We start from the raw sequence: 288,358 nt of genomic DNA, 5'->3' as shown, positions 1-288,358 counted from the left end.
CGAACATCCAGTCACTCACTTTTCTTCAAAAGGGACCAGTAGACTCAGAGAGCCCTACGTGGAGGGGCCTTTTCCTTAAGGGCTCACTTTCTGGGAGTGAAGGAGGCATCCCACACTTGGCAGGTTGTCTTCAGGAGCTAGAAGAAAAGTGGAGTCTGATGGCGGGAAGATTCTGGCTCCTGGAGGAGAGGGAGGCAGGGCGGGTGGTCCTGGCTCAGATGCTCTCTGCTGGCATTCACCCCCCTGCCTCCAGGATCTGCTCTCCTGCCCAGTCTTGCTGCCCCCAGAGGCTTGGCCTGTGAGGAAGCCCCAAACCCAGCTTTTGTCTGAACCTCAGCCGTACTAATGGAGAAGGAAATGGCAACCCACTTCAGTGTTCTTGCCTGGAGAATCCCATGGACAGAGGAACCTGGTGGGCTACAGTCCATGGGAGTCGCACAGAGTCAGATACAACTGAAGCGACTTCCCACGCACGCGCCCGCACAGCTGTGCTAAATGCGTAAGGGGTCCTGGGCAGCTGACCGGGTGCTGGTCGTTCCACATGTGGCTGAGGTGTGGGTGACTCTGGGAGGCTGTGCAGGAGCAAGGCCCACAGGCCTGAGTGTTGTCTCCAGGCCTCCGGCAGGTGGGGCGCAGTTCTGGGGCCAGGACACACAGCACGGTGGGGACAGCCTGTCCCCTCCGTCACCCTCCCTTCCCTGTCCTCCCGCCTGTCGTCTCAGTCCCAGCTGGCCCACCTTTAATCATCCTCAGCTCCCCTCATCAATCAGTTCGGCGGACGTGGCTTGAAGTTCCTACTATGTGCCTGAACGTCCAAAAGGGACAAGACTGAGACCCTGGCTATTACCGTCTGCTTGATCTGGCATTCATCAGCCTCTGAATTCTGCCTGTTCTCTGCTGCTTTGCCCTCTGGGTTCGCTACCTTCTGAGACCTTCCCTCTCAGCCTCTGCCCTGGATTCCCTTCTTCTTGTCCTGAAAGAGCAGAGGGAACTGAGTCCCCTCCTTGCTGCTCCATCCATGTGCCGAGGGGAAGACAAGGGAGAAGGGAGAAGTGTCCCGAGCTCCCGGCTCAAAGTCAGACCCGCGTTGCTCTCTCTCCTCTTCCCACAGAGCCCACCTCCGGCTCCTGTCCCCACTGATGCTGTGCTATTCTGCGCCTGGGCTACTCCCCCCTGCCACTTTCTTGGTCCAAGCCCAGAAATGCCTTGTAGTGTGTGGTACGCTTCACTCCCTCTTTGGGGGACATCTGCCAGCCAGCACAGTGGTGATGACAATTTCCAGATGATTTTCCAGGAGCAGAGAAATCTTCTGGGGGAGGAGAGAGTGGCATGGGCCAAACGCTGAGTGGGCTGAACGTTGTGGTTCCGGAGAGGCCCAGGGAGGTGGAGTTCAGTGAGGCTCCAAGTTTTCTTTTTCCCCTTTAGATTCTGCCTAAAGCAAAAGTCACTAATTGCTTTCTATTTTCCTGGCACCAAGGAGGCTCTCTTGATTCTGACTCCCCTCCAGGAACTGAGGTCTGGGGAAAGCGGGGTTTCAGAGCAATATGTGCGGGGGGGTGGGATTTGCCTCTAAGCTCATTCCCTCAGCTCTGCGAGGCCTGAGAACTGCTACAGCCAAGTCTTAGGCTGGTATCAGTCAAGAGGACTGGACGGGTTAGGCAGAGGATGACACAAACCGTCACCTGCATCTCCCTTTTTTCTCAGGCTGCCCCGGCCCACTCCTGCAAAGGGCACTTTGATTTTCAGTCAAACAAACCAGGAAGTGATGGTGAGGTTGCTTTTGAGGCTTCAGAATGGGTTCAGAGGAAAGACTAGGTTCTCTCTCTTTTTTAAAAAAGTTTTTTTTTTTTTTTTTTTTAATGTTGACCATTTGTAAAGTCTTGATTGAATTTGTTACAGTATTGCTTCTGTGTTTTTTTTTTTTTTTATGTTTTGTTTTGGTTTTTTAACTGGCTGCAAAGCGTGTGGGATCTGGGGCCTCCCAGGTGGGTGCACTTGGTAAAGAGTCTGCCTGCTAAGGCAGGAGATGCAAGAGTCTCGGGTTCGATTCCTAGGTCGGGAAGGTTCCCTGGAGGAGGAAATGGCAACCCACTCCAGTATTCTTGCCTGGAAGATTCTGTGGACAGAGGAGCCTGGAGGGCTACAGTCAGTGGAGTTGCAAAGAGTTGGACGTGACTGAGCACACACATGTGGGATCTTAGTTCCCCAACCAGGGAGTGAACTCACACCCACTGCCCTGGAAGGTGAAGTCTCAACCACTGGCCTTCCAGCCAAGTCCCTAGATTCTCTTCTGATTCAAAAAGATTCCAAGCAATGCTTCCTAGGAATTTCCTTAGAAAGAATTGTTCGTGTGTCTTCACTTGCTGATTCTTGAGAGTGGTCCTGACTCCTCAAGTCTTGTTCTCGTTGTTTGGCTGTTTCTCAGTGACTCGTGTGTTGAACTGCCCCAGCCTTCCTGGGTTTACGTGTTGGCTTACTCCTCATCTTCATGAGTGTCTTTTCTCAGGGACAGGGGAGCCTTCCTCCCAGCCCTTTCTGGCAGCGTGCCTCTCCCGTTTCAGGGAAAGGTATCTCTCTCAGATGAAAGCTGCCCTCATCCACTGCTGTCTTGGGGAAAATGTAAGCCTTATTCAGAATGGAGTGAATGACTGTGTGCTTGGTATATTCTCAGTCTCAGAGGTAGCCAGACTTTAGTAGGTGATAGAGATCCAGGCTACACACTAACCGCAGGTGAAGACTTGATGTCTTCCCAGGAATGGATATTTGCTCTTATCTCTGTTTTAATAATATCTTGGTCTTGTCTCTTGGTGTTCTCATTTGTCCTTTGTGTGGATATGTGAACCATTAACTATGATCTCCTTGAGGACAAGTACAGAATGTTATCCTTTTTGAATCTTCAGTCTGTATGCCACAAAGACTCTGCTGAGTAAACCTTCATTTAGAGAATGAGGGCAAAATTTAGCCACAGCAATGAATGTCTAATGGTAGATTCCAGCGGGGGCCATGGCAGGACACCTTGGCTGTTTGGATGAGATATCTTTATGTGTGTCAAAACATGTCCCCTAGACGTCTGTCTGTGTCACTTTCGAGGAAGTCTGTGCTTGTTCTGGAATCCTCTCTTGAATTTCCTACCCTCTGACTTCTTTCTCATAGGAAAGGGTTTTGGAGACATGCCTTTGGAGAATTTTTGGAGTGATGGATGTAAAACTTTTAGATTGCAATCTTTATACATTTCAAGCCTGGATTTACAGGTTCTGAGAAAACAATCAAACCACGAACTGAAATCATTATTAACAGATCAGAAGCCTCTAACCCCCCTGGACCCTGCTACCCAAATATACAAGGATAATAAATATTTTTCTCTTTCTGGTTTTCTTGCTTGCTTTTCTAAGCACAAGGCACAGCCTTTTCACGGATGAGCCTCGGTGTGGCTGCCTCTTGAATGAACAGTGGGCTGGGTTGGGCGAGGGGGTTGTTCAGAGCAGAGCAGAGCAGACAATTCCAACCTGGCTTTCCTCTGTGGGTCTCCTAAGAAAGGCATTTTCTTTCCTCTGCAAACGGTGCTGCTGTTTGTTTGGAGAAGGAGAGCTGGGTCTGGAATTAGGGGTGTCATGTGGGTTGCACGTGTGGCTGGAGCTACCTGAAATCTGTAAGCTAATCACTCCCATACGCCCGGGGGACTGCAGTCCCCAGAGCACCAGCAGCACAAACCCTTCCCCTACTTCTCTTTGGGGGGGTGGATTTAAAGGGCAAGAGAGAATGCAAGTGTGCATACATAGACGTACGGTGTCTAAGAACTTGGGTTTCTCTTGCAGTGATATTTGGACCCAACATCCTACTTTCTGCCCAAACAAAGGCACTTGAAAAACAGAATCTCCCATCTCCACCTTTGCCCCTAATTTCAAACTGTGATTTCTCTGGAGGAAGAAGGAGAGATAGAGGACAAGGAGCAACAGGAGGAGGCGAGAAACCTGAGCTTTGGGGAAACGTAGGCCCTGGCTCCTGGGTGGGGTGGGTGGAGTTAATTCCAGCAGGTATTTATTTAGTTAGTAAATGTCAAAGTGCCCCAGCTTTTTGCTTCCCCGGGTGAAACTTATTGCTAGGTGGGCAGGGCGATACAGTCAAGGGTCAGCGGATGGACACTCTCTTCCAGCCAGTGGGAGGCCACACCAAGTAGGAAATATGGGGACCCCAATGGGGGCAGGCCAAGTGTGTTTGGGGCCTGTATAGTCCCTGCTCAGTCCATGACAAGTATCCACTTCCATCCTCACTGGGATTTCTTTCACTCTGCACCCCCAAACCAGCAACTCCGTGGACTCACCTAGCCCAGCTTCGCAGGTTCCTCCAGAAGCCCATTCACACACGAGGAATCACTAACTGTGTACAGGAATCCTGGGGGTACACGCCTTACCCTCTCTGTCTCTGTTTCTCCCAGGTGTACACACACGTACACACACACACACACACGCACGCATTATTCTGAAGCAAATGGTCTTGTGCCTTCTCAACTATTACGGAAAAATAACTTCATCACTAATGAATATTCTTTGCCGCTGCTTCCTGCTTCTGCTTTTGAAGTGCCCCTTAAATCCACTCATCAGCTCTATTCCCTGGACATCTCTGGGAGGCTGGGAGGGGGAGAAATTACCCTCTCTGCTTTTTCACGGGCAGAAACAGAAGCCCCACAAAAAGCCTGTGCCTTGCTCAAGGCCGCATGGTTAATGGGAGAGGCAGATCGCGGGATCCCGTGTTGCCAGCTCCCCGTGTGCCTCCCCGGCATGCCGGGCACACGCAGAACCCCACACACTGCTGTCTCCACGGAACTGTAGCTCCAAGGCCGGCAGGCAGGCTGGCCCAGGCGGCCCGCTCCCCCACGCTCTCACTGTTCTCTGGGAGCTCTCCCAGGGCCCTGGCTCTCTTCTTGGGTCACGCGAAGAACTGGGCGTCCACTCTTTTGGGAAGCATGTCTCTGCTCTTATCTTCTCCCTTGTCCCCTAATCAGAGTTTGGCAGCCTTTGTCTCCAAGGAGCAGAGGACACAGTGTGACTTGAGCCAGGCACCTCTGATGTGCCTTTCCTCCTCTTTGTCTCCTTTGCATGAGAACATCTCTGGGTTGGCAGAAGCGGTGCCTTGGCTGACTTTATTTCACAGCCGTCCTTTTTACTCTGATGTGTGTTGGGGTTTCTTTCTTCTCTGGGTTGGGTGGCGGCCGTTTTACACCCTGATTCAGGCTTGTCCAGGTTTTCAAAATCATTTTATTCCACTGAGCAGACGCGGGGGTCACCGTCCCTCTCATCCTAGAACAGTCCTCATCGTTCTGGAGGAGCAGGACCCATGTCATTGTCCTGTCCCCTTTCTTTTCATTTTGCTCCATTGGGTCATTTTTTTTTTTTTTTTTTTTTTTGGCCATATGGCATGTAGACTCTTAGTTCTACTACCGAGGCTCAAACCTATGTCTCCTGCAGTGGAAACAGGGAGTCCTGAACACTGGATCGCCAGGGAGTTGCCTCCATTAGGTCATTTATTAATAAGAGATGTTACAGAGCCCTTCACCATGTGCTTGGCAATCTGTTAAGGGCAGATTGGATAAATCACCCATATCGCCCCAAGAAAACCTTTGTCGGTGTTTCTTCCTTCTCCCATTTAATAGGTGAGAAAGCTGAGGCTGAGAGTTAATTCACTTGTCCAGACTTTTACAGCTCTAAGGGTCAAGTGGTAAAAACCCACAGAAACAGCAACAGTAAAACAAGAAAAAACGAAACAAAACAAAACACCAACCCTGGGATGCTTACTATGTAAAAACCATTTATGGTGACTTCCCTGGTAGTCCAGTGGCTGAGACTCTCTGCTCCCAATGCAGGTGGCCTGGGTTCCATCCCTGGTCAGGGAATTGGATCTTACAGCTGAGACTCGATCAGCCAAAATAAATAATAAAAATAAATAAATTTTCTCAAAAACTCATTTACTGCAAAGACCAGCTGAGCTATACCATCGTCACCTCTGTTCTCCAGTGGGGGACATTGTACCCAGTGTCTTGTTTCTTTTTAGACTTGCCTTATTTCCTTTAGGCTCTGTGTTTGCTAGGCAATCCAGATTTGGGAATGAAGGTTCTGAAGCAAGGCTGTCGGAGGAGGAGAATGGTTTGGAGCGAAAAGGGGCTGCTGGGATTTCTGCTTGTCAGTGTCTTTTCTTGCGTTTTGCATAAAACATGGCCGATTCGATAACCTGCTGGTCTATCTCACTTCCCGCTGGTACTCTCTGTCTGCGGAGAACTCATCTTTTGGGGAGGAATCAAGATTAGAATTCTCTGGTTCAAACTTTGTCTGTATGCGAACACGTTTCACTTGTGCAGCAGACACTGGTGGTTAAGACTCGGTCGTGTACAACCTGTGGGGAAAAGGTTGTGATGCTGGTTTGAGGAAAGAGGAAGCTGATGCTTGCTTTCAGAAGGGTGGGCTGGACAGATGCTTCGGAGACTTGGAGCAGAGATTCCCTGAGCATCTTGTTTTCCTTTCCACTGTCTTCTAGCTAGTCTCCTGAGCAGCCAGATTAGAAACCAACTGGGCTCAGCCTTCATTTCTGGCAATTTATCATTGTTGTTCAGTCACTAAGCCGTGTCTGACTCTTTGCGGCCCCATGGACTGCAGCACGACAGGCTCCTCTGTCCTCCACTATCTCCCAGGGTTTGCTCAAATTCGTGTTCATTGACTCGGTGATGCTATCTAACCAATTATAGGCAACTATTTCTGTATAATTGGTTGGGAAAAAATGAGAAGGTGGGGAAAAGTGATTGCACAGGACTGTCTCCAGAGAGGGTACAGAACGGGTGCAGAAGACTTCAAGAGAAGGACAAAGCTCAGTTAGTTTAGTTGCACATTTTTTGCGATGTTTCCTGAGCTCAGATCATTCTCAGGGGAGCCAGGGAATCTAGTGGGGACAAGAACAATGACAAACTCAAATGTTATGACTCCTGTCTCCAGGAGGCATCCAGTATGTCCTAACAGCGACACAAAGCCCTTTAAAAAATCAGTGCATGTTCATTCCAGAAACACTTCCCGAGTGTCTAAAGAGAGGTCTAGCTCAGTGCCACACAGCTTCCCAAATGGACCCACTCAAGGGCAACTTCAAGTCTTCACCCATCGTGGAGGCTGTGCCGATTTCTCAGCTGACGCCCTTGCCTGTCCAGTTTTTCGCAAAGAAATGCCACTTTGGGGACCTGATTTTTTTTTTAAAGCAACACATCTGTGCCACATACTTGGACACTGCCCCATCTGCCTTCCCAGCCTGGGTCGGACACTCGTCAGTCTTTTTCTAAGTCTGTGGCCACGAAGGTTTCCATGGATGGTATAAAGTGCTTTGTGTATTGGAAACTGTGAATCAAAAGGTAGAGGAATCAAAAAAAAAAAAAAAAAAGAGGAGAGAGAGAAAGAAAGAAAAGCTAACCCTCAAGCTCACCCAAATCCTAAACCTCAGAGTCTTGGAAGAAGGAACCAGTGGTATAAAACATAAAACAGTCCCAGACTGCAAACAGACCGTCAGCAGGGAGCCCTTTCTGAAGAGACCGGAGGTGCTGCCACTGTGGAGGCTTGGCATCCGCACCGAGGCGTGGAGAGCCTTTTTCTAAGTTTCTGAAAGCAAGGCACCTTCTTCCTACCTGCCCCCCACCGCCCCCCACAACACCCTCAAACCCCACTGCCTCCCAGGAGGCTGGTCCTCTTCCCTGGGGTGTCCTGACTGATCCTCCCCCACCAAGATCTGAGGCCAGCCGCCCCTTGGTGGCACTCACCTCTCCTGCCAGCTCTTACCTGGGACGGCAGGAGCCCTCGCTTGCCGATGCCCACCATTGCTGAAAGAAGGTATTGTTATTTTCTCCACACTGTCCAGGTTAGGAACAAAGGCAGACCCTGGATCTTCTTTGAGCAGGAGAGAATGGAATTAGCATTCCTGTAAAATGGCCTGTTATTATAGCAGATTTCTGCTAACAATTACCTGGCAGTATAGAAAGAGATCTGACTCCTTTAGGCTCCTGGTGGGTTTTCCCTTCTCTCTCTCTCTCTCTCTTTTTTCCCCCTGTGAAGCCTTAAAAAAGAAAAAAAAGTGTAGACTTTGACAGGCCCAGTGTATTTCTGTCCATGACATCGAGGGAGATCTTACTGGACAAGTCATTATTTCATATGGATGTGCGTGCGTGTCTGTGAGTCCGTGTGTCCGTGTCTGTGAGTCCGTGTGTCCGTGTACGTGCGTTCTTTGATAAAACAAAATGGGGGTAATTTCTTTCCTTTTGTGATCACGTTTTCTCTTCTTGAGAACTGAATTGTAGGAAAAAATGTACGGAGTTGCTGAATTTTAGAAAACAGAGAGAATGGTAGGGATGGTTTGCTTTCACAAATGCATTCAGTTTTTTTTTTTTTTTAATCTGATTTGAGCAAATGCCTTGAAGGTAATCAGCGCTCAACAGATATTTGTTGAAAAGAATTGCACCTGCTCTGCTTGATGTGTTTTCGTGAAAGGAGTCCCGAGCGTGCGCTGAAACTACTGAGGGAGGAGTAAAAATTTTATTGATGATTTGTGAAATAGGAGAGTTCTGAAGGCTCAGAGGCGACGGAGCCTAACCAGGTGGTCAGTGCCGGCGGTACCCCTCAAGACTAATTCTGGGGCTTCCCTGGTGGTGCGGTGGTTAGGACTTCGCCTTCCAATGTGGGGTGTGCAGGCTCAACCTCTGGTCAGGGAGCTAGGATCCCACATGCGTTGCAGCCAAAAACCCAAAAAACATTAAAAAACAACCCAAATTTTTGCCAACACAATGCAACCCCCGTATAGCTCTCAGTAAATAGTCCTGGATCCAAGACCACTGTGAACACTGGGTTTCTGTGAATACGTGGTGTGACCTTCTGAGAAACACTTTGCTTCTCGAGGAGGCTGCTTTCTCGTGTTAAATGAGAACTTGTCTGAGTTTCCATAGGTATTTTTTCTTTTTTAATTTGTTTTTAATTGGAGGAAATTTCCTTCACCGTGTTGTGCTGGTTTCTGCCGTACAACAATGCAAGTCAGCCGTAGTTATACACCTGTCCCGTCCCTCTCCAGTCTCCAGCATCTCACCCTCCAGGTCATCTCAGCGCACCGAGCTGAGCTCCCCGTGTTAAAGAGCGACTTCTCAGCAGCTGTCTATTTACACATGGGAGGAAGCTGCTTCCACTTGAGTTTACTAGGGATTTTGACCTCTGAGGTAAGAGCTGGGTTTAAAAAGCTGATCCAAACCAAACAGCTGGCATTATTAGCATTGTTATTCCATTAGATCTGTTTGCGTGATAGAGGAGCCGGGGGTGGAATTGGTGGGTGATCTAAATGCCCCAGCCTAGCGAGAGGTAAGATGCTCTGTACATATCTCTTGTAACCCAACAGACCTCCAGAGCTCAGTGGACAACTAAACAGAAAATTCCCCGAATACCAGGAGATTGGGTTGTTTGGGGATGGATGGAAGCTCCCTTGAGACTTAAGCCTTATGGTAGCCTTTTCAGAGGCAGTGTGTGTGTGTATAGAGAGAGGTCAAGTCCATACAAGACTCTTTGTAATATGAGCTTCATCCCAGATGATCAGAATCTCTTTTGATGAGGATGGGCTTGATTGCACAGAGAGGGTTGTGTTTGTTTCTTTCAAACCAAACCAGAGGGTCAGCCTCCCCCTTCACCTCCTTGTTCCCACCTTCCTGACTCCCTCGGCCTGCCCCACACACCGATTTTCATTTTCAACACTTAGCGCCTGACTTAGTGATCTAACTTCACTGACTCAGAAAACCGGAAAGGTCAGTCTGACTAACACCTCACCCAGCGTCCCGGGATTAGCATCCAAGACAAACAGATCCGAGATGGGCTGCAGGCTCCCAAGAGACATTCCCACGTGTGAGAAAGCCCGGGAGAAACGGATGGCGTTTCTCAAGCTCGTTGACGTCACTCGAGTTCACCATCCAGGGCTTTACCTTCTCGAGCCTGGAGGGGGTTGGGATCCTAGCAGAAGGACTGTGCTGGTGCGTTTAAACAACAACACGAAAAGAGCGGGCGGGAGAAGAGTTCTTTCTGCAAATCAAAGGAGAAACCAAACAAAACGGAGGAAGTCCAAGAAAAATATAACGCTATTGTTTTGGGGGCATAAGAGGCTGGCTCCGAGGTTTCATTGAGTAATCGAAGTCACACCCTTTCTCTGTGGGACCGAAGGAATGTTGGCTGCTTCTCTGGAGACAGGTGGGAGGTGGGTAGACAGGTCTATGGAGATGAGACGTTCTCAGAGCCAGCCTCTCTGAACATCCCCATGGCCTTGTCGCTGGGAAGCTGGGGACCCAGAGAAGCTGGAATGTGGTGCTGAATTGCAGCCAGGGGGAAGAGACCATGAGTAAGGGGTGGGGAGTGGGGAGCAGAAAAAGGGCTCCAAGAAAACTGGGAAGCAAGGACGGAGATGGCCTGGCTCTTGTTTTCTTTTTTTGGTCCTCATCTGAACAGGGGCTCCTGTGTCCTCAAGAGCCCCTTGGCTCCCTCTCACGAGACCGTAGGGCGGCAACCCAGGCAGGGGTGGCGTGTCTGGGTCTGGGGTGCGACGGGAAGCAGGAAGCACCAGTCATTTCACAAGAAGGCTTGACGGTGGGGAGCGAGCCAGCAAACGCTGGCAGACCCCCAAGGTGGGGTCGGAAAGTCTGGCCCGGCCTGCAGAACATTTGGCTCCGCGTCGTTCTGTGGGTAGGTTAGAAAACACGGCAGTCCGCAAGGCTGCCCCGCCAGCCCACCTGAAACCATCGCCTCCTCTCGCCCAGCCTTGACTGCGTCTCTGCGATGACATGTCAGCTGCTGGCAGTGAGTGTCTGTGGCCCCAGGAAGGTCGACTGTGACCAGATGTCTTGGCGTGGGCGTCCCTTCCCAATGCAAGTCCTGAAACAGAGCTCCCATGAATGCGTGCAGGCTCCCGAGAGACGCTGCCACCTCGCGTCATCCCTCCTCCCCACCGCCCTCACTCCTTCCCCTTCTCTTTAGATCCTTGCAGGAGTCCTGTGGGTGCACATGTACCTCTGGAGTTGCTTGTGATTCTGCTTTTGGAGCATTTTACTGTCGGGTCGGTTAGTGGACCTTTTCGTTCTGAATGCGTCCATCTGTCCTGTGGCTCTTGGTCTCTCTCGTGGGCTGGATATCTCTTATCCAAACTCTAACTTATCTTCTTCAACTATGAATGGCAAAGACTCAAAAGATGATTCCTGCCCCCACCCTTCGCCCCCACCTTTTATTTTTCTTTGGATGTGAAATGTATCAGATTCATCAGCAGTGTCCTGTCTGGGTATATCTGAAACTGCTTCTCGTTCAGAAAGACAGTGTCATTAGGGTGCTTCCAGTTGTTTACAAAACGCTTGTTCTGCGAGGATTTGTTTCAGTTCTCGAGTCTCTGGACTTGTGCAAATGGGCATGATTCCTTATCTAATCCACAGCAGTACTCTTTAAAAAAAGCTTTTCATTTTGTATTGGGGTATAGCTGATTAACAACGTCATGATAGCTTCACGTGAACAGTGAAGGGACTCAGCCATACACATACATGTATCCGTTCTCCCCCGAACTCCCTGCCCTACCAGGCTGCCCCGTAACATTGAGCAGAGTCCCCTGAGCTGAACAGTAGGTCCTTGTTGGGTCTCCATTTTAAATAGTTGTCGTTGTTGTTCAGTCGCCCAGTGGTGTCTGGCTCTTTGCAACCCCGTGGACTGCAGCACGCCAGGCTTCCCTGTCCTTCACCATCTCCTGGAGCTTGCTCAAACTCATGTCCACTGAGTCGGTGATGCCATCCAACCATCTCGCCCTCTGTCCTCTGTGTATGTCCATCCAAAACTCCCTAACCAGCCTTCCCTACATCCTCGCACCTGCACACACACTCATATGCTTGCTCTCTAAGTCTGTGAGTCTGTCTCTGTTCTGTAAGTTCACTGTATCATTTTTTTTAGATCCCACCTATGAGGGATGCCATACTTCTCCGTCTCTTGCACAGCAGTACTCCTGACTCAGAAATCATAAATTTTTTCTCTTTCTCTTTTTCTGTTTGATCAACATACTCTGTGATTTTTTTAAGAGATTTTTTTTTTATATGGACCATTTTTTAAGCCTTTATTGAATTTGTTATGCTATTGCTTCTGTTTTGTGTTTTGATTTATTGGCCATGAGGCATGTTGGAATCTTAGCTCCTCCACCAGGGATGGAACTCTCACCCTCTGCATTGGAAGGCCAAGTCTTAACCACTGGACTGCCAGGGAAGTCCCAGCTCCATGATTTTAGAAAAGCTATATCACATCTCTGGGCTTCAGTTGTATCTCTCACTCATAGGTGGTTCTTCATCAAAAGTTAGCATCCACTCACTCTTTTCTTGCTTTTCCCAAGGCCAGAAGACTGACCTTAGTGATCTCTGGCATGCTCCTTCTCGGGGGAGTTGGGTTAGGGTTGTGTTCAAAGATGCTTAGAAGGAGGAGAAGGGTTGGGAACTGTCCAGAGCTTTTTTTTTTGGCCTGAAAGATGGCAGTCCATTAATCCATGCTTAAGGCATCCGGTATCTCACCCTAGAAACAGAGAAGTGCTGATCATCCCTGGGGCAAGAGCCCCAGAACTCTTAGGGTTTCAAATTTATATGGCAGCCACCACAGAAAATATCGCTGGGCTGAACAGATGAGGGATGAGCCGGTCTGGAAATATTTCCACGATGTAAATAGTCATGTTTACAGAAGGGCTTATGGACAGAGTTTAGACTTGATAGATTTCCATCATTAAAAAAAAAAAAAAAAAGACGATCCAGCCAACGAAAGATACGCCTTCCCCAGCGCTGGAGCCTGAGTTCTGTGTTTCTGATACGGCGCACCATCACCTAACTGCGACGTCTGAACAGCCTCCAGTTCTGATCACAACTGCACTACCCAGTTTTCTGAATTTAACATCCAAGCACTCAGAGCACTTCTGCGCAGAGAGATCTGTGCCTCTAGACAGAAAACAGCTCTCCGAGGAGCCCTCCGTTTGGGGGTGGCATCCTTGGTGTTCAGGCTCTAGTAATGGCCTTAGCTCTTTAAAGAATGGAATATAGGACTCTAGAGGCTTCCCAGGTGGCTCAGGGGTAAAGAATCCGCCTTCCAATGCAGAGGATCTGAGTTCGATCCCTGGGTCAGGAAGATCTCCTGGAGAAAGAAATGGCAACTCCCTCCAGTATTCTTGTCTGGGAAGTCCTAAGGATAGAGAAGCCTGGGGTCCATGGAGCCTACAGTCCATGGGGTCAAAAAAGAGTCAGATGTAAGTGAGCAACTAAATAACCACAATAAATAGGAATCCAGGGCAGTGAGAAGCACTTGTTGTTGGCAATGTTCTCAGCTATAACTGGATACTGATCGAAGACACTTTCTAAAAATATGACTACTTCTAATACAAATCCTTGAATTATTCATTGAAAAGCCACCATGAGTAAAGACACCAGACTGCATACGCCATGCTCATGATGGCTTGTTGTACACGAGCACCCAGAGGTGGAGGACCTGCGTGTCCAGCCTCGTTCTCTACCACGGGAGGAACACTAGGGCTCCTCTCCTCATGAGGCCACTGTGAGGATCTGAGCTGGCGGATGTCACTTGGGGAAGTTCTCTGTGTCTAATAAATGCTTGGCATAGCTTAATTGGGCAAGCTCTCTGCGCATCATAAATTGAAGGTGAGCTGATGTTCAGAGCAACAAAATAACACATCTGAGGAAACTCCTGAGGGTCCCTTGGACAGCAAGGAGATCAAACCAGTCAATCCTAAAGGAATTCAACCCTGAATATTCATTGGAAGGACTGATGCTGAAGCTGAAGCTCCAATACTTTGGCCACCTGATGTGAAGAACTGACTCTTTGGAAAAGACCCTGATGCTGGGAAAGATTGAAGGCAGGAGAAGGGGATGACAGAGGATGAGATGGTTGGATGGCATCACCGACTTGATGGGCATGAATTGGAGCAAACTCAAGGAAATAGTGATGGACAGGGAAGCCTGGCGTGCTGTAATCCATGGGGGTGTAAAGAGTCAGACATGACTAAGTGACTGAACAAGGACACCAGCTTCACAGAGCTGCTAAGAGGAAGTGTTGCGATCCAAACCCAGACCTGTGTGTAACCTGGGTTCTTCTCCTTTCTGAAAGAGGATGGCCAGAAGCCCTGGGGGACAACTTGAACAGCCACGGAGCACTGCTTTCCCATGTCATAGGCTTCCCGTAACAAGTCTCTTGAAAAAAGTGGCTTGGAGAAAAGAATAGGAATACAAGAGCCACATAGGAGAAGGGTCATAATTTAAAAACACTCCTCAGGGGTTGTTACTGGGAGACTCTTTCAAATTTTCTGGATATTTGAAATGTTCATAATGTAGTTTCCTGGTGGCTCAGACAATAAAAAATCCACTTGCAATGCAGGAGACCTGGCTCTGAGCCCCGGGTCAGGAAGATCTCCTGGAGAAGGAAATGGCAACCTGATGCGGTATTCTTGCCTGGAGAATCCCATGGACAGAGGAGCCTGGTGGGCTCCAGTCCAGGGGGCCGCAAAGAGTCAGACACGACTGAGCGACCGACGCTGGCACTAATGGAACACAGGGAAGAAATAGGGCGCAGTGGGAGCGAGGTGCGGCTCACGCAGAAGGCACGGGAAGCCCGAAAGTCAGCATTGTCGAGCAGCAAGAAGGACCAGCAGGGGCCTGGAGCCCTGAGCCTCTTTTCTGGGGACTCAGCTCCTGAGAGTCACTCGGTGTGACTTAGAAGACATCTGCCCAAGGTGGAAGATAGGTTCTAAGGAATAAAAAAAACCTCTTTTCCCAGAACCTTGCTGCTCTCCACATTACGTAATACAGAGTTATGTGCCTGCTGTGAGGTTGGCAGGAACCTGAACGTGATATGTTGATAACACACGGAGTCTTGCGTGCAAGCTCTGTTTACATCCTGGACCCTCCCTCTCAGTCTGGAGCAAGTAACTGGCTGCACCGCCTCTGTCAGAGCAGGGGAGAGCCGGTATTTTACGGACGTTCATGTTTATTTTGCTGTCTAACTACATTGGCCATTGTGGGTTTGGGTAAAGCAGGGCCCTATAAAGAGATGGAGAAAGCATCCTTTGATAGAGTGCGTTCCCATATGTATCTTCCTTGTCAGATGAAATCCTTATCCATGGAGGAGGACCCACCCATGGTCAGGAAGGAGACTGGAACTCTCTCTTTTTTTAAATTTTTAATTTTGTGTTGGAGTACAGCCGATAAACAATGCTGTGATTGTTTCAGATGACCAGCAAAGGAACCCAGCCATGCACACACATGTATACATTCTCCCCCAAACTCCCCTCCCACCCAGGCTGCCACATAACATTGAGCAGAGTTCCCTGCGCTTTACAGTAGGTCCTTACTGGTTCTCCATTTTAAATATAGCCGAGTGTACATGTCCATCCCAAACTCCCGAACTGTCCCTTCCCCTCCATCTTCCCTCTACCGGCAGCCGTAAGTTGGTTCTTGAACTCTCAGAGTCTGCTTCTGTTTTGTACATAAGTTCCTTTGTATCATTTCTTCTTAGAGTCCACATATAAGGGATATCTTTTGAGGCTTTGTCTCACTGCCTAAAGTATTTTTATTTTTTATGCCAATGCTCATTTAAATATTTAACTGAGTTTTATGCCCCTAAGTTGTCATCAGAGAACGGGGAACTGGAACTCTGTCCTTGAAGGAATAGCAGAAAGATGCCTTCTGATCTCCCATTTTCAGGCCATCACACCTGAGTGGGAAAAGAGAGCAGGCCTTCTCAAGAAGCCTCAACCATCCCAGCCCAGAGGGAGCGCGGAGCCTCAGGTCACGGCAGGTCCCCGCAAGGCAGACACATGTCTGCAAAACAAGCAGCAGGAGGAAGATGCTCAGTCTGCAGAGACACCTCAGGGTTGCGACAGGCTTGGAAGGGGTGATGGGAGCCAGGGCTGCGAGGCAGACCTGCCTGGGAAGAGCCTGGTGCCCTTGGCTCACCGCATGGGATGCTGCGTGCCTAGCAAGGAGGGACTGACTGGCTGAGATAATTGTCCCGTGTTTATACTTGAAAAGGGATACTACACTTCCAGGATAATTCCCTCCAGCCTCCTCTTGGGCTAAGATTTCCAACTGGTCTCGAATCTTGAAGAGAAATCAAGGGCTGATTACCTGGCTGACTGGGCTGCAATCACACCTTTCAATACTAATTATCTGCTCCTTGAGTTCAATGACACTGAGCGTCCAGGCTCTGGCTGGGGCCGGCCTTGCTTAGTGGTTTGCATCACTGGCTTAAGACAATGATTTGAACGGACAAAGTACCCGAACGATGCCTTGATAAGCAGGAAATGAATGCTTGTTTGCAAATAAGATTGGGAAATGCGATCGGCTTCTTGTTCTGCATCTGTCTTTGGGTAACTAGCCTGATAATACCCAAGTTGAAATAATACGTTAGTAGACACCAAGAAAGAGAGCGTTTTTAAAAGACCTTCCCCCACAACTTTCTGTATCTGAAGCCGAGACAGAAGTAAAAGGAATGCTGTTTTATGTGCTTTGTGTCCATCTAAAGTTTTTCTAGCTTCAGAGTTTCTTTGTGGGGCTTCAGGGAAATGGGTAACCCTTCGATGTGAAACTGTTTCAGGTTTTGATTTATGCATAGTCGTGTCTTTTCCTGGCCACTTCCTCCAGGAAGTGGCCTTTTTCTCTGAATTGAATAGGTTACTTCAACATCAGGACTCTTTAGTGTGATATGAACAGCTTTGGCGTAGGATCATTTGAGGGTTATATTACTTAGAGAGTGAAATGTATTACAAGTGTCTGGAAGCTCATAGAGGTTTGGAATGTGGGTTGGATGAAGGGAGAGGGCTTAGGGCCGGTTATCCATTGGAACTGCCTGCATCTGTGTCCATTTTAATGTATCCTTTCTTGTGCAGGAGTACTGGGGACAGAGGGTCATTGTTCACGGTCTTTTATCTTTGGGGAACGTTACTTTCAATTCTTGACCCCTTGATCGTAAGTGAGAGAAGGCTAGTAGTGGTGAGAACAGAACTGGGTTCTCCTAAAAATGCTGACACCTTAATCCTTAGTACCCCGAAATCTGACCTTATTTGGAAAGAGGGTCATTGAGATGTAATTTGTTAAGACAAGGTCATGATGAAGAGGTTGGGCCTGAGATCCTATGGGATCGGAATCCTTTTTAAAAAGGACAATCTGCACACACGTGGAAGTAAGATCCGGGGGGGCACCGTGAGAAGATGGAGGGTTGGGTCCGTGAGTCTGTCACCCAGGGAACACCGGAGGCTGCAGAAGCAGGGAGAGAGACGAAGACTAGCAGGGCCTTTCACATTGCATTCAGAGGGGCCATGGCCCTCCTGAGACCGTGAACTTGGACTTTTAGCCTCTGGAACTATGAGATGGTACGTTTCTGTTGTTTTAATCCACCCAGTTTGTGGCACTTCGTTTAGGCAGCCCAAGGAAACTGATGCACCCAGCTTCTACAGATCCAGATACTTGGACAGAAATAGCAGCGTCAGCTTCCCCAAGGCAAAGAACAAAGAACGTTCTTTGATTTTCCAACTTGGGAAGTGGGAGGTTCTTGGTCTGGGATGACTGGTGTCTCAGGAGTGCCTGGTGTATCTTGGGGATGTTTGAGTTTCAGGGAACTGAGACAACTCAAAGCCAGCCTCAGGCCACGTTGCTAACAGGGGTCAGGATATAGTTGTGATAGCCGTATGGAAGGATGGACTTCCACTCCGAATCTCTCCTTCACCCTTGTGACTCCCTTCACCCTGGAAGCACAGCCAAGAGAAAAACATTCAGCATCGGGGCTCACTTTACAGTCAAGGATGGTTAACGACACAGAGGGTTTTAATGGCTTTTTTTTTTTTCACCTACTAGACCAATTGTACTGCCCTTTGAAATAGAGTAGAGTGTTCCCTTCAGCCCTCCTGCCCTGCAGCTGCCCCCAAGGTAACTGTGATGTAGGACGAAGTGGAGACTGTCTAGGCAGAAAAGAGTGAGTGTATTTTACCTTCGTTTCTTGGTTACTATCCTGAGAATCACTAGATCCATAAGGCACTCTTGTGTTCCTTTTATAGATGAATCATTTAATTTATTTCTTTATTTTGGCTGTGCTGGGTCTTCATCATTGCAAAGGCTTTTCTCTCGCTGAGGTGAGCAGGGGTTCCTCTCTAGCTGGGATTTGCCGGTTTCTCGTTGTGGTGGCTTCTCTTGTCATGGGACACAGGCTCCAGAGCACAGGCTCGATAATTGGGCCCACAGGTTTAGTTGCTCCAGGGTGTGGGGATCTTCCCGGAACAGGGATCGAACCTACGTCTCCTGCCTTGGCAGGAGGATTCTTTCCCACTGAGCCCTGATGTGTTTCTTAGTTTATTTAGCTTCTACGCTGTGATGGGAAGGACAACCAGGGAGATCTCTCTTCCCTGGGACCTTGCTTTTTTTTTTTTTTTTTTTTGCCATCTCAGTGTTTAAAACTATTGAACCACAGAACTTGAAGGACCCTCAGAGATCAACATTAAAGCTTCCTTTAAAAAAAAAAAAAACAAAACTTGAGAAGCTGAGTTCCAAAGAGGGAGTCAACTTGCCCACCGTGCTCATGCCTTAAAGCGGACTTCAGATCCTTACATGCTGACCCTTTCTCTCTGATTCACACCGTGTCGCTTTGCTGTTGTTGTTTAGCTGCTAAGTCACGTCCGACTCTTTTGTGACCCCATGGGCTACAGCCCACCAGGCTCCCCTGTCCATGGTATTGCTCAGGCAAGAATCCTAGAGTGGGTAGCCATTCCCTTCTCCAGGGGATCTTCTTGACCCGGAGATGGAACCCATGACTCCTGCATCGGCAGGCGGTTTGTGACCACTGGGCCACCAGGGAAGCCCACACTTTGTCTCTATTCCTCCCTTCTTTCTGGAAGGTTCAAGGCTTGCCTTGTGATTTGACAAGTCCTCAGTATCCCCGCTTCTGCGACCCTCCATGGTCTCTCCACCAGGTCACACAAGGTTATTCTCTTTCCCTGTACAGCCCACCCTCCCTTGCTGGACTACTTTGATTGGTGGGGAAAGAAGCACCAATCTCTCCTGGACACCTGCTCTTTGCCGTGGATCCTGCTGCATGCCTCCCCTGTGTTAGCAAGTGGGGGGGGACTGTGGCCGTCATGCCCCAGATTTCACAGGAGCTGTTAAACAGGAGAGCTTGAATCCACCGTTCTCTGGGGAGGTTCCTCCTTTGGCTGGAGAAAGGGGACCACGCCCGTGGGACGGTGCTTGGGTGCAGCTCTCACCAGCAGAGGGAGAGTGAAAATGGTGCCTTCCTGCTACATTTCCACTCTGCAACATTCTTCCAGCTCAACTGTTTGTTCTTTCAAGTCAACAAGGGCACTTTGATTCAATAGGAGTGATGCCTGCTATCTGTAAGTGAGGTGACTTATTTTTTTCCTGCTCTGAATCTTCCCAACATAAATAGAAGGCTCTATGGTCATGGAGCACACAGACTCCTCCGTGCACGCTCGTAGGTCTAGCATCATAGTCAAAGCAAATCAACAAATATTTGGTGGGTACCCACGATGCCCAAGGTGAAAGGCGTGATGTGTGAGCTCCTCTATTTGAGTTGGTTCCTAGCCTCGAGAGGGATGACTCAGGAGCCACTTAGCAAGTCAACATGCCCAAAATAAGGACGTTCTATGAGGAAAGGAGCCATTTGCCACACCACGGTTCACCTCCAAGCTTTTCCTGTCACGTCTCTCCATTCCTAGCCTGGTCCTGTTGCCATGGCCACAGCCACATCCTGCTCACTCAGCTTGGTGCCATGGCTGGGGTTTTGCCCCACCTCCTCCTAAAACAGCCCGAATGATGTAGTGGAAAGACTGGGCACCTGGGCTCCTCACTCCCTCACCCTCCTCTGCTACAGGGACCAGGTGGGGAAAATATCACATGTACCTCAGGTGCTGCGTTTGTAAACGAGGGGTTCCCCCAAAGGAGATGAAAACAGGACATGGAAAGGACATGTACAGCCTTATTCAAAGTGGCCAAGACAGGAAGCCAGTCTCAGAGCCTGTCACCCATCAAGGCAATAACTGAACAGGTGAAGAAGAAGTGTGATTATACTTCTCTGGTGGCTCAGATGGTAAAGAACCTGCCTACAGTGCGGGAGACCCAGGTTCAATCCCTGGGTCGGGAAGATCCCCTGGAGAAGGGAATGGTACCCATATGTTAGTGTGTACAATGTATGAGCCTCCCTAGTAGCTGAGCTTCAGTCTCGTAGCTCAGTAAGTAAAGAGTCTGCCTGCAATGCAGGAGACCTGGGTTTGCTTCCTGGGTTGGGAAGATCCCCTGGAGAAGGATACGGCAACCCACTCCAGTATTCTTGCCTGGAGAATCCCATGGACAGAGGAACCTGGCGGGATACAGTCTATGGTGTTGCAAGAGTCGGTCACGACTGAGCAACTAAGTGCACACACACACACACACTGGAATATCATTCAGCCACGAGAAAGAAGAAAACCCTGGCATTTGCGGCCTCATGGTTGGACCTCAAGGACATTATGCTAAGTGAGATAAGCCAGGCAGAGAAGGACCCATCCTGTTTGATATCACTTACATGTTAAATCTAAAGAGGCCAAACTGAAACATATACATTACCATATGCAAAACAGATAGCCAGTGGGAATTTGCTGTATGATGCGGGGAGCTCAAATTATGTGCTCTGTGACAACCTAGACGGGTGGGATGGGGCGGGAGGTGGGAGGGAGGTTTAAGACGGAGGGGACATATATATACATACCTGTGACTGATTCGTGTTGACATATGGCAGAAACCAACACAATCTTGTAAAGCAGTTATCATCCAATCAAAACTAAATAATTTTGAAAAATAACAAAGAAGCCAAATTTGTAAACACAGAGTAAAGGGGTGGTTTACCAAGGCCTGGGAGGTGGGGTGACAGGAGAGATGGTTTTTAAGGTTACAGATTTGTAACTAGCAGGTAAATTAAGTCCTGGAGATGTGATGCAGGGCATAGTGAGCGTAGATGACAACATTGTGTTGTAAGCATCAGACTGGCTTCAGACTAGATCTTAATTATTCTCAACATCAAAAAGAAATGATAATTATGTGCCGTGACAGAAGTGCTGTGGCTACAAGGGCAGTCCTGTTACAATATAAGTGTATCAGATTCACAAGTAAATGTAACAGATCAGCATGTTCTGCCTCTTAAATTTATACAATGTTATAGTCAGATACATTTCACTTAAAAAACACTTGCATGCACATGCGTACACAGCAGCTCCTTTCACAGAACAAAGACATCTAGAGGTCCTCTTGTAGTTTTACCTTCAGGACACATGATAAGATACAGAATGGATTACATGTAACCAGGGCTGGATTTTATAAGAAAAAATAATTAGCTGACAAACGAGGGCAGTGATACAAAAGTGTCTTTTTTGCAATAATAAATAAATACAGTAGAAAGTTTTCTGTGAGACCCTATTAAACAGCTTCACACACACAGCTGGGAATCAACAATGAGTTTATTGTTCCTAGTAGATAAAAATTAAACTTGCGTAAAGGTTGGGCTAAGTGGTCCTGTACTACAGACTGTGTTGCCTTGAATATAACAGTACAATTTTTCATTTACTCTGCTCCAGGCTAACATGAGCAAAATCTATTTGAAAGTATCTTGTTCGTAAACATTTGTCAGATTCAGTTTTTTTTCTTTTTGTATTAAAATTCAACTATGGATGTATATGAAACTAAATGAAGATAATTTTTCTCCCCCCAAAAGCACCCTGGTAATAAGGGGATTCTATTTAATAATAAACTTCTTCCAGTTCTAGAACTTTATAATTGCTCTGTGCCAATCTCTATTGCATCACTGTCTTCAAGACTTTAACCAAAACTCTTTTCTTTTCACTTTTTCCTAATGAATTCTAGATCGAAACATTTATCTAAAATTATTTCATTATACTATTTTATGCTTTTTTCATAGTCTCCTAGAACAGTTTAATAAGTATATATTTTGTGTTCTGAGCAAGACTATTAGCTCTCGAGTGTAGAATTGCATTATTCATTTATTTATAATCTCAGGCACTTGACAAATTTGTATCATATAAATAGAACTTTTTCCCTATATAATTATTTTATTGATGTATAGTTGATTTACATTGCTGTTAATTCCTGTTATTCGGAAAAGTTGATTTGGCTATACATATGTATACATTCTTTTTTAAATATTGTTTTTCATTTGGCTTGTCACAGGATTTTTTTTTTAAGAGAGGAGAATTGCTTTACAATGTTGTGTTATTTTCGCTGTACAATAACATGAATCAGCTGTAAGTACACATGTATTATTGTAAATTCCATGTATTAGCTCATCACTGATAATATCACTTCATCCAGACCATTACGTTAGGATATTTTTATAAACACGCTCTGTACTTACACAGGCAGAGAAGGTTTTCAAGCTGATGTGGGGGAAAATGTTATACAACTGGTATAGTGCCCAACGGATGGAAGACACACCAGAGAACTGGTCATTTCTTTGTTTGTTTGTTTGCCATTAAAATCATTAGTTCCCTTGACCTTTTGGGCTACATATCTTTCTGCCACTGATATTTATCATTCACATGAGCTCAGTGGAAGATAAAATGGCCCTCAGGAGCGGAGATTCTGGGTTCTGGTGGCTGTTATTGATTTCTGTCTTGAACTCATTAAGCCTGGACAAAGCAAGGACATTTATTATGATTTAAACAGATATTGACTGAGTCCTCATCGGACCCCAGGTACTGCGCTGACCCGGCTGAGAGCAACTCCCCAGGGCCTTCACGTTTGAACAGGGAGAAAGAGCAAATAAGGAGTATTAGAGATTGGGACAAATATCTGAAGAACGCAAACGAGTGCCCGAGATAGAGAATAACTGAGGTGGGGGTGGGGGACGCCCTTCACTGCACAGGATAGCCGGGGAAGGGCTGTTTGAGAAGACGCAGTTTAAGCTGATGCCTGCAGCCTTAGAGATGCCGATCCTGAGAACAGGGGGCTGCAGGAGGAGCCTACCAGGCCAGGACAGGCGTCCACTCAAAGGCCCTGGGGTGGGGAAGACTCGGGTGAGCTGGAGGAACCGAAAGAATGCTGAGGAGCTAGCAGATGTGGTGGGGAGAGGAGGTCGCCTTTGCGGGCCCACCCTGCTGAAAAGTGGGGAACCCAAGTCTGCGCCCTGCTTCACGGGGCACGTCTCAGTGAGGAAGCCGGAATGGATCACCTGTCAGGACTGGGAGACCTGGGCTTGGCCGACAGGATGTGGAGCGTGTGTGTTTTCTGTTTGTTCTTGAAGTTTGCTTCCCTGCAAATACATGCCTAGCTGCCTTGCCCCTCTCATGGGGAAGCCAAGGCCAGCACTCCATCGCTCATGAGCGATCCTGAACAAACAAACCCTGATCCTCCATGCAAGCCTCGTGCCAGCCTGTCAGGCCCGCGCTGGCCATGCAGCCTGGAGCTCAGGAACAATCTGGTCCTGAGGAAGGGAGGGAAGAAAAACAATTTTGAATTCCAGGCGCCGAGGGCCTCTGACAGACGGCCGTTGTCAGGGGCAGGAAAGCGAAACCGTGGCAAGGAGCTCGGTGGCGCCGCCGGGAAGGGCGGAGGATGTTGAGTTTAGGGGCTGCTGCCCAGGGGCGTGTGGCCACGAGGATGGGATGGGGAACAGTTTACTCCTGGGAGCTTGGGCAGCTCGCCTTAAAGGACTCCACTTGCTCACTTCACATCATGAGAAGAGGGGCTTCCCTGGAGATCCAGTGGTTAAGACTCCAAGTTTCCACTGCAGGGGGTGCAGTTTGATCCCTGGTTGGGGAACTGAGATCCCAGGTGCTGAACAGTGTGGCCAAAAGATTTAAAAAAATTAAAATGAAGTTATGAAAAGAGTGATACCTGTCCTGCCTCCCTGGGGTTGGATGTAGGAATGAGGGCAGCTTTAGGAAAAGGCAACATAACTTGTTGGAAAAGCCCCTGATGCTGGGAAAGATTGAGGGCAGGAGGAGAAGGGGACGACAGGATGAGATGGCTGGATGGCATCACCAACTCGATGGACATGAGTTTGAGCACGCTCCGGGAGTTGGTGATGGGCAGGGAGCCCTGGCATGCTGCTGCAGCCCGCGGAGTCACAGAGTCAGACACGACTGAGCAACTGAACAACAGCTTTTTGGAACTGCAAAAGGCGGCTGCCTCCCTCCTTAGTTATACAGTCGGCTGGACCCTCCAGAATGCCCTCTGTTGAGTCTGCTCACATCTCTCCCTGCTCTTCCCTGAGGTCAGTCTTACCAGCTCCTCTTTGTCTGGTCCACTCGAAAGATTTCAGGTCCGGGTGGAGGCGGAAAGAGAGGTGTGCTTTTCACATTCTCTGATTCAGTTGTCCATTTCACCCAGGTCATTAACTACAAATTTCTAGCGGCTCAGTTGTGAAGACTCACTAGTCAGAATAAGCGGTCCTAGGTCACGGCTGTGCCAGGGAGTGGAGCCAGAAAATTCCTTCCTTGCTGCTTCATAGGGTCAGGTCTTCAGAAGGTGAATGACTGTTGTGTGCAGGGTGGTCCTTCTTCCCCTGCACAGAGCTTGGGAAACTTCACAGCTCCAGTTCGAGCTGGCCTGTCAGAAGTCAGAGCAAACACTGGTGGCCAGGGACTTAACTGTCTCACACCCTTTCCATGAGGGTCCGAGTTCACTGCCAGCTGTGTATCTGGGACATCTAGAATCTGAGTGTGACTATTTTGACGTCCCTGTTTGAGGGGACAGTTCATGATGACCCACCACCACCTTCTGGCCAAAGGAAGAGGAACAGTGAACAATGTTAGTCACTCAGTCGTGTCCAACTCTTTGCGACCCCAGGGACTGCAGCCCACCAGGCTCCTTCATCCATGGAATTCTCCAGGCAAGAAGACTGGAGTGGGTTGCCATTCTCTTCTCCAGGGGATTTTCCCAACCCAGGGATAGAACCCTGGGCTCCTGCATTGCAAGTGGATTCTTTAGCATATGAGCCACCAGGGAAGCCCCCAAAATGAAGAGGAGGAAGGAATAAAAATGGCAGAATATGTTGTGTTGCTTTTAATTTCATTAACTGGTTTCACAGTCCCAGCGGCATATTTGAAAGCTGGTCACTAAAAGATGGGGTCTTCCCTGGTGGCTCAGTCGGTAAAGAATCTGCCTGTGATGCAAGAGACCAGGGTTCAGTTCCTGAGCTGGGAAGATCCCCTGGAGAAGTGAATGGCAACCCTTTGCTGTATTCTTGCCTGGAGAATTCCAAGGACAGAGGAGTCTGGCTGGCTACAGTCCATAGGGTCACAAAGAGTCGGACATGACTGAAGCAACTAACATTCAGTTTCACTAAAAGATAGATCATAATTACAGATTTCTCTTTCATTTTCTCAGTTTGAATTTATTTCAAGATCTAAATCTTACCTGTGGTAAAAGTTATGGTTAACTTAGGATAAGAGGAAGGCAGTGTGGTTAAGCAAAACTATGAAGTTGCAGTTTTGTACCAACAAACTTACTCCATAACTCTGAGCTCCAATTCTCTTACAAACACAATGGAGAAATAATTGAAAATGTGGAGGCATTGTGAATATCATGGATGATATCCTTACATCAAAGTCTTAAAAACCAGCCATCTGTTTGGAAGGACATGAGGGCAGACAGACATTTTTATTCTTGATGTTTCAGCCTTCTTTGTCCTTCCCTTGGATAGTTGTATCATTATTAAAATTTATGAAAACACTTGGAGGTTATGCGTGAGGTTCTGTGTCCAGCTATGGGAGAGCCCCAGTGGTTACCCCCAGGAAGGGGGATGAATTGCAAGAAAGAGATAATCTGTCTTCCATCATGGTGGCTGCCTGAATCTTAGTAGATCCAGAACCGTGAGGCATATCCACTCTCCTAGAGAACTGTACTTAGGAGACTAGTCTTTTCTTAGTTTGTCTAATAGTCATACTTCCTGAAAGAAAGGATTTGAATGGGCTCATATGCCATCATCCTACTTAGATAATCGCTTGGGGCAGAAGTGGGAGACAGTGTCCTCCAGAGACATTCAGACTTCACACCCAGGCCCTGTGTGGCTGCCCTTGACTTACCGACCATTCCCTGGCATGATCAGATGTGGTTAGAGAGGTGGGCTGGTGTACCCACACAGCATGGCAGGGCCTACATCATATCGTGGCGGGCAGCTGGGACATCTGATGACCAGGGCTCCTCCTGAAATCACCCCCATATGGCTCTCATCTTGTCCTCCATCTTGGAGTGCCAGTCAATGGCATGCCATCTGCCAGTGCATTTGCTCTCATGGTAACATGTGATCCTTACAGGTATCTCTAAAAGACCTTTCTTTGAGTAGCAAATGCAATACCGTTCATAAAATAGATGGCTAGTGGGGAACTGCTGTATAACACAGAGCTCAGCTCGGTGCTCTGTGATGACCCAGAGGGGTGTGATGGGGGGACTGGGAAGCAGGTTCAAGAGGGAGCGGATATGTGTATACGGCTGACTGGAGAAGGAAATGGCAACCCACTCTGCTTTTCTTGCCTGGAAAATCCCATGGATGGAGGAGCCTGGCAGGCTACAGTCCATGGGGTTACAGAGTCGGACACGACTGAGTCACTTCACTATATGGCTGATTCGCGTTGTTGTACAGCAGAAACCAACACAACAGCAACTACAAAGTAACTATAACAGCAACAGTAAAGCAACTATACTCCACCTAAAAAATTAAAAAAGAAAAGACTTCTCTTTGCCAAATGTGTGTGGGCAAGCCTGTAGATACACCAGGTAGAAGCCCGTGGGAACTCAGGGAAGTATGGAGATTAGCTTGAGAACCACTGGTCTCATCATCACTGGGAACTTTGTCCAGCGACCTCAGGGAACCTCTGCATTTGCTAAAACGTGAATCTTGGTTGTATGGATTTTGTTCTTCTCCTGAATGGCATTTCCTTTGAGGGTTATACATGTTCTGTAAGCATCATAATGAAAGTGAAAGTTGCTCAATTGTGTTCAACTCTATGACTCCATGGACTATGCAGTCCATGGAATTCTCCAGGCCAGAATACTGGAGTGGGTATCCTTTCCCTCCTCCAGGGGATCTTCCCAACCCAGGGATCGAACCCAGGTCTTCCTCACTGCAGGCAGATTCTTTACCAGCTGACCCACAAGGGAAACCCAGGAATACTGGAGGGGGTAGCCTATCCCTTCTCTAGTGGATCTTCCCAATCCAGGAATCCAACTAAGGTCTCCTGCATTGCAGGCCAGATTCTTTACCAACTGAGCTATCAGGAAAGCCCATCATAAAGCATCATAATACCACGAGACAAACTGCATCTAACAGGCTTCTCACACTAGTTTTGTTTCTTGCTTGTCCATTTCTTGCAGATCCAGGACTAAGAAGAGGTGCACGGCTGACTCCTGACAATGACCCCTCCTTAACATTCCATGTCCCTGGTGCTCCACAGCCTTGCCCAAGCTCTGGCTCTAAATGACACTTTTTTTTTATTAATTTTTCAGATAACAAAATAAACATTGATTAGTCCCTGTTGAGTGTTCCCTCTGTGTAGGAAGTATAACTTACATGGACTTGCTTATTTTTCCCTGCACAAAACCCTATGAAGTATCATCATTCCTGTTTTACATACAAGGAAACCAAAAACATGAAGATGCTAAAATAAATATCCCAAGATGACTCATCTAGGAAATGCCAAATCCAGGAGGTGGACCTGCCGGGTGTGATCTGATTCTCAACTATTGGTGTCTACATTTCAAATGGATACTTCTTCAAAGGCAATTCTGTCCATGTGACTCATAGAAAAGTTCACGGCTGGTTTTCCTACCAGCTAAATCAGAGACTCTCAAGCTTCAGCCTAATCATAGCCCATGGAATCTGAAACTAGGAGTCAGCAAAGGTCAAGAATTTTCAGGGTAGCTGTCCAACAAGAGAATTTCAAATATCAAGCTCCAAGACTGCTCATTCTCAGAATGGCCTTTTCTAAAATGTACTTAATTAAAAAGTTATTTGCGTGCTGGCCGTGCTGGGTCTTGGTTGCCGTGAGGACTTTGTCTAGTTGTGGTGTCCGTTGCGGTCCACAGGCTTCTCTTCGCAGTTCCTGCTGTTGCAAAGCATGGGCTCTAGAGAACAGACTTCAGTGGTCGTGGCACATGGGCTCAGTTGCCTTAGGGCATGTGGGATCTTCCTGGACCAGGTATTGAACCTGTGCTCTCTGCATTAGCAGGTGGACTGTTAACCACTGGACTACCAGGGAAACCCTCAGCAAGGTCTGTTAAGTGACTCATCCATTGATCGATTCATTCAACAGGTATTTATCCAGCCCCTTGTATCTCTTGTGTGCTGAATATTGTTCTAGATGTGGAAAACAGAGTTATGATTAAATTAATCAATGAGTCAGTGCTCACAGAGCGTACATTCTAGCAGGGGAGATATGTTTCATAAAGAAACATATATATATAAAGAAATATATATATATATATATATATAATTGATATGGTGCCAGAAATTAAAATCTAGATCTAGAAGGTGTGCTGTGTTATGTGGTGTGTGTGTGTGCTAAGTCCCTTCAGTCATATCTGACTCTTTGCAACCCCATGGACTGTAGCCCGCCAGGCTCCTCTGTTGATGGGATTCTCCGGGCAAGAATACTGGAGTGGGTTGCCATGCCCCTTTCCAGGGCATCTTCCTGACCCAGGGGTGGAACCTGTGTCTCCTGTGACTCCTTCATTGCAAGCAGATTATTTGCTGCTGAGCCACCAGGGAATCCCAGTGTTGGGTGGTCGAGGGTGTCATGTCGAGAGGGTGACCAGGGGTTCTCTCTCTGAGGAAGTGGCATTTGAGCAGGAGCTTGAGTGACGTGAAGGAGAGAGACAGATACACGCCTCACATGGTAGAAGTGCTGAAGTCATTCTGTAAAATAAATTCTTCCTACTGCACCTTTGACTTCACATGAAAACACAGACGTTCCATAGGGTCAACGATGGACTGACGAAAACGTCACTCACCAAGCAAGGCTGGTGAGCTATTTTAATCTCCTTGCCTAGCAACAGGGTTGGGTTGATGGTTCATAAAACGGTTGGCTCCATGGACATCATTTTCTGACTGGGGATTTGGGGTCTGCTGAGTGATTCCCCGCTTGTTCTTCTGAACTGAATTAGAATTGGGCAGGCTCCGTTTCGTGGTTTTGTTCTGCAGTCTCTGGTGAGCCAGAACATCAGCCAGTTTTCATTGGTGTTGATTCACTCGAAGGAAAAAGTTGTGGCAGAAACTGCCTGATGTGTGTGAAATGAAACCGTTCTGGGTTGATCGCAGCAGGCTCTGTTTCCATTTGTCTCTCCCAGAGGCCGTGGTTTCAGGTCTCTGATCTTGAACATCACAGGAGACAGTAATGCTTGGCTGGGTGAGGACAGAAGCTGCAAAGACAATCTTAAATGTAATTTATTGGGCAGTAGAATCGGTTAGGCAAAGCCTGGCCTCTTCCTCCGTGAATATCTTGAGTGGGATGACTGCATTTGCTTGCAGACAGAGACTGACTTGGGCAGTATCTTTTGACATCTTCTGGCCTGGGACTAGGAGGAAGTTGATATCAAAAATGTGATCTGTGCTCTACATTTGTGTGTCTATTTCTGCTTTGCAAATAGGATCACCTATATAATTTTTCTGGACTTCCCTGGTGGCTCAGACAGTAAAGAATCTGCCTGCAATGTGGGAAACCTGGGTTCAGTCCTTGGGTTGGGAAGATCCCCTGGAGGAGGGAGTGGATACCCACTCCAGTCTTCTTGCTGGAGAATCCCATGGACGGAGGAGCCTGGCGGGCTACAGTCCGTGGGGACAGAGTCGGCAGGGCTGAGCAACTAATCCTTTCACTTTCTTTGTATCATTTTTCTAGATTCCACATAGATACATTAACTTATGACACTTTTTCCCTACTCTCTAGGCCCATCTGCTTCTCTACAAATGAGCCAGTTTCATTCCTTTTTTATGGCTGAGTAATATTCCACTGTATATATGTACCAGGGCATCCCTGGTGGCTTAGCAGTAAAGAATCCTCCTGTCAATGTAGGAGGTGTGGGTTCAATCCCTGAGTTGGGGAGGTTCCCTGGAGAAGGAAATGACAACTCACTCCAGTATTCTCACCTGGAAAAACGCTATGAACAGAGGAGCCTGGCAGGCTACAGTCCATGAGGTCACAAAAGAGTCAGTGACGACTTAATGACTAAACCACAGCAACATACATGTACCACAAGGGGGGACAGAGCAGTGGGGGGATCTGGGAGATGGGACTGACACATAGACACTACTGATGCTGTGTATAAAATAGGTGGCTGATGAGAGCTTGCCATACAGCACAGGGAGCTCCACTCAGTGCTCTGGGGTGACCTGAATGGGAAGGAGAGCCAAAAGGGAGGGGTATCTGTATAGGTGCGGCTGATTCATTTTGCTGTACAGTAGACACTAATGTGACATTGTAAAGAAATTATAAACAAACATGACCTGGGCAAGCGTGACTGAATGAAGGTAGAGATTCCCAGGACGTCTTTGGTCGGAGGTAATATTTTAACTGTTCAGAGCCAGATTTTGAATTTTGGCAAAAACATGTTTCACATCTCAAAACGTCTCTTCCTGCTCTCCCCTGATTGTTGCTAGTTGAAAACTCTCAGCACCTCAGCTCTGCTTACCCCTCCCTTGATTTCCCACCCTCCTTGACAACCGCAAACTGCCAAGAGGGCTATGCCCGGAATAGACAATTCGTAGGAAGGTGGACGAAAGCAGGGAAAGACAGAATGGAAGGAAGAAAGAAGAAACCCCCCATCCATCCGGTTCTGGTCTTAGGTCCTATTCCACGGGACGTGCATGGAGCAGGCGTTAGAAGAGTGCAGTTCACATCTCGACCCTCTGCTGAAAGCACTGTGTGACCTCAGACAAGTGTCTGAGCCTCTCTGAGCTTTGGGTTTTTCTCATCTGCAGAGGAAAATGTGAGGATTCATTTCAGTGGAATAACTTTAGCCAAACGACACTGTTAAACTACTTAGTAAACTGCGTAACACATAATAAGCAGGCAGCTTGAGAGCTATTTCATCATGACTGGACTGAGACATGGAGACCCCCAGTGTCAGGGGCGTCTTCAGTGGGAGGTGCTGCCTGGGGGTAAAACTGCAGCTATGAATCTCAGGTCCATACAGTCTTTGTCTTTCCATAGCTAAGAGGTTTGAACATCTCCAAAGCTTCTTATAATACAAGAACTTCATAGAGGTTCAGCAGCCAGCAAAGCCACCAGAAGATGTGATGGTTAGTTCTACGTGTGGGCTTGGTGAAGCTGCAGCGTCTGGCTGTTTAATCAGACGCTCATCTAAATATTGCTGAGGAAGTATCGTGTAGGTGTGTTTAACATTCACGAACTGTTGGCTTTAAGTAAAGGAGATTACCTCAGTAATGTGGGTGGATCTCATTCAGGTTGTCAAAGGGGACTTCGGAGCGAAAACTGTCTCCCAGAAAAGAAGAAAAGTCTGTTTCTAGAATGCAGAATTCATCCACACCTGAGCTTCTGGTTTGCTGCCCTGCCCTATGGATTCTGGGCTTTCTAGTCCTCGTAATTACATGAGCTAATCCCTGAAACAAATTTCTTCATACATATATGAAGTGCTCAGTTGTGTCCAACTCTTTGTGTCTCCATGTACTGTAGCCCGCCAGGCTCCTCTGTCCATGGAATTCTCCACACCAGAATACGGGAGTGGGCTGCCACTTCCTACTCCAATATATATCAGTAAATGTATACAAATACATATTTCTGTATATGTATTTGGGCTTCCCTTGTGGCTCAGCTGGTAAAGAACCACCTGCAGTGTGTGAGACCTGGGTTTGATCCCTGCATTGGGAAGGTCCCCTGGAGAAGGGAAAGGCTACCCACTCCAGGATTCTGGCCTGGAGAACTCCATGGATTGTATGTCCATAGGGTCACAAAGAGTCAGACACAACTGAATGACTTTATATATGTATGTATGTATATGCTAAGTCACTTCAGTCATGTCCAACTCTTTGTGACCCTGTGGATTGTAGCCTGCCAGGCTCCTCTGTCCATGGGATCTTCCAGGCAAGAATACTGGAGTGGGCTGCCATTTCCTACTCCAGAGGATCTTCCTGACCTAGGGATGGAACCCACATCTCTTATGGCTCATACACACACATATATGTATATACACACATATATGTATATGAAGTAAGGTGAAATTGCTCAGTCATGTCTGACTCTTTGTGACCCCATGGACTGTATCCTACCAGGCTCCTCCATCCATGGGATTTAGAAATCAGTCCATGGAATTCTCCAGGCCAGAATACTGGAGTGGATAGTCCTTCCCTTCTCCAAGGGATCTTCCCAAGCGAGGGATCAAACCCAGGTCTCCTGCATTACAGGCAGATTCTTTACCAGCTGAGACACAAGAGAAGCCCATATGTATGCATAATTATGAAATTACATATCTTTAAAATTATGTATTTATATATAATGTTGTTGTTCAGTCATGTCTGACTCTTTGTGACCCCATGGACTGTATAGCCTGCCAAGCTCCTCTGTCCATGCGATTCTCCAGGCAAGAATACTGGAGTGGTTGCCTTCAGGAAACTAAGATCATGGCATCTGGGCCCATCACTTCATGCGAAATAGAATGGGGAAACAGTGGAAACAGTGTCAGACTTTATTTTTTTGGGCTGCAAAATCACTGCAGATGGTGACTGCAGCCATGAAATTAAAAGACGCTTACTCCTTGGAAGGAAAGTTATGACCAACCTAGATAGCATATTGAAAAGCAGAGACATTACTTTGTCAACAAAGGTCCATCTAGCCAAGGCTATGGTTTTTCCAGTAGTCATGTATGGATGTGAGAGTTGGACTATAAAGAAAGCTGAACACTGAAGAATTGATGCTTTTGAACTGTGGTGCTGGAGAAGACTCTTTGAGAGTCCCTTGGACTGCAAGAAGATCCAACCAGTCCATCCTAAAGGAGATAAGTCCTGGGTGTTCATTGGAAGGACTGATGTTGAAGCTGAAACTCCAATACTTTGGCCACCTCATGCAAAGAGATGACTCATTGGAAAAGACTCTGATGCTGGGGGGGATTGGGGTCAGGAGGAGAAGGGGATGACGAGGATGAGATGTCTGGATGGCATCACGGACTTGATAGACATGGGTTTGGGTAGACTCCGGGAGTTGGTGATGGACAGGGAGGCCTGGCATGCTGCGATTCATGGGGTCGCAAAGAGTCGGACACAACTGAGCAACCAACTGAACTGATATATATGTATAATATACATTAAGTATGTATGCTGCTAAGTAGCTTCAGTTGTGTCCAACTCTGTGTGATCCCAGAGACGGCAGCCCACCAGCCTCCCCTGTCCCTGGGATTCTCCAGGCAAGAACACTGGAGTGGGTTGCCATTTCCTTCTCCAAAGTATCTAGAAATATATAAACATAAATAAGGAATATAATATATAGTGCATATAATAAATATATAATACATATAATAATAAATATATATTTAAATATATATATTTACAACACATATTTACACATTATATATTAATTATATATTAATCTATAATAAATATGGATTTTATATACATAAATACATACACATGTATATATAATGTCCTATTTCTTCTGTTTCTCTGGAACACTGACTGACATAAAAACCCGTGACTTCAACACCTATGTAGACAATTTTTAGCAGGACTGTTTTTTTGGCTAGTCTATTATAGGAATCCAGACGTGAGTTCCTAATGAAAACAACCAGAAGGGAGGAAGGCAGGAGCTTCTGGCTTGGTGGGGACCGGTGTGGGGAAGGATTTCCTAATCTTAACCTGAAAAGGGAATTTCAGGGAAGGATGGACACGTCCCAAGCCCCAGCCCGGTATTCCATCCCCGAGAGGTTCCGCAGAAGTAAACAGTCCGGGTGGGGCGTGCAGCGGCACCGCTCAAATCGCTGCGCGAACCGGGCTTTTCCCCCGTGCTCGGTCATGGTGGTTTGTTTAAAATTAGTCCTTGTTTGGCCTGTGGGGAAGAGGGAATTGCAGAGTCTGGGTTTAACCGAGCCTTCGCATTTCAGGTTCCGGGGCCGGATTGCTGGGCTATTTTAAAAGTGGAGAGACCACGCGCCCAGGACTGCCCGGTGACCGGACCTCCATCCTCACGACTGGCACTGGCTGGAAGCCTCAAGGGGGTGGGAGGTCGTCGCCTGGTCCGATCTTCCATCCTAAATAGAGCTCCCTGCCTCCCACGCTGAGGTGTCTCCAAGCTTCTGGGAGAGTTGTCCCTTTCAGGAATGAAGTGTCATCAGCTGTCCCACTGCAGAACAAAGCTGCCACCTGCCATGAACACACACTGTCGTTTTATTTCATCTTTAAGGGGAAACTCACACCTCCTCAAGCAGGTCACCTTGGAGCAAGCTGCTGGATGGATAAGTTTGGAGGAAGGAAGGTTGAGATACTAACTGCATGCGTGTGTGCTCAGTCGAGTCAGACGCTTTCATGACCCCCATGGACTGTGTAGCCCACCAGGCTTCTCTGTCCATGGAATTTTCCAAAGAAAAATATTGGAACGAGTTGCCATTTCCTTCTTCAGGGGATCTTCCTGACCCAGGGATGGAACCTGCATCTCTTGTATCTCCTGCTTTGACAGGCAGATTCTTTACCACTGAGCTATGTGGTATGAAGTTATAATAAACGATTTCCACACACCTGTCATATAGATAATAGATTTCTGTTCCAAACATAGATAACTATGTCATCTGTGATTCAGTTATTAAAGTTTCTATGGTTTGTGTTCAAATGGATTTGAGCAATGAAAGAAATATTGTGTCTAGGCATCTGTTCGTTACCACAATGGCTCGGTAGCCAATTCCTGCTGTATCTTCCCAGTAGGACCCCAATTTGGTTGAAGTTTAGGGAAACCATGTGTCAGAGAGGATGGACCAAGAGGATGGTAAGGGAGACAACTTCGTGGATCTTAACCAGTCATGAGATTCTTAAATTTCCCTATGCTAGGGATTGACTTAGAGGCGTGCATTCTAAACTTGGCATATGAAAGGTTGACGGCAATCTGCTGCAGGTTCTGGGAAAATGCTGTACGAAAAGATTCATCAAAAGATTCATTCTTTTTGCTTCAACGGTTGTCGTGTAAGTCTTGACCAAATAAGTAAATAAATAATAAAAAATATTGTTTTTTAAAGTAATGCCTGAAGCTGCTATCAGTTGCAATTATTAGGGAAAGCCAAAACACTCTGAAAGAGACTAGTTATTGAGTGGCTGACTTAACCCCTTCTGGAGACACCCTGCCCCATTACCTTCTGATGTGCCCTTACCATCTAAACTGCTCTTAATGAGGAGTTTTGTTCCTTGAAGCCAAAACGAATCCAATGATACACAGTGCCCTATTAAGTAAGAAGGAAAATAAACATGGGTGAGATTTAGTCGTTGTATCTTTGTTTTGGTCACCGGTGAAAGGTAAAGTAGTGGACAGAACACTTTGCACTTTTTGTGTGTTAGTCGCTCATTCGTGGCTGACGCTTTGTGACCCCATGGACTGCAGCCCACCAGGCTCATCTGTCCATGACATTTTTCCAGACAAGGATCCTGGAGTGGGCTGCCATTTCCTTCTCCAGGGCATCTTCCTGACCCAGGGATCGAACCTGGGTGTCCTGCCCTGTAGGCAGATTCTTTACCAACTGAGCTACAAGGGAAACCCGATTTTAAAAAACTGTATTTATTTTTGGTTTCCCTGGGGCTTCCTGGCTGTGCGACACTTTCTCCCGTGGCGGCCAGTGGGCGCTGCGCTCTAGTTGCGGGCACAAGCTTCTCTCGTGGTGGCTCCTCTCGCTGCAGCTCACAGGCTCCAGAGCACAGGCTCAGTAGCTGTGGCGCATGGGCTTAGCTGGTCATGTGCAGTCTTCCCAGACCAGGGATGGAACCTGTGTCTCCTGTCCTGGCCGGTGGATTCTTAACCACGGAACTACCAGAGAAGTCCCGATGGCACTTTTTGTAGCTCTAGCAGCCCTCACCTAAGAAGAAAACAATTTGGAAAGTATGTGTACAGTCACGTGTGTGCCCACGTGTGTGTGCCACACAAACACGCCCCTTTCTTGAGGTTCGTATACTGGAGTTTCCAGGCATTGATTGTTTTACCATGTTTTATAAATAAAAATTAATGAAGGATCCCGGGTAGCCCAGAGCTAGGATTTGTATAGCTCTTTGCTCTGATAGTTAGTTTGTAAAGTGAAGTGTCTACTAATACTAACTAATTAATATTTAGTTAGTTAGTAAAGCGTCTGCCTGCAATGCAGGAGACCTGGGTTCAATCCCTGGGTCAGGAAGATTCCCCTGGAGAAGGAAATGGCAACCCACTCTGGTACCCTTGCCTGGAAAATCCAATGGACAGAGGAGCCTGGTACGCTATGCAGTCCATGGGGTTGAAAAGAGTCAGACAAAAACTGAGTGACTACAAAATTTTGCTATGTGTGAGGGCTTCACAGGTGGCACAGTGGTAAGAATCTGCCTGCCAATGCAGGAGACGCAAGAGATGTGGGTTCGATCCCTGGGTCAGGAAGATCCCTTGGAGGAGGAAATGACAAGAAAAGGCAGTATTCTTGCCTGGGAAATCCGATGGACAGAGGAGCCTAGCAGGCTACAGTCCATGAGGTCGCAAAGAGCTGGACACAATAGAGCACGCATGTGCACACACACACTGCTGTGTGTAAGGGGGGGATGCGTAAGTAGACAGGGGAGGAAGGCCAGGGGCATTGGGACCAACTAGGGTAAAAATGACCTGGGGACAGCAAGGCTCATCCTTATTGGGGCTCCCCTCTAGCTGCATCACCTCCCCAGCTCAGGTGTCACCTTTGCTAAGCGTGCTTTACAGATAGAAAATTCCAGGCGTGGAGAAGTCAGAACCTGCTCACAGGAACGGAATGGTCCCAGTTCCTAACGTGCCCAGAGACTTCACTAATGCACGTTACCTCTGGTTCACCCCCTCTTCTGCACGGGGAAATGCACACACGCCCAGCCCTCTGGAGATATCTGGCCTCTTTATGAGCTTGAGTAGGAAAGAGGTCAAGTCTGCTGCATCTGCTCCGCTTGAAACCATGAGCTGGTCACAAGAAAAATGGTTTTCATTTCAACTAGCCCGGCCAACTGGACGGCTCGGGCCGTAAGAGCCGAATGGAAAGAACTGCATTTGGAAGAGATTAACTTACTTTTGTGGTTTAGTGAGGGGGTCACAGGGGTCCCTCTCAGGACCGTGCCAACACTGGAGCAGCCACTGGCGGAGGTCCTAACTGCATGTGACGGATCTGCACGTCCTGGTTCCGGGTTGCTACAGGAACACACTTCCTGACGATTTCCCCCGATTTCAAACCCTGCCCTGACCATCCAGCCATGAAAGCCCGGAGTCCCCATGCTGTCTGCAGAAGGCACCAGTGAAAGCATCCACAGGTCATCGCAGACATTCCCGGTCCAGCTCTCACTGAGTGATTCCTCAAGGGCAAGGATGTGCTGAAAAATAGTGTCCAGAAGGGACCCAGGGGGTTCAGGTGCCACTGCGGCCTTGGCGTTGGCATTGCTCTTTTCTAAAAATTCTAGTATTTGCTTATTTGTTTATTTTCGGCTGTGCCGAGTCGTTGTTGCTGTGCGAGCTTCTCTCTCGTGGCAGTGAGTGGGGGCCACCCTCGGGGGCTCGTGGGCTTCGCTGGTTGTGGCCCCTGGGCCCTAGAGCACAGGCTCAGTAGCTGTGGCAGGCAGACTCAGTGGCTCCACGGCACGTGCGATCATCCCAGACCAGGAATCGAACTCGTGTCTCCTGCGTGGGTGTGCACACTGTCGCTTCAATTATGTCCTTCTCTGCAACCCTGTGGACTGTAGCCCATCAGGCTCCTCTGTCCACGGGGATTCTCCAGGCAAGAGCACTGGAGTGGGTTGCCATGCCTTCCTCCAGGGGATCTTCCTGACCCAGGGATCGAACCCGAATCTCTGATGTCTCCTGCATTGGCAAGGGGATTCTTTACCACTAGACCACCGGGGAGGCCCTGGGGTTGGCATTTCTATTGAGCAGCAATACCAGAGAGTTAGGAACCATCACAAACAAAGCCCCTGTCAATGGACTAGGGACCAGAAAATAAGAAGCTTGTGATGGAGACTAGTCTATCGGAGAGGAGACAGCAAAATCAAGCGCCTCCTACTTTCTACGGCTCACGTTCTGCTTCTCCCCTGGGGGGCCCCTTGGGGGGCCCCTGGGGTGGCCACAGTCCATAGTGATGACGTTCCCTCTTTCTTGGGGGAGCTGGGGGGTCTGAGGAGCCTTTTTACATCTTTCTTCAAAACCAAGACAGCCTGAAAAGTGTCAAACGTATCACTATTTTTTAAAGTAAATTTTTCTCAGAAGGAAAATTTAAAATACATGAATAATAAACAACAAGGCCCTCCTGTAGAGCACGGGGAACTATGTTCAGTATCTTGTGATAAACCATAACGGAAAAGTATATGAAAAATAATACATATGTATATACATGTATATAAAACGGAGTCATTTTGTGGCACAGAAGAAATCAGCTGCTGCTGCTACTAAGTCGCTTTAGTCGTGTCCGACTCTGCACGATCCCATAGACGGCAGCCCACCAGGCTCCCCCGTCCCTGGGATTCTCCAGGCAAGAACACTGGAGTGGATTGCCATTTCCTTCTCCAATGCATGAAAGTGAAAAGTGAAAGTGAAGTCGCTTGGTCGTGTCCGACTCAGCGACCCCATGGACTGCTCCTCCGTCCATGGGATTTTCCAGGCAAGAGTACTGGAGTGGGTTGCCATTGCCTTCTCCAAAGAAATCAGCAGAACCTTGTAAATCAACTGTACTTCAATAAAATTGACACATATACACCGTTGATGCTATGTATGAAATAATTAACGAGAACATGCCGTATGGCACATGGAGCTCCACTCAGTGCACTGTGGGGGCCCGAATGGGAAGGGAACCCCAAAGGCAGGAGACGTATGCATATGTGCGGCCGATTCATTTTGCTATACAGTAGAAGTTAACGCAACATTGTAATGTAATAAAAATTAATAAAAATATATATGAATAACACGATTTGGTTGAGTCTCCGAAAATAATTCGTAGAAAACTAAAATATCACCATCTAATAGCTCATGTGACCAACAGGCTTGTGTCCTTGGGCCTCCAGCTTCCTGTTTCCACCCCATCTGGTCTGGGGCTTCTTCACTCCTTGGAGACGAGTTCGCCTAAGTGTCCTGCTCTGATTAAAGTTCCATGTGACAGGCATTTTTTTGTTTCAAATATATATATTCCTCGGCATCTGTCGTCTGAGGACAGGATTAGGGTTTTGAGGCAAAAACATGTTTTTTGCCTATTGATCCAGCATTTGTAACTAACATATTTTTATTTTGAATTCTCACTTTCACTGCTGTCTGGATCACTCTCCAAATAAATTTGTCCCCTTCTTCTGAGTATTTTCTGTCTTGAGTCTAAAGGAATTTGGATCAAGTGTTGCAATAAAGTCCCATTCCCCTGTGACAATATTCCACGGGACACCAATACCCTGTAAACTGGTATTTCACGTTTCACCTAATAATACACCTCCCAGGACTTGCATTCTCAGGGAAGCACTTTGGGAAATGCTGAAGTGATGCAATATTCTGGGAAACACAGAGGCAGCATTGCCTTGGAATATTGGAGAAGGTTTCCAAGAGAAGGTGACCTTTTATCTGGATCCTGAAGTTAGAACTCAGCTAGGAACTCAGCTAGAGAAAGAGGCTAAAGGCACACTGCTCTGGACTGAGCTAAAATACGGACAACTCAAAGGACTTGGCGTGTTTGGGGAGCTTTGGAATGTGCATCAGGGAGGGGATCTGTGAGTGAGAGGTGGAGCAGAGAGGAGGAACGTTTGGAACCAGAGCTTGACCTGTCTTTAATACTGTGTTGACTTCTTTGGTGTGTCCCTTCAGGTCACTTTCCCCCCTTGTCCTCCATGTTCTTGGGAGGATATCAGTGGATTCCTTCGCCCCCTGGGTTCTGGTTGGATTCACCCCATGGAGAGACTTGGTAGGAGACTGGGAAAAGGGAAGAGAGGGAAGTCCGAGTTTTTGCTCCACTGACCCCCTCCATGAGAAAGGAGGGGTACCCATCTTGGGATGGACGTTTTTCCCAGTGGAAAGTCAGGGGCCCTCTAAATCTGGTCAACTCAAAGTGTCCTTTAAAGATCAGGTGGCTGCTGCTTCTCCTCATCATTTGGGGTCTAGAAATTCAAACCCTGGGTTTCTGCACTGTCTCCGGTGAGTCTCCTATAACCACACCTTTGTAAATGTTGCTGTGTAGACAAAGCCTTCTAAAATTGTTCTTTTTCAAATGTGTCATCTACTTCCTGCCAATGCAGGAGACGAAGTTTCTATCTCTGGGTTGGGAAGACTCCCTGGAGAAGGAAATGACAACTCACTCCAGTATTCTTGCCTGGAGAATCCCATGGACAGAGGAGCCTGGTTGGATACAGTCAGTCCATGGGGTCACAAAGAGTCAGACACGACTGAGAGACTAAACAACAAAAACAACTTCCTCTTGTGCATAAATATGATGCTAATGACTTAGCATATAGCGTAGACAAAAGAGAACAATGGGAATTTTTAGTCAGGTTATGGTTTACGTTAACAAGGAATCATTAATCATCCCAGAGTCAGATCCCGTTTATCTTGTTAAGAAAGAAGCATGTATATCATATATCACAACTTTGTTTTCTAACTATTTGGATAACTGCATTTCAATATAATTTATTTTCTATAACAGTGTATATTTCAAGCTATGCCTTTAAACATACACTTCTTAGAAAAAAGTCTTCAATAACTTTCCAAGAGTTCACGGTACACACATTGTTAAGAACCTCTGCTCATTCATAGACATTCATTCAAGAAAATTTAGCAATGGGTAGGTCTCAGGGACATCTCTTTCTAGAAAAAAAAATTCCCAGTTATTAGAAAGACTGAATAGTTTCTGTATGTGGAGCTTCTGGACTGAAGTTCTTTAGTTCAATGTGCCAGAGAAGGCGATGGCACCCCACTCCAATACTCTTGTCTGGAAAATCCCATGGATGGAGGAGCCTGGTAGGCTGCAGTCCATGGGGTCGCTAAGAGTTGGGCACGACTAAGTGGCTTCACTTTCACTTTTCACTTTCAAGCATTGGAGAAGGAAATGGCAACCCACTCCAGTATTCTTTCCTGGAGAATCCCAGGGACAGAGGAGCCTGGTGGGCTGCCATCTATGGGGTTGCACAGAGTCGGACGCAACTGAAGCGACTTAGCAGCAGCAGCAGCAGCAGTTCAATGTGCTGACTATATCTAACTTATCTTAAATATTTGATCTAATTCTAACTTTTTCTCTAATTCTTTGTGTGTTTCCTGAAAGTATTTCCTATTTACTGTTTGTTTCTCAAATGTTAAGAGAGAAATTTGTCATTGGTGACCTAATGTGAATTTGCATTAGGTAAACTTAGAAGAGGCTTCACAGGTGGCACAGTGGTAAGGAACCTGCCTGCCAATGCAGTAGATGCAGGAGACATGGGTTCCATCCCTGGGTCAGGAAGATCCCCTGGAGGAGGAAATGGCAACCCACTCCAGTACTCTTGCCTGGGAATCCCATGGAAAGACAAGCCTGGCGGGCTACAGTCCATGGGGTTGCAGAGAGTTGGACACCACTGAGTGACTGAGCAGGCACAAACTTAGAAGAAGTAACCCACAACTCGGTGTCTCAGTTCTGAAACATCCAATGAGAAGCTGCCAACTTCTTCATGGTTGTTTATTTTGGTCCCAGTACACTGTCCATGCTCTGGTTGAATATCTTGCCAAATTCCCTCCAATTTATTGCAAAACCAGTTGGCATAACAATGAGGAAATATGGCTGGGCCAATTTTTGGGCAATTGATGGGACCGCCTCTTTCCCCCACTCTCACTTCCCACTAATCCCTCAAGTTTCTTCCAGATCTCACCATTCTTGACAGGAATGGAACACCGTGGCATGACTGTAAGTGGGGAATAAATACAGTCTTCATCCTGCTCAGCCACCCCCTTCTGCTTCCTATCTTGCCGCAAAACCCACGTCCTCCAATTTCTGCTCCTCTCAGTACACAGAAGGGTCAACGTGGCATTGCAACATCCAGAATGCGTCTCGTTTTGGAAACAGGTGATTGTTATCTTCCCAATAAAGGAAGAGGGGATTTCACCCTCTTTCCATCAAGGGGAGTCTTTCACAAAGCAGGGAACCTGGATGACTTGCTGTGTGGCTGATGGAGGTGGGAGGAGTTGTCTTGCAGAGCCTACTGAGGTCAGAACTAGGAAGTGTCTTCAAAGCCTGTCGCCATGCAAAGCCTCCGTGCAGATTTCCATCGTTTTGTAAGACGATGATGCCTTTCTAACAGACACTGAAGCTCTTTCATATAGACTCCCTGTACGTCTCATTACATTTCTAGGACAAAGCAAGGAGCTGAGATTTTTGCTTCCATTTCTGGGCTTCCCTGGTGGCTCAGTCGGTAAAGAATCCACCTGCAATGCAGGAGATGCAGGTTTGATCCCTGAATTGGGATCCCCTGGAGAAGGACATGGCAACCTACTCCAGTATTCTTCCCTGAAGAATCCCATGGACAGAGGAGTCTTGTGGGCCACAGCCCACAGGACAGCCAAGAGTCAGATATGCTTGGAGCAACTTGGCATGCACACACCTTAGCATCATGTGGGCTTCCTAGCTGGCACAGTGGTAAAGAATCTGCCTGCCAATGCAGGAGTCGCCAAAGACAAGGGTTAGATCTCTGGTTCAGGAAGAGCCCCTGGAGTAGGAAATGGCAGCCCACTCCCATATTCTTGCCTGGAAAATTTCATGGACAGAGGAGCCTGCTGGGCTATAGTCCATGGGGTCGCAGAGAGTCAGAGATGACTGAGTGACTCAGCACACACACACACACCTTAGCATCATAAATGATGTATAGGGGTTTTAGAGCTGAGAAACAATAGCTTACTACCTCACCCAGGTATGTAGGGCATGTTCAGATTACCAGAGGGTGCCCCAGTCACCTGAAGGGACGTTTGGTATCAGGAAGTGGCTGATTTTATGTGAAGTCTTCAGGTCAGGCAGACATTGGAGTCACTGGGACTTCAGATTTCCTAGGCCCTCTCTTGTTTGTACAGTTCTGTTGCCTGGGGCAGAGAGAGCAGAGGTGGTGTGGGAAGGAGATTGCAGCACCCAGAGCCGTGGGCGGTGGTTCCCGTGCCCCTTGTCCAGCCATGCGGGTACCAGAGACTGGATAGCAGCTGGGCTAACCTGCAGCTGGGAATGAGCTGGGGAGATCTATGGTTTATCCAGGAGTCATGTAGGGATGTGAGAGTTGGACCATAAAGAAGGCTGAGCCCTGAAGCATCGATGCTTTCAAACCGTGGTGCTAGAGAAAGTCCCTTGGACTTCAAGGAGATCCACCCAGTCCATCCTAAAGGAAATCAACTCTGAATGTTCATCGGAAGGACAGATGCTGAAGCTGAAACTCCAATACTTTGGCCACCTGATGGGAAGAGCCTGCTCATTGGAAAAGACCCTGATGCTGGGAAAGATTGAGGGCAGGAGAAAAACGGGCAACAGAGGATGAGATGGTTGGGTGGCATCATCTACTCAGTGGACATGAGTCTGTGCAAACTCTGGGAGATTGTAAAGGGCAGGGAAGCCTGGAGCACTGCAGTTCACAAGGTCACAAAGAGTCCGACAGGACTGAGCAACTGAACGTAACATAATGTAAAACGGACAGAATGTCTGAAGGACCGCTCCAGTATCAGTAGAACCATCTCCGTATTGGTCTAGAGAAATGCTCACACCCACTTATGGCTCCGGTTTCTGAACTGTAAGGATAGAGAGGCTTTTAATAATATAAATCTACAGATGTGTGTGCTCGTCAGATGATTAGGGAGTGTCTACTCTATGCTACCCACCATGTAGGGTCTGAGGATACAAAGATGAACCCGGTAAAGAAGAATCTGCCTCCAGGGGACTCAGGTATTAATAAGTGGGTGCTGTAGAACATTAGAACCACTGTAAAAAAACATTTCTGACAGACTGGAAGCAAAGTTGAGGGACTGGTAACTTAACGAGGATGCATCAGGGACACGCATCTCTAAGTGCTGATATAAGGAGGGGACCTCCGTGGGTATCAAGGGGGCGGGGGCGGGGAGAGGAAGCAACATGACCACAAGCCCAGAGGGATAAAGCAGCCTGGTGCACATGAGAAATCGGGAAGCAGAGCAGAGAAGCTTAGGGTCTTCATCAGAGCAGAAGTTTCAGCCTCCTTCTCTGCCATACGTCCTACTTAGGAAGCAGCCTGACTGACTCGGGTTTCCCCCTCTCTTTCTTCCTCTGCCCTCTTCTGTTCTCCTCTGATAACAGCAGTCATCATCACAATCCCGGACAGCAACCAAAGGAAGAGGCAAACACAGATTTCAACGCCGTGGGGAGAGTCAGTTCTTGGTTAATTGAGAGCAGACAGCTCCATGAATAGTTCCAGTTTACTTATGAAGGGCAGGACCCAGGATCCTGGGCATCGGCCCCTTTTTCAAGGACCAGTTCCTATTTCCTCGTGGGTTTCCAAGGCAGAGAGGGCCTGTGGGGACTGCTGGTGTCGTTGTCACATGTGAGAGAGAGGGAGGGACCCACAGCATCTCGACAGGAGAGGCAGAACGTGAGACGTGGGTCCTCCAAGGGACCTGGCGGCTGGAGTCCGCTGTTTCCAGGAAATGGTCCTGTGATCCAGGCCACAGGAGCAGCCTTCTCCCAGCCCCCACCTCCCCAGAACCTCTGCTTTCCACCCGACCAACCTTGACCCCCGGCGTGCAAACACTGGTCAGTGTGGGAAAGGCCTAGGGCATCGATCGCTTCCTCCTCGTCACCCCACTGCCCGGTGTCCGCGCTCCCCGAATGGGCCCTGCTTGTTTGGTTGGAGGAGGTCAGAGCCCTGGTGAAGAATGAGAGGAATTCAGCAGTGATGGCAGCGGGGGGCCGTGTGGGAAGGGGGAAGGTCCGGAAAGCGGGGAGGCTGGATCGGCTCACAGACCACCAACCCGTCACCTCGCCTGTGCCCCCAGTCTGTCTGGGGCGTTTAGAGTGGCAGAAGGCTTGTCATCCTAAGTGCTTGGTGTTTCAAAAAACGATCTATGGAGTATGCGTTTTTTTCCCAAAGAGAAAATATTTTTAAAAATATTTTTGAGAGTATTGCTGTTGTACCTCAGGAGCTAGAACCAATGAAGCAGGGTTGACTGTAATTAGAGGCTCCTGTTTGCTCTGGTACTTTTCCCTTGTATCTCTGTGAACCCCATCAGTCCATCTGAAGCTGTGAAGAGCCCACTGAACCCTAGGCTGGACTCCAGTCCTCATGTGCTTTTACATAGTTCGTGACTGTCTCCAACTTGCTATTGCAAGTCAACTATGCTTCAGTTAAAAAAAAAATAAAAGGAAAGAAAAAAGGCCCTGAAGAGTACAAATGATGGAGGGGAGCGCAGACAGACTACGGGCAGCAGGGCTGAAAATGACACACTTTCATGGTCTCTCCTTGGATGGCCCCTGGGTTTGGTGTGTATATAAAGCAAGTACGTGCTCAGATTCTTTTCCCTTATAGGTTGTCACGCGATACTGAGTGGAGTTCCCTGTGCTATACCTTAGGTCCTTGGTGGTAGTCTATTTTCTACAAAGTCGTGTGCACATGTTAATCCCAACCTCCTAATGTATCCCTCCCCCTTGCTCTCTTTTCTTCTGGACACTTCTCCCCCTCCTCTGAGCAGTATGCTGGCTAATCTAGATCCTTACCTCTATGGGAGAACACAATCAAACTGGTTATTTCGTGGTCGAATGTCAGCACCTCACCCTGCTCTCACTAGCAGCTCTGTTAGCCTTTGGAAATGGAATTCTTGAAGACAAAATACACCTTAGTACACTTCTCCAATAGGGGAGCCCTATAGGTGTGATGTCAGAGGCAAGAAAGTATTTTTGGCTATGGACCTCTTTCATTTCTCTTCAAATTGTTGTGTATATGCAGTCACCTACTCTAAACAGCTGGGCTTCCCTGGTGGCTCAGCAAGAAAGAATCTGCCTGCAATGCAGAAGAGGTGGGTTCGATCCTTGGGTAGGGAAGATCCCGGGGAGAAGAAGGAAATGGCAACCCACTCCAGTATTCTTGCCTGGGAAATCCCATGGACAGAGGAGCTTGGAGGGCTACAGTCCATGGGGTCGCAAAGAGTTGTACGACTGAGCACCTAAACAACAGTAACAACTCTTGAAAGTGAAAGTCGCTCAGTCGTGTCCGACTCTTTGCGACCCCATGGACTATACAGTCCATGGAATTCTCCAGGCCAGAACACTGGAGTGGGTTGCCTTTCCCTTCTCCAAGGAATATTCCCAACCCAGGGATCAAACCCAGGTCTCCCACATTGCAGGCGGATTCTTTACCATCTGAGCCACAGGGGAAGCCCAAGAATACTGGAGTGGGTAGCCTATCCCTTCTGCAACAGATCTTCCTGACCCAGGAATCGAACCGGAGTCTGCTGCATTGCAGGTAGACTCTTTATCAACTGAGCTATCAGAAAAGCCCACAACAACTACAACAACTCGTAATACCTACTTTATTGATGCTTATGTTCTGAGCAAATTATTACATAAACTTCCTTGAAAACACACCAGGATATTTAACAGAATGGAGTCCTCAAGATGACATCACATTGGTCTAACTCTAAACCCTTGAATATCTTGGAAAGGACATCTCCTTTGGACTGACTTGAAATGTCCATGATGTAAAGCTGCTAAGCTGAAAACCAGTTGAGTTTCCTGGGATTAAATATGATTTGCCTTCCTGAGGTCTTATTAGCAATCTCCCAGCCCTCTTTGGTACAGAATCTCAGGCTATAGATGAGGTGAATTGCTTTCTGGCTTTGAGCCCAGCAGAAGGGAGGAAGGTAGCACCTTTCTGATTAGGGGATGAAAAGTCTAATGAGGTCCAGGAGCCTGTCTCCCCTCCCCCGACCACAATCTGTTTCATCACACAATGAACCACAACCTGTTTTCATCTCCCCAGACCTCCCCCCATCTTTTATGATTCATTTTAGACAAAGAAAACCACCCTTCAAAAGCTCTGCTCCGGCAGTTTTCCCTGCCTATCACGTGTTAAGATGTGGTACATATACACAGTGAAACATTTCTCAGTCATTAAAAAGAACGGATCTGAGTCAGTTCTAGTGAGATGGATGAACCCAGTGTCCGATACACAGAGTGAAGTAAGCCAGAAAGAGAAAAACAAATCCTGTATATTAACACATATATATGGACTCTAGAAAGGTGGTACCCATTTGCAGGGAAGGAATGGAGATGCGGACGTAGAGAATGGACTTGCGGACACAGTTGGGGAGGGAGAGGGTGGGACGAATGGAGAGAGTCGCATCAGTATATACACAGGACCGTGTGTGAAATGGAGAAGTGCTGAGAAGCTGCCGTGTGGCACAGGGAGCTTAGCTCCTTTCTCCGTGATGACCTTGAAGGGTGGGATGGGGGAGGGGCGGGAGACTCAAGGGGGAGGGGATATATGTTTAATTACGGCTGATTTGATTTGTTGTATGGCAGAAACCAACACAACATTGTAAAAATTAAAAAGACAAACAAAATCAACCCTACCTAAAAAATGTTAATAAGATTTTCTTTCTTAGGATTGTCATGTTGGGACACTGGTTAATAGAACATATGGTTAGTGAAAACTTACCATTTTTTTTTATTTGGGAGTAACACAAATATGGTTCTAATAGTTTCCTAAGACACCCCCAAAGTATTTTCAGCATCAGTAAAGACTGTGAGCAGGTCACACACTTTTCAGACTAAAAACACATTGAATATCTAATTGCTGGTGTTGGAGTTACACTGCTTGCTTGCTGTGAGAACACGGAGAGTATGTTTCCGGGACTGACAGCAGCAGAGCAGTTACTGATGTATTGTAGGTGCTTTCCAATTGTCTGTGATTTGTCCTTGTGAAAGAAATGCGGCCACTTGAATTCCTTTGGTGATGGTACTTTAGCAGAGGAGTAATACATGTCAGAGTTTTGCACAAAAAGCACACGGTATGGGCGTTGCCGGTGGCTCAGTGGTAAAGACTCTGCCAGCCGATGCAGGAGACACGGGCTGGATCCCCGACCCGGGAAGATCACAAGCTGAGGAGCAGCTAAGCCTCATGACAACCGCTGAGCCTCTGCTCTGGAGCCCGGGAGTCGCGACTACGGAGGCTGCGCGCTGCAACTGCGGAGCCCAGACAGCTACCGAAGCCCATGTCCCAGAGCCCCAGCTCCGCAAGGAGAGAAGCCGCTGCCACGAGAAGCCCACGCCCCAACGACTAGAGTGCAGCCCCTGCACACCGCGACTGGAGAAAGCCTGTGTGCAGCAAGGAAGACCGCACACAGCCTAAAGTAAATAAACAAGTACATAAAATTATTAAGGGCTTCCCTGGTAGCTCAGTTGGTAAGGAATCCGCCTGCAGTGCAGGAGACCCTGGTTCAATTCCTGGGTCGGGAAGATTTGCTGGAGAAGGGATAGGCTACCCACTCCAGCATTCTTGGGCTTCACTTGTGGCTCAGTAACTCAGTTGGTAAGGAATCCGCCTGCAGTGCAGGAGAAGTGAAGTGAAGTGAAGTCACTCAGTCGTGTCCGACTCTTTGTGACTCCATGGACTGTAGCCTACCAGGCTCCTCAGTCTGTGGGATTTTCCAGGCAAGAGTACTGGAGTGGGTTGCCATTTCCTGGTTCAATTCCTGGGTCGGGAAGATTGGGTGGAGAAGGGATAGGCTACCCACTCCAGCATTCTTGGGCTTCTCTTGTGGCTCAGTTGGTAAAGAATCTGCCCACAATGTGAGAGACCTGGGTTCGATCCCTGGGTTGGGATGATCCCCTAGAGAAGGGAAAGGCTACCCCGTCCAGTATTCTGGCCTGGAGAGTTCCATGGACTGTATATCTGTGAGGTCATAAAAATAAATAAATAAATACATTGAACTATTTTTAAAGTATATGGCAAATAAGCTGTTTCCATATAATATTTTGTCTAATAGTTAAAGTAATTATGCTCATTATAAAAATCGGGGGAAACTTTGGAAGTGTGAAGAAGAAAATAAATATCACTCATGATCTCACTGCCTGTTTATAACACTGGTAACTTTTAGATATACCCATGGATACATGAGTATGTATGTCACATACATACGTGTAAACAAGGACAAGAGAAGAGCTTTGGTAATTTTATTGCATACGATTCTGTTTACTTCTATGAACATCATGCTCTGAGCACTGTCTCCTGTCAGTACAGAATTTTTTATAAACAGTTTGAAGGGTTTGGTGGTAAAGCACTTCGTGGGCACAGAATAATGTTTCTCTCAGGATTATACAAGAAGGCTGTTTTCAATTTTTCGCTATTATAAACAAGCTACAATGACCATCCTTGTCCCAAGCCTGTAGAATTTGTGAGGATGAAAAGGGATGATCCATGTAAAGTTTCAAATATAAGAGTGATAAACATTCAAAACGTTATCCTTTCCAACCCTCTGGTTTCACCTACTTTTCTCCTTCTCTAATTTTAATGCATTTTCCCCCTAAGCAGTGACGTTCAATTTTCTTGGGCTTCAAAATCACTGCGGATGATGACTGCAGTCATGAAATTAAAAGACACGTGCTCCTTGGAAGAAAAACTGTGACAAACGTCCTGCGCGTACTTGCTAACTTGCTTCGGTTATGTCTGACTCTTTGCAACCCTATGGACTGTAACCCAACAGACTCCTCTGCCCGTGGGATTTCCCAGGCAAGAATACTGGGGTGGGTTGCCATGCCCTCTTCCAGGGGATCTTCCTGACCCAGGGACTGAACCCACATCTTCTGTGACTCTTGCATTGCAGGTTGATTCTTTACCATTTAGCCATTAGGGGAGCCCAATATTCATGTATGCACACGTATATCTGAAAGTCAACAATATTCTAAATGGCTAATAGGTTCATGAGTGATATTTATTTTCTTCTTCACACTTTCCAAGGTTTCCCCCAATTTTTATAATGAGCCTAATTACTTTATCAGGTAGTCAAAATATTTCATGGAAATAGTTTATTTACAATATGCTTTTCATGCATATCTCTGAACACCTATTCTTCCCCATTATAATACTGTCATCAGCGGGATTCAGCAGTTCACGCAGAGATTTTTTGCTCAGCTATCCCACCCTCGTAAGCCAATCTCCTTGAGTCTGTGCGGTGTTCCAGATCTAGATGTGACTTTCCATTCATCTTTGCAGCTTTGGCCACCTCCCTGCCCAAAGCTCTGGCCCTGGGGCCGAGTCCCTCCGTCTCTTTTCGCCCCACCATTGCCAGCTCTGGCCCTGGGGCCGAGTCCCTCCGTCTCTTTCCAGCCTACCATTGCCAGCCTCCTTCCTGCATCTTCAGCTGGTGCTGCTGAGTTCTTAGACTGCTCATGGCCAAGCCAGGACAAAACAACAGCCTCTGGCGTCCTTCTGGCCAGTTTGTAGCTACAAGGAGGAGCAGCAGCCGCTGGTGGAAAACATGTCAAATAGCCCTGGCTCCTATGGGAATCACAGAGGTAAGCGTTCTCACCCCTTTTAGCCACCTTTCACATTTGATTGATTTTTTTTCGATTGGTTGTTTGCCTGACCTGATCAGAGAGTTTGGCCAGTTTCTGTTGACACTTTATTTCACTTTGGGTAAAGTTTAAACATGACTTATCACAACTCTGACACATCTGGAAGGCCATGTTTTGCCCTCCTCCTGTTTTTCTACCTCTTTCAGTTATGAGAATGTACGGCAAAAAAAAAAAAAAGAAAGAAAGCATTATATATATGTAGATATTACTTTGCATCTATTTGCAGAAAGGTCTTAGACATTCCAGGTTGTATTCACAGCTAGGTAATCCTTTTTTTTTGCTCAACAGCTAAAACTTTCATATTTATTTCATTTCCCACAGGTGAAAAACCATCCTTTTCTTGGTGAAGCACCACTGTGGGATTGCAAAGTCCCAGGACCAAGACTTTTTTAACTTTTTATTTTGTATCGGGGTATAGCCGATTCACAAACAATACTGTGATCATTTCAGGTGAATAGTGAAGGGACTCAGCCATACATGTACCTGTATCCACTCTCCCCCAAACTCCCCTCCCATTCCGACTGCCTCATAACATTGAGCAGAGTTCCCTGTGCAGTACAGGAGGTCCTTGTTGGTTATCCATTTTAAATATAGCAGTGTGTACATGTCCAAGACTTTTATGTGTCTCTTTCCAGTGAAGTGGCTGAAGGTCTGAAGCTGAAGCTGCAAACGCCATAGCATCCTTGACTCTCAAGTCCAGGTTGATAAAGATCCGAAAGGCCCTCTGGGTCAGCCTTCTGCGTCATGTGGCAGTTCCTGCCACAGACCTTTGTGTGGGAGTCACAGGTCTCTGTACCTGTCTAGCAGAGCCCACTGGGGGCTTAGTCTCTAATTAAAACACCTCTCTCACACTAAATCGGAGAAGGTGATGGCATCCCACTCCAGTACTCTTGCTTGGAAAATCCCATGGATGGAGGAGCCTGGTGGGCTGCAGTCCATGGGGTCGCTAGGAGTCGGACACAACTGAGCGACTTCACTTTTACTTTTCACTTTCCTGCGTTGGAGAAGGAAATGGCAACGCACTCCAGTGTTCTTGCCTGGAGAATCCCAGGGATGGTGGAGCCTGGTGGGCTGCCGACTATGGGGTCACACAGAGTCGGACACGACTGAAGTGACTTAGCAGCAGCAGCTCACACTAAATGGGATATTATCTCCAGTTTCTTTTTCTTGCTACTTGTTCAGCCAGGTATGCTGCCAGGCTCATGGGATGTCAAGTCGAGTAAATTTCAGGATTTGTTCTTTTTTATTGTTTAACATTTAGTGTGCATAGTATTAGTTGCTCAGTCGTGTTCGACTCTTTGTGACCCCATGGACTGTAGCCCGCCAGGCCCCTCTGTCCATGGACTTCTCAGGCAAGAACAGTGGATTGGGCTGCCATTTCCTTCTCCAGGAGAACTTCCCAACCCAGGAATCAAACCCAGGTCTCCTGCATTGCAGGCAGATTCTTTACCATCTGAGCCACCAAGGAAGGCCCCCCCCCCCGCCCCAATAAATAAAGAAATAAATGTTTTTTAAAATATTTTTTTAATTGGAGTAAAATTGCTTTACAACTCTGTGTTACTTCTGCGGTATAACACCGTGAAACAGCTATATGTATGCCTATATCCCCTCCCTTCCTCCTACCTACCCCTCCCCCATCCCATCCCCTCCGCCGATCCCCCCCAGGTCGTCACAGAGCACTGAGCTGAGCTCCCCGTGTTACACAGCAGCCTCCCGCCAGCCATTTATTTTCCACATGGTGATGTATATGTCAGTGCCATTCTCTCAGTGCGCCCCGCTCTCTCGGGATCTGTCTTTAGAGCGCTGAGCGGAGCAAGGGCAATGGTACAGAGCATGATGCACAACATTCCCGGGGGACGCAGGTGGACGAGGGCTCAGAGCTGCTCAGGAAGGTGAGGCAAGGCCGTGCAGGTGATGTGACCTCAGCAGAGAGCCTGGAGCGGGGTCAGACTCCATCAGGCGGAGGAAGTGGCGGGGCACATTACGCGTAGGACGGAAACAATCTTCCCAGACCAGAGGCGTCCGCGGCAAAACACGCCGGACACGGAGCAGGTTGAAGAGGGCCGGGTGGCTCTGGGAAGGTGGGCTGGAGCAAGGTCGACGCGGACCTTGGGCGCTGTGCCGATGGGCTTGGAATTTAGGCCACGGAGAAGAGCAGCCATTCAAGTGAGGAATGTATGGGCATTTCAGCATCACAGAAGCAGGATAACCGGCAATCTGGGGCTGAGTCCACACTGAATTCAGGAAACACTTGGAGGCACGGGAACCACATTCAAAATCTGGTAGTAATCTACAATCATCTTGTGATAATCTACCATGGAAAAGAATCTGAAAAGAATACATATATCTTCTTCATACATATAATATATAACATATAAAATATTATATAACGGAATCCCTTGGCTCTACACCTGAAACTAACCTAACTTGGTGACTCAACTAGGCTTCAGTAAAAATAAGTACAGAAAAAAAAAAAAAAAGACATATTTGGAGACAGGATCACAGAGCAGAGTGCCTGCTGTACACGGAAGGGGCTGAGGACAAGGCTCCGCAGTCTGTGGCGCCCGAGAGCATCCTTCCCCCGCTTCTGCAGGAGCCCCTCCTCTCTGGTGCTCACTCAGCTCATCACGCACCACAGGTGCTCCAGCGCCTTCACCGTCCTCATCGGCTCCTTAAAGACACAGTGGTTTGCAGGGGCCCCTGATTTTTTAAATTTTACATTTTATTTCTTGATTGGCCAGGCTGGGTCTCTGTTGCTGCACGGAGTTTTTCCTCTAGTCGCGGCGAGCAGCGGCTGCCCTCCGGTCTCCGGGGCTTCTCACTGCCGCGGCTTCTCTTGTTGCCAAGCGTGGGCTCTAGACTGCAGGCTCAGGAGTTGTGGTGCATGGGCTTAGCTGCCCCTCTGCATGTGGGATCTTCCTGGACCGGGAACTGAAGCCGTGTTTCCACTGGCAAGTGGATTCTTCACCACCGAACTACTTAGGAAGCCCTGGTGAAGTGCCTGGTGAAGAGCTCAGTCGTATCTGACTCTTTCTGACCCCTTGGACTGTACCCCACCAGGCTCCTCTGTCCATGGGATTCTCCGGGCTCTAGAATACTGGAGTGGGTTGCCATGCCCTTCTCCAGGGGATCTTCCCAACCCAGGGACCAAACCTGGGTCTCCCATATTGCAGGCAGATTCTTTACCATCTGAGCCACCAGGAAAGCCCCAGGAAACCCTGGGACCCCTCTTAAATGTGGTCCCCAGAGTCAGAAAGATGCAATGAAAGATACACAACCAGCAGAGGCTATAGTCTCCTGTTACATAAACAGGAAATTTCTTCTCCTTTCAATATCGCATCTTTTCCCTCCCTCTCTCCTGCTCAGGGAGAACCTTCCTCCCTAAATCTCTGTCTGTTCATTAACACAATCTGTTAAACAGAGCACACATTCGTTTAAAGGAAAAGTGGATAAAGTGATTTTTGAACATTCATTTGTCTGCTCAGTAAAAATTTATAACCTCCCAGGCATCATAAGCATTATAATTAAACACTGGGTACCAGACTCGCTGCTGGATCCATGGGGTATAGTGATGGGTAAAGTCTGGGGTTTGCCTTTAAACCTGTCTAAATACCTACACATATATATATATATATATATATATATATATATATAAAATATAACTATATCTAAGTATCCAAATACGTGTGTGCATGCTCAGTTCCTCAGTCGTGTCCTGTTCTCTGTGACCACGTGGACTATAGCCTGCCAGGCTCCTCTGTTTATGGAATTTTCCAGGTAAGAATACTGGAGCAGGTTGCCATTTCCTCCTCAAGGGGATCTTCTCGACCCAGGAATTGAACCCGAGTCTCTTGCAGTCCTGCACTGGCAGGACGATTCTTTACCACTGTGCCACCTGGGACGTCCCCACCTAAATATATAAAAATATTTCAAAATATATAAAAATGTCTAGAACAAGTGTTCACTAACTAGAACTTATAGTTTAGAAGGCAAAGAACGCAGCCACCCTTTCATCTGTGTTGTGATGGTAACACGTGACATGCACTGACTGGATAGTTTCTCTGTGCAGGTACCTTCTAAGCGCTTGGCACAAATTAACTCACTTGGTCCTCATGATCACACTGTGAGGTGGAGACTGAGGCACAGCTGCTGAAGGTCACACAACTAAGAAGAAGAGGGAGCTAGCATTCAGACACAAGTATTTTTGTCTCCTGGGCCTGCACCCTTGACCCACGTGTTGTGGTGGTTGTTCAGTCACTAGCCGTGTCCAGCTCTTTTCGACCTCATGGACTGTAGCATGCCAGGGTCCCCTGTCCTCCATTATCTCCCAGAATTTGCTCAGTTTCATGTCCACTGAGCCAGTGACACCATCCAACCATCTCATCCTCTGCTTCCCCCTTGTCCTCCTGCCCTCAATCTTTCCCAGCATCAGGGTCTTTTTCCAAAGAGTCGGCTCTTTGCATCAGGTGGCCAAAGTATTGGAGCTTCAGCTTCAGTGTCAGTCCTTCCAATGAATATTCAGGACTGATTTCTTTAGGATGGACTGGTTGGATCTCCTTGCAGTCCAAGGGACTCTCAAGAGTCTTCTCCAGCACCACAATTTGAGAGCATCAGTTCTTCGGCTCTCAGGCTTCTTTATGGTCCAACTCTCACATCTGTACGTGACTATAGGAAAAACCATACCTTTGACTATACAAATTTGTGTTGTGATATCTTGCAAATTACTAAAATAAAAGGCAGGGAGAGAGAGAGAAATGTGGTGAGAGAGAAAGTCCAGAGTCCTGTGCCTGGCTGGCAAAGGTGGCCTGTCCGGATCCCTTTGTGAATGAGTCATCCCTGGCGTGGCTTTCTCTCGGGCACACTTCCGGGTGCAGGGGCGGGAGGCGGGCACAGCTGCCTGAACTTACAGTGGGAGGGCTCACACCCAGCTGGACCCTGGTGTGAAAGTAATCGTGCTCTAGGCGTTTTGCTTTTAGCACGTGACAATAAAAAAAAAAAAATCGATGGATTATAATTATAGGACCTTGAAGTTGAGCACTGCCCAGACTGTAATGAAAATTCATTTATGGTATGACGACCACAGGTTAACAGCTTATCTCTCCCCAAACAGCATGGCGGTTTATCATGTTGCTGTTCAGTGCCTCTTATGGAAGGGACCAGATCACGTGCTTAGGTTGCCACAGTGATTAATAGCCTGGTTTTATAATAAGGGAAAATCAATTTCATTGACTCCTTGTGTTGGCTTAATGAGGTTAGATCAGCAAACACTGAGCTTGGGAAACAGTTGTTGGTCAACAGCCTCCGAGTGCTGACAGAGACTCTCGAAGGGTTGAACTCGGAGTGAAAACTCAGCACTTTGCCTGCAGGTGTGTGGGAAGAACCCAAGGTTTGGTCTGGGAACTGGCTTTCAAGAGGGTTTGGCAACTGGCTTTCAAGAGGGCAAGAGCTCTCGGAGACTTCCCGGGAGGTCCAGTGGTTAAGACTCCATGCTTTCAATGCGGGGAGCGAGGGTTGGATCCCTGGTTGGTGAACTAAGATCCCACATGCCACACAGCACGGCCAAAGAAAAAGCAGGCAAGAGTTCTAAAATGCAGCTGAACTTGCAGAGAGCTTTTGCACCTTAGCGGAGCAGGGAAAAATAAATGAAACAAAACAAAAACACAATTTAAAAAAAGAGTCTTTTAAAGCTGGTAGTCCCTGTCATTTCCCCATGCAGTGCTGGCTTTAAATTTTAGGAGAAGAGGGTGGGCAGCAATGCACAGAAGGGAGTGGATGACGGAACACCATAGTGACCTTCCCGAGGAAAGCATCTTGCTTCCTTCCGACTGACATGGGTTGGGGTGTGGGGAGTTGCTCTGTCACAGTGGGAGTGACTCCCTGCCTTCTGCACTCTGAGATATTGCAAGAGCCTGCTGCATTGCCTGAGCTGGGTTCATGGCCAGGGGAGAGCATTAAAAGTTCCCTCTGCCCTTGTACCCTGGTTTAACTCTGACTGAGAAGATCCCTCTGAATATCTCTCAGGCATTGGGCTTCCCTGGTGGCCTGGTGGTAAAGAATCCACCTGCCAATGCAGGAGATGCGCGTTCGATCCCTGGTCCGGGAAGATCCCCTGGAGAAGGGAATGGCAACCCACTCCAGTATTCTTGCCTGGAGAACCATGAAGCCTGGTGGGCTACAGTCCATGGAGTCACAAAGTCTGAAATGACTTAGCGACTGAACAACAACGATTTGCCAATGGGGACAGACCATCCGGAACTCCCTCTCCTTTGGGTGAAGCCTCCTGCCTGAGTGCCCCATGAAGCTGTTTCACCTGCCTCCCTGGATGTGCACAATTAATGAGCATACCATGCTCTAGAGACTACAGTAACCACCTGGGCCGAGGTGCTGAGGCAGAGAAAAGCGGCGTTGGAGAGAAGCTGCGGGTGATGTCCGCTTCTTGCTTTCTCTATTTCAGAGCCAATCGTGCCTGGCCTTTTGGAATGCAGCTGTCATCCCTAAGGAAAAAATTACGGCTGAGAACTGTGAAGGCTTTCTGTCCTGGGGCGTCCATTCTGTGTTTTGTTTCGTGTTTCTAACTTTGTCCTTTGGGTTAAAAACACGTTGTCTTAACACCAACAACACCCAAAGGTTTTAGTTCTCACTTCAGAAGATAGACATTTCTTGGCCTCTAAGCAGAAGGGGGACTACAGAGATAAGGAAGCGCTTTATAACAGGGGTCACAATGCCCTGCTGGCTGCACTCTATCAGTCAGGGCTGTCAGGATACGGTGACGAACAACCCTCAGGTATTTTTTAATCTTTTAGTGTAAAACAGAAACACTAGCTGATTCACTTCATTGTACAGCAGAAACTAACATTGTATAGCAATTATGAGTGGAAAAAAGTGAAAGTGAAGTCGCTCAGTCGTGTCCGACTCTTTGCAAACCCATAGACTGTAGCCTACCAGGCTCCTCTGTCCATGGGATTTTCCAGGCAATAGTACTGGAGTGGGTTGCCATTTCCTTCTCCAGGGGATCTTCCCAACCCAGGGCTCGAACCTGGGTCTCCCACATTGTAGACAGACACTTTACTGTCTGATCCACCAGGGAAGTTATACTCTAGCTATATAGAGTAATTTATAATAATTTTTTTCTATTAGAGTATAATATAGCAATTATACTCTAATATAAAAAAAAGAACAAGCTGAGTTTCAGGAAATCAAAAAACACTGATACAGAAGCTCCCGTGAAACAAATATTTATCATATTATTATAAAGCTAACATCCTTCTAACCAGCACTCAAGTTAGGAAATGGAGCTCAGACAGATATCCCGGAAGTCCCTTCCTACGTCCTGACCTCCTTCTCTCTGCAAAGTAGCCATCTTCTTTGCTTTCATAGGAATAAACCCCAAACTTCAATGAATTAAAATAATGAACATTGATTTCTTATTCATTAGTTGGTCAGTCAGGTCAGTTCAGTCACTCAGCTGCGTCTGACTCTTTGCGACCCCATGGACTGCAGCACGCCAGACTTCCCTGTCCATCACCAATTCCTGGAGTTTACTCAAACTCATGTCCATAGAGTCGGTGATGCCACCCAACCATCTCATCCTGTGTCGTCCCCTTCTCCTCCCACCTTCAACTTTCCCAGCATCAGGATCTTTTCCAATGAGTCAGTTCTTTGCATCAGGTGGCCAAAGTATTGGAGCTTCAGCATCAGTCCTTCCAATGAATATTCAAGGTTGATTTCCTTTAGGAATTATTGGTTTGATTACCTTGCAGTCCAAGGGACTCTCAAGAGTTTTCTCCAACACGGGAATTCAAAAGCATCAATTCTTGGGCACTCAGCTGCATGGCCCAACTCTCACATCCACACATGACTACTGGAAATCCATAGCTTTGACTACACAGACCTTTATCAGCTAAGTGATGTCTATCACTGTCACTAGAAGCTGCTCCCTCGTCTTTGTACGTTTATTCTGGGACCCAGACTGACAGAACTTTCTGGAACGTTACCATGAGGGGGGCAGAGGATACAGTGCATTCAGGGGAGAGGCACATGGGCTCAGTCTGAGCCCTGTTATCTTTTTCCATAACTCACTGACCAGTGCTGGTCAGGAGGCCCTATCCAACCTGAGCCCAGGAAATGTAATCCCACCTTGCGCCCAGAAGGGGCGCTGGGGAAGGAGCAGGACTATTTGGCAAACGCCACTGGACTCGGGGTCATTTGCTAGTTCTCCCAGGGGCTAGCCGTGTGTTTCGGGGGAGCAGCTTTTTAAATTGTTGCTCATTTATCAAATGAGGGACATTTGTAAGGTTCTTGTGAGGATGAAATGAAGTAATGCTTTGAAGTCTTAAGACAGTGCCTGGCAAACATAAGCTTAACTTGGGAGCTTATTATGAAACCTGTTTAAACATCCCATGGACAGAGGAGCCTGGCGGGCTGCCGTCCACGGGGTCGCAAAAGAGTTGGACACGACTTAGCGACTAAACAACACTTCAGATAAGACGTTCAAGATCGAGAAAGGCTCCCTCCAGGCTCTGTCTGAGGCGGGGCGGGGGTAAGGACCGTAGGACCTTGGTGGCTCAGGTTTCTCTAACCCTGTGTGTGAACACGGAGGAACGGAGCCATGGACCGACTCTGGAAGCACCTTGGAGTCTGTCTGTCTTCTGCTTCGTGACCTGTTTGAGGCGGGGATGGAGGTATACCGAGGCAGAATGGAGAGACGAGACACCTCCATCTCTAGGTTCCTCTGGGGTTTCTCTTTTGTTGTTATTGCTTCAGGATGTTGATCTTTCCCCCCACTCTTTTTTTTTTTTGGATGACAAGCAAGTGATTCATGTTCAGGGGAGGGGGCCCATCCCCGCCTTCACTGACGGCAAAACTGTCAAAAAGCCCATCCCTGTAAACACTAAACCGGCAGAGCAGACCAAGCCTCCATATGGAAAATCAAAGTGAGTTATCTGGCAGGGAGTCGCAAAGGTGGTTTGAATCAGAGGCAGAGACAGCCGTGGATATTGGGGTGGGGGCTCGGGGCGGGGGGCTGTCTGCACCCTCGTGCCAAGATGGCTGGGAACCTGGGCCAGTGAATTTCCACTCGCTGGGGAAGGCAGGCCCCGTCTGCCCTGGAAGCCAGATCACGGCAGGTCTCTGGTTTAGATTCGGCTCATCGGAGGGTCCTCCGAGCTAATTGGGGGTGGGGGAAAGCCAGGCTGTGTTTTCTTTCCTGCTTAATAACAACAAGGGGAATTGCGCACAGCTCTGGACTTTATTAGCGGGGGAATTTGACATTGTTTTGTTGGACAGAGGCTCGTCCAGGGAGCTAATCTCTCACACCTGTTTGGCCTTGTTGAGGCTCCAAGGGGCCCTGGCCTGCTAGCTGTTGGTTACCGCGGAGACAGACAGGAGGGAAGGAATGGAGGGGAGCAAGGATAGGGATTTCCCTCCTCAGTCCTAATTCTAGCAGTCTAGTGCTGAGGAGGGCACATATGCCAGCCACAGAGTTAGTAGGTGGGATGTTTGCATTTGGATTAGATCCGCCCAGCAGGACCCTTTCCCTAAATACTTACTGAGCACCTACACAAGGGGCAAGGCTCTGTCCTGTGCTAGCGGTCAGGCAGGCAGGCAGAGCGCCTGCCCTCTGGGAATTTACATATGGGTCATCACAATGGCACCCCACTCCAATACTCTTGCCTGGCAACTCCCATGGATGGAGGATCCTGGTGGGCTGCAGTCAGTCCATGGGGTAGTGAAGAGTCAGGCATGACTGAGCAACTTCACTTTCACTTTTCACTTTCATGCATTGGAGGAGGAAATGGCAACCCACTCCAGTGTTCTTGCCTGGAGAATCCCAGCCTGGTGGGCTGCCGTCTATGGGGTTGCAGAGCCGGACACGACTGAAGCGACTTAGCAGCAGCAGCAGCACCATCGCATGAGCCTGGTGGGCTACAGTCCATGGGGGTCGCAGAGAGTCGGACATGACTGAGCCCAAGGAGCAGCCTCCCAAGAAAGGCTTCCCTGGTGGCTCAGATGGTAAAGAACTTGCCTGCAATACAGGAGATGCGGGTTCGATCCCTGGGTCGGGAAGATGCCCTGGAGATGGGAATGGATACCCACGCCAGTATTCTTGCCTGGAGAATCCCATGGACAGGGGAGCCTGGTGGGCTACAGTCCATCGAGTTGCAAGAGTAGGACTTGACTGAGTGACTAAACAACCACCACCTCCCAGGAAAAAACTGGCCCAGCTCTCGTGGTTCTGGAAAAGGCACTTAGAGGTAGAAGGGGTGCCTCTGAGCATCCCTGCGGACTCCCTGCCTGTTTCTCTTTCACTGGAGCAGCCGCTAACATCAGAGGCTGTTCCCTAAGCCTGGAGTCCCTAGGCCTTTATCCTTGGGGGACAACTCTAGCCTTGCTAGCGGTCCTAAAATAATGGTCAACGGGACCTTTAGGAATTCTTCAGAGGATACATGTGGGCATAGATTCCTGCAGGAGAATGGCAAGTCCTTCACTGTGGGACTTGCCAAAGGAATGGGATGAACAGAGGGCAAACCCAGGGACTTTTGGTTGCCTGTCACACACGTTCTGGTCTTCCCTGCTGGCTTAGAAGTAAAGAATCCACCTGCCAATGCAGGAGACACAGGAGATGCTGGTTCAATCCCTGGGTCGGGAAGATTCCCCTGGAGGAGGGCATGGCAACCCACTCCAGTATTCTTGCCTAGGGAATCCCATGGATGGAGGAGCCTAGCAGGCTACAGTCCACGGGGACACAGGGTCAGACATGACTGAAGTGACTGAGCATACACACACATTCCCCCTTGTTTTTTTTTTGCTTTAAAAATTGTTTATAAGCTTTTACTTGCAAATAGGGTTATATAAATAAGAACAATAATTGATAATCACTAATTCTTTTAAGAATCACTGAGTTTTTTGTTGAGTAAATAAAGCATTAGGACATTTTCTACAATGGAGGGTCAGGGTTTCTTTCCAATTTATAGGCAGAGGCTTGTCGCTTACGTTACATTCTTCTTCCAAATATGTTAATCACCCCCAACTATGCAGGTGTTATTATTACAATCCCCCTTCTCATTTCAAGGGTGCTGGCAAAGGAGCCCGTTAATGCCGGCTGACTGGTCCAGAGGGTAGTAAACAGATGCTGACTCTCAGGGATAGCGGAAGGAGGTGTCCACACAGTGATCAGTCTCTTGACTCGAAGTGACTGGATCTGAATCTCAGCAGGGCCAGCTGAGTGGAGCACCAGACCAACTGCAAGATGAAAATGGGAGGCCCAGACCCACAGGGGACACAAAACCTCCATTCTAAGATATGATTCACGGCTGGATTGGTGTGTGCAGGAGGGGCCCCTCCTTCCCCCTAGATGGGATGGCTACGGCTCTCTTCTCTGGAGGAGCCCAGGGTGTTCACCTGACCCTGCTCCTCCGTGTGCTTGTGCCACGTGTGTCTGCAGGACCAGAGGGCTGCCCCCGGGGATGGGCAGTGGTCAGGGGCAGGGCTGGCAAACGGGAGGACATGCAGGTCCGGAGCAACAGCGGTGGACCCATCCCAGGGGGCAGGGGCAGGGGCAGGAGGCAGGAAGAGGCTGGACCACACAGAGAAGTGGCCCCAAGCCCCTGGGAAATGCTCCATCCGACCTAACTTAAAAAACACCCATTCAAAGGCAAAATTACCAAGCATTTTAAGACAGCCTCTGCAGTGCACTAAACCCCAAGCAGCGGCCCTTGGGGTCCCCTTAGGTGACTGAGCGGGTTGTATGCCTGGGAAGCCAGCGCTGACTGTTCGCTCTATCACTTCCAAGCAGTAAAAGCTTGAGAATGTTACTTGGCCTCTTGAAGCAAGAATCTCTTCATCACCAAAGTCATGATTGATGAGAGAACTTATCTCAGAGGGAGGTTGTGAAACATTAAAAATGATAATACATTTGAAGGGCTCAGAGCAGTGTGTGGCACGTAACCAGCACTCTTAGCCATTATTACGATTACAGATCCACCTGCTTGCTGTCCTATAGTATGATGTATGGTTGCCGTTTTGTTTTTTCCACCTATTTATAGTTCTACTGAAAGGTCCTTAGTCTTTCATTTGTGATTTTGTTGCCAGTGGCAACAAGATTTCATGGTATTTGATTTCAAGATATTTAGCCAAGCTTCAGGAGACCTCCTGGCTTCCCTGGTGGCTCAATGGTAAAGAATCTGCCTGCAATGCAGGAGACCTGAAGATCCCCTGGAGAAGAAAACAGCTACCCACCCAGTATCCTTGCTTGGAAAATCCCATGGATAGAGGAGCCTGGTGGGCTACAGTCCATGGGGTCACAAAGAGTTGGACACGACTGAGTTGCACTTCACTTTCAGGAGACCTACAGGGAAGATGCCGGAACCCTCTGTCCCTGACCCCACACTCCCTGATACACACACACATACACACAGCACTCACACATAGACAGAGAGTAACAGACATACACACAACACATCCCTGCTGCTGCTGCTGCTAAGTCGCTTCAGTCGTGTCCGACTCTTAGCGACCCCATGGACTGTAGCCCACCAGGCTCCTCCATCCATGGGATTTTCCAGGCAAGAGGTGGGGTGCCATTGCCTTCTCTGCAACACATCCCTAGATACACACAAGTACACACACCACCCTCAGTAACATTAATTGTTAGGGTGGAGTTTTTCAAAAAGCTCTTTGAGGAAACTAGGATGATGGTTTCAGAGTCTCTGTGAGCAGACAGCTGTTCTAACCATAAGTGGCATGCTATCCCTATAGAAGCTTGCTTTTGGGTTGGAATTATATTTTTCTATTTCAGACAGGTTTTTGCTTGAAAATAAAAAATAAAGGGTTCTGCAATTTAAAAAAAAAAAAAAAAGTGAAAACCAGAGCTCTGATGCTTGGTGCTGTAGGACCTGGACTCTGCAGCCACCTGTTTCCTGGGCCGGGTGGATTCTCCGGTCAGAGGTTGCTGACCCTGGGAAGCGGCGGCCGCTCTACGTGGGCTGACGGGCAGATCCAAAGCTGGACTCTGAGATCTCAGTTTCTTGTCTGAGGAGATGCAGAAACGAGGTGTGGCTGAGTCGACAACAGGATTTCCAGATTCCTAAGTGCCTTCCTTTCCCGCTTCACTGCCTGGCTGCTGACACTCACCTTCAAGAGGGACATAGCTTTGCGGCGGAGCTGCTCCAAAGTGGCTGAGGAACTCTGAGCTGGGCATCAGAAGACCTGTGTTCTTAGGGTCACATCTTAGCCACTCACGGTTGCGTGACATATGTGAACTACATATACCTTCCGAGCCTTGACATGCTCCTCCGCTAGGTGGGCGCCCTCTGTATCGCCTTTTTCACAAAGCCCTTATGAGGCTCCCATGACCCGTCTGTGCCAAAGTCCTTGTGGAAACCATAAAACACTCCCAAGAGGTCTGACAATGCTAAGAGTGGGCTCTTGCGCCCTTTGTCCTCAACGAGCCTTGCTCTTGGTGGCCCCAGTGAAAGCATAGGGTAGCTAGCAATAACTCGTACTGTATCATTTTTCTAGCAATAGTTTTCTTTCACTTTTTTTCCATCTGCCTCCATTAAACCAAAGTTAACAGATATGTATGCAGACTTACACATATTCACTTAAATTGATTCATTATCATCCCATATGTCATAAAAGCTTCCCTAATGGGTCAGAGGTAGAGAATCAGCCTGCAATGCAGGAGACATGGGTTTGATCCCTGGGTCTGGAAGATCCCCTGGAGTAGGAAGTGGCAACTCTCTCCAGTATTCTGTCCTGTCCTATGGACAGAGGATCCTTGTGGGCTATAGCCTGTAGGGCCACAAAGAGTCATACGTGAACACACATCATTTAAATTACCCCCTTACATGGAGTTATGCTATTGGATAGTAATGTACTGGTTATTTAAGCACCAGCTCTCTGAAGAAAATATATTCATGTTTATAAATACGTATGTTGATTATAATTCTTATTCATATAAAGGAGGTACAGCATACAATTTGCAAATACTTATAAAATATGAAATACCCTTCATCGTAAATTCCACATAACTAATTGACTCTTGAAAAACATTTCACTAAGTTCTCTTTTGCAGTTGGCAAAGGAGTATAATTCCAATAGGAACACTGGTCGATATTTTAATTTTTATTAAGGAATAAGTTGAAAGAAGATATATGTTGGAAGCTCACTTCTTAGTCAATAATGTGATTACTTCATGGGCTCAGAAGATGGTTTTTTGAGAAGAACATATCCTTGGTACATATTTGTTGGCTACTCACAAAGGAATAACTAAAGGTGTGATATATTTTTACATTTGATATGCATTATTAACCTTTCTTTCATTACTTTTAAGTCTATACAATCACAAAACTGATGTGTAGTATTTTTAGATTTCCATGGTGTTCAAGGTCCTACCATGGCTAACTCAGCTAAAAATGTGATATCGCTGAACACAGAGTCAGAGATAGGTGTGTAGCCATCAGCCACTGGACAGCACTTCCACCATATGAACATGCTGTTGTTCAGTGGCTAAATCATGTCTGATGCTTTGCGACCCCATGGACTGTAGCCCACCAGATTCCTCTGTCCATGGGATTTTCCAGGGAATACTGCAGTGGGTTGTCATTTCCTTCTCCAGGGGATCTTCCCAACCCAGGGATCAAACCTATGTCTCCTGCTTTGGTGGATTGATTCTTTACCACTGAGCCACCAGGGAAACTCCTATATGGATACGAGAGATATAGATAACCTCAAGGATATAGACAAAGGAGAAACATGGCCAAGTAGTAAGGAAGTGGTGACCTTATTCACTTTTGTTTTTGATAGAACTTATTTAATTGTAAGTTTGTAGAATTTGACTTTTAATAGCAGCTATGTTTAACAAGGGCTTCCCTGATAGCTCCATTGGTAAAGAATAAAGAATCTGCCTGCAATGCGGGAGACCCTGGTTCAATTCCTGGGTCAGGAAGATCCCCTGGAGAAGGGATAGGCTACCCACTCCAGTATTCTTGGGCTTCCCTTGTGGCTCAGCTGTTAAAGAATCTGCCTGTAATGTGGGACACCTGGGTTGGGAAGATCCCCGGGAGAAAGGAAATAACAACCCACTCCAGTATTCCCTGGAAAATCCCATGGCCTGGAGAATTCCATGGACTGTATGGTTAATGGGGTCGCAAAGAGCTGGACACGACTGAGTGACTTTCAATTTCATGTGCAACAACCGACTTATGGGACTCACACGGATTGAGCAGTTGGTCCCCACGAGCGGGTGTCGCTGGCTCCTGCACGTGACTGCGCGCTTTTCTCTTCCTTGTGAGTCTGGAATTTTTCAGCGTTCCAAAAGCATGACTTAAATGTACTAGTGCTAGGGATTCAGATGTACGGTCCTGTTCTCACGGAGTTTACATCTTCTTGAAAAAGCAAATACACAGAGGAGTGATTTAGAGCCATTTTCCAAGTGTGTACTTCTAAAAATTCTAATTATTTTTTTATTTATATTGGGGAATAGTTAATTTACAATGTCGTGTTAGTGTAGAGCAAAGTGGTTCAGATATACATATACATGACTACAAGGAGATTGAACCAGTCAATCCCAAAGGAAATCAACCCTGGATATTCACTGGAAGGACTGATGCTGAAGCTGAAGCTCCAGTACTTTGGCCACCTGATGTGAAGAACTGACTCATTGGAAAAGACCCTGATGCTGGGAAAGATTGAAGGCAGGAGGAGAAGGGGACGACAGAGGATGAGATGGTTGGATGGCATCACTGACTCGAGGGACGTGAGTTTGACCAAACTCAGGGAGATAGTGAAGGACAGGGAAACCTGGAGTGCTGCAGTGCATGGGGTCGCAGAGTCAGACCCCATGACTGAACAAGAAAATTCTTTTTCCATGTAGGTTATTACAGAATACTGAGTAGAGGTCCCTGTGCTATATAGTAGGTCCTTGTTGATTATCTACCTCATATGCATCTGTTAATTCCAAACTCCCTTCCCCTTTGGTAACCATAAATTTGTTTTCTTTATGAGTCTGTTTCTGTTTTGTAAATAAGTTCATTTGTATCATCTTTTTAGATTCAACATGTAAATGGTATCTTCTGTCTGATTTACTTCACTTAGTGTGATCATCTCTAGGTCCACCCATGTTACTGCAAATGACATGATTTCATTCTTTTTTATGGGCAATGATTTTTTTGAATTACAGATAGAAAAACCCTGTTTGATGTGTTTATTTATCCCACTATTTTCCAGTCATGTTGTAGGCTTGGCTTTTTCTCTTTGGTCTCCAGGCTTCTGGCTAAAAATTTATTCTCTCAAAGGAGAACTTTGGGTAAGGCCCTGGAGCTAACAACCATGAGGCACTGTCTTTAAGTTGGCCTTTGAAGTCTGACTATTCCAAGCAGGGCACCGTCCCATTTAGAGGAGGGGTCCTCTGAACACCTTGTGATTTGTTTTTAAACTGCACTAACCCCCTTCCTTTTTATCCTCAGAACGTATCCGGAAGACTTGCACCCTCTTCCATGGGCAAGTGCAAATTCTGGATCCCAACCGGAAATAAACATAGGGAGAAAAATTACACACACAAAAAATTACTTCCCCTTCATTTAGAATAGAACAGGGATCATGTTGAGAGGGCTTCGTCATTTTGTGGATCCCCTTCGAATCAGGGACTTTCCAAGACACAGTGGCACCTCCGCTTGTGTAAGGAGCCGAGCACTCTGGTCATTTTGCTCAGGGATGAAGGCACATACACTCATGCGCACACTCACACATGCCGAGAGACAGGCTCTCATCACACAGGAGAAGAGGCGTTTCATCCAAAAGAGGGGGCAGTGAGTCCTCTGTCATCATTGGTAATAACTCCTGAAATGGCTTGGAAAACTTTCATTACGCCAGGGCTTTATTTTCAGCCCCTGTTATCTTTTGAAGTCCTGGAGGGAGGGGGAGGGGGTCACCCTGCCGCCCGGGGCTTTTTCTAAAGAGCCTTTGTCTCTCGGCCCAGGTATTAAGTTGGTGGCGCAATCTTCCTAGGTATATTCGGTTCGTTTTTCTGCCCCCCCCCCCCCCCCCCCACGCCCCCAGCAACACCGTGCCAGGGCTGAATGTGAGCCTGTGTTCTCTGGGTCCACCGTCCCGGGTCCCACACGGGGGACTGGAAGAGAATGGGCCACAGGAATGCACCCAGAACAGAGCCAAATTGTTCAAGCCGCAGAAGAAAGAAAAAACGGATGGGGGTGGGGGTGGGGGGGGGTTGTTGGCTGGAAGAAGAAGAAAAGCTTTTCTTGTCGGTTCCATTTCTGCGGAGATATTGGAGGATAACACAGCTATTTGGGGGGGGGCACACCAGGGGAGCAAAAAAAGAAAAAAAAAACCCCGAGAGAGCCGAGGTTTATCGGCACAGTGGCCCTTACAGAAAGGTGACATTTGAGAGAACAATTGCTAGGTTGTTTGGGCACATTTGCTGTATGAATGAAGCTTAAGAAACGCTGTCTTTGGATCGCTGCGAATAGTCATCTTCATCATTGCTGTGAGCTCTCTCTCTCTCTTTCTCAGTTCCCTTATGAAATAAGGGCACACAGGTAATAAACAAAGCACTATAAAAGATCAGATCGAGGTATTCTGTGGGCTCATTCAATGTCGGGAGCGGGCGTTCGGCACACCGACGCTGGGGCTTGCGGCTCGGACCTGAGGAGGAGAAGCAGGCCTAGGCGGGACCCCCGGCTCCCTCTCCACGACCAGGCTGCATTCATCGGGGTCGTGTCCTGGGTCAGCTAGACCGAGGGACAGGGCAGAGCATGGCCGAGTTAGATCCCCTTGGATTTTGCTCCTTCTGAGTCTGGACGTTGAACCTAATGTTTTTGGTCAATCCTCTTGGCAGATCTAGGTGAGTAGCTGCCTGGGTTGAAGCGCTGTGTCAGCCGCACGGGACTTGTTTTCCCTCTCCTCAGACAGACCATTAGGTGGTGATTCTTATTTCTATTCCTTTGGCCACGGTCTAGATACTGGTGGTGACCGCAGCCTCACAGCAGCGCCCTGTCTGGCTGGCTGTTATGGGAGAGGCAGGCCAAACCCTGCGAAGGAATTGCCTTGATGTGTATGAACGAGCGGGGTGGGCTCGTTGGATTTGGGGAGATAATGAGCAATGGCTGTGTGCACGTAACAGGGTTCTCCTCCTGGCAAGGAAGCTTTCTTGCCTTGGGTCCCTGCTGGGCCTCTGCCTCCTACCATCGCCTCGTCTGTAACCCTCCCTTGCTCTGAATTTACAAGATTCACCAGAAGTGAACAAGGGAGCCCTCGGCCCTGTCTGGTTTCAAAGAGACGTAGCTCAGGCACGCGTGAGCAGCAGGCACCAGCTGTGGATCTGGTTTCTGCCCGTGAGTGGTACTCAGGGAGCATCCTTTCTGGAAAGTCCACCCACATGCAGATGCTGGTGCCCTGGGCCCCTGTAGACCGGACCTTCCGGTGGACAAACAGCTCCGTGCCTCATCGGAGCCGGGCTGTGCTTTGCTCTGCTGTTTGTTCTCCTTCTCCTGGGCCATCCTCACCGTTCCTGGGAACCTGATCTAGTAATAAAGCAGAATGAAATGATACCAGTTCTGCGGAGTATCAGGTTTGGATGAGTTTGTGCCTGTGTTTGTGGGTGGACAGGCCCCACTGAATGTGATGGACATGCTTCGGATACTCCCTTTACGAGGCCTCGAAAATGCCCATCCTGCTTATGGTCAGTGTAATAACTGAGGTGCTTGGTTCTAGGCATCCTAAGGAGAAAATTGTTTTAGCAGCTGTATCTTCCCATCTGTCTTGTCGTCAGTGAATAATTCTCAAGAGTAGTGTGTATACATTCTATACGATTAGGCTCTTTTATGTTTATGCCTTTAGCCTCAGGATTTTAGGTACTTTCCAAATGACCCGTTTATTATTATTAATTATTTTTAACCTCCATTTTGCGAAGCCAATTCAGCTAGAATTTCAGTTGCATTCCAATTTTACAAAAAAGGCTTTCTGGAGTTTAACTAAAACATTAGACTTCCCATATGGGAAAGACTCTGTGTGTGTGTGTGTGTGTGTGTGTGTGTTAGCACACACTACGAAAGTTACGAAGTTACATGCGAACAGTGGTATACTGCTTGTTCTGTCCGGATGTGTGCATGTAGATAACATGCAATATAAAATAATCATTGTGACTTGGTCGTTTACATCCAGACTCTATTTCTTTCAACAGAAGCTTGTCTGATAGCCTGCAGCATGAGAAATGAGGCTGAAGCCTGTAAAGACGTGGATTCGTAGGAACGGGGTTATAGTTAACACTTTGTAAATGTATTTCATAGACATGTGCAAAGTTAACATCCGTAGGTTTCCTCAGCAATGAACCATAGATGCTTGAGAGCTCTCTCAATTTGCCATCACATAGAAAATGTCCTTTTTTTTTTGCTCCGCATTGAGAGTTTCTTTCCCAGGCCTGTGTTTTCCAGACAGTAATGATTCCTCTGGAAACAAGAGGATTTTTAACATGGCTGCTCTAAGAGAAACCTGCCTAATATGGTAGGGAATCAGTAACATTTGAAGAATAAAGGAATGATTGAATTGTTTCCTGAACTGTAGGTAATGGTCACCTCTATATTTATTTACACACGGAGGCACTCTTTTGGGTAGAATATTCACAGAGTTATTGGACTAGCAGTCTGGACTCAACGGGCAAATTCTTTCAATGTCTCATTTATCAGTAACTTAAATGTAGTTAATCAGTCAATTGGCATTAGGTAATGCAGGAGACCACCTGCAATGCAGGAGATTCAGGTTCGATCACTGGGTCGGGAAGATCCCCTGGAGCAGGGTATGGCAACCCACTCCAGTATTCCTGTCTGGAAAATCCCATGGACAGAGGAACCTGATGGGCTACAGTCCATGCTGCTGCTGCTAAGTCGCTTCAGTCATATCTGACTCTGTGCAACCCCATAGGCAGCAGCCCACCGGGCTCCTCTGTCCCTGGGATTCTCCAGGCAAGAGTACTGGAGTGGGCTGCCATTTCCTTCTCCAGCTACAGTCCATGGGGTCGCATTAGGCGGACATGACTGAGCAATTAAACCACCGCCACGTACGTATCACAAATCTTTCTATCCTTCAAACTTTCTTTGTATGTCTCTCCTAATCATCTATGCAATCAATACATATTGAGGGGGATAAAATTAAAGGCTTCATTTTCTCTGTGATTACAGGTTTGAAATATGTCTGCAGTATAAGGATGCGGGTACCAAGTTTGGGAACAATTTAATTTCCCTCCTGAAACATATCCCTAACTCTTGAAAGGAGACTGGATGGGCCAGCAGAGTGATAGCACAGTGGTCAATGGTTGTTATTCACATAAGGTGCAAGGGGGAGTGGGATTTCCCGGTGGTCCAGTGGTTAAGACTTCACACTTCCACTGCAGGGGCCATGGGTTTGATCCCTGGTCAGGGAACTAAGATCCCACGTGCTGTAGCCAGTAGCCGAAAAAAAAAAAGTTGCAGGGGGAGATAGCACACTACTGACCACCAGCCACGAGCTGAGCTGTGATCTACAGCAGTGATGCAGTAAGCATATTGCCCAAATTGGGCAAATCAATTGCCAGCGACGTCTGGCTCCAGACATCTGCCTCTAACAGACTTACGGGGGCGTGGGGACCCAGGGCTCAGACACATGCATTGTTCACTGTTTACTTCCTCTGCTTATTAGCCTTGTGGGTGAGGGCAGCATTAAGCACTGGCCCAGTCGCCTTCTAGAACAACGTGGCAAAATGCAGAACACACTATCTTGTGTTTGGGGCTTTAAGAGCCTCTGAGGCGACCTGGCGCTGGGGAGAATTTGAGAGCAGAATGGCTTATAACCATCGCTCTTGGCTAATAATTGTGCTAATCTTTTTGAGGGAGGTTTTGTGTGCATGCATCTTCCCCCTTTCCTCAATCCCCGAGTCAGAGAACAATAGAGGAACTGTGCTTCTGCACTATTCCATGAGATAGGTCAGGGGACAGGGTGCAGAAGGTCTGCGGTGAATGACCCGCCAGGCGTTTGCCCGGAGCCATCTCGAAGGAACCTGAGACTCGGGCAATAGGCTTTGGCCAAACCAAAGGGAAAGAGTTCAGCAGCTGAGCCTTTTGAACAGCAGCTGTTTTGGGGGTCAGCAGATCCCATGCCCTTATGGGGAGACCTCAGAAGCAAGTGCAAGGCTTGCTGGAAGAGAGGAGAGGGTGTGTGTGTGTGTGTGTAAGGGGGGATGGCAAACATGCTTACCCTTAATGTCAAGTTGTCAGCTCTATGAGTTAAAATAATCTACAAGGCTAATTCTTCAACAAGGACATGCCCTCTGATGTAGCAAATGTTATTTAAATATTGTGATGAGAGTACTCCTAATAATTTAGAAAGTAAGTGCTAAGTAAATACTCATGCCTAGAGTTCAGAACAACAAGCCAAGGGTTATGAGACCCAAGGGCAGGTAAATCTCCCAGAACATCTTTCACAGTGTGCGGGAATGTCCCGTCTTCTCCCCGAAACTGGGCACATGGTCCCATCAAACATCTTGCATTTGCCACTTGTTTTGTGAATTTCCACAGGATGGCTGGGCATTGCGGAAGCAGGCTGCCCACGTATCAGCTGGGAGAAGCATGGAGGTTTGCTTTAAATTAATCTGTATTGGAGTATAGCTGCTTTACAACATTGAGTTACTTTCTGCTGTACAGCAAAATGAATCAACCATTTCTTGTTGTCACTATTTAGTTGCTAAGTTGTATCTGTTTGTGACTCCATGGACTGCAGCGTGCCAGGCTTCCCAGTTCTTCACAGCCGTACAAGTTCACATGACATGGTCTGCCCTGGTAGCTCAGACAGTAAAGAATCTGCCTGCATTGCAGGAGACCTGGGTTCGATCCCTGGCTTGGGATGAGCCCCTGGAAGAGGAAATGGCAACCCACTCCAGGACTCTTGCCTAGAGAATCCCATGGACAGAGGAGTCTGGTGGGCTTGGGCTACCTCCCCGCTCAGGTTACCACGGAATATTGGGTGGAGTTCCCTGCCCTGTACAGGATGTCCTCACTAGCTATCTATCTTACACATAGTGTCAACAGTGTGCATGGGTCAATCCCAAGTGCAGAGGATTTTAGTGCTCCTCTGCCTGTCTGCCCTGGGTTTCCCAGTTACCCACTTTCGGGGGTGTTTTCGTCTCTCCCCGCCTGCTCCCTGTTCAGCAGCTGCTGGGTTTAGGACCGAGGAAGCTGGCGTGGCTGGTGGGGAGAGGACGTTGCTAGTGTAACCTGGCAGGGCTGCACACTGCTGGCGCTGAAGCGCAGTGAAAACGAGAGGCGGTGGGGAAGTTTCCACGGCGGCGGCAGGACGAGGTAACCTAGCTGGTGGCTTCGACGCGGGATGCCTTTGGGGAGCTGCTTGATCTGAAATCAGACTGAGAGCCGGGCAAGGACACAGTTTCTCCTCTCTCAGACCCCGGGAGTTCTCCAGCCTACCTTTTCCGGCTCCCCACGAGCATTTCCAAATTGAAAAAAAAAAAGTGTGGAAAAATACAGTGAAAGCGACAGCACCTTCCCAGTTTCCGATGGTTCTGACTTTGCGATCAGCCCCCGGGAGCCAGCTTAGTGTGTCACCGTGAAGGATTGGCCGTCTCCCTGCCTCTCCTGCTGGGGGTCCTGGCTCCTGGCCCCCGGCCGGCTCGGTGACCGGCTAATCCTGTGTCCTCTCTCTCCCCAGCTTGCGACTCTGCCTGAAGGGCTTGGTTTCTTTTCCTGGAGTCAGGTTTGAATTCACTTCATTGTCACCTCCCAATTGATTTTTTTGCTAAGCAGTGGCTGAAACAGAAGGGTGATGGGTCAGGGCAGGAAGGGAGGACCCGAGTCAGCTCTCCTGTGGTCTGGAGTGCCCTGCAGAAGTCTGACGGTTTAGTACATTTCTCTGGCTTAAGGGTCAAAGCACAGAAAGGCTTGTTGTGGAACTGGGATGATACAGGGTCGAGGCTGCTGGGCAACAGGTGGAGAGAGACTCTCATGAGTGCGTCACGTCAGCAGAGTCGGTCTCTGGGGCATCCAGCCCCCTCTCTGGGCATTTTCTCTGTTTCCCGTCCCTCCTTGGGTACCATGTACCTTCATCACGTCACCTGGGTGCTCAGAGTCTCCTTGGGCAAAACCATGCATTCAGACCATTATCAAAGGCTTTCTTTCTCTTTGCATATTCCCAGTACCATTGTCCTTGAAGCCTTGTACTTTGGGGCCATCCGCTTCTTAATATGAAAAATTAATCCAAGTTAATTACTTCTTTGGGAGCTGATCTGCTGCATTATGGAATCTGATTTGCTGCTGCTGCTGCTGCTAAGTCACTTCAGTCGTGTCCGACTCTGTGCGACCCCATAGATGGCAGCCCACCAGGCTCCTCCGTCCCTGGGATTCTCCAGGCAAGAACACTGGAGTGGGTTGCCATTTCCTTCTCCAATGCGTGAAAGTGAAAAGTGAAAGTGAAGTCGCTCAGTCGTGTCTGACCCTCAGCAACCCCATGGACTGCAGCCTACCAGGCTCCTCCGTCCATGGGATTTTCCAGGCAAGAGTACTGGAATGGGGTGCCATTGCCTTCTCCGAATCTGATTTGATGGGTTACTAAAAAAAAAAAAAAAAAAAAGGGCAACTCAAAACTAATGCATCTTTTAGAAACAACTTGGATTAAAAATCCTGTTTTATTTTTGTAAAATGTCAATTGTAGTATTTTTAAATGGTAGTAAATTTATAATTTTTAATTTAAAATATTAAACTGTATATAAATATTGTGTAACAAGCTAAATGGGAAAAGATATGGAAAAGAATAGTACATGTATAATTGAATCACTTTGCTGTACACCTGAACCTCTCACAACATTGTTATCGACCATATTCCAATATAGAAAAAAAAGATTTTTAAAAAAAGTGCACACAGTGAAATCTTTCCCTCCAATAACTTGGATCCTTCTTAGTTACAGAGGTAGTGGAAACTATCAGTTTGGGGCCCACTGTTCCATGGGCATGGAAGCCATTAGATCGCACTGGCCAAGAAGTTTGTTGGATTTTTCCTATACATTGGATGGAGAAACCCGAATGAACTTTTTGGCCAGTCCAATGTGCTCTCTACCCTCTTTACATTTTTGTGTGTTTTATTTTAGAAACTTTAAACGGGGTTTGTGAAGCTATCACAGGGCCCCTCCATAGGCCACCACACATTTTCTCTTTTGTTAACTTCAAATTCCTGGAGCACGTTCATCACTGCTAAGGAAGCAACATCAACACATGGTTAATAACCAAAACCCACAGCTTGTCAGACTCGACTGGTTTCACCCCACTGTCCTCTCTGTTCCCGGATCTCACCCAGGATACCACCTCGTCTTTAACTGTTGTATCTCCTCAGCTTCCTCTCGCCTGTGATAGTTTCTCAGACTTACCTTCTTTTGATGACTTTGACAGCTTGGAAGAAGTCAAATATTTTATAGAATGTCCCTCATTTTGAGTTGGGTTAATATTTTTGTCATGGCTTGCCCGGGTTATGGAGAAGGCAATGGCAACCCACTCCAGTACTCTTGCCTAGAGAATCCCATGGATGGAGGAGCCTGGTAGGCTGCAGTCCATGGGGTCGCTAAGAGTCAGACACGACTGAGCAACTTCACTTTCCCTTTCCACTTTCATGCATTGGAGAAGGAAATGGCAACCCACTCCAGTGTTCTTGCCTGGAGAATCTCATGGATGGAGAAGCCTGGTAGGCTGCAGTCCATGGGGTCGCACAGAGTCGGACACGACTGAAGTGATTTGGCAGCAGCAGCCCGGGTTATAGGTTTTCGGGAGGACGACCAAAGAGATGAAGTCTGTTCTCATCATCATATCACAGGGATATACTATCCCCAAGACTGACCACTGATGGTGTGAATTTGCAGTGCTTGCCAGGTCTTGACCCTGTAAAATGACTCCTCTCCCTTCTGTACTATGACTCTTTGGAAGAATGGCACTGAATTCAACCCATACTACACGGGTACCTCCTTGAAGCCCCTCTAATTTTTAACACTATGGAATGATATTTTACAGGCTTTCTTGTGCCTTATCCTTTTTAAAAAACATATTTTAGAGAGTTCTATATCAGTATTGAAAGTGTCCACATTCTTTATTAATTTGCATTTATTCTATCAATGTATTAATAACATATCAGGTGGCTCAGGGGTAAAGAATTTGCCTGCAATACAGGAGATGCAGGAGACTTGAGTTCGACCCCTGGGTCAGGAAGATCCCCTGGAGTAGGAAACTCTAGCAACTCCAGTATTTTTGCTTGGAAAATCACATGGACAGAGGAGCCTGGCAAGCTACGGTCCATGGGGTCACAAAGAGTCAGACACAAAGACTGAACACCCACACACATTAATAGCATAACAGATTTAATTAATGCCCTTGTGATGGGCATTTAGGTCACTTTAATATTTTGGTCTCATAACAATGCTGGAATAAATAACCTGGTTCATGTTCAAATATTCCTGCAGGATAAAATCCTGAAAATTGAATCACTACTTAAAGAGAATGTGATTTGTAATTTTTCATGCTGTTGCCAAATTACCTTCCAAAGATAGTGAACCAATTTATGCTCTTCTGGGGGGAGCCTGGTGGGCTGCAATGTATGGGGTCGCAGAGTTGGACACAACTGAAGCGACTTAGCAGCAGCAGCAGCAGGAAGATATAATCAAAATGATTCACTGGAGGGAATTTCAAGTTGGTGGAGGAAATATTTTTAAGTTGGTGAAGCATTCAATGTTTCTGCAAATCTTAAATCATAGCAAAACAGGGGAATAAAATGTTTAGAAATCCAATTATTTCAATGCAACCTGGTCTGTGAGAAAATTTAATGAGTCTAGAGCTCAGCCTGGGGCTTCCTCCATGGTTAGCGGTAAAGAATCTGCCTGCAGTGCAGGAGATGCATGTTCAATTCCTGGGTTGGGAAGATTCCCTGGAAGAAAACTGCATTGACAGAGGAGCCTGGTGGGCTAGTCCCTAAGGTCACAAAGAGTCAGACACGACTGAAGCAACTGAGCACACACAAGCACACGATAATAATAATAGTGATAACAATAGCTAACATTCACTGAGTACTTTCCATGAGCCTAGAATAGAGTTAGTACTTTACCCGTACTGTTTCCTGGTAACAACTAAGGCAGGCAGCTATCATTTTTCACGTTTAGAAGGCAAGAACATCGAGGAAACGGCGGTTAAGTTACTTGCCTGAGATTGCATGGCTCATGATAAGCCATGCACACATACCCTAGTGATTATGCCTGTCAGTACCATGTTCTGTGGCAGAATAGTGCGTGGAATGGCAACATTAGGTTTTGCAGGAAGAACCTGGCAGAAACTGTCTCTGTCCTCGAGGGTTTTTATTCTGGTTGAGGCAGCAACACCTGGATGGCCGTAGGGTTGCTGCTAAAACACAGGACACCCAGTCACATTTGAGTTCCAGATAAACACCAGTCTTTCTAGTGTAATTATCTCTCAAATGTTGCATGAGACATATTTATAACAAAACCTATCCTTTGTTTATATAAAACTCAAATTTAGCTGGTTATATTTCCAATAAAAATGATTTAAAAAAATATAATTCTGTGCAAACATGTCAGGGGACATTATCCTAAAACACGTATTTGTTACTGATCCGAAATTCAAATTTAACTGGATATCTTGCATTTTTTATTTGCGAAATCTGGCAACTTTATATGTAAAGCACTTAGAAAATACTATGCTGACGCACCATATACTCTGCACTCTTCCTTATCCTCACCCCCAGATTCCCTTCTCCCCATCTCTGTGCTCTTTATCTACATTCTTCCTGTTAGAGTTCCTCTCCACCTCACAAACTCCATCCATGATCCACAGCCTTACGACACAGCAGTCAAGTTCTAGAGCTATGGCCCGGCGTATGCAATAGTCAATATGGAGGCAATTTTTTCTTTCTGCTTGGGGTGCCCAGCCCTGGGGAGTGTTCTGCAGCTCCTCAAGCCTCCACTCTCCTCCAGGAACACCCTTGTCTCTGCCTGACTGCTCTGTCCAACCCCCTACCCCATCCCAAGGTCCCCATCCGGCCCAGTGGCGCGCATGGCTTTGCATCTGTCAGGTCACTGCACGTTCATTAATATTCACCAAAGTGTGGGCTGGGGGCAAAGGCAACCCGGCAGCAAAGGCTCATTCTTTATCCTGTCTCTGAGATAGGCTTTCACGGGCATCGCGGCGAGCTGGTGGGGTGGGGTGGGCGGGTGCTCCCGGCCCACTGGTTAACAGTCACTGCCTGTGTATTCTCCAGGATGGGGGCGTTCCGCCGGCTATTTTAAGGCCAGACTGGTGAATGTTGGGTTCCCCTTCGTTTACCTAGGCTCTCAGTATTTTCCCTGGCATGCTCCGTAGTGGTCACAGAATGTGGGAAACCAGGCAAGGGAAAAAATTAACGCTCTGTGATGATGCCCCTGGTCGCTGCTGCTAAGTTCCATGGAAAAGGCAGGGGTTGGGGGAGCAGGGGGCACCCTATCTGTGTCTATGGGTGTCCCCGAAAGCTTTCAGCTATCTTGGCACCTACTCAACTCTAGATATGGTGGAAAAAGAAAACTGGCTGCAAACGCTGTCCGAGGACCGCCTGGCAGCCCAGTCTCCACCCTCTCCGCGGAGTGCCTTCACCCGCACTGAATGCCCCTTTATCGGCGAGCGATACTGAACTTTTCAAAAATACTGTGTAGGTCCTTGTGTCCCAGATGCCTGTGGCATGCAGGCTCTGCTTCCTTTCAAGGGTGTTGGCTGAAAAACCCACCCAGAAACCTGAGAAAAACTTCTCCACTTGGCATCTCGAGAGGCTGACACCAACCGCCTGTTTCTTAGCCCACTGGCCACAAGCTACCTAGTGGACAGTTATTATAAGGAAAGGAAGCAACTTCAGGACCGGGAATTCTGCCATGGGCAAAGCACAGTTATTTAAAAGCCCCACAGGGAGCATTCCCCTCCATCACTTAGATGCAAATGGTGAAGTTTTAGTTCATCACCTTCTATGGGCTGGAGACTGGCTCTGCAAGAACGTGCCTCTTGTCCTTCTGCAGGTTTGGCCCTCTTGGTTAGCACTGTTTCAATCGAGCCGATAGCGGAGGTTGAATCTGAGTGTAGGTCTGAAGCTGGTATGTGCCTGGGTCCAGCGTTTGTCCATGCTGTCTACGCACCAGCCGTGGGACCCATCACAGGGCGTGCACCGTGTCCTTCGAGTGTGACAGTGACGCCACGTGGTGGGCATCACTGGGCCAGATTCGCAGATGTCAGGTTAAGGGCCAGCTTGACAGATCAGCCTAGAATGCCCCTTGGGCTGCAGCTCTCCTTACACTGAATCTCAGGAAGAGAAGTAGGTTTCTCTCCAGTACTCGTCCACCCACTCGCATGCCTGTTTCACTCTTCCTGATCACACCTGAAGTTGAGAGGTCCACTAGAAGATTTTTCAGTCATTTATCACATATTTGTAACTGAGTTCTGTTCAGATGAGAGTGATGTATTCTCACTGCTCTTTCATCAAATATGGTCACGGAGGCCACACCCCAGAACTGGTGTCTTTCTGTCCCTACCTGGATGGGCTCTGTGGACTGGAGGACCACTTGTGTCTTTAACTGGTCAGAAAACAGAATGTTAAATGAGGCTCTGGTTGACTCACATTGGACTTCAGGATGTCACAAGCAACCTGCCTGCACGTGTGCGTGCTCAGTGGCTTCAGTCGTGTCCGACTCTTTACGGCCCCGTGGACTGTAGCCCACCAGGCTCCAGCCCACCTTCAGAATAGCCTTATGAGACATATACTATTATTGTCCCCATTTTCCAGATCAGAATGTTTAAGCTTAACGTAACTAGCAAATTGTTGTCACCTTTGAACTCAGATTTTTCCTTTTTTTAGGGCAAATATAGAGTTTTATCCATCATTTTTTTTGCAACCAAGCACTTCATCTTATATTAAGATTTAAATACCACTTACCGAGTTCTGGTGCTGTTGGACGCATATTTAACTATTAAATATTAATAAGTGTTAAGATATTTCTAGAACCAGAGTAAATGAGATCATTTTGGTGGTTAATAGTTACTGCCACAAAACACTCTGCCTTGTTTATTACAATGAAGGCTAAAAACTGGAGACATTATCCTACAGAAAGTTTGTAACAGCTTACATTCCTATGAATCACGGTTGTGTCTCACAGAGAATGAGACACAGATTTCTTGAGATCGATATGGTTCTATAATAACTGTAGAAAATTTAGGTTTGTTCAATAGCTGGAAATTTGTTATTTCAAATGTCAGCATGAAAGCTGTTCAGCTGAAGCTGGTCCCACCCCGATTCTGGGATGAGTCTGGCTCACAGCTGGTGACTGGGGTAGGGGAAGAAGATGTTATATAATGTCTACAAAAGTAACGGAAAGTTGACTTAAGTGCTACGATAACCAACGGTTAAGATAGAGAATGAGAATCTACAGCGATTTAAGAATATATTTTCTAAGCATCATATCCAGACTTCCCCTTACATCCTCTGTTCTTTATTCCTGAACCTGACAGTGGTGTGGCAGGGGATGTGGAGAAAACAGAGGTTCCACAGCCATGCTTAGAGAGAGGAAAATCAGACGTTTCTTTTCAATCATTTCTCTGTACCTAGCTTGGGTGTTCGGACTACTTTTTATTTCCTCTGCTCTTTTTTCTTTCCTCTTCTCCATTCGTTCAACCTTGGAAAAAGAAGTCCAATTTTCCCATCTTGAGCCATAAATATTTTGATAAGGAGCTTGTGCTGTGCTTAGTCATTTAGTCATGTCCGACTCTTGGTGACCCCACAGTCTGTGCCCCGCCAGGCTCCTCTGTACATGGGGATTCTCCAGGTAAGAATACTGGAGAGGATTGCCATTTTTCTCCTTCAGGGGATATTTCTGACCCAGGGGTTGAACCTGCATCTCCTGTGTGTCTCCTGCATTGCAGGCAGATTTTTTACTCGCTTCCTTATCCCCTATCCCGCCTCCAAACCAAAATAACATCAACTACATCGGCATGTGGCCCCTAGGAGGTCTGGCCAAACAGCAAGAGGCAGGCACAAGACCCAGCTTCCTCTTCAAGAGCTGGGTTTTAATTCTTGATTGTATCACGAGCACACGGAGCAACACAGAGCTCCCCAGTGCCGGGAGAGAAAGTTGTTAGGACTGAGGGGAGTGGAAGCTCTCCTGAGGTGTATGGGGAGGAGGTAATGGTTTTCACTGAATTCCTTTTTATATTTTATTTAGATTAAGTTCTGCTCAGCAGGGTGATTTCTTAATTAGAGCTGCCCAGTCAGGCAGACCTCCAGCTCAGACCCCTGTGTTGCCGTCTAAGGTTTCATGAGGGACCTTATTTCCTGAGTTCTAATATTTGAATAGTATGCAGTGGATTTCAATGGGAGGAAAAGACATGTAATTTAATCATCTTTATTAGATTTTGCTCACGGATTGGGAGAGGGGAAGGAAAGAGGAGGGACATGTGTCCTCTCTTTGTTAACTTTTTTCTTCTACTCTTCCTTTCTTCCAGTGGTTGAAGGAAGAGCAGACTCCACGGCCGTTTCTTTGTCCTTCATTTTTCAAACAAAGAAGCTAAAGGAGAACCTCAGGCCCCCCCCAAAAATCGCGTTCCTTGCAGGACTTTTCAAGACTTGGTGGACAGATTTATGTAAACAAATCACTGTTCCTCCTTTGGTAACCTCGATCCTGAGAGTGAACACGGGTCTCTCATCGATTTTTGCTCTTTCCATCACTGTAGAAGTTTCAGACTGTGCTCAGCAAGACATCACAGAATTACTCAGCCATAAAGAGAGGGAAATCATGCCACTTGCAGCGACAGGGATGGGCCTAGAGATTGTCATGCTGAATGAAGCGAGTCAGGTGGAGCAAGACAAATGCTGTATGAGATCTCTTGTATATGGAATCTCAAAAAGTGGTGCAGACAACTTGTCTACAAAATGAAGAGTCACAGATAGGAGACAAGCTTATGATTACCAAAGGGAAAGGGAGAGGCAGGGATACCCTGGGAGATTGGGACTGACATATACACACTAGTATATATAAAATAGAGAATCAACAGGAGTCTACTGCAGCACGTGGAACACTACTCAGCGCTCTGTGTTGACCTCAATGGAAAGGAAAGCCAAAAGAGGGGGCATGTATGTATATGCACAGCTGAGTCACTCTGTTGCACCTGCACTGCTGGCAGGTTCTTTACCACCTGAGCCACCAGGGGAGCCCTAAAAGTAACAGAACATTGTAAATCAACTATTACAACAATGCAAATTAATTTTAAAAACAGACCTTATGAGATGGAGGAAGATTAAAGAAAGAAACGATCCATAGTGTATTCTCTTACCTGCCCTAAACTGGCATCATTTTGGGCACCATCCAGGGAGGAAAACCAGTCTATAGAAAGAAAGAAAGATGATCTGAAGCGGATTTAAGGAAGAGAGGTCTGGGTCTGTGGGGCTGCTGTCCTCAGGATAAGACAGGACAACTGACCAGGAACAGACGAGAGCAAGTAGGCAGCATGAGCTCTTTTTAGAGGAAATGAATCTACTGGCATTTTCAAAGAAAGACAGAATTCAGCACAGCATGTCCAAAAGAAAAAGAAAAAAACAATGTGTCCACCAGTCTCCCAAATGTCCAGCTAAATGCAAAGAAATGCACATCTTTCTTGTTTTGGGGATTCCCACTCTGATGGGCACATCCGATGAGAATTTGAGTACTTTCACTTATACTCTCTTTTCCCCAATCCACCCACAGGCACGTGTGTGTACACACACTCACGCACGCACACACACACACACACACTCTGCAGCCCACAGCTCCCCCTCATACTCCTATCCTGTTGATCTTTCTTCACTTAAAAATTATCAACGAAGAATTTATTCATTTGGGAGAATTCCAGGCACTACATTTACGTTTAGTTCCGAAGAAATGGGATCCAGACTTTGCAAACTGCGCTGTTTTGCAGATAAAACACCAAGGCAGGCCGTCGTTATCCGCAGATTCCGCCCTTTCTTTTCCCTCCTGCCTCTTTGTCTCTAAGCGATTTTAAGCTTGCTTGGAAAGTCTTATAACAGAGGCTGAACTTTTTTTTTTCACCACATCTATTTCAGGAGGATTTTTAGTTAAGGATAATGAATTTATCTCTAAACAGATGGAAGAGTTTTACCAAAGCCAGAAAAGACACTTTGGCTAATATCCCCTATAGGCTGATCTTAATCCTCTCATTGTTCAGAATGCTTGGTCTCTGAGAGTCTTATTTCGGTGCCAAATGTCTTTATTAAATCATTATATTAACATATGAAAAAAAATTCCATGACAATGTGCTTCCCTGTGTGATCAAAAGTTATCCACAGCTCTGCTGATGGCCTATTTATTCTGAAATCCAAAAAGGTAAAATTCTGGTGGAGCCCAATGTTTGGCCAAGTTTCTCAAAATTCACTGTAATATGGCTGGAGGGTTACTAGGTCCTAGCCAGGAAAAGGTCTAAATTTAATCAAGTTAGTAGTCCCCAACACAAAGAAAATGAAAAATGGGCCTTCCATTCACCCACAGAAATGAATTCTTGGCCACAGTGTCCTGTGGTTTGACCTGTAGAGACACAATGAGTATGTCATATCCATTTTGATTAAAAAAAAAAAAACCCAAGTGGCAAATTCAAAGACAAATTGCCCTAGTGAATCCAGGGGTGTGGAATGGGGTTTGCAAAGTCAAGAGATAAAAAGAAGTATAAAAAGGAAAAGAAGAAGAAAAAAAAAGAGAGAAAGAAAAAACTCAAGAGAAGCACTTTGGTGTATTCGGATATTGGATTTTGAAAGTAAACTAAAAATAACAGTAAGATTTTTGAATGCAAAATTAATGTATGTTCATTGTTGGGGGGAAAAATCACTCAACTCTACCACTGGATGGAAATTTGTGTATTTGTTGTGGATTCCTAGACCTGATTTCTGCCTTCAGGCAGAAGTGAGCTTGAAAGAGTGGAGCCTCAGAACAGCGGTGCCCAAACTCCGGGATCTAATGCCTGCTGATCTGAGGCGGAGCAGATGTAGTAGTAGTAGACATAAAGTGCACAATGTGCTTGATCATTCCGAAACCAGCCCCCCATCCCTACCCTGCCCATGGAAAAACTGTCTTCCCTGAATCCGATCCCCGGTGGCCAAAAGGTTAAGGACTGCTGGTCTAGAGTCACAGGGCTTTACGGGCACCGTGCATGCTCAGTTGCTTCAGTCTTGTCTGACTCTTCGTGACCCCATGGACTGTAGCCCACCAGGCTCTTCTGTCCATGGGGATTCTCCAGGCAAGAATACTGGAGTGGGTTGATATGCCCTCCTCCAGGGAATCCTGCTGACCAAGGGACTGAACCTGCATCTCTTATGTCTCCTACATTGGCAGGTAGGTTCTTTACCACTAGTGCCACCGAGGAAGCTCCTTATGGGCACTAAAATAGAACCTCAAGAAGAGACCAAACTCCGAAGGTTCAAGGACTATGGCCTGTCAGGTGCAACTGGAGGGCTGGGTGGACCAAGCAAAGGCAGTTGTCAGCAGGGTCCAGAGGAAGCAGTGGACACAGCGGGACGTGCGTGACTGGAGACCTTGGGTAGCAACGTGACGCAGCAGAAGAGGTGGGAGGAGTGTGGCCCAGGCCAGAGAGTGAAGGGGGTGGGCAACGAAGAGCCTGACCCTGGAGATGCGTGTCGAGTCTTTAAACCTTTCAAAGATGGTTAACCTTAATGACCTTTCTTGCTTCTTCCACATGCCTTAGTAGCTCATATTATTCTGAACTATCTGCCATGTTAAAAATAAATGTTTCAGAGGGCTTCCCTGGTGGCTTAGTGGTAAAGAATCCACCTGCCAATGCAGGAGACACAGGTTTGACCCCTAGTCCGAGAAGATCCCACATGTCTCAGAGCAACTGAGCGCCACGACTACCGAGCCTGCGCTTTGGAGCCCAGGAGCTGCCACTGCTGAGCCCGCGGGCCCTAGAGCCTGTGCCCAGCACTGAGAGAAGCCACGGCAGTGAGAAGCCCGTGCACCACAACCAGGGCAGCCCCGGCTCTCTGAAGCCAGAGAAAGGTCCTGAAGAGCAACGAAGACCAAGTGCAGCCAAAAATAAGTGAATAAATAAATAAATAACGTTATAAATAAATAAATTTATGTTTGGGAAGTAAGGGTGATTTTCCTCTTTTCACTTTAATTGCAACTGTAACGTACTCATGATCTGGCACCCCATGAGGTCTGGCTGAGGGACCCATGCTGATTTAGTGACTGCAACTATGCTGTTGTCCAGTCGCCCAGTCGTGTCTGACTCTTTGCGACCCCACGGACTGCAGCACGCCAGGCTCCCCTGTCCTTCACCATCTCCCGGAGTTTGCTTAAACTCAAGTCCACTGAATCAGTGATACCATCCAACCATTTGGTCCTCTGTTGTCCCCTTCTCCTCCCAATCTTTCCCAGCATCAGGGTCTTTTCCAGTGAATCGGCTCTTCACATCAGGTGGTCAAGGTACTGGAGTTTGAGCCTCTGCATCAGTCCCTCCAGTGAGCAGACTGCAGCGATGCCCGCTCTATGTGGGACATGCCCTTGCAGTTGCTTTTCTCCAGCAGAAGTAGTGGTTATGTTGGACGTCTATATGCTCTTGCCCCAGACCCCTTAGGACACATATCGGCGAGATGACAGGCCAGGATTAGAGGTGTGACTCTGGAATTAACTTGCAAAGAGGGGGCTGATTCCAGGAAAATCATAAGCATTGGAAGCTTGTGCTCTAGTCAAAGTCCCCAACCCCTGCAGGTGTGTACCCGCCTCCCCGCCAGAACAAGTCTTCCAATAAAAAAGTGAAAGGGAAGCAACAAACCTTCTCTGCATACCAGGGCTTTTGCTCCAGGGTGTGTCCCACCAGCCACAAGCTGCAGGTAGAGGGGTGCAGGTCGTCTGAGACTCCAGGACGATCACCAGCCTTTGCTTTTCGTCTGCAAAGAGGAAACAAGCTGTGTCACCCAGTGCAGGCAAAACTGGAAAGTTTAAAAAACAAAAAACTGGCCATTCGAAAAGTTGGTGTTAAAAAAACCTCTAGAAACTCCCCTGGTGTTCCAGTGTCAGAGACTCCATGCTCCCAGTGCAGGGGCTCAGGTTCCATCCGTAGTCAGGGAACTAGATCCCACATGCCGCAACTAAAGAACATGTGTGCTGCAACAGCGACTCAGCACAGCCAAAAAGAAACCTGCAGAAGCCCAACATTTGGGGTTTAGGTTGTCTGACCCCAGGGCAAGACAGACTATACACGAAAAACAAACCAATTCTAAATTAGTTTTAAAATATGCACTAAGAAGCCCTTTCCCCACAGTGCACAGGGATATTATTTATCCACAGAAAGAAGAATAAGCGACCTGCTATCTTTAAAGCCACCAGCTCGCTTCCAGATGCAAAAATGAATCCAGGGATGCGACTGCTTGAGTCTGTGCGTTTGTGGGTGAGGGTGACCCACAGTGAAGGGAGGAGACCTCATAGCTTACAGAGCCCCAAGCCCGGCTTCCTGAGACATGGAGCCGCAGGAGGCTGGGGGCTGGGGCAGGAAGAGGAGGAAGTGAGGACGCGGGGATGCCTGGGAGGGCTCGGGCCGGTAACCAAGTCCTTCGCTGGGGGCAGGTGGAAGTCTCCAGGGTCATTATCGGGCAAACTGCGATGGCGTGGAAGGAGAGAGGCTTCCGGAAGCCTCCCGTTCTCCCTCCTGCCTGCTCCCCTCCTTCTCCTAGCAGTTGATTGCAAGGAGCAGCGGAAGGAAGGATGTATCAAACCCAAAGAAGAAAGGACCCCTGCCACTCACCCCCACCGACACCGACCCTGAAAGCAGCGGCGCTTTGCGAGCTGCCAGGGCAGCAGGCAAATATGATTCCGCAAGGGCTGTTTTCTTTAGCACCAAGAGCCCAGTGCGAAGGGCCAGCTTCCATATCAAAGGCAAAGGGATCACGACTGTGCAATTCACATCAGGTCCTGGACTGGGGCTGGGGGTGTGGTCCAAGCCCCAAGATTTATGTCAAACACCAGCTGAGTTTCTAGACCTTCTGTGGCTATTCTTCTGAGCAAATATGCAAATTCAAATACAGTCTGGCTCCATCAATACAATCCTACAGTCCATACAGGGCAGGGCAGAGCAATGGGAAGGTGGGATGCCCTTCCCCCGCAGGTTATCTTCTAGATCTTGAAAGCTCATTTTTGCTTTATTCTACTAGTTTTCTACTTGCATAGATTCCCCCTAGGGGAGAGGTAGGTCCTTTTTTTTTTATCATTTCCAAGTTTTAATAGAGTTTTTTTTTTATCATTTCAAAGTTTTAATAGTTTTAACTCAAGTCAACTTGAGTTGTTTTATGTTAGGTACATATATATTAACATAATCATTCTATATATGATTATACATATTCATGTGGGCTTCCCAGGTGGTGGTAGTAGTAAAGAACTTGCCTGCCAATGCCGGAGACTGGGGAGATCCATCCCTGGGTCAGGAAGATCCCCTGGAGAAGGAGATGGCAACCCACTCCAGCATTCTTGCCTGGAGAATCCCACAGACAAGAGGAGCATGGTGGGTTACAGTCCGTGGGGTCAAGGGGAGTCAGACAGGATTGAAGCAACTTAGCACAACACATTCATTTCTATTTTCTCTCCAGTTTTTCTTTAGAAAATAAGCAGAGGCTGGCCTCTCTCGCCCATCAGAGACGTCGCTGATGTTGGGCATTGTACGACTACTTGCAGGTGAAGCTGTTCATATCATCCAGAGCATCATTGTGAGCCTGATATGGAAATTTTACATGTTTAATTGCCTTAAAAAATTTGAAAGGTGGGTCTTAACTAGCATTGAAATGAATTTCACTCCCCAAGGGGAGAATGTGGCGAGGCCTGGGAGGAAATTCCGGGAGCCAGCTGGGCCTCCAAATTTGCATATAATAAGGGGCACCTGGCAATGCAGTGATTGCCTGCTTTTCCTTTCTAGCCCCTTTAACTAAGTAAACCTTAAAAGGCAGGGAAGGCTCTAGATTTCTGAATTTTCAGGTGGAACAAGAGAAGCCCAGGTTGAGGGAAGCGATTCACCCTCAGTAACTTAGGAAAGGAACGTCTCTGGGTGAGGAACACTCTATCTACTTCTGTCTGTTCTTGAGAATTGCCTGGGAAGGGACTGTGAGAGAAGGTGCTGGCACTGGTCATTTCTATGTCTTGTCCTCTTCTCTGCTGATAATATTATCTCCAGACTCCAGTTCTCACAGAGATGAAATCAAGCTTTTTATCACCCTTCTAGCACCTTCCCTATTTTCTGGATCTGCATGAAGCTGTTACTGTTGCTGCTTTCCCTTTTCTTTACATTTTCTGCAAAAAGAGTTAGGAGCTTTTAAGAACGGATGGCCACCAGGAAGGGGTACAGAAAAGACAAAGGGGCCTTGCTTGGGCGGGGCATCTCATTGCTTTGTAGGTTTGTTACCTGCTTTTTCGAGTCAGGCCCCAATGAGGGCCCTCCTGCCTGGTGTCCATGGAGCCAGTAGAGACTGTGTTCAGATCAGAAGCGATGGAAAGCTTTATCTCTATCAACAAGAACAGAGAGGTTGAAACTTCAGCTTGCTTTCACCAGCTCGGCGGTGCGTGGTGCAGCTTTCTTTCACCAGCTCGGCGGTGCGTGGTGCTGTTTACAGGGCTCCTGACCCTGGGGTAAGGGGTTCTCGTGAGTTCTCCTGGGAAGGGCCGCAATTCTCGCGGGAAGGGCCGCAATTCTCGCGGGAAGGGCCGCAATTCTCGCGGGAAGGGCCGGAGTTCTCGCGTGGCCAGTTCCCGCGTCTCTGCTCTCGGTCCGCCGCCATCTTGACTTGGACTTTCACTCAGCCACTTGTGCTAGAAAGTTCTGGGCTTGAGGCTTTTCCATGCCGCTCCCTGTAAGTCAGTGGAAGTAGACTAAGAACAAAAGAGAAGGCAAGAAAAACAACAACAACAAAAAAGGTAAGGTTTTGTTTTTTATCACCCAGATACTCTTTTTATTTCCTGGGAATTGTTAATGGGCTTTGTGGCGACAGTTCTCTTTGCTCCTCTTTTGTGCGGAGGACGGGTCTGGCGAGGGGAGGCTGTTGAGGTGGAGGGCTATGGTCCATATGGTCCTGAAGAGGTTGACAAGACTCAAGTGACTTGGCACAGTTGTCTGCATTTTGCTGTCTTTAATGTCTTTTAACTTTTCATTATCCGTACAAGTTTCCTGGGAAAGGCCTACCCTTTTCCCACTCACTCATTCGACAAACGTGTATTCAGCACATGCTCGGAGCGGAATAAGGCTAAACACTGTCTTGAAAATGTGTGTTTCTGTAAATGTCACTTCCCCATCCCTCAAGGCCCCGCCCAGCTTTTGAGAGAGCACTTCTTCGAGAAAGGATGAGCGAGGTCTAGATCCACTCTAAGCAAGCTGTCTCTTGAATCTACACTGCTGAGCTGGAGAGTGGATGGGCCTCCTCTGAAACCCCAGGGCCGCAAACTCTTCTGAAGGAGATAGAGGGTGAATTCTGAAACGGACAGTAAAAACAGCTTCTAGAGACAGCTCATTGCGGTTCGCAGAAAGCTTTCCTGTACTTTAACCAAATGAGAGGGAACTTGGGGATTTCGAGCTTAGAGCCATCACCCTTCCTCGTTGGCCCCCGAGGTTAGTTCTGAGGATACAGATGCTCAAGGCCAGGTCCCTTGATTCCTCAGGAGCACTACCATGATTGTGGACAGCTCGGCACATGGATTGTTTCCCCTGAAAAGTTAGCAGTTGCTCTCAATTGTAATATATGGGCCCCACCTCCCCAAATGATCAGGCCACATAAAGGCAGCGTTGATATCTTGCTCACCTGCTCAGTTTTCCTAGTCAGCTGTTCCCCAGGAGGCGCTAGTGGTAAACAACAACAAAAACGAACTGCCTGCCAGTGCAGGAGACTTAAGAGTCGCAGGTTCAATCCCTGGGTCAGGAAGACCCCTGGAGAAGGAAATGGCAACCCACTCCAGTATTCTTGCCTGGAGAATCCCATGGACAGAGGAGCCTGGTGGGCTATGGTCCATATGGTCATGAAGAGTTTGACAAAACTGAAGTGACTTTGCACAGTTGGCTGCTCACCAAGTATGGTCCTTTATTCACAAAACAAAACCTAAAGCATCGAAAAAGTAAAAAAAAAAAAAAAAAAAAATTCAGAAGAGGGTGGTTTTAGAGATCCAGTCTGCTTTTAGGTTTTGGGGTTGTGGATATTTCTCTGGGTGTTTTCTTGGACCCACAATAAGCATTAAACAAAAGAAAACACCCAAACTAGACCCGTCCTTCAGTTCTGACCCTTGGGCTCTTTATCAGCAGAACTCATGGGATCCAAAGTTATGGGACTCAGGACCGAGCTAATCTTTAAGGGACAAATTGTGGCACATTCTCCTTTTTAAGGGCTGTTTCAAATCTAAATATCTTTGTCAGTGATTTATGGTCTTCTGTGATTGTTTATTTAGTTTCCTACATCTTGGGGGAAAAAAAAAAGCTTTTAGGGTCAACCTGCAGTGAACAGAGGCTGGACATCTCTCCAGTGTCAGCCCAGCCTTTGGTTTCTGCCTCGACCCAAGAGTAAGGACCAGGAAAGGGGCATGTCCCAGGGTAGCAGGTCACCATCCGGAAATGCTACCCCCTCCCTTACAAGGAGGGTTTTTTTTTTGGGGGGGGGGGTGGGTGGGTGGTAAAGAAGAATCAGCAAACCAGGCTGATTCAAACAGAATATCATTCTTCATGTTCAAGCATTTTGGGTTTGAGAAAACCCTGAACACTTTGAGCCCTGGGCACTTTTTCCATTAATTTTTTAAACTGATGTATATGTCAAGGGAAATTTAATACGTAGGTTTCTGATTCATTTACACTTAACTCATCAAAATATTGTTCTGTAAGAGGCATTCGGTGTCCAAGAAATCTTAAGAGCCTTTTTATAAGCTTTTAAAGTTCTTTTTAAACGTTAAGAAACAGAAGTTGCAGTCTCCCCAAAGTAAACAGGAGTGAATCCCTGGTGGTGGGGGAGGGATGGAGGGAGGGGGCGGGGGGTGGACAGTGGGCGCCAAGACACACTGACCTCAGCCCCCAGACACCAACACAGAGTCCAGTATTTTCCAGCCCACTCCTGCTGCTCAATGCCTCACCCACTATCGGGGAACAATCGGTGGGCCTACCTTTTAGAATTCTGAAGGCAAAGACAAGCTGTTTCAGGGGCCCTGCTGTTGGCAGAGAAATCTCCCAAGTGTTCTCTAGAGAAGCAGGATATAGACTCCAAAATTTTACTTCCAGGCAAGACCCTTTTTTCCCCCCTTCAAAGAAAGTGCTCATAATGTATCCTTTCATTTATAATTTTATGAAGGTCTCAATTGAACATGTAAAGAAAGTGGAAAAATTCTAAGTTGCCATGGATGTTTGGCATTTTTCCCACTCTACTAAAATCTACTTTCTCCCCCAAGCAAAATGGTTTCAGAGACTCCAATAAAAAAGTGGGGAGGAGGACAGCGAAGCTGTCTGGAGTCAGAGTCTTCACGAAATACGGTTGTTCTTTAATTGTCGGAGTGTGAGCTACTTAGGTTTTCGCCTTCTTTTGCCTGGCTTCCCTTGTTATTAATAAAAGGAGTCTGTCTTGCATTTCAGAATGCCTGTGACTTCTGAAAACAGGCACTCGCACATTTTATCTCATTTTACCAATTAATATGCAAAGCAGTAGATGTCCCAGAATCTAGCATTTCTTGATTAGGTTTGTTTGTTGTATGTTTTTGTATTTCTAAAAAGAGGAGGAAACTTGGCAGTAAAGGATGTCATCAGTGATAAAAAACAGTTTGCTCTGTTTTTGGATTTTTAAAAATCCATAGTCTTGAGCAAATGCATAAATATTCAGAAAAGGAGGCAAGGAAAAATATTAGACAGCAGTTCTCAGATTTATTTATTAAGCTTTTTCCTTGGTGTAAGTTTCAAGTAATTTATATTAGCAATATGATTTTCTCCTCCTCGTTTTAAACAGATTCAGGCCTTCCTTCTAAAAACTGATATTTTACTCAGACTGAAATATATTTTCTATTGTTATCTTACATTTCAGGTTCAGAGACCAAGATTTTTTTTATACACTGTAGAAATTGGTGATAATACATCAGGTCAAGGGACTCCCTGGGGGTCCAATGATTAAGACTTCACCTTCCAGTGTAGGGGGTGCAGGTTTGATCCCTGCTTGGGGAGCTAAGATACAAGATACAGAACAAGAAGGGAAGTTGGAGGCTAAGGTGGGCAGGACTCTTGTCACAAAGTTCAGGGGGAATGTTTCGTGAGTTCTGTGCCTCACCTGTGGGTCCAAAGCCAGCGTAGATGCTGCATGCTCATCCTTTGCAAGGACCTTTCCAACAGAGTTTCTTGAGACACATATTTTTGTAACCTGGTCAAATGTTGCTGCCCTGCCGGCTTATTCGGTAAGGAATGCGACACTTCTGTGGTGTCTGGTATAGATACAGAGATTTTCGAGGCACTGAATTTAGAAATCCTACCAGGAGTCCCAAAAGGAAGGTGAGAAACGTCCTTCTGAAAAACAGAGTAGACTTCTGGGTACTTTAAGATACTCATCTTTCACTTATTACTTAAATTTTTTTTTAAGTAAAATGCTGTAAAATTTCAAACAGCATTATTATCATGTTTCCAACTATGAGAAATGAACATGAAAATGTTAGTTGCTCAGTCGTGTCCGACTCTGTGTGATGCCATGGACTGCAACCCGCCAGGCTCTTCTGTCCCTGGGATTCTTCAGGCAAGAATACTGAAGTGAGTAGCCATTCCCTTCTCCAGGGGATCTTCCCGAGCCAGGGATCCAACCTGGGTCTCCTGCATTGCAGGTGAATTCTTTACTGTCTAAGCCACCAGGGAAGCCATTCCACTGTTACATTATTTGTATTCTTTTAATTTTTCTCCTTTTGATAAAAAACTAATACAACATATCTTTATAACTGCTTTTTTTCAAAGAACTCTGAATGTTTAATTTTACAGCACTTTCCAAAGCATAGGTGCCTCTTACTATCCCAAAATGTCAGTATTTTTTTCTCCAGTATTGCTTCTGTGCTACTTAAATTATCAGCTGGCAAAGGAAATTCTTGTCCAGGGAGGGTAAGGCTCTACTTCTTTTCAGTAAATTTCTAATTTTTTTTATTTCTTGAAATTTCTGTAGAAACGGCTGATGTGAATACGTGGACATGTATTGAATAGTTTCTTTCTGGTAGGTTTATGATTGTTCTGTTTGATTGTGACAATTGCCCCATTTTGTGACTGAGAAAATTGTGTCTTAAGGAAGTCACCTGATAGAGATTTTTCTTCTTTGACTGCACTATATGTGGCACACAGGATCTTAGTTCCCCAACCAGGGATCGAACAAGAAGAAGCAGGGGACACGGCCCTGCAGTGGAAACACAGGGTCTAAACCACTGGACCACCAGGGAACTCCCATGATGCTGGTACTGATTAGATGAATCAAAACGACTGCTTCAGTGCCAGGTTACTTGAGAACGTTTTCTGGACAGTTTCCTTGTGGTGATGTTTGTGTTGATGACCCAGCATCACAACAGGGACCTCTGAGTGGAGAACATGTGGCAGAGCTGGTCACATTTCTTTGACGTAATTTTTTTTTTAAGTTCCTAGGAATAATTCTTATACTCAGAAGCATATTTGCTCATCTGAGTTATATGTGACTGTTTCTAGTTTTTCTTGTTTCTAGTTTCTAGTCTGTTTATAACCCATTTAATGAATACTGACTAGTGGCTGGATAAGGCTAAAAATAGAAAGATTATACACCCAAATGCTTGGCTTTGGTTGTATCATCTAGTAGGGGAATTATAGAGGGAAACAGTTAGAAAACCATGTCAGAAGGTCAAATGCAGGTATTTTGCAAAACACTTAGCTTTATCTGATGACTTTCAACTTGGCCATGACGTCCTGTTTAGGAAACTAGTATCCTGCTTTACTAAGAGTACAGAAGTGCCTTCATAACTTGTACAAACACCCCAGAATTAACATCGTTTCTGCTCTGTATACCTCACCTCAGGTAGATCTTTGGATTTGTCATAAAACATCAGATTAGTCTGATGCAAACTATGATTCCTATTTCTGGAAGTAGGCAAATGATGCCAAAAGCCATGCTTCATTTTCAGTTCCCTATACTCTTAGTCATGAGGAAAGGAGAGAGGCAATTTCTAATTAATCTCTAATTGTAAAAGCTTTATTTGAACATTAAATAAATACCTTTCGTTCCACTTAGATCTATAGTCCTAAACATCTTAGAGCAGTGATAGAAGCCCCTTCCCCAAACTGCCTTTTTCTTTATGGACCATTAAATGCACAGAAAACACTAATTAAACGATCATTAGCTTGAGGACGAATAATTATAGATTTACATGTTGCCTTTTATGTTCAAATAGCTGCGTAGGCATCAGCTAATTAATCTATGAATGAAGAATACTTCCAGTATTACTCTGTAATTAAGACAATCTCAGGGGGACAAGAGGATTGCCAACGGGGGAGTAAAACAGTTCTGCAAGCCTCTGTAGCGTTTGTTTTTTCATTGGTCAGGTAGAATGGCCAGACCTGAGTTCAACTGCCAACTCATCACTCTCATTTACAAATAAACTCATTTTTGAAAGGCCAAAGTTTTATAACTGACGACGAACTGGAAATAAAAACAAACGAATAACGATAAGTATTGCCTTTAATCTGAACCTTTTGAGTTACTTTTAAAATTTTTATTCCCCATGAACAGTGAACTTGAGTCTGTTTCATGAGATGTGGTAGACTTCGTTTTTTCTTCACTAGCGTAGTCTTTTGTGGAAGCTATTGCAATGTGTGTGCATGTGTGTGCCTGTGTGTGTGTGTATATGGTTAGGTGGTAGAAATTAATACTTTTTTCAGGACTTTCTTTTCTGATTGTTAAGGATTTGGTCCTAAATATAAATTGAGAAACTGACAAACAGAATTTTGCAAGTGCTTTGGGAAGCCAATGCTTGTAATCCAAAAAAGTATTTTGTTCATTTATTGGATGTTGGAAATCTCTTTGGAGTAATGATGGATACAATAAAGTGAAAGATGTCTTTATAAACTCATGGCCAAATTGTAACAGAATGAGGATCATTAGTTGAAACAAGAGGTTGTCCTCAGTGTTTTCATCTGTATGTAGGGTTGGAGGTTATGCTGTATTGAAATGTTCAACTCCTGTGACCAAATGACCATGTACTTTCCCTGAAATAGTTTTCTCAGCTTCATAGAATAGACATAATAATAAGTGAATTCAAGTTTCTGGATTTGATTGGTTTCAAATGAGCTTGTGTTGAATGCTAACTTTTCTCCAATTCAGTAACTAGCTTGTATATGAAAATTAAACATTTGGGGAAGTTTTCTCTGTTAATTTTGGAACTTGTAGCTCAGCATTTATTTGTATTAATTTATCTTCCCAGCCCTATCCCCCAACCCTTCACCTACTTGCAGTAAATTAAAGTGATGATGTGCTTTTAAATTACAGTTTTGTAACTGGGTGTCTTTGGGAGTAGTAACTTAATTTTCTCACTATGAACATGCAGTTTCCAACCTGTCAAGACAAGCATAGAAGTACCAAGCCACACAGGCATTCTGATACGAAATTTGGAAAGTTGAGGTTGTTAGAAGAACTAGAAAGCACAGATTGCACTCAGTTTGGACAAAGATAAACAGAAAACATGCTTTTTTATGAAATCAGAGATTAAATAAGTTGATGGAATCAAGCCTAGACATTCGCATAAGCCAGAGTGGAAAATTATAGACTAAAATACATCTGATATCAAAGAGAGTGACTCTCTCCAAAAGCCTTCACTTTTTATTGGAACCAAGTATTTTTTTTTTAAGCTCAGCAGCTCCTAGGATTTTAAAAAGAAAAATAAAATCCTGCAAACATTGTGGCTTTTATCCAACACTTTGTGATTTTTTCAAATGACCAGATTTGAAACTTGAATCACCTCACACCTAGGGATTTTTTTATGTGTGTTTTAATTTGCGAGGCATATCCACAGACAAAATGACTCATGAAAAACAGAATCAGCCTAATCTCTCAGTTGGCCCTATTCCTCCATCAAATCGAGAAAGTCAGTTTTGCCTTGGGATTTCAGAGTGTCCCCAAGTAGCCTTTAAATTTATGCAGTGTTCATCTCACAGCTATGATCACTGGTTTCTTTTGAAATGCACTTAAGCTCTTGCTTAAGTAAATTCATTCATGAACAATTATTTGGGAAATTGGAAAATCCTTTTCTATGTGAAACCTTTTTTCCTGGGCCGCCTCCTAACTTGAGATGATGACTCTTGGTTCACACAGCCTGCAGATCCTACTCTGCGAGCTTGTTTTATAGAGGCAGGAGAGCCGGTGGTAATGTAACCTTGAAATACACTTGGCAAGTGTGTAAGAGCTAAGATAATGCCTTTGGAGGGTTACTCGTGGCCACTGAAATGATAATCCACAGAAAGTCCCTGCAGGCTGAGCTCTCCTTCGTGGGGAAACAGATGGATTCTAGTGCACATTTTTTCTTAGGAAATCAAGTCTTGATTCTCTTGGAGCTGGTAATGCTAATGTCACTGTTCTTTTCCTCAGAGGTAGAATGAACTTGGTTAAGAAACAAAAGTCTATTCATTAACAATTCAGACTGTGCCCTAAATATCGTGGAAGCCTAATAACAGAAGAAGAATAACAGCATCAACAGTTGAGAAACACAGTCTAGGAGAATTTTGTGCTGTGCTCAGTCGCATCCGACTCTTTGGGACTGCATGGACTGTAGCCCACCAAGCTCCTCTGTCCATGGGATTCTCCAGGCAGGATTACTGCAGTGGGTTGCCATTTCCTTCTCCAGGGGATCTTCCTGATCCAGGGATCGAACCCACATCTCCTTTGGCAGGCAGGTTCTTGACCACTGAGCCACCAGGGAAGCCCTCTAGTAAGGGGAGCAGTAGCTATAGACAAAGATACTGACAAGCTCTGCTGATGTGCTATAGCTTTGTCCCACAGGAAGAGGCTCGTTCTAACTACTGTCTTATAACAGTTTAAGGATCCCAACTAGACTAGTTAGCTGGTCTAGCAGCGACCTTGGGAATCCTCAGACTTGAGTTCCCTCACCTGCCAAATCGGGTGGGTAGGGTCCTCGCCTTGTGTCAGCTGCCCAGCTGTGTGTCTTGCCTAGGCTCCTTCCCGTTGTAGTTGTGAAGACCTCGGGCGTTGGATAGCGCCTCATTCCTGCACACCAGCACAGTTGCCGCCCTGTTCGCGGGAAGCGAATCAGACAGTGTGTGCCACATAAAGGACACGGTGCCCGGTGCCCCAAAGGCTTATTTTACCAATAGACTGGAAGGGATTGAACTTCTACTGTTTTTCTCCCATACATTTTTGGATGTGTTTTTGTAAAATGAGGGAAAGAACAACTTTCCGTAACCAGCCATCAGATTTGGTCAGAGTCTCCCTGGGGACCTTGAGGAACCTGTGTCCACACTGCAGGATGGAATTTGGGGTACAGAACAGTGATATCAATGAGGGCGTTTTGTCAGTTTTGTTTCCTCTGTGCTGTGATGATGGAGTTTTCATCTCAGTTCAAGTGTTGTTTCCAGGGACATTTTCAGCCCTAAGCCTCTTGTGTCCCCAAATTTTCAACTTTATACCTTTCCTTTTCATCACAGCAGCCAGCACATGCTCAGCACTTTCCATGTCACGAATGACCATTAAGCCCTTTTACATCTATTAACTCACTGAGCCTAACAGCAGCTCAAGAAATAGCAACAGGAGCACCTGGACACACCTCTCCTGAAGCAACAAAATACAAAGAAACTGTATGGGACTAAAAATAACTGCGTGCATGCACAGTTGGGACAAATTCTGGAAAAAGGATATAAAGAGAACAAAAAAACACAAATGCCACTTTAGAGAAACCTGGAGCAAAAACAGAGTACCACACTTGCCTCCTGCACACAGCACCACCTAAGGGGGTGGGTAAACCACTGAAGCCACCCGTACCCTCACCCCATATAAGGAACCAGTTCTCCCCACTTTGGGGAGCAGGCAAGGGAACCTGTTACTTGTTCTCCCTTCCCCTGCTGCTGCAGGGACCCTGATAAATAAAGCCTTGCCTGAAAGAAAAAGTAGCGACTGTCCTTTCCCATTTCACATGTGAAGACGCACAGAAGTGGAGCAATGGAGAAACTAACCCGGAGTTTGAAAGTTAGTTGGGTGGAGCTGTGATCCCAATCAGAGTGACTCTCCTCCTTCCATTCTTCTCTCCTCACCTGTAAAGCGGGCTGATAGTAACTGCTCACCTAACTTGCGGGGAAGTGGACAGAATCTGATGAGTTGGGACGTGTTGAAAACACATCAGCTTCCAGGACTTCCCTGGTGGTGTGGTGGCTAAGACTCCATGCTCCCAATGCAGTGGTGTAGGTTTGATCTCTGGTTGGGGAACTAAGATCCTACATGGCGAGTGGCATGGCCAAAAAATAAAAATGATAAAATAATTTTTAAAAATGCGTCTGTTTCCAAATATTAGATAAATGTGCCTTCATCGTTCTTTCATCACTTTTATTTGCTCACCTGTGCTGCACACTCTGAAACTGTAAACATTTTGAGAGGTAACAGGACTACCCTGATTAAGTAGGTCCCCTCTGTAATCAAGGACACGAAGCCGTATTTCCCTGGAGTCATCCCCTTGGGGATGAAATGTAGAGCAGAGAATTGTCCCGACTCCTCAGGTCAGTGCTGAGTCTGCCTCTACCCCACCCCTCGCCAAATAGCATTGTTTCTGTGAGACACAAAACACAAAACAAGGTCGCGGGCATCACTGTCTCTCAGGACAAAAGCAAAGTGAGTCGCTTTGAAGATGGGAAACATGATAAAATTTAGGTGAGGATCAAGTTACCATTTTGCTGCCTCTAACTGCAAGCTAATTAGAATTCAGGCTTGTTTCGAAGAAGCTGAACAAACAACGATGTCCTTAAAAGGAGCACAGCATTTGAGCTTGGAGTTGCTTTGGATGAGAAGGCTCAGCAGAGGTGGTGTGGAGCACACAGTGCAAATTATTCACGATTCCCTGGTCCCTGTTTAGCACACACACAGACACACACACTCGCTCTGATTAATGGAGGGTATATATGCACAGTGACATCACCTTTGGAGCTCAGAGCGTTAGGAGCCTCACCAGGTGTGGCTAATTTATGTTCAGGTGTGGACAGAATGGTCATTAACGACAGAGCCAGGTTCGGTCTCCTACCTAAACTCAACACCTCTGCTGCCCCGCCCCTGGCAGCATGCCACGCCTGCAGAGCCTGCCTTTTCCTTGTTGGGCATGCAAGCCTTTCACTCGTCAGAGGCCCAGAGTACTTTGGAAGCTTCAGATGTGTCAGTATCAGTCAACTAATGGAAGCCATGTGTTTGCAGAATGGGAAAGAAAAAACCTGGCATCTTAAGGATCTAGACATGTCTCACTGTAAATGGGTCTAAAGCAGAGACTTTTTTGAGGCCTTTTCTCGGTAGATCTTTGGCCACCCTGCTGTTTAACAATTGATAATGCTATTCAAATAACCCTGCTCCAAAACAGGAATGGCCCTTTCTCCAAGGGCCAAGGAAGCAGCCGAGATTTATTGAGCACCAGTTTTATTGTTCAGTCGCTAAGTTGTGTCTGACTCTCTGCAATTCCATGGATTGCAGTACTCCAGGCTTCCCTGTCCTTCACTATATTGAGTTTGCTCAAACTCATATCCATTGGGGTTGGTGATGCCATCCAACAGTGTCATCTTCTGTTATCCCCCTCTCCTGCCTTCAATCTTTCCCAGCATCGTAGTCTTTTCCATTGAGTCAGTTCTTTGCATCAGGTGACCAAGGTATTGGAGCTTCAGCTTCAGCCTCAGTCCTTCCAATGAATATTCAATGATTTCCTTTAGGATCGACTGATCTGATTTCCATGCTGTCCAGGTAATCTCTGATCATCATTATAGTAAGAAATTGCAGTGCGTATTAGGTCCTGTGCAATTTCTTACTATAATGATGATCACACAGATTACATCTGCTGTTACGAATTTAGTGCATATACCTAATAAGAGCTCTGTCTTCACTGATTTATTTAATCCTGACCCTAGGTGGGGAGGTAGGTGTTATCATCTTCATTTATGGAAAGGAAACACTTTCTCAGGAGAATTGAATAGCATTTCTGCTGGTGGAGAAGAAGTGAAGGGGAAGAATCAGTACAATTTTTATATGCTCCCTCATGGGACAGCAGATTGGAAAGATGGAGGTGATCTCCCCTGGTGGTCGCGAGTTTGATCCCTGGTCTGGGAAGATCCCACATGCCCGGGGCAGCTATGTCTGCGCCCCGCAGCTACTGAAGCCCTCTCGCCCTAGAGCCCATGCTCCACAATAGGCCCCTGCAGTGAGAAAGCCACACACTCGAGGAAGCCCTCTCGCAGCAATGAAGACCCAGCACAGCCAGAAACAACTAAATATATACAGAAATAAAATTTTTCAAAGAAATTATGATTCTAATTTTATAGCTCAGAGAGCTGAGATTTAGAGAATTGGATTGAATTTTCCAAGGACATGTGGCTGGTTAACTGACAGTGGAGGGATCTTAGCATGACATTTAAAATAGTCTGGTTGGTCTTCTGTGCTTTACCACAGGGCAGTTTCTGTGATGAGGAGGATTTGATGTCCTGATAGACAGATGAGACACACATTTCATGAACCCCTGTAACAGCATAGACATAAAGAGAAGTAAGGGCTTCCTGGGTGGTGTAGAGGTAAAGAACTGCCTGCCAATGCAGGAGATTCAGGAGATGTGGATTTGATACCTGCGTCGGGAAGACCCCCCAGAGAAGGAAATGGCAACCCACTCCAGTATTTTTACCTGGATAAGTCCAAGGACAGAGGAGCCTGGCAGGCTGTACAGTCCATGGGGTCACGAAGAGTTGATTGCAAATGAGCACAAACACGCGACGAAAGGGAAGCAGTTTGGAAAGAATTCAGGTATTTCATGGAAATGTCAAATTATCCAAGCAGTCATTAGGGAAACAATCAGAAATCTTTTGGACTTACTATTATTTTACATTTTGTTTTGTATCTTTAGTCAAAAAACAATGTCAGAATTTCAGTGGCTGAAAATAACAGAGGCGTATGGTTTATTTGTACTACACAGTCATCATGGGTCAGCCAGCAGGAACAGGGGTGCCTGGAGTGGAGCTGGGGGGATTCTGGACCACTTTGTCTTCACTCAGGGATACAGGCATAAGGCAGGAAGCAGGGCTACTGTCCATTGGCTCTTAAAATTTATCTTCTGCTTGAAGGTCTTTCTCCTTTGCTCTCCTGCCATTGGCCAAAGCAAGTCTCATGACAGCAAGGAGGTAAACATAGGCAATTCCACCATGTGTATGGAAGGAGAAAACCCAGGGTACCAGGAAACAAGTAGCTTGGCAATCACAGTTTTATAGACAGAGAGAGAGGGATGTGGAAGACAGTAATCTTTTCAGGGATTGGGAACCCCGGAAGTCTTAATCCTTCCCAGAAGGGAAGGAGTAAAGGCCGGTAGCTCCTTGCTCAATTTGGATAAATACAATAGTAAAATTCCACAATCCCCTTTTCTTTCTCTGGGATTCCCCCCCCCCCTTTTTTAAAAATAATTTTGTTGTTGAAGTATAGATGATATACAATGTTAATTTCTTCTGCACAGCAAAGTGATTCAGTTATACTTTTTTTTTTTTTTTTTTGCTTACTCAGTGGTGTCCGACTCTTTGCGACCCCATGGACTGTAGGCCGCCAGGCTCTTCTGTCCATGGGGATTCTCCAGGCAAGAATACTGGAGTGGGTAGCCTTTCCCTTCACCAGGGGATCTTCCCAACCCAGGGATCGAACCCAAGTCTCCCGCATTTGCGAACAGATTCTTTATACCACCTGAGCCAAGGGAAGCCCAAGAATCCACATTTATATAATCAGTTTTACTATAGATACTCTTTTTCATATTGTTTTCTGTTACAGTTTATCAGTATAAATTGTATATTTATAGTATATGAATATATTGTACAGTATTGCCACAGAATACTGAATGTAGTTCCTATGCCCTACAGTAGGGCCTTCTTGTTTATCCATTCTGTATCTTATGTGGGTTGCTATTTCCTTCTCCAGAGGATCTTCCCGACCCAGGGATCAAACCCGGGTCTCCCACATTGTAGGCAGATTCTTTCCCGCTTGAGCCACCAGGGATGCCCAGATATTAAAGCCTACATCTGCCATGCCCAGCCTCCCCTGTGTGCTTCTGCTTTTCTCAGTCCTGGCTGATGAGACTCTTCCTTCTCTCTGGAGGGGCCGGACTGATGACTCTTCCAGCGATCATCTCCAAGCCGCTTTCTTGGGCAGTTTCGTAAGCTGCTTGACATCTGAACTGTCTCCATGTCTGAATGGAGCTAAATGGTCTTACATATGGCAGCAGGCAAGGCCTGCTGCTTTGCAGGGAGATTACCCTGGTGCTTGGCTTCCCTTTACTGAATCTCTTTCCCAGCCCTTCCTGTTGACCATCTCTTTCACATGAGTGTCTGATTTCTGAACAGTGAGATGAAGGTGACCACCTTGGGGACCAAGGGGTTCGAGCACATCCACTTAAAAAGGCAGGTGAACCTTGGGAGTCGTCTATGGGAGTCATCTAGCCTGTGGAACTTGCTTCATATAAATAATTTTAAAAGCAAATTGCCTTCCCGAGGAGCAGCCCCCACGCCCCCGGAAGTCCACCTAGCGCAGTCATCCCGCAGTGCAGTCTGGCTCCCGGGACCTAAGGCCCCTCTGTCCCTTTGCTCCACATCACTGGCTCTTAGCAGCTTCATCCTATTTGGAGATGAAAGGCTGTGTCTGAAAGGTCAGTTCTGATGATGCTGGCTGTTTAATAAAGTCACCTGAATTGCTCACGTCTTTATTGCAGTCATCTGAACGCCTGGTTTAGTTCTGATACACAGGTCCCAAAGGAGTAACTTTGACATTTCTTCAAAAATTGGTTGCAAACTGAGCTGCTTTCAAAAGTAAGGTCTCATTTAAAAAAAACACTTCCTTCTTTTTCTTTTGTGGTTCATTAGCATCTTCTAAAAAAATTTTTTTTTCTCCCTCTTTCTATCGGGAACTAGAGGTATTTCACCCTGGCTTGCCAAATGATTTCTATCTCAGTAGAAAAAAGGACTCACTATTTCCTGAAAATCTACCAGCGCTACCCTCCCCGCTCCTCTTTTTTTTTTTTTAATACGTTTGTGCTGGGAATCAAAGTCAAGTAACTTGATAACGAGTTAATGGAAACAAATTAATTCTGTGTGCATTTAAGAGAGAGACAGCTTGGCCTCACAAAGTTATCTTATATACTTCTCCAGACTTGACACTCTCTGGGTGTAACACTGTTAGAAAGTTTAGGTATTTAGGGGAAATAAACAAGGGTACACGCTTTTCCCACTGGAGTAAGGTGATTATGTACGTGTAAATTATTCAGATAATTTTAGGGGAGTGGGTGGGAGAAATGACATGCCAACACATCTGGCTAATTGCATCTAAATTATCATTTTGACCCTCCTGTTCTGTGGACAATTTGCATTAAGTCCTAGGATACAGAAGAGGAATTTTAAAGAGCGTTTGTGTGACAGCTGCAAAAACAGGATTTTAATCATCCTAGTCTCTCCTCTGGGATGGGATTGTGTGTGGCAGTTGGAGAGGCGTCCTGACCTTCACCTCCCCCTCCCCTGTGCTAAGCCCCTGTGCTCCCAAGGACAGAGCACACTCACTAGATAACCTTTCTGGACTTGGAGGAAGACTCCCAGTTTGAGTAAATATGCATCTCAAAACTGGCAGGTTTCTGAACTCTTGTGGAGCCACTGGAAAATGTTACTCCCAAAGTGACTTGGAAGAAAGTCGTTCAGGGTCCAAGAGGCTACGCCCTGTGTTTCCAGTCGTGTCAGGTCTGACACAGGAAGGTGGTGGTAATGCACCGGCACTGATGGCCGGCCGGCGGGTGACGGGGAATGGGCTGGAGGTCTCAGCCTGCCAGTGGCGTTGCTTAGGGTGTGCTCTTACTCTTGCTTTCCAGAGAAGATCAGATCAGAACACAGAGCGGACGAGAGGGTAATAAATGGTGCCATCCCCATAGCCTTGGGTGACTTCCTCTTGTTGACTAGCTTCACAAGAGCCACACACAATGCTGTGAGTCACAGGCACTTTTCTTGTTTCCCAGTGCATATAACAGCGATGTTGACACTACTTTTTTTGTTCTTTTGTTGTTGTTTGGCCGCTAAGTTATGTCCAACTCTTTTGTGAACCCACGTACTATAGCCCGCCAGGCTCTGGAGTGGGCTGCCATTACCTGCTCTGGACAAAAATAAATATTAAGATATCTTTTTTTTTTTTTCCTGCTCCTCTCTCTCCATTAGCAGCTCGTTCTTTCTTTCTTTTTTATAAAAAATCAGTTCTAATTGTGATAACCACACAATTCACTTGCTTTACGTGTACAATTCAGTGATTTGGGTTGTGTTTGCAGAATTGTGTGACTATCACTGCTGGCATAGAGCTTTTGTTTTTGTCTTGTTTTTGTTACTTGGAGTATGGGGTTTTAGTTCCCCGGCCAGGAATCGAACCCATGCCCCTGCATTAGAAGCACAGAGTCTTCTGCTGGAGTGCCAGCAGCTCTTCCTAATCAACAGAGTGGATGATGTTTCAAAACGACAGTGTAGGGGGAAGTTGGAGATGTATCTGAATCTACTCCTCTTTATCAAGACTCTTCTTTCTTTTCCCTATAAAAATCTCCAATGAGGATATATACTTTTTTCCTTCATCAGTTTAAGAATTTGTCTTAAGCTCAGCTAGAGATTTAAGGCTCTCATAGACTGAGATGCAGTTCTTAAGCTAAAGCTTCATTATTTACAGAAATGCTCAAGTTGGACGTTTCACATCCATTTTATTTGAAGGATGTTTTCCAGATCATTTTGCTTCTTTAGGGATCTCATTCCAAAAAGTGTAGGGAGGGGCATTCCACTTTACAGTCTCAGCCAAGACGTTGCATAAACCTTTACACCCACCTCTTTTTAGGGTTCCCTCCATGCACTTGATTGCTTTTAGCCGGGAGGTTCATAAGCAGCTCCAGCTGAAACCACCCGAGTCTCTGAATCTCCCTCCAGCTCTGGAAGTTTTGATGAGGTGACTTGGAAAAGGGATGGGTCTGTGGCTGAGTTCTGAAACCCAGCAGACTGCAGGAGTTATTTGCCTCAGGATTCTGGGGTTTGAGGTGTTTGGCTGTTGGTCTAGAAATGACAGAAAGGGAGAAATCTGGTAGACCAAAGTGAGGATGCTGGCAATGCCAGTGGCATTCAGATGGGTGGGGAGGGGTGAGGGCCAACCTCCAAATAACGCTCTTTTCAAGCTCCTGGGCCTTTGCATCCTGAGCCTCCAGATTCCACTCTCAGCGTGCATGCTGAGTCATTCCGTTTTCTTCCTAGGGCTTTTCAGTTGGCCTTCCAGGATAACAAGTTGATATTATCTGCTAAAGGCAAACTCAGGCTTGTTAGTGCCAGGGCTATTCAGTGTTGAGAAAGTGGCCACGAGATCTTGGGAAAAGTGCAATAGAGAATTATTGAAGCATCGATGTAGGTTATCTATACCAAATCCTCCTCTTCCCAAGTATCTGGATACCTTTGGTTAATTTTTTTTTTTTTTTGGTTTCAGTTATCCATGAATCAGATGAGCAGAACTGTATTTTGATGATGTTACTTGAACTGCAAATGATCCAGGTAAATGCCTATATTAATTCTCTTTACATGTACGAACACAACATACTTTCTCATGGTCTGTTAATAGTAAATGTGTTCCTTTTAAATTTTAGCCAGTTTTCATAATAAAGTAGGGAAGCAGGGAAAGGATACAGGAAACTTAGGATAAGACATTAGAAACCTTGAACTCAACTTTCCTGTCAGCTATATGATCTTAGGACAGGAAACCCCCTACATACAATTGAGTTCCATTCTGAGAGCATGTTTGTGAGTCCAGTTTGTTCAAAAGTCCAACACAGTTGGCCTAGGTACCCAACTAACACAATTGGCTACATAGGACTGTACTGTAATAGGTTTGTAATACTTTTCACACAAATAATATATATTAAAAATCATATATATATAAAATAAAAATAATATATATATAAAAAAACTGGAGCCTATTATACAGAGTGAAGTAAGCCAGAAAGAAAAACACCAATACAGTATACTAACGCATATATATGGAATTTAGAAAGATGGTAACAATAACCCTGTGTACGAGACAGCAAAAGAGACACTGATGTATAGAACAGTCTTATGGACTCTGTGGGAGAGGGAGAGGGTGGGAAGATTTGGGAGAATGGCATTGAGACATGTGGAATATCATGTGTGAAATGAGTTGCCAGTCCGGGTTCGATGCACGATACTGGATGCTTGGGGCTGGTGCACTGGGACGACCCAGAGGGATGGAATGGGGAGGGAGGAGGGAGGAGGGTTCAGGATGGGGAACACATGTATACCTGTGGCGGATTCATTTTGATATTTGGCAAATCTAATACAGTTATGTTAAGTTTAAAAATAAAATAAAGTTAAAAAAAAATAAAGAGAAAAAAAAAAAGAAAAAAAAAAAATCAAACACAGAAGGTGAACGTTTTCAGTCTTATAGTACAGTAGGACAGCTGGCATATGCCAGGGCTGGCATCAAGTGAACAGCCAGAAAGGGGAGGAGGAAGGGAAGCTGGGAGATGGTAGAGCTGAAGGATCATCAGCAACAGGAGTCGGAGGGCAAGGTGTGATGTCACGCACGCACCGTGTGGCTTTGCTGTTGGCACAGGTTCCGGTTCCCGGATGGATTCAATACTGTCTACCCACTTGCTTCCAGACACCCTGGGCTTGAAATAAAGATAAACTGAGCCCCTCGGTGCTCTGTATGATACCGTACAGTGAAGTACACACAAGCACAGGCACTCGTGGAGGATGGACGCACGTGACGACGCACACGAGACGTGAGAACCAACTCACGCAGCTGGACGTGCAGACGCACGTTGGCGTCTTTGAAAGTTTGAAAGTGCGTCTGTAGGGGACTTACTGTAAAGCTGTTGAACTTCTCTGAGCATCAGAGATCTTCAGTTAGAAATGGACTAAGATGCTGTGGCCAAATATGTAGAAACACCAATGAGGGGGGCACCACCGATTTCTGTTGCCTCCATGTCACGCTTGCTTGCTTCTCTTTTTGGCATTACAGAAGAGTTAACCATACTCTAGCCAGGATATTGAGGTGAGAAGCAATAGTTTCTTTTTTTTTTAAATTGAAGTATAGTTGGTTTCCAGTACTGTGTTAGCTTCAGTAGAGTTGCTGCTAAGTCACTTCAGTCGTGTCCGACTGTGCGACCCCATAGACAACAGCCCACCAGGGTCAGTAGAGTTACTTAAAAGCAATTTGGAAAAACATGTAAAGTCAGAGATGGGATTTACGGGTGCCCTTCCTAGTGTTTGCTGTCGTTGAGTTGCTCAGTTGTGTCTGACTCTTGCGGCCCCGTGGACTGTAGCCCGCCAGGCTCCTCTGTCCATGGGATTTCCCAGGTAAGAATACCTGAGTGGGTTGCCATTTCCTTCTCCAATACTACCTAGAGTTATACTTTTCTCCTCCAACACTCAGTCCCTTCTCAGGCTTTCCTGGAGCTCACTTGAGACTTCTTCATTCGGATTAATAAAGTTTTTTCTCAAGAATCTTTGGCAGTTACCTGAATTAGTTTCCTAATTCTGCCAAAATGGGCTTGCCTGGTGGATCAGACGGTAAAGAATCCGCCTGTGATGTGGGAAACCCGGGTTCTATCTCTGGGTCTAGAAGATCCCCTGGTGAAGGGCATGGCAACCCCCTTCAGTATTCTTGGTTGAAGAATTCCATGGACAGAGGAGCCTGGCAGGCTATATCCATTGAATTGCAAAGAGATGGGTACAACTGAGTGATTAATACTTTCAACACACTTTCTGCCATAAAAAAATGACCATAAATTTAGTGGTTTAAGGCAACACAAATTTCTTATCTCATAGTTCCTATAGGTTAAAATTCAACACAAGTCTCACCAGGCTGAATCCAAGGTGTGGGCAGGGCTGCGTTCCTTCCCTGAGGCTGTGCGGAAGAAGCCCTTTCAGGTTCAAGCGGCCAGTCTAATTCAGCTCCTTGGAGTTGTGGGACAGAGACCCCCATCTCCTCACTGGTGGTCAGCACAGGGCCATTGGTATTCCTTGGTTCATGGTTCCTGTCCTCCTTCCTCCAAGCCAGCAACAGTGAGACAGGTCAGAGTTCAAGTTCTGACCTCTCCTTTGGTCTCCTTGGTGGGACTTACTTCTTCCACTTCATCCTTTCTGTTTGACTGGTCCCCCTTATCTTTCAGGGCTCATGTGATTACACTGGGCCCATCTAAATAATGGGCTTCTCAGGTGGTACTGGAGAAGGCAATGGCCACCCACTCCAGTGTTCTTGCCTGGAGAATCCCAGGGATGGGGTAGCCTGATGGGCTGCCATCTCTGGGGTCGCACAGAGTCAGACATGACTGAAGTGACTTAGCAGCAGCAGCAGGTGGTACTAAGAGTCGGACAAGACTGAGTGACTTCGCTTTCACTTTTCACTTTCATGCGTTGGAGAAGGAAATGGCAACCCACTCCAGTGTTCTTGCCTGGAGAATCCCAGGGATGGGGGAGCCTGGTGGGCTGCCGTCTATGGGGTCGCACAGAGTCAGACACGACTGAGGCGACTTAGCAGCAGCAGCAGGTGGTACTAGTGGTACCTACCTGCCAGCAGAGCAGATGCAAGGACTAAGGTTCAATCCCTAGGTGGGGAAGATCCCTGGAAAAGGAAATGGCAACCCACTCCAGTATTCTTGCCAGCTAGTCTGTGGGGTCACAAAGAGTTGTACAGGACTGAGCGACTGAGTACACAGCACTTAGGGATAATCCAGCCTCTTTTCCCTATATTAAGTTCAGCTGATAGCAGCCTTACTTTTCTCTTCAAAGACATTTCATGGTAGTACCTAAACTAGGGTTTGATTGAATAACTAAGGTATAGAGATCATGTGGGTGGGAAGAAAGCTTCTTTAGAATTTCTGCCTAAGAAACTGTCCTGTGTGTTAAGTCACTTTAGTCATGTCTGACTCTTTGCGACCCCATGGACTATAGCTTGCCAGTTCCTCTGTCCATGGGATTCTCCAGGCAAGAATACTAGAGTGGGTTGCAGGGCCCTTCTCCAGGGGATCTTCCCGACCCAGGGATTGAACCTGAGTCTCTTATATCTCCTGCATTGGCAGGTGGATTCTTCATCACAAGCACCACTTGGGAACCCAAGAAACTGTCCCATAGGATGACATAAAGCTATTATCAGTCATAGCACCCACTCCAGTATTCTTGTCTGGAAAATCCAATGGACAGAGGAGCCTGATGGGCTACAGTCCATAGGGTCACAAAGAGACAGACATGTCTGAAAAAACTGTCCTATAGGATGATACAAAGCTATTATCAGTCAACAACAGCTTTATGGAATTAGTCAAAAGGGTGGATTTCTAGTGTCACTGCCAGCTGAAAGGGAGTCGAATGCTTTTTAATGCTAAATGGACATTATGCAAATTACTTCTGCATTTGAGATCAAGGATTAGAATTTTTTCGCAGAAAGCATATGAGGGCAGCAGAAATCTCAGCTCAGTGGTGTAGACAAAGAGTCGCCTGTTGGAAAAATACATTAAATGAGAGAGATCACCTAGGGGGAAAATAATGTACTTAATGCTGTTCTGATATGTTTGAGGTTGAGAGGTATCTACTGACTTATAAATACAGTGTCATAGAAATATACACTGCCTTCCATTGAAGCATTGCTTTGAAAATAAATGTATTTATTTATTTATATATTCAAAAAATTTTGAATATATATTAAAAAAATCTTGCAGATTTGCATGAGCCAAATATGGGAGAAATTCTCCTTTTTATTCTCCCTAGATCTTTAAATTGAGTCCAATTACTGCTTAAATCTAGCACATAAAATACATTCTTTATAGCACTATATATAGTTTTATAAGCTTCCCTGGTAGCTCAGTGGTAAAAAATACCACTGCCAATGCAGGAGACACGGGTTCAATCCCTGAGTTGGAAAGATCTCCTGGAAAAGGAAATGACAACCCATTCCAGTATTCTTACCTGGAAAAATCCCATGGACAGAGGAGCCTAGTGGGCCACAGTCCGTGGGGTAGCAGAGTCACATAAGATTTAGTGAGTAAACAACAACATAGTTTTATAGGCATGTAATGTTTAAGTATAATATATTGTTTCAAAATATCTTCAAAAGATAAGAATTCATTGCCTTCTTTGGTGACATAACACATTCTACATACGTATTTCTGTTTGTTTTTATATGGAGATATGGATTGATACAGATACAGATAGATAAGATTAAATGTAGAAATTGATAGAAATATGCTATATTATCGTTAACAAGCCATAAACCCAAGACTTTGCATCCTCAAACAAAAGCAAATGCAATATTGCATAAGAAAAAAGGACTATTATAGGTTTTGTATTCACCCAGATTCCATTATTACACGACTCTTTCTTTTTGTAATCCTTCTTGGTGTTGAGGTAGATTTCATTCAAATATTCAGACCAAATTGTTCCCCAGTTGCACATCCTTTTCAGGGCAGTGGGAAATGTACTCCTTTCACATGTTCATTTTTGTGGTCATTAAGGTTTCCTGTCCACTGTCTTTCTTTGAATTCCCTTTGGGCTACTTTTGGCCTGGGTTTGCAGGAGTGACTGGAAGACAGTCTTGCTTTTGATAAAAGGCATATCATTTCATCAGGTCTCACATGTTCACAGAGCCTGGCCTACCCATAGTACCTGGGGTTTTCAAATCATACATTAGTCCAGGTCAACTTGACTATTGTCCAGTGTTCAGTCCTTGACTGGAAGTAACAGGACTAAGGAAGAAAAGAAATCACATCCTGTCAATAAGCGCTGCAAATATTTAGTGTGGCAAGCTCCGTGTTTTCTTTCTTATGAAAAGCTGATTAATATTCAGTGGTTGAAGGTTAATACCCCATTCATTTTATTCACTTTACATCCTGCACACAGCAGTGACTGTTCCAATTTCAACTCCTAATTCATACAAATCTGGTTCCAATCAGGAGATTAGTAACTTACTGCCTAAGCAGAAACAAATCACACAATTGCTAAGCTTATCTTTCTACCCATGCACAGACACATACATGTGCTTGAAACAGACTCATTCATGGACAGAGGCAAATGCATATATACCAGCAAAGTCCAGTCGATGTGGACGTACTTAGAAAGTTTTATTTGCTTACACAAGCATATGATAGGCATAGAAGAAACTGACACCAAGAAAGCATCATCTAAATATATTCACATGTGCAGAGGTCTTTAACCTGAAGTTTTCTATATTACAAGTATTTCTATATTGAATCATATTTTAGAGATACTAGAATGCATCATCATTTAAAAATTTCTATACTGCGTTCTTTTGTAGAATGTGGTATTATTTGGGCGTTGTCTACCATATCTCGGTCTCCTTTTCTACTGGTTGATTTTTATGTTTGAGAGGTTGTCGTGAAGTTGACACCATGTGTTTAAGAAGGTGAAACTGTAGCAGGATGAACTTGAGAGTAGTAATCATAAAGATTTTTCTGATCATGGGAGTAGAGCTTCGAAACAGGTCACCAGAGAGGGAGGGGATTTGCATTTCCTGAAGATCTTTTGAAATTGTATCTCGTTTGTCTGGAAATGATTAAGGACGGTCCTGCAGGGGTCTGTTTTAGGCTCCTTGCAGCTTTAGTGAGTCTGTGACGTGGGGAGATCCATCTGTGGTCACTCTGTAGGAGAGAGAAGTTTATGTGGACATCTGCATTCCGGACAGGAAGGAGGAGAGGGGAAGGACATTGCATTTGCATTTTCCAGATGATGGCACGCAGTGGTGGAACTGAAGATTTAAGCATCACGGGGATTGGCCATCTGATGGTGGGCATAATGGAGGCTCAAGTTTTTTTACTTCTGTTTATTTCTGCTCAGTATGACATAACAGTTATGCTGCTGAAAGTTGATACATTGGGAGTAAGAAGAACTTTCAATACCATAAGTACTTATTTGGGAGCCTCGATTTTGGTTGTGATTTTTATTTTCTTTTTTTACCAGAAGGATATTGGCCAGAGCCTTGAAAAGATAGGAGTCAGTGAGATGATATTTCAGCTTATTTGAAGACCTAGAATCCATCTGTCACCCAGAAAGATCTATGAATTTATCTTTCTTTCCTTTCCTCTTTGACACTTACATTAGGGGAAAAAGCTAAGTACAGAATTTGGGGCCAAAAAACAACTGCTCCCACAAGGAAAGGGCTTCCCTGGTAGTTCAGCAGTAAAGAATCCGCCTGCCAATGTAGGAGACTTGTGTTGGATCCCTGCGGCAGGAAGATACCCTGGAAAAGGGAATGGCAACCCACTCCAGTATTCTTGGCTGGGGAATCCCATGGACAGAGGAGCCTGGCAGGCTACAATCCGTGGGGTTGCAAAAGAGTCGGACACAAGTTAGCAACTAAACAAGGACAACCACAAGCAAATAAACAATCCTGTCTTAGAGTCACGTCTCTTCCTCTTACTCAGCTTCATGGTCTTGGTCTCTCTTCATTTAGGCTGAAGATGAAATAATAGAATAGGCGAAGATGACAGTTGGTACCTTACAGGTCTTCATGGTGGCAATTGGTCAGGGGTTTGTTATGACGACTATGTGATTTCTGTTTGTGAAAATATCTGGAAATCTATACATTGATAAACAGATTACACATCATTATTATTTATTGGTGCAGTTGTATTTCACATGGTCTGAATGTTTTTCTTTGCCTGTGTCTACTTATCTGCCAGACTCGAGCTCCAGTCAGCTACCGGCTGTATTCTCTGAACTTTTCAGCAAAGTTGTGCACATTTTCTAGCTTGCTGCTGAAGGCCTGTGTCGGCAATATTCTGAGAAGCTGGAGGAGTTTCTATCAGCAAGAACCGCATTTCTAACAAAAGTTTTAACTTCCCTGTCAAGACACTTGAGGATACAAAGGCCTTGATCTCAGATGAATATCCCTGAAAACTACATTTCATTCATGGATGCTAGCTCAGGCTCATCTGGGGAAGAACTGGAAATCTTCACTGGGACTTTTCTAACCACTTTCTGACCTGTATGGTTTCTTGTAAATTGTGGTGAAGTGCATACACTTGACATAAAATTTGTCATCTTGGGACTTCCCTGGTAGTCCAGTGGGTAAGACTTCAAGCTCCCAGTGCAGTGAGTGTGGGTTCAATCCCTGGGTGAGAACTAGATCCCACATGCCACAAGTTAAAGTTTTCATGCCCCAACTTGAGTGTTGCAACTGAATAAAGAAAGGTCCTGAATCCTACACTGAAGATTGAAGATCCTGCGTGCTGCAACTAGGACCTGCTGCAGCAAATAAATAAGTATTTTTTTTTTAATTTACCATCTTAGCCATTTTAAAATGTGTGGTTTTTAAATGTGCAGCCATCACCCCCATCCAACTCCAGAACTCTTTTCATCTTGCAAAACTGCAGCCTTTTCCCCAATGAACAGTAATAACTATTCATCCCCCTCCACCCCAAGACCCTGGCAACACCATTCTACCACCCTTCTCTCTGAATTTGACCATAGTGAGGGACATCCTGTGAGTGGAATCGTACATGTTCGTCCTTTGGTGACTGGTGTATTGCACATAACATCATGGCTTCCCGGTGGCTCAGTGGTAAAGAACCTGCCTGCCAGTGCTGGAGACTTAAGAGACACAGGTTCCATCCCTGGGTCAGGAATTCCCCCTGGAGAAGGAAATGGCAACCCACTCCAGTATCCTTGCCTGGGAAATTCCATGGACAGAGGAACCTGGTGGGCTACAGTCCATGGGGTCTCAATGAGTCAGACACGATCTAGTGACTAAAGAACGACAACAAGCACATCCTCAAGGCTCATCCGTGCGGCATGTGCCCCCCCACCCCTTTTTGCGTGAGGCTCAAGTGGTAGTGATGACCCGCGGGGGTATTTGGGGGCAGGTGCCAAGATCCCCCTGTTTGGAATCTCTGTGATGTCACTGGACACTGACAGGGCATGATAGCAACGTTAGCCTCCGTCCTAACTGGTGATGATAAACCACGATCAGCAGCTGCAGACTTTCGGGGGTTCTGAAGAGAATTCTAGGACAGAAGGACGGCAGGCAGAGAAGCACATGCCCTCCACGAACTGGAAGTGAAGGAGGCAGCCCCTTCACCTGGACTGGAAGGCTGGGTGTGCTGGGGTTTCTCCTTGCAGAGGGGGAGTTCCATTTTCGTGCTTTCTTTTAATTTCACAGATGGCATCAGGAGGGACTCTGGCTGGTGGAAATACTATGTTCTCTTCCTGCCTTCAGTTAACTATACAAACTTGTAAAAAAACAAAAAAAAAACACACAAAAAAAAACACCCAAAAAACTCAAGCTCCAGCACGGCTCCACACAGGGTGTCTAGCCAAAATGCAAAGTGTTACCACAGCACACAAGCAGACAGTGTTTTTCAAGTGCGGGAACAGAGTGAGGTGCCTTTCAGCACCTTTTCCAGCACTTCTTTAAAAATGATTTAAATTGGAGGCAGTAGCATCGAATGCTGAGCATCTGACACTCAGACAAGACTTAATGAATCATGCACTTTAACAGCATCACTCCTCTGCAGCCACTTCACTTGGCGTCCGTGGTGGTGGTTCCCCCCACCCCCCACCAAAACATTTGTTCTGCAGACCGTTTGCTTGTCGGAGTCTGCTGGGCAGCTCTCAGTTCGTGGCAAGAACTGGCCTGGGGGAGGCTGCCGAGCCCAGTTCCTCCTGCGTCCAGTCTCTCTGGATCTGAATTTCAGAGCAAAAGGACAACAGTGTTCCTTAGGAACCAGACTCAGAACCAGCGTTGGTGTCTCCCCAGTTCGAAATCTCTTGCAAAAAATATAAGCTACACAATCCAGTGTTCATCTTAACCCTACAACATACAGCATTGTTGTTTAACTGACTTGAATTGAAACAACAAAAATGTGAGTGATTTTGTGGGTAGGAACATTCCAGTACTGGGAAAAAGATACCCGTTCTGCATCTTCGAGTTAGAGCAAGTCATTATCTTCATTGTCAGAAATGAAACCTCTGCTGGTGGAGTCTGGCAGCATTGCTCACAGCTTGTCTGGCAGTTGTTAAGGACACAGGCCGAGTGGAGAGGGTCTGCGGGACTTCCCCAAGGACCTCGCCTCAGTGTCTCACCCACCTTCCAGAGGGTCTCTGTCCACTGCAGCGCCCTTGGCAGGCAGAGTGGAGGGGCAGTTCCCTCTGCGGCTGCAACGTATGTAAACAATTTCATCTTTCAATCCAATCTTTAATGAAATGTTTAATACAAACCTGCTGTTAACATGATGTACATGAATTTACTGGCAGGCAAAGCTGGGATTTACATCACTCTGAAAATCAGATGTTCTTTGTATCAGGAAAAACCTTTAAAGATGGAAAGGTTTTCCTTCTGAATGGCAGGTGCATCCTTAAAGTGCACACACCCTGTGCACCGTTGGGGGTCAGCCTCTCTCAGATGCCAGATTCCAGTGTGTGATCATTTCTTTGCAGGCTGCTCCATGGAACAGGAGTTAGATTCTAAACCAGTGGCCAGCACAGTAAAGTCTGTGGGCCAAACTGGGCCCACTGTCTTTGTTTCTTTTAATGGCTATAGTGCAGGGCTATAACTGATATGGGCTTCCCTGGTAGCTCAGGGGGTAAAGAATCCGCCTGCAATGCACGAGACCCTGGTTCAATTCCTGGGTGGGAAAGATCCCCTGGAAAAGGGCTAGGCTACCCACTTCAGTATTCTTGGGCTTCCCTGGTGGCTCAGACAGTAAAGAATCCACCTGTAATGCGGGAGACCTGGGTTCGATCCCTGGGTTGGGAAGATGCCCTGGAGAAGGGAACATGTATCTGCTCCAGTGTTCTTGCCTGGAAACTTCCATGGACAGAGGAACCTGGCAGGCTGTAGTTTATGGGATTGCAAAAAGCTGGACGTGACTGAGCGACTTCCACTTATAACTGATATATGAAAAAAAAAATAGCACATTTTTCAGCTCATTTTCCTGAGCTTTGCTTTATACTTCTTCACTGATATTTCGTTTTTTTACAAATTGTAGAACTACAGCAGACTTCCCTGATGGTCTAGTGGTTAAGAGTCCATGCATCCCGTGCAGAGGGTGCAGGTTCAGTCCCTGGTCAGCAAACTAAGATCTTGCATGCCTCATGGTGTGGCCAGAAAAAAATAAAAGCCACCTTGTAAAAAATAGGCCTTATATATTTTTTAAAAAAGAATATCTGTAGATACCCCAAGTGAAGCAAGTCTATTGGTGCCATTTTTTCCAACAGCATTTGCTTCCTTCATGTCTCTGGGTATCCCATTTTGTTAATTCTTATGATATTGCAAACACACCACCAGCAAAGACAACTCCCTTGAAGGCTCAGATAATGGTTAGCATGTTTTAACAATAAAGTATCTTTTAAGGAAGGCATATGTATTAGTTTTATAAATACAATGTGATTGCACACTTAATATAAGGCTACAGTATATGGTAAAGAATCCACCTGCCAATGCAGGAAATGCAGGTTCTATCCCTCAGTTGGGAAGATCCCCTGGAGAAGGGAATGTACCCCACTCCAGTATTCTTGCCAGGAGAATCCCATGGACAGAGGAGCCTGGTGGGCTACAGTTCATGGGATTGCAAAGGAGTCGGACACAACTTAGTCACTAAACAACAATAAAACAGCAAAAAATGTAGTGTTAAAATCTTTTTTATATCCATTGGGAAAAACAAAAAAAATGCCTATGACTCATTATTTTGGAATTTTCCTTACTGCAGTGTCCTGGAGCCAAACTTGCAGTGTCTTTAAGGTCTGCCTGTGTACAGTAAGAAGTGTTTGGACATTCACCACTATCAAGGTAACAGATACATGAATCCCTTCCAAATATTTCCTTGTGTCCCCCCACCTTTTTTGGGGGGGGGGTGTTGTTGCTGTTTTTGGTGTTTTGTTTTTGTGTTCATATTTTGACAGTAAGAACAACTAATGAGTTCTGTCCTTTTAATAGATATTTAAACAAAGTGGTTCAATTGATACAGAATTTTGGATATACAAAATAAATATGTTATAGAGATCTTTTGTACGACAGACAGTCTTTAGGTAACAATATCCTATTTTCCACAGCTGGCTTTTTGTTTTGCTTTTGGTAAGGCCCACAAGCTAAGAATGATTTTTACATTTTATGTGGTTGAAAAGAAAAATGATATTTTATGACGTGAAAATTATAGAATTAAAATTACAATTGCTGTGAATAAAGGTTTATTGGAACACAGTCACCAGTGCACATTCATTTATGTGCCGTCTGTGGCTGCTTTTGTGATCGAATAGGAGAGCTGAATAGTTATGATTGATTAAGACTCACAGAGCCTAAAATATTTACTCTTTGGCTCTTTACAGAAAAGCCTTGGCTTACCTTGCCCTAGAAAGTTCATAAGCAACGATAATGCTGATTATAATGATGATGATAATGGTGACTAGGGATTGCTGATGGCTTCTTTGCAACAGGTATATATGCATATTGACTGCCTTTTTATTAATAGCATGTGGCCTGTAGTATATTAATTTTCACTTAAAATTATATTTGCTAAGCATTTATGGGATTGTCACCCATGTGGACTCTGTCTGCTCCTCTAAATTTGAACTTTTTACATGTCAATGATTACCTGGAAGGATTATTTTTTTTAATCTTTCAGATTTTATTATATCCCCAGATGTTCAATGTTTTATAAATTAGGTAAACACGTCACAAAACTGGTCAATCATCAGTATTATTAGGGAAACCTACAAGGTGTCCTGGGTTAACGAAGCAGGGTCTGGGAATGGGGATGGAACCCAGAACGCCTGCTTGTTGGTTTTCATTTTTAAATTCTACGGGCGAAGCCAAGACTCAGCCTGACTTGGGAACAACTGGCCAAGATAATTATTTTTATACTTTTCAAAGGGATATTATTATAGATATTACCTGACTTGGAACTCTTTGACAATGAAACAATGAGTTCCCTATTTTAATCTTTTATCTTCGAGCCCCGCCCCCCACCAAAGTCCCCCATCTCCACTGTTGTCATGGTAACAGGACTTTGTACCCAGGGAAATGCCCAAACCTAGTTGCTTGACTGAGTAGACGGCACAGTTCCTGATAACACGTATTGACTTCCTTCTGCTCCTTAGGAAAGAATTTCCCTATGAAAATAAAATTGCAGCCACAGAGCATTGAATTCTTATTTTTTTTAAAATTGGAGTGTAGTTGCTTTACATTCTTGTGTTAGTTTCTGCTGTACAGCAGAGTGAATCAGCCACACATACACACATATTGCCTCTTCCTTGGAATTTCTTCCCGGTTAGGTCACCACAGACCACTGAGTAGAGTCCCTGTGCTATACAGTCAGTTCTTATTAGTTATCTATTTTTTATGAACGTTGAATTCTTACATGAAACCATTTAGAGCAGTCTGGGGCTGGCCCCAGTTAAAGCAAGCATTTTGTTTCTGGCCAAATTTTCACAAAAGAGTGAGATTGACCTTCATTGGAACCGAAAATTTCCACCTGGCTTAAATGTAACCTCCCAGATAGATGAGGAGACGTTATCAGCAGATTTAATGTCTGTACTTTTATGTTGGTGTTCTAATTCTTTTTTCCTTCGAGCTTTTAGGATTAATTTCCCTAGTTTATAGGCTGAATGGAAATGTCTCAAGGTCCCTTCGGCTCCTTTGGATGAAATAATTAGCTGCACATGCTATCCAACAGCCTCTATACCTGGGCCCCTTGTTAGTTTCAAATCTCAATTTAATTTCCAGGAGAAATAGTTCAGGGTTTCCTCAGACTTAGCAATTGAATCTGACCAACTGCAGGGGGTCTCATACTCAGACTGCCTTTTTCCTGGCCCCCAGTCCACCTCTCACCCCACGCCCCCCAGTCTGATCTCTGTAAGATTCAACTTTGCTCCCTCTGTGTTTGTAAATGGGACAGACCAGAAATTGTTTCCTGAAAACCAAGGCTTTCATTTGTTCTCTTCCTAATTTGCTCCCGGAGTTTGATTTAAAACAAGTAAACCCAATTTGAGGATTATAACCCTGGAAGAGCATCTCAGAAAGCTCTCGTATGTACGTGTAAAACATCTGAAACTAAAATTGCATCGTAGGTCAGCTGTTGCTGTTGTTCAGTCGCTAAGCTGTCTCTGACTCTGTGACTCCATGGACTGCAGCGTGCCAGGCTCCCCTGCCCCTCCACCGTCTCCTGGAGTTTGCTCAAATTCATGTCCATTGAGTCAGTAGTGCTCTTCCCCATCTCACCCTCTGTCGCCCTCCTCTCCTCCTGCCCTCAGTCTTTCCCAGCATCAGGGTCCTTTCCAGTGAGTCAGCTCTTCGCATCAGGTGGCCAGAGTGTTGGAGCTTCAGCTTCAGCATCAGTCCTTCCAATGAATATTCAGGGTTGATTTCCTTTAGGAGTGGCTGGTTTGATCTTGCAGTCCAAGGGACCCTCAAGAGCCTTCTCCAACACCACAATTTGAAAATCAACTATACTTAAAGTTATAATTAACTTGAAAAACAAATGTAGTGTATAGATTATACAATAAAATTTTTTAGTACAACAATTAAAAACTGAAAAAATCAGCTTATTTTGAAGAATACATCTTTATGCCATACATACTAAAATATTATGTAGGCATATAATCTGTTAAACATGTGATATTTTACATTAGTTTCCTAATTTAAAGTGTCCAAAATTCACTGCACTCCATAAATTTTTATCAGACTTGCGTGAGTAGTCTACATTTATTTATTTATTTGGGGCTTCCCTCGTGCCTCAGCAGTAAAGGATCTGCCTGAAGAAATGATGTCTTTCAAACGGATGGCTAACACACACATGAAAAGATGCTCAGTATCACTCATTATTAGAGAAATGCAAATCAGAAATACAATGAGATATCATCTCATACCTGTCAGAATGGCCATCATCAAAATGTCTACAAACAATAAATTCTGGAAAGGGTGTGGAGAAAAGGGAACCCTCTTACACTGTTGGTGGGAATGTAAATTGATACAGCCACTATGGAAGATGGTATGGAGGTTTCCTTAAAAAACTAGGAATAAAACCACCATATGACACAGAAATCCCACTCCTAGGCATATACCCTGAGGAAAGCAAAATTGAGAAATACATACGTACCACAGTGTTCATTGCAGTGCTGTTTACAATAGCGAGAACATGGAAGCAGCCTAGGTGTCCGTTGACAGATGAATGGATAAAGAAGTTGTGGTACCTGTATACACAATGGAATATTACTCAGCCACAAAAAGGAATGCACTTGAGTCAGTTCTAATGAGGTGAATGAATCTAGAGTCTATTATACAGAGTGAAGTAAGTCAGAGAAAGAAAAATATCATATACTAACACATATATACGGAATCTAGAAAGATGGTACTGAAGAATTTATTTGCAGGGCAGCAGTGGAGAAATGGACATAGAGAACAGACTTATGGACATGGGGAGAGGGGACAAGAGGGTGAGATGTATGGAGGGAGTAACGTGGAAATTTACATCACCATATAGTAAAATACACAGCCAATGGGAATTAGCTGTATGTCTCAGGGAACTCAAACAGGGGCTCTGTATCAACCTAGCAGGATGGGATTGGGAGGGAGATGGGAGGGAGGTTCAAGACGGAGGGGACATATGTATACCTATGGCTGATTTGTGTTAAAGTTTGACAGAAAACAACGAAATTCTGTAAAGCAACTATCCTTCAATTAAAAAATAAATAAAATTTAAAAAATGATGTCTTTGAGCCCTCATCTCCCACATTTAATCCAGCAGCAGCAGGACTGTATAAAGTTAGTGTTAAAACAGTCCCTATGCCTAAGGCATGGGCTTCCCTGGTGGCTCAGATGGTGAAGAATCCACCTGCAATGCAGAAGACCTGTGTTCAGTCCTTGGATTGGGAAGATCCCCTGGGGGAGGAAATGGCAACCCACTCTTGTATTCTTGCCTGGGAAATCCTATGGACAGAGGAGCCTGACATGCTGCAGTCCATGGGGTCACAAAGAGTTGGACACAGCTTAGCGACTAAATAACGACAGAATCATGTGTTGGTCTTGTTCTTCTATTGCTTGTTTCACAACTAACTTTCCAGCTTACTTTAGATTATATTAGCTGAGAATAAATGATCCTGATTTTTAAAATGCAATTATTTTCCAGGAAGGTCGGCAGGGTGATTATTTCTCACTATCAGGCTTATTTTTGAACTGGAGCTTGGCTTTTTGCATGTGAGAGTGCCGTCTGGATGCTCCAGAATCTTGAACCTACTCTTGGCCCACTGATGAAATGGCTTTAGGATTAAAGCCTGTTCTTGCCTAATAACCTGTGGGTTATGTTGCAGACTGGGGCATGTTAACTTGGTGGAATATCCCCAAATAAACAAAATATTTCAGGGGTGATATCACACCTGGTTTTCAATTCACATGGCAACCCAGATTCTTTTCCCTACAGATATTATTCCCCAGTGTCTTTCTTCATCTCAGTCTCCTGCAATCCTGAATCAGTGATCACCTTAGAAATGGAAAAAAAAAAAATAACAAAGAGTTGTGTTGGGGTCTCTTTGGGTTCAGGAAAAAGAAAGTTATGACACAGCTATCTTAATAAGAAAGCTTTATAAAGTCATGTAATAAAATGTCCTGTGATAGAGAAACGCAGGTTTGATCATTGTTCTGCCCAGGGATGGTCTTCAAGGGTTTGGGTTCTTTCTGACTGCTTTGTCACCACCCTTACTTTATTATCTTTGTTGCATCTGAAAGATGGCTGTGATAGTGTCAGGGGTCACAGATGGATATATCACCAGGCTGCAGAAAGGGCTGACCTTTGCAGAATGGTGGCAAGTAAGTCTTTCCCTGAAGCCCTTCCCTTTGTAGACTTCTCTTCCATCTTGTTGGTAAAAGCTGGGGTGTGTGCTTTGTGTGCCTGTTCAGTTGCTCAGTTGTCTGAGTCTTTGTAACCCCATAGACTGCATTCCACCAGGCTCCTCTGTCCGTGGGATTTCCCAGGCAAGAATACTGGAGTGGGTTGCCTTTTCCTCCTGCAGGGGATTTTCCTGACCCAAGGATCAAACCCAAGTCTCCTGAGGCTCCTGCATTGGCAGGTGGATTCTTTACCCCTGAAAGAACTGGGTCGCATGTCCTTTTTCAAAGCAATCACTCTTACAGAGAAAAAGGATTACCATGACCGAGTAGGAATGATCAGTATTCATCCCCTTTGAGTCACAGGTTGGAGGAATGACCAGTTGAATCACTTAGGGCTGTGAATGGGTGGGTTTGTGGGTAAGAGAATGAGGACAGTACTTGTCCTGCAAATCACTGAGCCACATGAGGGGCTTATAGAATGTTTCTTTGTGATAAGGCATGAACAGTTCTGCTAAGAGATGACAAAGTCTCTTTGGCTTTTTGAAGTCAGTTGATCCTTCCTGACATACTCAAGATCATGTGTTCAGAAGAGTGAAATTCCATATTATTTGATTGCCTTGGTCTCTCTCTTAGAAGACTATGACGTTGGTTCCTTGGGTCGTGTTACAGGAGGTGACGTTGGATTCTTGCTCTCTAGTCATTGCCAGAGCCTATTGTGGCAAGTCAGCTTTCTTTCATGTTTTTTCTGGATGTCTATGCTAACCCAAGGGACTTCCCTGGTGGTTCAGTGGTAAAGAATTCGCCTACCAGTATAGGAGACTAGTTTCAATCCCTGGGTCAGGAAGATCCCCTGGAGGAGGAAATGGCAACCTACTCCAGTATTCTTGCCTGGAGAATCCCATGGACAGAGGAGCCTGGTGGGGGTCCCAAAGAGTCGAACATGACCTAGGACTACACAGCAACAGCAACACTAACATGAACAACAGTAGCAGTAGTATGTAAGACCTGCTTTTAAGACTTGAGTTTGATTTGATGCCAAATACATCAAAAGAGAAAGGAAAAAACTTAGAATTAGGGGAAACAAAGATAATCAGAAGTTCAGACCTCATATTGAGTTGTTTTTATTGGCTGGCATAAGACATGGATTATTTTCCTCTTCATGGAACAAAACATGATACCACATTTCTTTACAATTAAATTAAGGCTCAAGAACAACAAAGACATAGCAGTTCCTGTGATGTGTTGGAAAGATATTGTCTGTGCTCCACTTGAGCAGAGGGTAGAATGCTCTGCTTTGGTGCTTTATGAAATGCCAGGTTTTCAGGGCAAATCCTATCAAGGGGTTTTAGTTCCTGCCTGACATTTTACTTTCTTCTCTGCCAGCTGCCCCTTCAAGGAGATGCCTCGGGATTGTTCAGACTGGGGTCAGACTTGATTTAGAAATTACAACTCCCAAATTGGGGAAATGTGTTCATTGATTCATTCTCTCATCTGTTTATCCATCTGGTATCCATCAGATCTGTAAGAAACTTACTATTGTTGTTGTTCAGTCGCTAAGTTGATTTCCTTTAGGACTGACTGTTTTGATCTCCTTGCTCTCCAAGGGACTCTCAAGAGTTTTCTCCAGCACCACAATTTGAAAGCATCAGTTCCTCAGTGCTCAGCCTTCTTTATGGTCTAACTCTTGGATCCGTACATGACGACTGGAAAACCATAGCTTTGACTAGAGGGACCTTTGTCAGCAAAGTGATGTCTCTGTTTTTTAAAACGTGGAAATAATGACAGATTTTATTTTCCTGGGCTCCAAAATCACTCTGGATGGTGACTGCAGCCACGAAATTAAAAGATGCTTGCACCTTGGAAGAAGAGCTATGACAAACCTGGACAGCATATTAAGAAAGACCCTTATTATAATTGTCTGCTTACTTGTCATTTCCCTCCACTAGTCTGTAGGCATCTGGTGAAACTGGTTCCTAGGTATATCTTCAATGCCTGATGTATTTACTGAGTGAACAGTAAACATTTATTCAGTGCTTGAACTCTCAGAGAGCTTTTAGTCTAGGAAAGAAGATAAGATGGAAACTTAAAGAGAATATGTCGAATGGGTATTGGGGACAGCGGGAGATGTTGCCACAAGAGTTTTTTTTTTGAATTTCAAATTTCAATCTTCTATTTCTCCATTTTTTAAAAAAAAGTAGTTCTTGAATTTTCAATTTATTCTTTTTCTTTTGCTATAGCTATTTTCTGTTTTTTTCTGGGACTTTCCTGGTGGTCCAGTGGTTAAGACTTTGTAGTTCCCCTGCAGGGGCCCACCTTGGCTCCCTGGTCTCAGAGCTAAGATCCCACAGCCATGTAGCACGCCCTGCCCCCCCCACCTGAAAAAAGACTGTATTTTCCTTTAAATTCTTGAACAGATATTTCATATCTCTTTGCAAGTTCTTGTCTGCTGTTTCCAGCATCTGAGTCATCTTGGGATCTTTGCTATTGTTTGCTTTTATTTCTTTTTCTTGATTTTGGGTCATGTTTTTCTACTTTTGCTTATCATATTTCATAATCATCTGATGAATATTATAGATAATACATTGTAAGGAGCCTAGATTATATTGTCTTTCTTTAAAGCATGTTAGGTTGTATTCTGGCAGGCAAATACGATACTAAAGGTTCTCCTTGATCCTGTTGGAGCTTGGATTTAGGCTTTCATAGGGCAGTCTAGAGTAGTCCTTACTCTGCTGCTGCTAAAGTCGCTGCAGTCGTGTCTGACTCTGTGCGACCCCATAGAAGGCAGCCCACCAGGCTCCCCCGTCCCTGGGATTCTCCAGGCAAGAATACTGGAGTGGGTTGCCATTTCCTTCTCCAGTGCATAAAGTGAAAAGTCCAAGTGAAGTCGCTCAGTTGTGTCCGACTCTTAGCGACCCCATGGACTGCAGCCTACCAGGCTCCTCCGTCCACGGGATTTTCCAGGCAAGAGTACTGGAGTGGGGTGCCATTGCCTTCTCCGCTGCAGAGGTTTGCAGTTTTCCTGGAAAGTCAGATGATACCTATTTTAGGCACATGATTTATAGTGTCTCTGTTGCAACTATTCAACTCTGTTGTTGTAGCAAGAAAGTAGCCATAAAAATGTGTAACAAATCAACATGACTGTGTTTCAATAAAATTTTCTTTACAAAAATATACGTTCTGGGGGTGGGGAGGTGCTTCCCAGGTGGCAAAGTGGTAAAGAATCCACCTGCCAATGCAGGAGACGAAAGAGACAAGGGTTAGATCCGTGGGTTGGAAAGATCCCCTGGAGGAGGAAATGGCAACGCACTCCAGTTTCCCTGCTTGGGAAATCCCATGGACAGAGAAGCTTGATGGGCTACAGTCATGGGGTTGCAAAGAGTCAGACACGACTTAGCACACACAGAGATGAACATACACAATCAGGAGACTTCCCTGGGGGAGTCCAGTGGTTAAAATTCTGCCCTTCCACTGCAGTGGGGTGTGGGTTAAAATACCTGGTTGGGGAACTAAGATCTTGCATGCCACTCCACGTGGCTAAATAAATAAATTTAAAAAGGGACTTTCCTGGTGGTCCAGTGGCTACGACTCCATGCTCCCAAAGCTAAGGGTCAGGGTTTGATCCCTGGTTGGGAAGCTAGATCCCCATGCCACAACTAAGTCCCAGTACAGCCAAATAAATTAATTTTAAAAAAAAATTATATATATATATATAAATAAAATCAGTCCATGGGCCATAGCTTGTTGATCCTTCTCTAGATCACAGGCCTTCTCAGGAACAAACCCAGTGGTGTCTAGCTGCATGCCTGAGATGGGATAAAAATCCAGTGTCTCCACATACTATGTGACCTCTAGAGTCTCCATTCTCACCCCTAAAGCAGTTTCTCTGTAGAAGGCCTCTTGGAGTGTCATCACTCATCACACACGTCAGCAGCCAGCCCTTGGCTCAGGTCTTGCAGAGAGCCCTGCACAGACCTCTCACACTGTAAGGAGCAGGACCCCATGGGGCGCTGGGGTGGGGACAGGCCTTCCCCCATATCCTCTGCTTTAGCTCCTCTCTGAAGTATCTAGATAATAGCATTTGATGCACATTTCTTGAGTTTGGCAGATGTAAAAAATCCCTTCCTCTTCGACGAGAAAATGTTGACTACTTGATGACCATGAACGTCTGGCCCCACGCTTCCTGGAGCCTCAGGACTGGTGGGCGGAACCCCTGTGACACCCCCTGTTCCCTCGTCAGCCGATCAGAGGACTGTGCACAAGGTGATCACACACCCTGCGACCCCCCCAAGCCTGCCCCCGCATCCCTCACCTGGTTATTAAAAGTGCTTTGCCAAACTGTTCTGAGAGTTCAAGGCTTTTTAGAGTATCAGCCACCTCATCTCCTTGCATGGCCCTGTTTCTCTGCGTCAGACTCCCGTGGTTCCCTTTCTCTGTTCCAAACTCCTCACGGTTCAGTTCGCTTGGCCTCACTGTACGTCGAATGCATGAACTTCTGTTAACAACACCACCCCTCATTCCCTGCAGACCCTTGTACCCCCACCTTTCCCAGTTCCCTGCCTGGGATTGGGCCTTGTGTTAGGTTTGCTAATGTCTGATCCCTGCCTCCTCAGTTCAGCAGGATGGTCATACTCTCTGGGTTCTACCTGCCTGTGCCGTGGTTGGGAAAGGTTCTCTGGCAGAAAGTGCATTGGAGCATCTCCAGTACTAGCTTCTCCATCAGGGCTTGAGGCAGAAGTCGCCTCTCATTTTTGAAAAGCAAGAAGTGCATGAATGGCTGTGTTGTGTAAGGAACTAGAAAAAGGCATCCCATTCAAATGTTATTTCATGATAGTGAATGTGAGGAAGGCTCAGATCCAGTGGGGCTTGGGTGTGGCCCCCTCTATCACATTCTGCAGTGATTACTGGAGCCCTCTGCACATTACCAGCCTCAAACAGATGCTCTTCTGGGAGTTGTCATCTTTTCAGCATTCAATAATGGCTCCTCATCAGAAGCCACATGTCAACAAGAAATTCCAGAGGATTAGAGTTGATTAAAACTCACCACAAAAATGTGCTTCCATGGGGATTCTCCAGGCAAGAGTACTAGAGTGAGTTGCCATTCCCTTCTACAGGGGATCTTCCTGACCCAAGGATCGAACCTGGGTCTCCTGCACTGCAGGCAGATTCTTTACCATTTGAGCCACCAGGGAAGTGAAATATCCTATAAAGCAGGCGTTCCCAACCTTCAGAATTATTGAACAATAAATGTAATGCACTTGAATCATCTTGAACCACCCCCTCCCCGCCTCCCCCCCACCCCACACCCTTGTCCATGGAAAAATTGTCCAAGAAACCTGTCCATAGTGCCAAAAAGGTTGGGGACTGCTGCAAATATAGGCAAGATTAAATGTGGTGCACCTTGGTGTGTCCAGACAAGTTGGAAAATGCTTGAGCTAGGCCTTTGCTGCTTAGGGTCCACTTGTATGTAACACAGTAAGTCCAGGCATGTGTAATGGGCAATTTTAGGCAAATCAGAGCAGCTGTTGACAGCCACTGGGTGGTGGCGGGAGGGTGTGTGCTTTATGCTTGATGTTAATAAGCAAGAGATGGTAGGAAAAGAGGTTGGCCTGGCCCCGCAGGACCCAGTGATGAAATATCTTCCAGAACATAATAGGGAGTTCACATCTTATTCCTAGAAAATGAGAAGCCATTGGAGAACTGGGAAGGGAAGTGATCAAACTTAGGTTCTAGAGCAATCTGGGGGCTAAATTGGCTTCCATGGTGGCTCAATGGTAGAGAATCTGCCTGCCAATGCAGGAGATTTAGGTTTGATCCCTGAGTTGGAAAGATCCCCTGGAGAAGGAAATGGCAACGCACTCTGGTATTCTTGCCTAGGAAATCTTATGGAGAGAGGAACCAGTTGGTCCATGGGGCTGCAAAGAGTCAGACATGACTTTGTGACTAAACAAGACCGACCACAAGGGGGTAAACGGGAAAGATCCCCTTGGGGAGGGGGATTCAGTCAGAGGGTAATGGTTTCGAACAAAGACAAACCCTCTACCCCATCAGTGACCTGGAAGCAGTGAGGAGGGGCCAGGCCTGAGAAATATTTCAGAAGGTAATTTACTTTTCTTTGGCAGGAGGGATTTTAATCTCTTAAAATGAGATTAAGAAGGAGGGAAGGTTCTAGGTGATCCTGTCTGGTCTGAGTAATTAGGTGAAAGGCAGTGATGTTTGCAAGGAAGAAAAAAAGATGAAAAGACCGGGTCTTGGGGTGACGACTCACGGTGTCAGTTATTCAGCAAGCGTTCAGAGAGTTCCCACTATGTGTCGGATGCTGTTTCCGGGAAGTCATGACTGAGACAGGCAGAGTTCCTGCTCACGTGGTGAACGTGATGAAAAATGTAAAGAAGGAATAAGAAGTTTCAATATTAAAGACCAAAATGAAGGATCCAGGGAGTGATAGAGAATGAAAGTGAGAAAGAAGGAACATTCTAGGTCAGAGAAGTCCTCTTAGAGGACACGCCATTTGAGCTGAGATGTGTATGGTTATCAGCTCTTCTGTGCTCGGTCGCTTGTATGTGCTGTGCTTAGTCCCGTCAGTTGTGTCTGACTCTGTGTGACCCTATGGACTGTAGCCCGCCAGACTCCTCTGTCTATGGAATTTCCCAGGCAAAAATACTGGAGTGGGCTGCCCTTTCCCTCTCCAGGGGATCTACCTGATCAGGGATCAAACCCGCGTCTCCCTCCTGCATCTCCTGCATTGGCAGATGGATTCTTTACCACTAGCACCACCTGGGAAGCCCTTATCAGGTCTTAGATGTGCAGAAATTAGAGAAGTATCTAGAAAGAGTGCACTGCAGGTGAGAAGCTCTTGTTGCTGAAGTCAGCAGCAGAAAGGCCCACGTGGCCTGGAGTGTGAAGAGCAGTGGAGGAAAGCAGACCTATCGCAGCACGGCTGGGGAGGGTAGAGAGCTGGGTGTTTTTCAGACAGCAGACTTTCCCTTAATATGTACATCATGGAGCCCTCATTTCTCTTGTTCTGAAGCAGCTTTCATTTTGGCTGTAAAGATAATGATTCAGAGATGCTTGTCAGACAGCTAAATGGAGATGTGTACCAGACGGTCAGGTGTGGTCCTGGAACTCTGCAGAGAAACAAGACTGGAAAAGTAGATTTGAGAGTTTAAAAAAAGGCAGTGAGGGGTTGAAGTATCATTCTTAGTTGCAGCATAACCAACCAGGAGCCTTTTTTTACACCTGGCTTGCTCTACACATTTCAAAACAGTATCATCTGTAGGTCCTCTAATTTTCTTTTCTAGTGTGGTGTGGCGTGCATACTCATTTGTGTCTGACTTTTTGTGACCTTATGGACTGGAGCCCACCAGGCTTCTCCATCCATGGGATTCTCCAGGCAAGAGTACTGGAGTGGGTTGCCATTCCCTTCTCCAGGGGATCTTCCCAACCCAGGGATCGAACCAGCATCTCTTATGTCTCCTGATTGGCAGGTGGGTTCTTTACCACTATTGCCACCTGGGAAGTATCTGTGTTGTCTTTTTAAGACTTTAGTCAAGTTGATAAACTTCTGTAAAGCCGTCTTTTATTTATCTTCAATGTCTCATCTCTCTGGAGTACTAGTTAATTTGCATCATTATAGAAATCTCCTTTATTGTGTAAAAATTATCAGAATAGCCCCAAATCAGATATTTTGGATTTTGGAATTATAAAAAATGGAAGATTATTAAAAAAAGTTCTATTCAGGGTTATCTCTTCATGTCTTTCTGCCAGTGTGGCGATGATTTACTGTAAGCTGAAATGGCAAAGCCGATCTATGAGTCCACTCACTTGGGAGGACCTGGAAGGCTGGCTGGTTCCTTCCTCAACCCTCTGATTGATTTTTTTTCTGCAGTTCATTCCATGCTTCTCATCCATTAAATTGATGTAACATACCAAATTAAATCAAGCTTTTCCTTGTTTTCAAACTTGCTTAGAATTCTACAACAGTGATATTTTGGTTTCCATGCGCTTTTGTGAAGACTGGATATCAAGAAAAAGTAAATAGAGACAGGAGAATCTCAACAAATAAACACTGTTAACTGGGTTTCCCTGGTGGCTCAGAGGGTAACGAATCTGGCTGCAGTGTGGGAGACCTGGGTTCAATCTCTGAGTTGGGGAGATCCCCTGGAGGCAGGCATGGCAACCCACTCCAGTATTCCTGCCTGGGAACTCCCATGGACAGAGGAGCCTTGTGGGATACAGTTCATGGAGTTGCAGAGAATCGGACACGACTAAGCGACTAAGCACACAGCACTGGAAGAGGATGTTTATTTAAAGAGAGTATTTCACACAGGGCTATGGACTGGAGAGACGGAGTCCTCAATCTTACAGTGACAAGTGAGAGAATTAATGGAAGCATCATGCCATTGGGGCGGCAGGTTCGGGCTGATGGCAGAAGAGCATCTCTAGGGTCCTTTGTGGCTATCCACAGCATCTTGCTGCAAGGAGCAGGCTGAGAGAGCAGTCTGTAGGAAACCCCGAGTTTCCCACTGGGAGCTCTGTTATGATTGGTCCTGGCCCTTCGGCAAATTCCAGTGGCCTCCCTGGGTCCCCAAGTTTAAGAACAGCATTCCTGTATGAACTCGAACTGCCTGGGGCTGTGACACACCCTTTGGCCGAGGTCTTCAACAGTTTCAGTATGGAAAGGTGGTGGCTCATCCCCAGAACGTTGGCCGGGCCGGCGGCGGGTGTGCGGTGCTGTGATAAGACAGTTCCCTGCAACTTTGAAAAGTGAGAGTGCGGGCTTCCACGTGGCTCCGTGGTAAAGAATCCGTCTGCCAATGCAGGAGAAACAGGTTCGATCCCTGGTTTGGGAAGATCCGACATGCCTCAGAGCAACTAACCCCGTGCACCCAAACTACTGAGCCTGCACTCTAGAGCCCGGGAGCCAAGACCACAGAGCCCACGTGCCCTCGAGCCCGAGCTCTGCAACAAGAGCAGCCCCTGCTCACCACAGCCAGAGAAGGCCTGTGCAGCAACAAAGACCCAGCACAGCCAAAAGTAAATACATTTTTAAAATTATTTGAAAAAAACAATAAAAACCGAGAGTGGGCTTGGAGAGGGAGGAAGGTAGCCTTAGCTTTTGTGGAGACAGAAGACAGAGGAATTACTAATGTACCGTGGGGAAAATGTTAGACAAAATCTGGCTTTGTGCACAATAGGTTATCAGCATGTGTTATTTATGATATGAGGATCTGAACATGGGTGGGAATTACTCTGCCAGTCCAAGACCACTTTTCCCTCTAAAACCCATGCCTTAGCTGATAGATTCAGTGTAGCTGTGTCTGTATAGAAATGCCTTCCCTTAGCACACGATGTTGTCGGTCATGGGGGCTCCACCTGTAAAACCAGCTGGTGGAAAGTTCAGGGAGGACTCCTTAGTGACTCCTGGACAATAGAGGTGTCCAGTAGAAAAGCCATATTAGATCAATGAAAGCTGGCACCTTTAAATGACTTCTGTGAAGGATAGGGAAATAGATGGGGAAACAGTGGAAACAGTGTCAGACTTTATTTTTTTGGGCTCCAAAATCACTGCAGATGGTGATTGCAGCCATGAAATTAAAAGACACTTACTCCTTGGAAGGAAAGTTATGACCAACCTAGACAGCATATTAAAAAGCAGAGACATTACTTTGTCCACAAAGGTCCATCTAGTCAAGGCTATGGTTTTCCAGTGGTTATGTATGGATGTGAGAGTTGGACTATAGAGAAAGCTGAACACCGAAGAATTGATGCTTTTGAACTGTGGTGTTGGAGAAGACTCTTGAGAGTCCCTTGGACTGCAAGGAGATCCAACCAATCCATCCTAAAGGAGATCAGCCCTGGGTGTTCATTGGAAGGACTGATGCTGAAACTGAAACTCCAATACTTTGGCCACCTCGTGAGAAGAGTTGACTCATTGGAAAAGACTCTGATGCTGGGAGGGATTGGGGGCAGGAGGAGAAGGGGATGACAGAGGATGAGATGGCTGGATGGCATCACTGACTCGATGGACATGAGTTTGGGTAAACTCCGGGAGTTGTTGATGGACAGGGAGGCCTGGCGTGCTGCGATTCATGGGGTCGCAAAGAGTCGGACATGACTGAGCAACTAAACTGAACTGAACTGAAGGATAGAAATCCGTTTTAGGAGTTCAACCCGAGATAGAATCAGCAAGGAAGACTCGAGTAGGGAAGTCAGTGAGAAATGTCAAGTGGCTAACTGCTGCTTTGTGACCTGCAGGTAGAGGTGATCCTAATATTTAAAGCCAGGGTTACAGTTCTGCAACAAGAAGAGAATTAGAGCCCGTCTGCTGGGGGAGACAGTGTTGTGCAGTCGCTGTGTCGTGTCGACTCTTTGCGACCCCAGTGGACTGCCCCATGTCAGCCTGCTCTGCCCTCCGCTGTGCCCTGGCGTTTGCTCAGATTCGCACCCACTGAGCCGCTGATGCTGTCCTGTCTTCTGCCGTCCTCTTCTCCTCTGGTTCTCAGTCTTCCCCAGCATCAAGGTCTTTCCAGTGCGTCAGCTCTTCGCATCAGGTAGCCGGTGTATTGGAGCTTCAACTTCCACATCAGTCCTTCCAATAAATATTCAGGGTTGATTTCCCTTAGGATTGACTGGTTTGATGCCCTTGCTGTCCAAGGGACTCTCAAGAGTCTTCTCCAGTACCACAGTTCTTCAGCACTCAGCCTTCTTTATGGTCCATCTCTCATATCTGTATGTGACTACTGGAAAAACCATAACTTTGTGGACCTTTGTCAGCAGAATGATGTCTCTGCTTTTAATACACTATCTAGGTTACAATAAGGTAAGGTAAGGTAAGTCACTTCAGTCGTGTCCGACTCTTTGCCACCCCATGGACTGCAGCCCACCAGGCTCCTCTGTCCATGGGATTTTCCAGGCAAGAACACTGGAGTGGGTTGCCATTTCCTTCTCCAGTGCATCAAGTGAAAAGTGAAAGTGAAGATGCTCAGTTGTGTTCGACCCTTAGCGACCCCATGGACTGCAGCCCACCAGGCTCCTCCGTCCACAGGATTTTCCAGGCAAGAGTGCTGGAGTGGGGTGCCATCGTCCTCTCCGTAGGTTACAATGGAGGATGCTAAATATATCGCCATTATTCCCACCACTGCACAGTCCTCCTGATGGGCGTTTGGATTCACAAGGCTTGGCCAAGAAGGCGCCTCATGGGTGGAGTGATACCCAGCCACACCTCTGGAATGCTGAGACACCCCAAGGAGAATGTGGAGAAGGTGCCACTCCCTGAGTTGGCTTCCCTCCATGCTGTGAGAAAATCAGAGCCTCTAGAAAGCAGTCCTGCTTTCCCAGAGGTTGCCACGACCTGGGAAATAATGAAGAGGAAGATGAACGACACATGGGGATATCATCCTGGGAAGTTCAAACCTTTGTTCTCCTGAGATGTTTAGCTTTAAAAAGACCAAGTGGCTCAGATCTCATGGAACCTTGATGACATTGGCCTGTGGAGCTTGGGCAATAACGTGTTGGTTGTTTGCATGAGAAGCTCCTGAACTGCTCTGAAAATGAGATGTTTGCAGTGTTCTCTCCCTTCGTCCTGTCCCTCCCTCTCTTCTCCCCCTGCCTCCGCCATTCGCTTCTCACATGTGAAGTTCCTTGCTTTGACAGAAGAGCATTCACTTTACTTTCTGTCCTGTGGAGAATCTAATAAGGTGAAGGACTAACATTTGTGAGCCACTTGATATCTAAGGCACATTGGTTAGCACTTTACAAACCATAAATGTATCTTAATCTCTTTGTTAAGGCAGCAAGGCAGATGCTGCAATTTTCTCTACTTGATATCCAAGGAATTTGATAGACTGTCAGAGATTTGGGCTTTCCCGAATGGCTCAGTAGGAAAAGAATCTGCCTGCCAGTGCAAGAGACTCAAGAGAGGTGGGTTCGATCCCTTGGTCTGGAAGATCCCCTAGAGGAGGAAAAAAGCAACCCACTCCAGTATTTTTGCCTGAAAAATCTCATGGACAGAGGAGCCTGGAGAGCTACTATCCATGGGGTCACAGAGAGCCAGAAATGACATGAGTGACTAAGCACAAAAAGAGGTTCAGAGAGTTGCTCATGATCATTCAGTTAACAGAATATATCTGTGAAAATAATCAAGCTTGTGCCATGTTTATCAGAAACCTCAAAGTCCACCAAATAGCTTAAATTTCATGGCTTAAAGCAGCAAATGTTTATTCCTCATGTGTACTCTAGCTGCTTATGATCACTCAGAGACTTAGACTGGAGGAGGGGTCACCATCTTGAGACATCGTCATCCGGGACATTGCCTCCCAATTGCCATGGCAGCCAAGAGGATGCTGAAGGGTCTCTCAACAGCAGTTCTGTTCTGGAAATGACACACATCCCTTCTGCCCTCAGCCCATTGGCCAGCACTAGTCACATGACCTTGCCTAGTGAGAAGCTGGTGAGCTGATCCTCCTCCCAAGTCCTTGAGGAAGAGGTGAACAAAGATGGATGAAGACTAGAACTCACCACCTGAGAGGTAGACTGAGTTCTTCCCCACAGTGTGATCCTGCCCCTCAGAAGAATGGTTTAACTCAAGATAAGGGGATCAAGGAGATCCAACCAGTCCATCCTAAAGGAAATCAACCCTGAGCATTGACTGGAAGGACTGATGCTGAAACTGAAATTCCGATACTTCGGTCACCTGATGCGAAGAACTGACTACTTGGAAAAGACCCTGATGCTGGGAAAGATTGAAGGCAGGAGGAGAAGGGGGTGGCAGAGGATGAGATGGTTCAGTAGCATCACTGACTCGATGGACATGAGTTTGCGCAAGCTCCGGGAGATAGTGGAGGACAGAGGACAGTGTGGCAGTCCATGGGGTCACAGAGGGTCAGACACAGTGTAGCAACTGAACAGCAACACAAGAGAATCAAAGCGGTGCTTCATCATTCCTTCTCTGCCATCCATCTTAACTTCCCGTGCCTGTCACTGGGTTCTGAAGAGCCACGTCGGCCTCCTCTCAGGGGTCCTGTGGTGTCTCCCCAGCCCCTGTGCTGTTCAGACCAGTCCTCAGTGTCCTGTGGCCTGTGTCTAACCTTGAGATTCACGTGATCATTTCTCACACAGCTGGGAATCATTGAGTCACAGGCTGAGTCTCTGCTTGCATTGTTTGTGGTTGGAAACAAGATTTGATGTGGGGCACAGTATCTGCCTCCCACGGTTCTGGCAGGCTCCTGTTGCTGTGAGAGTTCCTGCTGCAAAGCCTTGTGGAACTTACCTTTGGCATCTCAGGGATGTGCTTAACAGCTGCCGCCATCCCCATATAAGACGTGGAGGTCTCAACTGTGAACATCCTGGCGGGACTCGCCATCTTGTTTCAGGATATCATGGGGTTTGAGAAATGCATTCATTGGACTTCTCCTTTAGAATGCATTGAGTTATGGATTCATTTACTTTTTCATCTTATCCTCTGGGTAAAATATAGTTTCAATCAGCAGAAAGCAAATAGCAGGAGAGGCTAAGAAGAGTCCAAATGTACAAGCTGTTTACAGACATTCCTTTTGGATAAAAGTCTCCTTCCAGAGGACAAGTAGAGAGAGAAATCAACCTCTTACCCATGAGAGAGAAAAAAAAAAAAAAATCAAAGAAAGCAGAACTTTATTCTAAAAGCTAAAAGGAAAGCATGTCCCTGAAAATTACCTTCTGTAGGAAGAGGAATTAAAAGAACCAAATGAAACCAATATTTTATTCCTCCATCATTTCACCTTAACCTGTTCTCTCCTCTTGGCTCTTTTTCCCTTTCTTTTTCATTGCATCCAAGTCATTTTTGCACCCTTTGAATAAAACAAAATCAGTGAACAGAAAATATAAAGGATATTGAAGAGAAATAGAATTACTACAAAGAAACAGAACTTGTAATGTTGAAAAAACGTCTATCGTAGAGATGGTAGGAAGCTCATTTGATGCTGTAGGAAATAAGATCAGTGATGTGGAACAAACTTAAGAAACTCCAGGAGTGAAGAGAAAATAAAGAGAGTGAGAAAAGCCAAAAAGTAAGATGGCTGATATGGAGGAGAGAAAACAAAGACTATTAAAGAATTGCACTTTTTATAGAAGAAAACTCACAAATGATTATTGATGTAAAAATCACACATGAAAATGCTAGTAAACTGCTAATAGAACATCAATTCTTCAGTAAAAAATATTTTCAAAATTCTCAATTCAAATAAGACATTAAGAATTTTTTTGACCCTAATTAGGGAGAAGGCAATGGCACCCCACTCCAGTACTCTTGCCTGGAAAATCCCAGGGACGGGGAGCCTGGTGGGCTGCTGTCTATGGGGTTCGCACATAGTTGGACACGACTGAAGCGACTTAGCAGCAGCAGCAGGATAGATACTAAACATTTCCTAAAAAGATACACAATAATGTTTGGATAGCTATTCCTGGTCAGAAGATCAGATAGTATAAAGATACACATTCTTCTGATACTATATTATGATATAAATGATTTTAATAAAAACCCTAATAATATAGGCTAAAAGACCTCTGAAAAAGTGAATCTAACATTCATCTGGAAACAGAAATGGTGCAAGTAGCCAAGACATTTTTTTAAAAGAGCTATTATAATAGATTGTAATCAAAACAGCATGGTGGTTGTAGAAGAAATGATAGAGAATGCACAGAGAAAGATGTCCCAGCTTTATTTCATGATTCTTTCTCCTATAATTTTGAATGCCAAATTTAATCATAAGCTCACTCTTCTATATATACCAAAGTCTATTTTGGGGGTAAGTGGTTAACTATTTGAAATAAAGTTGGCATCATTTCTCAGTGCGCACACCACAATCCAAAGACCAAAAGGATGAAATCGTCACATGAACAAAAAGAAGCCAAAATAAAACAGAGATGGATAGATCTCTGATCTTGAGCTTGGTTTCATTTGTCTGAGTATAATGAGATGGGGAAAATTGTATTCACCACAGTTCCGCTTACGAGTGGAACTCGGTTATTGGAGAAAGTTCAGGAAGCACGAAGGGAGGCAGGAAAGGGGATTGAGTAAGAAACAGTGCTCCATGGGAGACAAAAGAATTTCCCTGATTCCCCAACAAGCAAGGGAGAAGGCAGATCCAGAGAGAAGCTAAAGGAAGTAAAACAAAGGAAGACAGCCCTGTGTGTGTGGAGAGAAGAGGAAAAGGAGCGTCTAGAGGAGCAAGATTGTGAACCCTGCTAACTGCCAAAATGGGGTGGGCTTTCCACAGCCTCTGTGGGGCTCCCCTGGCGGCTCATAAGGTGAGGAATCCGCCTGCAGTGCAGGAGACCTGGGTTTGATCCCTGGGTCGGGAAGATGCCGTGGAGAAGGGAATGGCTACCCACTCCAGTATTGCCTGGAGAATCCCATGGACTGAGGAGTATGGCGGGCTACCATCCATGGGATCACAGAGAGTCAAGCAGGAATGAGTGACTAACACTTTCATTAGGACATTATAAAAAGAGCAAACGTTACACCTTTGATCCAGAATTTCCACTTCTGAGAAGCTATCTTGTGAAACTGTTTGCAGATACAAATACACAAAGGTGAGAACATTCTGTGAATAAGTAAGATCCCATGGGAAAATCCAAATAAACATTTTGGCCAACCCAATAGTATTCCTGGCTGTACTCCTTACTAGCTGGGATGTTTTTTGTGCAGGACATCAAACCTCACTAAGCCTCAGTTTCTTCATCTATGAAACAGTACCCAACTAATTGCTATGGCTTTTGTGAAGATTCAACCTGAGGGTACGTGGAAGTGTTTATAAAGACTGTTAACATAGTAATAACACGTACCAAAGCTGAAATACTTTTAAAAAGTGAAATAATAGGGACATAGTTAATTAATACTGATGGGACCTTACAAAGGAATATTATCAGTCGTTAATAAGTTTAAGGCATATTCATACAGAAGTTCATAGTGAAAAGAATATTCTGTATTAGTCCAATGATGAATGGAAAATACATAAATGTATGCACATGCACATAAAAGGACTAGAAACAAATACATCAAATATTAAAATTAGTCTCCAACTGGCAGGAATAAAGCTGGTTTTATGATTTTAAAAAATTATTTTAGGTATTATTTTTCATAATCAACCAACAAACTAAACATTTTCTAATGTAAATTAGAATCAGTAGTGAATGACTAGAAAATGCATAAGTAGAGGCAAAAAAAAAAAAACAAATACAAACATATGTTGACTTTTAAAAAAGCATTTCTTTGGCTGCACTGAGTGTTAGCTGTGGCACGTGGGATCTAGTTCCCTGACCAGGGATCGAACCCAGGCCCCCTGCATTGGGAGCATGGAGTCTTAGCCACTGAGTCAGCAGGGAAATCCCTTGATTCTTTTAACTAGGAAAGAATTGATATGAAACACAGGGTTCGGGGAAGTCTGTGTCTTGTCTAATTTCGAGCCACTCGCCTATGTGTAAGTTCTGGTTGAGGAGTGAAAAAGATGGGCGGCGGGGTCTGTGCTGATCCTAATTCTCTCACGTTATAAACTTCCCATCCTTTATTGCAGAACCCAGGGGCCCCCAGCCTATCCATCCTGTTACTCTCCACCAGAGCCCTGTTGTTCCTCTGGTGTCCTCCCAGGTGGGTTTCCCTGTGTCCTGTGCCCCTTATTCCATTCTTTCTCCTGGGCACGCCTTGAGCCTGTGCACCCTCCACTCTGGCTCACCAGCCTCCTCACCTTTCATCAGTGGGACACGTCCTCCAGTCTCATCCTTCCCAGGCTGATTCACCAAATTAATAACTTGGATCGAGGTTTCTGTCTACTAAACAGCCACACTCTTCCTCTGGATTACCACTGAACTGCAGTGATAGATTATCTACATTTAGGACTGCATGGACTTTGCTGGAGTTCAGCAGCTCAGCTCCCATCACTGAAGTCTGCAAAATCCTTCAAATTCGAATTAATGTCCTAACCCTCACCTACGAGGATTTTCTGATCTCTGGCCCTTGCTAATCCAGACTCCTCTTGGCCTTTCAGAGGCATCAAGCCTCAGCAGTTTTATTCCTTCTGCTTGGACTGCTCCTTCCTTTCCATCTAATTGTCACATGGCACCTTAAAGGGGCTGTCTGTGTTTTCCCAGCCTAGGTGAGGTGCCCGAATAGTACAGAAACACTGACCAGATTAAACTGGCTTTGCCTCCTTAGACAGGTTGATTAAGCAAACCCTGAGTTATTTTACAGAAACAGCTCTGCAGGTGTTCAAGACAGAAACCCTCCATCTCCAGGATGAGCCTGGCACCAAGAAGCTTCAGTTTAAAGATCTTAAAGAGTAGAAATGTTTGCACTGTAACTGAGAGAGAAGCCCTTCAACAAGGATAAACTGGCTTCCAGAAGCCCAAGGGTAGCTCAGTTACGGATTCGCTGCTGGACCTGGAAGTCTGCTCCAACCCCTTAAGTTTCACTGTGAACTCTGGATCGGGGAGTCAGATCTGCGAGCCTTGCTGCTTGTCTCCTTGCTAGGCCCACCTCGTGATGAACTCTCTTCTCAAAGCTGGCGCCATGGTATTGGCTTCTCTGCGGGTCAGGCATTGAGTCCCTGCTCCGCCACAGTACCGCTCCCCCGCCCCCCCCCCCCCCCCCAGTCACCCAATTTTCTTTGCCCCAGAGCACTCAGGATGTTATTCTTGTGTCCACGTTTAGCCAGTGTGTTCTTCCGTGAGGGTCTAAACTGGGGAGAGGCTCTGTCTGCCTTCTGCCCATACCCAAGGACCCAGCCCGAAGTAGCACTTAACAAACATTCACCAACTGACTAATCGTCATTATTTCTAATGACTTCAGTTTGCCTGAAGAAATACTTCCATGTAAGAGGGGGAACAGTTAGCACCGGAAAATAGAACACATTTAATGATACACCAGAAATGTTTCTCCAGATACTGCAGCAGTGCCATTCACAGCCTGGGGTAAAGAGGTATCACCATATGTTGAACATGGGGAAAAGGAAAACAGTCTTGACAGCTTGGCCAGACCATGGAGATCATTGGGTCATGCCTTGTCATTTCACGGAGGAGAAGCCAGGGCCCAGAGGAGGCCTCACGGGTGTCTGAGCCCAGCCAGACATGGAACTGAGCTGATGGCAGAGCTTCCCTGAAGAGCCCACACCAGCTCCAGAACCTTCAGAAAGCCCTTCCCACCTGCTCACTTCTTCCTGTCTGTGGTGGGCCTGGGAGAGTTCAGGACATGGGCAGAAGAAGTCTATAGAGCCTCTGTTCCTGTTGTGCGGGTGTGGGTCCAGTTGGAGTCATCACTTCCCCCAGGGAGAAGGTTTATTGGACAAGTAGACACGACAGAATGGAATGTCTGCCCCCGGCCTGGCCACGAATTTGGCTCTTTGCCCCCTAGAAATTGGTTTCACCTGAGCCAAGACACTGGGTATCAGATGGGAGTGGCATTTTGTCCTCACAGCCTTGGGTCACCAGAAGCCTAGAGGTGAACGTCTTTGGGACATATTTCCCAGATGAGAGCATCAGGGCACCCTTTGGATGTGAACGTGTGGAGGGAAGGAATGTGTTCTGGGGACCCCGTGAACTGATCGATTCCCACCAGGACATTGGACATGATGATGCAGGTACATGAACACCGAGGACACTTCAGTCAAGAAAGGATACTCAGTGAAGAGCCTCCCAAATGCCATCCATGTGACATGGAGGGAACAGTCTGGAGAAACTGCAAACTGCCAGGGCTGCGTTATTTGCAAACTGAAAGTGGGAACCGGTTTGTGTCACTGATGCCAGTTGAGTTCAGTCGCTCAGTCGTGTCCGACTCTTTGCGACCCCATGAATCGCAGCACTCCAGGCCTCCCTGTCCATCCCCATCTCCCGGAGTTCACTCAGACTCACGTCCATCGAGTCGGTGATGCCATCCAGCCATCTCATCCTCTGTCGTCCCCTTCTCCTCCTGCCCCCAATCCCTCCCAGCATCAGAGTCTTTTCCAATGAGTCAACTCTTCACATGAGGTGGCCAAAGTACTGGAGTTTCAGCTTTAGCATTATTCCTTCCAAAGAACGCCCAGGGCTGATCTCCTTCAGAATGGACTGGTTGGATCTCCTTGCAGTCCAAGGGACTCTCAAGAGTCTTCTCCAACACCACAGTTCAAAAGCATCAATTCTTTGGCACCCAGCTTTCTTCACAGTCCAACTCTCACATCCATACATGACCATTGAAAAAACCATAGCCTTGACTAGACGGACCTTTGTTGGCAAAGTAATGTCTCTGCTTTTCAATATGCTATCTATGACAAGGACAGAATAAAAACAAGTGAGCTTGAGAAGATCAGGAGACAACAACCGAGGGAGACTGCTCTATCTCTCACTGTAGACTTTATTTTTTCATTATAGATTTTAAAAACATAATAGTTTCTGCCATTTTAGAAAGTATTTAGTTATGGTAATATTTGGAAGCAGAAGCTTAGTTCCCAGTTGGGGGATTAGGATCAATACGGATAATATCTCTTAATCTGATGTAGTGAAGAAGGGGTAACTGTATTTATTGATTACTTATAATGTGCTACTCATTTTTCTTTGTTATTTTTATTGCAGTATAGTTACTTTACAATGTGTTAGTTTCTGTGGTACAGCAGAGTGAATCAGCTATATGTATAGGTGTATCCCCGCTTATTTAGATTTTCTTCCCATTTAGGTCACCACAGATCCCTGAGTAGAGTTCTCCATGCTAAACAGTATGTTCTCGTTAGTTACCTAGATTATACTAGCAGTGTATATATGTCAGTTCCAGTCATTTTTCACCCATTGGCTCATTTAGTCTTCCTATAACCACCCTGTGAGGTTGCTATCATCATCTCTCATTTTCAACCTTGATTTTGGGTGTACCCGCCTTCAGAACTGTGGGGAGGGTTTGGTAAGTCACCTGGTGTATGGTAATCTGTTAGAGAAGCCTGAGCTAAGACACTGTCCAAGGTGCGTGCCAAGCTGCTGCTGTCACGCTCAACTCTCAGCGACCCCATGGACTGCAGCCCACCAGGCTCCTCTGTCCATGGGATTGTCCAGGCAAGGACACTGGAGTGGGTCACCATGCCCTCCTCCGGGGATCTTCCCAACCCAGGGATCGAACCTGCATCTCCTGCCTTGGCAGGTGGATACTTTACCACTGAGCCACAAGGGGACTTCCAATTAATGAGCAAGAGACAGCAAAAAGAAGAGAAAGGAGGAATAAGAATAAGGAATGTGAGGACTCCCCTGGTGGTCCAGTGGCTGGGACTCTGCGCTCCCAATGCAGGGGGTCTGTGTTCCATCCCTGGTCAGGGAGCTGGGTCCTGCATGCTGCAGCCAGGAATCCCATGCCACAGCGGAAGGTCCTACTTGCTGCAGCTAAAGCTTTCTCATGCCACGTGAAGATTGAAGGTCCTGCATGTTATATCTGAGACTCAGCACAGCCAAATAAATAATTTTTTTTTAAAGAATAAAGAATAAGTGGGAGGTGGTGATGAAAGGGGAGTTGCTCAGTCGTGTCCAACTCTTTGCAATCCCTACAGTCTTTGGACTGTAGCCTGCCAGGCTCCTCTGTTCATGGAATTCTCTAGGCCTGAATACTGGAGTGGGTAGCCTATCCCTTCACTAGGGGATCTTCCTGATCCAGGAATTGAACTGGAGTCTCCTGCATTGCAGGGAGATTCTTTACCCACTGAGCTACCAGGGGAGCTCAGGTGGCAGAGCCCTTCCTAACTGCCTCAAGTAGAGGGGGCTTCATTTTCACTCTTGGCTCCACTCGGGGCCCTTCCTGGCAGAGAGGAGGGACAGCACTGGGAACCTGTGAGTCCTCAGGCATAGACCATGAGGACCAGAGACCACCCTCATGCCTAATCCCTCGTGGTACAGAGGAAGCCACCCTCCCTCCAATACCCTTGTCCCCAGGGCAGCTTTGTTCAAAGAGCCCTGGTCTTTGGGGCATCCAGGTGAAGCCAGCTCCCTCCCTGGCTGTCTTCCTGCCGTGCATTCACTGGTCTCCAGTTCACTGAACACGACGTCTGACCCTCAAATGTGTGGATGGTGCAGGAATAACATGTAGACCGACAGCGCGGAAGAAGGCCAAGGGAAGAGGGGAGCGTGTTTCATGTGGATGGCTTTTCCACTCTGAGCCGCTCGGCAGTGTTCCGGGGGGTTTGGCTCTGACTTGGCCCCGCTGCCCATGCTGCCAGGGCTCGTAGGGAGAATCTGGGCAGCTTCCAGAGGAAAACGCTGAGTATGCAGAGGGCAGATTCGACTGCCTTGCGCTGGTACCCCAAAGCTGCTCCTGCCACCTTTTGAGAATTGAAAATCCGAAAGCAAGCACTCAGGGCCCCTTGGACTGCTCTCCTTGGCTCCCGCCCTCTCTCCTGGCTCCAGCCTCTCCCTGGAGCTGGGCAGTGGCCACTCCTGGCCTGGGAGGAGGAACGTCATCTGAGTCAGGGCTCAGTGAGTAGCTGTTGCTTCACCCCCAGTCCCCAAGGGCTTGGAGAGCCAACCTGCTTTCTCCACAGGAAACTGTAGAGCTGGGGCCAGTGCAGCGGACTAGTTTGATGTGAATTAGCCAAAAAAAAAAAAAAAAAAAAAGACAACAACAGCAGCAACCCACAAGTCCAGACTGGACTTGTTTGAACACAACCCACACTCCCAACCAACCCTCTCTCGTCTGGGCAGCACTGTGCCCAGTGTCTGCCTCTGTGTCAGGGGAGGAAGCAGAGGCTGGTCCCCCAAACCTAGACATGGGGGCCTGGCTCCCAGCAGCCCACAACGATGGATCCGTAGAAAGACGTGAGCCGCAGCACCAGCCCTGAAGTGAATCCCCCACTGAAAGGAGAGCAAACAGAGACCTAGGCCAAGGCTGGACATGGGAGGGAGCCTCCGGGCCCTCCTGCCCCCGTGGACACCCACGCTGGAGTCCAGAAAGGGGAGCGAGGGAGCTTCCCTTCTAAACATGGCAAAGCATCTCCGAGGAGGGAAAGGGCTCTTGCAGACGCGCCAGGAAGGCAGCATTTGAAGCGGCTGCTGGCAGGGCCAGGGAGTGGGCTGGGGCTGTCTACTCCCCCACCCTCTGGCTCACTGGGAACCCCGTACGTCTCTGACATCATGGATGAAAATCAGGCCGGGCTTTCCAATATTGGGGCCGTCCCGCCCCACTCAGCCCCGCCAGCTGGACCCTCCCAAAACGGGATCTCTTTTGTCAGCTGCCTTTTATAGAACTATAAAAACCAAAAGTTCAAGTAAGAAGCCTTAGACCAGTCTTCAAAGCAGGCAGGCTCTGCCTCCCATGCTCTTCCTGCCTATTTTCTTACCTCAAGGCTCCCCATTTGAGGCTGCTCAGTTGCTGGCTTCCGTCTCAGGCTCATAAAGATCCTACAACCCCAAAAGTCAGGTTAATCTGCTGAGGAGGGGGTTTTGGATATAGGGGAAAGGATATCTTCCCAGGTGGTGCTAGTGGTGAAGAACCCGCCTGCCAGTGCAAGAAATGCAAGAGATGCAGGGATCGATCCCTGCCTGGGTCAGGAAAATCCCCCAGAAGAGGAAATGGAAACTTACTCCAGTATTACTGCCTGGGAAATTCCATGGACAGAGGAACCTGGTGGGCTGCAGTCCATGGGGTTGCAAAGAGTTGGGCACAGCTGAGTGAGCACACAAGGGAAGAAGAGTTAGGCTGCATGACTTGGGAGGGAAGGAAGGTACCTCTTTCACACAGAGAAGTAGAACACAGAATTGGAAAATGAAAGAGGAAACAGAGGACCACAGTCTGTGGGTGTGAGACTTCTGCCAAATAACTGCGATCTTTGCTAGTTTGGATGACCTCTCTTTTGGCCTCTGAATCCTTTGGCCAAAGAATAAGTGAATAGGATAGTGGGACACCAGGTGACTTATTCTTAGTTGAGTTTTGAAAGGAGGGAATATGAAGGCTGAGTGCTGAAGAATTGATACTTTCAAGTTGTAGTGTTAGAGAAGACTCTTAGAGAGTCCCTTGGACAGCCAGGAGATCAAACCAGTCAATCCTAAAGGAAATCAACTCTTAAATATTTATTGGAAGGACTGATGCTGAAGCTGAAGCACCAATACTCTGGCCACCTGATCCAGAGAGCCAACTCATGGAAAAGACCCTGATGCTGGGAAAGATCGAAGGCGGGAGGAGAAGGGAGCGACAGAGAATGAGATGGCTAGAGAATATCACCAACTCAACGGACATGAATTGAAGTAAACTCGGGGAGACAGTGAATGACAGAGGAGCCTCACATGCAGAGATCCCTGGGGTCACAAAGAGTCAGACATGACTGAGCAACTGAACAACAACCACAAAGAGCTTGAAAAAGGAGTTGAATTCCTGACTTCTTAGGAGAAGACCTGGGCCTTAGATGGCCCTAACTTAATAATGGCTGCAGAAAGAAGGAAACGGATAAAATGAGTTCTCATCAACTTAACAAATAGAGTTTGACTAAGATCAGTCGATAAAGATCTTGGTGATTCTTGGGGCAATGAGACTGCTTCTACAGTTTAGGAAGCCCTAGTCATATCGCCTAACACATGAGAAGAAAAATAAAAATGCAGTGGAACTCACCCAAGGGCGCAAGGTGAACTGAGTGAGTACAACTGCACCTGTGGACCACGTTGTTCTGGCTTTTCCTTTTAAGCACACGGTCTAGCCACAGCCTAAAGGGTTAATGTGAAATGGAAGAAGCGGTGTCAGTAAAACTCGCCTTTGATTTGCCTTGAAAATGAACGGAAATCATTCTGTTGTTTTTGAGACTGCATCCAAGTACTGCGTTTTGGACTCCTGTTGACTGTGAGTGAAAGTCGCTCAGTTGTGTCTGACTCTTTGTGACCCCATGGACTATACAGTCTCTGGAATTCTCCAGGCCAGAATCCTGGAGTACTAGCTGTTCCCTTTTCCAGGGGTTCTTCCCAACCCAGGGATCGAACCCAGGTCTCCCGCCTTGTAGGTGGATTTTTTTAACAGCTGAGTCACCAGGGAAGCCCTGTTGACTATAAGGGCTACTCCATTTCTTCTAATGGATTCTCACTCACTCAGTAGGTATAATGGTCATCTGAATTAAATTTGCCCATTCCCATTCATTTTAGTTCAGTTCAGTCAGTTCAGTTGCTCAGTCGTGTCCGACTCTTTGTGACCCCATGAATCTCAGCATGCCAGGCCTCCCTGTCCATCACCAACCAACTCCTGGAGTTCACTCAGACTCATGTCCATCGAGTCGGTGATGCCATCCAGCCATCTTATCCTCTGTCGTCCCCTTCTCCTCCTGCCCCCAATCCCTCCCAGCATCAGAGTCTTTTCCAATGAGTCAACTCTTCCCATGAGGTGGCCAAAGTACTGGAGTTTCAGCTTCAGCATCATTCCCTCCAAGGAATGATTTTAGTTCACTGATTCCTAAAATGTCCTCCCTCTTGGAGGAGGTAGCCATCAGCCCCACCATAGAACCAAGAGCAGACGACCCACAAACTACAGAGCAATTATACCAAAGATATTATCTCACTGTTAAGAAAGTTCTAGGACCTACAACAGATTTCCCAACCTGGGGATCTGGCAAAGGGACTGAGAACCCCTAGGGAGTTTGACTTTGGAGGCCAGTGGGATTTGATTACAGAACTTCCACAGGACTGGGGAAACGGACTCTGGAGGGCACAAACAAAGCCTTGTGTACACCAGGACCCAGGAGAAAGGAACAGTGTCCCCATAAGAGACTGAGCCAGACTTGGCGGTGAGTGTCTAGGTGTCTCTGGTGGAAGCGTGGGTCCACAGTGGCCTGCTGCAGGGGCAGGGGCACTGAATACAACAGTGCATGCAGAAGTCCTTTTGAAGGAGGTTGCCATTACCTTCATTACCACTTCCATAGTTTGGCCTCAGCCAAACAATAGGGAGGGAACACAGCCCCACCCATCAACAGAACAAACTGGATTAAAGATTTACTGAGCATGGCCCCACCCATCAGAACAAAACCCAGTTTCCCCCACAGTCAGTTCCTCTCATCAGGAAGATTCCATAAGCCTCTAATCCTTATCCATCCAAGGGCAGACAGAATGAAAACCACAATTACAGAAAACTAACCAAATAGATCACATGCACCACAGCCTTGTCTAACTCAATGAAACTATGAGCCATGCCATGTAGGGCCACCCAAGAGGGATGGGTCATGGTGGAGAGTTCTGACAACATGGGGTCCACTGGAAAAGAGAATGCCAAATCAATTCAGTATTCTTGCCTTGAGAACCCCATGAACAGTATGAAAAGGCAAAAAGATATGACACTGAAAGGTGAGCTCCCCAGCTTGGTAGGTGCCCAGTATGCTACTGGAGATCAGTGGAGAAATAACTCCAGAAAGAATGAAGAGACAGAGCCAAAGAAGAAACAGTGCCAAGTTGTGGATGTGACGGGTGATGAAAGTAAAGTCTGATGCTGTAAACAGCCATACTGCCTAGGAACCTGGAATGTTAGGTCCATGAATCAAGGCAAATTGGAAGTGGTCAAACAGGAGATGGCAAGAGGGAATATCGACATTTTAGGAATCAGTGAACTAAAATGGACTGGAATGGGCGAATTTAATTCAGATGACCATTATATCTACTACTGTTGGCAAGAATCCCTTGGAAGAAATGGAGTAGCCCTCATAAGTCAGCAGAAGAGTCTGACCAGAGGACCAGAGAAGGTCAGTTTTCATTCCAGTCCCAAAGAAAGACAATGCCAAAGAATGTTCAAACTACCGCACAATTGCACTCATTTCACACATTAGCAAAGTAATGCTCAAAATTCTCCAAGCCAGGCTTTAACAGTATGTGAACCGAGAGCTTCCAGATGATCAAGCTGGATTTAGAAAAGGCAGAGGAACCAGAAATCAAATTGCCAGCATCTGCTGGATCATTGAAAAAGCAAGAGAATCCCAGAAAAATATTTACTTCTGCTTCATTGACTATGCCAAAGCCTTTGCGGTGGATCACACAAACTGGAAAATTCTTCAAGAGGGCAATAGCAGACCCCTTACCTGCCTCCTGAGAAATCTGTATGCAGGTCAAGAAACAACAGTTAGAACCTGACTTGGAACAATGGACTGGTTCCAAATTGGGGAATGAGTATGTCAAGGCTGTATATTGTCACCCTGCTTATTTAACTTATATGCAGAGTACATTATGTGAAATGCCAGGCTGGATGAAGCAGAAGCTGGAATCAAGATTGCTGGAAGAAATATCAGTAACCTCAGATAATGCAGATGACACTATCCTTATGGCAGAAAGTGAAGAGGCACTAAAGAGTCTCTTGATGAAAGTGAAAGAGGAGAGTGAAAAATTTGGCCTAAAACTCATGGCATCTGGTCCCATCACTTCATGGCAAATAGATGGGAAAACAATGGAAACAGTGACAGACTTTATTTTCTTGGGGCTCCAAAATCACTGCAGATGGTGACTGTAGCCATGAAGTTAAAAGACCCTTGCTCCTTGGAAGAAAAGCTATGCCCAACTTAAACAGCATGATAAAAAGCATAGACGTTACTTTGCTGACAAAGGCCCATCTAGTCAAAGCTATGGCTTTTCCAGTGGTCATGTATGGATGTGAGAGTTGGACTATAAAGAAAGCCAAGCACTGAAGGATTGATGCTTTTGAACTGTGGTGTTGGAGAAGTCTCTTGAGAGTCCTTGGACTGTAGGGAGATCAAACCAGTTAATCCTAAGGGAAATCAGTCCTGAATGTTCATTGGAAGGACTGATGCTGAAGCTGAAGTTCCAATACTTTGCTACCTGATGTGAAGAACTGACTCATTTGAAAAGACCCTGATGCTGGGAAAGATTGAAGGCAGGAGGAGAAGGGGATGACAGAGGATGAGATGGTTGGATGACATCACCGACTTGATGGGCATGAGTTTGAGTAAGCTCTGGGAATTGGTGATGGACAGGGAAGCTTGGTGTGCTGCAGTCCATGGAGTTGCGAAGAGTCGGACACAACTGAGTGACTGAACTGATTCCTCTTCATTTTAGTTCACTGATTCCTAAAATGTCCAAGTTCACTTGGACACATCTTGCTCCCTTCTTTGCTCACATGAGATCACTTATCTTGACTTGATAAAGAGATTTTTTCCCCCAAGGGATATATTCTCCTGGCCTCAAGGATATGTTGAGTATTAACATTCCTGTGAGTCTCTGAGATTGTATCAGGCTGTTATACAACTGGCATTGTAAGTGGAAAGGATCTTAAAGATAAGATGTAGGTCAAAGTCTTTAATGTATGAATGAAGTTGAGGGAGCTTAAATGACTTCTGTTCACCTCTACACTGATCATTGATGATATACTATTATTACTATTGCTCTTCTTGTTTTTGCTGCTGTTGTTCTTATTTAGGACCCTCACAGAGTAAACCTTGTTCTGCATACTGGGGACTCATTGGTGAACAAAAGGGGACCAAAATATTCTTGTTTTATTGAAGAATAAAAGAAGTGATACATGAGAAGATCATATTTTTTTCAGAAAATGATGAAACAGTGATGGTACTTTACGTATGATGGCCAGGGAGGGCTTCTTTAAGCAGGTGGCCTCTGAGATGAGCTGTCAGTGATGATACAGTCAGCCGTAGAAGCTCTGAGATAAGAGTTTCCAGGTGGGCCTTCCCTAGTGGTCCAGTGGTTAAGATCTCATCTTCCAGTGCGGGGGGGTGTGGGTTCAATCCCTGTTTGGGGAGCTAGGATCCCACATGCCCCAAGAGCAAAATATAAAACAAACAATCTTGTAACAGATTCAATAAAGACTTTCAAATTCGTCCACATGGAAAAAAAATATTTCAGTTTTCCAGGTAATAGGATGGCAAGTGCAAAAGCTCTGAGGCTGGAACATTATTAGTATGTTTTGGAGACAGAGATAGATCACTGAAGCTGAAATACAGCAGGAAGAGTAAATAGGGAGACTGCATGTCTGCTCAGTCATGTCCAGCTCTTTGTAACCCATGCAAAGAGGGTTCACAACTCCTTGAAACCCATGGGATTTCCCAGGCAAGAATACTGGAGTGGGTTGTCATATCCTCCTCCAGGGCATATTCCCAACTCAGGGGTCAAACCCATGTCTCTTCCAACTCATGCATTGGCAGGCAGATTTTTTTATCCCTCAGCCACCTGGGGGGTCTAGATGAGATTCACGGCCTCTTCCATCTGACAGGGTTCCTTCAGTCTTTCATACCCTTCATTCCCTTCTTCCCATCTGTATCATCACCGCCTTGCAAAAAGGCTCAGCCCCCCTCTCTTCCTCCAGCTGGTTGGCCTGGAGGAACATCTCTTCCTCTGCTTCCGCCTCACTCTCCACAGACTCTGAGCCTGCACCAGAGTATTTGAATCTGGCAGGAGGGGAACGCAAAGCAGAGCTACCTGATCGTGTATTTGTTTTTGACCACAAACCTCCCCCAGGCCCTGGCAATCACACTCCACCTCCTGGTCAAGTCCCAAGCCCACTCTCCAAGGCTGCATGTCACATCTCCTCTTTTCTTGCTTTCACGCACTCACTGTCAGGGGTTGAACGCATCTTTTATTCACTGAGAAAACAGAAGCAGGCGGAAGAGAACTTCCTCTTCCGCATATAAATGTATGACCTGCCTCATCCTTCAGGACCACATATTATGCATTCCGTGGGGACCGCAGCCCGCTCCCCTCTGAGATGGACTGTGTTGCTGGGGTACCAGGTTCCATCTTGAATTCCCTACATGGAGTCTTTGCTCCATGGCAGTCTAGCCATCTCTTAATATTATCTTTTCTCTCCAGTGTCTCAGTCACATCAGCCTGCAAATGCTCTGAAATCTCCCCCATTCCAGACAACCTCCACCTTCCTCAGTAGCGCCTTCGACCTATCGAAGGTGCTACTTTTTGTCATATAATAAAGCTCCTTGAGACAGTTACCTATAATCGGCCTCTGCTTCTTTGTTGTTCAGTCACTCAGTTGTGTCCAACCCTGCGACCCCGTGGACTGCAGCACGCCAGGCTCCTCTCCTTCACTGCCTCCCGAGTTTGCTCAAACGGATGTCCACTGTGCCAGTGGCGCCGTCCACCCATCGCCTCCTCTGGCGTCCTTGAACCCTTCTTTTCCTCCTCCTGCACAGACACATCCACTAGCACACTTCTATGCAGTTCATTAAAAAAATTTTTTTTAAATAATGTTTTATTTTTTGGCCTCACCTTGTAGCACCTGGAATATAAGTTACCTGACCAGGGATCGAACCTGCATCCTATGCATTGGTAGATGGATTCCTAACCATTGGACCACCAGGGAAGCTCTCAGAATTTTACTGTCTGTATCCTCAGCAGACATACCCACTGGCTCCCATGCTTCCTGATACATCATTGTTTTGCCTGCCCTCAAGGAAATGGTGAGAGCCTGATGACCAACATCTTTGTGTGTAAACAGTGAGACAGAGAAACTTAGTCCTAATTCTAAGTTTTATGTGTGATGTTGGGAAAAACATCCCATTAGGAAAGAGTAAAAGAGGGAGACCAAGAAGAACTGATGCTTTCGAATTGTGGTGCTAGAGAAAACTCTTTGAGAGTCCCTTGGACAGCAAGGAGATCAAACCAGTCAATCCTAAAGGAAATCAACCCTGAATACTCAATGGAAGGACTGATGCTGAAGCTGAAGCTCTAATACTTTGGCCCATCTGAAGCGAGGAGCCTATTTATTGGAAAAAGATGTGATGCTGGGAAAGATTGAGGGCAGGATGAGAAGGGGCTGACAGAGGATGAGATGGTTGGATGGCATCACCAATTCAATGGACTTGAGTTTGAACAAACTCCAGGAGATAGTTCGTGGAGGACAGAGGAAGCCTGGCATGCTGCAGTCCATGGGGTCGCAAAGAGGACTTAGCGACTGAACAACAACCAAGAGCATGAAAAAGTAGCCATTTAAGAAATGGTGTAGGTGTCACTGAATACGTGAATATCTAGAATTTTCCCAAGGACAGCAGCTGAGGAATACAGAGTATCAAGAAAAGGAACAGGACACTTCATACCCCACTGAGCATGAGCTGAAGTCGCGGAGGGAGACCTCAAGGGCAGCCCCGTGTGCCCAGCAGCTCGCTGTTCCGCCTGCCCCGCGCCAGGCTGGGGCGCCACCCCCTCGCTGGGAACAGCCTGTGCTGGGCCAGGCAGTGGAGCACTCTCTGTGCAGCAATAAAGTGCACACTTATAATGCTGGGCTGAGTGACAAGAACAACATGAAATAACACTCTACCCACCCACTGAGAAAGCCGAGCGTGTCACACTCCTCTGTGTCATGCCTTTAAAAATATCTCCACGGACGGTCCAAGTCTCAGGTTGGGTTGGAGGGGTGTTTAGTGCCTGACTGTGCCAGGTGGAAATGTTTTCATCAGAACCCCAGGCCCCGGGTGCTGGACGTCGGCTGGCTTCTGCCTGGATGTGTGCGCATGAATGCATGTTTCAGAAAGATGGGGGTGGGTGGCTAGTTCTTCACTCTTTTTTTTTTTTTTTTCTTTCTTTTTTAATTACATGTTCCTGACAAAGAGGTGTGGTCCCTGGCACCACAGCCCAGACTCTCCTCCACCTCTAACCACACGAGGAGAAGGCTACAGAGGGCTTCTCAGCTCTCAGCATGATCCGCAGCATCAGTGGAAACATAAGCCCGGGGGCGGCAGAGAGCGAAGGCTTCTTGAGAATGAGGGGTTCAGAAGCACAGTGCATGTCTGGGGAGGCAGGCTGGCTCTTCCAGATAGTCCATCCCCCGGTTTCCCCCGACTCTGCTTGCTTGATTAGGAAGACCACGGCCAAGCACGATCTACTGGAATTTCTTCTCCGAGTAGGGGGTTTCGAACAGCAGGGTGAGCCTTTTAACCTCCTTGTGGTTTATTCATGTTTACTTTGGAATCTCCCACGCTTACCAGCAGGGCAGCTCTGGCAAGCTGTCTAACCTTTAAGCCTAAGTTTCCTGACTTGTAAAAAGGGATAATGACAGCGCCTGTGTCTTAAGGTCGTAGAGAAGAGTAACCGGTGTGATGGCAGGCAAGCGCTGGACGGGACCTGCCCACACAGCAGGCGGTCCAGAAACATTAGCTGTGTGTGCAGCTCCAGAATTTTACAGGTGACGGGCACATGGAAATCAAGTCCTTCCCTTGAATGTCACAGAGGGAAAATGTACATGATGCTTCATGGGCTCTGGTCCCCACTGGACTCTGACCTTGGACACTGGCTCGTTTTGCTCCACTGACCTCCTGGCATTTCTTCCTACACATTCAGCATCCAAACCTTCATGTTTGGTGTCTCTTCTGCTGGGATAGTCTGCTGTTGAATAGCCTCGTGACTTATTCCATCAGGACATATTCTGATCCTTGCTTGAATTTCGTCTGTTGGAGAGAGGACTTGGATTTCCATCCATCTGAAGTGGTACCCTCACCACCATGCGAGTCACTTGTCTTATCCCTCTTTCCCATATTACTTGCCTTTTTATCACTACCTGTGTGTTATGTGTTAACTGAAATAAATTTATTATCTGGCTCCCCTACGAGAATGTAAGACCCATGAAAGTGGAAGTTTTGTCTTTTCTTGTTGCTGTTCATTGCAACTCTTCTGACGTCTTAATTGGTGCCCAAAATACGAAAGTGAAAGTGTTAAGCAAAAGTGTTAGTCACTCAGTCATGTCCCAGTCTTGCAACCCCATGGACTGTAGCCCGACAGGCTCCTCTGTCCGTGGTGTTTTCCAGGCAAGAAGACTGGAGTGGGTAGCCATTCCCTTCTCCAGGGGATTAAATATCAATTAAATGAATGAACAGATGAAACATGTATATGTAATTCCCATTTTATGGAGGAAGACTTGCAGGGTCACAGAGTCAATAAGTTGCTGAATCAAAACTCATGTCTGGGGACTTCCGTGGTGGTCCAGAGGTTAAGACTTCACCTTCCAATGCAGGGGGTGTGTTCCATCCCTCATTGGGGAGCTAAGCTCTCACATGCGGGAACAAAAAGTGAAAACATAAACAACAGAAGCAGTATTGTAACAAATTCAACAAAGACTTTAAAAATGGTCCATGTTGAAAAAAATGTAAAATAAGCTCACACAGGGATCTCCATTTTGTCTCTCTGGTTTATCCCCAAAATGAGGAAGAGTTAAAGCATTATCAGGAATACTCTGGGTCTTGACCTTCCCTTTATAACTTTTGACATGAGATAACTTTCAACTTAAATCGATGAAATTTGTATCTGAATGATTGCCATCTTTCTTATCTGGGCGTTTCTCAGCGCATGTGATATTAATTTGACTGGAGCTATTCCACATGTATGTATAAGGAAGACATTAGGGATTTTCCCTTTCTTTTTTTTGACATTTGTTTGTTGGGCTGTGGCTGGTCTAAGTTGTGGCAGGAAGGCTCTCCAGTCTTCACTGCGTCATGTGAGCGGCTGGTTGTGGGATATGGGATCCAGTCCCCTGACCAGGGCTGGAACCTGGGCCCCTGCATTCAGAGCTTGGAGTCTTAGCCACTGGATCACCAGGGAAGTCCCTAGGGCTTTTTTTTGTTTTTTTTTTTTTTTAATTTCTATTCTTCTCGTGATTTATATACTTCCTCAAAGTCTCGTGACTTTCACAAAGCCCCTGGTAATAAAGGTTTGCCCCTGTTCCCTCAGTCTTCCTGCGGTTCCCCTTGCCGGAAATAGAAGAAGGTCTCCTGTCTATGACTAGGTGTTTGTACTGTTCCTTTCACCCTAGAGGGAAGATGCCTCTCCCATCTAGGCGGTGTGGCATCTCCCAAGTTGCATGCTGAAATAGTCTTCGTGGTCTTCTAGGATTTCTGTGTAATGTTGAAATCCATGTCAGTCTTGGAAACTGCATTTGAGTGAACCCGTTAAAGTTGTCAACTTATTGGAAGAGACTGATGATGGGAAAGATTGAAAGCAGAAGAAGAAGAGGGCGACAGAGGATGAGATGGCTGGTTGGCATCACCGATTCAGTGGACACGAACTTGGGCAAACTCGGGAAGACAGTGAGGGACGGAGAGGCCAGGTGTGCTGCAGTCCATGGAGTCACAAAAAGCTGGACACGACTGAATGACCGAATGACAACAATGAAAGTTGTCAAGCGAGATACTGAGAGAGTAGACAAGTGAAGGAAGCATCTGCCTAACGTTCTGAAGATGCAGATTATTATCCTCCTGGGTTTTTGTTGCTACTCTGTTTGAGGAAGCTGAGTTGGCTAAGTGTGACTCTCACTACCACCACATTCTGAAACATAAAACTCCGAGGCCATCAGTGGAAAAACCCAACAGGAAATTGGCCAAATGCTCACCTGTCCACCGGCCAATACCCACTTACTCTGTGGAGAGCAGAGCATAGCTCTGGTCCTTGCCAAAGACTCACCTAGCTGAGAAGGCTCCTGATGTGATCCGTTCTCACACGTCCCTGCTGAGGGTCAGGTACACAAGAATATCTTCTTGTTTTTCAGTTCAGAAGAGGAGCTCGCCTCGCTGCTCAGGGCCCCAGTGTCCTCTGGACTTCTGGGACTAGTGAATTCAAGACATGATTTTGCTGCCTGTTGCATTCCATTTTGGACACAGTAAGTCATGTTCTGTTTATATCTGGAACAGAAGCCTGATTGTTTTATTTCCGGGCAATGGGTCTTAGGATCCATCAGCAGCTTGGCTCTTGAAAAATGACCTGTGGGCATTTTCCTCTGCCACTTAACTCAGACATGAAAGGAGACAAGCCTAGTCCATATCTCTTCCTGCTGCTGAAAGAGTTCAGAATGTGTGTGTTGTATTTTTGGTAGTTATTTATTCGGCTCTGCTGAGTCTTTGCTGTGGCATGTGGGATCTTTAGTTGTAGCCTGTGGGATCTTAGTTCCCTAACCAGGGATTGAACCTGGGCCCCTGTCTTGGGAGCATGGGGTCTTAGCCACTGGACCACCAGGGAAGTCCCATCAGAAGGTATTGAGTTCAAGAAGACTGAGCAGCCTTCTTGGCTCCAAAACCCAAAGACTCCTGTAGGGAACGCCCCTAAAGGCATGTTTATCCCACAGATTCTCCCCACCTTCATCTATCTCCCAAATTTCCTAGCCAATTTGCACTAAGCCCTCGTAGCCGAGGCTGTCTCCAAGGAGACCTGCCTCCAGTGATGATGGTGGTGCAAGGGGCTGCCACTGGTGGCGTCAGACCCATTGGCAGGAGCACAGCGGCGCTTCTGACGCTATGCCAAGAGCCCTAGGAGCCAGGCATGAGGTGGGAGTCCAAATAACCATTCCTGCCCACGCTGCCCTCTACTGGGACAACCTACCACTAATTAAAGACCATCTGTGGAGACCATACGGGCTGTCCTGCCAGAAACAGCCAGATGTCAGCACATGATTCCAGCCTATGACCTCTCCTACGATATTAACATGGATTATTTATGGGTGGGCTGAGGTGGTTTCCCTATATGAGCCTCCTTCCTGGTGCATGGCTTATGAAGTTATTATATATAACTTTATGACGCTACCATTAATTTTGAGTCTTGCCAAGTTCCAGACCTATATGCTCTGTCGTGGGTTTCTGGGCCTGATTCAACAATAACAGTTAGTAAAAACACTCCAATGTCTCATTTCTCCATGTTTTCCATGGGTTCTACATGAGTATAGATATGAATATTCTCTTCATGGGGATTCGCTGGCCTGTAGTTCTGCCAACTGTCTGTGAACTACCCTCTCCTTCAATTTAAGAGGGGTGCCAAGTGAGGGCCTTTTTAAGACTTGGAAGAGAATTGCATGTCATCGTTTTTGATGGTGTTCTCCGTGCTCTTCTAAGTTGCGAGTTGTAATGCTTTCTATCCAAAGCAACTGCTGGGCCAATTGGTTTACCTCACGAGGGACAGGAAGCTGGGTGGATACAGAATGAAGAGTCGTAAAAGGTGAGCTCCTGTCCCAGCTCCGCTGTCTCCATGTCATGGGGTCTTGGGCCACCGCCTGCTCTTGGAGGCCGCAGGCTGTTCTTTTGTACATCTCTACTCTGTGTGTCTTACACATCACAGTGTGGACAGTTACCTCTGAAACAAACATGGATAGGTTTAATAGAAACATCTAAATAGATCAACTGATAACCAGCCTTCACGCTGAATCTGCATTTTGTGAAATATAAAATTTATAAAATTTAAAAACACTGTTGGGTTGGCCAAAAAGTTCATCTGGGTTTTTCTGTGATCCTGACATTATTCTCTTTTGTCTTACCTTAAAGGAACGTCACAAAGAGAAAGCGAGATACATGAGCAATTGATTTGACACATTTGAAAGGATTCTTTATGTAGACAAGGTCATATTTTTCATCTTTGAATTTTTCCTCTTGCCTCTCACCCTTCCAACCAATAGCTAAGGGATAAAAACTCCATTTCTACAATACCTCACCCTTACACATTGTATCTAATTATTTTTAGATTCTTCAATGCCTGTCAACTCACTATAAAGTATTTATCCTCCAAGTTTAAAAAAATCATTAGAAGAAAAAAAAAGATTTCAAATTTGGACTGAAATTTCTCTGTAAAAATTAGCCGTAAGGTCTCCTTCTGGCCTCTGTCTCCCGGTTGCTCTCTGTCTCACTTCTTGTCCATACCCTTTAACACGTTTTCAACACTGGCTTTGCAAGGAAAGTGTTGCCCTGGAGTCCCACGGCTCTCTGAATGCCTCACATGGTGTCCCTCACATCTGCTCTCGTACTTACTTAATTCTCCCTAGTATTTGAGAAGCACCTTGGTAGCAGAGACTCCAGAATCTTCACTAGTGCCTTGTTGTTTAAAAGTGTTCAATAAATATTTATACAATTGGGTTGAATGATAATACTAATCCCAGGTTTAAGCCTTGAGATTATTTTTTGGATAAAGCAGCTCATCCTGGGACTTCTCTTCAGAAATCCTGTAATGGGCATCTGTTACAGCAGACGCTGGTGTTTTCTGTGTTTAGCATCCAGTGTGTCTGCTTTCTTGGTAAAAAGGAGAGACATGCAGCCCGACTTTGTTCCTGTGTCCTCCCTTCCTCCCTCTAGAGGACATTCGGGTCAGTCAGTCAGGGGGGTTCCTTGGTGGCTCAGTGGTAAAGAATCTGCCTGCCAGTGTCAGAGACCCAGGTTCAATCCCTGAAGAAGATCATGGCAATGCACTCCAGGATTCATGCCTGGAGAATCCAATGGACAGAAGGGCCTGGTAGGTTACAGTCCACGAAGTCACAAAAAGTTGGACAGGACTTAGCCACTGAGAAATGACAGTAGCAAAGTCTGTCAGAACTACAGTTGCTGGATAAAAATATGAGAAACTCAAATTTAAATTTTAGATAAACAACAAATAACTTTTTAGAGTAAGTACATCTCCCATATGGTAGGACCTATCTTTGCTCAGGTAGACTAAGAGGAAAACTTGTATTTTGTGTCTTGGAGAGAGCCTTTTCTTTCTTGTGTTAGATCTGAGCAAAGGAGCATACAGCTACCTGCAGCCATCCTGTGACCCAGTCTGAGGCGATAGCAGACACTCGCTGTGGAAAAACTGTCTTCCATCAGGAGCTCGGCATTCCAGGTGGCTTCAGTGTCCTGACATCCCCATGCCAGCCAGTGCTTTGTTTTTTCTATTATCACAGCCGAGGAAGAGAACATAGAGAATTTCTTACCATTCAAAAGCACACAAGTATCTTCTTTCTTTTTTCCATACAAGTAACTTCTGCTCAAAGTTTCCTGGACAAAATTAGTCAAATAGCTTTCCTTAATTCAAGGGGACACCAAGTATCACTCTATATATTCCCCAAAATAGAACAGAAGAAGGTATTGATGAATAATACTGATGTCTGCTCTCCGCCAGCTTAAAAAAAAAAAACCTGGAAATAACTTACCCCCTTGACTTAAGATCAGTGATATGTTTGTTGTTGTTCAGTGGCTCAGTCATATCTAACTTGTTGTAACCCCATGGACTGCAGCATGCCAGGCTTCCCTGTCTTCACTATCTCCCAGAGATTGCTCAAACTCATGTCCATTGAGTCAATGATATATTGAGACAGTCCTGTAAGTTTTACAGGGCTAATACAGGAGACATTTAAAGCCTTCCTTAGTAGTAGCCATTTAAACATTAAAAATTTTTTTCCAGTTATTTTTATGTACATTTTTATATACATTCATAGAATGTAAAATCAACATCTGAAAGCAGCATTGATTACATTAAAATGTGCAGTTACCACCTTTCCTTGGTCTCAAAGGGGTAGGTTGGGCCAGGTACCACAGCATCTGTTGGGTAAGGCTGGTATTACCATGGTTACCATTTTCAGAGGAGGAGAATAAGACTCAATAGTTTAATTGCCTGTCCAAGGCCCGCAGCAGTGAGTGGTAGAGTTAGTACCAAAACACGAGTCTTCTGGCTCCAGCCAGGTTGCCTTCAGCTGTATTATTGTCCCTCAAAATGTGCAGCAGTGCCATTTCATCTCAAGAAAGTATTTAGAGCAGCTGAACTTCAGTCAGTTACATTTCACAACTCTTACCTGCGAATCCCCCTTTTTTCTTCCAAAATATAAAATTCAGTTCTCAACTTGCCCAAGTCAAGGGATTCTTCTGTACCTCCAGTCCTAACAGCCAGGTGGTTTTCTGTTGCCACAAACACAAGGACTTATGTATACTCTGAAAGCAGCATATAGGATGGAAGCAGAATGTTATTGGGATTATTAAATTAATAGAGTAACACAGCATCCAAGGATGTATGCTATTTTTAGGCTAGTGTCTATGCTGTGCTATTTCCAGGAATAACACCGTATCCAGACATCTATGCTATTATTAAATTAAGGAAATAAAAGAACATCCAGACAACTGTGCTATTTTCAGATTTCAGTATAGGAAAAAAAAAAAGATTAACAAAGAGAATATGTGCGAAGATCAGGGGAGGGATGTGCACAAAGTGGCCCAAACGTCATCTGAGACAAGAAATAATGAACTTGAAAGCCAGAGGGTGGGACCCTTTCCAGGCAATGCTCCCTTTGTTTTCAGTACGCTGCCCTGAGAACTTAGAAGCTAGGCAAGCCTCTAGAGTCCAGGGGCCAGCAAGCCAGTTACTAGCGGCTTGAGTTGTGGCCGTATTGGGCTTCAGAGACAGGCGCATTGTAACTGCCATCAGCGTCGAAACTGATGGAAGAAAGTGGGGTGGTGCTTAAGGGTCTTTCCTCTACCACTGGGGCTAAAGATTTAATCACTTTAAGAAGCTAAATAGATTCCTTGTCTATATGGTTGTTGTTGCTCAGTCATGTCTGACTTTTTGTGACCCCCTGTACTGCAGCATACCAGGCTTCCCTGTCCTTCACTGTCTCCCAGAGTTTGCTCAAAGTCATGTCCATTGAGTCAGTGATCCAACCATCTCCTCCTCTGCCATCCCTTTCTTCTCCCACTCTTCATCTTTCCCAGCATCAGGTATTTTCCAGTGAGTCGGCCCTTCACATTGGGTGAACAAAGTATTATCTTCATGGTAGAACATGTTAACAGTTTCATAGGGATGGTGTGTGAAGAAATTAAGTGAGATACTATGTATAAATCCCCTAGTGCTGAGCACTTATGAATGAATCATTTCAGCTGCTGTTAGCTCTTAGATTATGGATTATTTACTTATGTGTGTGTGCTTAGTCACTCAGTGATGTCTGACTCTCTATGACCCCATGGACTGCAGCCCTCCAGGGTCCTCTGTCCATGGGAATTCTCCAGGCAGGAATACTAGAGTGGATTGCCATGCCCTGCTCCAGGGAATCTTCCTGACCCAGGGATCAAACCCAGGTCTCCTGCACTACAGGCAGATTATTTACTGTCTGAGCCACCAGGGAAGCCCAAGAATACTGGAGTGGGGTAGCCTATCCCTTTTCCAGGGCATCTTCCCAACCCAGGAATTGAACCGGGGTCTCTTGCAATTGCAGGTGGATTCTTTACCAGCTGAGCTTCCAGGGTGTGTATGTATGTGTAAATTGAGCCTAAGAAGACTGGAAGGTATTATAATGGATTTACAGCGCAGGGCTGTCAACAGAACTTCCTGTGGCTTGGGGATGCTCTGTGCCTCTGCTGTCCACTGGGCGTATGTGAGTATTGAATACTGTGGCTAGTGCAACTGAGGAATTGGATTTTAATTTAATTAATCTGTAAATGTAGATAGCCGCTTGTGGATTGGAGCTGCCATCAAGGACTGCAAGGTTGTATCAAGATGGAAGATATTTTAGATGTTATCTGATCTAAACCAATTGTTACAGGGGATAGTATACATAATTTGGAGAGATGTGAAATGACATGCGCAGGGTTTCACAACCGCTAAGGGGGCTGAACCAACATTTTGATCAGGCTCCAGTTATCCAAATCAAGGCATCATATTGCCACATGGCATAACAAAATTAAGACTTAAGACAAGGGTAGGTTAACAAAAAAATACAGGGCCAGATCTTCCTGACTCTAAAGTGTTAGTCGCTCAGTCGTGTCTGACTCTTTGCGACCCTGTAGACTGTAGCCTGCCAGGCTCCTCTGTCCATGGGATTCACCAGGCAAGAATACAGGAGTGGGTTGCCATTCCCTTCTCCAAGGGGTCTTCCTGACCCAGGGATTGAACACGGGTCTCCTGCATTGCAGGCAGGTTCTTTACCATGTGAGCCACCAGGAAAGCCCTCCAAACTCTAAAAGTAATCGTTATTATCAGTACCATGAATCTCATTACCTTCCAATTTCTGAGCACCTACTCTTTGCTTGGCAGAGAATAGCAAAGGACTTTTTTTTTTTTTTTAAACTTCAAACTTTTTTATTTTTTATTGGGGTTTAGCTTATTAACAATGTGATAGTTTCAGGTGAACGGCAAGGGACTCAGCCATAGGTAAACGTATCCATTTCCCCCCAACACCCCTCCCAACCAGGCTGATCCATAGCACTGAGTTCCATGTGCTGTACAGTAAGTCCTCGTTGATTATCCATTTTAAATACAGCAGTGTGTACACGTCCATCCCAAAGTCCCTAACTATTTCTTCCTTCCCCCGTCCAAGCCCCCTGGCAACCATAAGTTCGTTCTTTAAGTATGAGTGTCTTTCTGTTTTGTTCAGTTCAATTCAGTCATTCAGTCGCGTCCAACTCTTTGTGACCCTATCTATCACCCATTCCTGGAGCTTGCTCAAATTCATGTCCATGGAGTCAGCAATGATGTCTGTTACTTCTGTTTTGTAGGTAAGTTACATTTGTATCATTTCTTTTTAGATTTCGCATATAAGGGATGCAAAGGACTGTTCTTTTGACCTCTATGCTAAAATGCCTCCCTGCCGGACCATAAAACTTCTACTGAAAACCCCTGTATCTTTTAAAAAATATTTTATTTATGAATTTATCTGGCTGTGTCAGGTCTTAGCTGTGGCATCATGTGGGATCTTTCACTGTGGCACAGGACTCTGGTTGTGGCACGTGGGTTTAGCTGCTCCAAGGCATGTGGGATCTTAGTTCCCCAGCCAGGGATGGAGCCTGCATCCCTTGGATTGCATGGTGGATCCTTAACCACTGGGCCACCAGGGAAGTCCCATAACCCCTATATCTTTGTAGGATTTATCGTACGTGCTTTGGAGCGTACGTATCTTACAAAGGTCTCCGACGTGCTAGTCATCTCATGGCTCTTCTGATGGACTGATGGACACCATGCCATTGATCTAAGTAGACTAGTGTACTGTTCTGTGGAATGTCTAGATGGTCCAGATCTCTGCAGACAATATTTTGGCAAAGGATGAAAGACTTCCAAGTGGTGCTAGTGGTTAAGAACCCACCTGCCAGTGCAGTGGATGCAGGTTCCATCCCTGGGTCGGGAAGATCCCCTGGAGCAGGGCACGGCAGCCCACTCCAGTGTTCTTGCCTGGAGAATCCCATGCGTAGAGGAGTCTGGCAGGCTACAGTCTGTGGGGTCACAAAGAGTTGGAGACAAACTTACCAACTAAACTATGACATCCAGTTAAGCATCTGAAGCTTAACTATTTAAAAACATAAATCCAAGGGGCTTGCCCGGTAGTCCAGTTGTTAAGAGTCCACGCTTCCATTGCCTGCACAGGGAACTAAGATTCTGCATGCCACATGGCAGCCAAATATATACATATAAATATAAATCCATCCTTAGCTCATAGGCCACTCAGAGAAGACCAGAGTGATCTACAGTTTGCTGATCTCTGATTTAACCCTTAAAATTTTTAAGGGTGGCATTAACATCTGCCATCTTTTCAAGATGAAATATTGATATTGACTTACTGTCTCATCCAGGAGAGGGGATAGTTCAGAGCTCCCACTTGCCCTCTGCTTTGATAGCTCTCGCCCTACCGGCCAAGGACCCATCGCGTATGTTCAGTCGCTTGTGTTTGACTCTTTGTGACCCCATGGACTGCAGCACGCCAGGCTTCCCCGTCCTTCACTCTCTCCCAGAGATTGCTCAAACTCATGTCCTTTGAGTCAATAATACCATCCAACCGTCTCATCCTTTGTCCCTGCTTCTCCTCCTGTCCTCAGTCTTTCCCAGATTCAGGGTCTTTTCCCTTGAGTCAGCTGTTCACGTCCACTGTGGGACTGGGCCAAATGCCAGGTGTGTCTATTCCATCCATATGTGCAGGGACAAGGGAAAGGACCACTCAGGGATGCTGAGGAAGGTCTGGGTGGCTCATCATAGCATTCACCTTCCACGATTGGGAGACTTTACCATGTTTCATTTTTTAATAAAGCTATGTACATAGAGCTTTGCTCATCCATAATTTGAGCTTTGACAAGCACCATCAGAAGCAAACACTGCCTGAAAGAAAAGAAGCATTTTGAGCAAAAAAAAAAAAAGCCTGTTGACAGAACTAGGGTAGGACGCGGGAACCCTTTTGTCTACCAGACAAAGAAGGGGCGGCATGAAGAGGAGGTGGACTGAGAGGTGGGGCTGGGGTGGGGGGGTCTAGCCTAGCAAACCACTAGAAAGAAAGCTTTTTTACAGCAGCCCCAGGAATCTTATTGAGACCTCATAAAATAACGAAAACCAGGAAAACAACACTCTATGCTAAGTGTCTCTTTCGCTGTTTTACAGACTGGGGTAAGATTTTATGAGCTATTTGGTTTTCCCTTTGGATGCCTCTTTAGAAGTTCCTGGTTCTTCAGCCAGTTAGTTTAACTTTGGGCTAGAGAGAGAGAGGACTCCAAAATGGGATAGTAACCGTTCAGGCTTTCTGACGGCAGTCCCTAGATGTTGACCCCAGCAGGGGCTTAGCGAACTCATAGATGAGTTTGCCAACAGGATATCTACACCTGGGTCCCTCGGTTAGAAAGATCAAGTCTGTTGCCTATGGGAGTATGACACTGCGGTGGGCGGGCGGTCCCTCAAGGTCTTCAGTGAGTTCCGGCAAGGAACAAGCCGTCAGATAATAGTTATATGTTTCCTGGGTGCTGAGCCAGCCACAAAAATACGGAGTTTTAAGTTCTAACAACTTAAAATATCCTTTCCTTTCAAGATGATTTGACTATCAAAATGGAAAGGAAATGGAAGCCAGCCTCCATTCCCTGTCTACATAGGAAAAAAAGAAATAAAAAAACAGCAACCTCTTCCTGGGTAGTTCTTTGGTCAAACTCTCAGGCTGACAGTGATCCACAGAACACTGGTCATTAGTTTAAACAAACAAGAGCTCACCCTGGTCTTCAGTGTGCTTCTCCAGTTATCTAAGGGATTTCAGAGCCCATGAGGGGACTTCCCTGGTGGTCCAGCAGTTAAGAATCTGCCTGCTAATTCAGGGGACTTGGCTTCCATTCCCTGGTCCGGGAAGATCCCACATGCAGTAGGGCAGTTAAGCCCATGTGACCCAACTACTGAGCCCAAGCACCTAGAGCCTGTGCTTCTCAACAAGAGAAGCCGCCACAGCGAGCAGCCCGTACACCCCAACCGGAGAGTAGCCCCACCTGGAGAAAGCCTGCACAGCATCGAAGACACGGTTCTACCGAATATATAAATAAATAAAATGTAGCAACCATTTAAAAAAAGTACACGCATCATCCATCTCTTAGATGGTGATTTCCAATGAAAGCATCAAGCTAGAGGGCGTATCAGCACTCCGAGTTGCAGATGGACCCTAGACCCGTTTGGACCCTCTCGTTAAGTCAGTTCCATTCTTAGGTAGACTTTGTGCTTCAGGTGGTAAATAAAGGCATCTCTTGAGTGTTCACCCTGTTCACTGAGACACCACATGATCTCCTAGGCTGAAGAGACATGAACTGCATAAAAACTGACCTCAATCCTCTTCTCACTCAGAGATTCTGAGTTGATTTCTGGGTCTAGGAAGGCAGTCTTTTGTTGACCTTAGGCAAATAGAGCTTGGCAGTTGCGAGAATGGTAGGAAATTTTCAATATTGTCCAAAAGGCTTCTGTGTAATCTGATGAAAGGGCCTGTGAGCAGACTCTGTTCCTACCACGAAAGTTTTCTAAGCCTCCCTTTTCTACATGACTTCTCAAGTTGGAACAATACTTTTTTCATGATCAACATCATAAGACTTTTCTGTGTGTGAGAAGTACTTTTGATGATACTAAGTGAAAGAGTTAGTTGCTCAGTTTTGTCTGACTCTTTGCAACCCTCATGAACTGTAGCCTGCCAGGTTCCTCTGTCCATGGAATTCTCCAGGCAGGAATTCTGGAATGGATAGCCATTCCCCTTCGCCATGGGATCTTCTGCACCTGGGATCAAACCAGGGACTCCTGCATCGCAGGCAGTCTTTACCATCTGAGCCAGGGAAGTGGCGTGTTAATATGAGATCTAGTTTTTATTATTACAATCATTTGATTCAGTACTGGCTTTCAAGTTGCAAAACATCAATTTATATTCCATATATATGTATTCATATGTGAAATTTGTTTTTCTTTTTCTGAGTTACTTCATTCTGACAGACTCTGATGCTGGGAGGGATTGGGGGCAGGAGGAGAAGGGGACAACAGAGGATGAGATGGCTGGATGGCATCACTGACTCGATGGACGTGAGTCTGAGTGAACTCTGGCAGTTGGAGATGGACAGGGAGGCCTGGCATGCTGCAATTCATGGGGTCACAGAGAGTCGGACACAACTGAGCGACTGAACTGAACTGAACTGAACAGGCTCTGAGTTCATCCGCCTCACTAGAACTGACGCAAATGCATTCCTTTTTATAGCTGAATAGTATTCCATTGTATTTATGTACCACACGTTCTCCACCCATTTTTCTGTCGATGGACATCTAGGTTGCTTTCCTGTGCAGCTGTTGTAAATAGTGCCTCAGGGCAGGAATAGAGACGCACACATAGAGGACAGGCTTTGGACACAGCAGGGGAAGGAGAGGGTGGAAAGAATCGGGACAGTAGCGTTGACGTCTGTACACGACTGTGTGCAAAGTCGATGACCCGTGTGAGGCCACTGCACAGGCACAGGCAGCTCAGCCCTGCGCCCTTGGTGACCTAGAGGGGTGGGGGACTGGGGAGAGGTTCAAGAGGGGAGGGTGTATACGACTGATTCGTGTTGTTGGATGGCAGAAATCCACACAATATTGAAAACCGATTATCCTCCAATTAAAAGAAAAGTGTCAAGTTATATGAGGGGGGGGAGGGAGAGAAAATGAATGAGTGAGGGAGAAGGGGAGGAGAGAGAGATGACTTTAACAAAAGTCAACAAGATGTTTAACGAGGCTCAATGTGATTTTATTACACTCCTTGATGGCTTTATACTCATAAAGCATGACACCCACTGTATGCTCGATTGTGTATATTGCTATGCTCAGCTCTCTACAGGACCACGGGTTGCTTGCTCAGGACTGTAATCTATAAGGAGATGATATCTACATAACTTTCCCTGTATAAGATCATTCACAAACCGATTTTGGAAGAACATCAATAAATGCTTTTGAGCTTTGTTTAAAGTGGAATCAGTTGTATATGTGATTTTAGTTCAAACCTTGGAGGGAGAAAGTGCTATTCTAAATAGCCCAGGTTTATTAAATTAGAAACACAAAGACATCACTTGCAATAGGATAATAAAGTTGGAGAGGAACTTTAATATTATTTAATTTTTTTGAGAAGTAAAGCATCTGAGGGCTGTTAAAATTAATTAACTGTTTAGTAGCAAAACAGACAGGGGTTCTACGTGCCTTGCTCACTGCTGTGTTTCTCCCTCCAGGAGCACTGGTCCTCAGCCAGGGGGCATTCTATCCCCCCATAAATGCCCCAGGGGACATTTAACAAGGTCTGGAGACATTTTTGGTTGTTACAAGTGGGAATGGGGGATAAAAGTGTTACTGGCATCTAGAGGCCAGAAATTATGCTAACCATGCTACCCTGCCCAGGACTACCCCTGAGGCAAAAAGGATGACTTGGCCCAAAGGTCAAGGGTTCAGAGGTTAAGCCCTGCCCTAGAGAGAAAAAAATTTAGTGGGCAGATCACTGCATTCCCAAGGTCTAAGAAGCAGGTACTAGCTGGCATATGCAAACTCAACTGGAATGGTGTCAGTACCCAGGGGTGAAAATTGGTTCTTTCAGGGCCAGGGAAAAGAAAAAAAAAAAAAAAAAAAAAGGGAAGGAAAAGGGAAGGAAGAACGAGAAAGAGAGAGAGAGACAGAAAGAAAATTCATTCTCTTAAATATATTGGGCTGGCCAAAAAGTTTATTCAAGAAAGAAAGGAAGGAAGGAAAGAAAGAAATTCTTTTAAATATATTTGGCTGGCCAAAAAGTTTGTTCAAGAAAGGAAGGAAGGAAGAAAAGAAAGAAAAAAATTCTTTTAAATATATTGGACTGTCCATAATGTTCGTTTGAGAAAGAAAGAAACTCATTCTTTTATATATATCGGGCTAGCCAAAAAGTTTGTTCAGGAAAGAAGGAAGAAAAGCCAGACAGAAAGAAAGACAGAAAGCATATTTTAAAAATTATATTGGGCTGACCAAAAATTTCATTTGAGAAAGGAAGGAAAGAAGGAAGAAAGAAAGAAAGAGAAAAAATCATTCTTCTTTTAAATATATTGGGTTGGCCAAAAAGTTTGGATTTTTTTCCATTAGATCTTATGGAAAACCCAAAGGAAATTTTTGGCCAACCCAATAATAAAGCACAGATACACATACAATATATAAATGGATATACAGTATATCTGTGACACTAAAAACTTCATGGAGAGGAGGGGCAATTAGGAAAAGCCAAAAGAAGTTTTCTTGGAAAAGAGTGATAGTGCAAAAAAAAAAGGCTGGGAAACACTGCTGTAGCATGGCACCACTTGCTCTTCCCCCAGCCTCTGCAGGGCCCCTGGCATTGGGAACAAGTGCCCTGCATCTTCCACCACTGTTCCCGACTGTATGTTGGAGCCAGGATGCCGCTCTCAAGTGTTTCTTGGCCCGTTACTTCCGGGAAGCAGAGACATGGGGACAGTCCCTCGGTGATGGCCTGTCCTTTTGTTTTCTGTGAATTAAAGACAAAAAGATACAGGACTTTGAGGAAGGGGCCAGGAAGGGTGAGAAAGAGCTTGAAGGAACAGTGTTTTGTGAAAAGTGAAAGTGTTAATCGCTCAGTCGGGCCCCACTCCATGTATGTTGGCCATCCCCCAAATCAGGGACCATTAGGACAGGGGAAGTTTGCCCCAAGTTTCCAGCAGCTTGAGTGTTTTTTCCTGAGACACTGGTGGTCGCCAGAGTTGGATGGTCGGTGGGCACATCGACCTCATGAAGTGAGTCATGAGAATGTTTTTATTGCTTTGCTTTTCTCAACCCATCTGTGAGCTCCTAGGTTGCTGCTGTTCAGTCACTAAGTCCTGACTCTTTGTGACCCCGTGGACTGCAGCACACCATGCTTCCCTATCCTTCACTATCTCCCAGAGCTTGCACAAACTCATGTCCATTGAGTCGGTGATGCTATCTAACCGTCTCGTCCTCTGTTGCCTGCTTCTTCTTTGGCCTTCAGTATTTTCTAGCATCAGACTCTTTTCCAATGATTTCATATCAGTGGTGAAAGTATTGAAGCTTCAGTTTCAACATCAGTCCTTCCAGAGAATATTCATGACTGATTTCCTGTAGGATTGACTGGTTTGATCTCCTTGCTGTCTAAAGGACTCTCAAGAGTGTACAGCACCACAGTTAGAAAGCATCAATTCTTCAGTTCTCAGTCTTCTTTATGGTCCAACTCTCACATCTGTACATGACTATTGGAAAAACCATAGCTTTGAGTATCCAGACCTTTGTCAGCAAAGTGATGTCTCTGCTTTTTAATATGCTGCCTAGGTTTTTCATAGCTTTCCCTCCAAGGAGTGAGAGTTTTTAAATTTCATGGCTGCAGTCACCCTCCACAGTGATTTTGGAGCCCAGGAAAATAAAATCTGTCACTGTTTCCACTTTTTCCTCTTCTATTTGCCATGAAGTGATGGGACCAGATGACTCTTAGAATTTATGAAAAAGCTGTAGCTTATGAAAAGCTGTCATAGCTAAATAGTCTCCTAGCAGGTTAAGTCTGAGTTACCTTTTTCTGGGTTTTTGCGCATCTTTTCATGGCCAATAGTGCAATCCTACTGCAAAATGCTACTTGGATGTTTTAATTTTCAGTTGAGATTTAGTAAGTATGTTTTGATTCCTTTGGAATTTGTGCATGACCCCAACCCATCTTTTGTCTGAATTTATTAACATCACTTTGTGGCTTCCAGAAGCAAATTTGGGGCTTCAAGTAAGCAAAGCTGAGTTTCTACAGATGAGTGAGTAGTTTGAGGGACATCTCAAATCTAAGTGCATAGTCCAACATCCGTGGGATGTGAGAGATTTATCTGTTGGCATGATTGGAGGTGGGCTTCCCTGGTAGCTTGGTGGTAAAGAAGTTGCCTGACAGCGCAGGAGATGTGGGTTCGATCCCTGGGTCGGGAAGATGCCCTGGAGAAAGAAATGGCATCCCACTCCAGTATTCTTGCCTGGAAAATCCCACGGATGGAGGAGCCTGGTGGGGTATAGTCCATGAGGTCGCAAAGAATCTGACACAACTTACTAACTGAACAGCAACAAAAAACGACTGGAAGTGTGTCTCACCCCAGAGAAGTTTCTGAAAATGTATGCAGAGAACGTGCAGCTAGGAGTTTAAGGGTGGGGAGTGAATGTTGAAGCAGTATTTTGGTATTCTTTTCCCCATATTCCCTCTCCCAACATGGAACTCATGTTGACTTTATCCGTAACACTGCCTATTAAGCCACAAAACCTCGAGAAACAGGGCAGTAAAAAATAATGAAACACAATATTCAGGATACATGGAAAAGCAATGATTTACTTTAATCCCAGGGACCAGCAATAATACACCTGCCTTGGAACAGGGGATGGCATAATGTTGGCATAACATTGGGGTTTAATCATTTTTGACCACATTTTATAGACCCTTTCCTGTAATTAATGCTAAATAAAGTCAACATCTTCTCCACCTGCTGCTGTGTTGGTCGCTTTCATGGAGTGCGTCCACTCTCCTTCATTAACCAGGCTGTCACGGTTCTTGTTTAACTCGTTCTACTTTGGTTTTTTTCCCTTCTGTAGTCTCCAGGACTGTCACATGAACCGTCTGCGGTGTGTAGGGCTTCCCATTCTTTTCTTAAGAAGAGTTCTCGTTCTACTTTGGTTTTTTCCCTTTGGTAGTTTCCAGGACTGGAGAAGGCAATGGCACCCCACTCCAGTACTCTTGCCTGGAAAATCCCATGGACGGAGGAGCCTGCTGTGCTGCAGTCCATGGGGTCGCTAGGAGTCGGACACGACTGAGCGACTTCACTTTCACTTTTCACTTTCATGCATTGGAGAAGGAAATGGCAACCCACTCCAGTGTTCTGCTGTCTGTGGGGTGGCACAGAGTCGGACACGACTTACGCGATTTAGCAGCAGCAGCAGCAGCCTCCAGGACTGTCGCATGAACCGTCTGCGGTGTGTAGGGCTTCCCATTCTTTTCTTAAGAAGAGTTGAGACAATTGAAGTCAGTGCCGCCCATCCCATAGCTGTGATCATTAAGGCCATTTCTGCAGAGCTGAAGCCTGAGTACATGGTCTCCCTCAAAGCTTTGGAATACGTTTTCTTTCATCTTTATTTTTAATTAAAATATTTAGCCAACACGGATCTACTGTAGAGTTCAGGGAACTCGACTCACTACTCTGTAACAACCTACATGGGAAAAGAATTTGAAAAAGAATAGATACATGTATATAAGTCATTGAATCACTCTGCTGTATGCCTGAAACTAACACAACATTGTTAATCACTTACACTCCAATCATTTACACGCAAATAAAAAATTGTAAATTAATTGATCAAGAATGGCTACTCCTACACACACACACAACTATTCTTTTATTCTCTGTGTATCTTTCTGAGGCAGAGTTTTGAAGCATTTATAGTTTTCCTAGAGAGTTAACTATTCTCCATTTTCATGTAAATATTAGCTGTTTCTGTCACATCGGTGTCGGTGTCTTGCTCCAAGGATTATTGGGCCATTGCTTGGAGACCCTGGTCCAGGATCTCACCATGAAATAAATACCAGGCAGCTTATAGAATGTAAGCTTGCAGTTTTGGAAAGAGAAGATCATCACTGTAGTCTTTATCTGTTCTGAGCCATATCGAGAAGAAAAGCAGTGCAAGAGCAACATGGATATTCATTTTGCAAGATCAAGGTTAACTCACAGACACCCCACCATACTCCTGAGTTTAGAGGGGTGTGTGTGTGTGTGTGTGTGTGTGTGCGCGCGCGCGCGCGCGTGTGTTTGCTTTGGGGGGAGAGTGGTGAAAGCTATAAAAACCATTAGCAATTCCTAGTTGATTCAAATCAATCTCAACATTTTTCAAAATCTCGCCTAGATTCTTGCACTGTGTTAGACCGCATCGAGGCGATTAATTCACACAGGGGGCTGTTTATGTAATTGTAGTAATGGTATAGAAAGCCACCATGTTCTACTCTCCTATTTTTCAGTTTTAAAATCCCAATTGGTGAATGGTAAGCAAGGCTGCTAGTTTTATAGCTTCATGAATTAGTTCAGCTGAAAAGTATTCTGCCGTTCCCATTTGGGAGACAGCAGGGCGGGGGCCTGGGGGCGCGGGGAGGGCAGTGCTGGTTCGAGGCACTAATCGGTTCTCGGCCTCGAGCGGTTCTCTGTGGCGGAAGAAAGGGAAGAGAGAATTGTTCCCCTTAATCGTGGCATCAATGGCTGCATTTAGAAGCCTCTCCTTCAAGGCTGACCAGATTTCCCGGAGAATATTCCCAACCTTTCGCTGATCTGATTTTGAAGCAAATGAATGTTCTGAGAATATCCGCTAGCAGGGTTCTGTTCGCCCGGGACTCGCATAGACCAGGAAGCTCCAGCGGCTTCAGATGGTGACCTTTCTCGTATCTGTCACCAGGCTGTTAATGAGAGTGGATTTCTGATCTTCGCAATGGGGTCTCCCGGCAGGAGTAACCGAGGGGTAGCAACCCAAGGTCACTTTGATTATTCCTCCTCCTCTCCCTGACTCGGCTGCCCGCCCTTTCCTGCTATGTTGTTGACATCTGAAATTGCGGATTTGTGACTTTAGGAATGGATGGGTGAGAAGAAACACAGAGGAGAGAAAGAAGAGAACACAGAGGCCATGTGGGTGCCATCTTCCTGGAAGGCGTTTGCGGTGTTTGTGGGCACCTGGCAATACTTGCCAAGGAAACGCTTGGCTCTAACTGGTTTTTCCCTCTTAGAGCTCTCAGTACTGGAAGATCTGTGTCTTTGGGTTCAGTGGAAACTGAGCTGCATTTGCGTGTGACCATTGTTCAGGAACTCAGTTTTGCCAACAGATCCTGAAAAATGGACTCACCTGCCCACAGGTCCTATTTCCTGATGCTTCCCCAATCCTTTGAGACACACCTCTTCCAGGAAGCCTTCCTGACCACCCCTCCTCAGCAGGTGACTCCGTCTCCTGGATATTGTGGGGAGTTTACTGATTGGCTTCTAAGTTTAACTCACCTTGTTTATTTTTGCAAGAATGTTAATTTTCCTGGTGATAAACATGTATTTGCATGTTAGTTTCCAGAGAAAGAGGAGTGCTTAAGAAAGTCTAAGAAAACAAAAACTGCAAACCACTTCCCTTTGGTTTATAGCCTGGGGTCGGAATGAGAAGGGGTGTCTTTATCTAGTCAAACTGCTTGGATTGAAAGCTAACTCTAACTAGGACCTTCTAGCTGAGTGCATGCGTGCATGGTCAGTCGTACAGTCAGATCTGACACTTCTCGACCCCATGGACTACAGCCCACCAAGCTCCTCTGTCCATGGGATTTCCCAGGCAAGAGTACTGGAATGGGTTGCTATGCCCTCCTCCAAGGGATCTTCCTGACCCAGGGACCGAACCTAAGTCTCTTGAGTCTCCTGCATTGGTTGGCAGATTCTTTACCACTGCGCCACCTGCGAAGCTCCATCATGAGGTTAAATGAGTTCGCTCTGCTGTGCTGTGCTCAGTCGCTTCAGTCGTGTCCGACCCTTTGCAGCCCCACGGACTGTAGCCCACCAGGCTCCTCTGCCCATCGGATTCTCCAGGCAAGAACACTGGAGTGGGTTGCTGTGCCCTTCCCCAGGGGATCTTCCTGACCCAGGGATTGATCTCGTGTCTTCTGCAGTTCCTGCATTGCAGGCAGATTCTTTACCACTGAGCCACCAAGGAAGCCTAAATGAGTTAATCCATATGTAAAAGTTTTAGGATGTTGCTTGCCTACTGATCACACAGCAAGCCCTATATAAGCCTTAACTACTATTGTAATGATCTTGATAATGTTATAATGTCTATCTCTCCTTGTCTAGCCCTTCCTCTTTACATTGGCTGCCAGAATACTTAATGATGTAGCATATAGCAATTTATTGAATGAATCTAGCTTATCCTTACCTTAATGTTGCATCTGTATTTGTCATTTTGTTCACCTTGTTTTTCTAATTTATTTTAATGCATTTTAATTTTTTTGATATTATATGCAGTTTTCTAAACTGACATGAGCCCTTTTTGAAACAAAATGGGCACCATTCATAGCTCATCCAGCTTTCTGTTTTCAGAGGTCTTTGCATGGGCATGGCTTTCCTGTCTCACCACATGGTAGCAACACGAAGGCAGAAATCATATTTTAACTTACTTATTTCCCCCACTGCTCTCTTAATTTCTTTCTTGCACGTGATAAGATTGAGTAATTTGTTTGCTAGATGTTACTAAGCTCTTGTCTTTTTTACGAGTTTCTGTTATTGATGTATATAAATTGCCTGGGTTTTTTTTTTTTTTTTTTTTTTTGCATTTGATAAATCTCATTTTCTTAAAGTTGATGCAAAGAAGTATCATGATGTCCTTTAGGCTTGATCCAGTGTGTTCCTTTAAGACTGAGTTTTTCTCATAATGTCGATGATAACATACCCCACAAACAAGCCAGACAGAGTATGAATCCTGTACTCCAGTGGAAAACAGCTTCCAGTTGATTTCATTCAACCACTGCTTTTACTAAACAGTGCTGGAGAGTTAGGTGCGATTGAGGTTGATTATAAAATCAAACTCGGTGCTGTTTATTTCAAGTCCACTCTTCTTGCCGGGGGTATACTGATCTGAAAATGCTCCTTTGCTTTGTTTTAGGTCCAGCGACTTCACTTTGACTTTTCACTTTCATGCATTGGAGAAGGAAATGGCAACCCACTCCAGTGTTCTTGCGGAGAATCCCAGGGACGGGGGAGCCTGGTGGGCTGCTGTCTATGGGGTCGCACAGAGTTGAACACAACTGAAGCGACTTAGCAGCAGTAGCATTTCTATCGTGCTCCCTGGGATTGCAGTAAGTCCCCTACATATGAATGAGTTCTGTTCTGCGAGTGTGTTGATAAGTCCAATATTTTCCTAAGTCCAACACAGTTAGCCTAGGTACCCAACTAATGGGCTTCTCAGGAGGCACTAGTGGTAAAGAAGCTGCCTGCCAATGCTGGAGACACAAGAGACTCGGGTTTGATCCCTGGGTAGAAAAGACCCCCTGGGGAAGAGCACGGCAACCCACTCCAGTATTCTTACCTGGAGAATCCCATGGACAGAGGAGCCTGGTGGGCTACAGTCCAGAGGGTGGCAAAGAGTTCGACACAACTGAAATGACCTTAGCACACTCACCGATAAAAGTGCACCCTAAAAACTTGACTTTCTGAATTCAACTTGGGTTTTCTTTTCTGTTTTTCCAAATAGCCTATGGAAGTAAACATAAGCTTCGGTGACCTTGCAGTCACCCTCCAGCCTCCCTTTCAGACATGAGATGAAGAGAGGCAAGGTGGGGATGGGGGAGCCCCAAACCCCTGTCTGATCACCCAGCTCCTAGGGTCTCCTTATGACCCTGGTTCAAATTGCCTTAATTTTCCACAGGGAAGCTGACAGGCAAATGCCTCTTTTGGAAAGGGGTTTTTCACAGTGGACTTTGCTCAAACTCGGCAAATAATTAACTTTTCATCCTCTCATAAAATCGAGACTGGCTGGTTCAAAGCCCAGGACCCCGGGCCTTAATTGAATTAACTCGGTTTTCCACCCCTGTGAAGGACCCTTCCAAGCCATAACGTTTGGCGAGGGCTGCCCTTCCTGGCCAGAACATAAGCATCCATTGAGAGGAAGGTCGCAGACGCAGGGCTGTGGCACGCAAGTTGGACCTGAGTGGAAAGTGGGTGCTCTCCACAGGGGACAAAACACTGTCTGTGTCCTGCACTTTCAAGTTCAACCCAAACGCATCTCCCCTCCGCACCGCTCCCCCCCACCCCGAGCAGAGACGGCAGCCAGTCCCCAGCTCTGGGGCCGGTGCACCTGGCCCTCTCGCCCGCGTCTGCGCCTCTGGGACCTCCTTCACCTGGGATGAGAGCTCTTGCCTCTCCTCTCTGCTCGACTGCCTGCCGTTACCTCCTTTTATTGTTCACAATCTGTGTGTTTATTTGTATTCTGCTGGGCGCAGGCATTCTCTAGTCACAGTTACTCTCTTGCTGTGGCTCGCGGGCTCAGCTGCCCTGAGGCGTAGGAAATCTTCCCCAGTCAAGGACTGCACTCACATGCCCTGCCCTGGCAGGCAGATTCTTAGCCCCTGGACCATGGGTGAGATTCCCGGCCACTGTCTCTTTGCAGACCTCAGTGGCCCTCCATAGTGCCTGCCCCTTGCCTTATGGGTTTCATTCGTATCCCCTCTACATATGCACTTGTGTGCCTTGAATTCCGAAATCTGTGGATTTCGCCAACTTCAGGTAAAATGTTGTTATGCAAGTAGGAAGTCCAAATGGTTCTTGATGGAAGTCATTCTTCAAAACAGAATACGTTGAAAGGAGACAGTCTTCTCCTCTGATTGTATGTCCAGAAGAGCTAAAATACAATACATGAAACAAAGGGCTTGCAATGAAGTGATAAGGCCTCGAGGGCACAGAGCTGCCTCCTCATCTAGATTCTTCTGCACTTGATAGAATATCCTCGGAGAAATGTTGATCTGTCTCGCTGAATATGACTATGTCACTGTGACTACTATGTTGCTGTGACTGTGCATTTTTTCTTTTCCCTTATATTCTGATTTTTGCTTTGTGTGCCTTTGTTTCTTTGTTGTTAAGGTATCTAATGGCTTATGATGTCTATCTTCTTTGTGAATTGTACCTTTTATCATTAAAAATATTCATCTTTGTTTCATTTAAAATAAATGAATTAAACAAAAGAAAAACAAAAGGCTTGCAATTAAACTGTAAGTCCCTTGAGGGCACAGAGCTGTCTCCTCTTTATCAAGCTCTCCGCTGGCCTGTGCATGTTGCTGTGTGTGATTCCAACACTCAGTAAATACTTGGCTGATGACAAGCGGAGGGTAGGACGTCCCCCATGCCTGAAACCTGGCACAGCTTAGATATAAAAACACGGCTTTAAGGGAGTTTAAATTCTTGAAAGCTGAATTCTGGAGCAGTTGGGAGTGTTTTTCTTTTCTTTCAAAATCTTTCTGGTCTTGTATTGAGAGGCTTTTGCATTTGAGGTAATCTCTTAAAGACCACTAAAATCTACCCAACCACAGAATGTTCAGGCATGCTGAACCTTGGAATTAGTGATCCGCCGAAGGAAATGTAGAATTAAATCCTCATATTGAAGTTGACACTTGGGCTTCATCTCTGGGACTGTGCAGGGAAACGTCTCTCTGTGTGGGATAAGAAACATCATTTGTGAATCAAGGTCAGCGGAGGAAAACCCCGGGCTTTATTTTATTTGGATTGCATTTCTGAAAGTTTTATTTGTGCCGGCTTACTTGGTCTCCCTCTGTGAACCCCGTTTTGAAAGACAGTGCTTGGATGGATGAAGGCTCTGAGGTGATTCTACAGTTTGCACGCATGTGACCAGGAGGCTCTACTTGTGGATTTATAAGAGAGTGATGAAGTTCATGGGCTTCTCTGGTGGCTCAGTGGTAAAGAACCCACCTGTCAATGCAGGAGACTCAGGTTCCATCCCTGGGTCGGGAAGATCCCCTGGAGAAGGGCATGGTAACCCACTCCAGTGTTCTTGCCTGAAAAAATCCCCTGGCCAGAGGAGCCTGGTGGGCTACAGTCCACGGGGTCACAGAGAGTAGGACACAACCGAGTGACTAACGATGACTAAGGTACTCCTTGTGGAGGACCTTCCTGGAGGGGGATGGGACAGGAAACATCCACGGAGTCAACCTGGCCTTCCTGCCGTCAGGTCCCTTTTCCTCGCTATGCCCTGGAACCTTCTCTTCAGCTAATGCTCCCCTTTGTTTCTATGTAAGTCCCCCCCTGTTACTCCAAGTCAAACATCCTAGACTCTCAGCTCTGGTTCTTAAAAACTGCATTTTGCCAGACTCCATTCCCCAACACCCCCCTGCCCCTGCCACCATTTTCTTCAACAATTTCGTCTATCAGTTTTAAGGAAAAGTACAGGGAACTATTAATAGTAAGAGCATGTTGAAGGTGGCAACATTTATAGAGGGAGGAAAAGCCCTTTCTAAGAGATGGTGTCTCCACATAAATATCAGACAGCTGGCTGTGGGTGGCTGGCAAGTCAAGGAACTGTCTATGGTTTTTAATTAAGGGGAAAAAAAATGGAGTTGAGAATAGCTAGTTCTTCAGGATTGCATTCTTTCTGCTTCTACTTCAAACAAGGAAGTGGTGAGAAATATGTCCACTTGTGATTGGCCATATCCGCAAGCAAAGAGGAAAGTCGATTCTCTTCTGTTTATCCGGAGCCTGGCTGCCATCTATGCATAAGTAAGAGGGCGTGAGACTGTGATGTATGGAGCAGGTGAGGATGCAGAGAGCATCGAAGGTGCTCATAGGGGGCAATGGGGAGGTGGAAGGGAATGCCGATGGTGCTGCTGCTGCTGAGGACAATGACGATAACGATGATGACGAGGATGGCAGGAACAACTGTCCTCCGTGGAGTCCTTGTTACCTGCCAAGCTCCTTCACGGGCTTTAACTCATTAAATCCAGCAGCAACCCGACCCAGTAGGTTCCAGTCTTAACCCACTTTTACAAATGAAAAGTTATTTTGTCTAAATTACAGAGTCTGCATCCACACTTGAAGTCTAGCTGACTCGAGAGCTTGTATTCTTAGCCAGGGTGAGACTGAGGAAGCCCACTGCATTTCTTTTTCTCACTTTTCACTTCAAGTCCTCACCTTTATTTTCGCAAAACATGCCTATCTGAACCTGATTCTTTTCTTCAGGAATAATTTTGTTTAGAGCTGGGTCTTCCCTAGTGGTCCAGTGGTTAAGACTCTGCACTTCCAATGCAGAGGGTGCAGGTTCGATCCCTGGTCAGGGAACTAAGACCCCACATGTCATGCATCCAATCAATCAGTCAATCAATTTCATATAAATTAGGAAGTGTCTGGAGTGTGGTGGCTCTGGCAGTTCCTCCCGCAAACAAGTATAAAGGCAGCTGCGTGCACCCAGCCTGGCCCGAGGCATCTGAGACGGGCTCGGTGATCTGTCCCTTCCTGCTTCATGGTATGTGAACGTCTCCTTTGAACTCTCATCCTCTGCACCCCTGATCCTGCCAGAGAAAACCTTCCCTCCATTCTGGTCAGCTACTATCCCGTCAGTCTGAGATGAGCATCATTAAAGCTGATGGACAGTCCTTGTCTGTTCAGTAAGAAACCGGGCCGCTTGGGGACAAGCACCCACCTCTCCTGGCCTTCTGCCAGTGTGCTGCTGCGCTCAGTGGCTGGCGTGCAGTCGCAGAGCTCAGATATCCTCAGTAAACTGGGAGGAATAACAACTTGGCTTCCTTGGTGGCTCAGTGGTAAAGAGTTCGCCTGCCACTGCAGGAGACACGGGTTTGAGCCCTGGGTCTAGAAGATCCCCTGGAGAAAGAAATGGCAACCCACTCCAGTATTCTTGCTTGGAAATCCCATGGACAGAGGAGCCTGGCAGGCTACAGTAAATGGGGTTGCAAAAGCTTGGACACAACTTAGCAACTAAACAACAAAATAATAGCTACTTCAGAGGGTTCTGGGCTTTCCTTGTGGCTTAGCTGGTAAAGAATCCGTCTGCAATGCAGGAGACCTGGGTTCAATCCCTGGGCTGGGAAAATCCCCTGGAGAAGGCAAAGACTACCCACTGCAGGACTCTGGACTGGAGAATTCCACAGACTATGGTTGCAAAGAGTTGGACACGACTCAGTGACTTGCACTTTTACTTTCAAAGGGTTCTTAGAAGGACCACATGAGGTTTTTTTTAATTCGAAGCATCTTCATAAATAGTCCTGGTATATCATAGGCACTCAAGAAATGTTGTGCACTATTTCCTTCATAATAGTAGCTGTTAATAGTATTTTCTTCCAAGGTTAAGGGTCCTATGTGGGGCTGTAGGATGATATGAAATTTCTCTTAGCTGACCAACTGGGAGCATCCCTCTAACCAGAAACTGGAATGATCAGTTAGAGGCAACTCTCTGCATAACCTGCGTGACGGCTGTGTCGGCAACCCTGGCTTTTACGTGACACATGCATTTTTTTTTTTTTAAGACCAATCCTTTCCCCAGGCACTGATTCCAAGTCAATAAAATAACTTCAGTTTTGCCCTTGAACCCCCTGTTAATCCTTGGTATGTACCCAATTTTAACTTTTCCCAGGACTTTTCTGAGATTGATTATTTTCAGCAGATGGATGGCGTGTCTGTGGCAATGCATGGCTCATTGTACCCAGAGCTCATGTTTCATTAGATAAATATACTGCATGGTGTAACCCAGGTTTCTGCTGGTTACCCTATTCCTGGAAGGAGCTTTGAGGGTAGAATTCAATCAAGAGTAGGGAAGGAGAGCCACAGACAGTGGATTTAGCATTGTGAAGGAATACCCAGCTGGGAGACGTCTTTGTTTATTCATTCAGACAGTAGGTGTGTGGGGAGTCGGGCCGCCCACTTAGTTACGTGGCTCCTCTACTGTACCACCGAATCTACAGGAAGATCATCTTTGGGGGGAAATAAAGCATGGTGTTTCCTTTTTAAACAGCCAAGGAGAGGTTGTCAGAAAAGGGTGAAATAGAGCTGCAAATATTTTTGTTATCTTGAGAATTTTCTTCATGGTTTTTTTCAAGAGTTATAGTTATGAAGTCTTTTCAGGTAGGATGAGGTTTTCATAAAGGGAAGGCATGGTGCGACTTCCCTGGTGGTCTAGTGGTGAGGCCTCTGTGCTCACAGTGTGGGGGCCAGGGCTCAATCTGTGCTCCTGGAACTAGGCCCTGCATGCTGCGACTAAAGATTTCACGTGCAGCAACGCATTTTACAGCTCCTGTGTGCCACAGCTAAGACCCAGCACAGACAAGTAAGTTAATCCGTTGATTTTTTTTTTAAAAAAGCTGTGGTGCAGGGAAATCACTCCTGAAGTTGACTTGGCTCACGCAGGGTCCCAAGAATTATGCCATGATAACATTTTGCCAGATTCAGTTGTCTCATATTCTATGTTATCATTGTGGGGAGAGAAAGAATAGTGTAGACAAGCAAATATGTGTATGCACCAAAGCTGTAGGTAGCTGTAAGTAGGGTGTATCTGTAGGTGTGTCACTAAATTAAGATGAAGCCATGCGTCCATTGGCAACAAGCAAATGATACCAAACTTAATGTTCTTGAAACATAAAAATCTTAAACAAATCCATGAATAAAACCCCAAATAATGGAAATAATACATTCCCCAGTGTATGATGTTTTGACTTGTGATTTTTTGACATTACAATTTTGTGGAAGAAATACGAGTTTACAAGAAACTGTACTTTGAGTTTTGAGTTTTGCTTTTTTGCTGGGTGACGGGTGTGTGGAACGACCATCTCCTGTGAGGCTGGGCAGCTTCCAGTCAGTCAGGTGATCCGGAGGGTAAACTGCCCAGTCACTCTGCATCCAGACAGCCATTCTGGTTTTCAGTTTCAGAACAGTTTTCAGTCAATTGTATGACCTGTTCAACGCTTGATTGTAAACTAAGCTGTATGTTAGATGGCTTTGCCCAACTGTTGGCTAATGTAAGCATTCCAAGCACATTTAAGATAGGCTGAACTAAAGGAAATCAACCCTGAATATTCACTAGAGGGACTGATGCAGAAGCTGAAGCTCCAGTACTTTGGCCACCTGATGCAAAGAGCCGACTCATTGGAAAAGACCCTGATGCTGGGAAAGGTTGAAGGCAGGAGGAGAAGGGGATGACAGAGGACGAGATGTTTGGATGGCATCACCAACTCAATGGACACGACTTTGAGCAAGCTCTGGAAGATGGTGAAGGAGAGAGAAGCCTGGTGTGCTGCAGTCCATGGGGTTGCAATGTGTTGGACACGACTGAGAGACTGAACAAGAACAAAAAAGCTAGGGGCTTCCCAGGTGGCTCAGTGGTAAAGAAACCACCTGCCAATGCAGGAGATGCGGGTCCAGTCCCCGGGTCAGGAGGATCCTCTGGAGGAGGAAATGGCAACCCACTTGAGTCCTCTTGCCCGGGAAATTTTATAGACAGAGGAGCCTGGCAGGCTGCAGTCCATGGGCTCACAAAGAGCTGGACACAACTAAGTGACTAAACAGCAGCAACAAACTCCGCTGTGATGTTTGGTAGGTTAGATGTATTAAGTGTGGTTTCAACCTAATATTTTCAATTTAGGATGGGTTTATTGAGATTTAGCCCTATCCTAAGTCAAGAAGGATCTATATGGGCAACTTTAATGACCAAACCATTCAATTAGAGACACAGACACAGGAAACGGATGTGTGGACATGTGGGGCAGGGAAGGAGAGGATGAGACAGATTGGGAAATTGGGATCGACATATATTCACTGCCATGTGTAAAATAGCTAGTGGAAGCCTCAGAGAAGGCACTGGCGCCCCACGCCAGTACTCTTGCCTGGAAAATCCCATGGGTGGAGGAGCCTGGTGGGCTGCAGTCCATGGGGTTGCTAAGAGTCGGACACGACTGAGCGACTTCACTTTCACTTTTCACTTTGGAGAAGGAAATGGAGAAGGAAATGGCAATTGGAGAAGGAAATGGCAGTCCATGCCAGTGTTCTTGCCTGGAGAATCCCAGGGACGGGGGAGCCTGGTGGGCTGCCGTCTACGGGGTCGCACAAAGTCGGACACGACTGATGTGACTTAGCAGCAGCAGCAGCAGTGGAAGCCTGCTCTAAAGCACAGGAAGCTCAGCTCAGTGCTCTGTGATGACCTGGGGGGCTGGATGGAGGGCCAGGTGGCAGGGAGGTCCAGGAGGGAGGGAGTGTGTGAATACAGAAAGCTGATTCACCCACTTTTCAACAGAAATTAACACAGCATTGTAAAGCAGTCATACTCCAATTAAACAAAAAGAAAAGAGAAAGTTAACGTGGCATTCTGTTTTCATCTATCATTGGAGATTTTTTTCTAAAAAATTTTTTGTTTTGTATCAGAGTACAACTGCTTAACAGTGTTGTGATAGTTTCAGGCAAACAGCAAAGGGGCTCAGTCCTGCAGCTCCATGTATCCATTCTCCGTCAGGCTCCCCTCCCATCCAGGCGCCACTCAGTAATGAGCAGAGCTCCATGCTGTTGGCGAGTCTGCGTGATCTGTAAGCTTTCACTTGAAGCGCAGGCTGACTGTAGCGAGGTGACCAGGGCTCTCTTCTTGCACCAGCAGCACAATGCAAAGTTGTTATGGCTTCGTGATGTATTTTATTGTCTGGTAGTTCTTTTAATTCATATTGCTTCTACTTGTGTTCCAGAGATTTATAAATGATTATTGGCCATTGTTCCCCAAGATAAGCTTAGAGTCATTCTTGCAAGTTTCAGAATATACCTTTGCTGTTTTGATTAGACAAATATAAATCATCTATATTAATTACAGATTAATTTGTTTTGATTATATAAGTATTACTCATCTGTGTTATAGTGAAGGACAGGGAAGCTGGCATGCTGCAGTCCATGGGGTGGAAAGGAGTCAGACACGACTTAGTGAATGAACAACAGCAATTATAGATTAATATATAAAATATTAATCATGGGGCTGCAAAGAGTTGGACACGACTGAACCACTGAACTGAACAATTAATACTTGTGTAATTGATTAGACAAATATTAATTATCTATATTAATCACAGATTAATTCATTAATTATAAATTAATTTGATTTATTGAATTATAGATTATAAATTCGGAGAGGGCAATGGCACCCCACTCCACTACTCTTGCCTGGGAAATCCCATGGATAGAGGAGCCTGGTAGGCTGCAGTCCATGGGGTCGCGAAGAGTCGGACACGACTGAGCGACTTCACTTTCACTTTTCACTTTCCTGCATTGGAGAAGGAAATGGCAACCCACTCTAGTGTTCTTGCCTGGAGAATCCCAGGGACGGGGAGCCTGGTGGGCTGTTGTCTATGGGGTTGCACAGAGTCGGACACGACTGAAGTGACTTAGCAGCAGCAGCAGCAGATTATAAATTACAGATTGATTTATTTAAATTAATTTTAGGTTAATTTGTTTGCAATCTTGCCTTCCATCTTCAAAGCATCTATGTTGCTTAGTTGTTCATGGCTTGGTCCTGAATCTTGTCACCTCATCTAGAGCAAGGAACACCTTAGAGGCAGAGGACTGTGGTGAAGCACCTGTGGAGTGAGCGACACAGCATTGTTAATTAACTCATAAATGAAGGAGGCATCCAAGTAGTTAAAGAGTAATTTAAAAAAAGAGTCTATCTCAGTGGAGTCACAGTAGAGCTGTGGCCTGTCCGTCAGATTCAGGTGGACGACCGTCCGTTCCTGGCAGGCGTCGTGCTATCTGCCTCCTCTGGGTCAGGCCACTTGAGGTCCCCTTTGGTGGCATCGTTTCCTTCTACCCTTTCCCCCTGCAGCAAACTTTATTTATTTCCTATTCAACTCTCAGGCCTCAGGTTAGGGTTAGTCCCTCCAGGGGGCATTTACAGATTCCCCTTCTAAAACAAAAATTGAAGCTTCCTGAAAGCTCAGCTGGTAAAGAATCCGCCTGCGATGCAGGAATCCCTGGTTTGATTCCTGGGTTGGGAAGATGCGCTGGAGAAGGGATAAGCTTCCCACTCCAGTTTTCTTGGGTTTCCTCTGAAATTAAGTTTGGCATCCACCCCATAGCATCTGTATTTCCCTTTTGATTTACCAAGCAACCCCTGGCCTCATCCCCAACACACATACATTTTTCTAACAGACAACCAAGCGTGGTGGCTTTGAAGCCCAGCTGCCTGGGTGCACTGCTCCACCAAGTGCCACCAAGCGACTTTGGAGGAAAGTTCTTAGACTCCTCATGTATAGGAATTTAACCGGGGTAATAAAAGTACCTTCTACATAGGGTCATAATGAGGATCAAACATACTAACATATGTAAAACATTCAGAACAAAAATCTGGCACATCACACTCCAGGAGTGTTTGCTCTCATTATTGCTTGTTGTTCTTATATAAGCTCTTCTTGTATAAACTGTTCTTGGAGTAAGTTGTCAGAGTATATTCTACTTTGTATTCATTGCTTTACCCCTAGTGCCTAGGGCAGTGCTAGGTATGTGATACCGTGTGTAACACCATGCCATAGCCTTTGTGCTCAGTCGGGTCCGACTCTGCGATCCTGTGGACTGTAGCCCACTAGGCTCCTCTGTCCATGGGGTTTCTGAGGCAGGAATGCTGGAGTGGGTTGCCCTTTCCTACTCCAGGGAATCTTCTCGACCAAGGGATAGAACCTGAATCTCTTGCATCTCCTGTGTTGGCAGGTGGATTCTTTACCACTAGCGCCCCTGGGAAGCCCAAGTACTTGATAAATATATTTGCTAAACTAATACTTTGGCTCAGCTCCTCTTTAAGGCAAAGTTTTATTTCTTAATCAGATGATTTTTTTTTTTTTTAAATGCTGTTCTGTACTCTTGGTAGCTTGTTAATTCTTTACATTGAGGGTGGGTTGGAGGCTCCTCCTTTTTTTCTCTCTCTTTGTGTCTTTCTTTTTCTTCTTTCCTTCCTTCTGTCTTTTTTCTGTCTTTGTTCTTTCTCTCTTTCCTCCCTTCCTTCTCTCTCTTTCTTTGTACTCTTCTGGATTGAAACAAATTAAATCTGCCTAATGGACTGTTTAAGACGTACTGAGATCCCTATCAATGGAAGAACATTTAAGAACCTGATAAGGGGTTAGGTTGGATGATATTTCCAAGTCTGCAATTTGTGATTCTGTATCCTTTGTTCTGAGAGCACTCAATAGGGGCAGTTAAGTGAAACAGTAGTCTTAATTGGTTTTCTGCCTATAGCTTACATTAGGCTAAATGCATTTTGCATATGTTTGAGATGACTCTTATAATGGCAAATATAAACTTACAATTTTCCTTACTCTGATGGGAGATCCTATGACGTCAGGTTCCTGGAAATGCATTTAAACCCACCCAGCAATTGTTTGGTGCCATTCCACATAGTCTACCAGTCACTTAATGTGGTCAATTTTAAATAATACAAATATATTGTATAAAGTGACACTGCAATTTAAGCAAGGCACATAATATTTTAAAAACCTTGGATTTGGAAAGGAGAGAGTACATTTGTTTTTCCTCTGCTACCCACAGATATAAAAATAAAGACTGGGAAGAATTCTGGGTGGGAAATCAGGAAGGCTGAGTTCTTACGTAGGTTCTTCTGTTGATAAGTTGGAGAGAGATTTCCTGTTTTTTTTTTTTTTTTCCTTTTTCTGTATATGAACATTCAAACTGCAAAGTAGCTTTTGCCAATTATGGAGCTTTCAGAGACTCCTGGAGCTGGGCTTCTCTTGCGTAATGTCATTTGCAGCTGAATTCTGATGCACTGAGGGCTGCCGAAACAGTCCCCGGCCTAGTACAGAGACCCAGGGCTGTGACGAGCACTCTAACTTGGTCCGGCCTTGCAGATGAGTCCAGAGTCTGGATGAAAACAGGATGTGGGCTCCTGAGAATTGTCCTAAAGACTGAAAGCATTTGCCTGGGCCCGGGCCTCCTGGGTGAGGTTCTGCCTCTGTCACCCAGCGTCCCTTCCCCATGACATAGACAGAGAGAACTTTTACCCCCGATGGCAGACATTGACTGGCACTTATCTCAGACTTCCGGTTCAGGTAGCCTCTTTCTGCTCTCTGGCTGTGGATGCTGTTTCCTCCAAAGAATCCTGCATCCCATCTACCTAGAGAAAGAGTAAAAACCCAAAATCTTGCAAAACAAGAAAAAAATTAAAAAATCTAATGAAACTAGCGACCTCAACTCCCCTGCTCATTCACATTGTGCAATGTGGAGTCTAATGGAAAATGAGATTTTTTTTCTTTAAATGTGTTCATTTTTGGCCATGCTGCATCTTCGTCGCTGTGCACAGACATTGTCTCCAGTTGCAGTGAGCGGGGCCTCCTCTTTAGCTGTGGTGCTCGGGCTTCTCATCGTGGTGGCTCCTCTTGTTGAAGAACGTGGACGCTAGGTCTTGGGGCTTCAGTAGAGCAGGGCCTGGGGCTCAGTAGCTGCAGCTCCCAGGTCCCGGAGCGCAGGCTCCATAGCTGTGGCACATGGGCCTAGTCGTTGCAAGGCTTGTGGGATCTTCCTGGACCAGGGATCAAACTGGTGTCCCCTGCGTTGCAAGGCTGACTCTTAACCACTGGACCACCAGTTTCAGACCTTCCCTGGAACTTTCACCCTCTGGTCGTATATAAATTAGAGCCCCGATCTGCATCTTGGGGCGTCTAGTACTTTCCTTTTATTTTATTTATTTATTTTTTAATTTTATTTTATTTTTAAACTTTACAAAATTGTATTAGTTTTGCCAAATATCAAAATGAATCCGCCACAGGTATACATGTGTTCCCTATCCTGAACCCTCCCTCCTCCCTCCCCATACCATCCCTCTGGGTCGTCCCAGTGCGCTAGCCCCAAGCATCCAGTATCGTGCATTGAACCTGGACTGGCAACTCATTTCATACATGATATTTTACATGTTTCAATGCCATTCTCCCAAATCTTCCCACCCTCTCCCTCTCCCACAGAGTCCATAAGACTGTTCTATACATTAGTGTCTCTTTTGCTGTCTCGTACACAGGGTTATTGTTACCTTTCTTTTTATAGTGTTCATACTTGACACAACTTGAGTGGTTTTTTGCTCACTGGCTCTCTTCTCAATGTAAAAACCATAGGAAAACGAGTGCATCAGTTTTCTTCACCAGCTTTTTTTCCCACATCATCCGCACAATGTTTGAAACAGTAGGTATCCAGGAAATAACTGGCTCAGGCTTTTAGTCTGCTTTTTTGTTTGTTTGGTTGGTTGATTTTGGCCATGCTGCTTGGCGTGCAGTGTCTCAGTTCCCCAACCAGGGATTGAACCCAGGACCTTGGCAGTGGGAGTGGTGAGTCCTTGTGATTTTGTTTTTGTTCAGCATGTAGCAGTACTGGGTTAGCGGAGGATGGTGCGGGCCTCTGACCCTGAGAAGGCTTTGACCCAGACAAGGCTTCATGCTTCTCACTGACGTGTGCAGTCAGACATGTGCCAGTTCTCTGGAAATTCCTGTTTTGCAGTTTTTCTGCGAAGGTGAATATAGGTGCAGAAAAGCTTTTAACTAATTGTATGGTCAGACATAGAATTTAACTAATTCTTTAACTAATACTTTTGAACTGTGATGTCGGAGAAGATGCCTGAGAATCCCCTGGACAGCAAGGAGATCAAACCAGTCCATCCTAAAGGAAATCAGTCCTGAATATTCATTGGAAGGACTGAGGTGAAGCTGAATCTCCAATAGTTTGGCCACCTGACGTGAAGAGCTGACTCGTTGGAAAATACACTGATGCTGGGAAAGATTGAAGGCAGGAAGAGAAAGGAATGGCAGACGATGAGATGGATGGCATGATCGACTCAATGGACATGAATTTGAGCAAACTCCGGGAGATGGTGAAAGACGGGGAAGCCTGATGTGCTGCAGTCCATGGGGTCGCAGAGAGCTGGACACAACTGAGCGACTGAACAACAACCACCACCAATTGGTCAAATGCCTTGAGGGAAAAAAATATACAATGCCTGACATTTATACCCTTTGGGGGAGCAGTACATCTCAGTGTGTGATTATCAGATCATTTCTCCAGGATTTCCTGAGAAAATAAGAAGAACAGAAGGTTTAGATTGAAGCAAGTAGAAGAGAGAGTAAAGTGAGTTCTATCTCGCTTAAGTTCTACTCATGCTAAATGACTCATGTGCTAAGGTCCATCTAGTCAAAGCTATGGTTTTCCAGTAGTCATGTATGAATGTGAGAGTTGGACTATAAAGAAAGCTGAGCACCAAAGAATTGATGCTTTTGAACTGTGGTGTTGGAGAAGACTCTTGAGAGTCCCTTGGACTGCAAGGGGATCCAACCAGTCCATCCTAAAGGAAATCAGTCCTGAATGTTCATTGGAAGGACTGATGCTGAAGCTGAAGCTCCAATACTTTGGCCACCTGATGTGAAGAACTGACTCCTTGGAAAAGACCCTGATGCTGGGAAAGATTGAAGATTGAAGGCGGGAAGAGAAGGGGACGACAGGATGAGATGGTTGGGTGACATCACCAACTCAACGGACATGAGTTTGAGCAAGCTCTGAGAGTTGGTGATGGACAGGGAAGCCTGGCGTGCTGCAGTCCATGGGGTCGCAAAGAGTTGGACACGACTGAGCGACTGAACTGATGTGCTGAGGGTAGCAGGGGTGGGGGGGTTGGGGTGGGGGGTGTGGGACGGAGGGGTAAGGGGTGGGGATCAAAGGGTAGGGGGGAGAGGGTGGGGGATGGGGGAGGGGGGTGGAGTTTGCCTTGGGGTGGAATTATTCATTAGGTAGATGGTGCAGAGGCTGGATTTAAGCATACGTATCACTCTGTGCGGACTTTGCAGGTGGTGCTATTGGTAAAGAACCTGCCTGCCAATGCAGGAGACATAAGAGACAAGGGTTTGATCCCTGGGTGGGGAAGATCCTCTGGAGGAGGACATGGCCACCCTCTCCAGTATTCTTGCCTGGAGAATCCCAGGGACAGAGGAGCCTGGTGGGCTGCGGTCCACAGGGTCACCCAGAGTTGAATAGGACACGCATTTCATGCTATGGTGAGGGGTCAGGCTGGGGATTTCTTTCTCTTTTTTAGAGTTCTCATGTTTAAACATCATTTCATCTGTTTATGTGTTGGGCTATGCTGGGTCCCCGTGGCTCTGCTCAGGCTGCCCTCCAGCTGCTGTGCCGGGCCTGCCCCTGCGGTGCTTCTCTTGCTGGGGCTCCAGGGTGCTCGGCTTCAGCAGTGGCAGTGCCCAGGCTTCGTTTCCCCATGGCAGGTAGAAACTTCCTAGACCAGGGATGGAACCCATGTCCCCTGCATTGGCAGGCGGATTCTTCACCGCTGGGCCATCAGGGAAGTCCCAGGCTGGGAACTTGTTGACCATGATCTTTGGAAATATGTTACCTCTTTTTTGTGTCCTGATGTAACTTTTCTTTTATTCTTCCCCTCCCCATTCCCCCCACTTGAAAATACACACTTTTTGAACTGCTTCTTTTTCGCTCCTTTCTCCTCCTCCTCCCTCTGTGTTTTCATGTGTGGGTTGTTGTTGTTGTTTTTTCCTTTCTGTGTAGAACAAATCGTAGAGGATAGCCAACATTTTTTCTGCAATGCTCTACAATTCAGACACTTGGCCAAATCAATTTTGTTTGCTTTTGATCAGGACGAAGGAAGTTCAATTTTCCTAAGCAGAAAGCATTAATAGGGCAAATTGTGAAATAGCCAGAAACAGGCAATAGGTAGTGAGCGATTTTTTCCTTTTTTTTTTTTTAAGTGACTGCAACTACCATGCTAAACTAATTATATCATTTCCTAAATTATTTGGAATGTGTATTTGTATAACTATACATGTATACATATCTAGCTATACTTTCAGGGAAAATGAAGTCAATGGTTAACCGTTTTTTTTTTAAGTCACATAATTCCAAATACAGCAGATCTTTTTCAAATGAATAAGAACCTGAGAAGGGTGGATTTGCGTGCTCCAAGGATCTGATTTTATAGCTCACTTACTTCACTCTTTACCTCCATCTCAGGGCTGGGATCATACCTGATAAGATACTTGGGCAATTGGTTCTGGTTTCAACTTAAGTCTTACAGTCCTACTTATTTATTTAGATTTTTTTAAGTTAAATATTATATTACAATCTTTGCTCATACTGACTTCTAAGACAAGATTTATATTGTCCAAATTTGCTGTCTTTCTTTTCCTATGGTTTTCAAAGTGACAAGGGAGGCTCATCCTGAAATAGGGACTGTTCTGTCCCGCTGGCAAATGCAAAATGCCTTGAATTGTTTAATCACAGGAGCTTAAGGCATGTCAGAGGCTTGACCATTGTTTCCGACTGGGCTAGCCTGTCCGCATTCTCTTAGAGGGTCAAGACACTGAGCTGTCTGATGGATACAACTGCTCTAGAGCGAGCATCCTTAAGCATTTTATAAATGAGGACTTATTTTGGGGTGGGGCTTCCCTGGTAGCTCAGTTGATAAAGAATCCGCCTGCAATGCAGACCCTGGTTGGATTCCTGGGTAGGGAAGATCCCCTGGAGAAAGAATACGCTACCCACTCCAGTATTCTTGTGGCTCAGCTGGTAAAGAATTCACTTCCAATGAGGGAGACCTGGGTTCGATCCCTGTGTTGGGAAGATCCCCTGGAGAAGGGAAAGGCTGCCCACTCCAGTATTCTGGCCTGGAGAATTCCACGGACTGTATAGTCCATGGGGTCGCAAAGAGTCGGACACGACTGAGTGACTTTCACTTTCAGAGTGGGAACCAATGTATTCCTGCTTGTATTGAATTCTGCTGCTGCTAAGTAGCTTCAGTCGTGTCCAACTCTGTGAGACCTCATAGACAGCAGCCCACCAGGCTCCGCCATCCCTGGAATTCTCCAGGCAAGAACACTGGAGTGGGTTGCCATTTCCTTCTCCAATACATGAAAGTGAAAAGTGAAAGTGAAGTCCCTCAGTCCCGTCTGACTCTTCGTGACCCCATGGACTGCAGCCTACCAGGCTCCTCCGTCCATGAGATTTTCCAGGCAACAGTAGCGGAGTAGGGTGCCATTGCCTTCTCCGTGTATTGAATTCAACCTCATACAAAACTTTTTTAATTAAAAAAAAAAAAGTACTTGATATTGGGTTCTTATCTTCTATTTGAAACCATGAGTGAATCAAGAAACAGTTCAATCCAGGGCTTCCTGGTGGCTCGGTGGTTATGAACCCACCTGCCAAAGCAGGTGACACGAGTTCAATCCCTGGTCCTGGAAGATCCCATATGTCTTGCAGCAACTAAGACCGGGCACCACAACTATTGGGCCTGTGCTCTAGAGCCCGGGGGCTGCAGCTTCTGGACGCTCGTGCCTAGAGCTCATGCTCACCGCAGTGGCAGGAAAAGCCTGCAGTGAGAGACACATGCACCATGGCTGCAGGGCAGGCCTCGCCGCAAAGAAGACCCAGCACGGTTGAAAATAAAGATGTATGCTTTTAGAAAAGAGATACTTTAATCCAAATTCTAATTCTTTATGCACAGGAAATATCCCACTTTCAAAGGGGGCTGGGCAGAAATCAGTAGACCCTAAGAGCCCGTGTTCTCGTATTTCTCTCTCTCTCATTTTCTATCTCCATCTCTCTCTCTTGCTCCTCTCTTTTCCTTCCTCTCCTACAAAATATGGAAGAAGGATAAAAAGTTATTTGACTGAAACAGATTGGAACTGAGTCGAGTTGAACAAACAGGAATCTTCCACAATGAAATGTAGATTTGTCTAAGCCGTGATGCCAAATATGTTTTTTCCCTTTCCTTCTCAATGGTAGCAATAACAGAGCAGCATGTTGGCCCAGCAATCAGGAGGGCACCTTGCCCAACTCCTGGTCTTAATGAAATGGAGCCTTAAGAACAACAACAGCAAGCTTCTCAGGGACTGGCAGAGGTTCAGGGTCTCCATCAGAGCAACTTTGGTTAACTCTCCCCAGCCTCCATCTTCCCTAGTCTTATTCCTGCTTCTATTCTTTTTTTTCTCTTTTTTTTTTTTCAGTTGTTGTTTAGTCAGTAAGTTGTGCCCGACTCTTTTGGGACCCCATGGACAGTAACTCACCAGGCTCCTCTGTCCATGGGACTTCCATGGCAAGAATACTGGAGTGGGTTACCATTTCCTCCTCCAGGGGATCTTCCCGACCCAGGGATTGAATCTGTGTCTCCTGCATCTCCTGCATTCCAGGCAGATTCTTTACTGCTGAACCACCAGGGGTTAGGCCACTTTTATTTCTACTTCTGCCATGAATTTATGTCAAAATCTTGATCAAACTATGTATCCTCATCAAAACTGAAATATGCCTTTTAGAAAATTATGTACATTCATATAATTATTACTTTCATACTTTTTTCCTAGAGTGTCTTTCATGACATATGTAGATGATCCAAAGGTTAAAGATACATTTCTGCCTTCAAGGAATTCATATCTGGAGGGAGAAAATAACCAGTAAGCATAGAATTACAATATAGTGCTGTGGGCGCTGTGGGAGACCGTCAGCAGATCCCTGTGCCTGCACATCCGTAAGATGGCTAGCTCATGTCTGGGCGTCATGGCAGGCTTCTAAGATAAAGTGAGGTCTATGCCGAAATGTTGTCACCCTGCTTATTTAACTTCTATGCAGAGTACATCATGAGGAATGCTGGGCTGGAAGAAACACAAGCTGGAATCAAGATTGCTGGGAGACATATCAATAACCTCAGGTATGCAAATGACACCACCCTTATGGCAGAAAGTGAAGAGGAACTCAAAAGCCTCTTGATGAAAGTGAAAGAGGAGAGTGAAAATGTTGGCTTAAAGCTTAACATTCAGAAAACGAAGATCATGGCATCCGGTCCCATCACTTCATGGGAAATAGATGGGGAAACAGTGGAAACAGTGTCAGACTTTATTTTGGGGGGCTCCAAAATCACTGCAGATGGTGACTGCAGCCATGAAATTAAAAGATGCTTAGTCCTTGGAAGGAAAGTTATGACCAACCTAGATAGCATATTCAAAAGCAGAGACATTACTTTGCCAACAAAGGTCCGTCTAGTCAAGGCTATGGTTTTACCAGTGGTCAGGTATGGATGTGAGAGTTGGACTATAAAAAAAGCTGAGCACCGAAGAATTGATGCTTTTGAACTGTGGTGTTGAAGAAGACTCTTGAGAGTCCCTTGGACTGCAAGGAGATCCAACAAGTCCATCCTAAAGGAGATCAGTCCTGGGTGTTCATTGAAAGGACTGATTCTAAAGCTGAAACTCCAGTACTTTGGCCACCTCATGCAAAGAGTTGACTCATTGGAAAAGACCCTGATTCTGGGAGGGATTGGGGGCAGGAGGAGAAGGGGACAACGGAGGATGAGACGGCTGGATGGCATCTTCGACTCGATGGACATGAGTTTGAGTAAACTCCGGGAGTTGGTGATGGACAGGGAGGCCTGGCGTGCTGCGATTCATGGGGTCGCAAAGAGTTGGACACGACTGAGCGACTGAACTGAACTGAACTGAATGCTCAAATGTTAAGGACAAACAGTAGTGACCTGGAAGAGAATACCTGAGAGGGAAAAGGCTATTTCCAGGAGATGCACGCAAAGAGATGTGAGAGAAATCACAGGATAGGGAAATGAACATAACTCTACAGTGGCTGAAACATTAGTGGGAAGTAGAGGAAGGGTAAGCTCAAGGAGCTTTCCATGCTCAGATGGAAAATGTTAAAGGCATGAAGGGCAGAGTAAAAAGAGTGGGGAATAAAGAGACCTCTGGCAGGTGGAGACTGCAGCCTACTTCTATTCCTATTCGTACTCCTCTTCCTTCTCTTTCCTATGTTTTCCTGTCTCCCCACATGGCTCCATCAGTGTTTTCTGGGTGAAATTTTCCTGATATGTCTCAATGAGGTGATTATTTTCAACTTGAGAGGACGTCAGATCCAACACATAACAAGAAAGAAGAGATAGTGCTCCCAGGTCGAATCTACCTGGATGAGGAGGTTTCCAGAGCGTTCCGTACTCACAGGGGTGGGTAAGGTGCACAGACCTGCAGTCTTACCATATCTCAGCGTGGTCTCTGTGTCCCGCCACATCTCCCTGCAGTCTCCACCGGGAGATGACTCAAGAGGTTTTTTTTTTTTTTAAAGCATTTTTTTATATGGAGCATTTAAAAAGTCTTTATTGAATTTGTTACAACATTGCTTCTGTTTTTGTTTTTTAATGTTTTGGTGTTTTGGTCGTGAGGCGTGTGCAGTCTCACCTCTCTGACCGGGTGTTGAACCTTCGCCCCCTGTGGAGGAAGTCAAAGTCTTAACCACTGGACTGCCATGAAGTCCTGCACCAACAGTCTTGTTTTCAGCAAAATGAGGTTTTGCCTTCTCACAAGATGCAATGGCTTATACACCTGGTTCATATGCAGAAGTCTACTGGCCTGGCCTGCATAGTCCATTGCAGCCGTGTGGTGGGTTTGCTTGTGTCCAATGGGCCTGGATACGAGAAGACTCTGTAGTCTGGGTGATGGTGGTGAAACAGAGCAGATATTTCTCTTGTTCCTGACAGTAGTTAAAATGTCAAGAGTCACATGGGTTTGAAGCTTCTGGTAGTTTAATTTGGGGACAAATGTCCTTGATAGTTAAAGGCAGTGCCAATCGTTTTCTTTTTTAAAAATTTTAAATTTATTTATTTTTAATTGGAGGATAATTGCTTTACAATAATGTGTTGATTTCTGCTATATATCAACATGAATCAGCCGCAGGTAGCCAGTGGTTTTCAGTGTTTCTAAAGGGCTAGATCCCTCAGCTGTGGTTCCTAAACCCCAAAACACCAAAGTCTAGTATGGTTCCATGTGGGCAGATGATGGAATAAAAATCAATACATTCATTGTAGATTGAACTAAAAGCCTTTGATTTGAAATTCAAAGGCACTCATTAAAAGCATCATTCTGCTTATCCTTATTTGCCTAGTGAGAATTACTTCATGCATTACACATGGACAGTTATTTAGTTTTCTTTAAAATCAATTGTGAAAAAGAATATCCTGGGATATAGTTTGAGCAACCTTCTTTGGAAATGTATCTTGTATTGGCCTTTTGTAGTTTTTTTTTTTTTTTCTTTCTAACTGGGGGATCTCATGGTTTAACATTTTATTTCCCCCCTTAAAACTAGCTTATTATTGCTGATGAATTGGCCTTCCAAATTGTTAAGTCAACCTTACCCTCTCTTCCTTCCAGCCATCAGTCAAAATGGATTAAATTTTCCCAGTGAAAATTTCCAGTTACAGTTCTGTATATCCAGTCTTTTCAACTTGTCATCACCTAAAATATTACTTTAAAATTGGCTAATAAAGATACATTATATCTCTATTAAATGAAGATAAGATAGCGTGATGCCTAATATTTTTATAGTCCTTTACATGAAATGACTTTAGGGAACTTTCCAAAATATTCTTTTCATCCCAAATATATCTGCTGTGAGTCTAGAAATGACCTGAGCCATCCTTAATAAAAGGGATTATGCCCAGCTTTTTTGGGCTTCCCTAATGGCTCAGATGGTAAAGAATCCACCTGCGATGCAGGAGACCTGGGTTTGATCCCTGGATCAGAAAGATCCCCTGGAGAAGGGAATGGGTATCCAATCCAATATTCTCACCTGGACAATTCCATGGAAGAGGAACCTGGCGGGCTATAGTCCACGGGGTCACAAAGAGTCGGACACGACTGAGTGACTAACACTTACATTTTTCTGGGTTTCTCTATTGGATATAAATCCCTAGTCTGAGAAATCTGTACCCCAACCCCTCCCCTCCCCTCCACAAGTTTCACAAAAGAAGCCTTCTTACACTGTGTTAATTGCTCCTACTTTTTGACCTTGTCCTGTATTCTGGAGCAGAGAGTGGGTGAGGAGGAGTGGGAGGATTAACTTGATAAGATCTTAAATTTGGGGCATAATCCAGAGGGAGAGTCTTCTCATAGATGCTGCTATTTGGGAAAGCCGTTCTCAGTGTTGACTAAGAGCTGCATGGAAGTGGGGAGTTGCAGGAGGAAAAACACACAAGGCCTGTTCGAGAATACTGTTGGGAGTAGAGAAAGAGAAGTAGGGCATGGGCAGTAAGAACTCATTGATTTCCAGAAGCAAAGGCTGTGGAGTCAGCATGTGGTGGTGGTAGTGGTGGTGTAGTCTCTAAGCCGTGTCCAGCTCTTGTGACCCCGTGGACTGCAGCCCTCCAGGCTCCTCTGTCCATGGGGTTTCCCAGGCAGGAATCCTGGAGTGGGGTGCCATTTCCTTCTCCAGAGGAATCTCCTGACTCAGGGGTCAAACCCAGGGATTGAACTGAGTCTCCTGGAGTGAGGTGCCACCAGCATAGTTGAATACATTGTTTTTGTTTAGTCACTAAATCATGCCGACTTCTCTGTGATTAGCCTGCCAGTTTCCTTTGTCCATGAAATTTCCTAGGCAGGAATACCGGAGTGGTTGCCATTTCCTTCTCCAAGGGATCTTCCAGACATAGGGATCAAACCTGAGCCTCCTTCTTGGCAGACGGATTCTTTATCATTGAGCCACCTGGGAAGCCCTGTTGAATACATAGAATTTGTTTTATTTGAGCTACTGTGTAGCTGAATAGTTAGGATACCAATATTGGAGCCAGTCTTCCTGAGTTCAAATTCCAGTTGTCCTTGAAGACAGCTGTGTGATCTTCTGCAAATTGCTTAACTTCTTTGAGCTTCCCTTTCCTCATCTGTGAAGGAGGGTTAAACTTCTCTTCCCAGGAGGGCTTTGTGAGAGCTAAAGGTTCGTATGAATGTTTGTTGGATGATACTGAGCATTCAGTAAATGGTAGTTACCCACGGTTGAATGGAGCTTGTAGCTTCACCTCCAGGGAGAAATTAGTCTCAATTCAAGTGCCAACCTCCCAGCTGTAGAAACTGCCATAAATAGCCTGATCTGAACTCGTGCATCTGAAAGTTCTTATGGATACTTATTTCCTCAGTTAACTTTAATTTGACCATTTTATGTTAGATAGTGTGGTTTGTAAGAATTAATGATTTGGGTTATGTTTGTTACGTGTCTGTCCATCCATCCAGTAAATATTGGTAGATTCTCCTGTTCCCAGCTGTGGACTATGCCCCATGAGGAAATAAAGATTAGAAAAGACAGACAGACCGGGAAGAAATCAAGACATAAGAGTGAATATGTGATAAGTACCAATGAGTGGGTTGTCAGAGAATATTTAGGAAACTCAGTTAAATTTCAGATAAACTGAGTAATTTTTTATATGAGTAGGTTCCCAGTGTCACATCTGACTTTGCGCGATCTGACGTGTCCTCCTGCCCTCTTTTCCCACTTTTCTTTCTAAAGCCATGTGGGCACGTGTGGGTCCAGGAACGTCCGATGGACTTACCAACTGGAGCCTTCTGGGAGATGATGAGTAAGTCAAATTCACCTTAAGGACATTCTCCAAATTCTAACCAAAACTCTGCATGTGACAGATGTTTTTCCTGTCTACAAAATCTGCCTGAGATCGCTCCCCTTACACTCACATGATTGTTAACTAGTGGCACTTTCAACTGAAATGAAACATCTTCCTTAAAAAAAAAGGAGTAAATTTAAAGTCTGTAAGCTCTGTGTAGAAATCCATGTAGAAACACATGGAGAGGAATGGGGGGTTGTAAATGCCTTTAGATCCACCCCTCATATGCTTACAAACATATGCATATATGTTTATGTATATACACACCTACATGAAAATGTCTGTATATGTATGTGATATATTTATACACACATACATATTTAAGTATATACATACATGCACGTGCATGCATACACATACATGTGTATACAAATATATGTGTATATGTGTGTCATATATTACGCACATACACATATATGTGTATACACATACACAGAATATATGCTATGTATGGTGTATGTTAGGTACACCTAACAGGTATGTACATATATTTAGGTACATACACATTCATTTATGTGTTTACATATATACACTACAAACACACACATATACATTTATATTTGTGTCATGTGTTTACATATATAGTACAAATATGTATGTGTGTATGGCACATACATGCATGTACATACATGTATTGTTATATGTGTGTGTGTATGTGTGTGAAGGGTGTGTGTGCATGTGTGTAAAACAGTGTTAGTCCCTTGGGGAACCAACGCCTGTTTGTCCCCTCCTCAGTGGTGCCTGGAGATTAACCGCAACATCCCTTGCTGCCTTGAAAGTTTTGTACCTGAGTGTGTGCTCTTTTGGGACCTAACTGAATCCTCCCAGACTGGGTGGTTTCCTGTCTGGGCTGCTCGCAAAACAAGGGACCTGCTGGAGCTGAAAATAGCCCTTGGCCTGATGGCTTGGGCATTGACTGAACCTGGAAAAGTTCTGGAGTTGAGGGGAGGAGAACACAACCATCAACAACATGCTGACGGAGTGACTCATGACGTCACCATTCCTAGGGGATGGGAGTGAGGATCTCTGATCAGCATCTCCCCTTATTTTACAAGATTCTGTGATTTAATTTCTTGTTTTTCTTGTGGTTCTTCTACCTCCCACACCCAACTCTGTCATCACTCACTGCTGGCAACTTTAGTGCCGTGACACTGCTATGAAGTGTATTGGAATTGACAGTTTCAGGAAATACAAAAACTGGTGTTCAGTTGATGATCAGTGCGTGTGTGTTGGATGGACTGCAGGCTACCAAGTTTGCCATATTGCTACTCTGTGTTGGTCAAAGTTGGGTGTCGTGAGTGAGGGAAAAAAAATAGCATGTCTTCAAATGAAGTGGGAAGAGTTTCACTTAATCCATGCCCCAAAGAGAATGAGTTTTTGATAACCCATGGGAAGTTCATTGGATTTATCCTGCCACTTCTCTAAGTAATTTGCAAAATGAAAGGTCTGCATATGTGGCCTTTATACGTTGTAAAAATTCTCATGACATTCCCATGTCCCAGTACTCTCTTCAAAATGTTTCATCCTAAGAAATAGCAAGGTTCAGCAAAGCTTTGCTGTGATAGGGATTAGAACTGCCTTATGCTTGTGTTGTGGGTCTTAGTTAATTGTCACTTGTAAAGCAGTTTGCAGTCTGGACAACAGATTCCATTAGTATATACTTTTTCCCTTCAACAAAATTTTCCACTGACTAATGACTAACCTTTTCATTTCAGTAGAAAGAGTGGGAACTGGTGAAATGAGAAGCCAAAACTCAGTAGCCTGAAATTTTGCTGCTCTGGTCTTGAGCTGTTTCCATTTCCTTTTTAGAAACATCAAGCTGCATAATTTTTTTGTGTGTCTGCTGAAAAACTCTGCTTTGTCATTTCTGCTTTCACCACTTCTGGGTTATTTTTTCTTAGCTGTGATTGAAATTTTTTCATACTGATCTACACTGGAGGTGACCAAATAGTTACAAGACAGAGAGGGGAGAACAAAATCTTTTTTACTTTATTTATTTTTATTTCTTTGGCTGTGCTGGGTCCTAGTTGTGGTACGCGGGATCTTGAGTTGCTGCCTGTGGCATCTAGTTCCCTGACTGGGGATCGAACCCGGGTCTCCTGCATTGGGAACGTGGAGTCCTAGCCACTGGACTACCAGAGAAGTCCTATAGCAGCTTATTTTCAAATAGTATAATAAGGACAGATAGCAATTGGGGACTTTTGAGATAAAGAGGGAATGATCATTGAATATCAACAACTCTTTGTCTACACACACTTATGATAATTTATCAGTAATATCCAGATGTCAGTGGACCCAAAGGTAAGCTAAGTTTCTAATCTCTTCAGATCAGATCAGATCAGTCTCTCAGTCATGTCCAACTCTTTGCGACCCCATGAATTGCAGCACGCCAGGCCTTCCTGTTCATCACCAACTTCCGGAGTTCACTGAGGCTCACCTCCATCGAGTCAGTGATGCCATCCAGCCATCTCATCCTCTGTCGTCCCCTTCTCCTCTTGCCCCCAATCCCTCCCAGCATCAGAGTCTTTTCCAATGAGTCAACTCTTTGCATGAGGTGGCCAAAGTACTGGAGTTTCAGCTTTAGCATCATTCCTTCCAAAGAAATCCCAGGGCTGATCTCCTTCAGAATGGACTGGTTGGATCTCCTTGCAGTCCAAGGGACTCTCAAGAGTCTTCTCCAACACCACAGTTCAAAAGCATCAATTCCTCGGCGCTCAGCCTTCTTCACAGTCCAACTCTCACATCCATACATGACCACAGGAAAAACCATAGCCTTGACTAGATGGACCTTTGTTGGCAAAGCAATGTCTCTGCTTTTGAATATGCTATCTAGGTTGGTCATAGTTTTCCTTCCAAGGAGTAAGCGTCTTTTAATTTCATGGCTGCCATCACCATCTGCAGTTTACAACTTCACAAAAAGATGGTGTATGTGTATAGGTATAGCTGATCCACTCTGCCCCACAATAGAAACTAACACTACATTGTAAAGCAACTATACCTCAATGAAGTTTTTTTTAAAAAAGATGATAAAAGATGTTGGTGAGGATGTGAAGAAAATGGAAGACTCCTATATTGCTGGTGGGAACATAAAATGATGCAGCCACTTTGGAATATAATTCAGTGGTTTCTTAAAGTTATCATAAGTTAATTTCAGTTGCTCAGTCATGTCTGGCTTTTTGCTTCCCCATGGACTGCAGCACTCCAGGCTTTCCTGTTCTTTACCAGCTCCCAGAGCTTGCTCAAACTCATGTCCATTGAGTCTGTGATGCCATCCAACCATCTCGTCCTCTGTCGTCCCCTTCTCTTCCTGCCTTCAGTTTTTCCCAGCATCAGGGTCTTTTCCAATACTTTGGCCACCTGATGCATACTGACTCATTGGAAACGTTACCATAGGACACAGCTTTTACTTTCCAGTATTTATTTAAGAGAAGTGAAAGCAAGTCTTCAAAACAGCATTACTGTTTTATAATTTGTTTATGCCTAAAGATGTCCATCAATTGATGAATAAAGTGTTGAATATCCCATATAGTGAAGTACTATTTGTCATTAAAAAGGAGCAAAATACTGATATGGTTGTATGTGGGTGAACCTTAAAAATATTATGCTAAGTGAAAGAAGTCATCCATAAAAGATAAAGTTAGTATTATACATATTATCTTATTCTTTTCATATGAAATGTCAAAAAAGGCCAATGTACAAAGACAGAGGGCTTCCCTGATGCTTCAGTGGTGAAGAATCTGCCTGCAATGCAGGAGACCAAGGTTCATTCCCTGGGCTGGGAAGATCCCCTGGAGAAGGAAATGGCAACCGCTCCAGTAACCTTGCCTGGGAAGTCCCATGGACAGAGGAGCCTGGCAGGCTAGTCCATGGGGTCCCCAAAGAATCAGACACGACTTAGCGACTACAGAAAAACAATAAAGACAGACAACGGATTATTGGTTGCCAGGTCCTTTGCATAATTATTACTGTTGTAACCCTAGGTGTACACCGCTGCTGGAGCTCACCAGCCTGCAGGATTCGATTGCGTGCATGCTCATCACTTCCGGTGTGTATGACTCTCTGTGACCCCCTGGACTGCAGCCCGCCAGGCTCCTCTGTCCATGGGATTCTCCAGGCAAGAATAACGGAATGGGTTGCCATGCCCTCATCCAGGGGATCTTCCTGACTCAGGTTGAACCCACATCTCTTCAAGTCTCCTGCATTGCAGGGTGGATTCTCTATGACTAGAGCCACCTGGATTTGATTATTTGGTCGGTAACATGCTGAGAATTTCTGGGTTTCCATGTTTTTGACAACTTTGGTGAGGCAACCGTTAGTTACCTGGTTTACTTTGCATACCTAGAGTGTAATGAGACTTGCAAAGTCAAAAGAAGAAAATGCCACTTCAATGTACAGTTCTGTGAATAATCAGATCTTATTGTGATCTGAATCGTTTTTAGTCTTTCTCCGACAGACATTCTTTGGGTGATGTGGTGGTCTGTGCACAGCTCAGCCTGCTAGGAGCGGGAACTGGCAGGTTTCTCTGGGGCTGTCAGGCAGTGCCTTCATGAGCAGCTCCTGGTATTTGGCCAGGGGAGAGTCCGATTTTTTTCCCATTGGAATATGTTTGTAAAAAATTGAGCTTATTAGAACAAATTTGCTTAAACAATGCAAGACATGTTACCTAGGAATTTGTTAAAAAAGGAGTCGCTTTCCCTCTTCGTTTTTCCTATGTAAACCTGCCCTGTGCTTTCAGTAGCAACTTCCTGGTCAGTGTGTGTTTCATGTCACGCCTGGTAAGATTGCTGAGGAGTGACATAGTGTGACCCAAGCAGCTATGTTTGCTTTCCTGATGTGCTTTCATCATCACAGCGTCTGGTGGGTGTTTACTGCTGTCAGCGTGGGACCTCTGGATGAATGGTCTGAGTGTCTCGGCTTCAGGAGGTGGGGGACCCTGGGAGCACCAGAGAACCCCGTCCCCAGTCCTGGCTCCTCGCAGAAATGGTACAGCCTGACCGTTGTACCGTGCCGAGTGCTCCTGGCTCTCTGTCCAGCACAAGCGCCCCCGAAAGAGTCAGTGGAGCTTCCAGGAGCTCAGGGAAGGCTTTGAAATAGAAGGCAATTGTATGGAGACGTTTGAGTTCCCCAAACTTCACAGTTCAGCCTTGTCACTTCATCTGCCCTTTCTTCTCACAGATGAAACTCCTGAAACCCAAGAATGATCTGTGAGTTATGCCAATTCACACAGCAAATGCCAGCTACACACAGTGAGATAACTTCAGCTTCCTCGCCTAATTCAGTCCTTTTATCCCCCCTGAAAACACTGCCTCCTGTTCTTAAAAGTCATTACAAGGATTATTTTGTTTAATTTTGGAGATTTTGAGTATCCTTATGTCTTGATGACATTATTCTTTAAGCGTAAATTTCCAACTGATGTTGTTTTTAACCAATATCTAGTTTTGTGTCCCTCAGTCTCACGGACAGAATGTGTGTTTTTTTCAGTAACAGGAAACCAGGGGGTCAGAGGTTTGTCCATAAATGCTAATGGAAGAATTCAATTAAGGACTGCTTTTCTACACAGCAGGTCTTTAACCTGTGCTGTGAAGATCAGCCATCTTCTGGAAGGTTAACAATTCACTGTGTTTCCAGGCTCGCAGCAGCTTTCACTGTCAGTCTCCTAAGACACGTTTCTAGAGTTCTCTCAACTAATGGTTTCTCAAGTTGGAATCCTGTGTTAGCTAAGAGCATTTTCATATTTTGACTGATATACACCATTCTTGTGGTTTGGAAAGAGTTTTTTAATTCTTCAGTTGAAGTAGAGGTTGTCAAGGATATTGTGTACTTCCAAATCAACAAGCCTGAATACAAAATAGGCAGATGCTGATGTAGATACTTAGAACACTGTTCAGATAGAAAGTCTCCTTAGGTTTTGATCATACCTTACTTATTAACAATGTTAGACTGTTTATGCAGGATTTCTCCTCACTGAAAGTTATAGGGGCTTCCCTGGGGGTCCAGTGGATGGAAATCTGCCTGCCAACGCAGGGGACAGGGGTTCGATTCCTGGTCTGGGAAGATCCCACAGGCCACAGAGCATGTAAGCCAGTGCACTGCGACTCCTGAAGCTCGAGAGCCCGAGAGCCTGGGCTCTGCATGAGAGGAACCCCACAGGGAGACGCCCATGCCGCGGTGGCAAGCTGCTCCCTCTCACCTCAGCTAGAGAATGCCCGCACACAGCGACGGAGACCCAGGTGCAGTTCAGTCGCCCAGTCGTGTCCGACTCTTTGCGACCCCATGGACCGCAGCACCCCAGGCCTCCCTGTCCATCACCAACTCCCAGAGCTTGCTCAAACTCATGTCCATCGAGTTGGTGATGCCATCCAACCATCTCATCCTCTGTCGACCCCTTCTCCTCCCACCTTCAATCGTTCCCAGCATCAGGGTCTTTTCCAATGAGTCAGTTCTTCTCATCAGGTGGCTAAAGCACTGGAGTTTCAGCTTCTTGATCTCCTTGCAGTTCAAGGGACTCTCAAGAGTCTTCTCCAAAGACCCAGTGCAACCAAAATAAATAAACAAAAAGACTGCCTTCCAATGCAGGGCATGTAGGTTTGATCCCTGCTCCAGGAACTAAGATATCCCACATGCCTCATGGCCAAAAACCAGAAACAGTATTGTAACAAATTCAATAAAGACTTTAAAAATGGTCTAGATCCCCCCCAAAAAAATCTTAAAAAGTCATAAAGATGCTCATTTATTGATAAACAGAATGAAGACTTAGTTTACTCTCATTAAGTGTTGGTCACTCAGTCCTGTCTGACTCTGCAACCCCATGGACTGTAGCCCACCAGGCTCCTCTGTCCATGGGATTCTCCAGGCAAGAATACTGGAGCAGGTTGCCATTTCCTCCTCCAGGGGATCTTCCTGACCTAGCGATCAAACCCAGGTCTCCTGCATTGCAGGCAGATTCTTTACTGTCTGAGCCACCAGGGAAACCTTTTTTTCATTTGCAAAGAGCAGTTGAAGAAGCAAATCATTCCTCATCTGGGAAATGAGCTTCAAGAGAGCAAACCTGGGAAGAAAGAAAAGGGATAAGGCAGAAAGTTGAGAAAAATTCCAGGGGATCGTGTTGATTTGACAGTTGATCCAAAGAGCAGGGAAAGACTCAAAACCATCTTTATCAGAGACTCTGCTTTCTGTGAGACTGTGCTTGGACATGTGCTATACCCAGTGATTTTCAAGAGCCAGTTAACAGTCTGAAACTATGCTAGGTTGCTTGGGAGTTACAAAAATGGATGAGACCAAGTGCCTGTCCTGAAGAAATTCATGGTTCATAGCCTGGAGCAGGTTGGGGGAGCTTGAGGGTACACACCTGCTGTGGGCTGAATTTGAGAGTCCCCTCCAAATTCATACGTGGAAGCCTAACCTCCAGTACCTCAGAAAAGGACTGTGTTTGGCAATAGGGTCTTTTTTTAATTCTCAGAAGACAGATCTTACTCTGTTTTTTGTTTTTAAATTATTTATTTATTTGGCCGTTGTGGGTCTTAGTTGAGACATGTAGGATGTTTTATGATAGTTGAGGCACATGGGATCTTTTAGTCGTGGCAGGCAAACTCTTAGAGTGCGTGTGGCATGTGGGATCTTGTTCCCAACCAGGAATGAAACCCGGGTCCTCTGCATTGGGAATGGGAAGTCTTGGCCATTGGACCACCTGGGAAGTTCCTGTGATAGGATGTTTAAAGAAGTAATTAAGTTAAAATGAAGTCATGACAATGAACCCTAGGATGACTACCATCCGTATAATGGCGTTTGGACACAGACATAGAGAAGAACGTGTGAGCACACAGTGAGAAGGCGGTGGTCTGCAAGCCGAGGAAGGAGGCCTCTGAGGAAACCAACCTTGCCAGCACCTGACCTCAGACTTCTAACCTACAGAATTGTGAGAAAGTAAATTTCTGTTGTTTAAGTCACCTGGTCTGTGGTGGCAGCTCTGGCGAATGAGACAGCGCCCCAAACCCAGAGAGGGCAAGGCCAATGTGGGGGCCTTAGTAGAGGCCTAGGTCACACGCTGAGTGCAGAATGAGACAGCGCCCCGAACCCAGAGAGGGCAAGGCCAATGTGGGGACCTTAGTAGAGGCCCAGGTCACATGCTGAGTGCAGAATGAGACAGCGCCCCAAACCCAGAGAGGGCAAGGCCAATGTGGGGGCCTTAGTAGAGGCCTAGGTCACATGCTGAGTGCAGAATGAGACAGCGCCCTGAACCCAGAGAGGGCAAGGCCAATGTGGGGACCTTAGTAGAGGCCCAGGTCACATGCTGAGTGCAGAATGAGACAGCGCCCCAAACCCAGAGAGGGCAAGGCCAATGTGGGGGCCTTAGTAGAGGCCTAGGTCACATGCTGAGTGCAGAATGAGACAGCGCCCCGAACCCAGAGAGGGCAAGGCCAATGTGGGGACCTTAGTAGAGGCCCAGGTCACATGCTGAGTGCAGAATGAGACAGCGCCCCAAACCCAGAGAGGGCAAGGCCAATGTGGGGACCTTAGTAGAGGCCTAAGTCACATGCTGAGCACAGAATGAGACAGCACCCCAAACCCAGAGAGGGCAAGGCCAATGTGGAGGCCTTAGTAGAGGCCTAGGTCACATGCTGAGTGCAGAATGAGACAGCGCCCCAAACCCAGAGAGGGCAAGGCCAATGTGGGGACCTTAGTAGAGGCCCAGGTCACATGCTGAGTGCAGAATGAGACAGCGCCCCAAACCCAGAGAGGGCAAGGCCAATGTGGGGACCTTAGTAGAGGCCTAAGTCACATGCTGAGTACAGAGAAGGGATGGGGCGTGTCCTTGCCTGAAAATCAGGAAGGGCCTCATAGAACTGGAAAGATAAGGAGGACTTGAAATGAGAGCACTTGCAGAGTGGGCTTTCTAAGCAAAAGAAGCAGAATAAAGACACTTTATACAATTCTGTAGGATGTTGGGAGCAATGAAAGACAATCCATGTTAGCTGAGTGTGTTTATCAAAGGGGAAAACCAAAAAAAGGGAAGAGGGAGATTATACTGAAAAGGTAGGTTAGGTTGTGTTTGACTTTGGGCTCTAGGCTAAAGAACAGAGAACACAGGCAATGGATGGCCACACATTTATTTTCAGTTAATTGCTTCATTGAACAAATATTTTTTTAAATGTTTACTTTGTGCCAAGTGCTATCTTAAATAAGCTTGGGATATTTTAATACACAAAACAGATATTTCACCTTGTGAAACAGAGACAGACAATAGATCATAAACATAATGAGTGGTGTATTTATGACATCAGTTTAATGCATTACTTCAATCAAAATTATCTTAAGCATAATGGACTTTATAGTGTGTTGGAAGAAATAAACTATAGTAAAATGTGTAGCAGAGGTCATGGAGCATCAGGAATGCCGAGGGTGGAGGGGGCGGGTTGTAATTTGAGTAGAAGAGTCAGAGCACGCCTCATTGGAAGATGGCATTTGAACACATTTTTTTTTTTTAACTTTTTACTTCGTATTGGGGTATAGCTTCCCAGGTGGCTCAGTGGTAAAGGATCCACCTGCCAAGCAGGAGATGCAGGTCCGATTCCTGGGTGGAGAAATCCCACAGACAGGAGCCTGGCAGGCTACAGTCCCTGGGGTCACAAGAGTCAGAAACAACTGAGCAACTAAACCACCTCCACCACCACCACAGCTGATAAACAATACTGGGACAGTTCCAGGTGGACAGCAAAGGGGCTCAGCCGTACACATGCACGTATCCGTTCTCCCCCAAACTCCCTTCCCATCCAGGCTGCCACATAACATTGACCAGAGATCCATGTGCTGTAGGGAGGTCCTTGTTGGTTATGCATTTTAAATATCGCAGTGTGTACCTGTCCATCCCAAGCTCACTAACTAGCTTTTCCCCGCATCCTCCCCCCACCCACAACCATAAGGGCATCTGAACAAACTTTAAAGGAGGAGAGGAAGCTGACTACAAGGCTCTGGGTCCAAGGAGCTTTCCAGGCAGAGGGTACAGTCGATGCAAAGGTGGGATATTCTCTGCTGTCTATGGAGCAGGGTGTGCAAGGGGGGATTCATAACATCCACTGATGAGAATAAGGGGCCGGTGCTATCAGGATGATGGCAGCAGTTACCGCATAAACGCCTCTAGTGCATTAATGTTTACCTCTAAGTGCTTTTAGGTGGATGACCTTAACATGTTGCCCTTAAAACAACCCTATGAAGGAGGGAGGGGCACGTAGGGTTATTGCTGTTTTATAGATGGTGAAATGGAGTCCCAGGACTTTATGCAATTTGCCCAAGGTCAAGATGCAAGGCCTGAAAGTCTCTACACCCAGCATAGAACAACAGGTCTCTGTTGGTCTGCACCTCTGTAGCAGGGGGGACAATGAAGTTCTCAGACAAAGAGTGGGAGGGCTCCCATAAAAAAGAGTCCTGGGGCTTCAGGACTTCAGGAAATGCCACCCCACCCCATACCACTCTCTGCATGAGGTTCATGAAACTCATGACTCTCCCCTTAAAAACCTGATGTTCCAGAGCTGGTGTCCTAGTGAGGACTGTTGATCCTCATACAGAACAACTGCTTTCCCAGTGTTTATAGGTGAGTGGTGGGAGGTATGAGTGTGATTCTCTGATCTTCGAACCTTGGTGTGTTCTTAGTCTTGGAACAGAAAAGTGTTTTCAGATACGAGAGCTGGTGAACCCTGTTCTTATTTGAGTAAGGGACTTGCTCTTATCTTACCATCCTCCCACTGTCCCTAAGGAGCAAAGAGGGAACCTGTGAGGATGTGTAACATTGAAGGCAAACCGGCTGAAGACACCGAGTGCCGCGCCCACAGACACGTGTTCCCCTGGGATAAAGCCTTGTTGTTGTTTAGCCACTCAGCTGTGTCTGACTCTTGTGTGACCCCATGGGCTGTAACCTGCCAGGCTCCTCTGTCCATGGGCTTCTCCAGACAGGAATACTGAAGTGGGTTGCCCTTCTTCAGGGAATCTTTCTGATCTAGGGATCGAACCCGCATCTCCTGTCTCCTGCATTGGCAGGCAGATCTTTACCATTTGTGCCAGCTGAGAAACACTATTGACATTTTACCATAAATTTATTATTGCTTAAAAGGGCTCTTTGCAGGGACTTCCCTGGTGGTCCAGTGGTTAGGACTCTGGGCTTCCACTGCCGAGTATTTGGGTTCAATCTCTGGTCAAGGAACTTTGACCCCACATTCTGTGCCCTGTGGGCCACCCTTCCCCCCAGAAAATGCTCTTCACTTAAGGGAAACAATTGATTTTACTGTTTTTGCTAACTCCTTTAAGCAAAGTTGGCTAGTGATGAAGACAAGGAAAAAACGCATTGTACGTTCATGAGCTGGCTTCCCCAATGGCTCAGCAGTCAAGAACCCGCTTGCCAGTGCAGGAGCCACGGGCGATAAGGGTTTGATCCTTGGGTCGGGAAGACCCCCTGGAGGAGGGCATGGCAACCCACTCCAGTACTCTTGCCTGGAGAATCCCATGGACAGAGGAGCCTGGTGGGGTTTGAGCTGCACCTCAGATAATGGGCTTCTCAGCGAGCTTTCTTCTGGGGGCCCCTCGATAGACCCAAGCAGGGATGGCCTCTGAGAAGTGCAAGGACACAGTCCTCCTTTGTGTTAAAGCAACAGGGTCTTGTTGAGTGTTGCCAGCAGGCTGCCGACTTGGTTGACAACCTCCCCACCTACTCGCTCTGTCCCCACCAGGGCTGCAGTCCACGGGGTCGCAAAGAGTCAGACACGACTGAGCGACTAAATAGCCCATCCCTATAACGCTAACATTTTGGTTTAAGCAGTTGGCAACCCACTCCAGCTTTCTTTCCTGAAGAATCCCATGGACAGAGGAGCCTGGTGGGCTGCGGTCCATGGGGTCGCAAAGAGTCAGACCTGACTGAGTGACTGAGCATGCGTGCATACTCGCTAGCAACTTGGTGAGAAAAGGTCTTTTACTGTCTCTCTTTTGTTGTTTTTTCCATGCCTAGCTTGCCACTGGAACTCAGAGTGTTGCCAAGTGTCTGCAGCGCAGTTTTGTTGTGTGAGATGTGTAAAAGGAGAAACGGAGCAAATTCCTCCAACTTTTTTTTTTTATCTTCACAAAGACAGGTCCAAATCTCTTAGTTCCGCTTTAATCATCTGCCTCATGACAAGTCTGCGGATTCCCCAAATAACTGTGTCAAATCAGATTAAAAGTTTAATTCTGCGTTGGAAGACTGAGCTAGAAGGCCCCCGTGAGCCCAGGACCCTTCTCCCTCTTCCTGAAGACAGCTCCTGTGACCCTCACTCGAGGACCCGTGGTGGGGTTAGGGAAAAGATGGAAAACAGTCGTTGTAAAGGTGTCAACCGCTTGGAACGCTGCAGGCGGCGACACCCTGGAGCTGGTAACTGGTGCTTTGGGCGCTGGTGAGGAATGCCCTGCTTGCCCTGAGCTGAAAGGCTCCCCCGGAGCCTCCCAGTCTGGGCTGTAATTGAGCTGCACCTCAGATAATGGGCTTCTCAGCGAGCTTTCTTCTGGGGGCCCCTCGATAGACCCAAGCAGGGATGGCCTCTGAGAAGTGCAAGGACACAGTCCTCCTTTGTGTTAAAGCAACAGGGTCTTGTTGAGTGTTGCCAGCAGGCTGCCGACTTGGTTGACAACCTCCCCACCTACTCGCTCCCACTCGGCCTCCAGATTCCCAGGGCTCCCTGTGCACCCACCCACCGTCCTCCGTCCTCCTCAGCCTGCTCTCAGGGTGTCTGGGAGGGAGCCCCAAGGAGAGCCAGTGGGGTGCAAATAAGGTGAGACATCAGGGTGCACACGGGCCACAGACGGGACAGGAAGCGGCACGTGGGGACAGGAAGTCCCGTGTGCTCAGCACGGCCCCTCCAGGCTCCCCAAGAGCCCTGAGGGTCTGGGTGCACGCCGCGGGGTCGGGGGCGCTCCAGGAGCCCCCAACTGTGCAGGCCGGGGCTGCCAGACGGAGCAAGAGAAAATGAGGGGCTCCAGGAAGCTCTGAGCTTCAGATGAGCACGACCAACAGTGAATCTTTCAGTGTGAGTGTGTCCCGTGTGATTTGGGGGGACGTGTATGTATATATTTTTCTTAGGATATGTTCCATGTAGCATGTGGGACAAACTCATGTTTTAAATAATTTGAAATTTAACTGGGCATCTTGTGTTTTATCTGGCACTCTTGATCCAGACCTTGTACTAAAAAAAAATTCCTTGTTTGTGATCTATTACCAATGGACATGGTATATTATTAATTTATATAGTATAATTTATTATATATAATATATAATTTATATATGATTATATAATTATATTATGATTTATTATATATTTGTACATGAATATATATTTGTATTTATAAAAGTATATAATATATGATATATATAGTGTATGGGTTTATGCTTATAAAATATATGTGGACTGTATATATTGTGTATAAATAATATGCTATATAGTACATAGAGTTTATATATGTAAATATAAATAATATATAGTATAAACAGTTATAAATGATATATAATGTAATATATAAATATATTAATGTAAATAATATATAAAATATAACTTTAAATAGAAATAATATGCAGATGTATTAATCAAATATAAACTATACTGATGAAATATATATAAATAAGTTACACATGATCTATTATAGAATTGTATATATTATACAGTGTAATTATATATATGTTTATATTTATGAAATACACAAATTATTAATTTTCGTGTATTATATAACTAGTTAACTACATGTGGATGGGGTTACTTTCGAAAGTCGCCCGAGTCTCTCGCCGTTCTGTGCAGGGCCTGCCCTTGGCCTCTGCCGCAGTGCTGGCCTGCGGCCCCTTCGGGCGGGGCTCGTTTTCATGCCTCTACTCCATCTCAGGGACAGTTTGCTCTCCTGAGGTCCCTTCCCCGGTCTGCACGGCTAATGTACCATCAGGGTTCAAGCAGCCTGAGAGCCACTTCTCAGGCGCCTCGTGAACTCAATGAGTTGCCTCAGAGGTCACTGTGGCCAGCAGTGATGACTCAGACAGATGCTGCTGATTGCGAAGGGTGGGGAGTGTGGCACACTGCGCATTCGCGCTCTGTGTCCCAGGTGCCTCGGGCGTGGCCGACTCTGCGACCCCGTGGACTGTAGCCCACCAGGCTCCTCTGTCCATGGGATTCTCCAGGCAAGAGTACTGGAGTGGGTTGCCATTTCCTCCTCCAGGGGGTCTTCTGGACCCAGGGACCGATCCCGAGTCTCTGTGTCTTCTGCACTGGCAGGTGGGTTCTGTCTGGGAAGCCCTAAGTATGTTCATTCAAATTCAAAGACCTCTATTCTTAGAGTGTTCCAGCTGGACCTCTGGTTCTAAGCGTCTCAGTCTCCACCCAGGCTCCTTGCCTTTTGCTTTGTGCCCCTACAACCCCATGCTTGCTTCTGTCTCAGCCCCTAACCACGCGATCAGAATTCCGACCTGGGCTGCTAACCACGCGATCAGAATTCCGACCTGGGCTGTTCATCTCACTGCCAAGCGCTGAGCGCAAAGCCCTGCCTGAGGGTTTGCACCTTAGGAGCGTGGCGTGTGCTTGGTGTGGCCGTTTCCTTCTTGGTGGGTTGCCATTTCCTTCTCCAGGGGATCTTCCCCACCCAGGGGTCAGACTCATGTTTCCTGAATTGGCATGTGGATTCTTTACCGCTGAGCCATCTGGGAAGCCCTGTGGGCTGTACTTGGCTGTATCAAATGGGGGCTCATGGGTGTTTGCTGAATAGTTGATGGCTGGATGTGTAGATCATGGAATGAACTCCACCTTTCCTTCTGCTGATATTCCCATGAGCACCCCAACTCTGAGATTGGAGATAGAATCAAGGAACCAAAGGTAGTCTCCACACTTAATATCCCAACCTCCATGTATGCTTGTTTGTGGACTCACACAGAGCCTTCCTTACCCTGAATAAGTAATGAGAAATTCTCTGATTGTAATATTTCCTCCTCTTGTGGATAAAGGAGTATGAGAGGATGATTACGATCGTGCAAAGTTTGGCTCCTTCTCCTTCATGCATGTACCTGGAGGTGAGCGTAAATCCAGCCTGTACGAGCTCTGGCTTTCAATGAAAACATCTCAAAAACTTCATCCCTCTTTTCATTAACTGCTGCTGCTTACGCTCCTCCCTAGGGCCCCTGCCAAAAGAAAATGCTCTTCACCCTGTTTTGTCTAATGCTGATTTTGTTTTCTTCTTCTGAAACTCGTGTAAGTGGTTGGAATCATTATCCATAAACGTGTTAATGTGTTTAAAACATTCTCATTTAAATTGGTGGAAACAGTTCACAGGCGGTTGTGCGATCTCTCACCCCAGTTGGTTTCTCCTTCCCTCTGCACAGTGGTGGCTTTTGGTGCTCGTTAGGGCCAAGGCATGGGCTCAGTCCTTGTTTGGGCCTTTTGGACTTCATGGGGAAATTTTTTGATCTGGAGCCACAAAGCAAAACCTGAATCCTGCTCAGTCTTCTTGGACTTGCATCAGAGGGAGACCGTACATGAGTCAGTGCATCAGGTCTGCCGGAAACCAGGGACCAGGCCCACAGGAAGGAATGGGTCACTTTCTTGACCCAGCGGGCTTTGTGCCGTGTGTTCCCCAGCAAGCAGGTCAGAAGAGGTGTGATCGTCAGGGTCCCGCCCAAGACCCGCCTGGGGGTGTCCTCAGGCTTGCCCCCCGTCCCTTACGCTGTGTCTACCTTTGATTAGGAACTTACTGTTTCTTTCTTCTTTTTTGTTCATTGTGTCATGCAGTATATGAGATCTTAGTTCCCTGACGAGGGTTTGAACTCACGTACCCTGTGTTTTAAGTTTGAAGTCTTAACTACCTGACTGCCAAGGAAATCCTAGGAATTTACTCTTAATTTAATGACTTGCTGCTTTGACTCTTTCCTTGCCCCTTAATATAGGGTAAGGTACATCAGTCATTCATTCATTCAAACAGTAATTTGTCACAACAATTACTTAAAAGAAATTACTGATTGATTTAATTTTTATTTTTGCCTATGCCGGTCTTTGTTGCAGTTCCCAGGCCCTAGAGCAGAGGCTCAGAAGTCATGGTGCACAGCCTTAGTTGCTCTGTGGCATTTGGGGTATTCCTGGACCAGGGATCGAACCTGTGTCTCCTGCTTTGGCAAGCAGATTCGTAACCACTGAGCCACGGGGAAGCTCAAAACTATTTATTTAGTATCTCCTATGCCTCAGCAGATGAAGCAGACGCAGTTGATACAGTCAGCATTCTTGCATTTAGAGGGAAGACACACACAAAAAAGTACATGAGCCCGTGCAAATTTTCTCATGATTGATGCCATAAAGAAACATGCATCAGAGTAAGGAGGGTCTCAAGGAAGGACAGGATGATGTTTGGGGAGGAGTATGATGCTGGGGTTACATGGCAAAAGGCATCCTGTCTCAGCTTCCACAAACTTGTGATCTGAGCAGGGTTACTGAACTAGCCTGTGCCTTTGTTATCACATCTGTTCAGTTCAGTCACTCAGTCGTATCTGACTGATACGACCTTTTGCGACCCCCTAGACTGCAGCACGCCAGTCCTCCCTGTCCATCACCAACTTCCAGAGTTTACTCAAACTCATGTCCATTGAGTTGGTAATGCTATCCAACCATCTCATCCTCCGTCATCCCCTTCTCCTCCAGCCTTCAATCTTTCCCAGCATCAGGGTCTTTTCAGAGTCAGTTCTTTGATTCAGGTGGCCCTGTTGGAGTTTCAGCTTCAGCATCAGTCCTTCCAGTGAATATTCAGGACTGATTTCCTTTAGGATGGACTGGTTGGATCTCCTTGCTGTCCAAGGGGGGTGCCTCGATGGCTGCTTGTGAGACTTAATGAATGTGGAGCCAACTCTGAGTGTTTCTTGCTGTGGTTCCCTTTCTTCTGATCCCACACCTTTGTCTGGTTACAGCTGGAGAGTCCCAGCCTCTGTGTGTGTGTGTGTGTGTGTGTGCGTGTGCATGTGTGTGAAGCGTGTGTGTGTGTGTGCACACGTGCATGCTCAATCGTGTCTGACTCTTTGTGCCTCCGTGGACTGTAACTGCCAGGCTCCTCTATCCATGGGATTTCCCAGGCAAGAATACTGGCGTGGGTAAACCATCTCCTCCTCAAGAGATCTTCCTGACCCAGGGATCAAACTGACGTCTCCTGCATCTCCTGCATTGACTGGCGGGTTCTTGACCTCTGAACAACCTGGGAAGCCCCGTCCCAGCCCCACTTCCCATGTAATCCCAACACATCCAGAAATGACTACTTCTTTCTTGAAGTGAAAATTATTCTAGATGCCTATGGAGGACTTCCCTGGTAGCTCAGTTGGTAAAGAATCCACCTGCAATGCAGGAGACCCCAGTTCAATTCCTGGGTTGGGAAGATCCACTGGAGAAGAGATAGGCTACCCATGCCAGTATTCTTGGGCTTCCCTGGTGGCTCAGCTGGTAAAGAATCTGCCTGCAATGAAGGAGACCTGGGTTTGATCTCTAGGTTGGGAACATCCCCGGGAGAAGGGAAAGTCTACCCACTCCAGTATTCTGGCCTGGAGAATTCCATGGACTATATATAGTCCATGGGGTTGCAAAATTGTCAGACATGACTGAGGAACTTTCACTCACTTCACAGGGAGGGAGAAAGTATTTCTAAGACGTCATCCCACACCAGTGGAAGGGGAAGACAGGATATAACTTTCATGCTTCTCTTTCACAGATAATTTGGGAGGTAAGGGGAAAGATTTAAGTTGTTCCATTAAGTAGTTTTGTGTATGTGCATATGATGCTATTAAACTAAGCCATGTAAAACTGTTAACATTTATTGTTGACCTATAAACTCAGCAATTTCATGGGGTTGAATTTATTAAACACGCAGATATTAGGTTGGATTTGTTTTTTTTTTCCTTAACAGCTCCCAGCATCAATTTGATTTCTTCATTTTAATAAATAAGCACCCACTGAACCTTTTCCATGATCCAGACCATGGCTCACAAGTGAAATTAGGTTCAGCTTTGTTTCTGAAACCACTTTTGAAAAATTCTCAAGGTGACATGATGCATTTTTCTCAATACAGTTATTTTTCATCTTTAAATTATACTTAACTTTCATCATGCACTTATTAACTTATTTCCAGGCACAGATTGGGCTGCCAGAAATAAAATATGACTAATATCATTGACCATGGGAAGAAATGCTAGCATAATGTTTTTCTATTTCACAAAAGAATACACACACTCACCCACACATATGTGTACATGCAGAGAGGGGAAGGGAGAAGGTGGAGAAGAAGGGAGAGAGAGGAATTTTGCTTTGTTACACATCTTTAAGTTCTGTTTGCAACCTTATCATCTTCATATCCAGTTAGCCAAAAAGTTCATTCGGGTTTTTCTGTACCATCTTATGGTGAAACCTGAGCAAACTTTTTGGCCAACCCAATGTTTAATTTTTCTCTTATTTATTAATAATCTGTAAAAATACTTTCTAATAATAGAAAGTAGTTATGGTAGTCTAGAATCAGTAATTTAAACAAATGACCAAGAAATTGTGAAAGATGATTTCTACATATACTTGTATACGTCCTGAAAGATTCCTGCATATTCTTTGTTTAGCAACATTTCACTCTTCGTGTTTATGAGTGAGAGAAGCACTTCGGTGAAAGTCAAACTGTCTCTACACGTGGGCCCTCTGATTCTGGGTCTCTCAGGAGCTCTTTCTTGCTGTCTGTGTTTTTCTGGCTTCCTTGCCTTCCTCCAAATTCCTGAGCAGAAAACTCAAAAGGTTAGAGGTTGTGGATGGACGGTTGATTGTGAGCATCTCTGAGAGGCAGGCAGTGTGACCAAACAATTTATTAACCATGTGTTTCCCATCCCAGGGGTTAGCTGGGTTACCTGCCAGCCCCTAATTAGCGAGTGTGAAACATCTTTGTTACCTCGGGCTAGTGAGCTGAAGTTAAATGGATCCCGAGGAACAGCAGAGCCTGGAAGAGGAGATAACGGCAGTAGCGTGTCCCTCTGAAGGGCGTACGTGTATTTCTGTAGCTGGAAGTTGTCAGCGCGTCTCACCAACACAGAGCCAGAGCTGAGACTAAAAATGCCCCCAAATGGTCTACTATTTCAATGAAGTCTGAAATAATTTAAAAAAAAATCTTTAAATTAGGGAAAGGTGAGAATTTTGTTTCTTTAGGAAAGAATTTTTCTCCTGTTGGGCATTTTAAACCTTTATTAAAAAAGAGTTCCATAAATTCTTAAAAACCTCCTTCAATATTTTATTTTTGTTTAAAAAATTTTTTTTATTGGAGTAAAGTTGATTTACAGTGTTGTATTAATTTCAAGTGTATAGCACAGTGAATTAGCTATACATATATATATGCATGCTTGGGTACTCAGATACTCAGTCATGTCCCATTCTTTGTGATCCCCTGGACTGTAGCCCGCCAGGCGCCTCTGTCCATGGGATTCTCCAGGCAACAATACTGGAGTGGGTTGCTCTCCTCCGGAGGCTCTTCCCGACCCCAGGGATCGAACTCCTGTCTCTTGCTGCTTGCATCGGCAGTGGGTTCTTTACCACGGGGCCACCTGGGAAGCCCCAGCGGTCTACACACTGAGTAGGTGAAGCTGTCCCTTGAGCAGGGTTTATCATTGGCACTGCTGATACTTTGGATTGACTAATTCTTGGCTGGGGGGACTGCACTTTGCATTCTAGAATGTTTAGTAGCATCCCAGCCCTCAATCACCTAGATGCTAGTAGCAACCTCCTGCCCCAGATAGGACAATCAAAAATGTCTCCAAACACTGCAAAATGTTCCCTTCGGGGCAAAACCACCCCTTGGTGAGAACCACAACTATAGGATAAAGTGTATGAGTTAAAAAAAAAAAAAAAGAATTAGGTGGGAAATATTCTTGTATGGTCTCAATTAGGAAAACAACTGTCAATGAACAGAATAGCTCTTCACTGAATTTAAATAAGTTTGTATACATGTTACCTCAATAGCCAACTGTCATGAGAATGAAAGGGATCTTTACTGTGATTTGACAGCATCACCTTTCAATTTCAAAGATTTTGAGTAGCTGTTCTAACAAATTACAGCAATCAGTCTGGAATGTTTGATTGGCCAACAAAAATAAAAAGTCTCTACATATGTCATCAATTTTATCACTCATGTAGTCACAGCCCTACTCTAAGAAAGAAATAATTTTTTAGTTCTTCATCTTACAACATTCTGAGCCACTTGGAAGGCGGACTTAAAATGGAATGAGAGCTGGTGGCAAGAACACTGTGCATAATTTTATTCCCTCCCACGCCTTCCAGCGTTTGACCTTTCACAACAAGGACTTCCTGGTCCCTAACTCTTATGAAAATAAAATTCCTTCCTAGGATTTATTGGGAATTCACTTGATGAGTCAGAAAACCCAACAAGATACACTTTTATGGCTACAGAAAACATGGAAGTAGAAATCTGTACAAGCTAACCAAAACCTAGTAATTGCGTGTATTTTAAACAGTATTTAATTGTTGCAGAACTATCACAAAATTCTCTCCTAAACGAATACTGCATTATTATAAGACACCTGGTAATTAAGGCTTTAATATGTTTACTAGAGTCAGTCAACGGTGAAGTTCACTCAGGAGTACCCAGGCTGATGGAGCTAATGTCAGAAGACCAGTTAATAAAACCAACACATTCCAATTGTTTGATATAAGAGCTTGTTGGGAGTGTGACTTTTTTTTTTAAGGCCATTTAATTACATACCCTGATGTCTTCACTCAGCCATTCTCTAAAATATATTTTCCCAATTTCGACATATACCCCTTCTCCACTCTCAATTAGCTCTTGCATTGGGCCTTGGCTTCCAAGCCCCATAAGTAATAGTAACTTAATTTTCCAAGCCATAAATCAGGTAGGCTTACGCTCCATAGCTCATGTTCCATTTGTTTTTAATCAAGGGCAGCCTGGTACTCAGAGGTCGGAAGCTTTAATTCAGAGGGGCTCCCACCACTTTTGGAGGGAGACATCTTTTTGGTTTTCTAGAATTCCCTTTGTGAATGTTTTAAGTATCCTTTTGGAAAACATTGGAATATGTACAGCATCTCATACAGAATTTACTTTACTGACCTACACACGACCACAGCTCTCAGACTAAAAGGGGCGTTTAACAACATTCCTTCACTTATATGTTCTGATTTTTGATGTTGTCCTTTCAAAAGAAATGCAGTCGCAGGGAAAAGGGACGTGAGGAAGGGAGTTAGAAGGTATTACGTTTCTAGAAGTCATTTTAATGAAATAGTTCTAATAAGAAGTAGTATCATTGGGATGGTTTAGGTTCAACATCGCCTTGAGAAAGAAGAACGTTAATTAACCTCTTTTGAAGTTTATAAAGATTGAGAGTTCTAGCACAGTATTTGAGGGCTTCCCTGGTGGCTCAGTGGTGAAGAATCTGCCTGCCAGGGCAGGAGATGTGGGTTCAATCCCTGGGTTGGGAAGATCCCCTGGAGAAGGAAATGGCAACCCATTCCAGTATTTTTCCCTGCAAAATCCTGTGGACAAAGGAGCCTAGTGGGCTACAGTCCATGGGGTTGTGAAGAACTGGACACAACTGAGCCACTAAACAACAAGAACAACAACAAAACATCTTTTAGCCGGGGAAGACGGCTAAAAAATATGGGATATATCTGATTTATGCAATTTAAGGTAGTAATTAGAAAAGCAAAAAGAAAGCAAAAATGGGCAAGTAAATACAGGAAAACCTGACCCAATAAAGTCTTTAGGACATAGTTTTCAGTTAAAGAAAAAAAAATGCATGTGACATGTGTATACTCACAGTATTGGATTTTATTTGTATTTATATGGATTGTGTCATGCTACATATGTATATACATGCACAGAACTGTGTGCAGATTAGCCACTGTTTTACATTATCTGTGTGACATGCACTCTCCATTAGTGATGCTGAACGAGTCATTTGTTCATTTATTTATTCATTTCTTATCAGATGTTTTTCAAATATTTGTTGAACATCTTCTATGTGTCATGTCTTATACTAAGACCTAAAAATGTTGTCTGTGCTTCTCCTGGAGAATATTTTATATCACAGGAGCCACACTATTGACTTAAGATATCAATAGCGTACAAAATAGGACACATGTTAAAAAAGAGCTAAGTGTAAAGAAAGGTAAAACCAGAATAGAGGGAGCAGTGGCTCCATCTGAGGTGCTTTGGAAGGCTCTACAGAGCAGCTGAGCAAATGGGTCGGCCTTTGAAGGATTAGCCAATACAAGAAATGGAATAACATTCCAGAAGGAGTATTGGAACATACAGTGGATTATCATCATGGACGTACACGGTATGGGTGGGAAAATGTAAATATTTTGCATGTTATGCTATAGATGAGAGTGCCATTGAAGACCAGAAGCATCATTAGATGGTTCCTTTCACAAAGACAGCTGGTCAACCATAAGGACCTATTGTAGAGTGCAGGGAACTCTGCTCAATACCGTGTAACAACCTAAATCCCAAAGAGTTTGAAAAAGAATAGATACATCTATATGTTTAACTGAATCACTTTGCTATATACCTGAATCCAATACAGAATTGTTAATCATCTTTACTCCAATATAAAATAATTTTTTAAAAAATATTGCTGGATAATTTGGAAGACAAAGATATTAGGGGAAAGTAAAACACTGGCAAATGTTTTACAGGAATCCAAATGGGAGATGATGAAAGGAAGGACTATGGAATTGGAAAAGAGAAAATGGACATGATAGATACTTCAGAATTTTCAGGATGAACTTGAAAAAGGTTGCTGTCTAATTTGGGAGCATTTTTCAAGCTATTTGTCAAGTTTTTTTTTTTTTTTTTTTTTTAATTTCTACTCAGTCATTTTTAAATTTTTTAAAAATTTTGTCCCTGTTTCCCTGGAAGCCCTGGTATCCAGTCAATTAAAGAAATGATGGATAGTGGGTGGCCCAGACGCCTCTTCGTGGTGACTAATGGTTTCAGCGACCTTCGTGTGAAAGAGCAGTTGCAGATACTGGCAGGAGGGGAGGGTGCCCCTCCCCAGGGTGAGCGCCAGCTCTAGGACGCTGTCCAGTGTCCTGGGGAGCCCAGTGGTCTTTATCCCCATCTCCAGCAGCATCCAGGGAACACACTCCACAAGCAGATGCCTTTAGCCGCAGGATGGGGACTCCTGTAATTGCTTTCATTTGGCATCCGAGGTCTCACCACAAGGTTGGCAGAGATTGGTCACACACAGAGAAGGACGTGTCTGTGGGCATGACCCCCTCCAAAGCCGTGGTCTCATGGGTGGAGGTGACTCAGGGTGGAAGGACCACGTGAGAGCTCTGCAGTCACCAGGAGGGCCTGAGGTTGGGTTTGTGTTAACACCCTCAGCTTTGGCTACTTTGCTAAACCTCAGAAGGGTGGCTTGGAGGCTGGAAATGTTACAGGGAAAGACCTGCTGGGGAGTGGCCTGGTCCAGCAGACCTTGATCTTTGTGCTCGGAATCTCCTCTGAGCAGGCCCTCTGTGCGGTCCCCATGGCACCAGGGGAGGAAGAGCATAAGAGTGAAGCTCCTCTTTATTAGTGCATAGAGTCTACCTCACCTCTTACAAAGCCTTCATATATTGGAAACTCATGTCTAAAAGAAAGGTCAGTTATTGGTGGGTGTTTTTTAAATATTTGTTTTTGGCAGCATCAAGTCTTAGTTGGGGCAGGAGGGATCGTGTTGTACCAGAGACTGAACCTTGGCCCCTGCATTGGAAGGTGGATTTTTCACCACTGGGCCACCAGAAAAGTCCCACTTTTTTTTTTTTTTTTTTTTTTTAATCCTAATAAGCTTACTCCCCTCCGGCTGCCATCTTTTGCAGGAGGAAAGTGGAGGGGGTGGCTCCCATCCGATGGCTTCCCTAGGGGATCAGATGGTAAAGAATCTGTCTGCAGTGCGGGAGACTGGGATTCACTCCCTGAGTCAGGAAGATGTCTTGGAGAAGGGAAGGGCAACCCACTCCAGTATTCTTGCCTGGAGAGCCCCCATGGACAGAGGAGCCTGGTGGGCTGCAGTCCATGGGGTCACAAAGAGTCGGACACGACTGTGCGCAACTAACACTTTCATACTTTCCCACCCAAAAGGAAGACCCACCTGTGTGTCTGTGTGATGTCTCTAAGCATACAGGTTCACTGTGTGTGTGTCTCAGTATTTTATCCCCATGATCGCTGAAAGGCAGGAGACACAGCTCACAGGACAGGAATCCTCCTCCCTTTGATTTCATACACCCTCCACTTCCTTGAGCCTCTGTGATCACACGCCAATGACGCACTACCTACTTCACTTTTCCTTTTCTTTCTCCTCCTCAATGCTTCTGCTGTTTGACCTCCTATGTCTTGCTATCTTTGACTTTCCTCTTTTTCCTCTTTCATGTTTTTTCCCATGTCTCAGGGAAGAGTAGAGATTAACTGACTACTTCACTTGTTTCTGTGTTTACTGCTGTGTGGGTTTAAAGGAGAATATGTGGAGAGTGGTGTGTGTGGGTGTGGGTGTGTGTGAGAGAGAACATAAAAGTGTGAGAACTCGTGAGAGTTTTGGTAGGTGGCAAACAAAATATACTATTAGAAATAAAACATGTATAGCACAGGAAATTCTACTCAATATTCTGTAATAACCTACATGGGAAAAGAATCTGAAAAAGAACGAATATATGTATAGGTGTAACTGAATCGCTTTACTGTACACCTGAAACTAACACAACACTATAAATCAAATACACGCCAATATTAAGTAAATATTAAAGAATAAATGTACACAAATTTAATCATCCTGAAAGTTGTATTCTGAAAGTCTTAAAAGCATGCTTTGTTAACCAGATTTGGAATACTATTTTTGATACGATGAATGAATGTAGTGACACAAGAGTATTAAGTTGAAATGCAATTATAAGTAAAATGGAGTAAATTAAAAAAAAGAAATTAAAACAAAATACCCTAGCTGGGGATAATTCTGCTTCTTGAAGATGCTTATAGAATTCGTATGGGGAGATGGCATTCCCTGTCTTCTTTACTTGCAGAGATTGGTGGGGAAGCATGATATGTCTTAAGAGTTAGTTCTTGTTGTTCAGTCACTCAGGCTTGTCTGACTCTTTGCTAACGCCATGGACTGCAGCACTCCACACTTCCCTGTCTTTCACTATCTCCCGAGTTAGTGATGTCATCCAACTGTCTCATCCTCTGTCATCCCCTTCTCCTGCCTTCAATCTTTCGCAGCATCAGGGTCTTTTCCAATGAGTCAGCTCTTCCCATCAGGTAACCAAAGTATGGGAGTTTCAGCATCAGTCATTCCAGTGAATATTCAGAGTTGATTCCCTTTAGGATGGACTGGTTTGATCTCCTTGCAGTCCAAGGGACTCTTAAGAGTCTTCTCCAGCACCACAATTTGAAAACATCCATTTTTTGGTGCTCAGCCTTCTTTATGGTCCAACTGTCACATCTGTAAATGAGCAAATAAAACCAATTTTATTTCCTAGAACATCCTAGATGAGTTTGGGGCCAGGCTAAGGTGGACCAGAGCCTCTGAAGCAGGGCTGGGGGTTGGACGGCTGCATCATTTTGCATAAGAAACATATTCACAGGAGGAGGAGGAAATGGAGGCTAGACCCAGAGGAGGAGGAAGTGAGAAACAGGGGAGTGGCTGCAGCACAAAACAGAGACAGCCAGTGAGAGGCGTCCTGAGGCGGCGTCGGCCAGTGAGAGGCGTCCTGAGGCGGCGTCGGCCAGTGAGAGGCGTCCTGAGGCGGCGTCAGCCAGTGGAATGTTCATGCAAGCACATGCTCCGTTGGCCACTATGATATCTGGTAATGAAACCATCTTGTTTCATTCTTTAACCTCCAGCCTGTTTAACCTCAAACTTCCTTTTGCAATCAATCCATCTTACTGATTCTATAGAACTGACTTTGCATGACACTGTCTGGGGAAAGGCGAGGCAAGTGGGAGAAGAGAACCCTCATGTGACACGTGAATACTTCAGCAAGAGCAGGAACTTCCTTTAGAACATCCATTCCTTTACAACACCCACTGATCTTAGGAGAGAGGTCCACAAGTTACGGAATGGAGGCAATTTGTATAGATACTCACCGAAATGTCCTCATGAAGTTGAATGATCTTGAAGATCTTGGAGTGTAAGGTTTTACACACACACACACACACACACACACACACACACACACACACACTCTTACTAGCCAGCCTACATGATCTTGCTGGAGAGTCTTGTTCAGATCAGATCAAATCAGTCGCTCAGTCGTGTCCGACTCTTTGCGACCCCATGAAGCGCAGCACGCCAGGCCTCCCTGTCCATCACCAACTCCCGGAGTTCACTCAGACTCATGTCCATCGAGTCAGTGATGCCATCCAGCCATCTCATCCTCTGTCGTCCCCTTCTCCTCCTGCCCCCAATCCCTCCCAGCATCACAGTCTTTTCCAATGAGTCAACTCTTCGCATGAGGTAGCCAAAGTACTGGAGTTTCAGCTTTATTATCATTCCTTCCAAAGAAATCCCAGGGCTGATCTCCTTCAGAATGGACTGGTTGGATCTCCTTGCAGTCCAAGGGACTCTCAAGACTCTTCTCCAACACCACAGTTCAAAAGCATCAATTCTTCCATGCTCAGCCTTCTTCACAGTCCAACTCTCACATCCATACATGACCACAGGAAAATCCATAGCCTTGACTAGACGAATCTTTGTTGGCAAAGTAATGTCTCTGCTTTTGAATATGCTATCTAGGTTGGTCATAACTTTCCTTCCAAGGAGTAAGTGTCTTTTAATTTCATGGCTGCACTCACCATCTGCAGTGATTTTGGAGCCCAAAAAAACAAAATCTGACACTGTTTCCACTGTTTCCCCATCTATTTTCCATGAAGTGATGGGACCGGATGCCATGATCTTTGTTTTCTGAATGTTGAGCTTTAAGCCAACTTTTTCACTCTCTACTTTCACTTTCATCAAGAGGCTTTTTAGTTCCTCTTCACTTTCTGCCATAAGGGTGGTGTCATCTGCATATCTGAGGTTATTGATATTTCTCCCGGCAGTCTTGATTCCAGCTTGTGTTTCTTCCAGCCCAGCATTTCTCATGATGTACTCTGCATATAAGTTAAATAAGCAGGGTGACAATATACAGCCTTGACGAACTCCTTTTCCTATTTGGAACCAGTCTGTTGTTCCATGTCCAGTTCTAACTGTTGCTTCCTGACCTGCATACAAATTTCTCAAGAGGCAGATGAGGTGGTCTGGTATTCCCATCTCTTTCAGAATTTTCCACAGTTTATTGTGATCCACACAGTCAAAGGCTTTGGCATAATCAATAAAGCAGAAATAGATGTTTTTCTGGAACTCTCTTGCTTTTTCCATGATCCAGAGGATGTTGGCAATTTGATCTCTGGTTCCTCTGTCTTTTCTAAAACCAGCTTGAACATCAGGAAGTTCACGGTTCACATATTGCTGAAGTCTGGCTTGGAGAATTTTGCGCATTATTTTACTAGCATGTGAGATGGGTGCAATTGTGCAGTAGTTTGAGCATTCTTTGGCATTGCCTTTCTTTGGGATTGGAATGAAAACTGACCTTTTCCAGTCCTGTGGCCACTGCTGAGTTTTCCAAATTTGCTGGCATGTTGAGTGCAGCACTTTCACAGCATCATCTTTCAGGAATTGGAATAGCTCAACTGGAATTCCATCACTTCCACTAGCTTTGTTCATAGTGATGCTTTCTAAGGCCCACTTGACTTCACATTCCAGGATGTCTGGCTCTAGGTCAGTGATCACACCATCGTGATTATCTGGGTCGTGAAGATCTTTTTTGTACAGTTCTTCTGTGTATTCTTGCCATCTCTTCTTAATATCTTCTGCTTCTGTTAGGTCCATACCATTTCTGTCCTTTATCGAGCTCATCTTTGGTATCTCTGATTTTCTTGAAGAGATCCCTAGTCTTTCCCATTCTGTTGTTTTCCTCTATTTGCATTGATCACTGAAGAAGGCTTTCTTATCTCTTCTTGCTATTCTTTGGAACTCTGCATTCAGATATTTATATCTTTCCTTTTCTCCTTTGCTTTTCACTTCTCTTCTTTTCACAGCTATTTGTAAGGCCTCCCCAGACAGCCATTTTGCTTTTTGGCATTTCTTTTTTATGGGAATGGTCTTGATCCCTGTCTCCTGTACAATGTCACGAACCTCATTCCATAGTTCATCAGGCACTCTTTCTATCAGATCTAGGCCCTTAAATCTATTTCTCACTTCCACTGTATAATCATAAGGGATTTGATTTAGGTCATACCTGAGTGGTCTAGTGGTTTTCCCTACTTTCTTCAATTTAAGTCTGAATTTGTCAATAAGGAGTTCATGATCTGAGCCACAGTCAGCTCCTGGTTTTGTTTTTGTTGACTGTATAGAGCTTCTCCATCTTTGGCTGCAAAGAATATAATCAATCTGATTTCAGTGTTGACCATCTGGTGATGTCCATGTATAGAGTCTTCTCTTGTTTTGTTGGAAGAGGGTGTTTGTTATGACCAGTGCATTTTCTTGGCAAAACTCTATCAGTCTTTGCCCTGCTTCATTCCATATTCCAAGGCCAAATTTTCCTGTTACTTCAGGTGTTTCTTGCCTTCCTACTTTTGCATTCTAGTCCCCTATAATGAAAAGGACATCTTTTTTGGGTGTTAGTTCTAAAAGGTCTTGTAGGTCTTCATAGAACCATTCAACTTCAGCTTCTTCAGCATTACTGGTTGGGGCATGGACTTGGATTACTGCGATATTGAATGGTTTGCCTTGGAAACAAACAGAGATCATTCTGTAGTTTTTGAGATTGCATCCAAGTACTGCATTTTGGACTCTTTTGTTGACCATGATGGCCACTCCATTTCTTCTGAGGGATTCCTGCCCACAGTAGTAGATATAATGGTCATCTGAGTTAAATTCACCCATTCCAGTCCATTTGAGTTCGCTGATTCCTAGAATGTCGACATTCACTCTTGCCATCTCTTGTTTGACCACTTCCAATTTGCCTTGATTCATGGACCTGACATTCCAGGTTCCTACGCAGTATTGCTCTTTACAGCATCGGACCTTGCTTCTATCACCAGTCACATCCACAGCTGGGTATTGTTTTTGCTTTGGCTCCATCCCTTCATTCTTTCTGGAGTTATTTCTCCACTGATATCAAGTAGCATATTGGCCACCTACTGACCTGGGGAGTTCTCTTTCAGTATCCTATCATTTTGCCTTTTCATACTGTTTGTGGGGTTCTCAAGGCAGGAATACTGAAGTTATTTGCCATTCCCTTCTCCAGTGGACCACATTCTGTCAGATCTGTCCACCATGACCAGCCCATCTTGGGTTGCCCCACAGGCATGGCTTAGTTTCATTGAGTTAGACAAGGCTGTGGTCCTAGTGTGATTAGATTGACTAGTTTTCTGTGAGTATGGTTTCAGTTTGTTTGCCCTCTGATGCCCTCTTGCAACACCTACCCTCTTACTTGGGTTTCTCTTACCTTGGGCGTGGGGTATCTCTTCACAGCTGCTCCAGGAAAGTGCAGCCAATGCTCCTTACCTTGGACTAGGGGTATCTCCTCACCACTGCCCTTCCTGACCTTCAACGTGGGATAGCTCCTCTAGGCCCTCCTGCGCCCACGCAGCCATGGCTCCTTGGACGTGGGGTTGGTCCTCCTGGCCACTGCCCCTGGCCTCCGGCGTGGGGTTGCTCCTCCTGGCTGCTGCCCCTGGCCTCAGGCTTGGGGGCATGGGGTAGCTCCTCCTGCCCGCCACCCCTGGCTGCGGTTGCAATGGGCATGCCACAGCGCAGGCGGTTGCGACGGGTGCGCCAAAGCGCAGCCGAGAGGAGCCACCCCACATCCGAGGTCAGGGGCAGAAGCCGGGAGGACCCCATGCCCGAAGGGCGGCGGCCAAGAGGAGTTACCCCACGTCCGAGGTCAGGGGCAGCGGCCGAGAGTACCAGACTTCGACGGCACAGGAACGGCTGAGAGGAGCTACCCTGCGTCCGAGGTCGGGGAGGGGGGGGGGGCGGCTGAGAGGAGTTACCCCGTGTCTGAGGTCAGGGGGGCGGCCGAGAGGAGTTACCCCGTGTCTGAGGTCAGGGGCGGCGGCCAGGAGAATCTTGTTAACTGTTGTCAAATAAGTTAATTCCCGCTAGTACTCAACCAGAAATGCTGTTCTACCTGAGGTCGCAGATTTGAGAGGCAGCTCAATAGAACATTAGGGGCCACTAACAGAGGCTGCCCCCAGTGACTGCAGATTCAGGCTTGTATTTATCTGTACAGAATGTTTTCTTTGTCCCTGGCATCTTCGGAGGGTGTGTCTCTTTCCATTTGATTCTTGTGGCAATTGTCACTGCTTTGGACTCCATGTCTTGACTTGCAGCTGGGTGTCCCCAAAGTAAATTTAATCACAATATCCCTCAAATGCTCTCCAAACTTGGTCAAGTTACTCTCATTCCTGTCAACAAACAAGAGCCAAGAGGTTAAATTGTTTAGATTTCCTTATATAACTTTCTGCTATTATAGGGGGAAAGGTACAGATAAGCCACTCTCAGGGGCTTCCCAGGTGACGTAGTGGTAAAGAATCCACCTGCCAATGCAGGAGACACGAGACGTGGGTTTGATATCTGGGTCAGGAAGATCCCCTGGAGGAGGGCATGGCAACCCATCCCATGGACAGAGGAGCCTGGAGGGCTGCAGTCCATGGGATCGCAGAGTCGGACGTGACTGAAGTGACTGAGCACACACTTAAGCCACTTTCAGAGCCCTCTGCCAGCTCTCCGGTTGCTCAATGGGCACGTCCCTGTATCTCACAGGGGAGGGAAATGCTGCATTTGCTTCATGGACCCCACTTGAGGAGTAACTCACGCGTCTTTGCCTTCACTCTGTCCCTTACGATTCGCTCACCTCTTCTTCAAGAGTACTCATGTTTCTACCACCTTTGAAACTGAAAAGTGAAAACAGCAAAATTCTCTTGTTCGTCATGACCCAATAGGAGATAGGGGTGAGCTGAGCTCTCTGCGAGGTGCTGAATGGATGAAAAGGACCCCAAACATATGGAAAATATGGAGAATGGGGTCTAAGTCATAAAAATAAAAATAAAATAAATAAAATAAATTGGGAATGCCAGTTTCTGGTAATGATTTGTTTTCACAGTAACTGAGAACTCCCTTAAACCTGCGATTAATCACACATTTATGGTGAGGGTAAGCTGGCAGAATTAGGGGGCTTGGATTATTAGTGCAGCTGCTTTCCATTGATGAGATCTGAGTTCAAATCTCAACCCCGCGTTACAAATGAAAATGTCATTTTGAAAGTTAATTAGCTCCACGCAATAAATACTGGCTACTTGATTGATGTACCTGAAAAATCACTACCCGGAAAAAAAAAAAAATTATATATATGGCCCGTTAGGAGAGTCAAGCCAGTCAAAAAGTCAGACATTATTTAAACAATTTGCTTTTCTTAATAGTCCAACCACCTGCAAGTAAATAGAATTTATTAAAAGAAGGTGGGGTTTCTAGGAGTCAGAGTATGTGAAAGAAAGTCTGCAAGCATTAAGAACTGTAGAATTTTAGAACTAGAAAAAAAAAATCTTTAAAAGCCATCTAATCTAATCCTTGGTGTTTTTTTTTTTTGTTTTTTTTTTTTTTTAATAGAGGAGGGAATAGAAACTTGGGAGGCTAAGGGACTTTCTTAAACCGGGCAGTTAACTGGTGGAGAGAGCGGGACTGGAGGCCAGGTGTCTTGTTCATCACACATGTTCTCTGAATCATTCCCAGGGACTCAGCTCCGTTCTCCTTTCACTTAGCTTCTCCCCATGATTTGGGCATGGGTCTTATTTTTTAGTATATTTTCTGCTTCAGAAGATTCTTCTTCTATGAAGACAACTCAAACCTTATTAAAACTTTTCAAAAGAATTTTTATTGGAGTACAATTGTTTTGGGCTTCCCAGGTGGCTCAGTCATAAGGAATTCACTTGCCAGGGCAGGAGATGCAAGAGACGTGTGTTCGATCCCTGAGTCAGAGGAATCTGCTGGAGAAGGAAATGGCAACCTGCTCCAGTATTCTTGCCTGGAAAATTCCATGGACAGAGTAGCCTGGTGGGCTACAGTCTGTGGGATTGCAATCAGGTGGACATGACTGAGTGACTGAGTACACACATACACACACACACACACACACACACACACACACACAGCTGCTTTACCATGTCGTGTTATTTTCTGCTGCACAGAGACGTGAATCAGCCGTATGTATACCTATATGCCTTCTTTTTCAGCTTTTCTTCCCATTTAGGTCAACACAGAGTCTTGAGAGTTGAGCTCCCTGTGCTAGCCAATAGGTTCTCATTCTTTTTTAAAAAATGAAAATGCTTTTATCGATGTAGTCATCCCTCTCCTTACAGGTAGAGAAAAACCAGCTGTCCACCAACTGTGATCCCTTTACGTGAGACATCCTGGAATTGAATCCAGAGTGAATTGGACCCAAAGTAGAGAAGTATGAGGTATTATACTTACTAAGAGTGCAGACAGCAGTTCTGTCTGAACCAATATGATGTAAAGTTTTGTCTGAGCCGGTGACATGCAAATAAGTCATGAAGTCTTAGTTACTCTGTGTACATGTTTATAATTTAAGCTGCTCCTAATTCTTGAAATAATGACGTTCATGAGGCATTTCATTCGGTGTCAGTATGACTTGACTAAGCCTGTTACAGACCATTCTGGTGAGAACTCAGGGAGAAAAGAGGAGAGGCACAGAGGCAGCCTCTGCCGTCTCGGAGAATACATACGTTACGACGAACAAGGAGATGGCAGAGGCGTGGATACTAATGGCTAGTCTGCAGACCCCCTTGGTGGTCCAGTGGCTCAGACTCTGCACTCCCAGTGCAGATCCGATTGCGGGGCGGGGAACTGGATCCTGCAGGGTTCAACCAAGATCGAAGATCCCACATGCATAACTACGATCCAGCACAGCAAATAAATAAATATAGTTTACAAAAGGCCGTTCTGGTGAAATCCGAAATTCAAATGAGGAACATATCGTTGGAAACTGGAGGAGAGACATGACATGGTGGCAGGGACCCAGTGCTGACCCCAGAAGCCAAGCAGTAGTCACACTCAGTAATGTTTGTTATATGAATGAGTCCAAAATTAAATAAGTGAATGACTTCTAAATTCAACAGGATGTGTCTTTCATATGTTGATTCAGAAGAGAGAAAACTAGGTGACGAAAATACAGATTACCAGTGATGTCACCTTTCTCCCAGTTGTTATTGTCAGTGTATCTACAACAATTATTAACCCTGTGTATTTATTTAAAACTCTATTTTCTTTGAACCTGTTATTTATTTTTTCTTTTTTTGATTGTGAGTCATTTTTATGTAGATCATCATGTTAATTATCATGTTATCCAGAAAAAAAAAATACTTTTCTTTCTTTTTAACTAATACATTCTCACCTGTCCTTCACCCTAATTTATTTCCCTATAGGCCAGATTCTACTGAGTTAGTTAAAAAAGTTCCTTCGGGTTTTTCCGTAACATATTATGGGAAAACTCAAATGAACTTTTTAGCCAACCCAAGATTATAGAGAACTTTAGGAGATTTGGTATTCATCAGTTCTTTAAATTGATCATTTTTAAGATTCTTCTTAAAAAGTGATTTCAGTTCCAATGAATACTGACTGAGAACCATATTCCAGGTTCTATGCTGGACATTTTCACTCACAATGTATAATTTAAGTTATTGGGTTGTTAACTTTTTGTGTGAGGTGTTTGCTTTAACTGGGCAGAACTTTTTTCTTATATAAAAAAAAAAAAAAAAAAAAAAAAAAAAAAACCACCAAACACCTCCCCCAGTTTCTGCCTGCTGGAAACTAGACATGACAGTGAGATAAATTTTTATTCCTTCAGGGGTTGCTAGCAACAGCAGCAACTTTGAAAAATGCACCAAAAAAGTCGTTTCAGGCGCAGTTAGGAGATTTGGGCAATACCAGACGTCTGTCTTTTGAAAGAAATAAGGCTCTGCTTAAAAGAAACTGGGCAGATGGCTCCAATGGAAATTCAAAGTAAACTCAAAGTACTTGGAACTGTCTGCTTCTACACCATCAATGCTTTCTCGTATCAGACAAATTGTCTTGATAACTTGTTTCCCTGATTCAAATTCCTTATCAAGACGTATTTCCTGAGCAATTTCTTTCTGCCCAGTTTGGTCCCAGAGTGTTAAGCATCGTCAGGCCCACGAGCTTAGAAATTATCCTGCCCAGCCTTGAGTGCATCTCAGAAGTACTCAGTCCTCGCCATTCGGGGGCCACTGCGTTTCTTGAGACCTTAGTTATTCACCCCACCCCCACCCCCGGGATTATTATAATTGCCTCTATTGTTCCTTAACTGCCTGAAGTCCCACCCCTTTTCCTGCTACCCCTTTCAATTTGTTTTCTGTGTTGCCTGAGTAATGTTTCTTAGATGCATGCCTGAGCATGTCATTCCCTGTTTAAAATCCTTCAATTACACTCAATTGCGTTGATAATATAACCCAAAGTTTTGAGCAACAGCCGCTTTAAATCCTTTCTGGAATAAGGTGGGGGATATACATACAAATACTTCCCAGGTGGCTCAGTGGTAAAGAACCTGCCTGCAATGAAGGAGACCCGAGTTCAGCACCTGGATCAGGAAGGTCCCCCTGGGGGAGGAAATGGCAACCCAGTCCAGTCTTCTTGTCTGGAGAATGCCATGGACAGAGGAGACTGTGGGGCTACAGTCCATGGGGTCGCAAGGAGTCTGACACGACTGAAGCGACTTAGCAGGCACGCACATCAGCATGGATGTCTGTTTCCATGAATTCCTTAGTGTGGCATGTAAGGAGGACCCTGGGGCCTGGCCGCTGCCTCTCTGGCCTTCGTCCCTGCCCGTCTCACCCTCTACACACTCCAGGCTCTGCTCAGCTACCCACGCCTTGCCTGCACTTTGCTGTTGCCCCCTCTGCAGAGAGTCCCCTCTCCCCTGGACCTGCCCAGCCCCTCCTCTTCCAAGCCTTCGCTCAGATGTAACCTGCCCTGGGAAGCCTTCCCTGGAGTAGGTGTGGGACCCTCTTCCAGATTCATCTAGCATTCTATCTTTGTTCTTATTCGGTTGGTAAGTTGTTTCTGACTCTTTGTGACCCCATGGACTGCAGCACACCAGGCCTCCCTGTCCACTATCTTCCAAAGCTTGGTCTAACTCATGTCCATTGAGTTGGAAATGCCATCCAACCATCTCATCCTATGTCATCCCCTTCTCCTCCCACCCTCAATCTTTCCCAGCATCAGGATCTTTTCAAGTGAGTCAGCTCTTCACATCAGGTGGCCAAAGTACTAGAGTTTCAGCTTCAACATCAGTCTTTCCAATGAACACCCAGGACTGATCTCCTTTAGGATGGACTGGTTGGATCTCCTTGCAGTCCAAGGGACTCTCAAGAGTCTTCTCCAACACCAGTTTGAAAGCATCAGTTCATCAGCGCTGATCCTTCTTCATGAGCATTTCTGAATCACTTCTTCCACGTTATTCTTGCCAGACTGGGAATTCATTGAGTAAAACCAAGCATCTGTAGTCATCCCAGTTCAGGTGTAGAGCTGTCTCATTTATTGGTTTGGAAATGACACGTCGCTTTTTCCACCCTGAGGCTCTTCTGCCATAGATCATGCATTGTTTATCATAGACTCCTAGATGAAACCAGGGAGATCTGTCGAGCCCAATCCAGACTTCCCGGATGGGAACACTTTCTCTAACCACTGGGCTGGTAATCATCCAGTATCTGCCTGACACCATGGGTAAAGCCGTGTGTTTTCCTGTTCTTCGGGGACTATGACTATTCACCGATTTTACTCAGTCATTTCCTGAAAATATCGATGGTTAAGGGAAGGGTCATTTTGGGCTTTTGTTCCTCTAGAACAGGGATCCTCAACCCCCCGGATCTAATGCCTGAGGATCTGAGCTGTAGTTGATATAATAATAATAGAAATAAACTACAGTGAGTGTAGTGTGCTTGATCATTCTGAAACCATCCCCGCCACTCAGTCTGTGGAAAATTATCTTCCACAAAACTGGCCCCTGGTGCCAAAAAGTTTGGGGACCGCTGCTCTAGAAGGACCAGTGATGGGACCGTCCCGTGTGGCAGGGTAATTTGCATCACTGTAGGATAGGTAAGCTAGGCCTTGTGGTGTGTGGATGCTCAGTCCTTTCAGTCAGGTCTGACTCTTTGCGACTCTATGGGCTGCAGCCTGCCAGGCTCCTCTGTCCATCGGATTCTCCAGGCAAGGGCACTGGAGTGGGTGCCGTGCCCTCCTCCAGGGTGTCTTCCTGACCCAGAGAAAGAACCCCAGTCTCTGTGTCTCCTGCACCCCTCTAGCACCACCTGGGAAGCCCAAACCAGGCCTTGGACAACTGCTTGTTCCCCATTTTGTTTTCTTTATGAGCGTCTCTTCCCAAGGTCTTCAGAGCCTGACCTCCCCGTTTCCTTATTCCCGCTTGTCTTCCTTCCACTTGGTTGGTGCATTGGTTTATATTTTCACCTTCTCACGTATAAAGCCTTAGGACCTCTGTTGCCTTGGAAACATTTAGAATGGGAAAGTTCACTATAAGTGGTTGATGACTAATGATGATTTAATTATCTGTCAACACACTCTTTGCATGGCAGTATATTCTTCTGCTTTGACCCATAGAAGTAAACCTGCACTGATGGAATTTCTGAATCAGAAATAGACTTGCGGGGATTTTTATGGGTGTTGAGGCTGAAGTTGTTCTTCTCAGCATACTTCTAAAAATGCCATCTATTTTTTTTTTCATCTATTCTCCATTACATTGATTTTATAACACAGTAGAAACAATTCAGATTAGAGTATCGGGTAGAGCAAGCACAGGCCTGATTCGAACTGGTGGCCACAGTCAGGGGATCTAATCGGCTGGAGGAAGCGGGACAGAAGCATTTGGGTCCCAGGCAGTTGGGGAAGTGCTCCCGGAGGGCCCTCCCAGGATCCAGCGTCAGTGCTCAGGACTTGCTCAGGGAAAAGGAGCTGCGAACAGTCGGGAAGCCAGTGAAGGTCTCCGAGGAGGTTCTGCGTTTCAGAGACTTGTTGATTCAGACGATAAAACGCATCCTCAGGACAATTTAAAATTTTTGCTTTTATCAGATGTTTTGCTGTCTGCTCCTTCCATTCTCAAGAATTCCTCGCTGCAGCTAGCTGTGGTGTGATTTTCCACACTGATACGAGCCCTGGCAGAGCCTCCCCTCTGCTTCTTTCTTGGCTGCCAAGACCCTGGAGGCTCAGCTCCATCCATTGTCTTTCTTCCCTGCAATGCTTGAGGGAGAGGCTTCGTAGAACTTTTATGATGAGGTTGGGACAGCAAGACTCATTCCTGGGCCTTTGTTTCAGCTTGAAATACACCACAAATTAATTGGGCTGATGCAGCTAATTAAGATAGTCCCTTGGGTTGTGTGCCTTCCTTCTGAAAAATTTCTTGAAGTTGCCAGATCTAGGCTTGGTGTATTGAAATGTTAATGATCCATGGCCTTAAGAAAAAAACCTTTCCTTTAAATGGAATTCATAGCTAAAGAAAATGTTTAGACTGATTAGCACTCAGGCTGCAGCTTCACATACTATTTTCAAAAATAGCACATCATTTCCTATAACAGATGTCTCAAGTAATTTGATACCAAACTTTCTGCAGACTCCTACTGTTATAATGACAATGATTTTTGGTCTCCGTCTTTAAGTGATCTTGCAGCAGAGAGAGATATTCTGGGATATTTTCTCTATCTGCAATCAAAGAAGAGTCAACTTTGAGTAGAAACAAATGGTTTCAGCAAACAGCAGTAACTTGCAATCAGAGTCTGTTAGAAAAGAAGATGCCGATAAATAGAGTAATCAGAGGCCTTTGGCATTCTGCGCTGGTGGTTAAGATTCTTTAGCATGACCATGTTTGTGCTTTGTTATTCAGTAGCTAAGTCATGTCCAATTCTTTGCGACCCCATAAACCAAAGCACGTCAGGCTTCCCTGTCCTTCACTATCTCCTGGAGTTTGCTCAAACTCATGTCCAATGAGTCAGTGATGCCATCCAACCATCTCATCCTCTGTTACCTACTTCTCCTCCTACTCTCAATCTTTCCTATCATCAGGATCTTTTCCAATGAGTTGGGTCTTCGCACCAGATGGCCAAAGTATTGGAGTCTTCAGCATCAGTCCTTCCAATGAATATTCAAAGTTGATTTCCTTTAGGATTGACTGGTTTGATCTCCTTGCTCCAAGGGACTCCAAGGGACTCTCGAGAGTCTTCTCCAGAACCAGAGTTCAAAAGGGACAATTCTTCAGCAGTCAGCCTTCTTTATGATCCATCTCTCACATCCGTACATGACTACTGGAAAGCCATAGCTTTGATTATATGGACCTTTGTCGTCAAAGTGACGTCTCTCCTTTTTAATACGCTGTCTAGGTTTGTCATAGCTTTTCTTCCAAGGAGCAAGCATGTTCTAATTTAATGGCTGCAGTCACCATCCATAGTGATTTTCGAGCCCAAGAAAATGGTCTCTGAACCCTGATCTCTGTCTTTTCAGATCAAGGAGGCCATTGTGTTCCTGTGCTTCCGCCTCCCCAAACCATAAATCAGAAGCTGCATGTAGGCAGAAAGCCAGAACAAGCCAAGTCTCACCTTATTTGTTTCTCTTCCTGTAGGGATGACAGTTCTGTAACATGTGTTTCCCCGTGTCTGAAGACCATCATTTCACACATTTTGCCCAGTTTTCTAGTTGTTTATTGTAGAAGGGCTAGTCTGGTACTAGTGAATCCTCCCTTGATGACCTCAGGCAGAAACTTTACCAGTTACTTGGAAATAAACAAGACCACCACCACCAAAAAAAGACAGAAAAATAAAAGATTAAGGGATTTTTAAAAATATAGTAAAATACACATTGTTATTGTGTTGTTGTTTAGTCACTAAGTCATGTCTGATTCTTTAAGAGCCCATGGACTGCAGGACACCAGGCTCCCCTATTCATGGGATTCTCCAGGCAGGAATACTGGAGTGGGTTGCCATTTCCTTCTCCAGGGGATTTTCCCAACCCAGGGACTGAACTTGTGTCTCCTGTTTGGCAGACAGATTCTTTACCACCTGGGCCACCTGTAGCCCAAATGTAGCATTGCTGCTGCTGCTGCTGCTAAGTCACTTCAGTCGTGTCCGGCTCTATGCGACCCCATAGACGGCAGCCCACCAGGCTCCCCCGTCCCTGGGATTCTCCAGGCAAGAACACTGGAGTGGGTTGCCATTTCCTTCTCCAATGCATGAAAGTGAAAGTGAAGTCGCTCAGTCGGGTCTGACTCTTAGCGACCCCATGGACTGCAGCCCACCAGGCTCCTCCGTCCATGGGATTTTCCAGGCAAGAGTACTGGAGTGCGGTGCCATTGCCTTCTCCGAATGTAGCATTATGATACTCTAAAGATATTCTGAAGATATTTGGCCAAAGAATGACTGAAAGTTTTATACTTATTTTTCTCACATTAGAAGAAATTATTCCTACCCTACTGAAAGAATGACTGGTTCATCATTGATCTCCCAATGTATTTTAGTTTCATGGCTACTTACAAATATTAACAACAACAACACAGGAATCAGACAAATGTCATGATTCCCTGGTTGCGCATGGTGCATCTTCTTTCTTCAAGTGTCTTTTCGTCTTTTTCACTTTCCCTGCAGGCTTGCCTCTACTGAATGCAGAAGTTACAGAATCAATAAGAACCAGGTGTTTCATCATGAGAAAAGATTTTTTGTTACTTGATCATAAGATAATAACTATGATAAGTGATTTATCTTATTTAATACTCATAAAACCACTGAGATGTAAGTTTAATCTTGTGACCTTGAAAAACTTATTTAATCATTTTAAGTCTTAGCCTCCAGATCAGTAGAATGAGATAATAAACAGATAAACGATGGTATGAGCCTAGGCCAGCAAATTTCAGAATGCAGTTAGTTTGCAGTTTAGGAAGAATTCACTTGAACTTCTGGCTAAACAGTGTTTGAACGTGGTTTGAATAGTGTAATACAGCATAGATGTACTTCTTTTAAAATACCTCATGTGGCAGTAAAATAATTTCAATGAAAGTTTGAGGTTAAAAAGGTAGGAAAGAGAACACAATGCTATGCTATGCTAAGTCGCTTCAGTCGTGTCCGACTCTGTGCAACCCCATAGACGGCAGCCCACCAGGCTCCCCCGTCCCTGGGATTCTCCAGGCAAGAACACTGGAGTGGGCTGCCATTTCCTTCTCCAATGCATGAAAGTGAAAAGTGAAAGTGAAGTCACTCAGTCGTGCCCAACTCTTCGCGACCCCATGGACTGCACCCTATCAGGCTCCTCCGTCCATGGGATTTTCCAGGCAAGAGGACTGGAGTGCGGTGCCATTGCCTTCTCCTAGAGAACACAATGGACTGGAAATAATTAGGGATTGTTAGAGGTTAGATAATGAGACTTGAATGCTAGTTTGGTGAATGACTTGAGTTGGTAGGGATTTGAAAATCACATCCCTGTGGATGAAGATATTAATTAAAACTAAGTGAATTTAAAGACTTCCTTGGTGGTCCCTTGGCTAAGACTGTGGGCTCACAGTGTAGGGGTCCTTGGTTCCATCCCTTGGTCAGGGAACTAGATCCTGCCAGCTGAAACTAAAAGCTCAAAGATCCCACACGCTGCAACTATGAACTATGACCCAACTCAGCCGAGTAAATAATTAAAAAAAAATAAGTTCATTTATACTAATGAAACATAGTAAGTTTCAGGTACTCAGCCCTAAGGAAGGCATCAGGGAGCACGGGAGCGAAGGATAAGGTGTGAAAAATAAAAATTTGCTCCCGACCTTCTATCACCTTAGTCCTACCTCTCCCCTAACTGGAGGCAGGGGGTTACTTTCTGGAGAAGACCAAACAGAACTGGGTGCCAAGGGTAATGGTTAGGCTCTACATGGGAAACATGGGGTAAGGAAGTTGCTGGGCCTCTGTTGTGGTGACTAATTCTCAACAGGTACATCCAGGCAGTAGATTTAGTCTCAGAAAACTGTTGATGATCCGGAGATATTCTGAGGAAAAGAAATTATCCAATACCATATAATATCACTTATATCTGGAATCTAAAACATGGTACAAATGAACCCGTCTATGAAACAGAAGCAGACTCCTGGACATAGGGAACACACTTGTGGTTGCCAAGCTGGCTGGGGTAGGGAGGGATGGAATGAGAGCTTGGGGTTAGCAGACACAGCCTGTTGTATGGGATGGATAAACAACAAGGCCCTACTGTGTGGCACAGGGAACTATATCCTGTGATGACCATAATGGAAAGGAAGAGGTAAAGGAATGCATATTTACGTATAACTGACTCACTTTGCTGTACAGCAGAAACTAATGTAACATTATAAGAAAAAGAAATCACCCAAGAGATAATACAAGAAAAATATTCTCAGATGCAGGTTTTTGGAGACAGTTTGATCCTTTGGGATCATGCTTAGACAAGACCAGAGTAGCATTTAGTTCAGGGTCGACTTCACCCTTTCTACTCAACCTGATGACTTGAGAACTATGAGGTTTTCCTTCTGGCTGGTGGGACCTGGGTGAGCTCTAGAGAGTGTTCCCTTGCAGGTGTTTTTTTCCCTCAGCCTCAGGTAGTGTTCTCAAACGTATGCACTGCACACGTTCCATCTCTGCAGCTCTCAGCTCTGTGCATCTCTGTTCCTGCTAAGACTCTGTCCTGCAAGCTCCAGTTGCCTTGGCCTTTTCAGACAACCATTTCTATCTCCTCCATTCAAGGGGATGGCACCCCACTCCAGTACTCTTGCCTGGAAAATCCCATGGACGGAGGAGCCTGGTAGGCTGCAGTCCATGGGGTCTTGAAGAGTTGGACACGACTGAATGACTTCACTTTCACTTTTCACTTTCATGCATTGGAGAAGGAAATGGCAACCCACTCCAGTGTTCTTGCCTGGAGAATCCCAGGGATGGTGGAGCCTGATGGGCTGCCATCTATGGGGTTGCACAGAGTCGGACATGACTGAAGTGACTTAGCAGCAGCAGCAGCAGCAGCCATTCAAGGGGATGTCTGAGCTCCACCTGGTTTCCCTAAATTCCCTCCCAACAGTCAGTGAGGTAAGTGGTAGGACTCAGCTTGTCAATTCTCTCCTCTCAGGGTTCATTGTCCCTCATTGGCTGATGTCCAATGTCTCCAGAACCACCCTCTCTGGGATCTTTGTCCCAATTAAAAAAAAATATCTGTTTCTGGTGAGAGGATCAATAGGGTTCCTTTTACTTCCATCTTGGCCAGAGGTAGAACTCACGCATGTACAGCTGTGATACAAATGAAAACTTCATTAAAAAGCCATGACCTCAGCCACTGTTAACAAACTCTAATCTTCTCCTGTACGGCTGAAGTTATGATGACAGAGTCGGCACAGTTTTCAGGAGTAACAACTTGGGTCTCGCCCAATAGTTTTAGCTAAAGAACAGTCTCCTCTTTGCTGTTTACAGGCTGCTATTTCTGAGTGACTTGTCATTCTACTTTGAGTGGCTCATATAATGTTGAGGATGTAGGAGACAGGTGTATTCCTCAAGTGGATACAGTACCTGGGGCGCTTTTAGGTAAGGGATTTCACACCTCGGATCCGTAGCCTCTTCTTCTATAAAAACTGATGCCGTGTATTTGTTCTCACATTGTGAGGATTAACTAAGATGTTTATAAGAAAACTACTAAAAGCACAGAGCCTGACTCACAGTAATGCTCGGAAAATACTAGTTCACTTATTCTTGTTTTTAAAAAGACTTTTTTTCTTAACGTGGACCACTTTTAAAGTCTTTATTGAATTTGTTACAGTATTGCTTCTGTCTCACATTTCGGTTTTTTGTCCAGCGAGGCCTGGGGAATCTTAGCTCCCCAACCAAGGATCAAACCTGCGCCCCCTGCATTGGAAGGTGGCGTCTCAACTGCCGGACTGCCAGGGAAGCCCCTAATTAATTCATTCTTAAGTTCTCCAAGTAATTCTAGTGATAGGTCTATTATTGTCTTTTTCCTGGTCTTGTCAAAACCTACTGTCTGTCTGCCTGGCTGACATGTCTTACAATTTCTCGGTGATTTTAGCTGGCTCCTGAAGTGCAGTATACTGCAGAGCTCCGCTGTCTGGTAGCAACCGAGACACATAGCTTGGCACTCAGGCGGGCAGGCCTGCGGCGAGTCTCAGATCCGGGCCAGGGGTGAGGAAGTGGACAGCTTCCTGCCTCTCTCCAGCCGTGGGCCAGCAGCTGGAGACACACATCCGCGGCAGAAGACTGGCTGCTTTAGCAGCTAATTAACGAGGGGGGCTGAGCATGGCATTTGGAAAGTTCTGAGAGCTCACCTCTGTCGCGTGAAGCTGGGTGACATCCTGGCCTCGCTGTCACGTCGTTTACGTACACTTCTCTTGGCTCGGCCTCGGCACACCGCATAAATCTACAGCTGCAGAGGCCGAAATCGCATATAAAATTGAAGGATTTATTTTGAGGTATTGAAAGGTTTACAGCTGAAGAAGTTAAAATTCGCCGAATCGGCATTTGGAGAATTCTCCTGTGAGCCTCAGCCCTCTTGGCTCTCAAGGTCCGTTCTCCAAATTCCCGTCTCCACAGGGAGATGAGGAAGCCAGGGGGAAACAGTGACGTGGATGGAATTGTCCAGATTTTACCTACTCTTGGCCTTTGTGGCTTCATATTTCAAGCTAAGTAGCCCCTGAAAGCCGTTATTACGATGCTGGGACCCACATGCAAGAAAAATAAAACAGTAGCTTCATTCTGCTTTGCACATAACTTCAATCTGCACCAGTGATCTGGGGCCCGATTGCATTTTGGACTCCAGAAACTTCTGTCAGTTTTCATGACACGTTTTTCGGTTCAGTGTTCAGGTTTAAGTGCCAGCGCCCCTGCATCTGTGCAGCCTTGGTGGGCATCATTTGGAAGTGGCCTTAGAGCTTTTCCCATACAATAAATACCTATGTTATCCCTCCGGTATTTAACCCAATGTACAACACTTCCTCATATGGAGTCCCTAGATCATCTCTAGGGGCTTCCTAGATTTCTGGCTTATGGTCTGTTTCATTTATTGAGCTATGTGTGCTTTGCTTAGTCGCTCAGTCATGTCCAACTCTGCGACCCCATGGACTGTAGCCTGCCAGGCTCTTCTGTCCATGGGATTCTCCAGGCAAGAATACTGGAGTGGGTTGCCATTCCCTCTTCCAGGGAATCTTCCCAACCCTGGGATCAAACCCAGGTCTCTTGCATTACAGGTGGATTCTTTACCAACTGAGCCATCAGGGAAGCTCATTGAGCTAGGAAGGATAACTCTTCAAATCTTAAAACACTTGCTGTTGACTTACCTTTCGAGATTCCCCTGGTGGTCCAGCGGTTAAGACTTCGCCTTCCAATGCATGGGGTGTGCATTTGATCCCTGATTGGGGAAATAAGATCCTGCGAGCTGTGTGGCATGGCCAAAACAACAAACAAACCTGGAGGCTGGCAGATAGACCATCTCAATTAAAAATAATAATAATGAAAATAATGCTTCCTAGGTGGCGCAGTGGTAAAGAATCTACCTGCCGGTGCAGGAGATGCAAGAGATGTGGGTTCAGTCCCTGGACTGGGAAGACCCCCTGGAGGAGGAAATGGCAACCCACTCCAGTATCCTCGCCTAGAGAATCCCATGGACAGAGGAGCCTGGCTGGCTATAATCTATAGGGTTGCAAAGAGTCAGACATGACTGAGCATGCACAGAACAGGCCCAGTGAAAATAAATGTGTATGTGAAATGCCATTAAGAGAGAAGGCTGAAAGGTAGTGTGGCATATTGGTAAGACTAGTAAAGAGAAACCGGAAGTTTTCAAATCTGGTACTGGTCCATTGAGTTTTCCTTCCATCTGAAGCGGGGGTGTGGTTGGCAGGAAGGGAAATACAATACTTGTTTTAATCATTTCATCTGTGATGGGAGAAATATCCACTGTGTTTATGGATGACACATACTTTATCTTCCAGGGGTTTTGTGGGAAATGAGTGAGGTGCTACACATAGCCATGGAAGCTGTAATGACTTAAAAAAATATCCGGAATAATGCCTAATTGGAACGTCAGTTCAATTAATTGGCCGTTGCTGCTCTTTTGAGTTTCTGTGTGCCTCTCCCCATCACACCCCACCCTCTATCATCCCCTTTTCCTTTTCTCCAACCCTCTCTCAATCCAGAAGGCAAGATGGTGTCCTTCCATGAAGGCTATTAGAGTTCCATTAGCTGCAACAGTGAGGTATCTGTATCTGCAGATTCAGGACCTGTGATGGGGGAGCTGACAGTACTAACCCATTTTATGTGATGGACTTGAGCATCCCTGGACTTTGCTATCTGCAGCTGGGAGGTGGCAAGGTGGTCCCAGAAGCAATCCCTGCCCACCCCAAGGGACGAAGGTGCCATCTTTCTTATATGTTTCTGCAGCCATTGCAGTGCTTCTTGTACTCAGAATTACAGAAATAATTCTGTAATTATTTCTGTAATTCTGAGTAAAGAAGTGGCAGCAGGACTTAACAAGTGGATACAGTCTTTAACCTAAAATAAGACTAAAACTGGGCCCTGACTTCCCCCTCTTCTGGTGGTTTCTTCTGGGAAGTATGTTAGTTGCTCTATCATATTCCACTCTTTGTCACTCAATGGACTATAGCCCGCCAGGCTTCTCTGTCCGTGGGATTTCCCAGGCAAGAATACTGGGGTGGGTTGCCATTCCCTGCTCCAGGGGATCTTTCTGACCCAGGGATTGAACCTGTGTCCCCAGCACTGTAGGCGGATTCTTTGCCCTCTGAGTCACAGGAATTGGCTCCCCATTTAGCTGAAACGCAACTCTTTGTGCTCCTCTACAGAGCCTGCCGTCCTTTAGCTGTGTCGTTGTGAATAAGTCAGGGGATCCCTCGCAACATTTTGTAAGCACACCTGTGTCTGAACTCTACAAGGGCCTGGTGTTTTGTGAAATCGCCTTTATCCTGGGAGCAGAGAAATCTTTTTTACCTCTCTCTGCCCAATGCCAGTTCCAACAGCTGTAACTATTTCATTTTTAATTTGCTCTTTGCAGCCTTGTCTCTGCTTAATCCATTAAGACAACTTTGAATGTTCCCGGCTCATATATTTATAAAGGAGAGGGAGGAAAGAATGAAGGGAAAAGACTTTGAATAATGGTATCTAAATTGTAGCCAAATGTACTCAGAACCCTCCTAGGTTAAATTGCAAATAATTTTCTTTCAAACATCACAAACACTCTCCCTAACTTAACACATTGGACCGAGAGGTCTCACTGCGCTCGGAAACAGGACTCATTCTCTTTTACTCTCAGTCGTTCCCTCTTTCTCTCTCCTCCCTCTTGCTTTCCTTCTGTAAAGGCTCTTCTGGTTCTGTTTTAGCTGCATTATCTCTAAGTTTCCTCCCTGGAGCTCCCGTGAATAATTTGCCTGTCTCTTGAGAGAGCCCGGTTGGAGACCAACCCTATCCTCGTGGTGCAGGGAGATGGGAGGAAGGCTGCTTTAAATCAATCAGTTGACACTAATCTAAGGTCTAATTAGCTCTGGGTGGGCGTGTGCTTTGATTATAGGAAGTGCCTCAGGCAGTGGCTGGCATCTCAAGGGCTGCTCCCCATGTATCAATCATCCTTTGACAAGGAGATCTAGAAGGAAAAAAAAAAAAAAAAATGAGGAAGGGGGTGCGGTGGGGGCACTTTTCTCTCCATCATCTGTTGATTATCTGTTTCCAATGATCCAAACCAATGCACTTTGAAGCTCATCCGTTTGCTCTTAGCAATGAGCACCCTCACCACAGAGACAAACTTTCTAAAATCATCTAAAACTGCCAGTTGTGTCAAATAATGACTTCCTGTGTCACAGAGGAACTAATTACATCTAATAGCCCTTATGTGCTTTCTTTTTTTTTTAATCTAACCTAAATGCTGAAGCTCTACTTTTCAGTATTCCCCCAACTCTCCAAAAGGAACAGTTCGTTATAATGGAATCCTTCCTGTTTACAGTTTACACGAAATGATGGATGGCTGAACACAAAGGGGCAATATCTTTAATTAAAATGAGAAATTGTTTTTATTGAAAATGGCATGCCTGTAATGATTTTCTGATTGTCCTATGTCTTCCTATACCTTAATTCACTCTTTTGGGAGGTGGGGGTGGGGGGCGGCAGTTTAGAAATGTCCCCAGAAGTGGCTCTGGCATGCTTAACTGCTGCTGCCCCTGTGCCTGTTTCTGGTAGAAGGGTAGGTGGCTGGTGTCATTCTTTTCCTCTTCTGTGTGACCTACAGATCCTCGGGATGATGATTAGATCAGAAGTAGCAAGGCAATTTGAGTGCCTTCCAGTTTTTAAACAAAGAAAATCAAATCTAACCAAGCGGGTTAATGTCCCGCTCATGGATCATGAGACTGAGAGAGGTGTTTAAAAACACCGTCTTTATTTCAGATCTGATTTGCCTTTCTGGGTGCTTCACGTGTCTGATGATTCCAAGCTGCCGCCTTGGCTGGACACAGGGCACAGGGGCTCGAAGTGGCAGTGAAAGCAGTCTCGCAGAGACGCCTGCACAGAGCCTGGTGCCAGGCGCAGCCTGGGGTTCAGTCCTGGCCGCACCACTTCCCAGCTGTGCGACCCTGGGCAGCGTACTTAACCTTGGTGAACCTCACCTGCAGAGTGGAAATCACGACAGTGCCTGCTTCACAGGCTGATGATGAAAATCAAATCACATGATGCCTATGGCATGTTTAGCACATGGCAAGCACCCAATAAAGCGTGAACCGGTAGTGATGGTGCAGGTGAGTGAGTGTGTGCACAACAGCTCTGGCTGGGATCAGAAATCCATGGAGGTCTGTCTTTCTTTGGGGGCAGAGACTTGAAAATGAAGTTCTCCCAAAATGTTATGTGAGGCTCAAGCAGCATCCTAATAGTGGTCTCATACACAGGACTGTAGGCTTACAGGAGCCTTGTGTCATGGACGTAACATAAAATGCTTGGAAGATTTCAGACCTACTTCGAGTGAAGTTGTCTCTATCTTAAAAATTTTGAGAAGGCTAAACTTTCTTATCATGATATGTGAAGAAAGTCTGGCTTGACAACTATATTAGAAAATTAACATTGGAATGTTCATTGGAAAACTCCTATCCTTGCTAACTTAAAGAAAACAACCCCCCCAACACAATGCAGAATAAGGTGTGAAAGGTCCTAGTCACATGCTCACCCTTTAGAATGTAATGCTTCCAGGCTGGCGCAGTGGCAAAGAATCTGCCTGCCTGATGCATGACATATGAGGCACGCGTTCCATCCCTGGGTTGGGAAAATTTCCTGAAGGAGGAAATGGCAACCCACTCCAGTATTCTTGCCTGGGAAATCCCATGGACAGAGGAACCTGGTGGGCCATGGTGGTTGGAAAAGAGTCAGAGATGACTGAGCACACAGAATTTAATGCTTTCAAATTTTGTTTCCAATCTGAAATAAACACAAAGTACAAATGACTCCATCACAAAACTTATTTTATGTTGTTTCATTTTTATCAATGTGATACCTTTTAGAAACTTTTCTAAATGTTAATATGAAAACATACATTTTAGCATAAACTTATTCCTGTTTTTCAAATTGGAGAAAATAACAATATCATGAAAGTAATCAATTCTGATTTCTTTCCTCAAAGGATCTTGTTGATAAGCCTATTCTCACCCGTTGGTTGAAAGGCAGATAATAAAGTTGTCGAAAGCATAAACTCAGGTTCTACATTTCCAGGTTCCTTATTAAAAGACGACTGAGGCTTCATTATAATTTTGAAAAGAGCAGTTAAGGATGTAATGTGCAGAGATGCTATTTCATTACTTTCAATTACTTCTGGTAACTCAGATTGTCAGTAAGATTCTCTCCTCTTATCTATTTTAAGTAATGGAAGTGATGCACAGTTAGCATGCTGCATGGTGAACATTTCAATATTTGAAGATTTTTACAGACTCACAGAAACAGGACAGACCTGTAGTTGCCCGGGGGAGGGTGCCAGGGGAGGATGGAGCGGGGGTTTGGGAGTGGCAGATGCCAACTGTTACACAGGATGGACAAGCAACAAGGGCCTCCTGTGCAGCCCAGGGGGACAGAGTCAACATCCTGTGATGAACCGCGATGGAAAAGAATGTAGAAATATGTATAAAGTGTGTTAGTTGCTCTGTCGTGTCCAACTCGGCAGCCCCATGGCCTGTAGCTCACTAGGCTCCTCTGTCCATGGGATTCTCCGGGCAAGAATACTGGAGTGGGTAGCCATGCCCTTCTCCAGGGGATCTTCCCGATCCAAGGATCAAATCTTCTTCTCCTGCATCGCAGGCAGATTCTTTACAATCTGAACCACCAGAGAAGCCCCAACATATGTATATATGTATGTAAAACTGAATCACTTTGCTGTACAACAGAAATTAACACAACATTATGAACCAACTATACTTCAGTAAGATTTAAAAAATACTTGTATGTTTTTAGATTCCAGATTTTACACACTTAATTGGTTTAGTACATCTCTTTATGATTCTTTCTATAAAACGAAAATGATTAAAACATTAAATGGATTTGCATCACACTTAACATCTGAATTAACTGTCTCAGTCAGGAGAGTGCTATTCTAATTTCAATGTTATTTTCGTAGCTAGTCAAAATAAAAAGCAATGCCCATAAGTAGCAACAAGGAAAACAACCGTTGCATTCTAAAAGCCCACATCACCTTTTGTTTTGATAAACGTGGGTAGGAAAATCCTAGCTAGAATCAAGATTAGGCTACAAAAGCTATAATACAGAGGCAGCACTATTAAATTATCACTCTCTGCAGGTACGCGCCATGCATTGGGGGTGATAAATAGTCCTCGGCTACTGCGGGAACACGTTTTTAAACTATGGTTGGAGGGGTTTTGTCTAGACTGTAGAAAGCGCCTTCTACACGAGGGTTATGTGTCATGGGAAAGCACTATTACAACAGGGGTTACAGAACTTCCTGCTCTGGGAATTTTTATAATAAGAGCCAGGCTGGTGTCATTTCACACGAGACCTGCCCGGAGGTAGGGGAATGGATAAAATGACCTTTCCTGCCTCCTCCAAGGGTTATGACTGGTCCTTAATGAAAACCTGGTACCGTGGACTCATTGGGTATGGGACAGTGCTTCTGAGGCCAAAGTTTAATTTCATAACAGCAATCGGATACTGAAGATAGATGGATTGCGCTCTTCAGGAGGTGGATAAAATGACTTGGGCTTCGGAGTACATCTCAGGGGGCGTTTTAAGGAATATTCTCTGGGAAGTGCATTCAGTGCTGGCAGAGGCATTCCGTGATGATTTAATGGCCTTTTCCATTTCCAGGTCTTATGACGTGTTATTACCACCATTGAGCAGTTAGAATCTGACGTTTTAGTGTCCACATGGTAACAGACACCGGCTAAACAGCTGGGCCATCCAGCTTCTCAGTCGGCCTTGCTTCCTTGCTGCGCCGTTACTCGGGCTGTGGCTGCATGGCTTCTTTTTAGCTCCTTTGGATTTGTGTGTGTTCTCTGTTGTTAAGACCTGTATGTCAAGTCACTTGGTTTCGGCCGACATTCCAAGGAGGTAGCTGGGAAATGGTATGGGTCCTGCAGCCCGCTCTCTTGGAAGATAAAACTCCCTGTTACCTTTGATCTCAAGTCTATTTACTTTCACTAAAGCAACAGATAGGATTGACTTGAGGATGCCAAATAGGAACAACGTTGAATTAGGGTACCAAATGTGAATAGTGAGTGTGTGTGTGTGTGTGTGTGTGTGTGTGTGTGTGTGTAGGGAAGTCACACCAGTTTTGTTCAATGGACGGCCCAAATAAATGCCTGCGTTGTTACCTTTTGCTGGTTCTTACAAGCCGCAGCTCTGAAAAGAGATAGGATTGTTATACTTACTATTGAAATAGATCGCTGGGCAGGCTTCGGGAGACACCGAGCTGCAGGGACACTTTCTGGCCCCCTCTTTGTACCTGTTCATGTTGAATGCTGGCGACTTTGGGCTTCTGCCGCTCTGAAACACAACCAGGCGGTGAACAATGGGGCCGCGGGAAGGGAGGGGGGGCGGGCGTCCTCCGCAACAGGTGCGGTGATATGGCGCCCCTTTCCCACATGTATCAGTCGGTCTCCAGCGGCCTGTGCACTCTGAGAACAAAGCGCTTGTGCAGATCGAGTGTCTGCCAGTTAGAAGCAAAAGAGCACCACGGAGGTGCATGCGGGGGGGCGGGAGGGGTGGAGTTCGGGGAGAGGGCTGGTTTCTGTGCTGGCATCTCTGTTCCTGCCGTATCCAGAGCGCTCGGATGTGAAATCCTATCTGGGTTATTTTGCTCCCAGTAATCGTGGTGCACGGAGGTTCCGAGATGGTATCTGGGTGATGAACACAGAGAGAAGGTCCATTGTTCCTCCCTCATCTGTGCGGGGGAGCTGCCAGCGAGTGTCTCCAGGTGGGACAGGAACGATCCCAGCAAGGCAGATGCCCTCCGGGACCGGGCCGGGCTTCCAGCTGCAGACTCTCTTGCCGTGCCAATGCCTGCAGCCTCTCCCTCATATATCATTCATGTTTAATGGACTGATAGCGCCTGTCATATCCTTAAAGTTGACCTGAAATTGTGATACTCCCTTGGAACAATTTGAGATCAGACAAGTAGAAGACATGTTTGTGGTTAAGGAATTATTTTCAGGGGCCTGTCAAAGTGTTTCCATATGAGGCTAATGCCATTTTTGTAAGGAGCAAATGCAAGAGACACAATAAATATTACTTCGTTTCCTCTGGTCCATTAAAAAGAGAAAGATTCTGATTGTGGAGAGAAGGCATTCAAGGAGAGATTTTTTTTCCCCCAAAAGCAAGTAAAATGTCCCGTTATCTAAGCAAGTATCATTTTTCTCTCTTTTTTTGTGCTATGTTTGGGTCTCTCTTTTTTTTTTTTTAGGCTTGAGGTTTGCGTAGGCATCTGTGGTCTATGTTTTAAGTTATTTTCGCTTTCTGCATAGTTGGGGAGGGAAGAGCTCTGTTCCCATAATTCCTGCTTGAAAATTTCTTGGTTGATGTCTGTGTCTACCCTTGGTATCTGCTATTCTATATGTAGAGTCCTTTTCCCCCCATTTTCCTGTTTGTTGACTTCCTCTCATCTTCCAAAACATGGCTGGCGTGTCCCTTCTTGTGCCCAGCCTTCCGCAGCCCCTCAGGCGTAGTGTAAGCACGCTCCCCTTGGCCACCCTGCTGGTTTCCAGTGCCAGCACAGATGCGTTCGTGCACGGTATTTATTTGAGAATATGGCTGTCTCCTCTCTGCCCCATGCATCTGTCGGGTGCGAGGCAATTTTCCTCCTTCTTGAGTCCCACTGCTGCCCAGGGTGGCACTCCGTAAATGCTGATCCGGGAGTCCAGGGATTAACGGTGCTTTCAGAGGCGGGGACAGGCCTGACTGACAGGGTGCTCAGTCCCCTTTAATGATTTGCCGCAGATGAGCCTCAGAGCCCAGAGTATTAATGGTGGTTCTCCAAAGGAGGAATCCTCCAATTAGGGATTCTCTAAGAATTCCTTTCTTAGCAATAAGCGTTTTACATGATATGTAAGGTCTATGTCAGATTTACGACAGTCAGACTTCTTTGTATGTGTTTGGTTGCAAATGACTAATGATGATGATGACATAAGAAAGAACAATTCAGCAGCTAACATTTCAAACCCAGCAGTGTTTGAAGCGTTCCAGGCACTGTGGTAAGCAGATTTGTATGTACAATCATATTTCATGCTAACAAGAATGCAGTGAGTTATATGCTATTATCCTCATGTTCTACGTGAGGAAACTGAGGTAAGACATGATTAAGTGACTTATCCGGGATCCTCAGCAGGCGTGAGTAGTGAAGTCCGGATGTGAGCCTGGGGAGCACCACGGGCTGCTTGTGTGAGCAAGGACCATGGGAAGCAGCCACAGAGGCCGTCTTGGTCCTGAGCGGTGGGAGGCAGCCCACCTGGATTTCTTACTCCACTAGGATTTGAAAGGCATTCTGTGCTTCCTGGGTGGTGTGTGCGTGCTCAGTCGTGTCCGACTCTTTGCGACCTGATGGACCATAATCCACCAGGCTCCTCTGTCCATGGGATTCTCCAGGCAAGGATACTGGAGGGGGTTGCCATTTCCTTCTCCAGGGCATCTTCCTGACCCTGGGACTGAGCCCACGTCTCCTGTGCCTCCTTCATTGGCAGGCAGATTCTTTACCCTTGAGCCACTTGGGAAGGCCCCTGAGTGCTTCCTAGTTCCATATTATCTGTAAACCTCCTCTGATCTTCCAAGAGATCAGGAAAATGTGGAGTGTACAACCTGGACAAGTCTCCATCTCCAGACTCAGTGAGACCCATCAGCTGGGATTCTGCCTGTGTCTCTGGTCTCAGAAAAAATTTGTGGGTCTAGGTGGTTTTCTAGAAAATGTTGGCCAAAAACCACATTCACCCCAATTGCTGTATGAATGAAACACATGGGTTTTCTTTGTGTTTTTTGAATAATTCCAGTGGTGACCTCAAGCTTCTATTTCCCTATATTTGTGTGGAGTCAACCAAAATAGCTTTGTATAAACAACAAAAAGTATGAAAAAGCATATGCACCTTGTCACTGCTGTGCCAACTGGAAAGACTCTTAGGAACACATCTGCATCCACAGAAGAACTGTGGCTTTGGTACAGACCAGCTTTTAAAACGCTGAAGAAATCGCTTCTTCGGTGTCTCTGTCTTATATTTAGCTACTTTTCAGTTTTTGTATTTGCACATTAGCTAGTACTTCAAGCAGTACATTTTTCTTCTCAAATTGAAAAGACTCAGTTATATTCTTCAAAGATATTTTAAATTGTATCTAACGCTGAAAAGTGCCAAATTCTAACAAGGAGGGGAATAATGTTGGTTTTAAGTTGGTAATATTATATTTTTGTAGTTCATTATTGGGAAATTTCTAATGTGTTTTCTTCACCTTGTGTCTTTAAATGGTTTGAAGTTTTTAAAAGGTTTAAGGACATGTTGAGCATAAAAGTAAGTCTCATTCTCATAAATATCACTAGAACTCATTCTAAAAAGGAAAGCAATGTTCTACATCTATATGTCCATTATATTTTTCTATGGCATAGTGTTTATGAACTATAATAATTATTTTGTTATTTTTTTAAATTTACCAGCTCTTTTTGGTATAACACAGAAAATGAGACAAGAAATAACAAGTTTCACTACCATGTTTGGTCTCAAATATGTCTCTCCTTTCAGTCATATTAATCTACCAGGATGTAAAGTGGCTGTTATAATACGGCAAGATTTGAACATGACTGGTGGAGAGCAGTTACAGTATTAGAAAACATTTGTATGAAAGAGCATTTTTAGTGTTGTCCACAGGCATATTGCAAGAACAGTACTGATAAAGTTTACCAGAATGGAATTGTTGTTACTGATGTCACTTAGTCACTAACCCGCATCTGCCTCTCTGTGACCCTATGCACTATGGCCCACCAGGCTCCTCCGTCCACGGGATTCTCCACGCAAGGATACTGGCGTGGGGTGCCATTCTCATCTCCAGAGGCTCTTTCTGACCCAGGGATCAAACCTGCATTTCCTGCATTGGTGGGCAGGTTCTTTACCGCTGAGCCACCTGGGCAGCCCCAGTAGAAGGAAATTAGTCTTTATCTGCTGCAGCTCAAGATTTGTCCCTGGCTAAGTTTCTTCAAAGCCATTTACTGACATCAATCTATACCATATAACTTGAGTATTTTTACTTATTTAGATACTGTGAGTACTCAGAATGTTAATATATATATATATATATGTGTGTATATATATATGTTGTATGACTTCAGTAAGTTATAGGTGCTGCAGTGCCAGTTAGGAGTGTTGATAAACTGAGTCCACTTAAAGTGAAAGAACATACCATTAGAAGACACTTTGAATAAGTACATTTTGGGGATTTTTCTTGAAGAAAAGCTAATTGAGACTCAAAAGATTAAATCATAAACTAAGAATAGCAGAAAGATAGTATATGATCTCACATCTTCCATATCTCTAGATTTTAATTGTGACTAATATTTTAGATTCCAGGCTGCACAAGAATTATATCTATCCTTTTCTGTATAACAGCTAGATTAGGACCAATTTCAGATTCATGTTTATATATTTTTAATTGTGATGAAACTTTCCTCACCATTAATCCAAAAGTAGATCGATAGTCAATGTTATAATAATTCATTCAGGATTAATTAGCTCCAAATTATGGTTTGACCAGATATGACGCTGAATGGTGGTAAGTAGAATGGATTATGGGCTTCCCAGATGGCTCCGTGGTAAAGAGTCTGCCTGCCAAGCAGAAGACATGGCTTAGATCCTTGGGTCGCGAAGATCCCCTGGAGAGGGAAATGGCAACCCACTCCAGTATTCTTGCCTGGAGAATCCTATGGACACAGGAGCCTGGTGGGCTGGAGGCTGGAGGGGCACAGCCCATGGGGCTGCAAAATAGTCGGATATGACTTAGCAACTAAATGACACAGAAAAAAGTGTCACAGTGGATTACACAGAAAAAAAAAAACAAAAAACACTGAAAGACAATAAGTCCAAGGTAAGAGAAACCCAAGTAACATGGTAGGTGTTGCAAGAGGGCATCAGAGGGCTGACACAATGAAACCATACTCACAGCAAACTACCCAATCTAATCACACTAGGACCACAGCCTTGTCTAACTCAATGAAACCAAGTCATGCCCGTGGGGCCACCCAAGACGGATGGGTCATGGTGGAGAGGTCTGACAGAATGTGGTCCACCGGAGAAGGGAATGGCAAACCACTTCAGTATTCTTGCCTTGAGAACCCCATGAACAGTATGAAAAGGCAAAATGATAGGATACTGAAAGAGGAACTCCCCAGGTCAGTAGGTGCCCAAATGCGATTGGAGATCAGTGGAGAAATAACTCCAGAAAGAATGAAGGGATGGAGTCAAAGCAAAAACAATACCCAGCTGTGGATGTGACTGGTGATAGAAGCAAGGTCTGATGCTGTAAAGACCAATATTGCGTAGGAACCTGGAGTGTCAGGCCCATGAATCAAGGCAAATTGGAAGTGGTCAAACAAGAGATGGCAAGAGTGAATGTCAACATTCTAGGAATCAGTGAACTAAAATGGACTGGAATGGGTGAATTTAACTCAGATGACCATTACATTTACTAATGCAGGCAGGAATCCCTTAGAAGAAATGGAGTGGCCATCATGGTCAACAAAAGAGTCCAAAATGCAGTACTTGGATGCAATCTCAAAAACGACAGAATGATCTCTGTTCATTTCCAAGGCAAACCATTCAATATCACAGTAATCCAAGTCTATGCCCCAACCAGTAACACTGAAGAAGCTGAAGTTGAACAGTTCTATGAAGACCTACAAGACCTTTTAGAACTAACACCCAAAAAAGATGTCCTTTTCATTATAGGGGACTGGAATGCAAAAGTAGGAAGGCAAGAAACACCTGGAGTAACAGGCAAATATGGCCTTGGAATACAGAATGAAGCAGGGCAAAAGCTAATAGAGTTTTGCCAAGAGAACGCACTGATCATAGCAAACACCCTCTTCCAACAAAACAAGAGAAGACTCTATACATGGACATCACCAGCTGGTCAACACTGAAATCAGATTGATTATATTCTTTGCAGCCAAAGATGTAGAAGCTCTATACAGTCAGCAAAAACAAGACTGGGAGCTGACTGTGGCTCAGATCATGAACTCCTTATTGCCAAATTCAGACATAAATTGAAGAAAGTAGGGAAAACCACTAGACCACTCAGGTATGACCTAAATCAAATCCCTTATGATTATACAGTGGAAGTGAGAAATAGATTTAAGGGCCTAGATCTGATAGAGTGCCTGATGAACTATGGACTGAGGTTCTTGACATTGTACAGGAGACAGGGATCAAGACCATCCCCGTGGAAAAGAAATGCAAAAAAGCAAAATGGCTGTCTGGGGAGGCCTTACAAATAGCTGTGAAAAGAAGAGAAGCAAAAAGCAAAGGAGAAAAGGAAAGATATAACATCTGAATGCAGAGTTCCAAAGAATAGCAAGAAGAGATAAGAAAGCCTTCCTCAGTGATCAATGCAAAGAGCTAGAGGAAAACAACAGAATGGGAAAGACTAGAGATCTCTTCAAGAAAATGAGAGATACCAAGGGAACATTTCATGCATAGATGGGTTCGATAAAGGACAGAAATGGTATGGACCTAACAGAAGCAGAAGATATTAAGAAGAGGTGGCAAGAATACACAGAAGAACTGTACAAAAAAAGATCTTCATGACCCAGATAATCACGATGGTGTGATCACTGACCTAGAGCCAGACATCCTGGAATGTGAAGTCAAGTGGGCCTTAGAAAGCATTACTACAAACAAAGCTGGTGGAGGTGATGGAATTCCAGTGGAGCTATTTCAAATCCTGAAAGATGATGCTGTGAAAGTGCTGCACTCAATATGCCAGCAAATTTGGAAAACTCAGCAGTGGCCACAGGACTGGAAAAGGTCAGTTTTCATTCCAATTCCAAAGAAAGGCAATGCCAAAGAATGCTCAAACTACTGCACAATTGCACTCATCTCACACGCTAGTAAAGTAATGCTCAAAATTCTCCAAGCCACGGTTCAGCAATATGTGAACCGTGAACTTCCAGATGTTCAAGCTGGTTTTAGAAAAGGCAGAGCAACCAGAGATCAAATTGCCAACATCTGCTGGATCATGGAAAAAGCAAGAGAGTTCCAGAAAAACACTATTTCTGCTTTATTGATTATGCCAAAGCTTTTGACTGTGTGGATCACAATAAACTGTGGAAAATTCTGAAAGAGATGGGAATACCAGACCACCTGACCTGCCTCTTGAGAAACCTATATGCAGGTCAGGAAGCAACAGTTAGAACTGGACATGGAACAACAGACTGGTTCCAAATAGGAAAAGGAGTGCATCAAGGCTGTATACTGTCACCCGGCTTATTTAACTTCTATGCAGAGTACATCATGAGAAACGCTGGGCTGGGAGAAGCACAAGCTGAAATCAAGATTGCTGGGAGAAATATCAATAATCTCAGATATGCAGATGACACCACCCTTATGGCAGAAAGTGAAGAGGAGCTAAAAAGCGTCTTGATGAAAGTGAAAGAGGAGAGTGAAAAAGTTGGCTTAAAGCTCAACATTCAGAAAACGAAGATCATGGCATCTGGTCCCATCACTTCATGGGAAATAGATGGGAAACAGTGGAAACAGTGTCAGACTTTATTTTGGGGGGCTCCAAAATCACTGCAGATGGTGACTAGCCATGAAATTAAAAGAGGCTTACTCCTTGGAAGGAAAGTTATGACCAACCTAGATAGCATATTCAAAAGCAGAGACATTACTTTGCCAACAAAGGTCCGTCTAGTCAAGGCTATGGTTTTTCGGGTGGTCATGTATGGATGTGAGAGTAGGACTATGAAGAAAGCTGAGTGCCGAAGAATTGATGCTTTTGAACTTTGGTGTTGGAGAAGACTCTTGAGAGTCCCTTGGACTGCAAGGAGATCCAACCAGTCCATTCTGAAGGAGATCAGCCCTGGGATTTCTTTGGAAGGAATGATGCTGAAGCTAAAACTCCAGGACTTTGGCCACCTCATGCAAAGAGTTGACTCATTGGAAAAGACTCTGATGCTGGGAGGGATTGGGGGCGAGAGGAGAAGGGGACGACAGAGGATGAGATGGTTGGATGGCTTCACCGACTCGATGGAGGTGAGTCTGAGTGAACTCTGGGAGTTGGTGATGGACAGGGAGGCCTGGCGTGCTGCAATTCATGGGTCACAAAGAGTCGGCCACGGCTGAGTGACCAAACTGAACTGAAGCTAATAAGTATAAAGACCCTTTAAATTTTTTTTTTATATTCTATATAGCCAACTAACAATGTTGTGATAGTTTCAAATGCACAGCAGAACAACTCAGCCTTATGTAAACGTGTATCCATTCTCCCCCAGACTCCCATCCCATCCAGGAGGCCCCATAATGTTGAGCAGAGTTCCCTGTACCAATGGTAGGACCTTGTTGGTTATCCATTTTAAATATGTCAGCATGTACATGTCCATCCCGAACTCTCTAACTGTCCTTTACCTCCATCCTTCCCCCTGGTAGGGACCTATTTTTTATAATTAGAAAATAAAAAAGATCACACTTTCAGCCATACCAGTGTCTAGGTATAGTCTATTGCCACACCTCCCAAATCCACACATATTACAATGTGACTTCCCAGTGGCTCTCCTGAAGATACGGTCTCTATCTCCCCATCCCTAGAACCTGGACTGCCTTGCAACTTGCCTTTACCAGTCACACATGGTAAGTATGACAGGGTGCCGGTTCTGAGCATGTGCTTTAAGTGGCCTTGTTTGTCTCTTCTCTCACCCAGGACACATCCCATGCTCCATGAGCACAAACTTGTGCTACTTTGCTTGATGATGAGAATCATTTGTCTGTATGACCTCTGTCACTCCAGTCGCCAGGCAGTGAATCACAAGACACGTGGGTGAGGCTGTCCTGTTGCAAGGATCCCCTAGCTGGTCCACCAGTGAACCTCATGAACAGTTAATTATAAGCAAACCCCAAACCCAGCGGAGGGCACCTGTACCTGCACCAGATCAAAAGAACTGCCCAGCTGACCCATAGACCCTGGAGCAGGAATAGACGCGCACGGCTTTAGGCCACTGAGTTTCGGAGTGGCCTCTTAGCATCATTATGGCAATAGCTAAGAGATATACGTAGTCAAACATTAAATATATGACTACAGCAATCATGGGACTCAGACATTCCACACAGGTAATGTTCATTTTCACTCAGGTTTAGTCAAAGTCATTGTTTTCAGTTACTTGGCTATTTGTTACTTGGTTCAAAGCTCCATTGACTTGATAATTATCCTTTTTTAAAATTCCCATAGAATTTTAATTGTTGTTGTTGAGTCACTATGTCCAACTCTGCGACCCCATGGACTCCATACTGCACGCTAGGCTTTCCTGTCTTTCACTGTCTCCCAGAGTTGGCTCAGATTCATGTCCATTGAGTGGGTGATGCTATCTAACCATCTCATCCTCTGCTTCCCCCTTCTCCTTGTTAAATATCATATATTAATGCATGTACGTAGAATCTAGGAAAATGGTACAGATGCACCTATTTGCAGAGCAGGAATAGCCATGCAGACATAGGAATGGAAATGTGGACACAGAGGGGAAAGGAGAGGGTGGCATCAGCTGGAAGAGCAGCACTGACATGTGAACAGATGCGGCAGTCAGCATGTGCCTCGAGCTCAGTCGTGTCCGACTCTGTGGCTCCAGGGACTGTCCCCTGTCAGGCTCCTCTGTCGATGGGATTTTGCAGGTAGGAATACTGGAGTGGGGTGCTGTTTCCTTCTCTGATATATACACTACCGTGTGTCGAATAAATAGCTAGTGGGAGGCTGCTGTAGAGCACAGGGAGCTCCGTGCTCTGTGATGACCATGAGCAGTCGCACAGGGAGCAGGGTGGGAGGGAGCGCCAAGAGGAAGGGGATTGATGTTTACATACAGCTGATTTGCTTCATTTTACAGCAGAAACTAACACAACACTGTAAAGCAACTATATCCCAATTTTAAACTTGAGCTTAGAAGTCACTTAGTCCAACCATTAACTTTACAGAAAAATAATCCAGGCTGGATGAGTTAAAGGACAAACCAACAGCTATTCCTCCAGTTCCTTACAGGCCCAGAGCTTGTATTCTTGCTGCTCAACATCAGATGCCCTAATTTTGCTTTTAGATAGGCATCAGAAAGAGACAAATATTATATGAATATTGTATTTTACAGAGATCACAGGTAATGCCATCTAAAAAAAAATAGTTCAGTGTTTTCCAGTCTGAAAAAAAAAGAGCAAAATGTCATCAGTCCTGCCTGGACGTCTACACACAGGTGTGTGTCTGTCTGCATCTATTTCTCACGCTGATGTGCGATCCTCTGCTGTTTATTGCCCCTTAGTTATTTCAGCAGAAAGCACAGCTTTTCCTTTTAGATCAAGGCCTTATTACCTTTTCACTTAGATCTTTTGCCTTGCGACACCCTCTTGCAGCACGCAGGTTTCTTGCAGTGTTCCAGGACTGCAAATGTGCATGGCCGTCTCCACACCCTGCCCATGAAACACGGCTCTGAGCCGTTTCCTACGGGGAATAAACTGTCATTTTTCACCACATTAAATTTTATAAGTTTCAAGCGAATGGAAAATGGATTTTATTATTTTTTCTCTTTCTCTCTCTCTCTCTTTTTTTGCCACGAATGTTTTATGGCTGCAAAAACAGAATTTGTGGTTTCAACTGTTCAAGTCTGATGCAGAAAGCTGCAGTACCTCTTATGTAACCTGATGGCCTGAATAATTATCAAAATATTTTGCTTTCCACCCTTTCTAAGCTTTAGCAGCAGAAAAAAAAAATTAGTGTATGCAACCTTTTGACCACAAAATAATAATAATGAGAAAGCCCTTTTACCAGGGCTGCTTCTACACCCACACACTAAAGACGCTGTAACTGGGGAAAGTCAGTTCTCAAGCTGCACCTGTGTTCCTGCTCTTATTGGGAACTACCTTTTGCAAGGAAGAAAACAGAGCCCACGAGAAGAACAGTCAGGGTTGAGAGTAAGGGGAAGGAAAGGAACGGAGATCCGGAGCCATATGGTACTGTATCCTTTCTGAATCCAGAAGTCATGCTATGCTGGTCTAAAGAATGATGGGACATAAGATGGTGTCTACCAAGAATAGAATGTCCTCTTAGCTGATTCAGTATAGTATCATCTCAGACTTCATTTCATTTTTAAAATTTTTTTATTTAATTTATCTTTTATTTTGGGGTATACTGGGTCTTGGTTGTTGCTCCCCGGCTTTCTCTAGTTGCAGCAAATGGGGGCTGTTCTTCACCGTGCTCGGGCTTCTCCCTGTGGTGGCGTCTCATTGCAGGAGTCGTGCTGCGTGGGCTTAGTTGCCCTGAGGCATGTGGGATCTTCCCCAACCAGGAATCAAACCCGTGTCCCTTGCACTGGTGGGTGGATTCTTAACCACTGGACCCCCAGGGAAGTCCCAGACATCATTTCAGTACAGGTGAGCTTCACTTTGTGACATCTGGGATCCAGAATATTATGCTGGAGAATAAATTCTTATAATGAATTCTATAATTTATATATGAACTCTAAAGTGTCCTGCTCTAATATAAATACCACCCCCACTCCCCAAAATGAAAGAAAACTGATCTGTTTTATCTATTTCGGTTTTGATTGTTTTCAAACAATCAAATGGTGACTGCAGCCATGAAATTAAAAGACACTTGCTCCTTGAAAGAAAAGTTATGACCAACCTAGACAGCGTATTAAAAAGCAGAGACATTGCTTTGCCAACAAAGGTCCGACTAGTCAAGGCTATGGTTTTTCCAGTAGTCATGTATGGATGTGAGAGTTGGACTATAAAGAAAGCTGAGCGCTGAAGAATTGATGCTTTTGAACTGTGGTGTTGGAGAAGACTCTTGAGAGTCCCTTGGACAGCAAGGAGATCCAACCAGTCCATCCTAAAGGAAATCAGTCCTGAGTATTCATTGGAAGGACTGATGCTGAAGCCAATACTTCGGCCACCTAATGAGAAGAACTGACTCATTTTAAAAGAACTTGATGCTGGGAAAGATTGAAGGTGGGAGGAGAAGGGGCCGACAGAGGATGAGATGGTTGGATGGCATCACCGACTCAGTGGACATGAATTTGAGTAAACTCCGGGAATTGGTGATGAACAGGGAGGCCTGGCTGCTGTAGTCCATGGGGTCACAAAGAGTCGGACACGACTGAGTGACAACTGAACTGAACTGAACTTATTGTTTTCCTCTTGGCCACATTCTTGTCTCATAAATGCCTTTATTAGAATCATATACTCCTTAGGGGAAGAAAGGGCTTCCCTGGTGGCTTAGATGGTAAACAATCCACCTGCAATGCGGGAGACCTAGGTTCAATCCCTGGGTTGAGAAGATCCCCAGGAAGATCCCCTGGAGGAGGGGCTGGTAGCCCACTCCAGTATTCTTGCCTGGAGAATCCCATGGACAGAGGAGCCTGGTGGGCTACAGTTCATGGGGTTGCAGAGAGTCACACACGACTGAGCGACTAAACCACCAAACCATGCTAGTATGCAACAGAAACTCAAGAAATGTTTCCTAAGGGTGTCATGAACCCTCCGAGTTCTACTTCTAATGTTGTTGTTGTTGTTGTTGTGTAGTTTCTCGGTCGTGTCTGACTCTTTGTGACCCCGTAACCTGCCAGAGGCTCCTCTGTCTATGGGATTCTCCAGGCAAGAATACTGGAGTGGATTGCCATTCCCTTCTCCAGGGGATCTTCCCAACCTAGCGATTGAACCCACTTCTCCTGCTTTGGCAGGTGGGTTTTTCACCACTGAGCCACCTGGAAAGCCCCTACTTCTAATGAATGGTGTACAATTAGCAGATACCCGAGGCTGGTTTTTTTCTGACCCAGAGACTGAAGGGCAATAAGAAATACCTGCCTTTAAACTTATCAGATATTATAAGGATATGGAGTTTCAGTAGCAGATATGACATCAATTTTTAATTCCAAAGACTGTATTACAAGCTATTTGAACTCTCGATGTCTACTTCCTGTTGAGGTGTGTATTTATTTATGGGAGTGTCTTCTTAAGAAAGATGGGTGAAAGAATCGTCTATATAGGATTTCGGATAAAATGTAAGAATATGATATTATCATAGGAGTTATATAAATCCACTAAATTTGATCTAGCCATAGCCTTAAAGAGGATTAATGGAAGAACATAAAATATATTAGATTTGATCATTGCTACCAATGCTTTGGGCTTCCCAGATGGCACAGTGGTAAAGAATCTGCCAGCTAATTCAGGAGACGTGGGTTCTATCCCTGAGTAGGGAAGATCTCCTGGAGTAGGAAATGGCAACCCCCTCCAGTATTCTTGCTTAGAAAATCCCATGGACATAGAAGCCTGGCAGGCTATAGTCCAGGGGATTGCAAAGAGTTGGACATGGTAGTGCACACACACACCCCAATGATTTAGCTATCATTCAAGATCTTGCAAAAGTGGCTCTTTGCAGAGGCTCTGTAGAGTTTTTAATGGATAAGCTCGGCTTTTGAATCTGACGGACGTGGTGTGGAATAGCAGCTTCATTCACTTATAGAATAAGTGAATGACTATCTCTGTGCTTCAAACCCCCCACCTAGAAAGTGTTGAGAGAATCTCTCATTTTGGAATTTATGAGCATATGGAGTGATTCAGTTTGCAAGGTGGTGAGATTTTAAATCATAGACTCTCGAGTCAGGTCACCTGGGTTCATCTTCTGGCCCCTTGCTTACCAGTCAGGTGAACCTGAGCGGGTTTCCCAACTTCTCAGTGGCTCTGCTTAGGACAGTTTTGAGAGAATTGAGTTCAGGAAAATAAAAAAAATCATACCATTTCCTGAAACATGGCATAGGTTGAATACATTTTGGTCACTGTTGTTATCATTATTCTTGTTATTATTATTTATGTTCTATTAAATGGAAGCTACTTTTACTTTTACACTAAACCATCCAGAAGAGACAAATCCCTTTGGAGGAGATGAACACTGGTTGTTTCATTTGTTTTTAAAGAGATGCTTTATCATACTTAGAAAGTTATTCTAATGAAGGAATTGGTTTATGTTCATGGTAGTTTCCAAAAAGGAAGGCTCCGCCCATACTGGGTCTTGCTACGTTATAGCCAGGGGAACTTCAGAAAGGGAATGGTAGTTATTGTTTAGTTGCTAAGTCGCCTCTTTGTGACCCCATGAACTGCAGCACACCAGGCTCCTCTGTCCTCCACCATCTCCTGAAATTTGTTCAAGCTCATGTCCATTGAGTCAGTGATGCCATCCAACCATCTCATCCTCTGTTGCCCCTTCCCCTCCTGCCCTATATCTTTCCCAGCACCAGGGTCTTTTCCAGTGAGTCACCTCTTCGCCTCAGGTGGTCAAAGTACTGGCGCTTCAGCTTCAGCATCAGTCCTTCCAGTGAATGATGCTGTGTTGGAAAATTGTCTCTCTTCCTATTGGATTAACCTCATGCCCATCCACTGTGAATCCGGGTGATTATCTGCCCATGCTGCTTGGTTAACAACAGCCTGCTCTTCAGTGGGTATTGAGTTTGAGGGCCGATGGAGTTTCCTTTTCAAATCAACTCTTTTGGAAATCCTCCCTAATGGAACTTAGTTCCTATGGCCAGAGAACAATGCGACCGAATAAGCCACCAGCTGGAGTGGAAGAGATGGCAAAGCTAAAAGGCATATCTCATTCTGGGGAAAATTAACCTCCCAATTTTGCCCAGTAATTGATTCCATCTGACCAAGGAGTTTCAGTCTCGAGTGTGACTGTCATTTGGATAGCTGGGAAGCGAAAGCCTGTAATTACAGTCAGGCAACCCTGTTATCAGAGCCTGGGGAGGGCTTTCGTCTCTTCCTACCCTCGGTGATCACAGGTGAGCCTGGGCAGGGAAGGGGGAAGGACCAGGGAAAGGAGGCTGGTGGCTCCTTCTCAACAGCGAAAGGCCCCTAAGGCAACCGCGACCCTGGAGAGAGGGTCAGAGGTCTTAGGGAGTCCCCTTGCGTTTTTCCTGATATGAACAGGAAGAGGCTAGAGCTTCCTGCCGGATGCAAATTCTTCTTTCAAGGGAGATGCTTTGCCTGGACATCGATAATAAAATCCTGGGACTGTTACGATTAACAGGCAGTGGGGAGAATTATATCCATGCCATCTCTAATATGCCATTAGCAGCTGCAGAAATAATTTTATTTCGTTCAGATAAGATTTGAGAGCTAACAGTGTGAGCACTGAATTGTACGGAACACGATAAATTAGGTAAAATAAAAATTTACATAGACACACCACTGGGGGCTTCCCCGGTGGCTCATTCGTAAAAAATCTGCCTGCAGTGCAGGAGATGCAGGAGACACAGGTTTGATCCCTGGATTGGAAAGATCCCCTGGAGGAAGGCATGACAACCCACTCTAGTATTCTTGCCTGGAAAATCCCAGGGACAGAGGAGTCTAGCTGACTGCAGTTCATTAGAGTCTCAGAGTCGGACATGACTGAAGCGACTGAATGCACAGACACACACACACACACACACACACACACACACACACACACTCTATTTTACCGTAAGTAAAGTAGAAATACCTAGTGGGAAGCTGCTCTAAAGCACAGGGAGCTCAGCTCAGTGCTCGGTGATGACCTATAGGAGTGGGGTGGATGGGAGAGAGAGGCTTAATAGGAAGGGGACATATGTCCACTTATAGCTGATTCACACTGTTGTATAGCAGAGACTAGCACAACAGTGTAAAACAATTATACTCCAGTTAAAAATTATTGGATTTGTCCTCACCTTCCTTTATGTGTAAAGCAAATACTGTTGAAACTTCTTAGCACTGTTTGACTGTCTTGATTAGACTAAGTGCAAAATCCCCATGGTTTGTCTGCATAACTGATTGTCTTATACAAGATTGAGATGAAGCTAGTAAAAGCAGAATTACTTGTTTGGAAAATATGTCTAGTGGGATGAAGAGGCATGCCTGTAAGCTTTTTTTTTTTTTTTTTTTTCCTAGAGCCAGGACTCCTCTGTAAGGCAAGTAAGGCCTTTGAGTAATATAATGTGCTGTGCTTAGTTGCTCAGTCATGTCCGACTCTGCGACGCTATGCACTGTAGCCTGCCACGCTCCTCTGTCCATGGGGACTCTCCAGGCAAGAATACTGGAGTGGGTTGCCATGCCCTCCTCCAGGGGATCTTCCCAACCCAGGGATTGAACCCAGGTCTTCCGAATTGCAGGCGGATTCTTTACCGTCTAAGCCACCAGGGAAAACCCTTGAGTAATATAATAGTTCCATTGTAAAGATTCAAGAACACATAAAATGTAAAGATTATCAGAACATATAAAACTGGTACACTACCTTATTTATTTGCTTTTTTGATAAATATTTTTGAAAGAGAATTGGCACTGTTCTTTATACACCTATAAATAATTCCAGTAAATTAAAGTGATGGCCTTCATTATTCCATGCAACTATAAGGAATAGGTTTCATCAAAGCTACATTTACTACCATGAAGAGATTGGTTGCCTTGGCAGAATAAATCCTAGTGGCTAGAGAAGAACAACTCTTTTGATACTATTAACTTAATCTCAAATACAGACATAGGTTTATAATTATTATTAATATTTATACCTAATGTGTGCATATTGTTTTAGAGTTGACAAAACATATAGATCACTGGTATTTAAAATAGCTATTGGTGTGAGATGCAAGGGTATGGTTAGATCAATTCAATTACAATTAATTTCTTACTTACCTACAAGGTGCCAGATATGTTTTTGGATCACAGAAACTTTGAAGAATGGCAGAAGTCTGCAAGAAGCTATAAATTCATAGTTTGAGTGTATTCAGAGAGAGCAACGTATGATGAAGATGCATTCTTTACTGTTTCATTCTATGGAAGAAAGAGAACTCAAGCTTTGTCTTCTGAGTAATAATTCTATACATAAGGAATAATCTTCCATTTAGATAAATATCACCCCAAATCCTTCAAAGCATTTTTTTCCCATTTCTAGTGTATGATGGATGAACGTATGTGAAGAACATAGTGAAAACATTTGATTAGTTTTTCCCAAGGTAGCAACTTAAGAAAAAATAAGATGCATAGGCTCTTTCATACCGTCTCTTTAGGAAAGCACAAGACTCCTGCCAAGGCTCAACAAATGAAATAATAAAATATAAGCCTTCACCATCTTTCATTACAGAAACCAAAAGATTGCTGTTAATCTTGAATTTGAGAAGAGTAAACAAAACATATTTCTTCTAGAGTCAGCATAAAGGTAGTGTGTGTGTTAGCTACTCTGTGCCAACACACAAATACTTCTGTTATTAACCGAATTTCTTTTACTCAATAGATTTATTTGTATGAGATAGAATACGATAATTTGCATAGTTGCTCTGGGTGTTAAATGAGGATGTACATGGTTTGATGTGAAAACATTCTGTAGTTGTAAACATAACAGTTCTTGTATCTTTGTATCGCTCATGCTGTATGTACAGACTGCATGGTGAATGAATAGACCATGCTTTCTGTAACCAGTCCAGGACTGCCATTATGTCGAAACCAACTTTTGCTATTCCAGACTAAGCTGTCTATAGTAACCTGCCCCATTGTTTTCAGTATATCCTTATTACGGCGCTTTAGCTTCTGAAAATAAAGGCTGTTGGTCATTGGAGAAGACCCAGGTAAACAGCCTACATGGCTATTTTCCATCTTACTAAAGGGTGTTGGAAGGGAAAGTAAGCCAGAAAGCTGCAGAGTGGGCACCAGGGCAATCTCATTATTGAGGTCAGGTAGCATGTCGTGGGGACCCCTGGAAGGCTGAGTGGCTGGAGAATGGAAAAATCCCAATTAGATGATTAATTTAGGTTCTGGGTGTGCTTTTAGCCTATGGCCATGGAGTCAGAAAAAGAAACAATTACCTCTCAAATTGCCACGCTGGGCCGATTAATTTTTAATTGAGTCTTGTTAAAAGCATGGAAAATTGTGACATATATAACCTGGAGAAAGAGTCCTGACTCAGTGGGAGTCCCTCTTCTCTGGGCAGGAACCTATAGATTTCACCAGAAAGGAAAGTGATTCAGATGGAGCCCGGAGGCAGGGGTTGGCCGTGATGTGGAGGAGATGCTGCTACCTCGGAGAGAAAGCTGGGCCTCACAAGCGTGAGGGGGACAGCCGGTCTTATTTCTTGCCCGTTATAGCTAGGCCGGCCCTGCAGGGGCCTTGCAGACCGGGGAAATTTTCTTTCATGTCCTGAAGTCTCATCGCTCATCTAAAGTCACTGCAGCTTCTTTAAATCTCATCACAGTCTAGAAAATTCAGACTAGACTGGAGCCCAAGTCCTTTTTTTTTTTTTTGGCTCTGCATAGTGTGAGGAGAAAGAAAGAAACAGAAGGAGGAAGGGAGGGAGGGAGAGGGAGAAGGAGAGGGAGAGAGACAAAGAAAATGTCTAATTCCCAGTGAACATAGATCAAACCAGTGGATCCTATAGGAAATCTACCTTGAATATCCCGATGCTAAAGCTGAAGCTTCAATACTTTGGCCACCTGATGTGAAAAGCCTACTCGATAGAAAAGACCCTGATACTGGGAAAGATTGAGGGCAGGAGGATAAGGGCAGGAGGAGAAGGGGGTGACAGAGGATGAGATGGTTAGATGGCATCACCGACTCAATGGACATGAATTTGAGCAACCTCCAGGAGAGAGTGGAGGACAGAGGAGCCTGGCGTGCTGCAGTCCTTGGGGTCACAAAGAGTCGGATATAACTTAGCGACTGAACAACAACAATGTGTATTAAAGCTGGAAATTTTGGTCTAGGTTGAGAAGCAACCTAGGATTGGAGGCGGGGAGTGGAGGTAGCAGGGAATGACTTTGGAGGATGCAGATTCATAACAGGATGCAAGGAACAAGGGAGAATCCCCCCATGGCATCCTGGACTTCTTGAGTTTTCTGAGGCTTTGGGGAGGTAGAACCATAGCAAAAGAGATCTCCTCTGCAGCAAGCATCCATTTGCTGAAAACATTTCATGGCACCTTTTATAGATCTCAAGCATTTCTGGCTCCTTGGAAATCCCAGGCATGAAAGAGCATCTGTAAATAGACCACATGCTGAAGTTATTCACATGGATCTACTATATGCAATTTCATCCAAACTGATGGGCATTATTTCCTTATTAGCTGATTTCTTCTTAAATCTCTGCTTAGCATTTTAAATTTGGTATCAAGGAGATACTAATAAATGACAAGAGGTATTTGCTATCTTATGTAAACTGCATCCTTCCAGGCCAGGGATCAAGCCACTGGTCCAGGAGAAATTACAGAAGCATGTGAATTGGCCCCAGTCTAGTACATATGAAGAGTCTGAAATATTAATGAGAAAGAGCTGATGGTGGTAAATCAGATGGTTGTTCAGGAGCATTCACTCCCTTCTCTTCCTTTCATGGGCGTGGAGTGCTTCCAAGGAAATTGATCTGAGGCATGGCCATGTGGCTTTTCAGCTTCACATTGGGGAGGGCCTATTTCTCCATCTTTCTGTTACAGTTCAGTCATTGACTTGCTATAGCACATAGGATTAGGAGAAAAAGCATGATTTACTTGTATGGTTGGGATTCGTTTTCTTGTTCCTCTGCCATTGCCATGAGACAGTCTTGCCCTGGCTAGACCCCTGCTCCATGTGGAGTGAGAGACATGGGGAGAAGATACAGACTAGCCTGCTGCATGGCTGAACTCGGCCTTGAGCTTGGCCTAGACACTCCCAGCCCCACTGCAGAGGCATAAGAAAGAATCAACATTTACTGATATAAACCATAAAGCTTTGAGAGTAGGTGCTTTTGAGGAATCAGACAACTGGTATACCAACAAAATTAGTATTAGTTGTCTAACAGTTGTATGACCCATGTCAGAATGCATCTCTGGTTTTATAGTCAAATAATATGGATTTTGGGCTTCCCTGGTGGCTCAGTGGTAAAGAATCCACCTGCCAAGCGGGAGCCTCAGGTTTGATCTCTATGTCTGGAAGATCCCTTGGAGAAGAAAATGGCAACCACTGCAGTATTCTTGCTTGGGAAATCGCATGGACAGAGGGGCCTGGTGGGCTACAGTCCATGGGGCTGAAAAAGAAGAGTAGGGCATGATTTAGTGATTGAACAACAACAACAAGTGTGGGTCTTAATCATTTGCAGAGAATGTCTCTGCATTTTCTTCCTATGAGCTGGTCTGGTTTGCTTGAAGCTGGGGACTGCCTTGTGCCCCTGGACAAGTCACTTGGGCCTCTCTATGTCTGTTTCTCCATTTGAGGAAGAAAGGTATTACTTGCCACCTACTTTTCCCCAGAGGTCATAAATTAACAGTTGAAAGACTCTTTGAGATCTCCCATGAAAGGTGCAATTTAAGCAGAAGCATGCCTATTATTTATTTTTATTATCCATTTGAAAATTGAATACTTAGAGCAAATAGATTTTCCAGCCACCAGAAAGGAAGTCTCTTCTTTGCCACAACATATTATGTATTGGGCACCCTCCAACTATAGACTTTATTTCCCATTTATAGCACTAATTTAGATGTTTATGGGTCTGTAAATGTATTCCATTTCTCCTGGGGCTTCTGAATGCCTATAAGAGTCTAATATTTTGGAGCGTGAAATGATGCCTTGAGTAAAGTATAAAATAGGGGAACGAGAAAGACTGGGGAAGAATCGGGTAACAAGGGAGGCACTTTTTAAAAAAGAAAATCATTTTAAATTCCCAGAATTACTCTGCATTGTAGTCCAATTTGTGATTATCGTCTCCCTCATGTAACAAATTATCACATTTATATTGAGCTTCTCCTGAGTGTTCAGCACAAAATTATTTGTGGAAGAGGATATGCTCGTAGAAACAGCTCACACTTACAAACCTTCACTCTGTGCTGGGCACTGTGCTGAGTGCTTTTTTTCCCAATTATTTATGCATTTATTTACTTTTGGCTACACCCAGTCTTTGTTGCTGCGTGGGCTTTCTCTGAAAGCGGGGGCTGTTCTTCTCGTGGTGGTGGCTTCTCTGCTGTGGAGCACAGGCTCTAGGGCACCTGGGCTTCAGCACTTGTGACCCATGGGCTCCGTGCTTGTGGCTCCCAGGCTCAGGAGCACAGGCTCACTGGTTAAGGTGTGCTTGTGTTTGTTGCTCAGTGGCATGTGGGATCTTCCTGGACCAGGGATCGAACCCATGGCCCCTGCTTTGGTGGGCAGATTCTTAACCACTGGACCAACAGGGAAGTCCCTGGGTACTTTTTGATAAGTACTAATCTATTTCTCTCACCAATCTAATGAGATATGCAATATTTTTATCCTTCTTTTAGATGCTCAGAGCGGAGAAGGCAATGGAACCCCACTCCAGTACTCTTGCCTGGAAAACCCCATAGATGGAAGAGCCTGGTGGGCTTCAGTCCATGGGATCGCTGAGTCGGACACAACTGAGCAACTTCACTTTTACTTCTCACTTTTATGCATTGGAGAAGGAAATGGCAACCTACTCCAGTGTTCTTGCCTGGAGAATCCAGGGACAAGGGAGCCTGGTGGGCTGCCGTCTGTGGGGTCGCACAGAGTTGGACACGACTGAAGCGACTTAGCAGCAGCAGCAGATGCTCAGAGAGGCTAAGTGGCTTGCCCAAGATCACACAGAAGTGAGTAGAATCAATGTCCGAACCTAGGTTCTTCTTTCATAAAGTAAATCCAGGCTCTTTACCATCATGTGGTTCTTCACGGTGATGTGGTCTTGCTTATGATGTTTGGGGATGATGAGACCAACATACATTAGATATTTAGCATCTACAATGAAAATCACTGTGATGTCCTCCACATGACTATAGGGAGAGAATGTTGTGAGGGTATATGGAAATTAAAGCCTTGTGCGACATTTCCAGTTAATCTGCAGCTGTTGTTTACTTTTGCAATCTCCTTTCCAACACTGATGTAGATAATCAAGGTTTTAGTCTAAACACAACTAAAATAGCCATTTCTTGATAGACTCAATGGAATTTTTTACGTGGTAATGTACAATAGCATGATTACTTAATTATTGTTCTCACTCATAAGGACTTGTTGTTTATAATGTGAAAGGTGGTTAGTGTTCTGAAGTCTAGTTGAATGAACAAACCTATATACTAACTTAAGGGCTTCCCGGGTGGCCAAGCGGTAAAGAATGCGCCTGTCAATGCAGGCAGCATGGGAGACTCCAGTTTGATCCCTGGGTTGGGAAGATGCCCTGGGGAAGGAAATGGCAACCCACTCCAATATTCTTGCTTGGGAAATCTCATGGACAGAGGAGCCTGGCAGGTTACAATTCTTGGGGTTGCAAAAGACTCAGACATGACTTAGCAACTAAACAGCAACATCAAATACTAACATAAAGTTTGCAATCAAAAGAAGAAAAACAGATGAGGGACTCTTTCTAATTTGGATTCCTGCAGGAAGTCCTAGTCTGTGTGTGTGTGTGTTAGTTGCTGAATCATGTCCGACTCTTTGTGACCCCATTTCCTGTAGCCCGCCAGGCTCCTCTGTCCATGGAATTACCCAGGCAAGAATACTGGGGTGGGTAGCCATTCCCTTCTCCTGGGGAGCTTTCCGATTGAGGGACTGAACCCCGTTCTCCTGCATGACAGACAGGTTCTTTATGGTCTGAACTACCAGAGAAGCCCTAGTCTATATCAAGCTGTAAAAGTCTCTTTTTAGGAACTTGAAAATTCCGATGGCGTTTTCAAAAACATCTCCACATTGTTGAAGTCTCCAAGCGGAGGAGTAATATTTTCATCACTCTCATCTATCCAATAAAATTTTAGGCTTGAAGAGAGAAGAGGTTGCTTCTAGGCCTGGAGCTTCCAACATACTAGGGAATAATTTGAATAATTCTGAACTTGGCTTCCTTAACCATGTGCCCTGGGGGCTCATGACACTTTTAACTACTCTTCTAGTTTTCAGGGACTGGGCTGAGGCCAACTGGCTTGGGCTTCCTAGGGGGTGTGAAATTCCAACTTGGTCAGTGCATTCGATCGGTATGCACCACGTCTCCTTAAACAATGGAAAAATCGTTTTGAGGAGACATATGAAGCTCTCCTGTCAATCAGCCACTGATTAGTTACCATCTCTAAACTATGGTGTATAAAGTAATAGAGGCCTCGATCCCGCCTTGACATTGGGCTTAACGTCCAAGTTATTTAGAGCCAGTGAAACCGTGGCCTGATGTGGGCTTGCAGAGGCCATGTAAGAGGGTGGGTGGAGCTGGGGGTGTCTTCCTTCCCAAGCTTAATTCTGTCCCTGCCACTTGCTAGCTTGTGCGATTTTGGAAAAGTTACTCAACTTCTCTGGGACAGTTTCTTCAGTTATACAACCTGAGTATAATACCTATGTGTGTTTTAGGGATATAATAAATCAATGACCACCAAGGAAGTAGACAATATATTCTATCTATCTATCCATCCACTCATCCATCTGTCTATCCATCCATCTTTCTGCCTGTTGTGTTCATCATTAACCTTTTATCAAAATAACTGCCTGAAGAAGGTTATGCTTAGACTGGGAGATAAATACACCACCGAGAGAATTGTTCAGCCCATCACAGAGCAGAGCAGATCAAGTTTTATCAATTTTTCCAAACATTAAGGGATATATATTATGTTAACACAGCTCTATTTACGGGCTTCTTAGGTGGTGCAAGTGGTAAAGAATCTGCCTGCTAATGTAGGAGACACGAGATGCGCCTTGATCCCTGGGTCGGGAAGATCCTCTGGAGTAGGAGATGCAACCCACTCCACTATTCTTGCCTAGAAAAATCTCATGGACAGAGGAGCCTGGCGGGCTACGGTCTAAGGGGTTGCAAAGAGTCAGACACGACTGAGCAAGTAACTCTATACATGAGAGAAGATCTTTGCAGAGTCTAGAGATTTACTTTGTGGCTCTATACGGAAGAGAGCCAAGGAGTATGCATGCAGCAACATGGTGGAAAAGGAAAACCATATACTTGGTCTCAATTCCTTCTGCTAATGAAATCTTAAGTTGATGTTTAGATCACTCAGTGCAAGAATGGAATGCAGGGGCCTCCCTGTTCTAGCCCGGCAAGCGTGACGCAGCCATCGCTGAACACCCCACGGGGAGCTCCGTACCCATGGTCCATGGGAGGCTTGTGGTCAGTGTCAAGCATCAGAGGCCCTGTGTGTGAAGACCATCCCTCTCACGGCTTCATCCTTCCAGCCTCAATTCTGTGCTCCATTGCCACAAAGAACCAGTAATTCCTTAAAGAAAAATCCAACATCCCGTAACAAATGGCAAATGTGGCTCTTGAGAAAGAGGACTTATTTATGTTTCTGTAGAAAATAATAATGGTACCCAGACAGAGTTCTTTCGCAGACACCTTAGTAAATTGTGCCTTCCAGGGCAGACAGCTAGATCTTTTGCTGGAGGCCAGGTGGCACTGGTGCCGCCGTGAAAAGCCACGTGTTCCTGTGAAGGGGGCTGATCTAAAGAGCTTATTTCTCTGCCCGGGTTCCAGCGGCAGGGCTCTCAAGTGACTTCACTGCAATCAGTATTGCTGACTAATGCCTGTATCAACACCTACGCCGCCACCACCAGAGCTTTGGCGATTTTACGTTTAGTTTGATTTCTCCAGACAGAACTTTTCCACATCATTGGAACTAATTGAGGTAATGGAGAAATTATTCTGGTGCCAGAACACTCCGACTTTCTTTTGCCCACTTCCCCCACCTTGGTATTGAAAGACAACAATGCTCCAGTCTCTCCATGTTTCTTTACAGCAAAAAAAAAAAAAAAAAAAAAAAGGGAGGGGGGAGTTGGTGAGGTCGCTCTTGCACCCAGCCGGCTCTTGGACAATTAGGGCTGGAAAATACACTCTGAGCTCCATCTTTCTTGGCTTCCCAAGTCTGCACACTCTGGCACTGTGGCTGTGCCATTCTCCCGAGATGCTTCTCAGGGGAGATTTGGGAATCCCTCTTCTAATTCTCCAGACTGACCACAAGAAATCTCCCCACCTTTGCTAAAACAACTAGCAGATGGAGACAAACATTTATGAGAACATACTCCACCTTAATTATATGCATTGTCTGCCAATGTTTATAGCGTCTCAGAAGGAGTTTAGAGGTAAGACCGAGCTAGCTGAATATGGTTTTGATTATGGGGATTTGTATCAAAGGTGGGACGGGGCTCTTTACCCACTCCTCGCCCCCTGCTTCATGTTCTTTACTCAAGAAGGTTGACCCAGCCATTTTTTAAGATGGCATGACGTACTGAGAAGCCCCTGGGTTTGCCTCATGTCAACAGTTAGGGGCTCAGCGAGCATTTTGGGGTTTTAATTTTGGTAGACCACAGTGAACCTCTCCGCTGAGGGCCCTGACGGGTTTGGATTTAGGGGGTCCCTGGCAGCGTGGGAGTGTAGGGTGGGCTTCCAACAGTTCGCAGAGGCCTCCGCTTGGCCCTTGAAATGGTAGTTCATATGCAGGAGTGGCAGGGCAGTTACAGATGAGTGGGAACTGTGCACATTCATTTGAGGTCGGAGGAAAGACTCTAGCAAATTCTAAATAATAATAACCCTACAAATAATGTTTAGCTTGCCTATTACCCCTATGTTCCCTTATTTCTGCTTTTTCCTACTCTCTCCAGTTACTAGTCTTCCACACTATCTCTTATTGATCTGCCCACCGAGGAGGGTCACAGAAATAACGCGATTTGAGCAACAGATTGCAAATGTGTCCGAGTTACTCCTGGCCAGCACTCCAGGCAGTGGCCCTTGCAGCTTGGAGCTGAAATGGGTGTTTTGCATTACTTGCTGGATTTTATTTCGCCACATCACCTCTGACCCCTTTTGCAAAGTTAATTGAGAGTTGGCCTTTTTCAAATTGACTGCAGGAAATTGACCTTTGTGTTCACGCTATGTTAGGAAAGGGCTGGATGAAGAGCAAGTCAGGAGGCAAAATGGAAATAATCTGGCCCTCATAGTCACAGTCATGCTCCAGCACCACGTGAAATGAGCACAGATGCCTCGCTGCAATCCTGTAGGCGACGGATCCTGCAGGGCTGTCTCCTTAGAGAACCAAACCATCAATCAGAAAATCTCCTTTTAATTTGCTGTATACTTTGATGACTCAAAAATGAAGCAATCTGTGAGCAGTTTTCAAATTAACATCTATTATGCTTATCCTGCTTTAACTCATTTTTAATCCCTGGTAGAGGTAGCCTTTATGTCTACTTGCTTTTCTTTTCTTTTCTCTTTATTAACACTTTATTTTATATTGGAGTGTAGTTGATTAACAATGCTGTAATGAAAAGTGAAAGTGTTTGTTGCTCAGTCGTGTCCGACTCTTTGCGACCCAGTATACTATAGCTCGCCAGGCTCTTCTGTCCATGGAATTCCCCAGGCAAGAATCCTGGAGTTGCCATTCCCTTCTTCAGGGGATCTTCCCAACCCAGGGATTGAACCCGGGTCTCCCGCATTGCAGGCAGGTTGGCAGAATCTTTAGCGTCTGAGCCAGCAGGGAAGCCTATGTTGTAATAGGTTCAAGTATACAGCAAAGTGATTCAGTTAGACATACACATGAATCTGTTCTTCTTCAAATTCTTTTCCCATTTAGATCGTTACATACATTGAGCCGAATTCCCTTTGGTATACAGAAGTTCTTTGTTGGTTATTCACTTTTCTTTAAATCTTTGAATTTTATATTGGAGCATAGCTGATGAACAAGCTTGTGATCGTTTCAGGTGGACAGCAGAGGGACTCAGCCACACATACACGTGTGTCCACTCTCCCCAAACTCCCCTCCCACCCAGGCTGGCACAGAGCACTGAGCAGAGTTCCCCGTGCTGCACGGCAGGACCTTGGTTGTCCATTTTAAATATGGTAGTGTGCACAGGTCCATCCCACACTCCCTAACTATCTCTCCCCCTGACTCTGAGGCCACTTTGTTAGACTCTAACCCCCGTGGTTGTCTGGCGGGTAAGCATATCTGTTACTAGGGGAAGATTAGAAAAAAAAAATGCCTCCGTTTTGACCTCAACAATCCCAGCCTCCAAATTTGATTCTATTAATAATTCTCTTAGTTATTTTAGGAAAAGTATTTAAAGCCCTGAATCTTAATGCTTCATCTAGAAAATGGGGAAATTTTCAAGAACTAAGACGGCGTGAAGATTAAATGGGTATTTTTAAGAAATTAGCGCCTGGATGCTTAGCACGTGTGCTTTCTTATTCCTCTTCTGTGGGCTGGGATCCCATGGAGAGGAAGGAGACAGTAGCCCGCCTTCTGCAGGTTATGACACTCTTTGGGGGCTGATGGTTTCCTTACGCTTTGCGGGGACAATGAGGAATCTTGGTGAAACCAGCAGTGTTTGAAACGCAATAGGAAACGAACTGTTATTTTTAACTAGAAAGCCAGCATGTGAAATGGCTTCCTAAGTCTCACAGCTGGATTAAATAATTCTGGGTCAGGATCTAGATTTCATGGTCTGGTGGTGAGGTCAGGTTGAGCTTGCAGGCAGGGTGTCTGATTCACTGCTCAAGTCCAGAAAAATCCCCTGTCTCTGTCGCTTCTCTTGATTTTTGTTTGTTTTGTTTGTTTTACCTGTAAAATTTGTATGATGATACTTTTTTTTAACCTCACAGTTATATAAGCATAAAACCAGAAAAATATGTAATGGAGGCATACAGAGAAGTAGATAAAAATTTGAATTTTTATTAGTGAACCAAGATGGAGAGACTCTCCATTCCAGCAGCTTAATTATATTGATAAATTATTAGAAACAAAGAAACACTAGGCAGGCATGGAAGAGTCTTTAAATTTATATATGGCAGTCCAAACTAGATCTTTGTTTAAAATCCATTTATGTATTTGGCTGTGCCAGGTCTTTCTGCCAAGATCCAGGCACAAAGGATCTTGGATCTTCTTTGTGACAGCTGGGATTTTTTTTCCCTCTTTTATTTGCAGCATGTGGGATCCACACTTCCTTGGTGGCTCAATGGTAAAGGATCTGCCTGCCAATGCAGGAGCCTCGGGTTTGATCCCTCTGTTCAGAAGATCCCCTAGAGGAGGAAATGGCAACCCACTCCAGTACTCTTGCCTGGAGAATCCCAGGGACAGAGGAGCCTGGCCGGCTATGGTCCATGGGGTTGCAGAGGGTCAGACAGAACTGAGCACATGGCAGATTGACACGCATGCTGACAAGGCTGCTGTAAGAACTGTTATTTCAGACATGATTTGAGGGTGTGAATTCATGCACTCTGACAATAGGTACTGGTTTCCTTAACTGTTATACAACTACAAGTCCATCCACAGTCGCAATCTAAGAACCTATAATAAAGAATGGATAAAAGACGTGGACAGCAATGTATCTTCAAATAGCTTATTTACGTGAGATTATGCAATGGATTTGAGTCATGGAAATAGCAATAAAGCCTATGACGTTTTAAGTGAAAATGGTACACAAGATCTATATGTATGTGTGTATGTATACGTATCTATATATATCAATGGCAATATAGGCACAGCAATTCTCATATTGAGAAATGGAGTATCTCCTGCCCTGCCAGTAAACAACCGTGTCACAGTCATCGGTGATTCCAGCTCCTCCATGTGAGGCCCTGAGCCTGAAGGGCACTCGGGCAGGAGAATCCCCGCCGTCTACCAGCCAGTCCCCCCAGTGAGCCCCAAGGAGCTCAGGATGTGGAGAAGCACCGGGCACTTGCCCAGGAGAGCTGAGATGCATGTGAGAGGAATGAGTCCAGTGACCCAGACACTTGCATCTTCCTGTTGATAGAAAAGCGCTGAACTCCTTAAGGGGCTGTCTGGTTTCCTTTAATTAACAATAATGTTTTGATGTTCAGGCTACCAGCCCTTATGCAAACTTCTATATATCCTGGCTCCTCCCCTCACCACCTCGGAGCAGTTTTCTCAGGATCACTTGAGATGCTGTCTACCAGGCTTGAAGTCCGAAAAGTTTCCACCAAGGAAAACATAACTGTCAATGTTTAGGTGGTGACTATTTAAGTTGACAATATCAATAAATCTCTCATTTAGAGAAAGAAACAGAAAGGAGAAAGAGAAATCAATTATGTATGTATATGCTAATATATGACTTGAGTAATTATATTTTATCTTTTAAATGCCTTGCACACAGAATATTATTTTAATGTTAGAAGATAGCTAGTGTAAAAGGTAATTGAAGAAAACTACACTACCGTACATAAACTAATGTACTCTGGCTTTCATGCATCCGGCTGCATTTATTCATTCTTTAATGTGGCTACATTTATGCATAATAAGTTGCTAAATGGCCTTTTGGATGCGTTTTATTTGGGAAAAATAATATTGCTACTGCCGCCTTCCATGAAGAAAACTCCAGACGAGCATTAAAAATAGAAAAAAAAAAAAAGCAAGTATTAGAAACAAACAATATAGTTTTCTTTTAGAAACAAAACCTGTGTTTAGAATCCAAAAGTAATGTAATCGCTCTGGAAACTATTACCGTGAGTAATTCCTTGTCGATTAGTTCACGCCCCCAAGTCTCCAGGACATGGTAAACTCTAGCAGGAACAAAGGTTTGGACGGGAGGCAGAATAGTCTTAGATTCTCAGCCCTATCTGCATCTCTGGGTAAGTCACACGCAGGCAGGGACAACATTCTTGATAGCCTCGAACTTCTCTTAAATTTAGACTTTTTTCCATGAACTCTGGGTCTGCCCACCCTTGTTCTGACTTCCAAATTGGTCCTGTTTTGGAACACAGTGCGTTTGGAGGAGTTGCCTTTTGGTCAGAATCCACTTTTACTGTTTCCCATTTTCTTAATAATGCGCCTTCTTCCTGTGGCTCATTTGAAACCCTCGGGCTCCAGTGGGTCTGAGGAGAGGACTGGGTATTTGTGGAGTAAATGGAAGCCAAGTTCAAGCCTGGCTCCTCTCTGCGGGGTGTTCTGGGGGCCAACCAGATGGCGCCTCTCGGGGATTCCTTTATTGCTCTGCACTGAGATGGAGAAGAGTGTGGGAAGTTGTGGACATGTCCCTGCGGCTTCTTGGGCCAACTGATCAGGTATTCTTTTAAGGCCCATTACCTGCAATAATCAAAATGAGAGAGGGACTTCCCTGGCAGTCCGGTGATTCGATCCCTGGTCGGGGAGTTAAGACCCCACATGCCTAGGAGGCAAAAACCCAATCATAAAACGGGGGCAATATTGCAACAAATTCAATAAAGACTTTTTAAATGTCCACATCAAAAATTAAAAAAAAAAAATAATCCTAACTGTGAGAGTCTGCATACTTTGTGATTCACAATTTTGCTCCTTATACAATCAGTGGCCACTCTTGGCTGAGCTAAGCTCAGTGTGACCCACTGAAGACAGTATGGAGCTGGGAGCCACGCAGCCCCGGGCGGAATGTCACTCTGTCACCCAGGAGCCTGTTGCTGAGCCAGACTCAAGTCTGCTTGCCTGTGCCCAGCAAAGCCCATCAACTGACGCTAGATGGTGGTGCAGGGGAGCGCAGCGGTCCCTGCAGGTGCTGAGCAGGCATCCGGGCGGGCCGCCAGCGCTCAGAGCCCTCCGACCCCCAGTGGGTCTCAGGAAAGCGTTTCTTCAAGGCCAGGCGATGGCACTAGTGGTAAAGAACCCGCCTGCCAGAGCAGGAGACGCAGGAGACGCAGGCGCGGTCCCTGAGTCAGGAAGATCCCCTGAAGCAGGGAGCTTGGCAACCCAGTCTGATATTCTTGCCTGGAGAACCCCATGGACAGAGGGGCCTGGCAAGCTGCAGTCCATGGGGTTGCACAGAGTCAGACACGACTGAGCGACTGAGCACGTGGGCACAAGGAAAGCGCATAGCAGAGTGTGTGGCCAGTTCTCTGACTGGCTGACGGCGAGGCAAGAGGGCTGTGTCTCACGGGCCAGCATGATCAATCCTTAGGGTCCCGGTGGGGGCTACTGCGCTTATGGTCATCAAGTAGTGAAAGCCTTCCATTTGGAGGGGGTTTTCGCATCCTAAAGCAGCTCAGGAAGCTGCATCAGATACTGACATCTAGGTGCTTCAGAGAGGAGCTACAGCAGAGGACGTGGGGAGGGGTCTGTCCCCTGGAAAGGTGCTCTGTGGTTACAGTCATGTGACCTGGCGCATTTTGTAAAATGGTGATGAAAGTGCCTCCTCCTCTGGTGTCCCTGGCTTTTCAAGCCCAGGCAGCTCATCTGTGCCCCACATCCCTGCAGAGGGCATCTGTTGAGCTCCAGTGCTCAGGGCATGCTGAATTTCTAGAACCCCTTCTCTCCTGATTCATGGGATGAAGTCTTCTTGGGCATCATCTCCTCCTGGCTTCTAGGTAAAAGCCTGGTGGTGGCATCTGAAGAGTTACAGGCAGGTTGTCATGTCTGCGATTCTCGTTTGACTCCGCTCTCCCGCTTGTGACCAGTGCTGACCCGTTTAACGCAGACCCGAGCTGACCATGCCAGTCTCCTGCTTGAGGCCCTCTTGGTCTCTCCTCTGGTCCAGCTGTCTTGTCCTGTTCTCCGTGTCCCTTCATGTTCTTCCTGGATCTTCTGGCCACCCGTGCTTCACTCCAGGAAGGTCGAACAATCTGAGGTGGCTCCCAATCACTGGGCTGTTATCACTGCCGGAAATGAAGTACCACATGCATGCTCAGTTGCTAAGTCATGACTGACTCTTTGCAACCCCATGGATTGCAGCCTGCCAGGCTTCTATGTCCATGGGATTTCCCTGGCAAGAATACTGGAGTGGTTTGCCATTTCCTTCTCCAAGGGATCTTCCCAACCCAGGGATTGAACTCGTGTCTCCTTCATTGCAGGTGGATTCCTTATCACTGTGCCACCTGGCAGCCCATGAATCGGTTCTCTGTATACACATGTTCCCCTTTTTGGATTTCCTTCCTGTTTAGGTCACCACGGAACATTGAGTAGAGTCCCCTGTGCTGTACAGTAGGCTCTCGTTAGTTGTCTATTTTATACATAGTATTAATAGGGTATATATGTCAATCCCAATATCCCAATTCATCCCATGCTCCGGTTACCCCTTTGGCTTCCTTTATTCCTTCACTTCCAATATAAGTTCCAGGCATGCGGTGACATCTAATCACAGTCTTTTTACCTTACTGGGTCACCAACGTGCAAGGTCACACTTCTGTTTTCCCCCTTCTCAACCAGGGGTAGAACCTGCGGGCCAACCATTTCTGATGCCTGTTTTTCAACAACACGTGAGTAGCGTTGATTTTTACTTTTGTTCATGTAGACCATTTTTAAAGTCTTTATTGAATTTGTTGCAATATTGCTTCTGCTTTATGGTTTGGTTTTTTGGCTGCAAGGCTGACCAGAGATCAAACCCACAACCCCGGCACTAAGAAGGAAGAGTCTTCGTAGTTGGACTGCCAGGGAAGTCACAATTTTCACATCATCAAAAGCAGAATATTTCTGACATGTGAAACATATAGGAAATTCACAATTTTTAGTGTCTGCAAAGTTTCAGAACACAGTCACACCCGTCTGCACATAGGGTATGGCTTCTTGTTTAGTCGCTCTGCCGTGTCCGACTCTTGCGACCCCATGGACTGTAGCCTGCTGGATTCCCATGGGATTGTCCAGGCAAGAATACTGGAGTAGGTTGCCATTTCCTCCTCCAGAGGATCTTCCTGATCCAGGGATCAAACCCACATCTCCTGCTTGGGAGGCTGATCGTTTATTGCTGAGCCATCCGGGAAGCCCAAGCTACGGCTTCTTGTGCTCAGTGACAGAGTTGAGTAGCTATGAGAGAGACCGTGAGGGCTGCCAAGTGCAACACATCTCCTCTTGGGCCCTTTGCGGATGAAGCCTGCTCTGGGGAGCGCATTCCTCGAGATCCAGTTTGTGACGTGCTCAGTTTCACCATCCCAGAGCTTGCTATATGTCTGGCACATAGTAGGTACTCAGTAAACAGTGGATGAACGTATGCGTGAATGAATACGTGGATGAGAGGTGGTTGAAGTAATTTGTATTTCAATATCCCTTCCAATTTTTACATTCTATAACTCTAAAGCACACTGGAGTTCACTAGCGTCTGAAAATTTTTTCTTGCATGCAGACTTTTTATATTTAGATTCTGATCTCCATGAGCATTATTTTGTAAAAGGAGAGCTATGAAATATGATCAGCACCTCTTTAACAATTTATCATTTTTCTTGTTGCTGCTTTTTAACTAGCATATTTTCTCTTTGTTCAATGAGCAAGGTAAATAAGCCAAGAGAAAGCAGTTTTAATCTGCTAGCAAATGAAAGACGCTAAGTTATTCAAGATGGTAGGAAATGGGTGGGTGGGAGGAATGGAAGATGGGGATGGAGTAGCAGATAATTTGAGGATCTGTCACTGTTTTAATAGCTCAGCTGTTATCACTTCAGAAAGGTCCACATTTGGGACCATTTACAGCTAGTGGACATGTGTTGAGAGGTGTATGCAGGATGATACGTCGTGCAAAAGTGAAAGCTAAATGTTTGATTCTTCCTGACCAGAATGCGGACCGAAATGGGAGTCTACACCTGTTCCCTCAAGTGCCTCTCTTCATCGCTAGCAGGTGTCCCACATTCATTCTGGGTGTTTCTACAGGTACTGAAATTGCTCCTTTGAAAAGAAGTCTGGTGAGGATAAGAGGTCAAAATGATACCTTACATCTTTCAGGTTCTACAGCGTCCCAGACTTGGCCTCAAAGAAAGCCACTGTCCTTGCAGCTCTAACATTTGACAGCCTCCTTCAAAACCCAGCCTCATGGATTGAGTTCATCTGGCTTGTGCAAGTAAATTCTCGCATCTCTAAGAAGGACTTGAAATCTGAGAATTCATTATATATATCATGATATATTACATTATATTATACTATTCTTATGTATATATAAGATCCCCTGGAGAAGGAAATGGCAACCCACTCCAGTATTCTTGCCCGGGAAGTCCCAGGGACAGAGGAGCCTGGCAGGCTACAGTCCAAGGAGTTGCAAGGAGTCAGACATGACTCAGCGACCAAACAGCATAAGTGTGTGTGTGTTTGTGTGTGTGTGTATATATATATATATTATATATATAATATATATATATTTATACATATATATATATATATAAATATTTAAGGACTTCCCTGGTGGCTTAGATGGTAAAGCATCTGTCTACAATGAGGGAGATCCAGGTTCGATCCCTGGGTCAGGAAGATACCCTGGAGAAGGAAATGGCAATCCACTCCAGTACTATTGCCTGGAAAATCCCATGGACGGAGGAGCCTGATAGACTACAGTCCGTGGGGTCGCAGAGTCGGACACAACTGAGCGACTTCACTCACTCGCTCATGTTAATATTTATTTATTTATTGGTTGCATCCTTGTGGTACATGCATTCCTAGCTCCCCAATCAGAGATCAAACCTGTGCCCCCTGCACTGGGAGAATGGAATCTTAACCACTGGACCACTAGCATTCAGGAAACGTCCCAGCATTCCTTATTCTAGCTTCTGCTTTCCAATGAAGTGATTTTTCTGGGTATGTCTGTGATGTGACCACTTGTGATGGAAAGGAACGAGTTCTGCCTGAACTCAGAGCAGTGCCCGGCAGTGGCAGGAAGGCCTCCAGCTTGGCTCCTTTCATCTGCCGGCGGATGGCACTGACAGCTCGCTGCTCCATGCGTGACCGCGGCTCTGCTCTAAGAGCTTTCCGTTTACTAACGTTTTTACTCCTCAGAACAGCCCATGACACAGATGCAGAAACAGGAGTACTGGTGACTTGTCCAAAAGCCCATTTAACAGATTTTAAGACACCACACAGCTATGTTCTGCCAGGTACTGTTCTAGGCACTTGGGATACCTTCATATGCAAAACACGTTCGACCCCATCCTTGCGTGGTGTATATTCTCCTATCTAAGATCACAATGCTGGTAACGTGGCAGAGGCGGGTTTGAACTGGGCACTTAAAGACCACTGCAGGGTAGTGCCACTCGAAGTTAATTTCCACCTTCCCCATGACTGTTTCAGCATAGGTTGTGATATTGTGTGTGTGTATGTGTGTGTGCTTTTTGGGGGCTCCAAAATCACTGCAGATGGTGACTGCAGCCATGAAATTAAAAGACGCTTACTCCTTGGAAGAAAAGTTATGACCAACCTAGACAGCATATTAAAAAGCAGAGACATTACTTTGCCAACAAAGGTCCTTTTAGTCAAGGCTATGGTTTTTCCAGTAGTCATGTATGGATGTGAGAGTTGGACTATGAAGAAAGCTGAGCACTGAAGAATTGATGCTTTTGAACTGTGGTGCTGGAGAAGACTCTTGAGAGTCCCTTGGACTGCAAGGAGATCCAACCATTCCATCCTAAAGGAAATCAGTCCTGAATATTCCTTGGAAGGACTGATGTTGAAGCTGAAACTCCAATGCGAAGAACTGACTCATTTGAAAAGACCCTGATCTGGGAAAGATTGAAGGCAGGAGGAGAAGGGGACGACAGAGGATGAGATGATTGGATGGCATCACCGACTCGATGGACATGAGTTTGAGTAAGCTCCAAGAGTTGGTGATGGACAGGGAGGCCTGGCGTGCTGCAGCCCATGGGGTCACAAAGAGTCAGAAATGAATGAGCGACTGAACTGAATGGAATTGAACTGGTCTGTGTGTGTGTGAGCTGAACTAGCATCCTATGTACTATTATCATGTTAGTCAGAGATCCACACCCAAGGATGGTTGTTGGAAGTATATCAGAAAAATGAAATTCCAATTTGATTCTGGATGTGGGTATTATAAGCAGGTTTGTGGCACAAATCCCTACTCAATGCCAGACTTTAGTTAATTACCAATCTGTCTATAAATTAGTAGTTTGTTAATTACCATAAGGGCTGTTTGGCAGGGATGTTTATTTAGAGCATTTAGCTAGAACTTTTTCGAGACCTCTGGACTGTCTTGGTTAGAGGGCATAAGAATCCAGCAAGGGCAGTAGATTTTACCTCAGGGTTGACAACCAAGGATTAATATCTAAAAGGCCTTAAAAAGCCTTATAGCCAGTCCTTGGCTTTGATCATGGTTTCTCAACCTTGGCACTGTTGACATTTTGGGCTGGATAATTCTTTGTCTTGCAGGGGGTTTCCTATGCCTTTCAAGATGTTCAGTAACATCCTTGATCTCCCTTCACCAGATGCCAGGGGAAGCCCTCTTTCCTCTCCTTCTGTTTGGTCAGCTCGTGATATCTCCAGACACTGACAGATGTCCACTGTGGGGAGTGGTGGGGTCAAAATTGCCCTCGTTTAGAGGGTATAGTGATTTGGGACCAGCTCCAAGGACAATGACCTTCTGAAATGGGTTGTTACCATGTCCATCTTGAGTGAATCTTTCATGGATGGATTGCGGTCACTGTAAAGCAGAGGTGCCCGGGCTTTTTGGCACCAGGGGCCGGTGTCATGAAGACAGTTTCCACGGGCTGCTGAGGGGGTGGTTTGGGGTGGTTCAAGCCTGTTACGCTTGTTGTGCACGCTTTTTCTAATCTAGTGTCGCTGCCGGTCTGACAGGAGGTCACAGTTCATGGCCCAGAGGTTGGGGACCCTGCCTTAAAGGATGGGGTCCTAAGGTGTCTTTGGACTCACAAAACACGTCCCCTGAGCTCTTCTGTGCCTCCTTGCTAATAAATGTTTGCATCCACATCTACATATTAGTTAACTGGGGGAACAGACTTGTTTGACTATATGGGTTAATGGCTTTGAGTTAATGAGTTCTTCTACCTTGAACTTCTTGACACTTACTACTGTCTACCATACAGGACCTATGAACTGTGACTGAATTGCCTCTGGTCAGTTCTCATCAAGGTGGACCATGACAAATAACTGATTTGGTTGGTAGGTAGAGTTGGTCAGATCCCTTTAGCATGAAGTTCTAGGCTCCCAGAGATAGGAAATCAGGACTTGCAGATACCCCAAAGAGCAGGGAGGCCCCCTCTCCTGCCCTCCCTTCCCCCGACACACACCTCCTTGGGTTTACGTTTATCACTGACTTGTCTAGAGATGTCCTGAACCACCTTGTGATGATTCTGTCCAAGCTGCTTGTTACTGTCTGAGGCCCATGGTGAAGAACAGTCCTACAGAAGCTCCTTTTTTTTTTTTTCTTCTGGGTTAAAAAGCCCTCCTTTATCTGACTGTTGCAGGAAGATGGACCCCTTTCAGGGCCCGAGTGGCCTCTTGTCTAGCACTAGAAAATGAGTTGTCTGAGGACAGGAGGAGATGCGTGCTGACCAAGCAAGAGATTTTATTGGTAAGGGTCACCCAGGCGGACGCTCTGCCAGATGGCTCGCAGACCCAGGTTCTGAGGTGGTGGGACTCCTTTCTGGGTTGTCTCTGGCCAATCACTCTGACCCAGGGTCCTTCCTGGTGGTGCAGGCATCCAGTACTCAGCCAAGACGGATTCCAGTGAGAAGGCTTCTGGGCGGACGTATGGACTGGCATCTCGCTTTGACCTTTCCCAGACTGTTCCAGTTGGTGGTGGCTTGTCAGTTCCGTGCTTCTTACCAGGACCTCCGGTCGTAAAATAACTCAGGCGGATGGTTACGTGGCGCCTGTCCAGGAGGACGGCTTCCGTCAGCGTTTGCCCTGACGCGACTGTAGGGCTCACGACGACACAAGGCTGAGACTTTGTCTCTGCTCACCGGCTCCCAACCCCTGCACACCCCCGCACCCTCCAGAGTCTCCGGAGTTCATCCACACTTTCTACCAAATGCGTGCTCATCACAAAATACAACATCCATCTGCGGTTTTGAAGTGCCCCGGGGACTCTATACAGACCCCTAAACTAAGCTGGAATCGCCCAGTACTTCCCCACCTCCGTCTCCCTGAGAATCCTCCAGGGGAGCTGCTTCTGCAGTTGAATAACTTTTCAGGGCAGTGGGGTTCCGCTTTCTTGAGCAGAGAGGCCCCCAGCCCAGCGCTTCTTTGCAAATCGTTCGCCTTCGCATCAGCTCCACCAGGCGGCTTTCCGCAGGGAGGCCCTCTGAGGTCCTGTCCTGTGGTCCCCGGGGGCTCTGCGCTGTCTCCCGAGGGGAAAGTTAACGACTTCATTGTGTCTATGCGGGATCCTTAATGAATGGACCTGAATAATTCAAGACAGGATGTCAGTGAAGAGGACACAGCCAACACCTGGGCTGGACAAAGATTTCTTTGGCTACTTTGGGGGCGGGGGCGGGGATGCTCAGTCTTCATTTTACCATATTGTGTTCCCAGCTGCAAACCGTCCAAAAGACAGAGACAGGCTCTTTCCCTTTGGAGGAGACAACTGCGGCTGTCTTTCTCTCTCTCTCTCTCTCTCTCTCTCTCTCTCTCTCTCTGTGTGTGTATGTGTGTGTGTTTCCTTGCCAAGGCAAATTCAGATGATAAATCTGGCACCTTTAAAAAGACACTTATCTTGTATCTTTTAACTCAACCTCAGATGTGAGCCTGAGAAAAATATCAAGCGAGCTACGTTCTTCCCCAGAGTTTCATAATAATGATAATAAAGTAGTCCCCTACCAAGTTCAAAGAGGTTTTCTGCAGGATGCTATGACGGGATCTTTGCAGGGAGGATGGGGGATGCACTAGAATTCTGCTGCTTTGTAAGAAGATGGGAACAGTAAAGGCCTGGCTCACCTGAAATAACCCTGGAACTGAAGTCACCCGTGACAGCGCCCTGGATTTTTGCAGCTAAGATGTTATATTTTATATGAGGGGCTGGGGATTTGATAGCTCTGGAAAGTTTATTTTTTGCTTTTCTTCTGTTAAATCTCAGAAAGTAATAAGATGAAGAACTGAAGTTAGTTCTTTAAATAATTACCAGGAATTTTACAGGAGTGTCTAGAGAGACCTCACAGTGTTTATTTTGATAATCAAAAGAAAGAAGAGATGATCGTCCATAGCAAGGTCTACTTTGCATCTTCAGATTGTTTATCTTAAGATAGTCACCGTTACCATCAAAGCTAGCCAATGAAGTCCTGGATGCTGTCCCCAGTAATATGTGTGAAATACATGTTCAAAGTGTATACAATTTCAGGGAGCTCCCAGACTCCCTGAAGAGCCACGCCTCTCACCCCAGATTCCCAGATCTCTTGGTGACTCTGATCTCTTCCCTGGTGTCTCAGACAGTAAAAAAATCCTGCAATATAAGAGACCTGGATTCAATCCCTGGGTGGGGAAGATCCCTTAGAGAAGGGTATCTTGCATGGGAAATCCATGGACAGAGGAGTCTGATGGGCTACAGTCCACAGGGTCACAAAGAGTCTGACACAACTGAGCAACGACCGCTTTCACACTTTCACTAGTCTCTACAAAAATGAAATTTGTCCTGGGGAAAGATGGTGCCATATTTTCAATGACCATCAAGTCACAGTGACTATGATTTCAAAAATAAATCCATATCCCTAGACCACTTAAAAAAAATTATCTGACTTTAGGAAATGCTGAAAAGACAATTTCAAATATCTCTGTCATGCTCAGTCGTGTCCGACTCTGTGTGACCCCATGGACTGTAGCCCACCAGGCTCCCCTGTCCGTGGGATTCTCCAGTTAAGAACACTGGAGTGGGTTGCCATGCCCTTCTCCAGGGGATCTTCCTGGCCCAGGGATCAAATCCGCATCTTCTGTGTCTCCCGCACTGGAGATTCTTTACCACTGCGCCACCTGGGAAGCCCCTGGTGGCCCTAAAAATGTTGGATAGAGGGGACGATGGACCACAGGAAACGGAGGCCAGGATGCAGAGCAGATCTCGGGTGGCCTCAGTCCGCAAGGGCTCGAAGCTGGGTTTCAGTTCCTGGCCAGAGACTGAGGTCCAGTCTCGGCCGTGAGGGCACCAAACCCTAGTGCCCAGGGCTGTGGTCA

The 288,358-nt window shown here is 45.5% G+C and overlaps 1 protein-coding gene, 3 long non-coding RNA genes and 1 other non-coding gene across 5 annotated transcripts; 3 read left to right on the top strand and 2 right to left on the bottom strand.

The window, feature by feature from the left end:
• Positions 1 to 81,219: 81,219 nt before the first annotated feature.
• LOC129648566 (uncharacterized) lies at positions 81,220 to 88,752 on the bottom strand. Its single transcript, XR_008712786.1, has 4 exons — positions 88,276 to 88,752; positions 85,663 to 85,777; positions 82,159 to 82,208; positions 81,220 to 82,039 (listed from the first exon to the last, which is right to left on the bottom strand). It is a non-coding gene; the product is annotated as an uncharacterized LOC129648566 (long non-coding RNA).
• On the top strand, positions 88,647 to 107,599 carry LOC129648567 (uncharacterized). Its single transcript, XR_008712787.1, has 3 exons — positions 88,647 to 88,784; positions 105,560 to 105,624; positions 106,700 to 107,599. It is a non-coding gene; the product is annotated as an uncharacterized LOC129648567 (long non-coding RNA).
• Positions 107,600 to 112,582: 4,983 nt separating this feature from the next.
• On the top strand, positions 112,583 to 270,413 carry LOC129650563 (uncharacterized). Its single transcript, XM_055579186.1, has 7 exons — positions 112,583 to 112,622; positions 115,121 to 115,261; positions 116,808 to 116,887; positions 138,466 to 138,539; positions 155,352 to 155,462; positions 201,751 to 201,815; positions 269,855 to 270,413. The coding sequence occupies exons 1-7, from the start codon at positions 112,583 to 112,585 to the stop codon at positions 270,112 to 270,114; spliced, it is 771 nt and encodes a 256-aa protein (XP_055435161.1). The 3' UTR covers positions 270,115 to 270,413.
• On the top strand, positions 178,569 to 178,641 carry TRNAG-UCC (transfer RNA glycine (anticodon UCC)). Its single transcript has one exon. It is a non-coding gene; the product is annotated as a tRNA-Gly (tRNA).
• On the bottom strand, positions 222,915 to 229,152 carry LOC129648570 (uncharacterized). The gene is made up of 3 exons (XR_008712790.1): positions 228,712 to 229,152; positions 227,986 to 228,262; positions 222,915 to 223,253 (listed from the first exon to the last, which is right to left on the bottom strand). It is a non-coding gene; the product is annotated as an uncharacterized LOC129648570 (long non-coding RNA).
• Positions 270,414 to 288,358: the final 17,945 nt, after the last annotated feature.

The sequence above is a fragment of the Bubalus kerabau genome, chromosome 4, assembly GCF_029407905.1.
Source record: "Bubalus kerabau isolate K-KA32 ecotype Philippines breed swamp buffalo chromosome 4, PCC_UOA_SB_1v2, whole genome shotgun sequence".
NCBI lineage: Eukaryota > Metazoa > Chordata > Mammalia > Artiodactyla > Bovidae > Bubalus > Bubalus kerabau.
Note: the sequence above shows the minus strand (reverse complement) of the source record. Positions and strands in the feature narration are given on the sequence as shown.

Bases quoted from the DNA above. Each gene is read 5' to 3' on its own strand.
- LOC129650563 (XM_055579186.1), top strand. From the start codon at position 112,583: ATGACAGTTGGTACCTTACAGGTCTTCATGGTGGCAATTG. The intron at 112,623-115,120 runs GTCAGGGGTTTG...GCAGTTGTTAAG, and splicing joins GGTCTTCATGGTGGCAATTG to GACACAGGCCGAGTGGAGAG. The intron at 116,888-138,465 runs GTAACAGATACA...CCTTTATTGCAG, and splicing joins GGACATTCACCACTATCAAG to AACCCAGGGGCCCCCAGCCT.